This window comes from Narcine bancroftii, chromosome 10, assembly GCF_036971445.1.
Source record: "Narcine bancroftii isolate sNarBan1 chromosome 10, sNarBan1.hap1, whole genome shotgun sequence".
NCBI classification, from domain to species: domain Eukaryota; kingdom Metazoa; phylum Chordata; class Chondrichthyes; order Torpediniformes; family Narcinidae; genus Narcine; species Narcine bancroftii.
Window position 1 is genome coordinate 94,025,636 of NC_091478.1, and position 288,358 is coordinate 94,313,993.

General features: G+C 43.2%; 7 protein-coding genes and 1 long non-coding RNA gene across 25 annotated transcripts in view; 3 read left to right on the forward strand and 5 right to left on the reverse strand.

Annotated features, from left to right (window-relative positions):
- Window positions 1-12,245: 12,245 nt before the first annotated feature.
- acsf3 (acyl-CoA synthetase family member 3) lies at window positions 12,246-60,084 on the reverse strand. Of its 2 annotated transcripts, none has more exons than XM_069901950.1 (10): window positions 59,712-60,084; window positions 41,642-42,389; window positions 38,662-38,817; window positions 34,304-34,467; window positions 29,259-29,404; window positions 25,159-25,271; window positions 22,321-22,447; window positions 14,493-14,627; window positions 13,144-13,255; window positions 12,246-12,566 (listed from the first exon to the last, which is right to left on the reverse strand). In XM_069901950.1, exons 2-10 carry the CDS (start codon window positions 42,359-42,361, stop codon window positions 12,428-12,430), a joined length of 1,812 nt encoding a protein of 603 aa, XP_069758051.1. In that variant the 5' UTR covers window positions 42,362-42,389; window positions 59,712-60,084; the 3' UTR covers window positions 12,246-12,427. The 2 variants fall into 2 exon arrangements, with proteins under 2 accessions (XP_069758051.1, XP_069758052.1); XM_069901951.1 differs by lacking the exon at window positions 59,712-60,084 and adding an exon at window positions 42,995-43,130.
- On the forward strand, window positions 43,014-151,468 carry cbfa2t3 (CBFA2/RUNX1 partner transcriptional co-repressor 3). 13 transcript variants are annotated; one of them, XM_069901939.1, is made up of 14 exons: window positions 43,014-43,100; window positions 80,638-80,749; window positions 104,044-104,097; window positions 108,533-108,679; window positions 111,665-111,909; window positions 115,926-116,015; window positions 119,840-120,021; window positions 124,388-124,638; window positions 124,948-125,039; window positions 125,865-126,000; window positions 129,897-129,965; window positions 130,805-130,995; window positions 135,662-135,817; window positions 147,142-151,468. In XM_069901939.1, the coding sequence occupies exons 4-14, from the start codon at window positions 108,559-108,561 to the stop codon at window positions 147,421-147,423; spliced, it is 1,815 nt and encodes a 604-aa protein (XP_069758040.1). In that variant the 5' UTR covers window positions 43,014-43,100; window positions 80,638-80,749; window positions 104,044-104,097; window positions 108,533-108,558; the 3' UTR covers window positions 147,424-151,468. The 13 variants fall into 13 exon arrangements, with proteins under 13 accessions (XP_069758040.1, XP_069758039.1, XP_069758037.1 ...); XM_069901938.1 differs by lacking the exon at window positions 43,014-43,100 and adding an exon at window positions 43,112-43,237; XM_069901936.1 differs by lacking the exon at window positions 43,014-43,100 and adding an exon at window positions 60,293-60,428.
- trappc2l (trafficking protein particle complex subunit 2L) lies at window positions 146,382-164,061 on the reverse strand. Of its 5 annotated transcripts, none has more exons than XM_069901954.1 (5): window positions 163,968-164,061; window positions 161,999-162,171; window positions 161,482-161,569; window positions 155,201-155,280; window positions 146,382-149,261 (listed from the first exon to the last, which is right to left on the reverse strand). In XM_069901954.1, exons 1-5 carry the CDS (start codon window positions 164,058-164,060, stop codon window positions 149,165-149,167), a joined length of 531 nt encoding a protein of 176 aa, XP_069758055.1. In that variant the 5' UTR covers window position 164,061; the 3' UTR covers window positions 146,382-149,164. The 5 variants fall into 5 exon arrangements, with proteins under 5 accessions (XP_069758055.1, XP_069758057.1, XP_069758056.1 ...); XM_069901956.1 differs by lacking the exon at window positions 146,382-149,261 and adding an exon at window positions 149,803-151,440; XM_069901955.1 differs by lacking the exon at window positions 146,382-149,261 and adding an exon at window positions 152,384-152,900.
- galns (galactosamine (N-acetyl)-6-sulfatase) lies at window positions 164,033-191,295 on the forward strand. The gene is made up of 14 exons (XM_069901952.1): window positions 164,033-164,161; window positions 168,619-168,742; window positions 169,647-169,721; window positions 172,026-172,128; window positions 174,607-174,750; window positions 175,231-175,297; window positions 177,391-177,518; window positions 178,713-178,852; window positions 182,250-182,353; window positions 183,284-183,420; window positions 185,535-185,637; window positions 189,363-189,484; window positions 190,435-190,552; window positions 190,760-191,295. The coding sequence occupies exons 1-14, from the start codon at window positions 164,048-164,050 to the stop codon at window positions 190,844-190,846; spliced, it is 1,566 nt and encodes a 521-aa protein (XP_069758053.1). The 5' UTR covers window positions 164,033-164,047; the 3' UTR covers window positions 190,847-191,295.
- Window positions 191,296-197,388: 6,093 nt separating this feature from the next.
- Window positions 197,389-216,960, reverse strand: lrp3 (low density lipoprotein receptor-related protein 3). Its single transcript, XM_069901935.1, has 7 exons — window positions 216,685-216,960; window positions 209,278-209,319; window positions 208,059-208,197; window positions 206,871-207,079; window positions 201,173-202,259; window positions 199,467-199,599; window positions 197,389-198,883 (listed from the first exon to the last, which is right to left on the reverse strand). Exons 1-7 carry the CDS (start codon window positions 216,746-216,748, stop codon window positions 198,101-198,103), a joined length of 2,457 nt encoding a protein of 818 aa, XP_069758036.1. The 5' UTR covers window positions 216,749-216,960; the 3' UTR covers window positions 197,389-198,100.
- A 2,314-nt stretch (window positions 216,961-219,274) lies between these two features.
- Window positions 219,275-261,188, reverse strand: LOC138744984 (WD repeat-containing protein 88-like). Its single transcript, XM_069901953.1, has 11 exons — window positions 260,988-261,188; window positions 259,122-259,232; window positions 254,493-254,578; window positions 251,737-251,800; window positions 248,223-248,361; window positions 247,429-247,558; window positions 240,692-240,873; window positions 239,691-239,773; window positions 238,346-238,414; window positions 222,033-222,125; window positions 219,275-220,910 (listed from the first exon to the last, which is right to left on the reverse strand). The coding sequence occupies exons 1-11, from the start codon at window positions 261,114-261,116 to the stop codon at window positions 220,788-220,790; spliced, it is 1,209 nt and encodes a 402-aa protein (XP_069758054.1). The 5' UTR covers window positions 261,117-261,188; the 3' UTR covers window positions 219,275-220,787.
- Window positions 261,189-262,429: 1,241 nt separating this feature from the next.
- gpatch1 (G patch domain containing 1) lies at window positions 262,430-286,088 on the reverse strand. Its single transcript, XM_069901959.1, has 20 exons — window positions 285,965-286,088; window positions 284,017-284,157; window positions 282,894-282,979; window positions 282,127-282,287; window positions 278,981-279,105; window positions 277,272-277,330; window positions 276,378-276,629; window positions 273,493-273,640; window positions 273,237-273,316; window positions 272,358-272,562; window positions 271,488-271,727; window positions 270,418-270,596; window positions 269,752-269,879; window positions 268,528-268,661; window positions 267,237-267,397; window positions 266,500-266,695; window positions 265,876-265,998; window positions 264,418-264,599; window positions 264,086-264,210; window positions 262,430-262,964 (listed from the first exon to the last, which is right to left on the reverse strand). The coding sequence occupies exons 1-20, from the start codon at window positions 286,071-286,073 to the stop codon at window positions 262,934-262,936; spliced, it is 2,865 nt and encodes a 954-aa protein (XP_069758060.1). The 5' UTR covers window positions 286,074-286,088; the 3' UTR covers window positions 262,430-262,933.
- A 9-nt stretch (window positions 286,089-286,097) lies between these two features.
- Window positions 286,098-288,358, forward strand: part of LOC138744988 (uncharacterized) — a 5,356-nt gene continuing 3,095 nt past the window's right edge. The window contains exons 1-3 of the long non-coding RNA XR_011345911.1: window positions 286,098-286,184; window positions 286,690-286,847; window positions 288,269-288,358. The exon at window positions 288,269-288,358 is cut by the window's right edge and continues 240 nt beyond it. This is a non-coding gene — a long non-coding RNA (uncharacterized lncRNA). The remainder of the gene's footprint in view (window positions 286,185-286,689; window positions 286,848-288,268) is intronic.

Consider the following 288,358-nt stretch of genomic DNA (forward strand, 5'->3'; position numbering starts at 1 on the left):
CTACACCAAGTTGAATCAACAAGCTGTCATAAAGGGCAGTTGGAGTCATAATTTTTCACGGGAATAGGTTTGGGCGCAGAAGGTGAAGCAAATGACCAAATATTGACTACGGCTTCAAGGCAACAGAATTTTAGCCCTTCTGCAAAGCCACATCATTGCAGAGAGCGGTGCTAGAAGACCAACTCTCTGCAAAACACAAATGTGCTGAGCAACTCATAAAGTTTCAGGCTGTTGGCGAAGGGAATGTTTGCCTGGACTCGGGGAAGCATCCATAGGAAGCTTAGAACACTACAGTAGAGAAACAGGCCCTTTGTCCATCTAGTCCATACCCAAATTCTTCATTGTTCCATTGACCTAGACCCAGACCATAGTCCTCCATGCCCTTCCATTCATATACCAAACCAAATTTTTCTTAAATGTCAAAAATCAAGCCCATAATCATTTCAGCTGGCAGCTTGTTCCACACTCTCACCACTCTTGGCATAAAGTTTCCCCTAAACATCTCACCTCTTCCCTTTAACCCACATCCTTGAGTTATTGTCTCACCTAACCTCAGTGGGGAAAGCCTGCTTGCATTGACTCTATCCATACCTCTCACAGGCTTTAAAAGTTGTCATAGCCAAAGGGTGTTAGTGGGGACAAGCTTACACTGCCACACAAATGCTCTTCATGGTGTATGCCTCAAATAGCCTCTGAAAACCAAGTTCAACTCCTGGCCTTTGCATGTGGCATAGCTCTTATGCCCGGCGGAGCTGATCTCACTGACAGGAGAAGTGGCAAAGGAGGGCCACTGGTGCCTTGAAACAAGTTGCTCCGGGCAGATGGGGCTTGTTAACCACGGATGGTAACTCATCTAGGGGAGGGAAAACTGACTTCAAACCTCCGCTGCCTTGGAGGAGTCACGTGATGGAGTAGTGGCCAATCGGGAAAACCAGCCCTCTCCAGGAAAATAGAAAAAAAAGTTAGGAAGAAGCAAAGCATAACAGAAATAGAGTACAAGAAATAGAAGATAAAGATACAGAGAAGAGAAGGAAGATGGCTTCCAAGAGGGTGAAAGTAAGAACAGCTAGAAAAAAAAGAAGTGAAAAAGTCACCGGAGAAGAAGGAAGAAGGACTTACCTGCAGGAACAGGACGCTGTGGTGACGAGGAGCACCCGACCCTTGAGGTCAGTACCTGCCCTACAGAGTCGCAACCCACCAGCCTGTACACTTGTACACTACAAAAATGGCTCTTGGAGCCAAACAAAAGTGTGCAACGGCGCAAGTGCGAGGAGTTGCGCATGCACAGTGTGCAATCAGAGGAGAAGGAGGACACCGGTGGGAGGGAGGCTCAGCAGAGGAGCGGGCTGTCACAGACCGAGCAACTGAGAGACGCCGACACCAGGGCTCTCAGTTGAAGGATAAGGAAGACAGCAGAAGAGGGAGCGACGAAACAGACGTGGAAGATAGATGGAGGGAAGATCAACAAGAAGACCAACGTCAAGAAGCACAACAGATGAGCACCCAAGAGGGGAGGAACAGCAACAAGAGGCCCAGCAAGAAGAGGCCCGACAAAGAGATACAAGCAGCTCATCAGGAAAAACAGAAGAGACACAGACACTAAGAAGAGAAGAAGACACAAACATAGGTACAGACAGAAGAAGAGGAAGAAGAAGACCAAGATCTTCACAGAGAAACTGATGGACAGAATATAGATAGTTGTTTTTGAAGAACAAATGAGAGCATTAAAAGAATGGTGATCATTGGAGTTTAATGCAACTAAAAGGAAAATGAAAAGAACAGAAGATAAAATGCAAAGGTTAGAACTGGTAATGACAGAAATAGGGAAAAGAGTAGAGAGTGTGGAAGAGCAGGAAACGGCTAAAGAAATGGAAGTGAATGACTTAAGAGAAAAATTGGAAGAAAGTGACAAAAAAATTAAAGAGACACAAGAGTTGTTATCTCAGAAAATTGATATTTTGGAAAATTATAGTAGGCGAAACAACATAAAAATAGTGGGCCTGAAGGAGGGTGAAGAAGGCACAGACATGAAGGAATTTATAAAAGGATGGATCCCGAAGATCCTCGGAACAACAGAAATGCAGGAAGAAATGGAAATAGAAAGAGCACACAGAGCACTAACTCCAAAACCACAGACACATCAAAAACCAAGATCCATCTTAGTAAAAGTTTTGAGATACACGACAAGAGAAAATATACTGGAATGGGCAAGGAATAAAATTAGAGAAGATAATAAACCACTGGAATACAAGGGTCAAAAATATTTTTTTAACCCAGACATAAGTTTTGAATTCTTAAAGAAGAGGAAGGAGTTTAATACAGCGAAATCGATTTTATGGAAAAAGGTTATAAATTCATATTAAAACATCCAGCCGTACTTAAAATATTACCCGGGGAGCAAAACAGACTGTTCTCGGATCCAGAGAAAGCACAGTATTCGCAGAACATTTGCAGTACAGAAGAGATGAAGAGATATAACAAGAATGAAGAATGGCGATAAAGTATATATAAAGATGTAAAAGCAATGTATATGTAAAGAACTAAAGAGGGAAAAGAGAAGGGAAGGGAGTAATTGGATAAAAGACAAGCAAAAAGAATAAAGTGCCAAATTTATGGTTAAATCAATGCAGGAAATGAAACATGGATATATGGAGGAGACAACACTTAAGAGAGAAAGAATATTCATATTATTCGAGTAGTCACAAAACTTACTCAAGGATTGATATGTTTTTGTTGACAGCCCATATTCAAGGGAGAGCTAGGAAAACTGAATATAAAACGAGACTACTATCAGATCATTCACCCCTGTTATTAGCAATAAAACTGGAGGACATCCCACCAAGAACATAAAAACAGAGGTTAAACTCCATGCTACTTAAAAGACAGGAATTCATGGAGTTTATTGAATGCCAAATTAAAACATATTTTGAAATAAACGCAGGATCAGTGAAAGACAAATTTATATTATGGGACGCAATGAAAGCCTTCATTAGAGGGCAGATAATAAGATATGTGACTAAGATGAAAAAGGATTACAATCGGGAAATAGAGCAGTTGGAAACAGAGATAGTAAGTACAGAAAAGGAATTAGTAAAAAGGGATGATATAACAAAAAGGAGAGAACTGGCGGACAAAAAAATTAAATATGAAACATTACAAATGTACAAGGTGGAGAAGAACATAATGAAAACAAAGCAAAGCTATTATGAACTGGGAGAAAAAATACAAAATATTAGCCTGGCAACTTCAAACAGAACAAGCTAAAAACTGTATTGGCATCAAGGAAAAAGGACAAACAAATTACATATAACCCAACAAAGATTAATGAGAACTAAGGAATTTTATGAACAATTGTATCAAACTGAGAACGAGGGGAAAGATGATAAAATAGAGGAATTTTTAGCTAAAATTGCAAGAAGAGGAATAAATCAAACTAATAAAACCATTTGAAATAGAGGAAGTACAGGATATATTAAAAAAGCTATGAACAATAAAACATCAGGAGAGGATGGATTTCCAATAGAATTTTATAAAACATTTAAAGAGTTATTAACTCCGCCTCTCCAGGATGTAATGAACCAGATAGAAGAAACACAAAGGTTGCCAGATTCATGTAAGACAGCAATAATTATAGTAATACCAAAGATGGGGAAGGATCCACTAACACCAGCATCATATAGACCAATATCTTTACTTAACTCAGACTATAAGATAATAGCGAAATTATTAGCAAACAGATTGGCTGATTGTGTACCTAAAATAGTAAAACAAGACCAAACTGGATTTATTAAGAAAAGATGAACAACGGACAATGTCTGCAAACTTATTAATCTAATTCATGCAGTTCAAGGAAATAAGAAACCAACAATGGCTGTTGATCTAGACGCAGAAAAAGCCTTTGACAGAGTAGAGTGGAATTACTTATTTAAAGTATTACAGAAATTCAATCTACCAGAAAAATATATAAATTGGATTAAAGCATTGTATAATGGACAGTTGGCGAAGGTAACAGTAAATGGATATGTATTGAGTCACATTAAATTAAGTTGGTCAACTAGACAGGGATGTCCACTATCTCCCTCATTGTTTGCCTTAGCAATAGAACCTTTGGCAGAACTGATAAGAATAGAAAATAAAATAAAAGGGATAAAAATAAAGGAGAAGGTGTATAAAATCAGCTTATTTGCAGATGACATACCTAACAGAACCAGAGGTATCAGTAAAAGAATTACATAAGAAATTGAAGGAATATAGAGAAATATCAGAGTACAAGATCAATGTAAACAACAGTGAAGTGAAGCCAATGAGTAATGCAGACTATACAGAATTTTAAAAAGAATCACCATTTAAATGGCAAACACAAGCAATCCGATACCTAGGTATCAGGTTAGATAATAACTTAAGCCACTTGTACAAACTAAATTATTAGCCACTAATAAAGAAATTGGAGGAAGAATTGGAAAGAACTACCGCTAACATTGATAGGGAGGGTAAACTGCATTAAAATGAACGTGTTCCCAAGGATACAATACTTATTTCAAACATTCAAACAGAAAAATTCTTTAAGGGACTAAAGAGAATAATAAGGAAATTCTTGTGGAAAGGGAGGAATCCAAGGGTAGCATTAGATAAATGAACAGAAAGGTATAATCAAGGTGATTTACAGTTACCAAATTTAGAAATTATTATAGAGCCGCACAATTGAGGTATTAATCAGATTTTTACCAGACAAGGGAAAAACCAGACTGGACTATGATAGAGCTAGATAAAATAGGGGAAAAGATACCGGAACATATACTTTATGAGTGGGATGGAAAGCTGGTGCAATATAAAAACTCACCAGTATTGCATCATTTACTTAATACATGGAAGAAGATCCACTTAGAAAGGAAAAAAACAAATGATCAAATGCCAAAATTACTATTGACACAAAATCAGCTAATCCCTTTTACAATAGTCAACCTTTCCTTTGGAGAATGGGAGAGAAAAGGAATCAAAAGAATAGAAAACTGTTTTTTTGGAAATAGTTTATTAACATTTGAACAGTTGAAGTACAAATATGGAATAACTCATGGTACAATGTTTGCATATCATCAATTGAAAGCTTATTTAAAGGATAAATTGTGAAACAGCTTGAGATAACCTGAAGGAAGCAGCTTTGAATACATGATTACAGACACAATGATAATTAAAAGATTTATAACCAACATGTACATTAAGCTGCAAGATAAGGAAAATGAAATAAACTATAAACCTAAGCAGAAGTGGGAAAAGGATCTAAACATAAAGATAAAAAATGAAGTATGGGAAAAGTTATGTTCTGGAACTATGAAGAATATAATAAACACAAGGTTAAGCATGATACAGTAGAATTGGTTACACAGGGTATATATCACTCCTCAAAAATTAAAAGAATGGGATTCAACATTATCGGATGTTTTCACTGTAAGAAGGAAATGGGAACAACAGTACATGCAACTTAGGCATGTACGAAAGTAAATACGTTTTAGGAAGAATTAAATCAGATACTAAATAAAATTACAAAAATTAACATATGAATAAAACCAGAGATATTTCTTTTAAGTAACATAAGAAGTAGAGAATTAGGCCTCAAATTGGATAAAGTGCAAAAAAAATTCATTATGATAGCCTTAGCGATAGCAAAAAAATGTATAATGTCAACTTGGAAAATGGAGGAGAGCATGAATATACAGCAATGGTACATGGAAATGAATACATTTATTCCATTGGAAAAAAAAATAACATTTAATTTAAAAAATAAAGTCACAATGTTTGAACAAATTTTGGAACCATACATGGAACATATCAGAGAGAGCTTGCCTACGACCTCCATCCCCTAAAATGAGAATGAAAATGTTAAGAAGACAAAACGACTAGATTCAGTGTGTCATAAATAGATGATGCATTTTTCTTGTTTATTTTCCTTTGTGTGAAAATATTGTTTTATGGTTTTATTGTATTGTATATGTTGAATATTTATTGGCATTGGAGGGGGGTGGGTAGAGGGGAGGGAGAGAAGGGGGGAAAGGGGAGAAAAGACCACTGTGTAAATTTAATGAGATACGTTTGCACATATTTTGGTTGATATGGTTCACAGTGTGAAAAATTAAAAAAATATTTAAAAAAAAACCTCCACTTCCTTGTGGCTACACCCACTTATGGGAAAGGCTTTGGGTGCAAGCCCCAAGGAAAAATCCGGAGTTGGAGTCTTGAAGGCCGCTGACTGCTGTACCCAGCACTGGCACAGGAACTCCTGCGTAAACTGTATCAGCTTTCATCATTCTCTTGGACCTATCATTAGCATGGAGAGGGAGGTTCCCACTGTTTGGGCAACAGATAGATCTCCATATCAACTCTGCCCTGGCTTGCACCACTCCAGCTACCAGAGGCACAGTACCCATGGTTGACCACAACTGACGGAGGCCACACACACACACCCCTCATAATTTTATAGACCTCTATCAAATTTCTCCTTAGTCCAGGAAAATAAGTCCTATCCTATTTAACCTTTCCCCGTAACTCACTTCCTCAAGTCCTAGCAATATCCTTGTTAATCCTTGTGTGAAGATGGCGGCACTGCCATTGGTGTGGACCTGTGGCAAGTGAGGGAGCAGAGATGCAGCAGTTCTGCGGGGTCCAGCCGTCCAGTTGACTGCCATTGGCTCCACACGGACTTTGAACAGCCCACTGAGGGGTCCAACAGTGGTTTTAGTTGAAATTCCATGACCGTGGGTCTGCGCCCAAGATGGTAGTGGCTATTAAGCAGACTCAGAGGAAGTGGAGGACTGGAGCAGGGCACCAGAGGATGGGAAGATCATGCAGCATCTGACAGGGAGAAGCGTAAGAGACGACCCGCAAGGACGGTGACCATGGCAGTGAACCAGAGAGAGAGCTCTGCGGCTGATGGACCAGTGCACATGGCAGGCTGCTGGCAACTCGAGGCAAGGAATCCGTGAACGCTGTGGGCTGTTGTCGGGAGACTCGCGCCGGGCTGAAAACTGCTGGAGACTGGCTCGAATTGGCTAGAGGGGCACCAGGTATCGGAACCAGGATGCGAGGAGGGGCTGAGAATGCTGAAGGGTTCCTGACCATGCCAGAGGTTAAGATCTGGAGCTCAGGTTGCTCGATTTGGACTGGACTCTGTGGGGCTGAGGGGGCTATGGAAGTGCTGGAGGTGAATGCACAGACATTTGGTGACTCTGGAGGGACCCTGGATGGACTCACTCTCTCTCTGACTGCAAGTCTGTAAGAGGCGCTTAGGCAATTCCAGCCAGTGGTGAATCTGTCTGCCTTGTAGAAAGCAAAAAGGAATTTCATGTAATAGAACACAGTTTTATTACTATGACAATAAATTGAATCTTGAATTTTGAATATCTTTTCTGAACTCTCAATTTTATTAGGAAGGGTAACCAATGTTTTGTGCCTGGGTCCTTTGTCAGGTACAAACAGAATCAAGAAGGTGCTGAATAAAAATGATGGGGATATGGAGAAGAAAGGAGGGAGAGGGAGGCAGGGGGAGGAACTCAAATTAACAGGTAAGAGATTATAGGTAGGTAGTGGAGGGTGGAAGAGAGAAAAGCTAAGACCTGATAGGGGAGATGGTTGAGAGTAGTTTTCTGATGGAAGGAGGTGAGAAGTTAGAGGAAAGGAGACAGAGGGATAGAGAAAGAGAAGACACAGGGAAGAGGGTTAATAGAAATTGGAGAAGTCGATGTTAATCCCATCTGGTTGGAGATGGCCAAGATGGAACACAAGGTGTTCCTCTAAACTGAGGATAGCCTTGGCAGTACTTGCGAGGACATGAACAGACATGCTGGTGTGGCAATGGTGTGTGGAATTAAAATATTTGGCCACTGGGCAGCCCTTCCTGTTGCAGCAGAGTGAAAGTGCTCAATGAAACAAACTCCCATTCTTGGCCCATCTCCCCGACCTAGAGGGAGCTCAACAGGAGCACCAGATGCAGTAAATTATCACTACATATCCCTTTTTATTCAGGCATCTGCCTGTTTTTACTTTTACCTGACATTGAGTTCACCCTTCATTTCCTATGACCTGCTGAGTTTCTCCAGCATATTTATCAAGTCAGGGTGTTGTGGTCACTGTCTCCGAAATGCTCACCACCCCCCTCCCCCAAGTGGTCTGTCAGCAGGCCACGTTCATTTCCCAGTACTAGATCCAGTATGGCCTCTCCTCTAGTTGTCCACATATTGTCAGGAATCTTTCTTGGTCACACCTGACAAATTCTGCACTAAGGAGGTGCCAGTCAATGTTAGGGAAGTTGAAGTCTCCCATGATAACAACCCATTATTTCCACACCTTTCCAAAATCTGCCAACTTATTTGCTTTATGGTGTCTATTTTGGGGCTATCGAATATTCTCAATAATCACTTCCTTCCTGTTTCTACCACCCACAATGACTCTGTGGACAATCGCTTTCCGGCATCCTTTCTACAGCTGTGACACAATCATTGATCACCAATGCCACTCACCTTCTCTTTCTTTTCCTCCCTCCCTATCCCTTTTGAATCATCTACACCTTCAAAATTGCATCAGCTAATGTTGTCCTTGCCAAGTCTTTCTCAAGGCCACAACGTGTTTATCCATGCTCCAAGTTCATCGCCCCTATTCTTAATACTTCTCACATTAAAGTACATACATTTCAACCCATCCAACTGGCTGCATTTATTCTCCATCCACTGCTTATCCTTCCACACAATCTCACTGCACACCCAGTAGCATTTACCTTCACATCAACTGCTCCATCATCTGACCTCACACTCTGGTTGCCATCTCCCTGTCTGGCTAGTTGAAACCATCTCCTACATTTCTAGCAGACCTAGTCTAAAGGGTATTAGTCCATCTTCAGTTCAGGTGCAACACATCCCTTCCCTGAAGGAGATCCCAATAATCCACAAACCTGAATCCCTGTCCCCTGCATCAATTTTTCAGCTACACATCCATCTCCTATAACTTGGCACAGGCAGCAATCCAAAGATTACCGTCCTTGAGGTCCTGCTCTTTAACTTCCTTCCTAACTCCCTATTCACTCAAGAAGACCTCATCCTTTTTTCTATCCATGTTATTGGTACCAATGTGTACCACATATGGCTGCTCACCCTCCCACTGAAGAATTCTCTGGACTCTACAGAGTCTGACCTTGGTACCTGTGTGACCACATACCATCTGAGAGTCTTGGTCCTTTCCACAGAATATCCTATCGGTTCCTCTCACCAATGGATCCCCTGTCACTATGCTCTCTTTTACTCTTCCCTTTCCCTTTGAGCAACAAAGCCATAGACTCGACTACTGTAGCTTCTCCCCGGTAGGTTGCTCTTCCCAGTGCATTCTTAGCTGCCTTTTTCCTCAAGAGCTGTAGGCACCAGCACCCCTTCCTCAGCCTCTGCTCTTTGAAGCCTCTCAAACCAAAGCCTCCAAGCCCCACTCACACTCTGGCCACTCCTGCAGTCAGTTCCAATTGAGCTTTCCTTATATTGGCTGCTGGGTCAAACTGGCTTTAATCTGCCAATAGTCACCGACCCGGCTCCTGTGATCTGCTCATTTTAAAACAGCTGAAAACAATGCAAAGCTCTCAACGATCACCTTTAAATCAGTGTTACTCCTTCCTGGCAGGTCTGAGTATATTGCTGTTCCTGTGGGCAGCTGGATTTGAGCTGATGGAGTTGTCTATTGGCAGCTGCCTCTCAATGATGTGAAGACTGAATCTTTAGACAGAATCCACACTGTCATTCATGAACAGTTGGTGAGCCACTGGGATGGGGCTACTGTGAGGGACCTTGGTGATGGCAGACAGCTGGGAGACTTCTAGTTGGGCTCATCTCTTGAGTTGAAGACTGAGTACTTGTCTTCATTGGACAGGACATTGAGTATAAAAGGTGAGAAGCCATGTTGCAGCTGTATAACACTGGGCGATGTTGCAGTAACATGCATGTGGAGGTTCTGGAGGGGATACAGAAGAGGTTTACCATGATGTTGCCTGGTTCAGAGGGTATGAGTTATGGGGGAGAGGTAAGACAAACTTGGGATGTTTTCTCTGGAGTGCCAGAGAAGAGAGCTGATAGAGATAAATAAAATCATGAGGCATTGATTTTGGACAGAATCTTTTCCCCGGGGTAAAAATGTCACACGCTAGAGGTCATGCATTTAAGGGGAAGTATTTTGCAGAGAGAATAGTTGGTGCCTAGGGAGAACTGCCAGGAGTAGTGGCAGAAGCAGATATCATCATGGTGTTTAAGACTCTTCGAGATAGACACATGACGATGAAGGGGATGGAGGGATATGGAATGTGTGCAGTCAGATTTGATGTTTAAATTGGCCACATAGTCAGTATGGACACATGGGCTACAGTTATGATCACAGGACTTCCACATCCAGGAGATGGCTGGAGCAGACTGGTGAAGTACAGCAGCAGACATGATAAGGATGGGGCTTTTCTCTTGGTTCAGCCTGCGCCTCAGTGGGACAGATGCAAGCTAGTGCCAGAGTTCGAAGGTCCTGTCGGGAACTTCCCAGTGGCCACTGGGACAGTCTGTTTTCAGCCACCTTCATTTTTCAGCCATTAATTGAATCACTGATGGATGTGCTTCTGGAGAGAACGTTCCAGGTGCTCTATTCTCAGTGCGGTTGCAATCGATAATCAATATGGTTTGATGTGGTTCTTGTCCTGAGTTCTGGATCAAGCAGCTCAAACCCTGCTTGGATTTGGTGGGATTCCTGGACTCCTCAGGGAAACTGATCTCACCTATTTCTGGTGAAGACTGGTGGTACAGATGACATGTGATCATCTTGGCAGAAATTCCATTCACAAGGCAAACAACCACCTTCTGGAATGACTCTCGATAAATGATCCTGACCCGAAACACTCTCTCTCCATGAATGCTGCCTGACCTGCTGAGTCCCTCCAGCATCTTCAGTTTTTGTGATTCTCCACTCACAGGCTGCTGGGCTGAGAACAGGACCACCCCCCCAAAGTGGCGTGGATCTGGCATTTCAGATTCATGGCTTCCCGACTGCTCTAGAGAAACTGGGCAGAGCTACCTCCTTGACTACTGCACATGTCCTGGTGTAGGTGGCCCAATGAGCTGTGGAAGTTCCAGGATTTAGACCCAGTGACAGATACATTTCCAGTCAAGATGATGTGTGATTTGGAGAGCACCCCACAGGTTGCAGAGAAATGTAATTATAGACATTATGACATCAACTATCCAAACATAGACAGAGGTAGCAAAGATCCTAGGAGCAAGGGTGGGAGGTGCAACTGAAGAGTATTCAGGAGAGGTTTGGCCCAGTGAGGATAAACAGGCAAGATTCACTGGGGGAATATCTAAAGACAAAGTGGTCTGTTTTCATGAAAGTACCTGTTCGGCTGCAGCAAGTATATCTGTGGATTTTTGCAATGTGCATGACAAACTTATTCTTATCATCAGGTGATTATGGGGTCAAGATAGCAATGGAAAAGGATGAACACCATGCCATGGTAAAAGGAGTCAACTGGTGCAAGGCTGTTGGAAGATCACTTTAAAGTAATCAGAACTGAAGCCAAGAAAATACAGAGGAAATATAATCTTTGTGACATTTTCCTGAAACATGAAAGCAGATTTTCCCTGTGATCAGTCTAATCTAATGTATGTAGAGAGAGAGAGTGTGTGTGTGAGAAAGATGTAGGTTAAGAAGAAATGGGAAGAGTGGAATCAGATGGGTGGAGGGGGGGGTTACCTAAAATTTTTTAAATCCATGTTAATGTCATTGGATTTAAGGCTGTCCACAAAGAATACAATGTGTTATTCCAAGGTTTACGCTTAGCTTCGCCCCAATAATGGATGAGGTCACATCACTGCAGAGATGGTTGGGGGAGTTGAAATTGTTGGCTACAGGGAGCTGACATTTAGACTCACATACAGAGCATGGGTGTCCAGTGGAGCTCAGTGGGAGAAGATCCCAGAAATGAATAATAGCATCCCAGGGATATGGAAGAATAGAGGTCTCACACTTAAACACAAAGAGCTGGCCCGTTGGCAGCTGGAATTAGGTGCTGTGACCAACACAGGCAGAATGAGCTGAATGCAATGTAAATTTGTTATGATTTCATGATTAAAAATAACAAAAGGCTGAGAAACAGCAAAAACTGATGAAAGATCAGTGTCATGACACAAAAAAAGTCTGTAGATGCTGGACTTGAGCCCAGGTATCACAATGGTTCCTGGAGATTCATCAGACAGCTCTTTACTGACAAACATTTGATCCGGATCCTCAGATACAATCATCCCAATGTTCCCTCAGATTAGGGAACGCTGCATCCAATGGGCAGATACAATCAGTTTCCCCATCATCTGAGCCTTATCCTGTGTGTCCATGGATCCATCGGGAACACAGCAATAGTCCAGAACTCTCAGATGGACCTACTGTCTGCTGGATGGGGAAAGAATCGCTTCAGCAGATCTCTCTTGTTTATTTTTCCCATGTGGTTGCGAGGAAGCTGCTCCATGAGGATGAGCTCTGATGGGAAACAGTAGGTGGCCATGTGAACTCTGGAACAAAGAGACAATCTGTTAACCAGAACCACAACAGGCACTGTGTAACACAGGCCTAGTTCTTCAAAGCACAGACCCTTGGTAACACAAGCTCTGGACTGCACCACACAGGCGCTGCAAATTACAGGCCCAGCTCTTCAAAGCATGGATCCTGGGTAACACAGGCTCTGGTTAACACCACACAGATTCTGCGTAACACAGTCCCAGCTCATCAAAGTACAGATCCTGGGTAACACAGGCTCAGGTCTATATCTAACAGGCTCTGTGTTACAAAGAACTTGCGCAACACAGGTTCTGGTCTATACCAAAAGGGTCCTGGCTCCAAAAGATGTCCAATCGAAGAACAGTACATTCTAAACAGTGCCTTCCCACACAGATCCTGTTACAGAACACCCCTCCCCCCCAACTGAACTTTCTTGCTCTGGTTATTAAGCGATTTTGAGGAATTGTCCCTTTACTCTGACTGCCAGAGGACTGGGAGCTTGTCTCTGCTGGAGGTGACATAAGCCACCTGTGGCACAGCCTCTCTCATGTTCTTAAAGGAAGCCTCATAACCACTAACCCCTGGCCTTACCGAGCCCATTCTCTTAACTCTTTCAGGGAGAGTGAACAGCCTTCGTGTAATTGGACAACAGCCACCACCTTCTGTCCCCACGTCACGTCAGAGGCACCAATAACCGCAACATCTGCAAAGAAGAACAGTGTAAGTACGTAGCCACCAAGTATCTTGCTATAGTACCCCATTAACCATCACTAAGTCAGTGCCACAGATACACAAAATTTAAGGCAAATATCCTGTTGTCAATAACTGGTACATGTTACCGAAATGGTGGCCATGATTCTAACGAGGATGCTACTTGTCAGGGTGAGGTGAAGTGAGAATGTATGTTTAGGGCAGTGGATTCAGGATTAAGGGCTTCAGTGTTTGGGCTGGAATGGTTGGCGTATTTTTTAATGAACATGGGCCCACAGTGGGGCAATCTAGGTTACAGATCTCACCCTGATGGAATTTCTAATCACAACCCAAATACTTGAGATCTGGAGTTAAATTTGCAAGTTTAAAAAAAAAGGAAATAAATGAACACTTATTTTTGCCATGTTTCTGGATGCAGACGCAGATAACGTGGTTTCAAGCTACAGAAATGGCGATGGGGTCTGTTTTGCAGGAATGCAACCATCTTCCCCCTCCCAGTTATGTGGGGGTTCCTGGTATACATTTTGGGTCCTTGCATCCTATCGCTGAGCACCTCTCAGACTGGTGGTGATGAGTTAGCTTGTGGAACCACTGCACTCCTCTGGTGAAGGTGCTTCAGTAGTGCTGCTGGAGTGAAGAATAGGATCTACAGCCAGTGTTGGACCAGCATGTGTGCACCTTGAGGGGAACCTACAGCAGCTGGGGTTTCTCCGGCGCTTGCTGGCTCACTTTTTGGCCGAGAAGATGATCTCAGAGAAACTGAGCATTTTATAGATGGTACAATACGGTGGGGGAGGGGGGAGGGTCATGAATGCATATGGTGGTGGATGGGCTGTTTTGCCTGGTCAAAGTTGAGCAGCTGTCATCCTACTCTTTCCTCTCACTCCTATTTCGCTGTGTAGATGGTAGAGAGGGTGAGTCACTAGCTTTGGGATACCCAACCTCAGATCTGTTTGGTGTTCATGTAGCTAGTCCAGTTCGGTGTCAATAGACACCCAGAATATTGATGGTAGGGTCTGAGTGATGTAATACCAATGGTAGGTCTTTGAACCCACTCGTGTTGAAAATGTTAAGGTTAGAATTAATTGTTAGATTTTTCAGTTCAGAGCTAACAGTTAGTTTTTGGGGTTAGAAATAGGATACCTCGTTGTTCAGGGTTATAGCTTTATTTCAGGGATATATATTTCTAAATACAATACTCAACATCGTATTACTCAAAGAATTCTAACCTGCAATATCAGGATGAGCCAGGAGATGGCGTTCAATGTCCAGTGCACTGATCTTGTATCCTCCAGACTTGATGATATCCACAGAAGTGCGACCCAGGATCCAGTAAACACCGTCTCTGTAATACGCTGTGTCTCCTGCAACACAAACACAACCCCAAAATTATGGCAGTGTCTTCAGCCCTGAACATTGCAGATGATCAGCACAATTACTCAGCAGCCCAACCAGCCCAAGGGCATGGTCTGTTCAAAACACACCCCATGAGCTAAATCCTTTGATCAGATGTTCAGAGGAACCCAGAGAGGCTGGGTATCATTGCGAGTGTCCTGTTAGTACCCTGTCTAGCTGAAAACAGATCGGAGTTGCCACATTACCACAGTAGACTCATCAAATGCTTGCTTCATCTGAAGAAAATAAGTGAGTGAACAGCAATTTTTGGGCCGATATCCTCCAAGAGCTCAGCTCACCATGATGCACAGAGTTTATTACACCAGGTTGCCAATAGATCACTTGGAAAAGATACAAGAAAACAAGCATGATTGACCTCAGACAGGGTGCTGACCATGAAAATCACTGGCACGTTGAGCAGTGTGGAATTGGGGGCTGGGTTCGACAGAACAATGAGAAAGTCTGGTGAGAGTTGGTAACAGTGAGTTTACTGTCCAGCAAGATAATTTGTGAGGACTTACAAATATTTCCTCACAGCCTTATTCAGGTCTGAAAATTCAGGGGAATAGATTGTATCCTAAAGTTATCATTCTAGAGTCCAGAGATGTACAGCATACAATGGGCAATTCTGCCCAATTTATTCATGCTGACCAAGGATGTTGTCCTCAGTCAAGGTGTGGAGTATGGGAGCAGGAACCACCTGTTAGATATTGAGAATGCACTTGGAGTATTGTCAGCCATTCTGGTCACTCAGGTTATAGGAAGGAAGTTATTAAGCTGGAGGATGCAGAAAAGATTCACAAGAATGTTACTGGAACTTGTGTCACTAGAAGAGATTGGATAGGCTAGGATTTTCTTTCCCTGGTGTGTAGGACACTGAGGTAGCCCTAAGGAGATCCCCGAGATCCTTCACGTGTATTTGTCATATGGTGAGCTGGCCAACTGGATACAAAATTAGCTTAAACAGAAGGTGCTGGTGGAGGTTGTTATTCAGACAGGAGGATATCAATAAGATTACACCCTGTGATGTGCTGGATTTATTGTTGTTTGTCTGTGATATTAATGACTTGGAAAACAATGCAGTAGGCATTTTTGAGACTAAAATTGGTGGTATAGTGGACAGTGCAAAAGATGGATGATATCTGAGATAGGGGCAAGGCAGGTAAGATTAGGAAACTCTGGGTGACCAGAAATGTTGGCATTCTCGTTAAGGAATGAAGGAGGCCATATGTCAGTTATTGATAGTTGGATTCAAGCAAAATTCAAGCAAAAAAGTAGGAAATTGAGCTAAGGAATGGCAGACGTGTAAGGTGTTGCATTTTGGAAAGACTTTGTGGTGTGGATTGTGGAAGGTCATGTGGCCTCTACCTCTGAAACTTGGTGGGAATGTAGATTGTAGAGGGTCATGAACTGTAGAATGAACTGCCAGAAGAAGTGGTAGAAGTGAGAACATTGAAAAAACATTTCCTCTGGTTAATAATTTTGTATGATTCACTTTTAGTGAATTAATGACAAGTTACATAGAAGCAAAACTGTTCTCTAAAGATTAATATTCCTGAAACAAGACTAAAAATCAAAACAAAAGATGAAGACAGATCCGTAAATGTATGGCCAATCCTATAGGCAATCCTTCCTACTCAGTTCAAACTTTACCTTAAACACGGCTAAGGGAAATAGAGAGCAGAATAGATGAGGCCTGTGGCAGCATTGATCAATTGATCAGCTGTGATCTCGTGGAATGGTGGAGTTGAGTGGTCCGATATCCTTGTGCTCTTGTTCCTAGGGTGAGGTTTTCTGGGAATTTATTTTACTGCCAACACTGCTCATTCCAAGCTGTTCTTCCTTGATTCTACCACACCAACTTGACATAGAACAAACTGACCAAAAACTGGGAGCCAAGGCTAAATTTGAAGTGATTCAAGATTAATACAAATACCTGAGAATTAGAGTGTGGCAATAGAAAGATGCAAACTGCAGCAGCTGGAAATCTGAAATAGGAGCAGAGAATGCTGGAAATAGGCAGTAGGTTAGGCAGAGCCTGTGGGAAAAGAAACCGAGTTAATGCTTCAGGAGAAAGGGCTGACTGTGCTTCTCTTCTCACAGAAATGGCCTGATCTGCTGAGTATTTCCATCATGTTCTGTTATGATCCAAACACAAGCCTACCTTTTTCAATTCCAAATACTGAAAGAATGTGCTGCATTACTGAACAGCCTCAGTTTGTATTTCCAGATGGTCTCCGATCAGTGGGAGGGAATATTAACATAAATTGGACATCAACTCCCAGAAGAGAAAGGCCAGTTTGCAATCAATTACTCTGCCATGCAGAGAGACTCTCATTTCATTCTGGGCTGGATTGCCAGAAATCCCAGAGGTAAACGTGTATTTGTGTTCTCACATCTAGCAGTGAGTCTCCATGTGAATAAGTCATGTTTATTTGACTGTTAACTGCAGGCATGCAATTCCACAGGAGTCAGTCTGAGGGAACTGCAGATGTGGGTTTAACTACATGGCTCATTACTGAGTTTTTAAGAGTTCCCTCTCTAATGGCCTGTGACAAAGGGCTGTCATTCCTTAGCTCTTCCTCCTGAGAGATAATTAAACACAACCCCTGCCTGCACAATATTAAAAACCATTTGCTTCTTCAAGCCCTGAACTACTCTCAATAATTATCATGCACAATGCTGCATATCGTTTCAACCAAATCAAAAATTACTCACAAGATGTGAATTCTCTTTTAAATCACCTTAACTTCCCACATGTCATTTCTGCCCTAATCTAGAACACTACAACACAAAAACAAGCTCTTCAGCCCCTCTAATCCATTCCAATCCTTCTGCCTGGTCCCATATCCAACCATACCTCTCTCATCCATGTACCTGATCAAATTTTTCTTGAATGTCAGAATTGAGCCGCCTCCATTTAGATTTCAGATTTATTGTCAGAGTACATACATGACCCTGAGAACCAATTCATCTGGCAGCTTGTTTTACACACCTACCACTCTCTGCACTAAGTTCCCTTTAAACTTATAACTCATGTCCTCTATTTATCTCTTCTAATCTCAGAGGAAAAGGTCTGCTTGTATTTACACTATCTATACCCATCATAATATTGTATGCCTCTATCAAATCCCCCCCCCCATCTCATTCTTTTACATTCTCGGGAATAAAGTCTTAACCTGTTTAACCTTTCTGTATACCTTAGTTCTTTTAAATCTTTACATCTTTGTTAATCTTCTGCACCCTTTCAATCTTATTGATATCCTTCCTGTAGTTAGATAACCAAAACTGCATACAATACTCCAAATTGACCTCACCAGTGTCTTCATAGCATCCCAACTCCTTTTCTCAATACTTTGATTTATGAAGGCCAATGTTTCAAAAGCTCTCTTTACAACACTATCTCCCTGTGATGCCACTTTCAGGAATTATCTATCTGTATTTCCCAGATCCCTCTGCTCCACCACATTCCTCACTATCCTACTATTTAGTTTTTCCTTCCCAAGTGACCAGAGACCTCTTGTAGAATCAACCTACCCATGTTGATGTGACAATCTCACAGCTCCCCTCTTCTTCCCTCACAGCTCACCTCTTCTTTGCAACCTCCTAACCCTCAGACTTTCCCATTTCCCCCCTCTGACCTCCCCTTCCTTCCTTCTTTTTAAATTTAGACATATAGCATGGTAACAGGCCATTTTGGCCCACGAGTCCATGCTGCCGAATTTACACCCAATTAATCTACACCCCAGTATGTTTTGAATGGAGGAGGGAAACTGAAGCCCCTGGGGAAAACACACGCAGATAGCTGCATGCTCTGGATCTTTTCATTTCCAATTGTCACCAAGACATCAACTGTCTCAACTTCACCACTCTCCTCTCTTATTATAATCTTATTTCCTCCAAACGCTCTGCCATCACTCTCTCCATAACAATCCCAACCTTTTCATTGAATCTGCAGATAAGGGGGGTGTTGTTGTAGTCTGGAGCACTGACCTCCACCCCCTCAATCTCTATTCACCTAGTTGTCCCTCCTCCCCTGGCTTGCTGCTGTGCCTCCCTCCCTTCTCCACCTATTACCTCCTGCATTTGTGATTGAGCCTCCCCCCTTACCCCTTTATTCGACACTTGCCGACATTTTTCCATACCTTCAGGCTCAAGCCTGAAACATTGGTTATGTATCTTTATATTTGCTATATAAAGGACACTATTTGACCTGCTGAGTTTCTCCAACATTGTGTTTTTACTTTGATGTTACAATTCCTTTAAAGGGCATTTGTTAAGAATGGGGTGGTGAGGGGGGAAAGAAAGGGACAGCTTTCTGTGAATGAAATAGTTGAAACAATATGTACTGTCTTGCCCCATAAAACTGAAACACAGCACTTCTGCCTTTGGATCAATTGAACAGAAACTAATCTGTTCAGGGATAAACAGAGAATCATATTCATAAGAAATGCAGGTATCTCTGAATTTATCGTCCGAGAAAGGGTCCTGGTGAAAGCCTAACCTTCCATTGCTGAAGTCCAGGTGACATAGCTACTTGAATGAAGAGAGATGGGTCGAATGCCCTAAGAGATCACAGAGGCAGGGAGGCCAAGGCTATATAGACCAGGCAGGATTTTAAAACAAGTGAGAATTTGCACTACAGATGTTACTGTTTTAAGTATCAAAAAGCATCGTAACATCGGTGTGATGAAGACATCGGTGGAAACCATCAGGTGCTTAATACACATGGAAATGATGCTGTTTTCCAAGGATTTGATTAAAGGGCCTGTCTCTGTGCTGTATGACTACAATATTGTTAAAGGGGCCGCACATTGAACAGATAAAGGACCAAAAGTGAGCCTTCGGGATACAAGCAGTAATGGTGTAGGAACCAAGATAACCCCTGCAAAAAAGAAAGCATCCTGCTCCAAATCAATTCTTGCCCACAATTATGGAAATTTGTAACAATTAAAACACTGCAAGGCACAGAATCCTGGCTCCCTTTATTGCCTAACCCTATCACTCATTCCCTGCTTTTACTTCTGATGAGAGAGTGGACAACTTCAAACTTAGATCACAGGAGCCACGGTGAGTGTACAGAGAGCTCCGAGAGAGGCGTGCCATGAGATGTGAGTGCACTGTGACCCCAACACAGGCTTTTCTCCTTGTACGAGCAATAAACAATAACTCAGCTAGTTTGAAGAAGGACACATTCCCTCTGGAGCCTTTGTGGAAATTGTTACAGAAATCAGGTGCTGCCTTTATGTTGGTATATGTATTAAGCAAATGTATGGTAAGTGGGGGGGTGTGGAAGGGAGGCAAAAGGGAGAGAGAGTACAGAAGGTAGTGAATACAGCTCAGAACATAATGACAACTTCTCTCCCTTCCATGGAATCCATATAATTGCCCACTGCCAAGGTAAGGCCACCAACATACTGAAAGACTCATCACACCCTGGGGACACTCTCTTATTCCTCCTCCCATCAGGGAGAAGGCTCAAGAGTGTGAAAGGACAGGCTTAAAGACAGTTTCCTTCCTGAAGCCATCAGGCTCCTGAATGAACCCCACCAAAGTGCTCTCTTGCTGCCCTTGTTTGGTGCTAATTGAGGTAAAATACAAAAGCCTGCAGACACCGTAATTGAAGTAAAAAGACAAAGTTGGTGAAACTCAGCAGGTCGAATGGTGTACTTTATACAGCAAAGATAAAGATACATAACCAATGTTTCAGGCTTGAGCTTTTCACCAAGGTATGGACAAAATGTGGGCAGGCGCAGAGACAAAATGGTGGGGAAGGGGAGAGAGGAGCACAGTTCAACAGGCAGGAGGTAATAAGGGAGGGAGGGCATAGTAGCAAACAAGGGGAGAGGAGGTGGCTCAGTGAATGGAGAGGGAAAGGGGTAGAGATCTGATGGAGAAGAGAGAGGAAGGGCAGGAATAGGCTAGCAGTAACCAGAGGAATTGACCATGATGCCAACCGTCTGAAAAGTGTTGCTCCTCCAATTTACGGGTGGTCTTGGTTTGACAGTACTCAAGGCCATGGACAGACACATCAGCACTGGAGTGGGATGTGAAATTGAAATGGTTGGCCACTGGGAGATCCCCGTCACTGCTGAGGACAGAGCAAAGGTACTCAGTACAGCAATCTCCCAGTCTGCATCCAAGCCTCTTCGATGTGGAGGAGGCCACAATGCAAGCACCGGATGCAGTAGATGAAATCCACAGAATCACAAGTGAAATGTTGCTTCGCTTGGAAGGACTTTTTATGGCCCTGAATAGCGGTGAGGGAGTGCAGCATTTCCTGTGGGAGCAGGGGAAGATGCCAAGGGGGCAATATTTTGTCTATCCAATACCACCCAAGATAAAGACCACCCGTAAATTGGAGGAGCAACACCCAATTCTCTGTCTTGGCCCTCTCCAGCCGGATGGAATCAATGTCGATTTCTCTGGTTTCTGCTGGCCTACTCCTCGTTCCTCCTCTCTTCTTTCCTCCAGCTCTCCACCCCCTTCCCTCTCCATTCACGGAGCCATCCCTGTTTTGCTGATGTTCCCTCTCTCCCTTATCCACCTATTATCTCCTTCCTGTGGGACTGTGCTCCTCCCTCTGCTCCTTCCCCCCCCCCCCCCACCATTTTGTTTGGGCACCTGCCCACATTCTGCCATACCTCACAGAAAGGCTCAAGCCCGAAACACTGGTTGTATATCTTTGTTTTTGCTACATGAAGTATTTGACCTGCTGAGTTTCTTCAGTATTGCATTTTTTTTTGGTGATAATTGATATTCCTTTTCCTTATAATTCTGCACGTTGTAAATTGTGATCTTAACACAGTTCCGTGAATCCAAGAGATAACATGTTGGTCTGTTCGCAAAAGAACCCTTCTCAGTGTACCAGTTATTTTGTGTCAAATAAAGTTAGGGAAGAGAGGGGAGTTAAAGCTTTTTTTTCTCATTTCACCACCCACACCCCCTCCTCCCACTTTCTTAAGCCTATTAACTTGAACTTTGAACACAAATATCAAGAACATTTCTTCATTTTATTAAACTGGGCCATGCACAGTGATGTAGCCTGAACAATAAAAGTAAGTGCTCGGTGAGGCCAGATCCAGCAATGGCCACTCTCCTTCAGCAGCACTAGGTTTAGCAGCTTAGCCATTATTAAAGCATCTTAATAGGGAACACAAACTGACAAGGTTTTCAAATTCATTTATAGGACTTGAAAAAAGACTACATTTAAAGCCCACCTCTCATGCTCTGTCTGGGTGGTAAATACCTGAGTGATCATAGGATCATCAGAATTTAGACTCAGTGTCAATCAAGGACTGACCACATATATAGTAAGTGACTTGGAAGGAAATTTGTAGGCAACGGTGCTTCACTTGACCTTCTTATAGTACAGGTTTTGAGCTTAATTACCACATACTCCATGCAAAAACATAATTGATATACCCCACAGTGAAACAATGGCAGAGAAAGCACACCCAACATCTCATTTCTCCCCAGTGCTAAACTCCTCCAACTTAAGCAACGTCCTGATAAATCTCCTCTGTGCAATCATGCTCTTCCTACAGTGTGTATACCTGAACTGCATTCAAAACTCCAAGTGATTTGCATAGTTACGTGTTGTGAATAGACTGGGGATCATTCAAATAAAGGACTGAGTTGTAAAGATAACTCTAAACACACCTGTCTTGAACCAGCCATCCAATGTAAATGATTCTGCTGTTTCTTTTGCCTTGTTCCAATATTCTTGAAAAATTGATGGTCCTTTTACGAGCAGCTCTCCATCCTTGCCTTCCAATCCAGGTCTCACCTGTTAACAAAACATTGTGTCTCCTTACAAATGTAAGGGTTCAACACCATGAGCTAGAGAATGTCAGCAGGTGAAGGGAGGCAATATTTTTGTATGCATCATGCGTAACTTAAACCCACTTCTACAAAGGAATCCTGACTAAGTGAAAAGCATGTCCTTGTCCATCGATCAATATTGAGAGTGGCAGGTTTATCATACAAATAGAGATTAAGTAGACCTGGTCTGCATTGTGTAGATTCAGAAAGCTTGAAAGGTGATCACAGATGCATTGGGTTGGGTGTCTAAATTAATGTTTATTTTCTCAAACTGAAGGGTTGGTTACCCAGGAAAATCTTCCATCAGAGAGGGATGAACCTTTCCCATTCTCTCCCAAAAGGATGTGGAGGCTCAGACATTCAGTGAACACTAGGAAGAGATCAAGGGAGCCAGGGGAAATATGGTTAGTATTAGATAACGGTTCTGTGGTGAATAACTAGTTGTAGAATTATTAAAAGGTTGTTACAGACATGAGACTGAACGTCATTCTCCTGCCTTTACATTTACAGAGCACTCTTAAAGACAGTACAAACATAGAAACACAAAAGCTGCAGATGATAGAATCTTGAGTACACAAAGAATTGCTGGAGGGACTCAGCAGGTCACACCATATCCATGGGTAGAAATGGTCAGTCATCTGTTCGAGGCTGAACCCTTTATCAAGACTAAAATAGAATAGATAAAATTACAGATATAAAGTTGGAATGAAGCAAGGGGATGAGCTCAGATGGGGAATAGGGCCAGAAGGAGTGAGAGATGAAGTAGGTAGGGGAGAAACCATGAGAAAAGGGTTGGGAAAAGGAGGGAGAGGGGGTTGAGAGAGAGAGAGAGATATGAGTAAAGAAGGCAAAAAAAAGATGGTGGCATCAGATGGGGGTACCTATACTCTGATACTCATTTATTTCTCTAACTCTTCTTTCTCCCACCCCCTTCTAGTTCATTTCTATCCATGGATGATATCTGACCTGTTGAGTTCCTCCAGCATTTCTGCAGTAGAAATGTCTTGGCACTTCAGGGAAACATTAAACAAAACTTCACACCAGGCCACTTGTAGAACTATAGAAAGTTACAACTACGTTTCCATGCTACGGGATCCAGGTTGTGTTTAAGTGTCTGTTTGAGCCTTGATAAAGTTTCTGACCCAAAATGGTGACTGACCATTACTCTTCATGGATGCTGACTGACCTATTGAGGACCTCCAGTTCCTCTGTGATGTTTCTTTCTGCCTCCAGCCTTTTCTCATGCCCCACCAAGCTCTGGATAAAAGAGTTAACTTCACTCCCCTCTGATCCTGTCTAACAAAGGGAAAAGAGGAAGAGGTGTCTGGTACAGTCTCACAGAATCTAGAGGAAATCAGGTAAGGTGATCTGCTGAATGGAAAGGATTGTGGGGTGGAAGTTAGGAATCAGATTAACTAATCTTATTCTGTTCAAGAGCAGAAAGATAGAGAACAAAAGCACAGGAAATAAATGATGTTCAATGAGCCAGGATAGAATTAACTTCCTCTCCAGTCTCTACACTCAATGATCAACCTTAGCTATTTCCATCACTTCACCTGCCACATCAGTGAGATTCCACCCCCCCCCCCTCCCCTTCTACCATCCCAAAGAAACTCACTGGACCATTCTTTCATCTCAGAAACCACTCTCTCCTGCTGAGAGTGACCAAAGGAAAAGCAATATGGTCCTTTCGACCCCAAGAGCTTTAGGTTCACAGAAACACCACCACCTGCAGGTTCCCTCTTAGCCATACACCATCCTGATTTGGAAATATATTGTTGGCTTTCAATGTCATTGAATCTAGATCCTGGAACTAACTCCTAAGCAGCACTGCAGTAGTTGAAGAAAGCAGCTCATCCATCTTCTGATTCATGAATAGAGAACAAATCCTAGGTTTGCCAGTGACACCTACATCCCAAAATATCAATAAATAAAACACCTCTAATGTCCTTATATTCTCAAATAGGTCTCCCTAGGCAAATATTTGCTTTGGATAACTAGATCTCTTGTCCCTATATGAACTTTCTTACCTATAATCTACTATGATAATCATTTCTCTGAATAACAGATGTGTGAAACAATCAAATGTCCTGCCTACCTCATTCACACTGCGCTGTGGTCAATATTTTGGGCTCTGAGTTATGGCATGGAGTGAATTTGAGTCTAGCCTGAAGTGAAGCAGTCATTTCAAATCACTGCTTTCCTAGATATCAGAATTCCATTAAATAGAGATGGGTAACTCCTGATTAGATTAATGTGCTGCTGGAGTATTTACCTTCTTCTTCAGGATAGAATCACTCACTCTGTAAACAGTTCACCCACCACAGGTTCAGAAATACAAACTCTGACTCCACAACAGCTTAGGAACTCATTACATTGGAAAAAAATAAATCAATAACCTTGTCACATCTTGGAAAAGGATATCTGAGATCTGACTTTAAAAGAGCCTATACAATAATCATGCTCCTGTATACATTAACCCTCCCTCTAAATCCTGTACACTACCCCTCCCTGTAAACCTTGTACAGTTCATTTGTCCACACTTTACCTTCACATAAACCCTGTACACAGCTCCTATCCTCATTACATGTTCCTGTCAACCCTGTATGCAGCCCCTTTACGCATGTACCTAGTCTCACAAAGGCCCTCATCCAGCCAGACTCCTATCTTCCTTACCTCTGTCCCTTGACTATCCCCCTCAGCAATGACAGTGTAAGAGGAATGGTTCCTTGTGGAGTTTTCCATTGCAATTCGCACCTCCACCCCAGGAAGTGGGTTTCCAACAGCCCCTAGATTAAAGTAAAAACAGCATACAGTAATACATAGAGAAGCCTCTCTTCAAAGCTGCAATACATTTCCATCAGCTCTTAATAGCCCACTTGAGATACAGCCAGCAGAAAGATACCTGTAAAAATTTATTTCAAGGGCTAAGTGAACATAATCATTATGTTATTAGCCTGGAGTCTAGACACCTGATGGAAAGGGATGACCCTCCTCAAAATGCTAACTGGGGAATTTAAATTAAAATAATGAATACAACTGTGAAAAGTCTCAGAAAATCTAACTGCAATAAGACTAATCATAACATTATTCGGCTCCTCTTGGCTCAAGAGGCTTCGGCGAGCAGAGGCTGAGGAAGAGCTTGCTCCCACAAAGGTACGACTGGTAAGTTTATTGAATAAATGTAAGTGTGGGTAATGGATGCAGTGGTTAGGGCAGTCTAGTGCTCCAGTTGTAGGATGTGGGAAGTCAGGGACGGCACATTTGTTTCGGATGACTATACCTGCAAAAGGTATTCCGTTGCAGCCCCTGAAAAACCGAGTTAAAGACCTAGACCTGAATTAACTGCAGATCTTAAGGGAGGCAGAAGTAGGGAAAGACAGGAGTTTCAGAGAGGCGGTCACCCTTAAAAGTCAGGAGGCAGGTAACTGGGTGACTGTCAGGAGAGGAAAGGGAAAGAGGCAGAAAGAGCCGAGCTCCACTGTAGCTATTCCCCACAAGTATACTATTTTAGATATTGTTGGGGGACGACACCTTACCAGGGACAAATTTTTTTTCCACACTGTGCACCATATCAACCAAAATATGTACAAACATTAAATTTACACAGGAACCTTTCCATCATCTGAACCTTTTTCTTCCCCCTTTCCCTCCCCCCTCCAAAACACATAAATATTCAACATATACAATACAATAAAACCATAAAACAATATTTTCACACAAAGGAAAATAAACAAGAAAAATGCGTCAACTATTTATTACACACAATCTAGTCGTTCTTATCATTTTCATTCTCGGGGATGGAGGTTGTAGGCAAGCTCTCTCTGATATGCTCCATGTATTATTCCCAAATTTGTTCAAACATTATGACTTTATTTTTTAAATTATATGTTATTCATTTCCATGTACCATTGCTGTATTCTCATGCTCTCTTCCATTTTCCAAGTTGACATTATACATTTTTTTGCTATCGCTAAGGCTATCATAATGAATTTTTTTTTTGCACTTTATCCAATTTGAGGCCTAATTCTCTACTTCTTATGTTACTTAAAATAAATATCTCTGGTTTTATTCATATGTTAATTTTTGTAATTTTATTTAGAATCTGATTTAATTCTTCCCAAAACGTATTTACTTTCGTACATGCCCAAGTTGCATGTAATGTTGTTCCCATTTCCTTCTTACAGTGAAAACATCTGATAATGTTGAATCCCATTCTTTTAATTTTTGAGGAGTGATATATACCCTCTGTAACCAATTATACTGTATCATGCGTAACCTTGTGTTTATTGTATTCTTCATAGTTCCAGAACATAACTTTTCCCATACTTCATTTTTTATCTTTATGTTTAGATCCTTTTCCCACTTCTGCTTAGGTTTATAGTTTATTTCATTTTCCTTATCTTGCAGCTATAAATCTTTTAATTATCATTGTGTCTGTAATCATGTATTCAAAGCTGCTTCCTTCAGGTAATCTCAAGCTGTTTCACAATTTATCCTTTAAATAAGCTTTCAATTGATGATATGCAAACATTGTACCATGAGTTATTCCATATTTGTACTTCAACTGTTCAAATGTTAATAAATTATTTCCAAAAAAACAGTTTTCTATTCTTTTGATTCCTTTTCTCTCCCATTCTCCAAAGGAAAGGTTGTCTATTGTAAAAGTGATTAGCTGATTTTGCGTCAATAGTAATTTTGGTATTTGATCATTTGTTTTTTTTCCTTTCTAAGTGGATCTTCTTCCATGTATTAAGTAAATGATGCAGTACTGGTGAGTTTTTATATTGCACCAGCTTTTCATCCCACTCATAAAGTATATGTTCCGGTACCTTTTCCCCTATTTTATCCAGCTCTATCATAGTCCAGTCTGGTTTTTCCCTTGTCTGGTAAAAATCTGATAAATAGCTCAATTGTGCGGCTCTATAATAATTTCTAAAATTTGGAAACTGTAAACCACCTTGATTATACCTCACTGTTAATTTATCTAATGCTACCCTTGGATTCCTCCCTTTCCACAAGAATTTCCTTATTATTTTCTTTAGTTCCTTAAAACATTTTTCTGTTAAGGGAATTAGTAATGTTTGAAATAAGTATTGTATCCTTGGGAACACATTCATTTTAATGCAGTTTACCCTCCCTATCAATGTTAGTGGTAATTCTTTCCATTGTTCTAAGTCTTCCTGCAATTTCTTTGTTAGTGGCTGATAATTTAGTTTGTACAAGTGGCTAAGTTATTATCTAACCTGATCCCTTGGTATCGGATTGCTTGTGTTTGCCATTTAAATGGTGATTCTTTTTTAAATTCTGTATAGTCTGCATTACTCATTGGCATCACTTCACTTTTATTTGCATTGATCTTGTACCCCGATATTCCTTCAATTTCTTATGTAATTCTTTTACTGATACCTCTGGTTCTGTTAGGTATACTATAATGTCATCTGCAAATAAGCTGATTTTATACATCTCCTTTATTTTTATCTCTTATTTTATTTTTTATTCTTATCAGTTCTGCCAAAGGTTCTATTGCTAAGGCGAACAGTGAGGGGGATAGTGGACATCCCTGTCTAGTTGACCTACTTAATTTAAAGTACACACAACATTGAAGACACTCATAACAAAGGTATAAGACGTATATCAAGGGTTTATGGGTTTGTCATGACACGGCAGCCAGTGCTCAGGCTGTTTTCTTTTCTTGACTTTTCCTGGTTGGGAAAGTCCAATCCCAAGTCTGCAAGACCCCCCGCCCACCAACTGAGGGATAGATAGGGAAGGTAGGTTGGCGAGGAATGATGGTCCACACTATAATCGTGCTCCTATGAAATTAAGTACGGCTGCCAAATTTCTTTAAAAGTGTCATACTTTTTTCTTAAGTTGTAAATAATTTTCTCCAGGGGAACACAACTTTGCATTTCCTTGTTCCAATGCGCAATGCTCAGGCAGGAGTCAGATTTCCAGGTAACCGCTATGCACTTACTGGCCAATGTGATCATTACAAATTGGATTTGAAATCTGGACAGATTCATTGTTAGTCTTACGTCCATTATGTTTCCCAACAGGACAACTCTGGGTGCTGTGGGAATTCTTTACCCATAATATTTTATAGGACTTGGCCAAGTTCCACTCAGAAGGGTCTCACTTTGGTACATCTCCAGGTTGCATGCACAAAGGTTCCTGTCTCAATGCATTGGTTTGACAATTCTGGTTTAGATCTGTTCAATTTGTGCGGCATCAGGTACAACCTTCAAGTGCTCTTCTGTACTAATCCTGGTTGCCAGTACTTGTCCATTGCCATCGATTCCTTACGGATTCAGGTGCTTCATTCCCTTCAAGCAGTTCTTCTTAGACTCAAACCATCTTAAGAGTGAAATAATTATTTTTTCAGATCCCCACTAACCTTTTGTCACTTACCCTAAACTCAAGTCCTTTAGACATCTGCCACGGAAAAAAAATTCTTACCATCAATCCTTTCTACACGCCTCATAATTTGATGTACCTCAGTAGGTCCCTACCTTGGTCTTCTCTGCTCCAAGGGAAAAAAAACAATCTATCTAGTCTCCTCAACCTTCCTAGGCAACCTTCTGGTGAATCTTCTCTGCATCCTCTCCAATGTCCTTCCTATATTGTGGTAACCTCCTAGTGTTTTAATCCACTATCTGGAATTCTCCATCAAACCCTAGATTAGATTATGATGGTGTTAAAATTGAAGACAATCACTGGGAAAAGCTCTCAACTCTTCCCACAACACAAGTTTTTAATGAATATTCTGAGCTTACCCGGCACACGGAGCCCATGAACTGGGTTGGACAGAGCCATTCCTATCTCTGTCATCCCATACCGCTCCAATAATGTATGACCACTTATTTCTTTCCATTTCTCCAAGATAGGCTGAGAAAGAGCAGCAGATCCGGACACCATTAATCTAAAATAAATAAAGTGATAGCTCACTACTAGTATTAGGCAAAATTCAGTCTGAAAGGGCAGAAACATGGATTGACCTTTTTGCTTTTCAGATGAGAAGGAGATAGAACAAAACTGCCAAGTCAGAAACAGTCCCTTCAGTTCAAATGTTTGCACTGAACACAAGGCCCGGTAAAAGTAAAATTGCTTCTCCTGATCCCCTGCATATTTATGCATCCATCTAGATTCTAGAAGCTTCTTAAATCCTACTATAGTGTACAATTATCAAAGTTCTGATTTATTGTCAGAGTATATACATGACATCACATACTACCCTGAGGTTATTTTACCTGTGTGCAAGGCAGAATTACCACTTGTTGGTTGTGCAAAAAACTGTACTCAAGAAGATACATACACCTGCAAACAAATAAAGTAAGAAAACTGACTGTGCAATACAGAGAGAGAAAAAAAAATCAATAAAGTATAAAGTAAGAGTCCTTAAATGAGTCTCTGATTTAGTTTGTTGTTGAGGGGGAGGAGCTGTTCCTGAGCCTGGTGGTGGAAGTCTTGTGACACCTATACTTTCCTGATGGAAGCAGCGAGAACAGAGCAGTGCTAAATTATGTGGATCCTTGATGATTGCTGCTGCTCTCTAACAGCAGTGTACCCTGTAAATGTTTTTGATGGTGGAGAGGGTTTTGTCTGGGTTGTCTTGGGCTGTGTCTACTACCTTTAGCAAAGCTTTCTGCTTAGGGATATTGCTGTCCTCATACCAGATCATGATGCAGCTGGTCAGCACACTTTCCACCACACGTCTGTTGAAATTCGCCGGTTTTTCCGATATCCTACCAAACCTCTACAAATTCCTAAGGAAATAGAAGCGCTGACGTGCTTTCTTCACAATGCCATTAGTGTGTTGGGTCCAGAAAAGATCCTCTGATATAATGACTCCCAAAAACTTAAATTTGCCACCCTCTCCACCACTGATCACTGGATCATACGCCTCTGGATTTTCCTTCCTGGTCAATAATTAGTGGTTCAAGGACCACTGTTATATGCCACTGACATATGCCATGACTTGACAGTTTTTCAGATGAGGTCTTCTGATCTGATACCCTCTGAAATCTCCTCCTTCCTGAAATGTAGTTTCCCCTCTGCCACAGAACAAAAACAGAGTTTCCCTGGGAGCTTACAGTCCACACTTCACAGTCAACATATTCTCTTTCACTACGTCCACCAGCCACATTACTTTTCCACCACAAACCACATCTTCCCCTCTCATCTCTTCCTCCTATCACCATCTAGCTTCTTATGTTTTCCCCTATTTCCACCTCCCACCTGTATTCACCCATCTCTACCAGACAATGCTCACCCTCCCACCATCCTTTTATTAAGGCTTCTGTCCTTTTCTTGCTATTCCTGATGAAGAGTTATGGCCTGAAATATCAACTACCTATTACCTTCCATGGATGCTGCTTGACCTACTAATTTATCCCTCATTTTGTATGTTACTCCAATTTTGCAGTATTTGCATACTTCTTATTTGCCTTGTGTCCTTCTCTCCTCTCATTTCTGGATTTCACAACAAATGGTCACTTTATGTATCCCTGATCCACTCTTCTACAGCACCTTCCCACGCATTCAAAGGTGAGGCAATGTCTGTCCATTCTCCTCTAGTCTTCCTGTGATCCCAACAATCTTTCCAGATGAAACACTAGCACTCTTCCACTCCCTTATGCTGTAATTGGAGCTCACAATGTGACCTCATCTAACTTGAGAAACCAAGCACAGAAATCAAAAGCAACTACATCTCAGTCCACAGGGATAATCCTGGGCTTCCTGCTGCTCATCACTTTAATCCTCAGTCCCGGTCCCATTCCAACTTATCCATCTGAGGCCTTCTATGTCCTGCCTCAACAACTACTGCCCTGTTGCACTCACATCCATTTGCATGAAGTGCTTTGAGAGGCTTGTTATGGGGCACATCAAGCTCTTGCTGCCCCTGTCACTAGACCCCTGCAGTTCACATACAGTCCCAACTGCTCTACAGACGATGCCATCGTCATTGCCCTCCATCTAGCTCTCACCCATCTGGAAAACAAAGACTCATATGTTCGAATGCTGTTTACTGACTTCAGCTCAGCATTCAAACTAATCATACCTGATAAGGAAGTTGAGCCTGCTCCTTCTGCAAATGGATTCTTGACTTCCTGTCGGGAGACCTCAGGCAGTCCAGATTGGTAACAGCATCTCCAAGACCATCATACTGAGTACAAGGGGCCCCCAGGGGTGTGTGCTGAGTTCGTTGCTGTTCACTCTACTGACCCACGACTGTGCCACTAAACACAGCTCAAACCACATCATCAAATTCGCTGACGACACAGATGTGGTGGGTCTGATTAGTAAGAATGACGAGTTGGCATACAGAGATGAGGTGCAGTTGCTAACAGACTGGTGCACAGCCAACAACCTGTATCTGAACATTTAAAAAAAACCAAAAGAGATGGTTGTCGACTTAAGAGGGCCCGGGAGACCATACTCTGCTGACCATTGACAGCTCCACCATTGAGGTCAAGAGTATCAAGTTCCTTGGCGTGTACTTGGCAGAAAACCTCACATCGTCCCTTAATACAAGCTCCATAGCCAAGAAAGCCAAGTAGCGCTTCTACTTCCTACGAAGGCTGAGGAAATTTCATCTTCCGCCTTCCATCCTTACTATGTTCTACAGAGGATGTATTGAGAGCATCCAGTGCAACTGCATCACTGCCTAGTTTGGAAGCTATACCTCCTCAGACCACAAGACCCTGCAGAGGATAGTGAAATCAGTGGAAAAGACCATTGTGGGGGCTCTCTTCCTACCATGAAGGACATCTACAACATTCAATGCAGACGAAAGGCAATAAACATTATAAAGGACTCCACACACCCCTCAAGAAAGCTGTTCTCCCTTCTGCCATCTGGTAGGAGGTACTGCAGCACTCAGGCCCTTACGTCTAGATTGGGCAATAGCTTTTTCCTCCAAGCCATCATATTCCTGAACTCCCAGAACATTTGGGGATAGGGTACCATGGACTTTTACTGTACAAGTCTTAATATTTTAATATGTTTAAATTCTATTCTAACGTATTTATGTAAATATACAGAGTGGTCCTAGAGAAACACTATCTCGTATTTACCATGCGAGCAATGTATGAACGATAAATAAAGGTGACTTGACTTGAAGAAGCAACAGATTTGCAGATGCCAGACACATGGAGAGAGGGGCAAGAAAAACAGTTGGGTCAGGTAGAGGAAGACAAGTCATAGGGTGGAGTGGGTGATGAGAACTCAAAACCTGCCAATTTTGGAATCTGATGGAGAGAAGGTGACAATAGTAATATAAAGAGAGAACAAAAGGAACCAAGGAAAGTGGGTTGAGGGGGTGGAGATGGTGAGCAGAATCAAGTGGGGAAATGGGGGTGGAGGGGAATGGAATCAAAACAAAAGGAGAGATATTGAGGGGGTCTGAATGGGGTTGGTGGGAAAGTGGACAAAAAAAAGAAGGGGGGGAAAGAGCAGGATGATATAAATTAAGAGTGTGGAACCATTACTCAGGACTGACAGGTCAGTGAGGGAATGGGAAGGAGAGTTGAAATGGCAGCATCCAGGTCAGAACGGTTGCAGACAGAATGTAGATGCTCTGCAAAATGGTCCCCAAGTCTGCATTTGGTCCCACTTATGTAAGAGGAGTCCACAGCAGGAGCACCAAATGCAGTAAATGAGGTTAGAGGAGGTTCATTTGAATCTTTGCCTTGCCTGGAAGGGCAGTTTAGGTCCCTGGAAGGTAGTGAGAGAGGATATGTAAGGGGAAGTACTGCGAGTCACTGAAAACAAAAAACAAAACAAAATTACAGCACAGTACAGGCCCTTCAACCCAAGATGTTGTGCTGTCCTATGTACTCCACAACCATCTAAATTTTCCCTATCTCACTCCCATAACCCTCTATTCCTCTTACATCAATGTGTCTAAGAGTCTTTGAATATCCCTATTGTACCAGCCTCCACCACCACTTCGGCAATGCATTCCAGGCACCCACTACAATGGAGAGGTGGGTGGGAAGGATGACCAGTCAAATGAATGACAGAGAAAGCAATCCCTCCCCATCCTAGAGAGGGGTAGGGAGGGGACAGATGTAGCTGGTGCTAGGGTCGAGACGCAGCTGGCAGAAATTAAAGATAATGGTGCACTGAATGTGGAGTCTGGCAAGGTGAAAGGTGAGGAAAGAGGAACCTATCCCTATTCTGTTTATTTTTAGGGTAGGGGGTAAGAGCAAAACTCCAAAAGATGGAGGAAATGGGGGAGGTAGCTTTATTGCCCACAGTAGAAGAGAAGCTACATTGCTTGAAAAAGAACATGTCAGATACCCTGCTACAGAGGGCCTCTAGATGCAACAAAGATGGAAAAACAGGGAGAAAGAGTTGGCATTTCTATAGAAGATGGTGAGAAGAGATGTAGTCAAGGTAGCTTTGTAGGAAATGTCAGTATATCGCTAGACTTTTGAGATTGAGACAGAGAGATCTAGATAGGAGAAAGAATAGTCAAATATCGTTCAAGTGAGTTTGAGAGCAGGGTGGAGGTTAAATTTAAATTTCAACATACAGCATGGCCCACGAGCCTGTGCTGCCAAATTTACACCCTATTAACCTACACCCTTGGTACGTTTTGAATAGAGGGAGGAAACCAGAGCCCCCAGAAAAAACCCACACAGACACAGGGAGAACGTACAAATTCCTTTCAGACAGCGCAGGATTTGAACCCGGACCTGCCCTGATCGCTAGCGGAATAAAGGCACAGCGCTACCCGCTCCAAGTGGCAAAGTTGATAAAATTAACAAGTTCTGCATTGTTACAAATTGTCCAGATGCATGAATTACTCTCTTACCTGATGTTGTTCTGGCATACACTGTGAATGAAATCCTTCACATGGCTCTGGGTGAAGTTCTTGGTATGGTATTCAATGAGTCTGCTATACACAGTGGGCACTGCCATGAACATGTTGATACGTGGAGCTCCTGTACTGTTGGTTTTTAGTAGGTACTCCCAAACCTTGGTAAAGCAATTTTGAAACATGAAACAGAATATCTGGGATCATAGGGGTGCTTCAAAAAGGAGCACGGTGAAGAAAAAAATTTCCTTGCATTAAATACAGAAATAAGACTCGTGTTGAGAGGATTTGTGATTGGAAAGAGTGATAGGTGCAATTCAATCCTCATTGTTTGAGCTCATTTCTGCTGTCCTGCCACTCCTGAATTCCAGAATGTAGATAAGCAGTCAAATACTGACAAAGCTTGTAATATCAAAAGCAGCCCAAACTGTTTCACAGAGGTATCTTGCAAAACACTTTGAAGAATAAATATTTCAATATTTCTTAATTATAATAAAGAGAGCAACAAAATAATTTTCAAAGAAACATAAACACAACGCAGAAGTTGGGGTGTGACTAAACCATTAGGGGAACCCGGGGACCACATGGCAAGAGATGATACAATGGGGCACTAAGTTTATTAAAGAGTATAACAGATTCACAAAGTGCTGGAGGAACTCAGTAGGTCAGGCAACAATGGTGGAAAGCAATAAACAGTCAACATTTTGGGCCATAACCCCTTCATCAGGAATAGCAATAAGTAGTATCTCTTAAATGTCAAAACTGAACCCACATCTACCACCTCTGCTGGCAACTTGTTCCAAACTCTCACCATCCTGAGTGAAGAAGTGTTCCCAAATGTTCTCCTTAAAACATTTCACCTTTCACTCTCAACCCATGCCATCTTATTCTTGTCTCACCCATAGAACAATACAGCACAGAAACAGGCATTTGACCTTTCTAGTTCATGCTGATTTTACCATAGCATCCCAACTCCTAAACTCAATACTTTGTTTATGAAGGCCAATATGCCAAAATTTCTCTTTACAACTCTATCTACCTGTGATACCACTTTCAGGAAATTATGTATCTGTATTCCCAGATCCTTCTGTTTTACACACTCCTCAGTGGCCTACCATTTACTGTGTATGTACTCTCTTGGTTTGTCCTTCCAAGATGCAAGACCTCACACTTGTCTACATTCTGCCATTTTTCATCCCAGTTTTCCAGTTGGTCCAAATGTCTCTGCAAGCTTTGAAAGCCTTTCTTGCTGTCCATAACACCTCCAATATTTGTATCATCTGCAAATTTGCTGATCCAATTTACTACATTATCATCCAGATCATTTTTATAGATGACAAGTAACAATGGTCCCAGAACTGATCCCTGAGGCACTCCACTAGTCAGTCACAGGCCTCCAGTCTGAGAAGCAATCATTCACTACTACTCTCTGGCTTCTCCCCATGAATATCTAATGTTTGAACCTTCCTGAATAACTTCCCATGTGGGACCTTGTCAAAGGCCCTACTAAAGTCCATGTAGACAACATCCACAGCCTTTCCTTCATCATTTTTCCTGGTAACCTCTTCAAAAAACTCTACTTGTTTGGTTAAACACAACCTATCACACACAAAACCGTGTTGACTATCCCTAATCAGTTCGTGGCTATCCAAATACTTGTATACCCAATCCCTAAGAACATCTTCCAATAACTTACCAACTACTGACGTCAAGCTCACCAGTCCAAAATTTCTAGGGTTACTTTTAGAGCCTTTTTTAAACAATGGAACATCATGAGCTTCCCTTCAATCCTCCGGCACCTCACATGTGGCTAAAGGCATTTTCAATATTTCTCCCAGAGCCCCTGCACTAGACTTCAAGGGACTATTGTCAGATCCTTGGGATTTAACCACCCTTATTTGCTTTAAAGCAGCAAACACTTCCTCCTCTTTAATCTACATAGGTTCCATGACCTCATGGCTTGTTTTCCTTACTTACCTAGAATCTGTGCCAGTTTCCTGAGTAAATACTGATGCAGAAAAATTTTTCAAAAATGTCTTCTTGCATTTATCCCATCGATACCCCTCACAATATTGAGCACAGCTCTCAAATTTCCCCTCATTCTCTTTAGTGCCAGGGAACAAAGTCCTAACGTATTCAACCTTTCTGGAGAACTCAGCTCTTCATGGCCCAGCAACATCCCTGTAAATTTTTTCTGCACTCTTTCACCTTATTGATATTTTTTCCTGTAGATAGGTGACCAAAACTGCACACAATATTCCAAAATTGGCCTCATCAATTTATTATGTAACTTCAACATAACAGGTCAACTCCTGCATTAATATTTTGATTAATTAAGACCAATGTGCCAAAATTCCTAAATGCCACACACCACAGGCTCCTCAGCAACTAAACCCTTGATTTCCTCAATGCCAGACCCCAATCAGTACAGATCAGTAACATTACCTCCTCCATGATGACCATGATTATCGGGCACTGAAGGCTGAATGCTTAGTCTCCAACTCTATCCCTTGTACATCCATGCCAGCGTAGCCAAGTTCAGTTCCATCAATCTACAAATTCGCTGATGACGCCAGGATTGCTGGCTAAATAACTGGAAATGATGAGTTGGAATAAAGCTGAAGATCAAGAACCTAGTTGGGTGCCAAAACAACAATCTTCCTCTCAACTTCACCAAGACTGGTGCTCCCATTATGGTCTTCTCTATATCGGAGAGACTGGATGCAGTCTGGGAGATCACTTTGATGAGCACCTTGGCTCAGTCCATCACAATAGCAGGGATTTCCCAGTGACAACCCATTTGAATTCCCCGCACCATTCCCATGCCAACATGTCTGTCCATGGTCTCATGCACAGCCAGATTGGAACCATCTGCAAATTGAAGGAACAACACCTCTTATTCCGTCTGGACATGGTATTAACTGACTTCTCTGATTTAATTAACTACCCCAGCCCCTTTTATCAGTCTCTCTTTCTTTCCTTCAGCTCTGCATTCACAGAGCCATCTCCTCCCTCGGTCAATTCTCATCTTTTCTCTCCTTCCTATCTATCATCACCTTTTTCTGTTGGTCTGTGCTTCTCCTGCAGCTCTTCCTTTTCTTCTCCCCAGCCTTTTAATTTAGATGCATGCCTGCTTTTAACTCATACCTTTAGAAGGGCTCAGACCCGAAATGTCGGTTATATATCTTTATTCCTATGGACGCTGCCAGACCTGCTGAGTTCTGCCAGCATTTCTGTGTTTTTATTACCAAGAAGCTGATTGTTGATTTTTGGAAGGCCAAGGGACCACACACCAGTCTGAATAGATAGGAAAGAAAGCAGAGAAACTACAAGTTCCAGGGAGTCCATATTTCAGAAGGCCTTTCCTAGAGCCAGTACACTGAGACAACCCTGCAAACTCTCTACTTTCTCAGGAGTCTGAGGAGATTTGGCATGTCATGCGATACAGGTGGCCTATGGAATGCATACTGACTGGTATCACAGCATGGTTGGACAATTCAGGTGCCCAGGAACTTATAAAGCTACAGAAGGTGGAAAACGTAACCAGATCTATCACAGGCTCCAATCTCCTATCCATTAAAGTTACCTATGCAAGGCAGCCTCATAAAAAACCAAATCTCCCTGTTCACACCCTCTTCTCACTGCTACTTTCGGGCTGAAGATACAGAAACCTGAGGACCAACATCTCTATGCTCAAGTTTCTTTCCAACAGCTATGAACCTCCCCTTGGTACACTAATCATGGACTGGCTGTACGATTTTCTGCACTAAGATTACTGTGAACATTCATTATCTATCTCCCTTAAGATTTTAATACTCTTAATTTCATTCACTTAATTTATTATCATTTTTCTTTACAAGTAACTGTTTAGCTGTAACAGGCAAGAATTTTGATCCTTATGTACATTACACAATATGTATGACAATAAATTCATAATTTTGCTTTTCCATCTCTCTCCCTACCTTTGTCTGGCATTTTCCAATCAACTGTTTCTGTCTCCCATTTCCATCCCTCCTAAGTTCACCAATCCTCTGACCAACTCATGCCACCTTATTGTCCATATTGTACCATCTCCCCTTTTCATTTTCATTCTTGGTGAAAGACTCCAACACGAAATGTCGACTTTTCTTTTCCTCCCACCATGCTCCTCAACCAGTTTGAGTTCCTCTGAGAGATTTCTTTTTGATCCACACTCTAGCACCTTGTGTCTCCATTTGTTAGAATATCAGTTCATGTATATAATCTTCTTAAGCTATTTACACATGACAGGAAAGTAAACATTTATTAATTATTGGTGAATTGTGTAACAGATTTTTTTTTCAAAATACTCCTTTTTTGAACTGTTCCCCACTTACCCGCTGGGCATTGAATTCTGGCAGCATTACACAGGTAGCACCAACCCAGAGTGGGCATAGCAGTTTATTGAGGATCCCATGAACGTGGTGTAGAGGTAGTACATGCAAGATTACATCATCCTTGCTCCATTCCCATTGCTTCACCAGGGAAGTTATCTACAGAATAGCAAATATCGTTAGTTCTGCACATCAGTCTGTATTATTAACATGTATACCAAGTAACTGATGCACAAACTGTTGATACCAATTCACATATCTACTCTCTGGAATATCAGCATGAACTATATTGTGTCTGTGGTATATCCTAGTGTACTGAGAGCCCTTAATCCAGCTAGCATATCCAATATATCAAATAACATTACATGGTTCCTACGTCTAAACTGTTTACGTGGGCTGTGGAATTATCTGAAATACCAGCTCTTCTACATGGAGTATGTAATACTAGACCACTCTAATCTAGACTTTATCACAGCCTTAGCTCAAACATAAGCAACGAGCTGGGTTCTAAAGTTAAAATGAATGCGGTTAATGCCAAAGCTGCATTTAATACAGATTCATCCTGGAACCCTGATACAAGAGCCAGAACACATCAAAAATATTATAACTGTTGGTGGGATATCTTGTTTAGTGGAAAATTATTATGGTTGTTGAAGATTAATCATCTCAGCCCCAAGACCTCAGGGATTCTTCAAGCCAGAGTTCCAACCAAACCATCTTCAGCTGTTATGTCAATGATCTTTTTTCCATCATAAAGTTAGAAGTGTAGATGCTCACTGATAATTGCACAATATTCTATTCAATTCACATTTCTTCCACAAATGAAGTAGAAAACAGGCATAGAATAACAAGTGATATAATATTCATGCCAGAAAAATGCTAGTCAATGACCAAGTCCAACAACAATTTGGCTACCTCTCCTTGTTTGCATCTTGTCATCAACATCCGGAGGAACAGAAGTGCAATACTTACTGTGGCTAAAAGAGCAGGGCAGAAGCTAGGTATGCAGTGCAGAACTTGCCTCCCAACCATGTTCTTTCCTCCATCTGCAAGCAACAGGTTCAGAACCTTGACAGAATATTCTGCATTTACCCAGTGAATGTCACACCAACAGCTCTCAAGAAGCTCAACTCACTTCACAACAAGGCAGCTGTCTGGAATGTTGCCCAGTCCACCAGCTTAGTGTTCATTACCTCTATCACTCGCACACCATGCACCACCTGCAAACTGCACTGCAGTTAAATGCCACACTCCACCAGCATCTCAACTCCAACAACTCCAGCACCAAAGACAAGGGCAGCAGGCCCATGGCCACACCACTACCAGCTGGACCAATTCAGCAAGTCAAGCAGCACCTGCGAAGGGAGATTAATATTTAAGCTGGGAGATTTACTAGTGTTACTCGGCAAAGTTTAGACTAAATTGGCAGTTTGCTTTAATATCTGACCAATGGGTTATGGGTGAAATGTAACAGAATCTGAGGACCTTTGAAATGGTTCTTCACAGGATAATGGAAGCAGAGTCTTTGACTGATTTAAGGAATAGGTAGCTTGATACTATATATATGCAAGGTGTGAAAGGTAAGAGGGAGTAGTAGGAATTTAAAACATAGAACAGTACAGCACAAAAACAAATCCTCCAACCCATATTAAACTAAAACTCTCCTGCTTACACATGATCCATACACCTCTCTACTCTACATATTCACATGCCTATAGAAGCCCTCTTAGATGCTGCTATAGTATCTGCTTCCAGGCACCTATCACTCTTTGCATAAAAATAACTGCCCCGCACATATCCTTTAAACTTACATCCTCCATCTTAAACACATGTCCTCTAGAGACTGTGCACCTTCTCAATGCCTCTCATAATTTTATAAACTGCTATCAGGTCTCTCCTCAGCCTCCAATGCTCCAAAGAAAACAACCAAAGTATGTCCACTCTGTCTCCATAGCTCATACACTTGAATCCAGACAAATCCATTTGTTTCCTTTCTAAAGTAACCACATCTTTCCTGTAATAGGACAGCCAGATTTGAACATGAGTGGTCTGACTAAAATGTTATATAGCTACAAGACTTCCTTACTTTTGTGCTCATACAGCCCCCAACCATACCACACACTTTCTTTACCATCCTATCTACTTCCACTGCCACTTTAATGAATCTATGAACCTGCACCCAAGATCCTTCTACACAGAGTCCTGCCATTAACTGTATACTTTTCCTGACATTTGACCTACCAAAGTGCTGCACCTCACCCTGCCTATATCCATATTTGTATTATTCTTTGATAGCCCTCTACTCTGTCTACCAATCTTGGGGTCATCTATGAACTTACTAACCCACCCACCTATATTTTCATCCAATTTCTTTCAAAATATCACAAACAACCAGAATAACACCCTACTACTACTACAAACTATCTTCTATGGATCAACCACTTCCAAATCCAAATAATTCAACATTTATCACATGCATTTTTAATTTTCAGATCAGCCTACCACGAGGAACTTTGTGAAATGCTTAAAGTCCACGTAGACACATCCACCGCCCTACTTATAGACGACATTTTCCAGTTCTAATATATCCTAATTTCAAAATGTGTCATCTTCAAGAATCATGAGGACGATATTCTGAATTACTATCTTATCAATCCAATAAACCAAACTTTGTAGATGCAGCTTTAATTCGTTAATAAAACGGATAAACATTTTGCATGACTTTGCATTAAGATTTTCATAATAATGACTAAACAAAGCATTTGGCTAGATTTAAAGACAACGATATTCAACTTGAAAGAGATATACAAGAAGAAATAAGGTGAAGTAAGATGAATATGACGAATTCAAAGAAAAGTATCTCGAGCTCACATCCCCTTCATAGTTTGTCAAAGACCACAGACCAAAAAGGGGTTGCTGGGCTGTGTATTGGAATATAGCTTCTAAAGTGACCTACAGCTCAGCAGCAAAGGTAGAAAATCACCTGACTCTGCAGGATGCCATGGGTAGTAAGGACTCCCTTTGGCGGCCCTGTTGTTCCACTGGTGTACAAGATCATGGCTCCTCTAGATCTCCAATCTGCAACACTGTAGTTACCATCTGCCATCGGAGGATAAACATATTGTTCGAGTTGCATGGTATCAGTGGCAAATCGTTGAGATTTAAATAATGGAAGACATTTCACTTGCAGTCTGTTTGCAACTGGTGTTACCAGCTCTACATAATCCTCCTCCACAATGATTAAAGTACTCTGAGAGTCTCGAACAACGTACTCAAGCTCTGGAGCTGGATGCTTTCTGCAGAGAGGAACTGCCAGACCACCACTCATCCAGGAGGCCCATTGTGCAATGACAAAAGAAACATCATTGGGACACAGGATTGAAATTCTCTGCTCCTTGATGTCACCATCAGAACATCCCAAAACACTCAAAATCTTCCTTGAAAGGTCCTGGCTGGATCTATACAAATCCCTGTATGTGTAATGTCCAAGATCATCCACAACAGCAAGTCTGTCTGCAAAGTTAGCAGCCCTTGTGAAAACCTGTTCTGTTCTTGCAAACGTGGAAGGTGTTGTACTCAAATTCCGCTGCAGCCGTTTCGGGAGCTTTAGACTCCAAACGAGAGGCGATGTGTGCCGTCCCCAGGATTGGGCACAGTGCTGGAACACTGATTCAGGAGTGCTTCTCAATAAATTGGAAAGCATTGTAGAACACGCTTTATCGACGTCGTTCCTGCAGATTTAGATAAAATACATCGTTAGATTTATAGTGTCAGTAGTCGGAGAATTTGAATCTCTGCTCCCTGAGCCCATATCTATAAGGGTTGGGGATAGCAGGTCCACTCATTGGGAGGCGTCAGGCCTCCCGTGTGGCTGGATGAAGTGATGCGGGGTTTGACCTTCACCTGGAGAAACAGTCGAGGCTCAGCAGTCTATGGGACTGGGATGAGGCCACGCTGCATTAACCCCCTCTCCCTTCCTCCTCCCCCCTCTCCCTTCCTCCTCCCCCTCTCCCTTCCTCCTCCCCCCTCTCCCTTCCTCCTCCCCCTCTCCCTTCCTCCTCCCCCCTCTCCCTTCCTCCTCCCCCCTCTCCCTTCCTCCTCCCCCCTCTCTCCTTCCTCCTCCCCCTCTCCCTTCCTCCTCCCCCCTCTCCCTTCCTCCTCCCCCTCTCCCTTCCTCCTCCCCCCTCTCCCTTCCTCCTCCCCCTCTCCCTTCCTCCTCCCCCCTCTCCCTTCCTCCTCCCCCCTCTCCCTTCCTCCTCCCCCCTCTCCCTTCCTCCTCCCCCTCTCCCTTCCACCTCCCCCCTCCTCCTCCTCCTCCTTTTCCCGCTGACTTCACCTCAGTTTCACCAGAAGTGAAGCCTTAGCCGAGAGTTCGGGCGGAACAATAGTCGGAAAGAGGGGGAGCCGGGGAAGGAGATTGAGCCGGACCAGCCGTTGCTCAGGTAACGGTTCGGGTGGTGATTGGGTCCTCGCTTCCGGTCAGGAAGACTGGAGCAGTTCCAAAGTGCGTCGGCCGGATGAACGTTTCTGCTCCAACACCACTTGCTGACAGAGCTTTTGCGCTACCCAACTATCGTCGGTACGGAGAATAAGGGGCTTGTGTTCTTCCTTTCCTCCTCCTCCTCCTCCCCCCCACGTCTCCTTCTCCCCCCCCCGTCTCCTTCTCTCCCCCCCCATCTCCTTCTCTCCCCCCCCGTCTCCTTCTCTCCCCCCCCGTCTCCTTCTCTCCCCCCCGTCTCCTTCTCTCCCCCCCGTCTCCTTCTCTCCCCCCCGTCTCCTTCTCTCCCCCCCGTCTCCTTCTCTCCCCCCCGTCTCCTTCTCTCCCCCCCCGTCTCCTTCTCTCCCCCCCCGTCTCCTTCTCTCCCCCCCCGTCTCCTTCTCTCCCCCCCGTCTCCTTCTCTCCCCCCCGTCTCCTTCTCTCCCCCCCGTCTCCTTCTCTCCCCCCCGTCTCCTTCTCTCCTCCCCCGTCTCCTTCTCTCCCCCCCCGTCTCCTTCTCTCCCCCCCCCGTCTCCTTCTCTCCCCCCCGTCTCCTTCTCTCCCCCCCGTCTCCTTCTCCCCCCCACCGTCTCCTTCTCCCCCCCACCGTCTCCTTCTCCCCTCCCCCGTCTCCTTCTCCCCCCCCCGTCTCCTTCTCCCCCCCCGTCTCCTTCTCCCCCCCCCGTCTCCTTCTCCCCCCCCCGTCTCCTTCTCCCCCCCCGTCTCCTTCTCCCCCCCCCGTCTCCTTCTCCCCCCCCCGTCTCCTTCTCCCCCCCCCGTCTCCTTCCCCCCCCCGTCTCCTTCTCCCCCCCCGTCTCCTTCTCCCCCCCCCCGTCTCCTTCTCCCCCCCCCGTCTCCTTCTCCCCCCCCCGTCTCCTTCTCCCCCCCCCGTCTCCTTCTCCCCCCCCCCGTCTCCTTCTCCCCCCCCCCGTCTCCTTCTCCCCCCCCCCCGTCTCCTTCTCCCCCCCCCCGTCTCCTTCTCCCCCCCCCGGTCTCCTCTCCCCCCCCCGTCTCCTCTCCCCCCCCCGTCTCCTTCTCTCCCCCCCCCGTCTCCTTCTCTCCCCCCCCCCGTCTCCTTCTCTCCCCCCCCCCCCGTCTCCTTCTCTCCCCCCCCGTCTCCTTCTCCCCTATTTTATCTTGTCCTATCTTTGTTCAGTCTGGTTTTTCCCTTGTCTGGTAAAAATCTGATAAATATCTTAATTGTGCGGCTCTATAGTAATTTCTAAAGTTTGGTAACTGCAAACCACCTTGGTTATACCTCTCTGTTAATTTATCTAACCCTCGGTTTCCTCCCTTTCCACAAGAATTTCCTTATTATTCTCTTGAGTTCATTAAAAAAAATTCTGTTAAGGGAATTGGTAACATTTGAAATAAGTATTGTATCCTTGGAAACACGTTCATTTTAATCCAGTTTACTCTCCCTATCAATGTTAGCAGTAATTCTTTCCAATGTTCTAAGTCTTCCTGCAATTTCTTTATTGGTGGCTGATAATTTAGTTTGTACAAGTGGCTTAAGTTATTATCTAACCTTACACCTAGGTATCGGATTGCTTGTGTTTGCCATTTAAACGGTGATTCTTTTTTAAATTCTGTATAATCTGCATTACTCATTGGCATCACTTCATTTTTATTTGCGTTGATCTTTTACCCTGATATTTCTCCATGTTCCTTCAATTTCTTATGTAATTCTTTTACTGATACCTTTGGTTCTGTTAGGTATACTATGATGTCATCTGCAAATAAGCTGATTTTATACTCCTCCTTTATTTTTGTCCCTTTTATTTTATATTCTTATCAGTTCTCCCAAAGGTTCTATTGCTAAGGTGAACAATGAGGGGGATAATGGACATCCCTGTCTAGTTGACCTACTTAATTTAAATTGATTCGACACATATCCATTAACTGCTACTTTTCCCAATGGTCCATTATACAATGCTTTAATCCAATTTATGTATTTTTCTGGTAGATTGAACTTCTGTAATACTTTAAATAAGTAGTTTCACTCTACTCTGTCAAAGGCTTTTTCTGCATCTAAACAACAGCCACTGTTGGCTTCTTATTTCCTTGAACTGCATGAATTAGATTAATAAGTTTACAGACGTTGTTCATCTTTTCGTAATAAATCCAGTTTGATCTTGTTTTACTATTTTTAATACACAATCGGCCAATTTGTTTGCTAGTAATTTCGCTATTATCTTGTATGAGTTAAGTAGAGATATTGGTCTATATGATGCTGGTGTTAATGGATCCTTCCCAGTCTTTGGTATTACTGTAATCATTGCTGTCTTACATGAATCTGGCAAGCATTGTGTTTCTTCTATCTGGTTCATTACTTCCTGGAATGGAGTAATTAATAACTCTTTAAATGTTTTATAAAATTCTATTGGAAATCCATCCTCTCCTGGTGTTTTATTGTTCAGCAGCTTTTTTAATATATCCTGTACTTCCTCTATTAAAAGAAGCAGCTCTCCCTTCCAAGTGCTGGTGCCAATGTTTCATGAATGTAAACTATTTCCTCCAGACCATTCCTTAAATCACACATTCAACCTCTGATCAAATGGTTTTATTAGTTTGTTTTGTTCCTCTTCTTGCAATTTTGGCAGTTCAATTTTAGCAAAAAAAATTCCACTATTTTATCATTCCCCTCGTTCTCAGTTTGGAATAATTGTTTATTAAAGTACCTTAAAGTTTTCATTAATCTTTGTTGGGTTATATGTAATTTGTTTGTTCTTTTTCCTTGATGCCAATACAGTTCTTTTAGCTTGTTCTGTTTGAAGTTGCCAGGCTAATATTTTGTGTTTTTTCTCCCAGTTCATAATACTTTTGTTTTGTTTTCATTATGTTCTTCTCCACCTTATACATTTGTAATGTTTCATTTTTTTTTTGTCTGCCAATTCTCTCCTTTTTGTTATATCATCCCTTTTTACTAGTTCCTTTTCTGTACTTATTATCTTCCTTTCCAACTGCTCTATTTCCCGATTGTAATCCTTTTTCATCTTATTAACATAACTTATTATCTGTCCTCTAATGAAGGCTTTCATTGCGTCCCATAATATAATTTGTCTTTCACTGATTCTGTGTTTATTTCAAAATATGTTTTAATTTGGCATTCAATAAACTCTCTAAATTCCTGTCTTTTAAATAGCATGGAGTTTAAACTCCATCTATATGTTCTTGGTGGGATGTCCTCCAGTTCTATTGCTAATAACAGGGGTGAATGATCTGATAGTAGTCTAGCTTTATACTCAGTTTTCCTAACTCTCCCTTGAATATGGGCTGACAACAAAAACATATCAATCCTTGAATATGTTTTGTGTCTACTCGAATAATATGAATATTATTTCTCTCTTGGGTGTTGCCTCCTCCATATATCCATAAGTTTCATTTCCTGCATTGATTTAACCATAAATTTGGCACTTTATTCTTTTTGCTTGTCTTTTATCCAATTTTATCCTATCAATATATTTCTTTGTGTGTCTGCAATCTTCAAAAAATATCCTGCATAAACTTTTGATTCTCCTCGTTAAACAAATTGAACAAATTGTTGAACAAATTCCAAAATTCTGAATATATCTGACACTTTATCATTACATACCTGTTGGATCTATTATTTCCTCCTCTATTTTAATTGGTACATTTTTGTTAACTAACATGGCTAACACCTCAAGCTTTTGAATTATAGGATGCTGCCCTCCAATTCATGTCCACCAGTAACCTCTGGCTGTTGGGCTGTGCTCCTACCCCTGTCCCTTCTTCCCTCCTCCCCTTACCTTTATTTCAGGGATTTGTTTGCTCTTTGCTCATACATTGGTGAAGGGCGTATGCCCAAAATGTTAGTTACCCTGTATTTCCTATGGATTCTGCATTACCTCCTGAATTTCTCCAGTACAACTGTGTATTACACATGACCCCAGCATCCGCAGACTTTCTTGTTTAACTTTACCTAGCTCAAACCAGGTCTGGAGGGTTAACTAATACTTCCTCTATATTGGAATATTCTTCCTTGGCACTTCTGCAGATCAGGCTCATTCTTGCTTCCAGGATCATTAACTTGCTCTCAAAGGCCATTAATCAGAGGATGTCAGCAGGAGATTTGCTTCCTATCTGTCAGAACAATGTATGGGAACTAATGGGGGTGTAATTGGAGCCTAACAATCAGTTTCCTACTGGGAAGTCCATTAATTAATGAGAATATGTGTCTGGCATTCCAATGTTGCTGGAACATAGGTGCAGGACAGAGGGAGAAGGGAGAGACAGCAACAAAACAGGCAGAGTAAGACCAACCATTTCTATCCATAAATGCTGTCTGACTTGATGAGTTCTTCTCACATTTCTGCACAATCCCCCTGGGATTGTAACTTGTAGTGCAGCTGGTAGCAATCCCTCTCTCATGCAGGTACTGCTGTACTTCTGCGCTCATGAATGCAGCTCCCCTGTCTGTATGTAGTTCAGGTACCCAAATATGCTGAAGATGGGTTGGAGGGAGGGAGTCACGTGATGGAGTAGTGGCCGGCCAGGGAATTCCAGCCCTCTCCGGAAAAGTTTAAAAAAAACGCACAAAACACAAAGGTACAAGAGTAAAAATTAAAACAAAGTAAAAATAAAGGTGAGAAGAAAATGGCAGCGAAGAGAGAAAAGTCGAAAACAACGGGAAGAAGAGAAGAAGAAAGAACGTCGGAAGAAGAAGGTGAAGGCCTTGCCTGTCCGAGGAGGCCCGCCGTGGAGAGAGAAGCCCGCTCCCTCAGGTCAGTGGAAGTCCCGAGCTCGGGACTACAAAAATGGCTCGAGGAGCCGAGTAAAAGTGCGCATCTGCGCATGCGCGAGGAGGTGCGCAACCACGCATGAAAAAAAACACACTGACGGGAGGGGAGAACAGCTGCGGAGTCGATCTCCACAGCTGAGAGAGACACCTGCAACACAGCAACAGGTGCAGAACAGAGAAAATAACGACAACAAGAAAGAAGAGGGTAAAAAGAAAACAAGGAAATAACAGATGGTCAACCCAGAGGAAGAAGAAGAACAGAAAGAAATGGAAGAAGAGAAAGGCAAGACAATGGATATATCTTTTTTAAAGAATATATGGAATCAGTGAAAGAATGGCAATTACAAAAATTTAATGAGATAAAAAGAAGAATTAAGAGTGCAGAAGATAAAATGAATAAAATAGAAATGGTCATATCATAGATAGGAAAAAGAGTGGATAATGTGGAAGAACGAGAAATAATCGTAGAAATGGAAGTAGAGGACTTAAAAGAGAAATTAGAAGAATCTAATAAAAAAGTTAAAGAGGCACATGAGCTGTTAGCTCAGAAGATAAATATAATGGAAAACTATAATAGAAGAAATAATATAAAGATAGTGGGCCTTAAGGAAGATGAAGAAGGCAAGAATATGAGAGAATTTATAAAAGATTGGATCCCCAGTGTCCTAGGAAGACCAGAATTACAGGAAGAAATGGAAATAGAGAGGGCACATAGAACATTAGCCCCGAAACCACAACCGCAGCAAAAACCAAGATCCATTTTAGTAAAATTCTTAAGATATACAACAAGAGAAAATATATTGGAGAAAGCAATGAAGAAAATAAGAGAAGACAAAAAGCCACTGGAATACAAAGGTCAAAAAAATTTTTTCTATCCAGACATAAGTTTTGAACTCCTGAAGAAGAGGAAGGAGTTAAATACAGCAAAAACGATCTTATGAAAAAAAGGATATAAATTTATGTTAAAGCACCCAGCGGTACTTAAAATAGTTATTCCAGGGCAACAAAACAGACTATTCTCGGATCCAGAGGAAGCACGAAAATTTGCAGAACAACTACAAAACAAGCAGACAGATGAAGACATGTAATGAGAGTAAAAATGACCACGAACTATATGTATGTGTGTATATGGGTATATATATATATATATATATAGATATATATATATCTATATAGATGTGTATGTATATATGTGTATACATGAGTGTATCCGTATTTAGAGGAAAATATATAGAGTATAGATAAGAATTAATAAGGGAATAAGGAGGGAATTAAAAGAGTGACCTTTGTTATATATGAAAATTGAAATCTTTTCCGGGGGGAGGGGCTGGGTGGGGAGGAGTTACGGAATTCGCAAGTCCAAATGGAGAGCGGAGATGTGGTTGCCCGACAAGGGATAAAGGGCAACTCAGGAGGGGGAGGGGAGAATGGGGTTAAAGAACTTATAAATAGGAGAATAAGGAAAATGTTTGATGTTTTAGAAATGTTGTCTTATAAAGTGTTCAAAACAAGAAAGCAGAAATTAATAAGAAGGAAAGGTGATGATGGAGAAACGGAAAGGGAAGATAAACAAAGTATGAAATGGCTACGTTGAACTATATGACTTTAAATATTAACGGAATGCATAACCAAATCAAAAGGAAGAAACTGCTAAATTTACTGAAAAAAGAAAAAATTGATATAGCATTTGTGCAAGAAACACATTTAACTGAATTGGAGCACAAGAAATTAAAGAGAGATTGGGTAGGACATGTAACAGCAGCATCGTATAATTCAAAAGCAAGAGGAGTGGCTATATTAATCAGTAAAAATGTACCAATTAAAATAGAAGAGGAAATAATAGATCCAGGAGGGAGATATGTAATGATAAAATGTCAGATATATTCGGAGTTTTGGAATCTACTCAATGTATGTTCACCTAACGAAGAAGATCAAAAGTTTATGCAAGATATTTTTTTGAAGATAGCAGATACGCAAGGGAACATATTAGTAGGAGGGGATTTCAACCTGAATTTGGATTCAAATATAGATAAAACTGGGAAAAAAATTAACAGAAAGAACAAAGTAACCAAATTTATAATTAAATCGATGCAAGAAATGCAACTTTTGGATATATGGAGGAAACAACACCCAAAGGAAAAGGAATATTCATATTATTCGGGTAGACATAAAACATACTCAGGAATAGACCTATTTCTGTTATCAGCTCGTATGCAAGATAAAGAAAACCAGAATATAAAGCTAGAATATTGACAATAGAGTTAGAAGACATTCCTCCAAGAATGTATAGATGGAGATTAAACTCCATGCTACTTAAAAGGCAGGATTTTAGAGAATTAATTGAAAGACAAATTAAAATGTACTTTGAAATAAATACGGAATCAGTGAAAGATAAGTTTATACTATGGGATGCAATGAAAGTGTTCATTAGAGGGCAAATAATAAGTTATGTAACCAAGATGAAGAAGGACTATAATCAGGAAACAGAGCAGTTGGAAAGGGAAATAGTAAATATAGAAAAAGAATTAGCAATGAAGGAAGATACAACTAAAAGAAGAGAATTGGCAGATAAAAAAATAAAATATGAAACACTACAAACATATAAGGTGGAGAAGAACATAATGAAGACAAAACAGAAATATTATGAACTAGGGGAAAAAACGCACAAAATTCTAGCATGGCAGCTTAAGACAGAACAAGCTAAGAAAATGGTATTGGCATCAAGGAAAAAAGACAAACAAATCACATATAATCCAACGGAGATCAATGAAAACTTTAGAGAATTCTATGAAAAATTATACCAAACTGAAAACAAAGGGAAAGAATAGATGAATTTTTAACTATAATTGAACTACCAAAATTAGAAATAGAGGAACAAAATAAATTAACAGAACCATTTGAAATAATAGAAATACAAGAGATAATAAAAAAACTACCAAATAATAAAACACCAGGAGAGGATGGATTCCTAATAGAATTCTATAAAACATTTAAAGATTTATTAATTCCTCCCCTCCTGGAAGTAATCAACCAGATTGACAAAACACAAAGCTTACCAGATTCATGTAAAACAGCAATAATTACAGTAATACCAAAGCAAGGGAAAGATCCACTCGCACCAGCGTCATATAGACCAATATCATTACTTAACACAGATTATATGATAATAGCTAAACTATTAGCAAACAGATTAGCAGATTATGTACCTAAAATGGTAAATTTAGACCAAACTGGATTTATTAAAAAAAGACCCACAACAGACAATATTTGTAAATTTATTAACTTAATTCATGCAGTAGAAGGGAGTAAAGCGCCAACAGTAGCAGTTGCTTTAGACGCAGAGAAGGCCTTTGACAGAGTAGAATGGAATTATTTATTCAAAGTATTTCAAAAATTCAGTTTACCAGAGAAGTATATTAATTGGATTAAAGCATTGTATAAGGGGCCATTGGCGAAAGTGACAGTAAATGGATATATATCAAAGCAATTTAACTTAAGCAGATCAACAAGGCAGGGATGCCCACTATCACCCTTATTGTTCGCGTTAGCTATAGAACCACGAGCAGAATTGATAAGAACAGAAAATAATATAAAAGGGATAAAAATAAAAGACAAGGAATATAAAATCAGTTTATTTGCGGACGATGTTATAGTATACTTAACAGAACCAGAACTATCAATAAAAGAATTATATAAGAAATTGAAGGAATATGGAGAAGTGTCGGGTTACAAGATTAACGTAAATAAAAGTGAAGCAATGCCAATGAATAATACGGATGTCTCAAAATTTAAGAAGGAATCACCATTCAGATAGCAAATGCAAGCAATAAGATACCTAGGTATACAAATAAATAAAAATCTCGGCCATCTATATAAACTCAATTATTATCCACTGATGAAAAAATTTCAGGGCGATTTAGAGCATTGGAAAAATTTACCATTAACACTAATAGGAAGGATAAACTGTATTAAAATGAACATTTTCCCAAGGATACAATACCTATTTCAGGCATTACCAATACACTTGACAAAGAAATTCTTCAAGGAGTTAAAGAAAATAATAAGGAAATTTTTATGGAAAGGGGGGAAACCGAGGATAGCACTAGATAAATTAACAGAATGGTATAAACAAGGAGGCTTACAACTCCCAAACTTTAAAAATTATTATAGAGCCGCACAATTAAGATACCTATCAGATTTTTACCAAACAAGGGAAAAGCCAGATTGTTCTAGATTAGAACTAGATAAAATAGGGGAAAAGATACCTGAACACATATATAAATGGAATGAAAAATTGGTACAACGTAGGAGTTCCCCAGTATTACATCATCTGCTCAATATTTGGAAGAAGATTCATGTAGAAAGGAATAAAACAAATTACCAATTACCAAACTAATAATGACGCAAAATCAGTTACTCCCTTTTACAATAGATAACCTTTCCTTTAGAGAATGGGAGAAAAAAGGGATCAAAAGAATAGAAAATTGTTTTTCAGGAAATAGATTATTATCCTTTGAACAAATGAAAGATAAATACAATATAACTCAAGATACAGTGCTGGCATATTACCAATTGAGATCCTACTTGAAGGACAAATTAGGAAGCAGTCTGAGGTTACCAGAGGGAAGTAACTTAGAATATGTGATTACAGATACAATGATAATCAAAAGATTTATAACAAATATGTATATTAAACTGCAAGAAAAGGAGAATGAGGAAACAAATGGTAAAACTAAGCAAAAATGGGAACAAGATTTAAATATAAAGATAAAAAAGGAAACATGGGAGAAGTTATGCTCTGGAATGATGAGAAATACAATAAATACGAGGTTACGTATGATACAATATAACTGGATACACAGGCTGTACATTACACCTGAAAAGTTAAATAAATGGGACCCAACAGTATCTGACATGTTTTCGTTGTAAAAAAGAAATGGGAACAACAATTCATGCAATCTGGACATGTGAGAAAGTAGAAAAATTTTGGGAAGATCTAAACCAGATATTAAATAAAATTACAGAAAACAATATACCAAAAAACCCAGAGATCTTCCTCCTAAGTAACATGAAAAACAAAGAATTTGGAATTGATTTGGATGGTGCACAAAAAAGATTTGTTAAGATAGTTCGAGCCGTAGCAAAAAAAATATTATGTCAACCTGGAAATTGGAAGATAATTTGAGAATACAACAATGGTATATAGAAATGAATAAATGTATTCCATTAGAAAAAATAACATGTAGTTTAAGAAATAATATTGAAATATTTGAACAAATATGGGTGCCATACATGAAACACAATAGAGAAAACCTACCGGGGACATTTACCACCTAAATTAACGAAAGGAGAAGGAAATGAAAAGAATTGACTCAGTGGAATTTCTTGTTTATTTTTATTGAATGACATTGTTTGACTGGTTTAATGTATCTTAGATTTTGTACTTTAAATGAATGGGGGGGAGGTAGGGAAGGTGGGATGGGAGGAGGGAGGGGGAGGAGAAAATGACACTGTATATATTTGAAAAGGAAAATGTATGTATCTTGGTCAATGTGGTTTATGGTGTGAAAAATAAAAAAATTTAAAAAAAAGATGGGTTGGAGGCATTTTATAACAGTGGCTGCTGATACATCAGAACACGGGATTGCGAAGGGGAAACGGGAATATTCATCTATTAAGTTTAGGAAATAGACATTTCTATTATTGGATGGGAGCGGGCCTTTAAAATCGAGACTGAGGCACTCAAAAGGTTTGATAGCTTTTATCAGGGTGGCTTTGTCTGGCCGGTAAAATTGCGGTTTTCATTCCCCACAGATGGGGCAGCTCTTGTTCGCTAACCTCACTTCCTGTACCGAAAATGGAAGGTTTTGGGTTTTAATGAAGTGAAACAGTCTCGCGACCCCAGTGGCCCAGTTCATTGTGCAAGCTCTGCAACTGGGACATGTGGTTAAGGATGGCACAAGTGCCTCTGGACAGCGCGTCCGGGGGCTCGTTGAGTCTCCTGGGGCGGTATAAAATGTCATAGTTAAATGTAGACAATTCTATCTGTCATTCTTAATTCTCCCCCTGTTTTGGTTATCGGACATAAAAGCCACAGACCGTTGGTCCGTGACGAGGGTGAAGTGTTTGCATGCCAGATAATGTCGCCAGTGCCTTACTGCTTCCACAATGGCTAGGGCCTCCTCCTCTACTGCTAAGTGTCTTATCTCTGACCCCTGTAGACTTTGCGAGAAAAAGGCCACCGGTTGTCCGTCTTGGTTTAGGGTGGCTGCCAGAGCCACATCGGATGCATCCGTTTCTACTTGATATGGGATCAAATCATCTATCGACTACATGGTAGCTTTACTGATATGGTCCCTAATGTCCCTGAATGCTCTGGTGGCTGCTAGCCCCACCTTTCCTTTCTCCAGCAATCGATGTTTCAGTAGACCGTATGCCCGCAACAATTCTGTCTCTCATAAGGTCCTCCGCATACTCCTGAGCTGATACTGCTTTAAAGTTGCAGCCTCTCTCCAGTTCTTTCAGAGAGAGTATAAAGTCTCTGACAGACTCCCCTACTTGTTGTGACTTGGTCATGAGTCTGTACCGGGAGTGGAGTTCACTATGCCCCTTACTGTCTTGTCTTGGCTTTGCGGACGAAGATTTATGGAGGGGGTAAAAAGTCCACGTCAGCTGCAGGCTCGTTTGTGGCTGACAAGTCCGATGCGGGACAGGCAGACACGATTGCAGCGGTTGCAGGGGAAAATTGGTGGGTTGGGGTTGGGTGTTGGGTTTTTCCTCCTTTGCCTTTTGTCAGTGAGGTAGGCTCTGCGGTCTTCTTCAAAGGAGGTTGCTGCCCGCCAAACTGTGAGGCGCCAAGATGCACGGTTTGAGGCGATATCAGCCCACTGGCGGTGGTCAATGTGGCAGACACCAAGAGATTTCTTTAGGCAGTCCTTGTACCTTTTCTTTGGTGCACCTCTGTCACGGTGGCCAGTGGAGAGCTCGCCATATAACACTATCTTGGGAAGGCGATGGTCCTCCATTCTGGAGACGTGACCCATCCAGCGCAGCTGGATCTTCAGCAGCGTGGACTCGATGCTGTCGACCTCTGCCATCTCGAGTACTTCGACGTTAGGGATGTAAGCGCTCCAATGGATGTTGAGGATGGAGCGGAGACAACGCTGGTGGAAGCGTTCTAGGAGCCGTAGGTGGTGCCGGTAGAGGACCCATGATTCGGAGCCGAACAGGAGTGTGGGTATGACAACGGCTCTGTATACGCTTATCTTTGTGAGGTTTTTCAGTTGGTTGTTTTTCCAGACTCTTTTGTGTAGTCTTCCAAAGGCGCTATTTGCCTTGGCGAGTCTGTTGTCTATCTCATTGTCGATCCTTGCATCTGATGAAATGGTGCAGCCGAGATAGGTAAACTGGTTGACCGTTTTGAGTTTTGTGTGCCCGATGGAGATGTGGGGGGGCTGGTAATCATGGTGGGGAGCTGGCTGATGGAGGACCTCAGTTTTCTTCAGGCTGACTTCCAGGCCAAACATTTTGGCAGTTTCCGCAAAGCAGGACGTCAAGCGCTGAAGAGCTGGCTCTGAATGGGCAACTAAAGCGGCATCGTCTGCAAAGAGTAGTTCACGGACAAGTTTCTCTTGTGTCTTGGTGTGAGCTTGCAGGCGCCTCAGATTGAAGAGACTGCCATCCGTGCGGTACCGGATGTAAACAGCGTCTTCATTGTTGGGGTCTTTCATGGCTTGGTTCAGCATCATGCTGAAGAAGATTGAAAAGAGGGTTGGTGCCAGAACACAGCCTTGCTTCACGCCATTGTTAATGGAGAAGGGTTCAGAGAGCTCATTGCTGTATCTGACCCGACCTTGTTGGTTTTCGTGCAGTTGGATAATCATGTTGAGGAACTTTGGGGGACATCCGATGCGCTCTAGTATTTGCCAAAGCCCTTTCCTGCTCACGGTGTCGAAGGCTTTGGTGAGGTCAACAAAGGTGATGTAGAGTCCTTTGTTTTGTTCTCTGCATTTTTCTTGGAGCTGTCTGAGGGCAAAGACCATGTCAGTAGTTCCTCTGTTTGCGCGAAAGCCGCACTGTGATTCTGGGAGAATATTCTCCCCTTACTGTAATGCCTCTGTAAAATGCTCATTGCCTCTTGTAGGACCTGGCATCCTGTATAAGGGAGTAAAGGTGCTCTCCCAGCTGCGCTAACAGCAGCATTAATAGCTCTTTATCCAATGCCTCAGCACCCTCCACCTTATTCAGAAAGCATCTCTGCCAACGACCGAAGTGCGTGCCGACTCTGGGATTTCTGGGGTCAAGCTCCAGCCTGTCTGGTCACAGAACATGGCTATGCCGCAGTCTCTGGTCCCTTAGGTGTAGCAAGGGTGAACCCTGGGGTACTGGGAGTTGCTGGTAGAGCCTCTGTGGGGCTTGTGTCTGCTGGAGGAGTAACCTGGGTGCTTGGGGCTGTTGGCTGAGTCTCTGGCTTTGGGACATTTGCTGCGGGCTTAGGGGGTATCCTAGCAGTAGCGTCAGGTCTCCATGGTACTGGGGAAACTGCTGCTGGGGGAGTGACGGTAGCAGTGTCTGCTTTCCCTGGCTCTGGAGTGATTGGGAATTCTGCACCTATGTGGCGATTGGGAGCACAATTTGTGGAGATCCTTCCACCCACGTTTGTAGTGGCCCCTTTCTGATCGGACCAAGGTTTAGGGTCAGCAGCGCCTGTACCAGCGAACCCACGGGCAGGCAGGGCTCTTGGCTGTTTCTTACCTGCCCTATCATGCTTCTGTGTTCTTCCCTACATTCCACCACAATTCCAGTACAGCGGTCCCTCGCCGTCTCTGTCCTCGGATGCACGTGCATGCTAGTCGTCCCTGGATTCCATTCCTCAGGAAGAGTCTCCAGGTGGTCGGGAATGCACATTGGAGCAGAAGCAGCTTCCATCCTAGTAGCTATCATATTAATTTATTAAATTGTACTGACAATAACCACACCAGCAATGCGAGTATAAGACAGTTTTAATAAACTAATATGTACACTAAGAGGTCTTGTCCCTCTGCAAGATGAACCTGGAAGGCTAGACTGTAGCTCTGGACTGCTTTATATACAAGGTCACCGGGTTGACCTCTGGTGACCTATTGGTGTAATTACATATCACCACAACACCAATGTTGTTGTCATCTGCAAACTTACAAACAGGGATCCCAGCACCTCCCCTACCCACTCAGGCCACTGCACCTTCTCCACCCCCACCACATTCCCCCTCCCCATTCACCCATGACCCCTGCATCTATCCCGAGCCCGACCCACTGATCCTGGTGCTGACCTACATTTTTGGTGTGAATTGATGCATTTAAAGAGCTCCTAGAGCTCCAGCTGAAGAGGTTAATGTGGAAGGCATTTCATCCCATAAAGCTAAGCTCAAGCAGCAGTGTGCTGTCTGTGAATCATTGAAGCAAATGCAGGAGCTCATTACGCATTCAAATCAGAATGCAGGAGTTCATTACACATTCACATCAGAGAGTTTGATTAATCAGGCAGTCAGACAATATTCCCTGCAGTAAGCTCTCCACAGGATGGGTCTGAAACAACCTAAAGGTGCCTCAGGAGACAGGGTAACATGACCACATGTTTGCCTTGTTTCCACTAGCAATAATTTCCTATTGACATGCCCAACAATGCCACACTTTTAGCATTGATTTAAAATCCTTTGACTGGAAACAAAATCCCAATGATACCATCTATAGTACAAGGAAAATAAACACAAACTTAAATTTGAGATCTTTGTATCATTGTTACTGACGGGCGAGGTATCAGAAAATGAGATGGTGAGTAATGTTCTGCTTTTATTTTAGGAAGGTTACCAAGAACCCACAAACCAGGGAATTACAGATCAGTGAGCCTACCACCAATAGTAGAACCTAATGGAGGGGATTTTGAGAGACAGGAAAACACTGGTTCATGATAATCAGCATAACTTTGTGCATGGGAAATCATGTCTCATAAATTTGAGATTCTTTTGAAGAGCTGACAAAAAAGACTGATGAAGACAAGGCAGTAGACGTAGACATGGAAAGTCTTCTGACAAAGTTCCCTAAGGTAGACTGATCCAGAAGATTATAGAACCATAAAATACTACAACACAGAAAACAGGCCATTCGGCCCTAGCTCATGCTGCTGCAACATCATTCCTCTCATCCCAATAACCTGCACCCATTCCATAATCCCTCAGACCTCTCCCATCCATGTATCTATCCAATTTATTCTTAAAACTTAAGAGTGAGCCCACATTTACTACATCAGTTGGCAGCTCATTCCACATTCTCACCACTCTCTGAGTGAAGAAGTTCCCCAAACCTTTCACCCTAAAGCCATGTTCTCTTTTATTTGTCTCTCCTAATCTAAACAGAAAGAACCTACTCAAATCACATAAGATCCATGGTGAGTTAAACAATGGGATACAAAACTGGGTTGGTGGTAGGATTCTGTCTCAGAGTGGTGTCCTGCAGGGATCAGTGTTTGGTACAATGTTATTTGTCATCTGCATTAACAGTCTGGATGACAATGTAATTGGCATGGTTAGTAAACTTGGGGATGACACCAAATTATTGTGGACAGTGGAAGTTGTCGAAGATTACAATAGCAATAGTAAAGTGGGCCAAGGAGTAGCAGATGGAATTTAACTTGAAAATGTGTGGTACTGAATTTTAGTAAGTTCAACCAGGGCAGGACTTGCAGAACAAATGGTAAGTCCCTGGATAATGTAGAACAGAAAAAGCAAAGGGTTATAAAGAGGCATAGAAAAGATAAGCAGTTCTAGTCTTCTCCAGGGCAGAGGGCATAGATTTAATAGGACAGTGGAAAGATTTAAAACAGACCATAAAGTCCAAGAGATAGAAGCAGAATTAGGCCATTCAGCCCATCAGGTCTGCAGCCCCATTCAAATCATGGCTGATGTATTCTTCCTTTCAACCCTATTTTCCTGGTTTTTCCCCATAACCTTTACATCCTTACTAATCAAAACCTATCAATCTCTGTTTTAGGGTTAGGGATAGCTATGGAGGTTACCCGTGGCAATGAATTCCATATATTCACCATCTTTGGCTGAAGAAATTTCTTCCCAACTCTGTTCTAAAGGGATGTCCTTTTATTCTGCAGCTGTGCCCTCTGATCCTAGACTCTCCAACTACTGGAAACATCTTCTCCATATGCATTCGTTTCAGCCTTTCAATAAACAGAATACTACTAAACTCTCCAAAGAGGTGGCCAAACCGCGGCTCGCGAGCAACAAGCAGCCCTTCAACATATAGCATGCGGCTCACAGAAATGTGTTGGCTGAGATTGAAATCTTAAGAGAGCTGGTGCTCACAATGGTAGTTTTAGTGGATGTGGCTTGGGATTGCGTGATTGTGGTGTGTGGCCGTGAAATGAGCGGAGTGTTAGTGTGATCCCAACGCCCTGACCGCGGACTCTAAGCTAGGCCCTGAATTCCCGCCCACCCGAGCTCCCCTTCACAATGTACCTTGTAACGAAGTTGGTGAAGTTGCAATCTTTACAAATCAACACCTGACAGAACTAATTTGTACAGCCTCGACCACATATCAGCCGGTACTTTTTAATTATTCAAACTAATACAAATTAGCTGTTTAAAAACTACATACACAAAAAAATATTACATGTACTTCTTAATATAATATATATAATTTTTTGTGAGTGCAGTACACAAAAAGTGCTGGAGAAACTCAGCAAATCTTGCAGCAACTATATGAATTAAAGGGATATAACCAGAGTTTCGGGCCAGAGTCCTTTGTGTGAGCAAACAGCAGGTACCTGAATTTAAAAAAAGGAGAGAAGAAGCGCAGGTCCTCGGGGCGTCATAGGTGCTCCATTCCCTCACCAACATGTCTTTCTACGGCCTCATGCACTAACAAACTGAAGCTACCCGCAACTTGGAGGAACAGTCTGATACTCTCCAAACAGACAATAACATCGACTTCTGTTTCCCTTCGGCTCCTCCACTCAATTTCTCTCTTTCCTTGCATCTGTCTCTTCCACCTACTTCCCTCGCCATTCATCCAGCTATGACCTCTTGCCTGATCTCAGTATGGACCAGGGGCTGGTAACAGGCTCCGATGGCCTGCGCCCGCTCCAGTACAGCTTCCCGAGACAATCAGTGCCAATACCGGTTCCTGCTGATTGACTCCCCATCCAAGCAAGTAATAGTTGCTAATTCTGGGTTCCCATTGGGTGGTTTATCAGGCTTGCCGAGTTCCTATTGGCTATAGTGACTACCGTCGGGTTGACAAACCGATTTCATTCGTGAGGCCAATAAGCTTTCCCGTTGCTCATTGGTGGTTGCACGGCCTCCCGGAGCCTATTGGCTGGCGATGTCAGACGCACATTGGCAGAACGGCTGGCCGGCGCTTGAGAGGTTGCCGCCTCCTGCCGTCCGTCCATCGGCGCGGGTCTTGGTTCTTCGGGGTCGTTCAGCCACCTGAGGCTTGGGGCCCTGCCGACATCCAGCGCCCGACTCCGGGGGATCATGAGGTACTGACAGCTTCAAACGCGCAGTGGATGACAAAGCGGTGAGGGTGGTGGGGTCCGGGATGTAGGGAGGCGGGAGAAGTGGGGAGGAGATCAGGTGAGAGAGAGGGATGCAGATCATGGTGGGGAGAGGTTAGTAGGAGGAGAGGTGGGGGGGGGAGTCGGAGGAGAGGTGGGGGGGGAGTCGGAGGAGAGGTGGGGGGGAGTCGGAGGAGAGGTGGGGGGGAGTCGGAGGAGAGGTGGGGGGGAGTCGGAGGAGAGGTGGGGGGGAGTCGGAGGAGAGGTGGGGGGGAGTCGGAGGAGAGGTGGGGGGGAGTCGGAGGAGAGGTGGGGGGAGTCGGAGGAGAGGTGGGGGGGAGTCGGAGGAGAGGTGGGGGGAGTCGGAGGAGAGGTGGGGGGGAGTCGGAGGAGAGGTGGGGGGGGAGTCGGAGGAGAGGTGGGGGGGAGTCGGAGGAGAGGTGGGGGGAGTCGGAGGAGGTGGGGGGGAGTCGGAGGAGAGGTGGGGGGGAGTCGGAGGAGAGGTGGGGGGGAGTCGGAGGAGAGGTGGGGGGGAGTCGGAGGAGAGGTGGGGGGGAGTCGGAGGAGAGGTGGGGGGGAGTCGGAGGAGAGGTGGGGGGGAGTCGGAGGAGAGGGGGGGGAGTCGGAGGAGAGGGGGGGGGAGTCGGAGGAGAGGGGGGGGAGTCGGAGGAGAGGTGGGGGGGAGTCGGAGGAGAGGTGGGGGGGAGTCGGAGGAGAGGTGGGGGGAGTCGGAGGAGGTGGGGGGGAGTCGGAGGAGAGGTGGGGGGGGAGTCGGAAGAGAGGTGGGGGGGGAGTCGGAGGAGAGGTGGGGGGGAGTCGGAGGAGAGGTGGGGGGAGTCGGAGGAGGTGGGGGGGAGTCGGAGGAGAGGTGGGGGGGGAGTCGGAGGAGAGGTGGGGGGGGAGTCGGAGGAGAGGTGGGGGGGAGTCGGAGGAGAGGTGGGGGGGAGTCGGAGGAGAGGTGGGGGGGAGTCGGAGGAGAGGTGGGGGGAGTCGGAGGAGAGGTGGGGGGGAGTCGGAGGAGAGGTGGGGGGAGTCGGAGGAGAGGTGGGGGGGAGTCGGAGGAGAGGTGGGGGGAGTCGGAGGAGAGGTGGGGGGGGAGTCGGAGGAGAGGTGGGGGGGGAGTCGGAGGAGAGGTGGGGGGAGTCGGAGGAGAGGTGGGGGGAGTCGGAGGAGGTGGGGGGGAGTCGGAGGAGAGGTGGGGGGGAGTCGGAGGAGAGGTGGGGGGGAGTCGGAGGAGAGGTGGGGGGGAGTCGGAGGAGAGGTGGGGGGGAGTCGGAGGAGAGGTGGGGGGGAGTCGGAGGAGAGGTGGGGGGGGAGTCGGAGGAGAGGTGGGGGGGGAGTCGGAGGAGAGGTGGGGGGGGAGTCGGAGGAGAGGTGGGGGGGAGTCGGAGGAGAGGTGGGGGGGAGTCGGAGGAGAGGTGGGGGGGAGTCGGAGGAGAGGTGGGGGGGAGTCGGAGGAGAGGTGGGGGGGAGTCGGAGGAGAGGTGGGGGGAGTCGGAGGAGAGGTGGGGGGGAGTCGGAGGAGAGGTGGGGGGAGTCGGAGGAGAGGTGGGGGGGAGTCGGAGGAGAGGTGGGGGGGGAGTCGGAGGAGAGGTGGGGGGGAGTCGGAGGAGAGGTGGGGGGAGTCGGAGGAGGTGGGGGGGAGTCGGAGGAGAGGTGGGGGGGAGTCGGAGGAGAGGTGGGGGGGAGTCGGAGGAGAGGTGGGGGGGAGTCGGAGGAGAGGTGGGGGGGAGTCGGAGGAGAGGTGGGGGGGAGTCGGAGGAGAGGTGGGGGGGAGTCGGAGGAGAGGTGGGGGGAGTCGGAGGAGAGGTGGGGGGGAGTCGGAGGAGAGGTGGGGGGGAGTCGGAGGAGAGGTGGGGGGAGTCGGAGGAGGTGGGGGGGAGTCGGAGGAGAGGTGGGGGGGGAGTCGGAGGAGAGGTGGGGGGGGAGTCGGAGGAGAGGTGGGGGGGAGTCGGAGGAGAGGTGGGGGGAGTCGGAGGAGGTGGGGGGGAGTCGGAGGAGAGGTGGGGGGGGAGTCGGAGGAGAGGTGGGGGGGGAGTCGGAGGAGAGGTGGGGGGGAGTCGGAGGAGAGGTGGGGGGGAGTCGGAGGAGAGGTGGGGGGGAGTCGGAGGAGAGGTGGGGGGAGTCGGAGGAGAGGTGGGGGGGAGTCGGAGGAGAGGTGGGGGGGAGTCGGAGGAGAGGTGGGGGGAGTCGGAGGAGAGGTGGGGGGAGTCGGAGGAGAGGTGGGGGGAGTCGGAGGAGAGGTGGGGGGAGTCGGAGGAGGTGGGGGGGAGTCGGAGGAGAGGTGGGGGGGAGTCGGAGGAGAGGTGGGGGGGAGTCGGAGGAGAGGTGGGGGGGAGTCGGAGGAGAGGTGGGGGGGAGTCGGAGGAGAGGTGGGGGGGAGTCGGAGGAGAGGTGGGGGGGAGTCGGAGGAGAGGTGGGGGGGAGTCGGAGGAGAGGTGGGGGGGGAGTCGGAGGAGAGGTGGGGGGGAGTCGGAGGAGAGGTGGGGGGGAGTCGGAGGAGAGGTGGGGGGGAGTCGGAGGAGAGGTGGGGGGGAGTCGGAGGAGAGGTGGGGGGGAGTCGGAGGAGAGGTGGGGGGGAGTCGGAGGAGAGGTGGGGGGGAGTCGGAGGAGAGGTGGGGGGGAGTCGGAGGAGAGGTGGGGGGGAGTCGGAGGAGAGGTGGGGGGGAGTCGGAGGAGAGGTGGGGGGGAGTCGGAGGAGAGGTGGGGGGGAGTCGGAGGAGAGGTGGGGGGGAGTCGGAGGAGAGGTGGGGGGGAGTCGGAGGAGAGGTGGGGGGGAGTCGGAGGAGAGGTGGGGGGGAGTCGGAGGAGAGGTGGGGGGGAGTCGGAGGAGAGGTGGGGGGGAGTCGGAGGAGAGGTGGGGGGGAGTCGGAGGAGAGGTGGGGGGGAGTCGGAGGAGAGGTGGGGGGGAGTCGGAGGAGAGGTGGGGGGGAGTCGGAGGAGAGGTGGGGGGGAGTCGGAGGAGAGGTGGGGGGGAGTCGGAGGAGAGGTGGGGGGGAGTCGGAGGAGAGGTGGGGGGGAGTCGGAGGAGAGGTGGGGGGGAGTCGGAGGAGAGGTGGGGGGGAGTCGGAGGAGAGGTGGGGGGGAGTCGGAGGAGAGGTGGGGGGGAGTCGGAGGAGAGGTGGGGGGGAGTCGGAGGAGAGGTGGGGGGGAGTCGGAGGAGAGGTGGGGGGGAGTCGGAGGAGAGGTGGGGGGGAGTCGGAGGAGAGGTGGGGGGGAGTCGGAGGAGAGGTGGGGGGGAGTCGGAGGAGAGGTGGGGGGGAGTCGGAGGAGAGGTGGGGGGGAGTCGGAGGAGAGGTGGGGGGGAGTCGGAGGAGAGGTGGGGGGGAGTCGGAGGAGAGGTGGGGGGGAGTCGGAGGAGAGGTGGGGGGGAGTCGGAGGAGAGGTGGGGGGGAGTCGGAGGAGAGGTGGGGGGGAGTCGGAGGAGAGGTGGGGGGGAGTCGGAGGAGAGGTGGGGGGGAGTCGGAGGAGAGGTGGGGGGGAGTCGGAGGAGAGGTGGGGGGGAGTCGGAGGAGAGGTGGGGGGGAGTCGGAGGAGAGGTGGGGGGAGTCGGAGGAGAGGTGGGGGGGAGTCGGAGGAGAGGTGGGGGGGAGTCGGAGGAGAGGTGGGGGGGAGTCGGAGGAGAGGTGGGGGGGAGTCGGAGGAGAGGTGGGGGGGAGTCGGAGGAGAGGTGGGGGGGAGTCGGAGGAGAGGTGGGGGGGAGTCGGAGGAGAGGTGGGGGGGAGTCGGAGGAGAGGTGGGGGGGAGTCGGAGGAGAGGTGGGGGGGAGTCGGAGGAGAGGTGGGGGGGAGTCGGAGGAGAGGTGGGGGGGAGTCGGAGGAGAGGTGGGGGGGAGTCGGAGGAGAGGTGGGGGGGAGTCGGAGGAGAGGTGGGGGGGAGTCGGAGGAGAGGTGGGGGGGAGTCGGAGGAGAGGTGGGGGGGAGTCGGAGGAGAGGTGGGGGGGAGTCGGAGGAGAGGTGGGGGGGAGTCGGAGGAGAGGTGGGGGGGAGTCGGAGGAGAGGTGGGGGGGAGTCGGAGGAGAGGTGGGGGGGAGTCGGAGGAGAGGTGGGGGGAGTCGGAGGAGAGGTGGGGGGGAGGAGTGGAATATGGGGTTTAAGAGTAGATGGGGAGCAGGAGATGGAGGTGGAGGAGGGGAAGATGGGGGAATGGAGATGGGCGTGAAGAAAGGCTGAACCAGATGTGGAGAGAGAGATGAAGCATGATGGGAAGGGGTGGGGATGAGGGGGAGAGGTAGATGAAAGAGGTGAGAGGGAGGAAAGGCAAAATTTTGAAGCGTCATTGATCCATATGTTTTGGGAGTGTCCCAATTTAGGAAGATTTTGGGAAAACATTTTTCAACCCTTATCAATGATTTTTAAGATCAAAATTGAACCATGCTCTTTAATTGCCTTGTTTGTTTTATCTGTGAACCGGATATACTTGTGTCTGCATCTCAAGAGAAAGATTGGCAGATTTAAGTAATTTGGATGCTTCGGTGATTTTCTGTCTAGTTTCTGAGGTTGCTATCTGATTCATTTAAAAAAAAAAAAATTTCTATAGGTAACCTTGATTAGAGGGAGGGGGTTGATATATTTAAATATAGTTTTACATTTTTTTGCTTTTTTCCCCATTTTAATTTTTTTCTTTTTTTTTAGATTAATCGATTATATATGCATTTAATTATGGTTATCTTCGATCATATTATCATGTGTCATGACCAAGCCTTGCAATATTGTAACTCATTTGGTTTCTATCCAGAATTATTTTTAAGAAATGTTTAATCAACAAATATGTATGGATTTGAATTACATTTGTATTAAATTTGGATACATGTATGATGTGCTGTATTAGTAGACTTTTTATGTACATTTAACATGTTACACTCAATAAAAATATTTTAAAAAGGGGAGAGGAAGGGATGGATGAGGGAGGTGAGGAGGAAAATTGGGGAGATGGGAAGGGGGACAAAGGAAGGGGAGGTGGCAGGAGAGAATTGAGGAGTGGGAGAAGATGGAGGTAGAGAAAGTGGGCAATGGCTGAAAGGGTTGCTCGGAGGGATGAGGGAGTTGGAGGTGGGCCATCTGAATGGGGTTCATTGTTGTCCTTGATTATTGTTTACCCTGCAGTGTCTATATAGATTGATTTGTAATCCAATCTATATTCCTCTAATCTTGGGTTCTCATTTTTTTTCTTTTCTCTCTTGTAGCAGTATTCTAATGGATAGAGAAAATACTCAGCAGGTCACAAGCATCTGTTGTTATTTTTGTGGAAAATAGGGATAAACTTTTTCTGAGCAAATGTCATCTAGCTGATGTGTTGACTGTTTCTCTTTCTGTAGGTACTTGTCAGAACTGCTGAGTTTCTAACATTTCCTGTTTTTAATTCCTATTTTCAGGATTTGCTGTTTATCGTCTCTTGGATTTCACCTGATTCTGACCTATTCTCGTATACTCTCTATTTGGCCTTCTTGTTTCCTTGTTTAATTGACAGTTTGTTCTTGGGTACTTTAATTTATCATGAATTCTGATGATTTGCCTCCCTAATAACTCGATAGAGTAGAGAGTACCTAGTTTCTTGGAGTCTACTTAACAATTGACCTTTCCCAGACACCTAACATCTCCTCACTTATCAAGAAAATGCAACAGTACTCCACACAAGTTAAATGACTTAATCCTAATTATTCAAATAAGTGTTTTCAATGTGTGAAAGAAATAGGGACTTTTTTTGCATTCAGTGTGGTCTTGTGAAAAAGTGTAAAGATTTTGGGATGAGCTGAGTTTATTACTAGGACAAATTATGAAGATAAAGATAGCAAAGGGTCCAAGAATATTTTTACTTGATGTATATGAAAAGGATATAAAATTGAAATTGGACAAATGCCAAGAAAAATTTTTAAGTCTTGCAATAGTAACTGCAAAGAAATGTATAGCAATATCATGGAAAGATGATAGATATCGCCTCAAACCGTGCATCTTGGCACCTCACAGTTCGGCGGGCAGCAACCTCCTTTGAAGAAGACCGCAGAGCCCACCTCACTGACAAAAGACAAAGGAGGAAAAACCCAACACCCAACCCCAACCAACCAATTTTCCCCTGCAGCCGCTGCAACCGTGTCTGCCTGTCCCGCATCGGACTTGTCAGCCACAATCGAGCCTGCAGCTGACGTAGACTTTTACCCCCTCCATAAATCTTCGTCCGCGAAGCCAAGCCAAAGAGAGAAAGAAAGAAGATAATGAGATGCAAAATTGTATACCTTTGGAAAAAATTACGTATAGTTTAAGGAATTGGGTTGAAAATTTTTATAGTATTTGGAAACCATATATAGATTTTGTGGATAATTTTCCATCCACCTCTTCTATTATATCCACTCTTCTTAATTAGTAATTTTTAATAACAATTAATGATTGTCAATGCTAATATTATTGTATATTAAATGGTAGGTGTTTCTTTTTCTTTTGGGTGGGAGGGGAGAAAATATATAAAAGTATATTTTTTGGTAAGTTGTCTTCTTCATATGGTCTCACTGATATAAAGGAGGCACATCAGGACCAGTGAATGCAGTGGATGACTTTGAAGGATGTGAATCTTTGCATGGCCTGGTAGGATTGTTTAGGTACCTAGATGGTGATGAGGGAGGAGGTTGTATGAATTTCCAAATGTTGCAGCTCCTGCATTTGCAGGATTAATACAAGGTGTAATTTAATCTTTAAATTTAATTTTTTTAGTTATAAAATATATATTTCTTAGTAAATTAAGATGTAGAGTTAAATCTATCTCTAGTGAGGGAATTGTGGGATGGATTCAGGGTTGCACAGAGACTCCACAGACCTTTACACATAGGAATCGCAACATTTGGGAAAACAGCCATAAAGCTGAAGAAGTGTTCTTAATTGACATTCAAGTACCATGTGTGTGCTTAAAAGCATTTTTGTGTATGATCAGCATTATGCTAACAGCTGTTTCAAAACTCAAGTGTCATTTGAGTGATATGTGCTTGACTTTCTGGAATCATAAACCACTTAAGCCTCTTGGAATAGAGATGAGGTCAGAGGTTTTTATGGATATAGTGGTTTTGAATAAAGGCAAAAGGTTCTGGAGAAATGAAACTAAAACTGTGGTGATGTCTCATCACATGATGTCAGAGAACCATAAAATGAAGGTAGAGAGGTATTTTGAACACTACTGAAGAAAACTGATCTTCCTGTGAAAAGATAGGATTGAAACAGTAATCTCTGGAAAGAGGGAGAGTTGCTGTTGTATCATCCTCATCATGGGAGATACCCAACATAAGTGGGTTTTAAATAAGTAAGATCACTTCCAACTGCTCTTTTAAGAAAAGAGAGGCCATCTCATTTGTGTCTAGAAGATGGTCATTCCAGGAAGATCACATTTCCACAACCCTAACAAGATGGGGGGGGACTTGCGAAAATGCTCGTAAGCAGAAATATCATTCTGAAGGACCACTCATCAAGATACATGTGAATTTAAAGATAGCTGAAGAAATAATATTTAAAAGTGCCTCAAAATACTTCTGAACTGTGATATTTGAAAAGGATCCTAAAGTTCAACAAGATGTTTGAAAGTGGATTTTAAAATTGACTTTTTCAGAAGCAAGCTTAAACTGTAATAGTTTGGGATTTCATCACACATACATGCACGGACACAGCATGCATACACCCACACACAGACACACAAATACACACACATTTAAGAGAGAGTTAAGTTTAGAGATAAGTAAGAAATGTTATGCTATTAATAGTTTAATAAAAACTATTTGAATGTTCTATTGCTGTTCCTTTGCTAGTACTAGTAAGATTTTATTAGTTCGTAACAGGGAGTGGCGAGGCAGTCATGAGTACACCAAGGAATCACAGAGGGTGTGGAGAAGGCTGGATGTGGTTAGAGATAGAAATGATAAAAGATGAGTAGGATGCAAAGGCTGGTAATATGAAATAGGGGGAATTTTTACTGTTCTGATTGGATCTGGGTGATAAGAGCAGAAGTCTGAGAATACAGAGGATTCCATCTCCCACAATAGAAGGTCAGTCCCATTTCCTGAAAAAGGACTTTTCAGATTTCTGGAATGCAAATCCTCATCTTCAGAGCAGATGTGGCAGAGGTGGAGAAGCTGAGAGAAAGGAATATGCAGTACCTTGTGTCTCCATTCACATTTTGTTATTTCATTCTGTTTCTCAAATCAGTGTGCTATAGTCCATTTAATTTTTATTTGTGGAAGTATTGGAAATGGTTATAAAGTCAGCTGACAACTCTAAGCATTGGGGCTGGCATTTAAGGTGAAGTAGGGGAAAGATGTTCCATACTGTTCAGTGGCACCCTCTCATGGTGGGAAGCATTATACCAATTGCTTATTTAGAATGAACGTTCTCTTTTTCTCAACCAAGCGTGGAAGCACATTTTTTTGCACTTTCATAATTTCTTTCTCATTTCCATTCTTGCAGTTTTTTTTTGACTATTTTATTTAATCAATATATATAGGACCATAATAACAAACAATAATAAATCACCATATTGCAAAGTTAACAAATAGATGCTGAGAGAAAAAAATATATAAAAAAAAAACTAAAAACCAAAACTTTTTTTAAAAAAACCTCTCTGAATCCCTCCCTCACCCCTCTTTGTCCCCCTCCCCCCCCCAACTTAATCTAATCCCATAACTAACATACATAATATAATTGAAAGAACACACAAATGCTGGAGAAACTCAGCAGGTCAAACAGTGCTTTTATGTAGCAACGGTAAAGATACATCATTAACGTTTTGGGCTTGATCTCTTTATCAGGGTGTGGGGGAACATGAGTGAACTCTGAGCAATCAGACATCTCTCATGTTCTCCCACACCTTGATGAAGGGCTCAAGCCTGAAATGTTGGTAATGTATCTTTACTATTTGTGTGTCCTTTCACAACCACGGTGTCAACAGAATCCTGTGTTTTACTCCTACATAATATTATTACATATTAATTGATTTGGATTTCTTCAGATAACACTCAAGGATCCCAAAAATATTGTAAAGTTATTATTCATTCAAGGAAAACCTCACTGGTCAGGAGAATTTTTTAAAAATTATAATTTTTAACCTCATAATTCTAGCATACGGGCTCCAAATTTTGTAGAAATAAAAAATATTTACCCCTCAAATGATAAGTAATTTTTTTCTAAAACAATACAACTTTGAGTCTTGGTACGCCATCTTTCTAATGTTAATGAAATATCAGATTTCCATGTTATAGCAATACATTTCCTTGCTATTACTAAAACTAACTTAACAAATTTTAATTGAGAATCTGACAGAAGTAATTTAGGCGTAACTCTTTCAAAATTTCCTAACAATAATTCAGGGTTTAATGGAAAAAATCACACCAGTTATTCGTTACAAAAACTTACTAACAGAAACCCAGAAAGAATTAACTTTCAAACAAGACCATGTGGAATGAAAAAAAAGTTCCAATTTCTTTTTCACATCTGAAACATTAATCTGATAAATTCGATCTCCAGCTATTCAATTTTTGAGTTGTGATATACAATTGGTGTGTTTTTTAAAAAAAAATTATGAAGTAATCTAAATCTTACATTAATAGTTATCAGACATAACTTCTTTACATAGGTTTTGCCAATCCTGGTGATATTTATCATATCAATCTTGTTCCCACCTTTATTTTGAATTAAATAAACCCATTTTAGGTGGTTGTTCTAGTAACAAAATATATGCAATTGAAATAAATTTTTTAGTCATTCCATCAACTATAATTTGCTCCAAATTTGAAATATATTTTAAATCATATTAAATCCTAATTTCTCTCTTAAATAAGCCCTTAACTGAAAATAACAAAATAATGTATTATGAGGAATATCATATTTAATTTTTAATTGATAAAAAGACATCAAACTATCCTTATAACAATCTCCCAATTTTGAAATTCCTTTATTGTTCCATAAAGTTATCTTTTGAAAAAAATTACTAAAAGGGTTAATTAATAGCTTTTTAAAGAAAGAAGATTTCAATCAATTTCTATATTAACTTCAGTCCAAATATTAAGCAAATGTTTTAATTTTGGAGCATCTTTATCTGTTGTTATAGACTTTGGCTCCCATTTATAAATATACTCCTCTGGTATAATTTCTCCTATCTTATTCAACATCCACCCAAGATGGTTTAGGTTTTACAAACAGAGAGACTAAAAATCTTAATTGTGCTGTCTTATAATAATTTAAAGTTGGGAAGTTGTAGTCCACCTTGTTCATATTTCCAAGTTAACTTTTCTAATGACTTCCTTACCATTTACCTTTCCAGAGAAATTTCCTAACTTGTTTATTTAAATCTTGAAAAAAAATTTTGGGGTATAGATATAGGTAAAGTTTGAAATAAGTTTTGAATTCTTGGAGAAATATTCATTTTAATACAATTAACTCTCCAAATTAACATAATGGGTAAATTTACCCATCTCTTTAAATCTTCATCTATCTTTTTAAATATTGGAATACAATTTAAATTATAAATGTTTCAAATTACTATCAATACATACATCTAAGTATTTAATCTTATTTGTCCATTTAAATTGAACTTCTTGTCGACATTGTGAATAATCTCCTCATACCAATTCCATTACTTCACTTTTATTCCAATTTATTTATACCTTGAAATTTTCCCATATTCTGTTATAAAGTCTTGATAATGATAGTTGTGGTTGAGTTAGATAAACTAATACATCATCAGCAAATAAACTAATTTTATGTTCAGTCTGACTTGTTTCAAAACCTTTCAACTATCGGTTATCTCAAACTTTTTTGTGCAAGTGGCTGTATAGCTAAAGCAAAGAAAGCTGGTGATAAAGGACATGACTGCCTACTAGGTCTATAGTTAATTCAAAAGATTGAGATATCTGTCCATTTGTTATTACCTTAGCTTTAAGATTTCCTTATAAAATTTGCACTAAAGACAAATTTATTTAAAACCTTAAATAAAAAAAATCCCATTCTAATCTATCAAAAGCTTTTTTCTGCATCTATAGCTACTATAACATCGTAGCTCCAAAGGAAATGGGGCAATGACAATTTTTCTTAGGCAAAATATTTCAGTAACAGTTGGGTCTGGAGCAGTGGTTAACACCCTTCCCTTCCCACTCACATACTACCTTAAGCAATCCCTTACTAATCAGAGAGCACTTATGGCATAGGGATTGCTCAAAGTGGAATGTGAGTTTAGCGAGGCAGTTTGCCTTTTCTATTGGATTCCTATAATAGATCTTCCAGGATTGAATGCTGGAAGTTCTGTCAGGTGACCTGATCAAAATTTTGCATTCAATGTACAATTCCAAAACTGAGCATCCAGTTATTATCCTTTGTTTTTTGGAGCTTGCAGTAAAATCTGCAAAAAATCCAAATGACATCAGTCCCTGCACTCATTAAGTACTTGGAGATTTAGGAGACCACGAGGATCTGGAGCAAAAACAGTCTGCTGGAAGAACCAAGGTCAATTAGCAACTGGAGATGAAGGTATATTTGTTTTTGGTCGAGATCCTGCATCAACATTTAGAATCCTGAGGGTAGAGAATCAATATCAAAGAGGTAAGAGGGAGGAGTGAGATGGACTAGAAGGTGTTATGTGGTTGGTAGATGAAATCAGATGTGGCAAGGGTTAGATAAGGTAGGCAAGGTAGGAGAAAATCTGGTGGATAGCTGTGTGGTTGATGGGCAGATGGAACTAGATGGGAGAGGATAATTAATTTTGAGTTTGGAGGGATAGTGGAAATTGGAAGGGAGAACCAAGGGAAAGAGAACCTAGATGGACTGGTTGGAATGGGAAATGATTACAAGGGTGAGGGTTACTTGAAATTTGGAATTTCACCGTTCACACAACTGGAGGTTGCGTAAGTTAAATATTTGGCTTCAGTGCTGCAGAGGACAGGAAACATACACCTCATCTACTGAATTTGGTGCTCTCAGTGTGAACTCCTCCACATCAGTGAGACAAAGCGTAGACAAGGCAACAATTTTGCATAGCACTTGTGCTCTCTCTGCAGTGGCCATCTTGAGCTTCCAGTTCCATGACATTTCAATTCCCTTTCCCATTCTCAAACAGGCCTATTTGCCATTTGACTCTTCAGGGTATTGAGCATAAAAGTTGCAGTTGTTTAAAACTTTGCTTCATCTCAATTTGGAGTATTGCGTGCAGTTTTTGACTCTGCATTAAAAGAGGAGTGCAGTAGGGATTCATCAGGATTTGATAATCAGTCTTAGAATAGAAATGTCAAATACCACTGGGCATACATTTTAGGTGAGAGGGGAAAACTGTAAAGGAAATTTAAAAGGCAGATTTTTCTTTGGAAGAGTTGTAGGTGCTTGGAACATGTTGCCAGATGTAGTGATAGAAGCAGATTCAATGGCAAATCTTAAGAGGTAGTTAGATAATCTCGTGAGCAGGGATATAGACCATGCTTGGGTAAATGGCATTAGTTTAAATTAGCCTTTGGGTTGGCACAGATGACATGAGTTGAAGGGCCTTTTGCTGTTCCAATAGAAAAGTTACATTTACTTTATCTGCCTTTATAGTCAATATGAGCACAAAAATGACAAAGGCACGTTTCTGATAACAGCTACAGAGCTGTGAATATATTCTGTGGAGTTTATTACTACTGGCACTTCTTTGTAGTAAATATGAACACAGACTGACAAAGGCACGTTTCTGATAACAGCTACAGAGCTGTGAATATATTCTGTGGAGTTTATTACTACTGACACTTCTTTGTAGTAAATATGAACACAGACTGACAAAAGCATGTTTCTGATATTTTTAAAATATTTTTCTAGTAAACCATTATTTCATTCTCAAATTTTGGTCTCAAAATCTAGAAATTGAAAAAGCAGCAACCAGCTCTTGATGTTTTTTTCAGAATATTTTCAACGTTGTTTTTCGTAAACAATCAGCTAAGAACGATGGGCGTTAGAAAGGCTCTAACTTGAATGGGTTTATGAAGTATCAGTAGTAACCCTAACGTCGAAGTACTCGAGATGGCAGAGGTCGACAGCATCGAGTCCACGCTGCTGAAGATCCAGCTGCGCTGGATGGGTCACGTCTCCAGAATGGAGGACCATCGCCTTCCCAAGATCGTGTTCTAGGGCGAGCTCTCCACTGGCCACCGAGACAGAGGTGCACCAAAGAAGAGGTACAAGGACTGCTTAAATAAATCTCTTGGTGCCTGCTACATTGACCACCGCCAGTGGGCTGATAACGCCTCAAACCGTGCATCTTGGCGCCTCACAGTTTGGCGGGCAGCAACCTCCTTTGAAGAAGACCGCAGAGCCCACCTCACTGACAAAAGGCAAAGGAGGAAAAACCCAACACCCAACCCCAACCAACCAATTTTCCCTTGCAACCGCTGCAATCATGTCTGCCTGTCCCGCATCGGACTTGTCAGCCACAAACGAACCTGCAGCTGACGTGGACTTTTTACCCCCTCCATAAATCTTCGTCCGCGAAGCCAAGCCAAAGAGTAATAGACTCCACAATAAATTCACAGCTCCGTAGTTATGTTATCAGAAACGTGCCTTTTGTCAGTCTGTGTACATATTGACTGCAAAGGCAGATTGGAGAGGGTAAATGCTCCGCTGGGCTTTATCTGCCAGGAGCAGATAAAGCTGTGTTGTTATCAGCAAAGAACAATGTGTACTGAGCTCAGTCTTGGATTTTGTGCTTGCTAGTCATTCTGACAGAATAGATTCACGCTACAAGCAGAGAGATGGATTGTTTATATCTGGGAAACCTTGGCAAACTTCTACAGATATTAAGTGGAAAGTGTGCTGACTTACTGCATCATGACCTGGTATGGGGGCAGCAATATCTGTGAGCAGAAAGCCCTGCAAAAAGATAATGCACACAGCCCATACATCGCAGGCAAAACTCTCCCCACCATCAAGAAAATCTATATGGAACAGTACCATTGGAGCAGCAGCAATCATCAAGAATCCACATCACCCTGGACATGCTCTGTTCTCACTGGGTATAGAAGTACAAGACTTGTGCTAGCAGGTTCAGAAACAGTTGCTACCCTTCCACCATCTGATTCCTCAACAACAATCAGAGACTCATTTAAGGAGTCTTTGCCTATTACTTCTGACTGAATTTTTTTTCACTTACAGTCAATTTGTTTACATTTCTCTCTTTTGAATACGTATCTTTTTTTCTTGAGTATAGTTTTCACAACCGAGAAGGAGAAATTTTGTCTGGCCCACAGGATAAAGAATCTCAGGGTTGCATGTGATGTATGTACTCTGACAATACATTTGAACTTGAAACTTGTATCAAAATACAGTGCTACCAGGCAAGTAAATTTCTACTTAAGCTTGTTCTTGATGAGGTAGTTTTGTGAAAACATGATCATTCTTTTACATTTTGGAGGTCTATTCAAGGATTTGATTATTGCAACAAAGAAACTGTCCTTAAATCTGGTGCATCATGGTTTCAAACCATTGTATCTTCTGCCAGATGAGAGGTCAGAGAAGAGTGAGTTATCAGAGTGAGATGGGTCCTTATTTTGTTGGCTATTTTTCTGACACAGTAGTAAGTGTAGATGGAGTCTGGTTTGCATAGTGGCCTGAGCTGCAGTCACAATTATCTGCAGTTTCTTCTTGTTTTGGGCAGAGCAAATCTCATACTAAGATATGATGCACATGGACAGGATATGTTATAAGATGCATCTGTAAAATAATTGGTAAGAGATGGTAAGGTACCTTGATGAAGGGCTCAAGCCTGAAATGTTGGTTATGTATCTTTATCTTTGCTGCATTGTTTGACCAGCTGAATTTCTCCAGCATTGTGTTTTTATAAGAGACATTGAGAGCATCCTGGAAAAAGGCACCGTTAGCGCAATGCTTTTCAAGCACCAGCGACCCAGGTTTGTCTACAAAAAGTTTGTACATTCTCCCCATATCTTTGTGGGTTTCCTCTGGGTGTTCTGGTTTCCTCTCACTCTTCAAAATATACATGGGGGATTTAAGCAGCACATTTGGAAGGGTCTGTTATCGTGCTTTATCTCTAAATTTAAAAAAAGAATTCCTTGGTCATCAGAGGAAAATGAGAACATAAGTATAGAAGAATGAGTCGGCCCCACTTGCCCACCTGTTCCCCATAACCTTTCATTCTCCATTATTCTAAAATTTATCTTTATCTTAATTACTTTATTACTTTTAGTAAGGCAGCGTCATTGGACAGAGAATTCCACAGATTCACTACTCTTTGGACGAAATAGTTTATCCTTGTCTCTGTCTTTGATCTACACCCCTGAATTTTGAACTTCCGTTTGACCCTAGTTCTAGTCTCATCTGCAAGAGGAAATATCTTTCCTGCTTCAATCTTGTATAAAATTATGAAAGAGATCTTTTTCCCCCTCCTGAACTTCAGAGAGTGTAGTCACAGGCTATGCGATCTCTCTTCATAAGCTTGTTTCCAAAATCAACGTGGTGAATGTTCTCTGCATTGCCCCCAAATTAGGTGCATCCTTTATCAAATAAGTCTAGAATAGCGCACAGCACTTCTGGTGTGGCCTCACCAGTAACCTGTAGAGTTGCAGATGAACCTCCCTGCCCTTAACTTCGACCCCTCCAGAAGTGAAGAGACACCTCTCATTTGCTGCCTTGCTGCACCTGCAAATGAATCTTTTGTGATTCATGTCGAATCACTTCCAAGTTTTCTGGCACAACAGCAGGCTGAAATATTTCACCATTTAAATAACACCCTGTTATGGACCAGAAGGACCTAGGGGTGTAAGTAACAGCTCTTTAAAGATAATATTGCAGCTAGCTGGTGATGAAAAGTGTTTGGGATGCTTACCTTCAATTGGCATTCAATGCAGGTATTGAGATGTCATGTTGAAGTTTAAAAGATGTTGGTGGGACCACACTTGGAATATAGAGTGCAGTTTTTGTCACCTAGCTATGGGAAGGATACAAAGTTGGAAAGGGTGGAGAAAAGGTTTGAGGTTGTTGTCAGGATTGGGAGCTGAGATATCAAGAGAGACTGTTTTCCTTGAAATATAAGGGATCTTAATGAGGTCTATAAAATCACGAGCGGCATAAATATGGTGAGTAGTGACAGTCTATTTCCTACTGTAGAAGAATATTGTCTTAGGCAGCATAAGTGAGGGGGAGGGATTTAGAAGGATATGAAGGGGTAGCCCTTCACTCAGGGTGGTAGGTATATGGGATGAGCTGCCAGAGAAAGTGGTGGAGGCTGGTATGTTAGTGGAGGGGTATGGGTCCAATATGGAGAATGGAACTAAAGCAAAAGGGCCTGGACAAGAGTACAAGGTGTGCCTGTTTTTGTGCTGTATGTCTCTAGCTGTGTATGCTCCACTCTGCTGGAAATTGATGACTAGTTTCATTATTCTAGCCGCACTAGCACCTACACCAATTCCCTAACCTCTGTTTTAAGGAAGGGCCTGTCAGTTTGGTGTAGCTCTTTCTTTAAAAAAAATCTCTGCATGAAATGTTGAACAGTTCCTTGTTATTCATCTTCCATAGCAGCCAGAGCTAAGTATCTGACTAGCAAACCACCCCACTGTACATGTTCTTGCTCCCAATAGTTACTATTAACTAAAACACAAACAATTACAATGAAAGCCCATTGACAGTTTATATTTCTAACTTTTTCTCCTTGAAGCAAGCCAGATACGGAACAAAGCTGCCTTGACACTAACCAAACTCCCAAATGCAAGATAACACGTTAATTGTCAATAGCTTAAATTTTGGATGTTCCAAAGTTGTAGTTCATAAGATAGAAGACCAGAAGTAAGCCATTCAGCCCATCGATTCTGCTCCACATTCCATCATGAGCTGATCCACTCTCCCACACAGCCCCACTCTCTGCCCATTACCTTTGATACACTGGCTGTTCAAATGCTGATGCCTCAAATACACCCAAAAACATGTCCTCGACAGCTGGCTGTGTAGCAAATTTCAGAGGTTCACCACCCTCTGGCTAAAGAAATTCATCTGTTTTAAATGGGTGCCTTCCAATCCTTAAGTGGTGCCGTCTTGTCCGAGGCGCTTGTCTCTTTTCACTGTCTACCTTCCCTGGTTCTACCCACTTCTCTCTTCAAGTCTTCCTCGGGAAAGATAGACAATGAGTAGTGCTATGTATGAGTCTCCTAATTAGTGAGTTCATTAATGGGCTTGGCTCATATTGGACCATTGTCAACCGTGTTCCCTCTGTTGTGCATGCGCCTGTGCGCTTGACTGTGCGCAGCGCAATAGTTTTTGTGCGCGCACACCGACTGTTGAGGCACGTGCACACAGCTTGGAGGGAAAGCTGATTGTCAATCCCTTGTAAAATTCATATGTTCAAAAGCAATCAGGCCTAACTTTGCTTGGTACTTAATTCTCAATTTTCTTGAAGTGTTGTGCCACTAATTGGCAGCCTGTTGCTTAGACTTGTGGTCCTTTCCTGAAGAGCATGGCCATAAGCAGTGCCTATCTTTGTTTCCCCTGATAGCATGACTTCTCTCTGCTGCATGATGACCTTGCTTCCTTTTTCTCTGAACTGTTGGTTATCTATAATTAAACCCGTAAACCCTGGAGCAATTAGTTTTATCTGATTCACACAGCAGCTCTTTTTCTCTTGCTGTTTATTCCTTTATTGGTTGGGCAATGTTAAAAGAATCAGATGAATGAGTTGTATGCAATTGGAATAAAGGCATCTCCAATAACATCCCTTTAATCTACATGTGGAATGGGGAGCTCTTCAGTGAGACAGATTAACATTTATCTGATCCACTTTGTTCCAACCTGAACAGCTGGCCATAAGAAAGCTGCACTCTCTCGGGGGAGTGAGGAAATTGGGGTAGAGGGGATATTTGGAAATAAAAATCCCTCATATTAGAGATTCTTGGTAGGTGCAAGATCTTGCAACAACCTGCAAGTTCCTTTCATAGCCTCGGCTAATTCCAGTGACTCCTAGTTAATGAGGAATACCTGTAGTTACTGCTGGAATGTAGGAAACATGGAAGCTAATTTACCACAGCAACTTGATAATAACCTGATGACTTTTTTAAAACTTGTTTATTGAGCTATAGATCCAAGGGAAACCAGGATAGCCATGATCAAGTTGAATGATGGGGTAGGCTTAATTGCCCAAATGGCCTCTTCCTGGTTTTGTTTCATTGTAAAGATGGCCAATTTGGTTTAACTATGCCTCTTGAACTGTAACTCTGGAGTTCTGGATTGACTGTGCTCAGTTCTCTGAAGTAGAAGCATCAGACTTGGAAACCAGTATTATTGATTTTTGCTATGGCTTGCACCACTTCTACGGCTACTTAGCCCAAATGGCTACTAACTTTCCTAAGTGATGATGAGTGGTGTGTGCTTACACACAATGGAAGAAGTAACAAATAAGCTTGCTGTTTATGCATAATGACCCTTGGACAGTAACTAGAGTCATATAGCCCAACCTGTCCATGCCGACCAAGTTGACATTCCCATTTGTTTGTAACCTTCTAAACCTTTTGAACTTTGCAATTGTACCTCCTTCTATAGCTTCCTCTGGCAGCTCGCTCCAGACTGTCCTCAATGAAATGTTGTCCCTCCTGTCTCTTTTAAATCTCTCCCTTTTCACCTTAGACCCATGCCCTTTGTGGAATCAATGACGCTGGGTTTAAAAAAAAAAACAGCTAAACATTCACTTTATCAGTGTCGTAATGATTTTATGTACCTACAAAAATTATCCTTCTGCCTGCAACACCTCAGGGAACTAGGACCCAACTGAACATAATCAGTTGAAGGAACTCGGGGTTAAGAAGCATCAATGGGGGAAAAAAAGAGTGATTGTTTTTGTACAAAGCCATTAATCAAAACATCAGCCATTTTTTTCTCTCCCACTGCTGCTTCACCAACTGAATTCTTCTAGTGGATTGCATGTGTAATTACTTCAACCCATCTAGCTGGGTCTTTACTCTGTTCTATCCACTAAGACTACAGAAATACCTGTTGGGTTGTTGTTTATTAACTACTGCATAGCATTCAACATACCAGTAAAACTTGTGACTAAACTAAAAGATCTCGAACTCTTGTTTGTCCTTCTGCCACTTGATCCTTGGCTTCCTCGTGGGCAGATCCCAATCTGTGTGAATTGGTAACATCACCCCCTCCACTGACTGTCAATATGTATATCCCAAGGCTGCTTATTAGTTCCCTGTGCACTCATGACTGTGTGTGCAGTCAAGTTCAACTTCTACTCAACTACAAATTTGCTGATAACACCACCATTGATGGCTGAATAATTAGAAATGATTAATCAGAACAGTGAACAGAGATCAAAAATATGATTGTGTGGTGCCAGAACAACAATCTTGCTCTCAACATCAAAAAGACCAAGGAGCTTATTGTTAATTTTGGGAAGGGTGGCCAAGGTATCATGTACCTGTCTACATTTGTGGGAAGGAATAGATCTTCAAGTTCCTGGGAGTCCATATTTCAGAAACCCTCTCCTGTCAAGGTAACCATGAAAAAGGCACACCAATGCCTCTACTTTCTGAGGAGATTGTCAAGAAAATTGCCCTATTCCTTGTGGTTAAGCAAGAAGTTGGCAGCTGCTGAAGATCTGCAACAACATGCCAAAGGGCTGGAGGAACTCAGTCGGTCATACAACATCCATGGAAAGGAAAAGGCAATTGGATTTTTGGGCCTGAGCCTTTCATCTGCTCTTTCTTGCCCTGTATTTGAAATCTGCTTTTCTTGTTCCTTCAATACTCTATTTAAATAATGAATCAAACCAGTGTCTGTTTTGGACTTGTGTTCTGACACTATTTAATGGACTAGCTTTTTGGTGGTAGGCTGGAGTTTGTACTGCACCTTTGCACATGGTGCTGGGCAGGGACCACAGCCCTACTTTCCATTGAGAAGGAAGTTGTGGGAAACTAATGCCGGAATTGCTGAAAGGGAAGAGGTGATGGGTTTGGTCACAGATGGTTCCTGACTGGGAAACTGCTACTAGGTCTCAGAGTGTTATCATTCGGCACAGGCCTGTTATTTCCCTTGTGGCAGAAAGTGTATCTCTACCCAGAGCACACTCGCCATCTCTCTCAGTTGTAGACATGATCAGAAACACAGTCACCTCCAGGCACAAGCTACTCATGGGAAACCTGTTAGAACAAGTTTAACAGCTGGTTCACTGCAAGGAGTAATATCTATTTCAACTTGAGTTGCAGGTCTCTTTTTGCTGTCAAGACCACTGGTAGTTCAGCACAGTAAATTTAAGGAATGTGATTGAAGGAGCCAGGAATAATCCCACCAAAGGACTCTGCAGCCAAGTACTTACTGGTGAGTGGACAGTGTTCTCTGAGTTTGAACATTATTATTTCCTGTGTAATATGATAGAGTAACAAAAGTGCTGGGAAATTTCATGGTGACTGGGTAAATTAGATATTAGGAAGTTCCTTCAGTAGTTACTTGTAATTGTTACCTCCCCATTAGTTTAAAAAAAGGATGGTGGAAAAGAGCAGATAAAACAGTAATGGATTTGAATGTTGCTGGACAAGAATAGATGATCAGTTTCCATTTGTTTTGAACAGTACCCAATGAACTGTGTAGGGCATTAAATATGGGCATGGTCACGTTTGGCTGTGATACACCCGATACAACAGTATCTTGCTGGCCAGGTTCAAAGATAAATGGTTAGTTCCCATTAATGTTGTAGGGAATTGTTAGTTTTGATATATTTAAATAGTGGGGGTAGTGGAGGTGGAGGAGGGGTTGAGTAATTTGGGGACTCTGATTTGGTCTGATTTAAGTTTAAACATTCTGGGATGCTAAACTTTATTTTAACATAAGTGTTGGAGTTTGAACTGCAAAGTTGGTTTATGAATGATTCCTAAAATTTCTCATGTTTGAGAAAGACTGTCCAAACCTGTGTCAAAGATGCTTGTTCATGATCATATTTTCACATGGATGGTTTCAGACTGGTGTGCATGTATTCTTGCTGTCTTCACTCTACCCTTTCCAAACATACTCTTTTCATTTAGTCTGTATGTTTGCCATTGAGGTGGAAATGAAGCTGAGCATATTTGTTTCCAAGGACTATTAATAACAAGAAGCAGAGAATGATCCTGTGAATCATCCTATCTCTTACAATTGGGGTCAAAAATAGGAGCACGAGTTGGTCATTCAGCCCTTAAATCTGCTTTCTTATGGGTGTGGTGGTCATGGGTGATCATTCAGATTTTATTACTTATTCCTGATTTCTTGTCTTATCACTCTAAGGTAGTTTACACTTTATCTTTAGATTGTGACACCTGGTCCTGAATCTGTCCTCTATCAGGAACATCTTTTTTGCAAGGAGTCTCAGCCTTGTTTGTATTGTGCAGATCTTTAGGAGATCCCCTCTGATTCTTGTGAATATTAACCTTATGGTCCCATTCTCTCTCCAAATGTCAGTTCTGTCATGATGAACTTTGCTAATCTCCCTCCATAGTGAGGATACTACCTCAAATGAGGAGACTAAAACTGTAAACATTACTCAAGGAGCAGTTCACCAAGACCTGTACAATTACAGCAAGACATCCCTGCTCTTTCACTCGGGTCTTCTTGCTTTGAACCCCAATATATCCTGGACCTTTTGAATTGCATGCTGCTCTTGCATTGTGGTGGCTGCGCACAAGAACCCCAGGTCTCATTCATTTCCCCATTCCCAATTTTCCACTGTTTAGATAATCTGCCTGATTGTTATTTCCCCCTTAAGTTTCAAATCATTCCTGTATCCACATTACATCTGCATTTGCCAAGTTTTTTCCACTTCCTCATCCTGTCCAAATCATCTAATTCTTCTCTGAATCCTTCTCCAGGCTCGCCTTCCCCCACAGCTCTGTTGTCTATAAACTTGGAAGTGTGGCGGCGCACATCCTCATGGCGAACAGGTCCCACTTGTATCGCCACGTGGTGGGGCAGCCGTGGGGAAATGGCGTCATCAGAGATTTCTCTCTGACTCCAGCATCCATTCCAGCGAGCACCCTGGGCAGCGATTAAGATGTCACAATGCACCAGGTGACTGAACTCATGCTGCCCTTAAAGGGGCGCGCTGAATTTGAATAAAAATTGTCATTAACGACCCTCAACGAGGTGGCTGTGTTTCTTCCATTGCTCCCACCGCCACAGAAGTATACTTAATTCCCTCATTCAAATTATAAATATATAATTGTAAAATAGTTTTGGCCCAGCACTGATCACCATAATATTCCACTAGTGATTGTTTATTCCTAGTCTGGAATTTATTTGTTCCTAGCCTGTTTTCAATCAGTAAACCATAACTTTCCCTTTCAGCACCTTGCTTCCAATCCCATTCTTGGGCTTTGAATGATAATCTCTTGTATGGGACCTTATGGAGATTCTTCTGGAATATCCAGTATCCACTGGTTGGCCATTATCTATTCTGCTTAAATTAGAGTAACAAAACCTTGTATTCCATCTTAGTAGCCTACAACTAGATGACTTCAATATTGACCTCCAATTTCTGTTAACCTTCTCCCCAGTCTCTCTCTTTCCCTCATCCTTCTGTCTCCCTCCTTACAGGTCCCCAGCCCCTTCCCTATCAGAGAACTATCTTTCTCAATCCTCTGGATTTCTGGAAGGTTAATTGTGTCCTTCCATGTGAAGATAGAAATAAAAATGCATGATACCCTGGCAAATTTATGCAGAGGTCTTGTAGAAAATGTGCTGACCAGCTGCATCATGGGCTGGTATGGAAACACCAACACCCCTGAGTGTACAGCCCTCCAAAAGGTAGTGGACACAGTTCAGGACATCAGGCAAAACCCTCTCCACTGTTGAGTACATCTATAGGGAATACTGCCACAGAGGGCAGCAGCAATCATGAAAGACCCATGCCACCCAGCAAATGCTCTATTCTCGCTGCTTCCATCAGGAAAGGGGTATGGGTGCCACAAGACTCATACCACCAGATTCAGGAACAGCTACTACCCCTCCACCATCAGACTCTTCAATGACAAACTCAATCAGGGACTCATTTAATGACTCTTACTTGTGCACTTTATTGATTTTTCTTTTTGTTCTCTCTGTATTGCACAGTCAGTTTGTTTACATTCGCTATTTTTTTACATGCTTTCTTTACACTATGTGCAGTTTACTTTTTGCACTACCACTTGGTGGCAATTCTGCTGCACCTGCAAGAAAAAGGAATCTCAGGGTTGTATGTGATGTCATGTATGTACTCTGACAATAAATATGAAATCTGAAACAAAATTCCCTTTTGTTTAAGCTCCTTTCAAATTTTCTCCTGTATAAGTCATTGTGATTCTCCATTTTCCTACTACAATCTAAATATCTTGATGTTACTTGATTTTTTTTTTTGCTTCATCTATTTATTGCTTCCATTCAAAATTGGTCAGATATTATGAAAAAATTGGAGATTCCAGGGCAAGCTGTAATAATCAGTGTCTTAATATGTTGTGCCACATTATTGTTAATCTAGATCAGAACAGATGTAAATCAAAGAAAGTTCTTAATTGGACACAAAGGTGTTTTAAAAGTGGAATAAAAGATGGAGGAAATACCTAATTCTTGCATATTAACTGTTCTGATTCAGTCTGGAGAGTCTGAAGACGAGTTGATATTTAACCTCAGCTGACCAAAACCATGGTCTGCTTTTTGATCTGATTTTTTTCTTTAACTGTCTTCTTGCACTTGTATCCATCTTTGCAAAGACATAGCTTCAGTGAATATCGTTTATTTCTTCTGAACCTGAACATTTTGTTCATATCCACTGGAGAGCCATGAGCACAAAATCCAAGTTCACTTCAATATTGTAATGAGAGAATCCTGCACGGTTGCCTAAAAGTGTGGGAAGACTAAAAAATCTGTCCATTTACTGATGAGCACTTGAGGTTTGCAAACCACAAAAAGATAACAAATCACTTCCTGCTCTACAGATGTCCCAAGTGTGGACACAGCTGCACCCCTTGATAAAAGCAGAAGCCGCTGCTTTCTGTTGCTTCTGTGTTTCATGGTGTGGCTTTTGTCCTCTTGCAACATACCAGGGGATTTCAGAAGGTCAAAATGAGAAAAAGTAACTAGTTGCCTGGAAATGTCATCTTAATCAAAATCTAATTGTTTCATTTCACAACTCAATGTCTAAATGCATGGACCTCAAGAGCACCCTGTGACATTGTGACTTAAATCCTCTCTTGCCCATATATTTTCCCCCATTGGCCTTTGTTAACCTTTAGAGGAATTTGGGAATAGAAGGTTATGTTTGGCCTACCAACTTCTTCATACTGCTGTTGTATCTGTTGATTTGACCCTTGAGGAGTAGACAATAAGAGTTCAGGGGAGTAGATTTAGGACGGAGATGAGGAAAAACTGTTTTTCCCCAGAGAGTAGTGACTCTGGAATTCTCTGCCCAGGGAAGCAGTTGAGGCTACTTCATTAAACATATTTAAGGTTCAGTTTGATAGATTTTTTACATAAGAAAAGAATTCAGGGATATGGGGAAAAGGCAGGTAGGTGGAGATGAGTCAATGATCAGATCAGCCATGATCTTATTGAATGATGGAGCAGACTTGTCGGGCCGGGTGCTCCAATTTCTTATGTTCTGATGTTCAATTAGAACGGAAACCAGGAGGGCAAAGAGGGGACATGAGATGGCTCTGTCGGAAAAGGTAAAGGAGAATCCAAATAGATTCTACTAGTATATATAGGGCAAAAGAGTTATTTGGGAGAGTGCATGAAACACTGGGGCCTCATCAAAGGTAGGTGAAGGGTTATTATTGCTTTTCTTTTCAGTGTTGAGTGTAGCTGAGATTGCACTGAGGACTGTCCAGTATTCCTCCTTCAGTTTGTGAAAGTAAGTTCATATGTATTTCCTGTATATTAAAAAAAAAAATGAATATAGAGATTTGGGATGATGGTAAAAGAGTGGGACACTGAGGTAGCAATCTGCCTCATGCCAGTGAAAGTAGGAATAGGAGGACTGAGCATAAACATGTGGCTGAGCAGTTGGTGCAGTAGGGAGGATTTTAGATTAATAAATAATTGGAATTTTTAGGGTAGAGGTGATTTAAAAGAGAGATGGGTTGCATCTGAATGAAAGGGGACCAATATTCTGGCAGGGAGGTTTGCAAGATTCACCCAGGAGGTTTTCAACCAATCTGTGGCAGCATGTAGAGAGAAGGGACTGAACTGAAATGGCTAAGAATATTGATGAAGGCAAAGAAGTAAGTTGAAGCAAAACAGGATGGTGGAGGTGAAGTGTGAAGGTAAGATGGGTAAACTTTGATTAATTTAACACAAGAAACCCGCAGGGGAAAGTGGATGAGTTTTGGATGTGGATAGGTACGGAAAAATGGGATGTTGTATTCATAGTGGAAATGTACATGGCTGAAGGATCAAGACCATTAACTCAATGTTCTGTAGACCTTTAGTTACAGGTGTGATTGGATCGATAGGCCAGAGGTGGGGTGACGATATTAGTTAAAGAAGATATCACAGTACAGTAGTCTTTAGAGTGGATATTGCCAGAGAACTACCATGTGAGGCAATATGGGTAGAAATTAGGAACTGAAAAGGAGTCGTCACCTTAATGGGTTATAGGCCATCAAATAGTGATCGGAGCTAGAGGATCAAATTTGTAGTGAGATTGATGATTTAAACTTTCTCCACATTGACTGGGAATGCCAAAGTGTTGGGGATTGGTTGGGATGAACATTGGTAGGTGTGTCCAGGAGAACTTTCTCCAGCAATATGTGTTCATGCCCTGTACTGGAAAATGAAACTGGTCAGGTAACTGATGTATTGGGTTGGGGGAAATACTTTGGGACCATTGACTACAATTCTAATTATAGTCTATGTACGATCCCCTCTCTGCCTTCCACATGGACTACTCCTTCCGTCACTCCCTTGTCTTCTTATCCCTTCCCACCAATCACCCTCTTGGTACCTACCTCTGAGACCACAGAAAATGTTACACTTGAGCCCACACCTCCTCCCTCACCACCATTCAGGGACCCAACAGTCCTTCCAAATGAAGCAAAGCTTCATGTGAACCTGCTTGGGTCATCTGCTGTATCTGTTGTGGCTAGTTCTGAACGCAGACTGGGAGATTGCTTCGTTGAGCACTTTTGCTTTGTCTGCTGTAATAGCGGTGTTCTCCCAGTGGCATCCCATTTAATTCCCAGTCCCATTCCCATGCTGATATTTCTGTCCATGGTCTCTGAACTGCCAAACTGAGGCTGCCCACAAATTAGAGGAACAGCACCACCTATTCCATCTGGGCACCCTTCAACATTAATATTGACTTCTCTGGCTGATGTTGACTCTTTTCCCCACCCCATCTCTCTCTTTCCTTCTCCATATGTCTCCTTTCCTCTAGCTCTGCATTGACAGAGTTACTCTCTCCTCCGATCAATTCTCAGCTTTTCTCTCCTGTTCCCCTATCCATGACCACCTATGGCCTCTTGACTATTGGCCTGTGCTCCAACCTCCTCCTTTTTCAGATTTTGTACTCGTACCTTGACAAAGGCTCAAGCCTGAAATATTGGTTAGACATCTTTGCCTTGTGTGCAAATCTATTAGCTTTCAGATAGTCATGGAAAAGGATACACTGGTTTTCAAACTAAAATCTTGAAATAAGGTAAGGCCACTTTTGACAAGATTAGGCAGGAGTTAACAATAGTTGACTGTACACTAATGTTAGAGAGTAAAAGCATAACTGCCAAATGGGAGGCATTTAAGTGTGTGACAAGGTCCAGGACAAACATGTTCCAAATTGGATAAAGAGCAGAAATAGCAAGGTAAAGGAGCTTGTTGACAAGAGAGACAGATCAAAAAAAGGAGGTATACATCATATACAGTAAAACCTCGATAGAATGCAGTAGTTGGGGTCCAAGATTTCATACCGTGTTACAGCCGAGTCGCGGAACAGATGCATATACATCATGATTCAGGAAGCAGGAAAACAGAATACTGTGACTGAAACCCTATAATAAGACCTTTAAACTCCACATATTAACAAACACATCTTCTAACTGAGTCATAAGAGTCCATTTTTAGTTTGTGGCTGTTAGCCTGGCCTCCTCAAATCAATGTTTGGGGTCCACAGACACCAGCGCTATAAAAGCGAGTATAAGAAATTAGAGCAGGAGTAGGCCATCCAGCCCATCGAGCCTGCTCCACCATTCAATAAGATTATGGCTGATCTGATCATTGACTCAACTCCACCTAATTGCCTTTTCGCCATATCCCTTAATTCCTTTTTTATGTAAAAATCTATCTAACTGAACTTTAAATAAATTTAATGAAGTAGCCTCAATCGCTTCCCTGGGCAGAGAATTCCACAGATTCACTACTCTCTGGGGGGAAAACAGTTTTTCCTCATCTCTGTTTTAAATCTACTCCCCTGAATCTTGAGGCTGTGTCACCTAGTTCTGGTTTCACCAACCAGTGAATACAAATTTCCTGCCTCTATCTTATCTATCCATTTCATAATTTTATACTTTTCTATAAGATCTCTCATTCTTCTGAATTTGAGTATAATCCCAGGCGATTTAGTTCTCTCCTCGTAGGTCAACCCCCTCATCTCTGGGATCAACCTGGTGAATCTCCTCTGGACTGCCTCCAAGCCCAATATATCCTTCTTCAAGAAATGGAGGTGCAGCCTCACCAGTACCTTGTATGGTTGCAGCATGAGTTCCCTGCTCTTGAATTCAATTCCTCTAGTGATGAAGGCCAACCAAACATTTGCCTTCTTAATATCCTGCTGTACCTGCAAACCAACTTTTTTGCGATTCATGTACAAGCCCTCCCAAGTCCTTCTGCACTGCAGCAGTTTTTAACCATTTAAATAATAATCTGCTGTTCTATTTTTCTTACCAAAGTGGATGACCTCGTATTTACTAGTGTTGTACTCCATTTGCCAGACCTTTGCCCACTCACCTAATTTAACTATATACTTCTGTACAATTTAACTATAGCCTTCTGTACAATTTTTATTTCTACTCAATTTAGTATTATCTGCAAACTTGGCCACACTACACCCTGTCCCTTCTTCCAAATTATCAAGAAGGGAGACCCCAGTGAACTTCTCATCCGTTTTAATCATCCTCTGTATTGACTTCCAGTCCAATGCTTTGGAGTTACCATCCCACACAATGATGCAGCCAGACAGGATACTCTTAATAATGTATTATAATTATACAAAATTATGTTAAGATGGGCCTTTATCCTCCTTGGGAAATCTAGGCACTGCTGCACCTTTGTCTAATGAGGAAATGTGGATTCTGGATAGGTCATCCGTCATGTGCCCCCATCTCTCTCTACGACGAAGCCAATGATGTGCAGTTGAGAGTGGTTGACTTTCATTTCAGAGTATATAAATGCAATTTGGTGCTTTTTCTAAATGGTTCATGTGATTAAGTAACATTAAATTAGAATGAGAGTTACATACAGAAATAAGCCCTTTTGCCTGCAATGTTCATGCTGACCATTGTACTTTAGTCCCATTTATCTGCATTTTTCATAGTCTATGCCTTGGTAGTTTGAGTGTGTGTACAAAAGCTACTTAAATGTTGCAGGTCCATGTCTCTGCCATCACTCCATCATTGTGTGCCAGGTTGCAACTCTCTGGGTGAAAAAAAAACCTCTTGCATCCTGTCTAAAATATCTACCTCATCTTGTGTCCCATTTTATTGGACATCCCATCTATTTCCTTGTCTATCTCTATCAAGTCAGCCGTCAGCCTCATCTATCCATTCTCTCCTTATAACCAAAATACTCTAAACCAGGCAATTTCCCAGTGAATCTTCTTTGCACCCTCTCCTATGCTGTGGTCGTCAAAACTGAATGCAATATGATGGGACCAAAGTTGTAGCATGAGGTCCCTGCTCTTTTATTCTGTGCCATGGCAAGCATGTCATGTGTCATTTTCATTTTATCCATCTGTGTTGCCACTCAGGGATCCATGGACGTGCGCCCCAAGATCCCTCGGTTGTCAACATTTCTTAAAGTTGCCATCTAATTATTTGTAGAAAATGCATCACAAACAAGACTACAAGAAATTCCAGAAAGTTGCAAACTCAGCTCAGGCCATCACCAAACCACCCTTTCTTCTATCAACTTCTCTGCACTTCTCGTAACCTCAGGAAAGCAGCCAATATGTTAAAAGACCCATGCCAACTCAGATATGCTCTTCTCCCTCCTTCCCCAAAATCAGCCAGAAGATGCATGAGTTTGTAAATACAAGCCTCTAGATTCAAGGATACCTATCCTACAGTTACCAGGTTTTGAACAGATCTCTCATTAGTAAAATGAAGAAGCCCCTGCACCATTTTAATAAACATTTTCTCTCAAACACTGCACTCTACATTTATAGCTTGCATTATCTGTTGTACATGAGTGGTCGACTTGCCTGGATGGCACACAAAACAGTTTTCCATGGTTTCTCAGTACACATGGCAATGAACAATTAAATTCTGTCTGCCATTATTCCTCTATCAACTGATCAATATCATACTGTTGTCTGAGACGATCCCCTTTATTATCTTTAAAACCACAATGAATTAATATTTTGCTTCTGTTTTCTGTGTGTCGTTTTTTTTTAAACTTGGACTGTGTGTATTAAAAGTGCTGCTGATTTGGTTCTTGAAGACTTCAGAAACTGGATTGTTTAAGAATATCGACTATTGTTTCATGCCAGTATCGCACATGCCCATCCAAAATCCCAATTATTGGGATGGGTGCAAAAATATTAGGAGGGACTTGAAAATATAACTAGAGTTAATAGATTGAACATGAAGTGAGCACTTGAGCAGGAATGATTGTGTGGCCACCTTTTGATGTCCGATTCAAAATTCAGTTCTAATTTAATTCACAAAGTAGTTGTCCATGATTTACCTCAAATAGATAGAGCAAAACAGGTTATAAATTATGGTCAGGTGATGAATTTACTAAAGTCGCCCATGTTGGTATTACCTTATCTGGGTCATTGTGTGATTTCAGTCCCATGACAAGAATAACAATGTTCTTGGCTAACTTAAGGATGAGAATCAAAGCAACTGCTTTAGATTTTGGTACCATTTAAGAGTATCTCTTCAGTTGATGGGTTAAATTTATTTTGTTGGAGAAGTTGATCTCTGTTCTGCAGTGAAAGCTGACCGTTTGTGTGTCCTGAATGCAGAACACTTGAAATCATTGTTATAATAAAACCGTTCTTGTGTATCCAACTAAGTTCTTGATATGACCACCATCTCTCCCCATATTGATCAGCTGTCTGATGATATTATCTTCCCTAATTTGTTTATATCCATACTAATTTTAATTAAGAGTGATGTCATACCAGTGGATTAGTAATTAAATAATACTTTTACATTGCTGTAGATTTAAGTAACATAAAATAGTCTGTAAAGATTGTTTCTACCAAGCATTGCAGGTGTTGGGAGGTTAAAACTTCACTCCTTGTTTGGTGGTGAGATTGCAGATGTCCATAGAATAGCTGTGTATACACTCACAGCTGCAAACACAAACTCCTATTAATAGCTTATATTTCCTGCTCATGCCAGCCACATGACACAAGGGGGAGGACTGTCTGACACCAAGCTGTCCCCACAGGGATTGCACTAGCAGTTTAGGACCATGTTACTCTAGCAGTCCCAGTGGATGTGAATTGTACGGGTGAGTACATGATCACTTAATGTTTTAAGTTTTTTTTTCAAGTAGCTCAAGTCTGGGTTCCCCTATAGAATGTTTCTTCTTGCTACTGAGTTATTCAGCTACATGGTCAGTCACCTGGCAATAGAAATTGATATGTTCTGCTGTCCTTGGTTGCAAGAGGCAGTGAGAGCTTTTTAGAACCATGGAACTGTCGAACACTACGACATAAAAATAGATTCTTTGTGCCATCTAGACTGTGCTGAACTATTTTTCTGCCTAGTCACATTGGCCTGCACCCAGTCCATAGCTTCTCATCCACGTACCTATCCAAATTTTTCTTAAATGTCAAAATTGAGCCCTCATTTGCCACTTCAACTGGCAACTCATTCCACTCTCTCACCACTTTCTGTGTGAAGAAGTGACTCTTAGCATTCCCTTGAAACATTTTCCTTTTCACCCTTAACCTATGGCCTCTGGTTCCTTTCTCAACCAACCAGTGGAAAAAGCCAGCATGCATTTACTCTGTCTATACCCCTCATAATTTTGTATACCTCTATCAAATTTCCCCTCACTTTCTGATGCTCGAGGGAATAAAGTTTAACCCTAGCTCACTTTCTCCAGTTTTGACAACATCCTAGTAAACCTCTGCACACTTTCACACTTTCTGAGTTGGCATGGGTCTTTTAACATATCTTTCCTAAAGTTAGGTGACCAAAACTGCACAGAATGCTGACCTCGCCAATGTCTTGTACAATTTCACTAACATGCAAACTCCTATACTCAGTAGAATTAAAACAGGAAAGTTTCCAGATGCTGTGATTGTAGTGCAATGCACAAAAGTGTTGGAGAAACTAGGCAGATAATGCAGCAACTATAGGAAATGAAGGGTGACCAACATTTCGGGCCTGAGCCTTTCATCAAGGTATGACCTTGTCCCAACAAATTCAACAATAGCTCCCCATTAGTGGGGAATATCTCATTAGATCCTTGGGATTTATCCATCTTTATTGCTTCAAGACACCCAGCACTTTCTCCTCTATAAATCTATTTGGGTTCCATGACCTCACTGTTTGCTTGCCTCACTTCTGTAAACTCTCTCATTCCCCTGAGTAAATATAGATGCATAAACCCATTTAAGATCTTCCTGATTTCTTTTGGCTCCATACATAGCTGACCACTCTGCCCTTCAAGGACCAATTTTGTCCCTTACTCTCTTGCTCTTAATGTACTTGTAGAAGCCTTTGGCTTTTCCTTCACTTTGTCTGCCAAACCAACCTCATGTCTTCTTTTAGCTCCCTTGATTTCCTTCTCAAATTTTTCCTTGCATTTTTTATACTCCTCAAGTGCCTGCTATACACTTTTTTTTCCTCCTTATCCTGATCTTCAATATGCCTTAAAAACCAATATTCCCTCTGCCTGTTAACTTTGCCCTCAATCTTGAGAGGAACATACAAACTCTGTACTCTCAAATGTCACCTTTAAGGTCCTCCCACTTGCCAAGCACACCTTTGCCAGAAAACGACCTGTCCCAATCCATGCTTATTAGATCCTTTCTCATTACCACAAAGTTGACCATACTCCAATTTACAGTCTCAACCCATATTTACCTTGAAACTAATGGCATTATGATCTCTGGACCCAAAGTGTTCAACACACGCACTGTTTGTCACCTTTCCTGTTGTGTTCCCCAATAGAAGATCCAGTATTGAACTCTCTCCAAGTGAAATCTCAAAATATTGATTCAGAAAACTTTCCTGAACACATTTGACAAACTCTAACCCATTGAGCCCTTTTACAATATGTCAATATGCAGAAAGTTAGTCAACTACTATCACAACTTTGTTTCCTGCAGCTGTTTGCTTTTTCTACAGATCTGCTCCTCCAATTCCTGCAGTCTATAATTGGGCAATTGAAGTTTTCGTGTTTCCAAAATCCTTTTTCCATGTTTTTAAAATGATTTCTGCATTTTTCACCCCTTCTCTCGCTAGCACTGCTGTCACTACAGCTGTGACTGGCCATCAAATCGAGGATGTTGCTCCCTTCCTCGTTGTTGTTTAGATCAATGACACATGAATGGCACGCACGAGAGGTGGGCTGGACACATGCATGTGTAGGTGTGGTTGCGTGTGCCTGGATGTGGGACAAGTGAGCACAGTGAGTGTGGACACATGGAGGTCGCCTGGTATCGGCCTCCAAGGTAGCAGGAGAAGCAGCTCTGTTCAGGTAATTGCAGCATTTCGAGACTGCCTTAACTGAAACAGTTTGTAAGGAGGAAATCCTGAGCCCGCTTTATGGTGCTGGGAAGATGGCCTGTGAATGGATGTGACGGTTCATGGGTGAGGGAGGTGATGGCTGTCCCATGGAAGGAGCCTCATGCATTCCAGAGGGTTGGGGAGAGAAGAGAAGGTGAGGGTTACAGAATTCACTGTCTCTGGGTGCTGGCGCAGGACGGGATGGCACTATTTAGAGATCCGATGCAGGGGTGATAGTTACTGCCTGGGGATTGGGTGCAGGTTGGGCAGTGACTCTGCCTGGAGATTGAGGACAGGTTGGGCAGGAGCGCTGCCTGGGGATTGAGTGCAAGGTAATAGTTATTACTTGGGGATTGGATGCAAGTTGGGCAAGGGCACTGCTTGGCAAGATGGGTGCTAGTTATGGGCAAATACTGCTTGGGGTCAGGAGAACCAGACATTCTGGTTTGAGCTTAGTCAAGTAGATGCTGCCTGGTGATCTGGCAGGAGCTTGGAGTCTGGGTACAGATGGTAGTTTCTGACTGATATACTGTGCTCACTGTTTAAAAAAAGATTTTGTTTAAAATGACTAGTTTTTTAATGGCTTGAAACATGTAATTTTGTCTAAAAAAAATTTTCCAAATTTTGGGAAGGGGGGTACTGCCCCCCAAACCCACTACAAAGGGGGCTGCATCCCCTTGACTCTTGCTTTATGCCTTATGTAAGTGCCCAGCATTTTCCTTTTTAACCTCACCCTGTATAATACTATCCCAATAATGTGGTCATACCTTTTCTCTGTTCCACCCATTTAAACTCAATAGATGTGCCCTCTTGTTTGCCTTTTATCATCTTCTTGCCTGGTGTTAGCAAGGAGCAGGAGTGATGAAGGCCTCCATCTGACTGGAACAGATAGCTTTCTCCATGCAGCACAAGAGGCAATATCTGTGTATCCACCTCTCCGCTCTCCACCATCCAGGGACCCAAACAGTCTTTCAAAGAAGAGCAGTGGTTCATTTAGACTTCTCCCCATCTAGTGTTTTCATGTGCTCTCTTTTATGTTCGATAAGTGAAATGCAGATTGGGTAAATGGTTTGCAGAGCACCCGTGTTTAATCCATAGGAAAGATCCAGAAGTTCTGGCTGTCTGTCGCTTTAATTCACATCCACCTCCTTTTCTATTTTACCTCCTGCATTATTATAATAAGGCCCAAGACAAGCTTGAAAAGCATCTGGGCCTTCTGAGCTCTATATTGAATTTTCCAACTTTGCGTTTTCTTTCTGTCTATGTCAGAACTGATCATTACAGCCTGTTATCATTTTGACTTGGCTTTCATCTTTTCTGTCATCACCACTTCACTATAGCAGAAATATAGTCACCCTCTTGTCCCTCTTCCAGGGAATACAGTCCCAGCCTAGAAACACAATCCTTCCAGTTCCACTTGCGTATTTCAGAAACTTCTCTGCACTTTCTCCATCTTATTCACATATTTCCTGCAGTATGGAAACTGGTGAGACAGCACGTGTAATGTGTGCAGAACTGCCCACAATATTTCCAGGTGCATTCTCACTAATGTCTTGAACAGCTCTTGCACGGGGAGTCACGTGATGGAGTAGTGGCCGGACGGTGAACTCCAGCCCTCTCCAGAAAAGTCTCCAGAAAAACAAAGGAAAACACAAAGGCACAGAAATAAAAGTTACAGAAAAGTGAGTATAAAGGTGGAAAGAAGATGGCGACAAAAAAAGAAAAATCGAAGACAACGGTAAGAAGAGAGGAAGAGAAGACAAAGGAGGAAAAAGGTGAAGGCCTTACCTGTCCGAAGAGGCCCGCTGCGGAGAGAGAAACCCGCTCCCTCAGGTCGGTAAATAATGGACTACAAAAATGGCTCGCAGAGCCGAGTAAAAGTGCGCAACCGCGCATGCGCGATACTTCGCGCATGCGCGATGCGAATGAAAAAAAACACACCGACGGGAGGGGGGACCAGCTGGGGAGTCGATCTCCACAGCCGGCAACGACAGCTGCAGAACGCCTGCAGCAAGAAGAGACCACAGAAGACAATAGAAACAAGAAAGAAGAGGAGGAAAGGGCACCAAAGAAACAACAGATGGTCAACCCAGAGGAAGAAGAAGAGGAAGAGGAAGAGTACAGGGAAATAGAAGAAGAAAAGAAAGGCAAGGTAAAGGATATACTTGCTCTTATTAAAGGATACATGGAGTCATTTAAAGAATGGCAAACACAGGAATTTAAGGATTTAAGAAAAAGAATAAACAACACAGAAGAGAAAATAAATAAAATGGAGATGACCTTAACAGAAATGGGAAAGAAAATGGACAAGATGGAAGAGCGGGCAGTAGCAGCAGAAATGGAGGTAGAAGACTTAAAAAAGAAATTGGAGAAATCTAATAAAAAAACTAAAGAGACACAAGAACTACTAGCTCAAAAAATAGATACAATGGAAAACCATAACAGAAGAAATAACATAAAGATAGTGGGCCTTAAGGAAGATGAAGAAGGCAAGAATATGAGGGAGTTTATAAAAGAGTGGATCCCTAAGACCCTAGGATGTCCAGAACTACAGCAAGAAATGGAAATAGAAAGGGCACATAGAGTATTGGCCTCTAAACCACAACCACAACAAAAACCAAGATCTATTGTAGTAAAATTCCTAAGATATACTACAAGAGAAAAGGTACTGGAGAAGACAATGGAAAAAGTAAGAGAGGGCAACAAACCACTGGAGTATAAAGGGCAAAAAATCTTCATTTATCCAGATATAAGTTTTGAACTCCTAAAGAAGAGAAAAGAGTTCAATACAGCAAAGGTGATTTTATGGAAGAAAGGGTATAAATTTATACTAAAGCATCCAGCGGTATTGAAAATATTTATTCCAGGACAACAAAACAGACTATTCTCGGATCCAGAAGAAGCACGAAAATTTGCAGAACAATTACAAAAGTAGACTGAGGGAGGAAGACGGGTAATGAGAGTTAAAATGATCACGATTGATATGGATGTGGGTAAAGACAAAAATAGACTGAGGGATGAAGACGGGTAATGAGAGTAAAAATGATCACGATTGATATGTATGCGGGTAAAGAGGTATAAGAGTGAATAGAGACAATGAGCATATATGAATGTATCTGTACTTAGAGGAAAATATAGATAGTATAGACAAGAATTAATAAGGGAAGGTAATGGAATAGAGAGAATAAGGAGGGAATTAAAAGAGTGACCTTTGTGACATATGAAAAGTGAAATCTTTTCTGGGGGAGGCGGGGTGGGGGGAAATAGCGGTCACTGCAAAATCAGTTGACGCTTGCGAGTGGATTCGCAAATCCAAATGGAGACGGGAGATGTGGTTGTCCGACAAGGGATAAAGGACAACTCAGGAGGTGAAGGGGAGATTGGGGATAAATAAGATAGAAATAGGAGAATAAGGAAAATGTTGGATGTTGTAGAAATGTTGTCTTATAAAGAGTTGAAAATAAGAAAACAGAAATGGAAAAGGAGGAAAGGTAATGATGGAAAAACGGAAAGAGAAGATAAACAAAATATAAAAGGGCTACGCTGAACTATATGTCTTTAAATATTAATGGAATACATAACCAAATTAAAAAGGAAGAAACTACTAAATTTAAATGAATAAATGTATTCCATTAGAAAAAATAACATATAGGTTAAGAAATAATATTGAAATATTCGAACAAGTATAGGAGCCTTACATTAAATACAATAGCGAAAACCTACCGGGGACAAACATTACCTAAGTTGATGGAAGGAGAAGGAAAGAAAAGAATGGACTCAGTAGAATTTCTGGTGTAATTTTGTTGAATGACAACATTGTCTGACTGGCTTAATGCAACCTAGATTGTATACCTAAAATGGATGAGAGGGGGGGGCTGGGGGGGTGGCTTGGGAGGAGGGGGGGGGGGAAAAAAAGTCACTGTATATGTGTGAAAAAGAAATAGTGTATATCATGGCTAATGTGATTTATGGTGTGAAAAATAAAAAAATTTAAAAAAAAACAGCTCTTGCACTAAGTTTCTTGTCTGATAAAAGAGAGCATGCCATACCCCTCCTCCATCTCCCTGTCTACACTTTCATGGAATTGTCTATACCCCCAGGGCTCTGTTTAACTCCCCAGAGCTCTGCCATTAACTATGGAAGTCCTTGTACTGGTTTAGCTTCTGAGTTAAATTCCATGTCATTTCTATGCAGCAGCATGCCAGAGGTCTCCCAAGTTAAACAAAAGCAACCCTCCACTATCGTATTCTGACTTATCTACCTGGCCAATTTTGTGACCAATTGGATAGCTCACCTGGTTTCCATGTAATCTCACATTCCAGACCAGACTAACATGTCTAAAGTTTTGCTAAAGTTCCTATAGACCATGTCCATTGGCCTGCCCTCATTAATCCTGTTGGTCACCTTAATTTAAAAAAAGCAATTAACTTGTGAGACATGACTTCCAACACCAAGCCATGTTTACTATCCCTAATGTGTCTGGTTCTTTAAATAATAATGATTTATCTGTTTGAATCCTCTTGTAACTTATCCACCACTGATGGCAGTCTCACCAGCCAATGGTTCCCTGGCTTTTCCTTGCAGCGGTTCTTGAATAAAAGCACGTTATTAACCATCTTCCAGTCTTGAGGCAACTTGGGAAGATACAATAATCTCTGCTAGGGTCCCAGCATTTTCTTTCCTGGCTTCCCACGATGAGTTGATTTGTAACTAATGTATTTCAGGGTATCACTGGTCATTTCCCATAACAATCAAGTGCTGACACTGTAGAAAAGGTTTGCATCTCATTGAAGCCCCACTCAAACTTGGTCTTGGAAAACTTGTGATTTTGGTGCATGTGCCATTTTTATGGTACTGTTGGTAATGCTTTCAGTCACTCCTCCTGATTGAGTATAGGGAGGAATAATTAATTGAATTGGATTTGTTCTTTTCGTGAAAAGGATATGCCTGGTTAGTTAATGACATCATTAGGCAGATGTCATTATTATGTGGAAACAGCTTAGCGAGAGGTGCAGCTAGTTCTGCAGCAGATGTCTTTGACCAGATGGCTTATGCCACCTGGCCCTGTAGTCTTTGCTGTGTTTTGTGAACTATTTCTTGACATCACATGAAGGAAATCATGTCAGCCGAAAGAACAACAATTGTGTTGATGGGGGTTTAAGAGGAAGCTGAGGTGGAATAAACATGACCCTTCTAAAGATTGTTGTAAATAATCAATGGAACGTAGAACATTACAACACAGTTCAGGCCCTTTGGCCCTCTATTGTGTGACCCATATATCCCCATCAAAAAAAACTAAACCCTCCTGATCTCATAACCCTCTATTTTCTTCCATCCATGTGCCTGTCTAAGAGTCTCTTAAATGCTCCTATTGTCCCAGCCTCCACTGTCATCCCTGGAAATGCATTCCAGGCACCCATAACTTAGTATATTAAAAAAAACTTTCCCCTGATGTCTCCCCTAAACTTTCCTCCATTTGCTTTATACAGATGTCCTCTGAAGTTTGCTACTCTCGCCGTAGGAAAAAGTTTCTGACTGTCTACCTTATCTATGCCTCTCATAAAATTGGAGATCTAGAACTTTATTAATTAACCTCTCATTCTTCTTCACTCCAAAGAGATGTATGTCTCTGTTAACCTTGCCTAATTAGACATACTTTCCAATCCAGGCATTGTCCCAGTAAATCTCTTCTGGACCCTCTCCATAGCTTTCACATCCTTCATTTAATCAGGCGACAAGAACTGAACACAATATTTTAAATGTGATGCCACCAGAGATTTATAGAGCTTCAACATAACCTCAGAACTCCTGAACTCAATCCCCTGACTAATGAAGCCCAGCATACCAGTGGCCTTCTTAACTATCCTATCAACCTGTGAGAGGACTATGGGTCTTGATCCCAAAGTCCCACTGTTCTTCCACACTGTTAAGTATCCTACCAATAACCATGTACTCTGCCTTCAAATTTGACCTTCCAAAATGCATCATTTCACACTTAGCCAGATTGAATTCCATCTGCCACATTTCTTCTCAACTTTGCATCCTGCCTTTATCCTATTGTAATCGACACAGCCTTGAACACTATCTACAGCACCTCCAACCTTCATATCATCTGCAAACTTATTGACCCATCCTTCTACAACATAATCTTCAGGGTCAACTAACTATGGATACTGCCTGACCCGCTGAGTTCCTCCAGCATCTCATTATTTTCTTCAGGGTCATCTAACTGGCTGATAATTCTTAATGACCCATCCCTCTACTTCTTTGTCCCTGCATCAACACAGACTTGTAGGGTCTAACCATACATCTGTCCAAGTGTCATTTGAATGACAAAATTGTGCCTGCTTAGATCTGGCAGATCATTCCAAAGAGAAACCATGCACTGAATGTAAATGTTGCACCTCAGCTCCTTCTTAAATCTTTCCTCCTCTTTTTAAACCAGCCATTCTCAACCTTTATTTAGCTCTGCTTCCCCACCCCATTCCCCAGGACTCTGCTCAAAATTTATTGGCCCCTGTCCCTGTGAAGCAGTCAAGTTCACTCCTACCAACTACATGAAAAACAAAACTATTTGTGGTGTGAGGTGAAAAGAAAACAAGGAAGTCATGTTGCAGCAACACAATTTTTTTGTTAAACTGCACTTGATGTGCAATTCTGATCAGCCCCATTACAGGAAGGATGTAGAGGCTTTGGAAATAGAACAGATGAAATTTACCAGGACTTTGCCTGGTTTAGTGGAGTGGATGAACAAATTGGAGGGTTTTTTTCCTGAAGTAGAGGAGGCTGAGGGGAGACCTGGAAGAAGTTTATAAAATTATGAGAGGCATTGATCGGGTGGACAGTCAGAATCTTTTCCCCTCGGTAAAAGGCATCTCACATGAGGGGACATGCATTTAAGATGAGGGGGAAGAAGTTTAAGGGAGATGTAAAGGACAAATATTTAAGAATAGTGGGTACCTGGAACGAACTGCCATGAATAGTGGTGGAAGCAGATACAATAGGACCACTTAAGTGGTTTCTTGATTAAACACAAGAATATGGAGAGATATTTATCAAATGCATGCAGCAGAGTTTTAGTTTGATTTAGATATCCTATTCAGCAAAGATGTGTCGGCTAAAGGGTCAGCTCCATTGTTGTATTGCTCTGTGTAATAGTCCATGAAGACTGGCATCATTAATAACAATGCACAGAGACTCATTGGGAAACAAGGTTGAATGTTGCCACTTGGTATGGAATCACAGTGTCTATCCCTCACTGTCATGCTGGGGCAGATATCTATCTGTGCAGCCCTTCTCCATTTCTATCTGAGGCTAACCACATTTTACATGCAGCAGACTTTTATCGATGTTCATGTTGCACAGATATCCGGAGTTTCCAACCTGAAATACATGCCTTAATGTCAGCTTGTTGATTCCATTACAAGTAGGTTCCTCTTACTTGGACATCTTATTTTTTATGGGAGAGCTGCATCCTGTATCAGCGAATGCCCTCCAATTAGTCTTGCAGTTGATGTAAGAATATTTCCGAGCCTCATTGCCACGTTACTCTCACTCAAGGGTCACTGCTTCTGGGACTATCTTTTGGCAACAGCTCAGCCGAAAGGAAATGTCAGAACCTGTGACTCAAGGAGTTCCTTGCATGGATGGTTTGATTTGTAGATGTCGATTTATTCAGGTTTTAATAGGTGTTTGCTTCACTTGAGAAACTAAGGGGTACACATACCGTTCCCTGAAAGTAGCAACAAAGGTCAACAGAATGGCGAATAAAGTCATCAGTCAGGGCACTGAGAACAGGAGTTGGAGTCACGCTGCAACTATACAACATGTTGGTACGGCCATATTTTAAGTATGTGAGCATTTCTTGTCACCTGCTGAAATGATGTCATTAAACTGAAAAGATTAACACAGAAGTTACTGGGACTAAGGCCTTAAAATGTTATGAAAGGATAGGATGTTGTAACCTGGAGCTGAGGGCTGGCCACGTGAGAGTATATTAAATCATAAGGGGCATGGATAAGGTAAGTCGTACTGTTTTGCCAGGATGGGGGAGTCTAAAAGTAGAAGTGAGAGGGAAATGATTTGAAAGGGATCTGAGGGGCATCTTTTTCACATTGCAGGTGGGTGGATATATAGAACAGACTACTAGAGAAAATGATAGTACAATTACAACATTTAAAACACATTTAGATAGGTGCAATAGAAAAATGGAGAAATATGGGCAGATGCAGGCAAAATGGGACTAGTTCAAATAGGCATGGATGAGTTGGGCTGAAGGGCCTATTTCTGCACTAAATAACTGACTTAATTGGCAAAGATCAAAATATGGGGAACCAGATGCAGGCAACAGGTGTAATTCCATGTGGTGTGTTCAGTTCCTTTCACCTCATCTCATCACGTTATTGAAGCTGCACTAGGCACATGAGTATTTTACCACTCCTGACTTGTACCTTGTGATGGTGGTAATAGTATGGAATGTCAGGTAGTGAATCATTAGGCCACTACCTCTGATTTGCTCTTGTAGCCACAATAATCATCTGATTATCATTAAAATTGTGATCCCAAAGATGTTAAAGGTGGAGGACCTGGCGAGGATAATTCTGAAATGTCAAGGGGTAAAATTAGATAAGGGGGTGCAATTGCCCTCCTGGGAGTCACCGTTGAATCGATGGACTAAATGGTCTTTTCTGTACTATAATAAATAAGTGCTACACAATGTGCTAGTGGGTATATGTGGGCTTCCTTTGATCATTGCCTGGGACATGTTTGACACAAATGTTGTCTACCACTTGCCATCCCAAGCCTGAGTCCATTTTAGTCTTGCTGCAAGCTCTATTTCATAATGCGAGGACTGATGAACAGAAATCAGTATTTTGGATATTTATGGCGGAAGAAAATTGGGTCAAGCTCCTTGTTCAGAGAAAATCCTGAGGTGATGTCTACGATTGAGTTTGAATAATAATGTTATACATCAAGTGGTATGAGAACCCAGCTGGTTGGACTCTTTGATTCTTAATTGATTTTCCTCTTTGTCCTGAAGTTCTGGGGTAGGAGTGGTATCTACACTTTTCATTTGGAATAAAGAAAGCCCACATATACCCACTAGCACATTGTGTAGTACTTATTTATTATATTACAGAAAAGACCATTTAGCCCATTGATTCAACGGTGACTCCCAGCAGGGCAATTGCAGCCCCTTATCTAATTTTTTTTCTCTCTCTCTCTCTCTCTGTTCCCATCAATGTTCCTTTGGTTCTTTTGCCACTTGTATTCAGGGTAATTTAAAATCAGGCACAGGCCAGATGAAACTGCAATTCCTTCCATTCTTATCTGTAAAATGTTTTGTAGACGGCTCACAATTTGGAGAGATGCTCCAAAACGTTTTCCTATACCTAGGAATGACTTGGTTTAAATCCTATTTCTGCAAACATCTGCTTTTCACTTACCATCTCTGAGAAACCTGAAGGACTGGCTTAGTGAAATGCACAATTAGGTTGCCTGGTGCTGAGCCTAACTGACATAGAGGATGGTAAGGGAATAACGTGGAGCAGTCAGTCTGAATCTAGTATTTGCTTACTCTGAATGCTGGGGTGGGGGAATGTATACTCAGGTCATGTGGGAAGGACCACCACATGATCGACTGAAAATACTGGGATGCTATTTGGAGGTTTTGGTGGTAATGGCAAGGACTGCTTTGTGCACAAGCTGTGGTCTCTAGTTTTGAACATGGAGTGCAGTAACTCATTCATATTATTCTTTAGCAATGTCCAACAGAAGAGTTTGAATACTGCTGTTAGCAATGACTGCCATTAAGAACAATTGTATTTCACCACAACCAGCAAGTTCCATGGGGAAAAGATTCTGATTATTCATCAATCTTGCTATTTTTCCTCTTCCATCCCTTGATATTATTATTTTCCTCAACTCCGTTTTGTTTTAGCTGGTCTCCTCCCTCAAGCATTTGTATCCTGAAGCTTGATGAAATGATAATTTGAGAGAGTCTTGCATACAAAGAGAGCATGCAAGTGATGGGGATGATACCACGAGAAAGCAGCATTCTGACTTGCCCTTTTTTGGTTTGAACTGTAATCTGTGCACACTCCGTGAAGGAGCGATGGGTCCAAATGCAAGTGCAGTTGGCTAGAGGCATCAAGCATTAAATCAGTTCCATCCTACAATGAGGAGAGCTCTTGGAGAGCAGCTGACCAAAGGACAATTATCCCATTACTCCCCGTTTCCTGTGCCTTAATGGGACTATCAGTATCTGTGGACATTCTGTTTTAATCTGGAAGTGAGATAACCCTGTGAAATATCCAGAGCTTGGTATGTTCAAACTGGTAATGTAGAGGCCAACAATTTAATGTCCCAACAGCCTTATTCTCCCCAGATGTGCATCGTCCTCTTGCCTAAACAGAACAGTTTGTAACTGGATGAAACTTGAAGCTATGAAGACAATTTGTAAACAACCATGGCAGGCCTCAGATCAAAGGTTGATTGGTTGTGGTTCTTTAGCACATTAGGCCCAAGATCCAATGTGATTTTTAGGGCTGGCTTTGGCTCACTGCCATTACTACTGGTAGCGACAGCTATATTTGTTCCTCTTGTCTAAATAATTGTTACCAATGATCCACTTTATATTTGGAGCATTCAAAAGAGCAAATCTGCAGTAAACAACTATTGTTTATTTATTGTCTCCATTAAAACTGACAGGTAGAGACATTGGAGAAGCAGTCCCATTAGCTGACGTGATCTGAAACTGTTGGGGTAAGTGTGAAAATTTGATTAATGAGTTAAAAATGTGAGATTACAAATGTGCCTGTGCTAAATGTGATGTGTAAATCAGACAAAAACTCTGCTGCTTGCACATGATCAATACCCTTCTATTCTTTTCACATTTATGTGTCTATCCAGAAGTCTCTCGAGCACTTCTGTTGTATCTACTCGTACCTACCACTACTCTCAGCAGGCCATGGCAGGCACTCACTACTCTGTATTTTTTTTAAAGTACCATACACATTTTCCCCTAAATTCTCTCCCCCACACCTGAAATGCATGACCTCAAGTGTATGATTCTTTTATTACAAGGAAAAGATTCGGACTATTCACTCTCTTAATGTCTATCGTGATTTTATAAACTAATGCTTCAGGAAAAAAAACAACCCAAGTTTGTCATCCTCTCCCTACAGAGGTCTTAACTCCAATCCATGCAGAAACGTGGGCATGGTTAGTGCCACGCTGTTACAGTGCCAGCATTCGGGACCAGGATTTGAATCCCGCGCTGTCTGTAAGGAGTTTGTACTGCATGGGTTTTCCCTGGGAGCTTTAGGTTAACTAGATGGCATGGGCTGTTGGGTTGAATGTATGTCTCAACAAAAGAATATGCTGATCATGAATCTTAAGCCAGAATAACATCCTTCCACCATTCCCCTCTTCTATGGGCCAGCCAATTCTGATTCAGACTATCAATTCACTGTGGATCCCTTTTGGATGATCCTGCCATGAGCGACCTTGTCAAATGCCTTACTCACATCCTCTGCCCTATCCTCATCAGCCACCTTGTCTTCTCATGGTTTTATAAATCCTGTCTGATAAAAGCTGAATCTTAAACTACAGCGGTCTTCTGCAGTACATCCCACACTCAATTATGTATATTATCACTGGCCTACCCAAAGTGACATGTGTAGGTCTGTGGTGGGTTGGAAGGCAGGAGTGATTATATGATGGTGCAAGGCAAAAGGAGTTGTATTATTACTATCAAGAAGCACAAAAGGTCTAGAGAAGGTGTGAATATGGAAAACAGAACAATAAGTAAAACTGTTGGGCTGGAAAATAGTACAACCTGTTCTTTGGCTATTTACCTTCCAGTTACAACTGCAGTGCAGACCAAAAGGCATTCCCTTGTAGACATCCCAATTGTGTTTGGTTGACATTTTGGATTGACACCCTGCATCAGTTGTCTTGACCAAAATTTTGACTTTCCCTTTGAATCCATAGATGCTGCTTCACTTGCTAAGTTATCCAACAAATAGGTTTTTGTACCAGATTTCAATAGAGTTTGATGTAAGATCATAAGACACGGGAGCAGAATTAGACCATTTGGCCTATCAAGTCCACTCACCATTCCATAATGGCTGATTTATCTCATTTACTTGCCTTCTCCCCATAATCCTTGATTCTTTTCCTAATGAAGAACTTGTATATCTCTGTTATGGCATGACCTTCACAGCTGTCCGTGGCAACGAATTCCACAGATACATCACCCCCCTGGATACAGAAATTCCTCCTCATCTCTGTTCTGGTGCCCTCTGGTCCAGATACCTTCTGAACCCAGTTACCCCCCCCCCCCCCATAGGAAACGTCCTCTCCATTTCCACTCTATTTAGTCCTTTCAGTATTTGATAAGTTTCAATGAGATCCCCTCTTATTCTAAATTCTGGTGAGTACAGTCCCAGAGCCATCAGAACACTCTTCATATGATAATCCTTTCTTTCTGGGGATCATTCTCCTGAACCTCCTCTGGACCCTCTCTTATGTCAACACATCCTTCCTTACTTGAGCCAAAAACTACTCACAATACTCCGTGTGGTCTGACCACTGCCTTATAAAGAAACCTCAACATTACATCTCTGCTTTTATATTCTGTCCCTCTTGAAATGAATGCTACATTTCAGGAATCTTGCATGAGGACTCTCATGTCCCTCTGATATCTGAACTCATTGCCCATTTAGAAAGTAGTCTATACCTACATTCCTTCCAGCAAAGTGTATGATCATACATTTTTCTACACTGAATTCCATCTGTCATTTCCTTGCCCAATTTCCTAAAAAAGTCCTTCTGTAGACAGTGCTTCCTCAACACTACCTACCCCTCCTTTTATCTATGTATCATCTACAAACTTGGACACAAAGCCATTAATTCTGTTATCTGAACCATTGATATATAATGTGAAAAGAAGCAGTACCAAATCTGAGCCCTGTGGAACACCATTGGTCACCGGTAGCCAACCACAAAAGGTCCTTTTATCCCCACTCTCTGCCTCTGCTAATCAGCCAATACTGTATTTTCTCCATGCTAATACATGAGTTCTTGTTTAGCAGCCTCATGTATGGCACCCTTTCAAAGGGCTTCTGAGAAACCAAATAAGCTGTATTCACTGACTCTTTGTCTGTCATTCTTGTTATCTCCTCAAAGAATTTCATGTTTATCAAGCAAGATTTCCCCTTAAGAAACCATGCTGACTTCTGCCTATTTGACTGTGTTCGTCCCAAATGCATCAAAACCTCATACTGATAATAAATTCTAACATCTTGCCAACCGGAAGGATGTCTTGTCCGACTACTGACCTATAGTTTCCTGTCTTTTGTCTCCCTCCTTTCTTGAAAGAGCGGAGTGGCATTTGCAACTTTCCAGTCCTCCAGAGCCACTCCAGAATCCAGTGATTCTTCAAAAATCATTACTAAAGCCTCCACAATCTCCTCAGCTACCTCTGTAACCTTTGACCTACTACCATCAAGAAGGTGGTGCAGGCCATCAATATCAGAACTGCCAGGCTGGGAAATAGCTATTTCCTGCAGGCTGAGATATTTATGAACAGTATCCTGTAACTGAGGAAATCAATCCAAAATATTTATTTTCAATTATGCCTTTATATATAGATGTGATTATTAATGTGTGCATTGTGTGTGTCTGTACTGTGGTCCAGAGAAATGCTGTTTTTGCTGGTTCTATATACAGTATACAGTCAGGTGCTGATGAACTGCGATGAAGAACCCTATGGTGTAGCCATCTCGCAGTCAAGGTGATTTATCCAGCACCTTCTCGTTAATAATAGTGACTACACATATTTCTGCCTCATGACAGGCTCAATCATTTGGCATATGGTTGGCATCTTCCATAGTGAAAAACAACACAAAATATTGTTCGAGTTCATTTGCCATTTCCTTGTCCCCATTCCTACCAGTGTTGTTTTCCAGCAGTCTGATGTCCACCCTCACCTTTTTTTGCTCTTCGTATATCTGAAAATAATTTTCACATTCTCTTTTATATTACTGGCTAGCTTACCTTTGCATTTCATCTTTTCCCATTGCTTTTTCAGTTTCTTCTGATGGCTTTTAAAAATTTCCCAATCCTCTAACTTCCCACTGTTTTGCTATATTGTACATCCTCTATTTTGCTGTCTTTGCCTTTTAAGTTGAGCTCAAATTCCAGCTACTGCTCCTCTACCATCATCCCTGTTAGTGTCTGCTTCCAATCAACTCTGGCTAGCTCCTCTCTTGTACCTCTATAATCCTCTGTATTCCACTGGTATACTGATGCATCTGATTTTAATTTCTCTCAAACAGCAGGTGAATTCTATCACATTATGATCACTGCCTCCTGAGGGTTCCTCTCTGGTTCATTACTCAACACCAATCCAGAATTGCCTTTTCCCTGGTTGGCTAAATCGCAAATTGCACTAAAAAGCCATCTCGCAGGCATTCTGTGAATTCCTTTTCTAGGGCATTCCAGTCCTCCGTGTCATATCCTTTATTGAAGACCTCATGATGCATCACTTTCTTTGCCCCTTCAGAATTGCAGAGGTTGAAAGTTATTGCTTTGACCCTTGTCGTTTATGATCACAGTATGATGGTGTTGGAGGAAATGGTTAATGTTTTCAGTGGAAGGGCGATTCAATCCAGAGAAAGTACTTTGTTTTGGATAGTGTCCCCCTTGTAGATGAATACCAATATTTTATTCCTATGGATGGAAGGCCTGGAGGTAAGTCGTGTCACAGAACACCCAGATGAAGCATGGGCATATCTGAACTAATGAGGGTACAATAATGTTTGTCTGAAATATGGAAATTTAATTCCATTGATATTGTTGTCTGGGAAAATTGTCACATTTCCTTGATCCTATCCATTTTCCATCTGGTTTCTTGTGTTCTCACCAGGTTTTGTTCCTAATGGATTAGAGTTATGTTGTTTACTTTGGTGAGTTTGGGGAAGTGTCTGAAGGAAGCAGTGGTGACGTGGCGTAGCCTATTTCTTATACGTACTTTAGCATTGTATTGTACGCTTTCTACAACACCCAAAATCCTGCTTTTATCTTCCTCAGGTTCTGTGTGAACTTAATCTCCACTACATTATCAGTATATTTAAGTCATCAGTAAATGATTAATGAGAGCAGTTTACAGTATGCCATGTTCTTGTTCCGATAGTCAGCAGAAGAATTAAGCTTGGAGCAATGCCAGATTCTCCCACTGATGTTAAAACTCAGTCCCAATCAACACCACCTGCAATGCCACCGCCACCGCCAACCATCATACAGGGACCTGCTCGGAACATTTCCTTCTCTCCAACAACCAGTGAGTTATCTCCACCGTCATGTTTTTTTCTAAGCTGTAGTGACATAGGTGTACAATGCAGAGGGAAGCAGCCCAGGTGCAATTGCCATGCAAGGACATAGCCCAGTCTAGGATATTTTGTGAGGATAAGGAGAAAATGAGCTTGACTTTAAGACAAAGGGCGAGTGGGTGTTCCCTCATATGGAATTTAGTAAAAGAAGTGGTTAATGAGGAAAAGGTGTTCTGAGGTAAAACGAGGGGGTGACAAAAATTAATTGATATTGCATAATTTTCATCACAAATAACTGAGGAATTTTGTAAATTGGGAGAACTAGACAAGCCCCAGCATTGGCTCAGAGATGCAATTCTACAAATATGACCTCACAATTTTAAGGGTTTTTGATTTGGAAATATAGTAACATACAGGTGCGTAGAAAACCTCAACATTTGTGTCTATAGAAATGCTGGGCCTCTCCAACATGAGAGGGTCGTACCTCCTACTGCCATTAATGCCATTACCAGACTCTGATGTTCTGAAGGTTAACATGGACCAACAACTCATCTGGATAGCCACATATTTGTTAAGGCTACATATCAAGTTGAAGGTTGGTCACATAAGTGGCTCAACTCCTGAACCCGTTCCACTGTCTACAAGGTGCAGTTCAGGATTGTAGTAGAATACTTTCCATTTGGATGAGTGCAGTTCAAACTCTTGAAAGCTGGACATCATCCATGAGGGACCTGAGGGCCAACTTTTGGACTCAGAGGGTAGTCAGTATCAGGTACAAGTTGTCAGAGAAGTCTATAGGAGTAGGGTATGATTTCAATGTTCAAAACACATTTGGACAGATGCACAGTATGGATCAACTGGACAGTATAGAACTAGTTACCCTGACTTGGAAATGTATTACTTCAGCCTCATTGGGTCAAAGTTCTGGGACTTCCTACTCAATTTTATTGTAGATGTATTTCACCAAAAGGTAGTTCAAGACAGCAGGTCACCATAATTTTTCAAGACTAATTAGGGATGGCCTGTAAATGCTAACTTTAACTGATGATGTGCGCATCCCACCACCAATTGAAAAATAAGTTGGAGTCAGATTTGTAATGGAATCTGCTGGATAAACTCAGTGAGTCAAACAGAATCAGTGGGAGTAAAGAATGGTAGAGATTAAGAGCCAAAACTCTTCACAAGTCTTGATGCTGCTTGACCTGTTTAGTTCGTCCAGCAGAATGTGTTTGTCTTTAAGAATTAGTTCTATGTTCCTGCCCTTGCTCCAGAAAAGATTCACAGCCACACAGCTGTATATAGTAGAGTTGTACATCTGTGGAAGGCATTCTGAGTGTTTCTAGATAATTCAGCGGCTGTTGCTTAACTGGGATTCCAGAGGGACTAGTTGGGCTGATGCTTGATCAGCTTCTCATCACTCTGCAGTGCTCCATTAGAATTCTCACTAAAGAGATGAATTGCTCCTGTACAATATTTAGCACCTAATCATATTGTTGGAGTGGTGTAAAATACGCCAAACATAACAAGAAGTGATTTCTCCTTAAAGCCTGTTAAATAGAGGAACATGACTGAATTTTAAAACAAAGAACAACAGGTCAGGCAGCCATCTAGAAAGTGTGAAAGGAGTGTACAAAGTTTGGTGGGTGGTAACATGATTGTTATGCACTGAATATTGTATATGTGCACCATGGTCTAGAGAAACACTGTTTTGTCAGGTTGTATATGTACAGTCAGATGATAATAAATGTGACCTGAATGTAAATAAGAGGAGTGTTGCATTTATTTTTAAATGTTGATCACAAAAAATGAATTTCTTCCCAGAGAATTCATGTTGAAAATTTCTGTTCAAAACTTGAAGAAATTAGTCTTAATAAGAAAATATCAATATTTAATATTCCTTATTAAGACTTCATAAGTGAGCTGCTGTTCTTAAGGTTCTGATAGAACAGAAAAGGAGAGACTGTGTCCTGTAGCGGGAGGGTCACAGATTGAAGGTGATAAGCAAAAGAATCCGAGTTGAAATTAAATTTTTTAAAATCTAGACTGCACAAAAGGGCAGTGGAAGCAGATTCAACTGGACATTTCAGCGTGACATTACAGAAATTCTTGCTAACTCCGCCAAACAGCCAGTATGGAAGCTCTGAGCTGACAGCTGTGTGGTGTAATTCTGGGTGGTGACAAACTGGAAGCAGGTGCATCATCAGTGAATGGCCTGAGATAGAAGTTGAAATGAGGAGGGCAACACATAATCCTGAAGCACATGTCACCAGGGGCTGGGCACGCGTTTCCAAATAGTGTTGCTAATTTGAGCCTGAAACATGAGCAGAAATAGGGAGACACCTGTTCTCTGTGTGAAAGTTCTTGTGGTAATGCTATTTTTAGCAACAATTGAACTGGTTATACAAATGGTGTTTGTCACACAGGAACCTGCAGCAAAACATTGTTTAATAGGAATGGTTGTTAAACTGATTCTCTCATCTTTCCAGACGATCCATCTCATGCAAGCAGCTTGACAACTTTTCAATATACAGTAGATTTTTTGACAGGGAAAGTAAAATACTGAATTTCTCTGAAGAACAAACACCTCTGTGAATAAAGGATTTTGTGAGGGTAGCCTCCTAATCTACAGTAACGACTGTTTTATTTTTAAGGGATAGGGCAGTAAGGATATGCTCACATTTCAGTTCAGGTATTTACGGTGATCCCTGGAAGTATGTTACTATTTCATAAGGTTGCTGCATTATGTTAATGTTCCATAGAGGAAAGGTCTGGCACTATTTGCAGGCCTTCTTGAGGGCTGAATGGAATACTTCTCATCCTAAAGTTTCTTACATATACCTAATACTGTTCCATAACAATAAAGGAATTTGATGACTCTATTGGCATAGCCAATGGATCTTCAGTCTCCAGGTCTGATGCGAATAGATGTGTACGTTCAGCCAGTATTAATCTCACTCTGCACTGCCACTAAGTCCACCTCTTTCCCTTTCTCTCAGCAGTGATGAATGGGACCAGTCACTTGCCAACTGCAATCAGTGGATCTCCATCAATCCCAAAAGGACTCAGCGATGGTCCCGCCATCTCAACCACAGCTTCTCTTACCAATCAGCAGTTGCCTCCCACTTGTGGTGCCAGACAGCTCAGCAAACTGAAACGCTTCCTGACTACACTGCGGCAGTTTGCAAATGACATCTCTCCAGAAATTGGGGAGCGAGTTAGAAACTTGGTGTTGGGACTCGTGGTAGGTAATTTGCCAGTATTAATAAATTGGTCCTCTAGTCCAAATTGCAGATCAATTCACTGCTCATAGCAAAATACACAGTGATAGATAGAATATGGGTAGTAAGTAACTTTCTACCTTACCTCGACTATTCAAGCAAGGCTTTTCTCTTTGGAGTGAAGAAAGATAACAATAGTCCGTAAATGGTTATATGGTTATGTGTATAAGATTGAGGGGCTCAGACAGAGCAGACAGCCAGCGCCTTTTTCCTGGGGAGACAATAGTAAATATCACAGGACATCTGTTTTAAGTGAATGAAGGAAAATTTAGGGGAGGTGTCAGAAGTAAGTTTTTTTTTCAAAAAACAGAGTTGAATGCTTTTCCGGGTGTGGTGGTGGAGGCTGGTACAATAGGGACATTCAAAAGGGTTTTGGGTAGACACATAGATGTAAGAAAAATAGAGAGTTGTGAGTTTGGGATGGGAAATTTTAGATTGTTATGGAGTAGGTTTACATCGGTCAGCACAACATCATGGATCGAAGGGCCTGGCTGTGCTGTAATATTCTGTTTGATGTGGATGTTGCGCCAACCTATGAACGCTTGCTCTACAACCATCTAACCCTTCCCTACCACACAATCATAACCCTCTATTCTTCATCCAAAATTCTTGTAAATGTTCCTATTATACTACACCACCACCACCCACAGCAATACATACACTCTGTGTTTATAGTTTAAAAAAAACCTTACCTATGACATCTCCCACAAACCTTCCTCCACTGATCTTAAACAGATGTCCTCCACTATTTGCTATTGTCGCCCCTGGTTAAAGGTGCTGGCTGTCCACCCTATCTTTGCCTCTCATAACCCTGTATACCTCTTTTGTCTCCTCTCACCCTGTGTTAGTCCAAAGAGAAAAGTCCTAGCTCAGTCAACCTTGCTTCATAAACCTGTTCCAGGCAACAATTTAGTACATTTCCTCTGCACCCTCTCTAAAGCTTCTACATCCTTCTTGTAATGATGTGACTGGAACTGCACACAATATCCAGCGCTGTCTATAAGAAGTTTGTATGTTCTCCCAATTACATGTTTGTTTTTCCAGGTACTCCAGATTCCTTCCACCTTCCTAAACGTACTGGGTTAGTAGATTAATTGGGTGTAATCGGGTGACATGAGTTTCATGGGCAGGAAGAGCTGTATTGTTAATTTTTTTAAATTAACCAAAGGTTTATGGAGTTTCATCATTTCCTCAGTTCTTGAACTCAATCCCTAAACTAATTGAAGACCACCATGCCATATTTCTTGTGTAACAACTTGTATAGGAAACTTGACAGTTCTTTGGACTTGTACCCCAAGGTCCCTTTCTTCTTGTATACTGTTAAGAATCCTGCCATTGACTTTGAACTCTGCCCTCACATTTGATATCCAAAGTGCATTACCTCACCCTTTTCGGGATTGAACTCCACCTGCCATTTCTCTGCCATCTATGCATTCTATATCCTATTGTAACCTATGACAACTTTCTACACTATCCACAACACCTCCAACTGCCGTGTTGTCTGCAAATTTATTGACCCACCCTTCCATTTCTTCATCCAAGTCATTTTAAAAAAAAAAAAATCACAGAGTTGGTGTCCCAAGTCAGATCCCTGCAGAACATCACTTTGTCACTGACCACCAATCAGAATACATTCCATCTTCAGGGAACCTAAGTTCCACAGATCTCATAATTCATGACTTTTTGAATAAGCCTTCTATGAGGGAGCTTATCAAATGCTTTACTGAAATCTACATCCATCATATTCACTTCCCTGTGTTCATCGATTTCTTTTGTTTCTGCCTCAAAAAAACTCAATTAGGCTCATGAGGCATGACCCCTCCCTTACAAAGCCATGCTAACTATCCCTGAGAAGACCATGCTTCTCTAAATGTTTGTAAATCCTGTCCCTAAGATTCCTCTACAATAGCTTGTCTACCACTGATGCAAGACTCACTGCTCTATAATTCCCAGGCTTCTTCCTCTTGTTTTTCTTAAACAAGGGGACTACATTTGCCATTCTTCAATCTTCCTGCACCTCTACTATGGCCAGAGAGGACGCACAGATCATGGCCAATACCTCAGCAATCCTTTCCCTTGCTTCCTGCAGTAATCTGGGGTATATCCCATCCAGCCCCGGGGATTGTCTAAATGAATGTTTTTTAAGAAGCTCCAGTACCTCATCTTACTCAACCTCTACATGCTCCATCACATTATCCTGTTCTACGCTGACCTCAAATTTGTCAAGGTCTGTCTCCTTGGTGAACACTGAAGAAAAACATTCATTTAGGACCTCCCCTACCTCCTCTGCCACTAGCCACATTTCCCCCTTTTTCCCTTAGACTCCAGTCATTCTTCATTTCTTCATGTAAATGTAGTAAGCCTTAGGTTTTTTTTCTTAATCCTATTTACAAAGCCTTCTTGACCCCCCCACCCAGTGCTCATTAGTCCTTTCTTAAGTTCTTTCCTTGCGACCGTAAAATTCTCATGTTCCCCTTCTTGAATTTTGCTTCCTAAATCTTATGTACATTTCCATCCTTCTTTGTTTTGACCAGCTGTTCCACCTCTCTTGTCATCCATGATTCCTCTATCCTACAATTTTTTGGCCAGTCTCAGTGAAACAAACTTGTCGGAAACCCTGCGCAAGTGGTTCTAAAACATCCTCCACATTTCTGCTAGGAAAATTAGTTATGAGAAAGAATCAGCTAAGTGGAGTTGGTTCACGGCCACATCAGCCATGATCTTAATTGAGTGGTGGAGCAGGCTTGACAGACAGAAGGCAGGAGAATGGAGCTGAGTTGGAGAATGGATCGGCTCATGATGGAATGGTGGATCTGAGGGGCCTTTTTCTGCTCCTATATCTTATGGTTTAAATATTTAATCTTTCACCTTTAAACAATACCCTCTGATTCTTGTCTCACCCAACCTCAGTGCAAAAATTACCCTATTCTTACTCCTCAAACTGTTGCATACCATTATCAAATCTCCCTTCATTCTCCAGTGCTTAGGTGAATAAAGTTCTAACCTTTTCTCTGTAACAGTTCCTCGTGTCTCAGCAACATCCTTGTAAATGTTCTCTGAACTCTTTCAATCTTATTGATAACTTTCCTGTAGGTAGGTGACCAACACTGCACACAATACTCCAAATTTGGTCTAACCTACGGATCACCAATATCATCCACCATCTCCCCCCCCCCATCACCGAGATTCCATGCCTGGGGATTGATAAGGGACCACTTAGTCTCTGATGGAGTTAACAGTCTAAAATGTTTTGGACCCCTGGTCTAACCATTGTATTATACAACTCCTGTACTTGATGTGTTACTCTTGTATTGCTGTGTCCTCTGATCTCAATCTTCTTTGTTCCAAGAATAACCATGGTTTTCTAGTCTAATTTTATAACTTGTATTCCTCATCCCTGTAATCAAACTAGCATTTTTTTTTGCATCTTCTCTTGCAAATGAAGAAGTCAATATTAACAAGTTGGGTTTGAAAGAACATGCAATATAGGAAGAAATTTTTTTTCAATCTTTTTCCATGTTTTCACAACTGCTAAGTTTTGTGTCCTTTACTCACAAGTCTATTATTGATGTAACAAAGGTGGAAGTGTTTCTAGTGCTGTATGCCACTCTTATCTCATTGAAATAACCCAGTTGGATCAAACAAGATTTATTCAACTACTGCTTAATTTGTTTTTCTCCCAAAAGCATCATTGCTGGTAAATTTGTCTAATTTTTAAATTGTATCTTACATTGCTGTCTCCCTCCCTCCCCTTCAGTTAATTTGTAGCTGACCTTTGGTTTGACTTGGATTGTAATTTCAAAGTTAATAGGTTTTAAACACACTGTTGATGTTTAGATATATTATCTCAGCTGGCCCAGGTGTATTTTTGACAGGTTAGCGTTCCTGTTTTCCTGTGTTCAATAAGAAAGTGGCAGACTATTATTGGTATTGTGTATTAGATATGGGGCTAATCACAACTAATTTTTGCTTACTGCAGAATTCTACCCGGACTATTGAGGAGTTTCACACAAAACTTCAGGAGGCAACCAATTTCCCCTTGAGGCCTTTTGTCATTCCTTTTCTGAAGGTAGGGTGGTTGACTGAGAAAGCTGCCTCATTTAATTATACCTCTGGGTCCTGGTTTCTGAAGGAATCGCTATCAGTGGAGTAAGAGAGATCCGGACTAGGTCTAAGGGATTAAGAAGCAGCTGAAGTGCTCTTAAAACATAGAACATAGAATAGTACTGCACAGAAACAGACTATTTGTGCCATCCGATCTAAACAATCAGTCTGCACAAGGGTAAAAATGTCAAATACTAGAGGACAACCATTTAAGGTAATTGGGGTTAAGTTTAAAGAAGCTGTGCAGAGTAAGTAGTGGTAGATAATTGTGTTTTAGAGGTTTTTAGGTAGACACTTGAATATGCAGTGAATTAGAGAGAAATGGATCATGTGCAGACAGCAAATTTGTCGTCATGTTTAGCACAGACATAGTAGGCCAAGATAAACTAAACCTCTGCTGATGTGTCCCTCCATTCACTATATATTCACATGCCTATCTAAAAGCTTCTGAAATACTATTATAATTCCTGCTTTTACCACTATCCACAAACCCATCAACCATCTGGATGATAATATGGTAAATTAGATCAACAAATTTGCAGATTGGGGATGTAGTGGACGGCATGGAAGGTTTTCAAAAGCTTGCAGTTGGATCTGGAAAAATGGGCTGCAAAATGGCAGATAGAATTTAATGCTAGTGTTGCACTTTGGGAAGATGAACCAGGGTAGGACATACACATTCAACAGTAGGAATCTGCAGAGCGCAGTAGATCAGAGTGATCTAGGAAAACAGATATAATAATTCCTTGAAACTGGCATCACCGGTAGACAGTCGTAAAAAGAGTTTTTGGCACGTTGGCCTTCATAAATCAAAATATTTAATATAGGAGTTGGAATGTCATGTTGAAGTTGTATAAGACATCCCATTTGGAGTATTGTGTACAGTCCTGATCACTTGCTTACAGGAAAGATATCAATAAAATTGAAAGATTGCAGAGAAAATTTATAAGGATGTTGCCAGGACTTGAACTGAGTTATAGGGAAATGTTGGTGGTGTAAATACAGAATTCTGTAGGGGGGCGGTTATTTAGTCTTTTCCTTTACATATGCCACTTGTATTTGATTTGTATTATTAATTATGTGAATTTTTGTGGTTTTAAATTTATAAATAACATTTTAAAAAAGGATTGAAGGTTGTCTGCTTAGAACAGAAATGTGGAGGGATTCCTTTTGCCAGAGGGTGGTAAATCTGGAATTTGTTGCCACAGGTGATTGTGGGGGCCAGGTCATTGGGTGTATTTAAGGCAGAGATTGATAGGTTCTTGATTCGCTGGAGCATCAAAGGTTATGGTGAGAAGACCAGGTTGTGGGAAAGTGGTTCAGCTCATGATTAAATGGTGGGGCTGGCTCAGTGTGCTGCATAGCCTATTTCTGTTCCTGTGTCTTATGGACAAGTGTGAACTGTTGCATTTCAGGAGGTCAAATGTAAGGGGAACATGAACAATTAATATCAGGATACTTAAAAGCATTGAAGTGCAGAGGAATCTGGACTGCACATCCACAGCTTATCAAAAGTGGCCACACAGGTAGATGGGGTGGTGAAGAAGGCATATGGGATGCTTACCTTCATTGGGGGGAGGGGGGACATTAAGCATAAAAAATAAGGAATCAGCTGTATAAAACTGGTCAGGCCAAACTTGGAATACTGTGTACAATTTTGGTCACCCCATTAGAAGAAGAATGTGAAGGCTTTGGAAAGGCTTGTACAGAAGAGATTTACCAAGATGTTGCTTGGATTGGAGTTGTGAGCTATGGGAAAAGATTGGACAAATGGGTTGTATTCTCTGGAGCCTGGAAGGCTGAGGGGTGACTTGATGTTTTTATGTCTATGAAAGGCTTTGTCAGAATCTTTTTCCCAAGGTAAAAATGGCACATGGTCAGCACAGACTTCAGCTGGAGGGTCTTTTCCTGTGCCATGGTTTATTAAGACTCACATCTTCTGTCGCTCCAAAGAGCAAAGCCCCAGCTCACTCAGCCTTTCTTCATAAGACGTGTTGTCCAATGCAGGAAAAATCCTGGTAAATCTCCACTGTACCTTCTTCAAAGCTTCCAATAATGAGACAATGAGAACTGAACATTGTAAGGTAAAACATCATGAGATGGGAATGTGTAGGGAGTTACCCTGTACAGGGCAGTAACAAGAAGGGGAGGTGTCCTTGTACTCCTGTTAGGTAAAACATCATGAGATGGGAATGTACAGGGCTGTAACAAGATGTAAATGCATCCTTGTACTTACAAGATAAGAGAGACATTGATGGATTGAGAGGCAGGAAGCTAGCAGGGAAAGGATAGCAACAGTTTTAGTCATTGGACAGGTAATGATATGATGATGTTCTAAGCACATATCCAAGGGTATAAAAAATCACCATTTTGCTGATAACGGCAGAATGCATTCTCCGACTAACATGGTTGGTCGCAAGTGTTACAATCCGGTAATAAAGAACAAAGAACCCTGATTTCGACTCAGCCTGGTGTTTGTCTCACTCATTCATGAACAAAGCAGACCTAACAACATGTGGTTTTATCGAATTGCAACATTAACTCATGGCTCTTGAACTGAATCCCCCAACTAATGAAGGCCAGCACACCATATGCCATATGCCATCTTAACCATCCTATCAACTTGCACAGCAACCTCAAGCAATCTTTGGACTTGAATCCTACACTTCCAAGAATCCTGCCTCCTGCTGAAAAACTCAATTGGCTCATGAGATACAAACTGCCTCTCTCAAAGTCATTCTGATTATCTCTAATAAGACTTCTTCTCCAAATGCTTGTAAACCCTGTCCTTAAGAATCTTCTCCAATAGTTTGCCTACCACTGATGTAAGACTCTATGGCCTTTAATTTCAAGGATTATCCCTTCTACGTTTCTTGAACACGGAAATAACATTTGCTTGGCAGGATGCAAATATCATCAACAACATTCCAGCAATTTCCTCCCTGGTTTCCCATGATAACCTGGGGTATATCCATCCACCCCTAGGATCTTGCGTATCTGACCATTTTTCAGAAGATCTTTTAGTGTCTCTTTCTTATCTTCGACATACTCCAGCATGTTTACCTTTTCTTTGTTGACCTTGCCTGCAAATGGGCAAAGGACTGAAGGGCCTGTATCTGTGCGGTGGAACTTCATGTCTTAATGGTGGTAATGCAATTGAATGTCAAGAGGAGATTGAGATGGAAACTGCTGAGCATTTTTGTAGCATTAGTGTTACCCAGTCGTTAAAGTCTCTCATGGTTATTTTCTTGTTCTTATTAAGAAAAATGGAGGATTATGGGTGTGTGATATGGAAAGATTAAATTGTCATGGTGTAGGTTTACCTAGGTCGGCACAACTCACAGGCCAAAGAAACTTTACTGTGCTGTATGGTTCTAATGTTCTATTACATGGGTTTCTATTTTCTTCATTTATCCCATGATCTTCATGTACCTCTTTATTTTTCTGCTGTTAAATAATCTACCTTGCTATGAATGCAGCTTGTATTCATGTAAAGAGACTTTAAAATGGTCTTTCTTCCACTCTCTTATCCTCTGACTTTAATTAGAAATATTTTTATATGACTTGTATGTTTGTATGTTTTGACCCTTCTCTTAGCACTTAAGCCCTTGCATTTTGCTTCTGTGCACAATCACCATTTTTTAACCAATTTCACTTTCTAAATTTACCCTCAACATAAGGCTCCCTTATTTATTTCAAGACACCTGTTTCTCCACCCAAGATCTGGACCGAACCGCTATTTTTTTCCCTATAGTTTCTCTTTCTTTATTTTATTTGGTATAATTGCAGGCCAATCTACCATTATTACAACGAGAACTCTTCCACTGTGCTCAGCTAGCAAAGCAAACACCAGCCCAATACCTGGCCCAACATGAACAGCTGCTTCTAAATGGCAATAGCAGCTTACCAATGGACTCCTCTGAAATCCTGCTGGAAGTGAAAGAAAATGGTAAACGAAGAACCCCAGACAGGTAGGTGTTGCTCCATCTAAATTAAATTATGACTGTTCTTGGGCCATCTTGAAATTGTATCATCACTTTCTGGACCAAATCTGAAAATGTATTCAGAATACCCAATATTTTAACACTAAGCCAAATCAGGTTCATGTTTATTGTCATGTGTACTGAGGTACAGTGAGACAGTTCATTTTGCGAGCAATGCAATTAGTCTACCCATAGTACAGTAATTAAAAAAAACAGTGCAGAGTTACACAGAGAGCTCAGTTAGAACAGAGCAACGGCAACTTTGTTTTACTAGTGTTCAGGAATCTGATAAAGGCAAGGAAGAAACCGCCCTTTAATCTGGTGATGCATGATCTCACTTGTGGCTGGGTAGGAGTAGTCTCTGTTAGTCTCAAACTTTTAACTTGTCTGTTTATTATGCAGCATGTGTTTATATTGTGTCATAAGTTGTCCCAAAGTGTTCCATATGATTATCAAAAAAAGGTAGTACCGTGCATAGTACTATAAGCAAGATTATCCAAAGTTTGATCAGAGGTAATTTTAAGGAACATCTTAAAAGAGGAAAGAAAAGCAAAGTTTTAAGGGAACTGATTTGAAAGTTTATGATCTTAGTGATGGAGCAAAGAAGCAGGCCCTTCGGCCCAACTCATCCATGTCAACCAAGGTGCCTTCATAAAGTGAGGTCCAGTTTGCCTGTATTTGGCCCATATCTACAAATCTGCTTACATTTGTAAGCACTTTAATTGTACTAACCTCCACTACTTTCTCGGCAGCTTATTCAATATACCTATCTACCACCATCTGTGTATATTTTTTTTAAAAAGCACACACCTCTCAGATCCCCTTTAAATCTTCCCCATCTCACTTTAAACCTTTGCGCCTGTGACCATCCATATTTATGCCCCTCATGTTTTTATAAACCTCTTATGTCACCGCCTTAGCCTTTATGCTCCAGGGAAAACCATCCCAGCCTAACTCGCCTCTCCTTATTGGTCAATCCCACCAGCTCCGGCAACATGCTTTTGAATTTTTCTACACCCTCTTTACCTTAATCATATCTCACTAAAGTCATGTAGAACTGTAACGTGACATCCCAATTCCTGTACCTAAGCCCTTACCGATAAAGGCAAGCGGGCCAAATGTCTTCTTTACCCCCTTGTCTGCCAATATCATCACTTTCTGGAAACTATGTTTTGTATCCCCAAGTCTCTGTTTTGGCCTTGGCAGCTAAAGGATCAGTCACCTGTGCAGGTCAGCAAGTCCAAAAGTGTAAGATTCAGGGACAGAGAGCGATGTTTTAGATTGTATCATTCACAAAAGGAAAACTAAAACAGCAAATCAGGAGTGCATTTGAACATTCCAGGTTGGAGGTAATAAAAGTTGCATTTGAGTGCTTCAGCAACATGAGTTGAGGCAAGGATAGAATTGTCAGTGAAAGTAGATGATCTTAGAGGTCCATAATTCTCTCAAACAATAGTGCTGACTATATCTTTTACTCTAGCTATGGTGCTACACATTTATTCATTAAGATTGCTCAATCTAGGTGCTTGATTCCTGTTTTTATCCTGATCCATGTTTTCTGCACTGCACAAGTCCCTCAACCTCCATCACTCTAAAACATTACAGTCACATCTCCAAATCCCCAGTCTCATAGCCCATCTCTTCACACACTTGGGCCCACAGTGTTATACCCTCTAGCTCCCAGACCACAGGAAGCATCCTTTCACCCTTCCTGAAATAGTCAGGAATGAGCTGATGAACTCCTACTGGGACTGTGTAAGGTAGATGGTGGTATGAAACTATCTTTTGAGAAAGTCAAAGATATGAAAATGTAAAGAGAATATGCACAATGTTGCCTTTATGAAGCACCAAAAATGCTTAGAAAAATTTACAGATGTTGGAATCTTGAGCAAAAACAAATGCTGGAAGAACTTAGCCAGTCAGCAATATCTGCAGAGAAGAAAGCAGTCAATGTGTCGGGCTCAAAGAGCCTTCTTCAGAAGGCAGGGATGGGGAGAGAGAGAGGGGAGCGTATCAATTTTCAAAGCAAAATTGGAGGGGGGGGTGTAAAAAGGGGATCTGAGGAGTAAATTGAAGAGGTTTAAAGGGCATTTTTAAGAGGTATCTGCACAGGTACTTGAATGAGAAAGATGGATGTAATTAATGCATCTCATTCATAATCATCTTCAAGACTAAGTCTCCTTACTACCAGTACATCCATGACGGTGTAGCCAAATACCATTCAAACTTTACCTTTAAATTTGATGACACCACTGTCATAGGCTGGATCTCTTATAAAGAAGAGTCACAGTGCAGAAGGGAGATGGAGGGACAGTATCGAAACAACAGTTTCTCCCTCAATGTCAACAAGACCAAGGAGTTGTGATGGACTTCTGGAAGAGGGGTGGAGCTCACTCCGCATTTGGCATCAACAGTGATGAGGTGTTCCTAGAAATAAACATCTCCAATGACCTTGTCATTGTCTGTCCATAACACTGGCCAAGAAAGTACTCCAGCACTTCGACTTCCTCAGGAGCCTGAGGAAATTTGACACGTCACCTGCATCCCTCAGCAACTTCTACAAATCATTGAAAGGATCCTGGGTTGTATGCAAAAGTGCTGGAGGAACTCAGCATCCATAGGAGGTAAAAGGCCGTTGACATTACGTGCTGATGCCTTCTTCATTTGGGCTCAGGCCCAAAAGCATCTTGTCAGGGTACATCACTGCATGGTACAGGAATTGCTCTGTCTAAGATCACAAGAAACTACAGAAGGATATGAATATGGATCAGGCCGTAAACACATGCACCCTCCTCTCCAACCCCATTTATACCTACCAGCTGCTTTCAAAATACAGCCAACGTATTAATGGTATCAAAAGTAAAACATGAAAATCCAGATACTGTGATTGAAGTAAAAACACAAAGCTGGAAAAACTTAGCAGGTCAAGGAGTGTCCTTTATATAGCAACGGTAAAAATATATAAACGACGTTTTGAGCTAGAGTCCTTCATCAGGAATGGAAAAATGTTTGCAGATGTCTGAACAAAAGAGTAGGGGAAAATGTGGTCAAAGGCTGTAGGTGAAGGGAGGGAGGGGACAGCAGCGATCAAGGGGAGGAGGGGTGGCTAGGTGAATAGAGGAGGAAGGGAGGGAGGAGAACTTGAAATGGGAAGGGAAGGGGGGTGGGGAAGAGGAGAGTAGGTTAGCAGAACCGGAAAAGTTGATGTTAATGCCATCTGGCTGGAGATTGCTCAGACAGAAAATCATGGTTTCTTCCTACACCAGTCACACTCTCTTCACGTCCTCCAGTGAGGAAATAGATTCATAAATGTGAGATCATGCACCAGAAGATTCAAGGACAGTTTTATTCCTGCCATTATTAGACTCTTGAATGAACCTCACAATTTTTAAAAAAAATGACATGATAAACTTCCTCCAGCTCCCCACCCCCTTCCTTCCTCTTATGAGTGGATCTTCCTGAACCTTCAGCCTCTTGCACAATCAGAATTTATTGTCATGAACAGGCCACAAAATGTGTTGATTTGTGGTAGCATCACATTGCAAACATTCATATAAACCACCTTATAACAATAAATACAAATAGTACATGAAAAGTCAAAGTAAGTCTTTGGTTCATTGATCATTCAGGAATCCGATGGCATTGGGGAACAAGCTCCTATCACTGTCAAAGTTCTTACTTTATTTCCTTCCCCCACCCCCCCCCCCATTTTTCCTTCCCTTCTACCTGTATTGACCTTTCACCTGCCAGCCTGTGCTTCTCCCCATCTCCTCCCCCACCATTTTATTCTGGCTTTTTGCCCATTCCTTGTTATTCCTGATAAAGGGAATTTCTGTCGATATTTCCTGACCTGCTGAGTTCCTCCAGCAGTATGTGTGTTGCTGCAATTATAAAATGATGTTCCCTTTGCTCTAGACCAACTGATCTCTCTCTGAAACTATGCAATTCGGTACTGTATCTTACTTCCTTTATTATGCATGAGATGTCTACCTGGACTGCTCGCAGAACAAGCTATCATTGCATCTTGGTATATGTGACAATAAATTTGAACTAATAAAGGCAACCGGGATTACTGTGGAGAGGAATGATGGTAAGTATGGTCACAGTGGGCCAAAGGGCCTGTTCCTGTTGTTATTTAAGTATGAATGGGATTCGTGAATTACATAGACAGTGGGACAGATTGTTAATTAGCAAATTGCCAACAGATGTAGTTCCACTTTGTGCTGAATGACTTAGAGACCTATGTTCTTATGCAACAATAAACTGGCCTTTCCCAAGAATAGAATAAATATTGAATACTAATTTTTGAAACTCATATGGCTGACAATGGACTTTATCTTGGTTTGTTTTGCAGGACCAAAGAGAATGAGTTAGATCCTGACGCATTGCACACAGAACACCTCAGTAAAAGGCCGTGCACACCCAGTCCTGTGCGGAGCTTCAGTCCCAGCAACAGGCTTGGGAACCAGTCTAATGGGCTGTCGCATATGGCACCACCTCGACTACAGCATTACCGGTTGGAGGGCATTGCTGTAGCCCAGCACTACAGAGACCCTTACCGACCGCCTGAACATAAGGAGCTCAGGAATCGGCACTGCCCCACTGGTCAGTTTTAATCCAAGATCACGCTCATCCATCCCACTGCTCACACAAACACTAGGCTTTTGGTTAATCACTAGTTCTCACTTATGATCAGCAACTGCCCACTCTGATACTAATATATCAGTAATAGCCCTTCCCCCAATCACAGTCTAATTCTTACCTGTTGGTCACTTACTGTGATATAATATGAGATATTGGTAGTCATATAATTCCTGTCTAGATTCAGCCAAATATGGTATCCAGTGTGTAGTTGCAATGCATGGTATCAAGTGGCTCTACTTTCTTTGCTCAAGTTAACTTTTGTTATTCCAGCTCCGGGGGTGCATGGAATTGAACAGGATGAAGTAATTGATCATCGTTTAACAGACAGGGAATGGGCAGAGGAATGGAAGCACTTGGATAATGTAAGTGTTGGAACAAAGGATATAATCTTGGGTGGGGGAGAGGAGACCGTTACTGGAGTTCAGTACTATTTACCTTGTATCTGCCTCCCTGTGCCTCTGGAAGGTGCTGATGTAGCAGGATCTAGTCACACAGATGCTAAGTCTGTTGCTTCCACATTCAAATTCACACCTGTCTCTCTTGAGCCAGATTTATCTAAAATCCAGTCATAAAGAAGCTAAAATGCCCATGATGAATTACTGGGAAGACCAGTCTGTCACAAACCACATTCTCTGATTGGTGACTTCTGTACTTTCCCTGTTAACTACTGAGGGTCAGCATCAAATGGGGAGGGGGGGGGGTGGATTTACAGGCCACGACCCCCCAAATGAGTTATTGTGCCCTTTCACCTGAACATGAATGGCAGGAACAGCACACGAAACTGCCATACAAATGGCAGTTTGAGACCCCACCCCTCCAGCCCTCATGGTAACCCTAATGCTCCCCCATTAGATTTGTTCTGACTCTGTAACTACCTCAATTTGCCATTTTTTATGCCATGTTCTTCCTGAGCTGAGCTTTTGAATCTCCATCTTAAAGACTGCCTGCTTCTACTTCCCTACCATCACACCCTATTCTTGCTTCTATATCTCAGTTAACTTCCACTCTGTGCTGTGTTAACACTATGCTGTGTGACATTACACTTCACAGTAATTATTTGGTGCTTTGTGACAAACTGCACATAAAAAAGGACCATATCATCAGTCTTTGTTCAGTTGCATTTAGTTTTAGTGTTGCTGTACCACACTTTGCTTTCACTAAAGCAATTTCTACATTAAACCCCACAGCTACTTAACTGTATCATGGATATGGTGGAGAAGACTCGCCGCTCATTAACTGTTCTGAGGCGCTGCCAAGAAGCAGACAGAGAAGAACTTAATCAATGGATCCGTCGCTTTAATGATGCTGAAGATCTGAAAAAAGGTAGGAATGAGATCCAACCACTCAGAACTCCTCCAACCCAGAACTAGTTACAGCATTTGCATTGTATGACTGAGCCAGGTAATGTCCAGCAGAGGAGACTGGTGGCACCAGGGCTGAAATCTTCTGAATAAGACAAACTTGGAAGCTAGAGTGCTGATCCTGCGGAATTAGGAAAGGTTTTAGCAGCAGTTTCTATTTATCAACTTTGACCTGGAAAAAGCATTTTCGTTCCACTGATTCCATCTATGGTTCCTCTTTATGAATTGTGAATAGCTGCCACCACTGAACCAACTCTGCCCCTCGTCTCTCCTCTTAATAACCCCACTGCCAAGACCCCCTCAAAATCCTTTCAGGCACTTCACCTGTACCCCAACTCTTTCTTCTTCTGCTGCCTATCCTATTCTCCATGCATTGTCCTCCTTGTCCAATCATTAGACCTGACAGCCACCATCCTGCCGTTATCTCGCAATCTTATACTCACCAGCCCTGACCTTTCCTCCCTCCTTGTCACTTAATGATCTCCACCATACACTGAACCAATCCCATCTCTGCCCCCTCTCTGAAATCGCCCCCTCCACCCTCTATCCTGACTCAACCAAACTAGATCCTGATCTGATTCATTTTAATCTCTACACCTTGATACGACCAGACCTTAACATAGCATTGTCACAGCCATTTTCCCTGATCTGACCCAATCCACATTCTATCCTTGCCCCAAACTGAACATCACACTCTTACCATGACCCTCGTTGAAATTAAATAACCCAAGGGTGATAATCATTCATATCAGTTAATCACACTGTGGAGTTCATTAACTTTTATTATTTTTTTAAATGAATTCCTAATCCTATTGCTTGTGATTACCATTCCCTTTCTCCTGAATATTGTCATTTGTTCATCCTTCCCTCTCCTTCCTCTGATCCCTCTTCACTTTACTAGGCATTAAAACAAGCTTGAAAGACTGACAATCTTCTTGTTTCTTTCATAATGAATTGCATTTATCTGAATCCACCTCTTGTGCCATGATTCAGACCAGATGAGTTTTTTTGATTCTTACTAATCAAGAAGTGAGCATCACCAGCAGGCAATGAAAAGCTTCCTTGAATGGTGAAGATGATCTAACAGTACTTTTGGGAAAGAAGTTCCTGATATTTGACCACAGCCATGTAGAATGAACTGGGATATATTTCCAACAAATGATATGGAAACCGTGGAAAGGGTAGAGAAGAAATTTGCCAGCACGTGGCCTGGATTAGGAGAGAGTTTAACAATCTTGGGTTTGCTCTGGATCATGGCAGTGGGAGGGTGACCCAATAGAAATTTATTAAATTATGAGAGGCATTGATATGGTGGACAGTCAGAATCTTTCTTCCTGGATAAAAGCATTTCATGCTGGAGGAGGGGCTATATTGGGTTGGAGGAGTTTAAAGTAGATGTATGGGGCAATTTATTTTACACAGAGTGGTGGGTGTCTGGAACAGGCTGCCAGGATTAGTGGTGGAAGCAGATCCATTAATAGGATTTACAGGGCTTCGAGATAAGACACATGAATGAAGGGGATGAAGGCATATCTATCTAGTGCAAGCAGTTTGATTGGACATTGTGTTCATTACTGACATGTGGGTTCAAGGGCCTGTTCCTGTCCTATGTTAATCTATGTTTTAAGTCAGGGTAGTATGTGACTTGGATTCATTGATTCATGGAGTTGTACAGCACAGAAAGAGGCCCTTGTCCCAATTTGATTATGTCAACAATGATGCAATGATGTATATGTACTCTAATCCCATTTGCCTTTGTTTGGCCCATATTCCTCTAAACCTATCCTGTTGATGTACTCTCCTAATGACTTTTAAATGTTGTAATTGTGCCTGCCTCTACCATTTCCTCTGGTAGTTTGTTCCATATACCCATCACTCTCTGTGTGGAAAAATTTGGCCCTGAGATCCCCTTTAAATCTCCCGCCTTAATCTGATGGGAAAAAAAGCTGTAACTATCTACCCCATCTTTGGCCTTCATAATTTTACTCCTTGGCCTCCTTTGCTGCTGGGAAACCAGTCCCAGCCTTTCCAATCTCTTCTTACACTTCAAATCTTTCATCCCAGAGCATCAATCCTGCCACTATTTTCTACACCTTTCCTCTAGTTTAATTATATCCTTCCTGTAGCCCTGTGACTCAAATGACACACAATACTCAAGTGAAACCTAACCAAGCATTTGTCCAACTGTAATGTGACAAACCAACTGTTATTCACTATGATTCAGCCAATGAAGGGAAGCATGCCATATGCCTTCACTTCTCTTTTTCTCTCTCTCTCTCTCTCTCTCTCTCTTTCTCTCTCTCTCTATACCTCAGTCATCATTTACAGGGAACTATGCATTTGTACCCTAAGGTCTTACTGTTCAGTAATGCTCTCCAGGGCCCTGCCATTAATTGGGTATTCCCTAGCCTGGTTTAATTTCCTAAAATGCATCTCTTCACACTTTTGGAATTAAATTCCATCTGCCATTCTGTTGTTCACTTTCCCAGTTAATCAATATCCTGTTGTAATCTTAGATTACTGTCTTCACTGTCCACCAATTTTTGGTATTATCTACAAACGTTAGTGATCATGCCTCCTATATTTCATTTACTATATATCACTACATCAACAAAGTTCCTGGCATCAATCTCCACGGGACATCACAGGTCTCCAATCTGAAATAACAGTCCTTCACTACCGTCTTTTGCTTCCTACATTGTATCCAATTTGTTATATCACCCTGGATTGTATGTTTTTTAAGCTTCTAGACCAGCCTATCATGTGGGTTCTTGTCAAAAGCTTTAGTACAGTTCATGTAAATGTCAACTCCCTGCCTTCATCAATTGTCTTGGTCACCACCTCGAAAAGATTAAATTTGTGAGATGTGATTTCCCACACACAAAACCATGATTGTCCTTAATCGGTCCTTTCCAAATGCAAGTAAATCCTGTCTCTCAGAATCCCCTACAGTAGCTTTCTCATCACTGATGTTAAGCTCACCAGCCCGTAGTTCTCTGACTTGTTCTTGTTCCCATTCATAAATAAAGGCACAACATTCGCCATCCTCTAGTCTTCCAATAGCTCTCCAATTGGCTAACAAAGATACAAAATCCCTGCTAGTGTCCCAGCAATCTACTCCCTTGATACTCATGGAGGGGACCCTGTCAGTGATCATATGACCTAATACCTAGATGTACCCTCGTACATCTAGTTATTAGAGGGCATAGAGGTAATCTTGGTGAGTAACTGCAGTGCATGCAATTGGCACATTTCAGTCATTGTAACTACTCTTTGAGGAAGTGAGTGTTTAAGATGGAGTGGACAGGCTTCCAATCAAATGGACACTTTAGGCCAGGACAGTGAGAGTTACTGAAGCTGCACTATCCAGGTTATTCGTGAGTATTCAGTCATCCTAGTCACTTGTGCCTTGCAGATCATAGAAAAGGTTCAATTTGCCACAAGATATCTAGACTCTGACCTGCTTTTGTAGCTACAGTATTTGTGTAGCTGTTCCAGTTGAGTTCCTGGTTAGTGTTGTTCTTGCAATGTTGATGGTTAGTGTATTGATATAGGTATTATCTTGAATGTCAAGGGTAATCTATCTTATAAGGATGACCATAGCTTGGCATTAATGTAGTGTGAATGTTGCTTACTACCCTGGGCTGTTTTTTGTCTAGCTCCTACTGCCCAGAGTGAAGCCTTTAGCCACTGAATTTGGGCAGGGTGTGGCTACTGAACCTCATCAATCCTGACTGTTTGACAAAGATCTTGACAATGAACAGGGACTGATGTTTGCAGATATTAGTGTGAGAATTACTGATGATGGGAACAGACTTTTCACAGCACTCATAAAAGAATTTTGCTTTGTGTTTTCAGAAATGGCTGGTGAGACTCTGCACAGACTGACACAGGGATACACACGGGAAGAGATCTGGAAAAAAGCTGGTAGGCTAAAGAGTAACAGGATACTATATCATTGAGGCAAGAATTTACAGAAATAAATTTGAGAAGGACCTGCAATTTTTAAAGCATATTTTGCAGCATTAGCTTGTCTTAGAAACAGTTTTGCTCACTGAAGTAGGGGGATTGTAGGTTAATTGGGGTATTTGGGCAGCATGGGCTTGTAGGCAGAAGGGTTGTGACTATACTGTAAGTTTAAATTTAATGTTCTTAAGTGTTGTCAATTCTGTACTCTAGGATATGTGGCTGTCACGATGGCTAGGTTATCTGTTTGCTAATGTTGATTCTATCTGAATATTTTTTCGGGAGCTCAGAGCAAACTCCCTGATTCTTTTTGAATAACTGCCTTGAGATATTTACACTCCAATAAATGTGTAAAATCTCTTCTGAAAAACAGAACTTGTGCAGCATTGCCTCAACGTGGACTGGAGTTTTGCGCCCAAGTAAGCGACAGGGTGAATTACGATAGTGTCATACTTCAAAGCACTGGACCACTTGCTCAGTTTGGACAATAAACTGGAAATCTAATAAACTGGTTTGCAGCATGGCCTGATAGGTTGAGAAGGGATTAATTGACAGGGTGGCATTTGAAGGTTCAAATCCTTTAAATGTACTAATCAGAAATTCTTTACACTGGATCATTCTGCTGATTTTCTTCTTCTGAATGAAGGGATGTTTTACTGTTAGCCTGATCATCTGCTGCTGGATGTCTGTGTTCTGGATCATACCTGACATGAAACTTTCCACATAAAACACAAAGTCGAGTACTGTTCCATTCTTGCCCTAATGCTACTTCTTGTCTGCCATCCTGTTTTCTCTCCCAGAAGAGGCGGTGAATGAAGTGAAGCGCCAGGCCATGACAGAGTTGAAGAAAGCTGTGACAGAGGCAGAGCGCAAGGCCCATGAGATGATCACAGCTGAACGAGCAAAAATGGAGCATGCATTGAGCGAGGCCAAGCGGCAAGCTTCTGAAGATCTACAGTCTGCCATCAACCAACAGGACGACTCCACTGAGGTGAGTTCTTGGCACCAATCTCCAGAGTAGGGAGGGACTGAGGGTCCCCAACAAAACCATGGATTTGGAAGGAAACTTTTCTGCTTAGTTTATCAATGTCATCCTCATTGATTAGATCGAATTTTTCACTTGGGTGAAAGAGCTAAACACTTTAGTTAGGCTCTTCCTGCATTGACCCATCAAATATTCCCAGGCAGGGACAAGACACGTTAGATATAGAATAGGGTCCCTCTACATTGTCCCTTCAAACACTCTCAGGCTGGGACAACACAGGTTAGACACAGAGTAAAGCTCCTTTCTATACCATTCTATAATCGCAATTGCAGGGCTGGAGTAGCAGAAGTTAGCATAATGCTGTTACAGCGCCAGCGAGATTGGGACCAGGGTTTGAATCCCATACTGTCTATAAGGAGTTTCTATGTTCTCCCTGTATCTGTGTGGCTTCCTCCGGGTGTTCCAGTTTCCTCCCACCATTCAAAAATGTACCAGGGGTTATAAGTCAATTGGGTGGCATTGGCTCGTGGGGTGAAATAGTCTATTACCATGCTGTATGTCTAAATTTAAAAAAAATTAAACTGTTCCATCACAAACTCCTAGGGTAGGTGGAGCAATTTCTCAACCCCAAATTGATTCTTCTCACTTCACCCTTTGGTTTATTTCATTCGTAGTGGATTTGCATGCAAACTTTTTATTAAATCGTAGGTAGGATTAATGAGAATGATGATGAGGCACTGGTTAACTTGCTACATGGTTAACCCACTGGTTAACCTGCTACACTGGTTAACCCACTGGTTAACTTGCTACACTGGTTAACCCACTGGTTAACTTGCTACAGTCCAGAAGCTGATGTTGAGATTGCACAATGGCAAATTTGAAATTTAAATTCAAATAACATTATGAATTTTTTTTTAAAGTATTAATAAAGGTGACCACAAAACTACTGAAATATTGTAAAACATGTCTGGTTCATTAATGCTCATCCAAAAAGGATATATTTCAAGCTTGGCTGGGTCTTTATAAGAAATATCCAATTATTGGGCAGCGCTATTGGCGTAGCTGTTAGTGCAACACAATTACAGCTCCAGCAACCCAGGTTCAAATGAGGTACTGCCTGTCAGGAGTTTGTATGCTCTCGCTGTGTCTGCATGGGTTTCTTCTGGGTGCTCTGGTTTCCTCCCACCCTTCAAAACGTAAGGGGGTTGTAAGTTAATTGAGGTATTTGGATGGCATGGGCTTGTGGGCCAGAAGGGCCACTGTGCTCTATGTCTAAATTAAAAGAAACAAGTGATATTCTCATTCTTATGAGAAATTTCTATATTTATAAAATTACCTATAGTTGGGCGTATCAGGCTATCAAATTTTTCCAGTGAAATAATCAAATGACAAAAATAAAGAATGTTAAGTCTCCAGGACCAGTACCTTGATTTTAAAGAATGTGAATCAGAACATTCTGATTCCTTGTTAAAATTTCACAAAGTTCTCTTGATTTATTAACCTTGTCATTAAAATAGAATAGCAAGCATTTATATATTCAAGAAAAGTGATTGAAACCAGGGAATTATAGATCAGTTTAAACACCTATTGTTGGAAATAAATAGGTAACTGAACATCTTGAAACTCTCAACTGATCAGAGTGAACCACTGATAAAGTCCAGTTGTCATATTGTGTGGCATTACCAGCAGGCTAAATGAAACAGATTGTGAGCAGATCTAGCAGCTCAGGACTGGATACAAAATGGCCAGAGACCAAAGGGTTAAGGGTGATGTCTGGGACATATATTTTACACAGAGATGAAGCAAATTCAAGTTCATTGTCACCTGCTTGTGTCAACCCAATGAAATAGTGTATATCTAGACCATAGTGCACACACAGGTAAACAGTACACTCTACACACATATACATGCACAGCAGATACAATCATAACATTGAAGAGGCTTCCAGATGGACACAGGAATATAAAATGGAGAAAGGGGTATCTATCAGGTGCAAGCAGCAGAGATGTAGTTTAATTTGAACATCATGTTTGGCACAGACATGTTGCTTGAAGGGCTTGTTCCTGAATTGAATTGTTCCATTTCTATTATATTATGTAATTTGGATAAATGCAAGATGTTCAGTTGGTAAATCAAACCAGGTGCTGGGGTCTAATGCAGAACGCAACAGTACTGGAGAAATTCAGCAGGTCACACAGCATCCCTAGGAAGTAAAAAAGCAGTTGATGTTTCAGGTCTGAGCTCTTTATCAGGAGTGTATAAAAACAGGTAGATGTCTGAATTAAAAGGAGGGGAAGGGGGAAGATGCACATTTTAACAGGCAATCCAGAGCAGGACTTGCACAGTAAATGGTGGAGCCTGGGGAATATAGCAAGAGATCTGAGACAACGGGTACATAGTTCCCTGAAAGGGTGATACAGGTGGACAAGGTGATGAAGTGAGCATTTGCCCTGCATGCCCTCATTAGTCAAGGTATTGAGTATAGGAGATGGGACGTCGTGTTACAATTGTACAAGTATTTGATACGGCCACATTTGGAATGCCTGTGTACAATTTTGGTTGCCGTGCTACAGGAAAAATGTAATTAAATTGGAAAGGATCTCTAGGATGATATTGGGATTAGAGGGCTTGAATTATATGGCGGGTCTGGATAGGCTAGAACTTTATTACCTGGAGCGCAAGAGACTGAAGGATCACCTTACAGAGGATTATAAAATCACAATGGTTATAGATACGGTGAATCCTCATAGTCTTTTCCCAGGGTAGGAGAGGCAGGTACTATAACATTTAAAAGACATTTGGACAGGTATATGGATAGGAAAAAATTTACAGTGGTTCTCAACCTTTTTCTTTCCACTCACATCCCTGTGCCATTGGTGCTCTGTGATTAGTAAGGGATTGCTTAAAGTGGAATGTGAGTGGGAAGGGAAGGTTGAAAATCCCTGCTCTCAACCCAATTGTTACTGAAATATTTTGCTTGAGAAAAATTGTCATTGACCCATTTCCTTTGGAGTTATGACAAGTCAATTAGGTACAATTAAAACAGTGATTTTTCAAACTTTTTCTTCTCACTCACATACCACCTTAAGCAATCCCTTACTAATCACAGAGCTCCTATGGCATAGGGAATATTTAAAGTGGTATGTGAGTGGAAAGAAAAAAATTGAGAACCACTGATTTAGAAGGATGTGGGCCGGATGCAAGGAAAAGGGACTGTTTTAGATATGATCAGCATGGATGTTGGGCAAAAGGGCCTGTTTCTGTGCTGTGAAATTATGACTGCTTCTATTGCTTGTGTTCTTATTTCAAGCAAAATCTCAGTGAATGTTGGTAGGGGCACAAGGGACTAGATTGAAACCTAATAGTCTGCAGACACTGTGATTTTGGAGGAACTCAGCCAGTTTTGCAGCGTCCAAAGGAGATAAATATGTATTACTGATGGATGATTTAGCCCTGAGCTCTTCTTCAAGGTGTGGGAAGAAGCAGACCACTCCTGAATAAAAGAAAAGGCCTGCAGCATCCTGGTCAAATGCCTGCAGCGTCCTGGTCAATTAAGTACAGACCAACAGACAAAAGGAGATAATTAGATATGGAGAAGAGGCCAGGAGAAAGGAAATGTAAGAATTGATAAAGTAGGGGGGGGGGCGGGTCTCTATTAATATAGAGCTGGGGTACAGATGATGGGGAAAAGGGAAGAGAAAGACAGAGGTACAGGAAAGGAGACATGGGGTGGGGTGGGGGGGAGCTGGCCAACAGAAACCAAGAAGTCTATGTTAATGCCAACCAATTGGAGGGTGCCCAGATGGATAGGAAGTGTTGTTCCTCCAATTTACAGGGGGTTTCAACCTGGCAGTGCGTGAGACTATAGACTGACATGTCAGCAAGGGAATAATGCGTGGGACTGAAATAGGTGGTTACTGGGTGATCCACACCATTGTGGCAGAAAGAACTGAGGTGCTCAGTGAAGTGATCTCCCGGTCTGCATCCAGTCTCACTGATGTAGAGGAGACCACAACGGAATGGCCCTTGCAGATTCACAAGTGAGGTGCTGCTTCACCTGGAAGGACTATTTGGGGTCCAAATAGTGGTGAGGGAGGTATTGTAGGTGCAAGTTGAATATCTCCTGTAGTCACAGAGGTAGATGCCAAGAGGGCAATTTATCTCCTGTAAATTGTTTTCTCCTGAATTTGTTTGGCTTCCATATCTTTTCCAGTTTCTAGTTTCAGTCCCAGATCCATCACCACAAACTGAATCACTTCTTCCAGGAATCTTTGAGATCATGAATTAATCCTGTCTCATAGCGCAATTGATATAAAATAGCCTCCTTTCTGTCTGGTTCTTCAATGTACTGCTGTAAGAAACCACCTCCAATTGCTAATTTAATGTTATCAACTATGTCACAATTGAAGAAGCTGGGAGGTAGGGTGTGGTCTTGAAGACCAGGAGCATGCTGAATCCTGTTATTTATTCATAAATACATGATTCTGTTAGATTCGATTGAAGTCCTCAGAATGAATTTGGATTATTTTCAAAGACTCAGCGATAGGACAAAGGAATGGGAACTTTTGGATTTTTCTTGTGCAGAACTGATATGGAGTCAATGGCCCATTCCGTCTGTGACCATTCAGTGTTTTTCACCACTTCATTTGCTCTCTGTTTCCTTTCTCTCAAGGCCTCCCCCATCCATACAGCCTCCTGGAGTCGGGAGAGCAAGGCAGACGAGCCTTCAGACATACCTACCATGGCCAGGGACACTCGGTGTTCATCCAACAGGAGCCACACTCACTGTGGGGTCAGGCAGATGGCCTCAGTTGCTCCTCCCTCGGAGGTGAGACACTTTGCTCCTTGAAACTCATCCTATGAATCATGGCCAATTTCAAAGCTATCCAAATATCTGCAGCGTCCTGGTCAATTAAGCCCAGACATGGAGCCCTGCTGGTCAACTGGCTGCAGTTCTACCCGAGAGTGTGATGCTGGGTCAGTCCATACAATATGTGGGAATGACTTGGTTAATTCCACAGTGTGTAAGTACATGTGTGTCCTGCAGTACAGTAAACCTCCATTGATCAGTTATCTAATCGTTTAAAAATCCTGATGGTTCAGCACCTGGCTAACTCATTCGTCTAGAATGTGAGCCAGGGGATCCGAATGCAAGCAGATGTGAATCAAGAACCAGAGTCCATAATGAAGATGGAGGCAGGAGTCTGGTGTGTGGCTAAGGTCCAGACCACCAGGGTCTGGAATTGAAGGTTTATAGCCAGAGTATTCCCTTTAAATGCACCTGGTTGACTGAAAAATGTATTATACTGCTGCATAGGATGTTTTAAATTTAAAAAAAAAGTAAATATTAGCATCCAATAGTCTGTAAAATCCGGACTGGTACTACCAAGCCCCCTATCTGAATTACTAGAGTTTCACTATGTGTGTGTTTGAGTGACTCTGGTGCAGTGAATAACTAGTTTAGGCCTTTGTGTGTTTTGAACAAAATGTAAAATGGGATATTAATAACATAAGGGATGAAGAGGGAGAGGGGTTTAATTAGTGCATTCAAGGGAACTTGGTCAGTGTGTTTCTGTCTGGATGAGGAAGTTTGCATTAATGGACTTTTTTTTTGGGAAATGAGCAGGACAGTGGAGCAGTTACTAGTGGAGGTACAGCTGTCATATCATAAGGTTTAGAATAGCTATGGCAAAGGACAAAATGTACTCCAAGGAAAAAAAAGCAGCCAGTGAGAGAAAGGTTGGATGAATTGAAATCTAAGCTTTGCAGCATGTTGCCTGGAATGGAATGTTTCAGTGATGGGGAGAGACTGGACAGGCTGAGTTTGTTTTTCTTGGAGCAGAGAAAACTAGGTAGAGACTTGGTAGAGAGGAATGGATGGCGTGATAGTAGGAAACATTTTCCCATGGCAGAGTTGTCAGACCAGAGGACACAAATTTTTACAATGAAGAGTTAAAGGTAGAGGGAATCTGAGAAATAATTTCTTCACTTGCAGAATGGTTGCAATCTGAAATTAATTATTTAAACAAAGATTGGGCCAAGAAAATTAGACACATGGGACTACCGTGGATGGGATTCAAAAATGGTTTGGCCATAGAAGACAGGGTAGTAGTGGAGTGTTTCTCTGATCGGAGATCTGTGACCAGGATGGATTCTGGGGCCTTTATTTGGAGACAACACAAAAACTGGTGGAGTTAGAAATAAGCAGCACACAAATTGACCTTTCAGCCCAACTTGTCCATGGATTAGATCCATATCCCTCAAAATCTTTCCTATCTTTGAATCTATCTAAAGGTGTTTTAAATGTTGTCATTGTCCACCAATTTATCTGACGTTCATTCTGTAGATATTCCACCCTTTGTTGAGGGGATAAAGCTGTTTTTCAAATCTTTCTCCTATCACTTTAAATCTATGTTCTCTAGTAATAGAATCCCCTATCTGAGGGTGAGTATTTACCATATCTCATTATTTTATAGTTCTATTGCTCCAGGAGAAATAGTCTCCAGTCCATCCAGTCTCTCCATATAACTCAAGCCCTATGGTTCCTTTAAAGCTGGTGTCTGTATGAGTTTGAGGGATTTCCAAACGAAAGTAGTTTTGGGGAGTGTGGGCAGGTCAGAATTGTGGGTAGCTTTTTGCTTGGATAAAAATGTTCATGTGTTTATGTATTTTGTTTCTGAATGGCTTGGCATATTGCCTTTTGGACTGGAGAATTGCCTTTAGAGATTATCTTTGAATAGCACAGACCTTAAGGACAACAAAGCTTGGGTATCAGGAAATCTTTTTTTTCACCTGATTAATACAATGTCATAAGAACATAAAGACTAGGAGAAGGAGTCGGCATTCTGACCTGTCGAGCCTGCTCTGCCATTCAACCAGATCAGGGCTGATCTGGCCACGGACTCAGCTCCACTTACCCATCTATTCCACGTAACTCTTAATTCCCCTACTCTGCAAAAGTCTATCTATATGTGCCTTAATATATATTTAATGAAGCTGCCTGTATGGGCAGAGAATTCCACTGATTCACTACTATCTGGAAGAAGCAGTTCCTCTTCATCTCCTGTCCTAATTCTTCTCTGCTGAATCTTGATGCTCAGTCCCCTAGTTCTATACTCACTTGTCAGTTAAAACAACCTCCCTGCTTCTATCTTAACTATTCTTTTCATAATTTTACGTTTCTATAAGATTCCCCTTTGTCCTTTTAAATTCAAGTAAATATAGCCCCAAGCAACTTGATCTCTCTTCATAAGCTAACCACCCCCTTGTAAAACAAATACAGCACAGGAATAGACCCACCACCCCACATGTCTATGATGTACAAATCAAACTGAAAATCTACTGATTGCTCCTGCCTGATAGCTACCCCTCCATTCATATTCGTATCTATCTTTAAGTCTCTTAAACACTACTATTATCCATGCCTCCACCACGTACCTGGAAGCTGGCTGCAGGCACCCGCCCCACTCCCTGGGTAAAATATTTGCCATGCACATTTCCCTTAAACGTCCTCCCCTCACCTTAAACACCTTGTCTAGTGTGAGACACTTTTGCCCTGCGAAAAACATTCTGACTGTCCACCCTATCAATACCTCTTGATTTTATATACTTTAATCAGGTTACCCCTCACCCACCTATGCTCCAGAGAAAACAAGTTTGTCCAATCAGTCCTCTAACTCATATTCTCTGAAGGAGGCAACATCCTAGTACCAGTTCCAAAGCCTTCCTGTAATGAGGCAACCTGAATTAGCACAGTATTCCAAGTGCTGCCTAACCAAATTTTTATAGTGCTGCCACATGACCTTCTTTAAACTCATGTTCCGCCCAATGAAGGCAAGCATAACATACACCACCTTTTCCGTCATATCTACTTGCACAGCCACTTTTAGTGAGTTATGGACCTGGAATCCCAGATCCCTCTGGATATCAGTGATCGTTGGTGGATCAGAAGTGGAGAGGGTGAACAAATTTAGGTTCTTGGGAGTCACTATCTCGGAGTATCTTTCCTGGACCCAACACACCAATGGCATTTTGAGGCACATCAGCACCTCTACTTCCTCAGGAGTTTGTGGAGGTTTGGTATGACACCAGAAACACTGGCAAAGTTTGACAGAGGTGTGGTGGAAAGTGCTGACTGGCTGCATCACAGTCTGGTATAGGAACACCAATACCCCTGAGTGTAAATCCCTCCAAAATGTAGTGGATGCAGCCCAGGACATCACAGGCAAAACTCTTCCCAATATCGAGAACATCTACAGGGAACGTTACCATTGGAGGGCATCAGCAATCATCAAAGACCCACAACACCCAACACCCAGACTGTTCTCACTCCTGTCATCAGGAAAGAGGTGTAGGTGCCACAAGACTCGCGCCACCAGATTCAGAAACAGCTGCTACCCCTCCACCATCAGACTTTTTTTTAAATTTTTTTATTTTTCGCACTATAAACCATATTGACCAAGATACATAGACATTTTTCTTCTTAAATATATACAGTGTCATTTTCTCCCCCTTTCCCCCCCCTCCCTTCCCTCCCTCCCTCCCTCCCTTCCCCATTTATTTAAAGTTCAATCTATAAGATACATTAAACCCGTTAAACAATGTTGTCACTTAATAAAAATAAACAAGAAATTTTACTGAGTCAGTTCTTTTCGTAATCTTCTCCTTCTGTCATTTTAGGTGGTGGAAGTCCACAGTAGGATTTCTCTAATCTGTTTCATGTATGGCTCCCATATTTGTTTGAATATTGTAATGTTATTTCTTAAATTATATGTTATTTTTTCTAATGGAATACATTTATTCATTTCTATATACCATTGTTGTATTCTCAAGTTGTCTTCTAATTTCCAGGTTGACATAATAAATTTTTTTGCTACAGCTAGGGCTATCATAACGAATCTTTTTTGTGCTCCATCCAAATCGAGTCCAAATTCTTTGTTTCTTATATTACCTAGGAGGAAGATCTCTGGGTTTTTTGGTATATTGCTTTTTGTGATTTTATTTAATATCTGGTTTAGATCTTCCCAAAATTTTTCCACTTTCTCACATATCCAAATTGCATGAATTGTTGTTCCCGTTTCCTTTTTACAGCGAAAACATCTGTCTGATACTGTTGGGTCCCATTTATTTAACTTTTGAGGTGTGATGTATAGCCTGTGTATCCAGTTATATTGTATCATGCGTAACCTCGTGTTTATTGTATTTCTCATAGTTCCGGACCATAGCTTCTCCCATGTTTCATTCTTTATATTTAGATCTTGTTCCCATTTTTGTTTAGGTTTACCGTTTGTTTCCTCGTTCTCCTTTTCTTGCAGTTTGATGTACATGTTTTTTACAAATTTTTTAATTATCCATTGTGTCTGTAATCACATATTCGAAATTGCTTCCTTCTGGTAACCTCAGACTGTTTCCCAATTTGTCCTTCAAGTAGGATTTCAGTTGGTAGTATGCAAACATTGTATCGTGAGTTATATTTATCCTTCATTTGTTCAAAGGATAATAATTTGTTTACCGAAAAACAATTTTCTATTATTTTGATCCCTTTCTCTCCCATTCTCCAAAGGAAAGGTTATCTATTGTGAAAGGGATTAGTTGATTTTGTGTCAATATTAATTTTGGTAATTGATAATTTATTTTATTCCTTTCTACATGAATCTTCTTCCAAATGTTGAGCAGATGATGCAATACCGGTGAATTCCTACGTTGCACCAATTTTTCATCCCATTTATATAATATATGTTCAGGTATCTTCTCCCTTATTTTATCTAGTTCTAATCTGGTCCAATCTGGTTTTTCCCTTGTCTGATAAAAATCTGATAGGTATCTAATTGTGCGGCTCTGTAATAATTCTTAAAGTTTGGTAATTGTAAGCCTCCTTGTTTGTACCATTCTGTTAATTTATCTAGTGCTATCCTCGGTTTCCCCCCTTTCCATAAGAATTTCCTTATTATTTTCTTTAACTCCTTGAAGAATTTCTCTGTTAGGTGTATTGGTAATGACTGAAATAGGTATTGTATCCTTGGGAAAATATTCATTTTAATACAGTTTATCCTTCCTATCAGTGTTGGTGGTAAATCTTTCCAATGCTCTAAGTCGTCTTGTAATTTTTTCATTAATGGATGGTAATTGAGTTTATATAGATGGCCGAGGTTTTTATCTAGTTGTCTACCTAGGTATCGCATTGCCTGTGTTTGCCATCTAAATGGCCATTCTTAAACTTTGTGAAATCCGCATTATTCATTGGCATTGCTTCACTTTTATTTGTGTTGATCTTGTACCCTGATACTTCTCCATATTCCTTCAATTTCCTTTGTAATTCTTTTATTGATATTTCTGGTTCTGTTAAGTATATTATAACGTCATCTGCAAATAGACTGATTTTATATTCCTTCTTTTATTTTTATCCCTTTTATTTTATTTTCTGTTCTTATCAGTTCTGCTAGTGGTACTATAGCTAACGCAAACAGTGAGGGAGATAGTGGACATCCCTGCCTTGTTGATCTGTTTAAGTTAAATTGTTTTGATATATATCCATTTACTCTCACTTTCTTCAATGGCCCCTTATATAATGCTTTAATCCAATTAATATATTTCTCTGGTAGGCTGAATTTTTGTAGTACTTTGAATAAATAATTCCCTTCTACTCTGTCAAAGGCCTTCTTTGCGTCTAAAGCAACCGCTACTGTTGGAGTTTTATTTCCTTCTACTGCATGAATTAAGTTAATAAATTTACAGATATTGTCTGTTGTTCATCTTTTTTTAATAAATCCAGTTTGGTCTATATTTACTATTTTTGGCACATAATCGGCCAATCTGTTTGCTAATAGTTTAGCTATTATCTTATAATCTGTGTTAAGTAAAGATATTGGTCTATATGACGCTGGTGCAAGTGGATCTTTCCCTGTCTTTGGTATTACTGTAATTATTGCTGTTTTGCATGAATCTGGTATGCTTTGTGTTTTATCAATCTGGTTGATTACTTCCAGAAGGGGAGGAATTAATAAGACTTTAAATGTTTTATAGAATTCTATTGGGAATCCATCCTCTCCTGGTGTTTTATTGTTCGGTAGTTTTTTTAATATCTCCTGTAATTCTTCTATTTCAAATGGTTTTATTAATTTATTTTGCTCCTCTGTTTGTAATTTTGGTAGTTCAATTTTAATTAGAAATTCATCTATTTTGTCTTCTTTCCCTTCATTTTCAGTTTGATATAATTGCTCATAGAATTCCCTGAAGTTTTCATTGATCTCCGTTGGATTATATGTAATTTGTTTGTCCTTTTTCCTTAATGCCAATACCATTCTTTTAGTTCGTTCTGTCTTAAGCTGCCACGCTAGAATTTTGTGCGTTTTTTCTCCTAGCTCATAATATTTCTGTTTTGTCTTCATTATGTTCTTCTCCACCTTATATGTTTGTAGTGTTTCATATTTTATTTTTTTATCTGCCAATTCTCTTCTTTTAGTTGTATCTTCCTTTATTGCTAATTCTTTTTCTATATTTGTTATTTCCCTTTCCAACTCTTCTGTTTCCCGATTCTAGTCCTTCTTCATCTTAGTTACATAACTTATTATTTGCCCTCTGATGAACGCTTTCATTGCGTCCCATAGTATAAACTTATCTTTCACTGATTCCGTATTTATTTCAAAGTACATTTTAATTTGTCGTTCAATGAATTCTCTAAAATCCTGTCTTTTAAGTAGCATGGAGTTTAATCTCCATCTATACATTCTTGGTGGGATGTCCTCTAGCTCTATTGCCAATAACAGGGGTGAGTGGTCCGATAATAGTCTAGCTTTATATTCCGTTTTCCTAACTTTCCCTTGAATGTGGGCTGATAACAGGAATAGGTCTATCCTTGAGTATGTTTTATGTCTACCTGAATAGTATGAATAATCCTTTTCCTTTGGGTGTTCTTTCCTCCATATATCCAAAAGTTGCATTTCTTGCATCGATTTAATTATAAATTTGGTTACTTTGTTCTTTCTGTTAGTTTTTTTTTCCAGTTTTATCCATGTTTGAGTCCAAATTAAGGTTAAAATTCCCTCCTCTTAGTATGTTCCCTTGCGTATCTGCTATCTTCAAAAAGATATCTTGCATAAATTTTTGATCTTCTTCATTAGGTGAGTATACATTGAGTAAATTCCAAAATTCTGAATATATCTGACATTTTATCATTACATATCTCCCTGCTGGATCTATTATTTCCTCTTCTATTTTGATTGGTACATTTTTATTGATTAATATAGCTACTCCTCTGGCTTTTGAATTATATGATGCTGCTGTTACATGTCCTATCCAATCTCTCTTTAATTTCTTGTGTTCCACTTCAGTTAGATGTGTTTCTTGTACGAATGCTATATCAATTTTTTTTCTTTTTTCAGTAAATTTAAGTTTCTTCCTTTTGATTTGGTTATGTATTCCATTAATATTTAAAGTCATATAGTTCAACATAGCCATTTCATACTTTGTTTATCTTTCCTTTCCGTTTCCTCATCACCACCTTCCCTTCTTATCCATTTCTGTTTTCTTTCTTTGAACACATTATTAGACAACATTTCTAAAACATAAAATTTTTCCACTATTCTCATATCTAAAATTGCTTTAACCCCAATAGTCCCTCCCCTTTCTGAGTTGCCCTTTGTCCCTTGTTGGGCAACCACATCTCCCCTTGCCATTTGGATTAGCGAATCCGCTCACAAGTGTCAACTGATTTCGCAGTGACTGTAATTCCTCCCCACCCAGCCCCCCCCCCCGGAAAAGATTTTAATCTTCATATATAACAAAGGTCACTCTCTTAATTCCCTCCTTACTTCCTTTCTTCCCTTTCTTTCCCTTCTTAGTTCTTACCTATACTCTATTTTTTATATATTTTTTATATATGAACATATACCTACATACACACATACATATAGTTTGTTGTCATTTTTGTTCTTGTTACATCTCTTCATCTCTGTCTGTTTTGTAGTTGTTCTGCAAATTTTCATGCTTCTTCCGGATCCAAGAATAGTTTGTTTTGCTGCCCCGGAATAACTATTTTAAGTACCGCTGGGTATTTTAACATAAATTTATATCCTTTTTTCCATAGGGTCATTTTTGCTGCATTGAATTCCTTTCTCTTCTTCAGGAGTTCAAAATTTATATCTGGATAGAAAAAAAATTTTTGACCCTTGTATTCCATTGGTTTTTTGTCTTCTCTTATTTTTTCCATTGCCTTCTCCAATATATTTTCTCTTGTATATCTTAGGAATTTTACTAGAATAGATCTCGGTTTTTGTTGTGGTTTGGTTTAGGGGCTAATGTTCTGTGTGCCCTTTCTATTTCCATTTCTTCCTGTAATTCTGGTCTTCCTAGGACCCTGGGGATCCATTCTTTTATAAATTCTCTCATATTCTTGCCTTCTTCATCTTCCTTAAGGCCCACTATCTTTATATTGTTTCTTCTATTATAATTTTCCATTATATCTATCTTCTGAGCTAACAGCTCCTGTGTCTCTTTAACTTTTTTATCAGATTCTTCTAATTTCTTTTTTGTCATCTACTTCCATTTTTATGTCTGTTTCTCACTCTTCCACCTTGTCTACTCTTTTTCCTATATCTGTCATGATCATCTCTAATCTATTCACTTTTTCTTCTGTACTATTTATTCTTTTTATTTCACTGAATTCTTGTGACTGCCATTCTTTTTCTGTTTCCATATATTCTTTAAAAAAAATATATCCATGTACTTGCCCTTACTTTCATCTTCCATTTCTCTGTTCTTCCTCCTCATCTTCTGAGTCAACTCCAAGATCTGTGTCCTTTACCTCTGTCTCTTCTGGTTTTCTTGTTGGGTTGTTTTATTTTGTTGGGTATTTTTGGTCTTCTTATTTTTATTAGAAGTGTCTTGGTGTTGCTCTTCTTCCTCTGGGTTGATCATCTGTTGTTTCTTTGATTTCTTATTTTTATTCTCTTCCTTGTTCTCGTTATTTTCTATATTTTCCTCTTGCTGTTGCGTTGTAGTTGCTTGTTTCAGCTGTGGAGATCTACTCCTCAGCTGGTCCCCCCTCCCATCAGTGTTATTTTTGTCTTGCGCATCGGAATCCTCGCGCATGCGCGGTTGCGCACTTTTGTTTGGCTCCGTGAGCCATTTTTGTAGTCCCGAGTTCGGGGCTTCAACTGACCTCAGGGAGCGGGCTTCTCTCTCCACGGCAGGCCTCCTCAGACAGGTAAGGCCTTCACCTTTTTCCGACGTCTTTCCTTCTTCTTTTCTTCCCGTTGTTTTTGGTTTTTCTTTCTTCGCTGCCATTTTCTCCACACTTTCACTTTCACTTTATTATAGTTTTTATCTTCGTGCCTTTGTTTTTTCTCTATCTTTTTTTTAACTTTTCTGGAGAGGGCTGGAGTTCCCCTACCGGCCACTACTCCATCACGTGACTCCAAATCCACCATCAGACTCTTCAACGACAAACTCACTCAGAGACTCACTGAAGGACTCTTATTTGTGCACTTTATTGAGTTTTCTTTTGTTCTTTCTGTATTGTAATCAGTTTGTTTACATTTTGTTATCTGTTTACAGTTCTTTTATATGTTGACATATTTTACGCTGGGAACAGTTTATATTTTGCCCTACCTATCAGTGGTAATTCTGCAGCGCCCGCAGGAAAAAGGAATCTCAGGGTTGTATGTAATGTCATGTATGTATTCTGACAATAAATCTGAAATCTGTCAATACTTTTAAGACTCCTGCCATTAACTGCATACATTCCCTTTACATTTCACATCCCAAAATGGAACACCTCACAAAGGAACTATCTGGTCTCCTAGGTTGGTTGCAAAATATCATGGCACTAATTATAGTTCTACTTGACATCCTCACCATTACTAATCAGGAAAATGCACAGCAGAAATGTGGAGCTGGTTTAGGGATCACTTATATGGGTTTCTGGGAGAGGATGGGAGGGTAAAGGTAAAAAGCATAAAGGTATATGAAGCAAAAATCAGTCCTATTGACAATTATAGGGCAGCCAGGGACTTCAGAAACCTAAAAAGGGACATTAGATTTTGGATAAAGGAAATCCCTGAGGCATTCTACACAGACTTAAAGAACAGAAGGATGAAGTGAAACACTGTATGATCAAATTTGAAGTACATGGTTAATGGCAGGATTGTTAGCAGTGAGGAGGAACAATTTGATTTTGAGATCCTCGTCCATAGATCTCTAAGTTGTGAGAAAGTGGTTAAAAAGGCATATGGGGGTGATATTTTGATCCGATTTGGGTCTGAATCAAGTGTGCACTGTACATGTTGTTGCTCAAACCATACACATAAAACATACTAAATCTTTTGTTTTCAATCCAATTTCTCGACTTGAGTGTTTGGAGTAATCAGTAAGTTTAGAATTAAGAGGGCAACAGATTAAATGCAAGACTTTTATTTCAAACAACAGCTGAAACTGTTTTGTCAGAAGAATATACATGTAGAATAGGTAACTGAAGTGGAATCACGTCAACGTTGAAATTCTGTTCGATTGGAAGTAGAGGAGAGGATAAATATGTTTGGAATGGGGTGTACAATTATAAAGTACAACTGGATGAAATGGCCTTCTTTGCTTGTGTAAAAACATGCAAACACCTAAAGACAGCACACGTTTACAAGTGATTTATATGCAATAGATATATAAAAATATTGTTAAATAATAGATTCTCAGAGGGATCCAGTCTCACTGCCTGTGGGAAGAATCTGTTTCTCAGCTTGGTTTTGTCTCTGAAACTTCTGGATCTTTCCTGACAGGAGTAGCTGGAAGATGCTGTGTGCGGGGTGAGCCCTCTTAAGACAATTGTATGTAGGATAATCATCAACTGAAGCATGGTGGCCACATCGTTTATTGTAATTTCTATAATTCTGGGTGTATAATAGAATTGACACTCATCCTAAATCACAGATGTGAGAGTATGTGCCAGCTAGGTCTGAAAAAAATGGGACAGTATAGAGAGAACTTTGTTTCTACTCTGGAAGAGTTTGATAGGATGATTTAACCTGTGCTGTCCTGCCCTGGGAGTATACTCAAGCCTGAGTTTTCCATCCATCACATACTAACCATGAAAAGCTGCAACCATGGTTTTTAATCTAGTGTTTGATATTTGCATAAGTGATGGTTGGAGTTTGTGTCTTTCAGAGTTGCTGGAATTGTGGTCGGAAAGCCAATGAAACTTGCAGTGGTTGCAACACAGCCCGTTACTGTGGCTCCTTCTGCCAGCACAAGGATTGGGAGAAGCATCACCACATCTGTGGTGTAAACAACCAAGGCCCACAGTCTACCAGCACAGCTACCAGATCACCATCTGCTGGCTCTGGGTGCCAGCTTCAACCAGAGGTTCCCAGCAGTGGGACTGAAAGCCCCAGAAAGACTGAAACAATAATCTCCTCTCATTGCATCTCTCCACCCAACCCAATCTGAAACTGCCTCCCACTAATCAACCATGCAAATTCTCAACTACCTAATGACTTCATTAAAATGACCTCTGAATTACCTCTCTTTACTTGGTAATCCTGGGAGTTTCAACAGCTTCACTCAACCTAGATGAGACAAAGAAATCTATCTTTTCTTTTAAATACATTTTGGTTGTTTACTAAATGTTGGCAGCATCAGATTCTGAATGTTATCTGGAGATTTACCACTGGGCTGCAGCCTGCAATGAACTGTGGACAGAGACTCAAAGTTCAGCATTATCCACATTGGAAAAGTATGCTGCTTTAAAAATTCCAAAAAAACTGCCCACACTCCCACCAACCCTTTCCTTCCTTCACACACTGACTGCATGCCCTTTAACTTCCTCAGAGGTTTCTTTCCTTTGGACATCCTCCCATCCCCCCATTTTCCTTGCCCTGGGAAACCCACCCCTTCACATTCCTTGTGCTCAGACCACCTTGGCCTTGGATTCACCATACCGCCAATCCTTTGTGCCCTTGAATACAGCCCACCACACCTCCCCCCTTAAATGCCTCCCTCTCCCTGAATCTGCTCATGCCTGACTTACCCTTAAAAATCCCTACCCACATGCCCTTTCCCTCAGACCTCACGCTGTTGCACTGCATTCTAGAAATTCACACTTGCATCTCTAACATATACTGGGTACACGGTAACAAATTTTTCAAAACATAGTGTCAGACAATTCTTAACATTCACACATGAAAGACCACTCTCTATTCCACCTTACCAGTCAGCCAAGAAAATACCAAATGCACCTCAGCTCCACAGCAAACCCAAAGTCTCAATGCCCAAAGCACTGCCAGTTCCTCATGGAAGAGGAGCAGTGGTTTGAAGCTCACTGAGCAAATAAGCCATGGTATGCCTGCCAAAGGCACCAGCCCTAGAGGGGACAGCTTTTCAGTGGGTTTACAGATTTTACTAGTTACATTTGTGATTGTCAAACAATTGCAAAGGGATGAAGTTACAACGGAGTGGGGAAAAAGAAATGTGAAGAACTCGGCTTCAGTGACCTTGCTGGACAGATTATGATGAAGTATTAATAAATGACACTCATTTATTTTAAATGTCCTTTAAAACATGAATGAAGTTTTGAGTTGCTGCATTTTGATTTTCTCTTTTTCCTTACCCCCCCCCCCCCAATTTTTGGTGGGGATCGATTCACTGAGAACATTTTGATGTACAATACCCCTTGCTTGTGATCTTTCATTGTGGTCCTTCGTGTTGTCCAGATGTTTAATGCATGAACTGATTTCTCCTCCTACCCTCAGCCCATCCTTTCTCTTCCTCTTACTTCTCCCAATGGGGCACTACTACTTCCCTACTCTTTCCCTTTGCGTGTTCTTCCTCTGTTCCCATATCACTTTGATCATCTTCCTCTGGTGAATAATGGAGGGGGTCCAGCAGCCAGCATGTAATTGAGAACCACCCTCAGACTCAAGCAACCTAGTTCACAAGTGTGATCACCCAGAAGATGAGCTGATTAACTTTTCAGTTTCAACTCATTATAGAATCACAGCCAAGCTTTGGTGTCAAGATCGAGAAACCAACTGCTGGAGCAAGTCAGCGGGTTGGGTAGCATCTAAGGATGCAGAGGGACGGTTGGTTTTGTGCTGAGACCAAAATGTTAACCATCCCTCTGACCTGTAGATTTCCTCCAGTAGTTTTTCTTTTGCTTGAGGTTCCAGTGTTTGCATTCTCATGTTTGGTATCAAGATGTTGGTGACACTTGAAAAAGTAGCAGGATCATTCTTGTTGACAATTGTAGGCATTTTTCTTTGAACTGGCGATTTCCTTGAGAATCATACCTTTTGAGCAGCACAGGAGTTAATAACCAGGGGTTAGATCTGCATTCAATAATTAGCAAGAACACCTAGACACTGTAGTTCACTTTGACCCACTGCAGTGATGGATGAAGCATGTTACAAGATCTGAGTCCGTATCAGACAAGAGTGAACTTTCTCCAGATTTTTTCATTTCCCAATTGACCATTGTGGCTTTGAATGCACCATCTGTATAGCTGCACGTCTAATTGTTTGTCTTACCTGCACTGATACAAGAGCAGTGATTCTGGATAATGGCTAATGTTTTAAAGACCTATATCCTCAAATCTAATATTTATTTCCTCTATAGCAGAACACCATACTATAGATCTTGAATACTTTGAACTGGCCACTTGCTGTCCTGTGAAGTCAGTGTTTGTGTGGATGCAGGGGTTCATGGACTATCAGCTACGGTGGCAGTCTATGCTGAGGAGCAGAGCCCATTGTTTTCCAGTACCGATTCCTCAGAATACAATGCTGTAGAAAGCAGGGAGATTACCACTGGAGTGAAACAGTTGTTAGTCTATTTATTGTGTAATATGGATAATTTTATTTTTTATAAATATCAGAGATAATATATAACTTTCTGATTTTTGCAAAATGGCCATTTTCTGTTTCCAGCTTTTACTATTACCCAGTTTTTTTCCCATGCGACTTACACTTTAAAGTTCAACAATTACTGCACAAAGCTATTAGTCTCATTTTGACAGAAATTGGACCCATTCTCCTTGAATGCAAGATTCTCGAAGGAGCTGTGCTTGGAACTGCTCATTCTGACTTTCAGATGAAGTGCCAGCTAGATTTTTATGTTCAAGTTTCCAGAAAGGGCCATGCTCTAAGCTGAGGGATATATGGTGCCCTCCATCCAGTCCTGGGTTAAGTCCCATGCCTGATTTAATGCAGACTTTGTTGTCTAATGAATCTGTCTAAGATACTGAGAAATGGGCAACACGAGATACCAAATATCTGTCCCACGCCTCTGGTACTACATTGGTAGGTCTAGTGCAAAGCTGACAAGTTGAGAAAGTGGCTGTGGAAGAGTGGGAGCAAGTCGATACCTGCTCAGCTGTGGCTAAAGACTGAAATACTCAGAGCTGGACTGTGGCCAGTGGAGTCTGGATTAGCTCCACTCTTGACTTTGGAATGCCCCATTGATCCAGCTTGGCCTTAGCTCCACATAGCAAGTTGTGATCTGGGATGTTCTGCCTGCAAGGGCAGTAAAAGCAGATTCAGTAGAAATTTTCAAAAGGGATTTCCTGCTCTGAGCTGGCATGAGCTCAATGGGACAATTACTTCCTATGTTTACTTTTCTACAGTTCAGGCTGACCTTGATCCTCCCTGGCCTGCAGTCCAATATTTGAGTGCATTCTCCAAAAAGTGTATTATAAACCACAGAAATGAGAAATAAAGCAAAATAATTTGTCCGTACTCTGATTTGGTCATTTCCATGAAAACCCACAGACTATTGAATCCACCTTCTAGTCAACCAAAAATAGCACTTTATAAGATGTTCTATTTCCTTATGCAGTCTCATTACCATTCCTGCTCCAGTATTCCATGGAATCCTTGTCTGCCTCTTAAACCACTGTCGTTTCATCTAGTACTGCTCCAGACCTGCAGCATATATAATTACTGGTGCTCAGTTCCTGCAACTGTGCAACGTTGAAAACGTTGGTCATCAGTCCAGTGCCTCCTTAGAGGTAAAACATTTCTTAAGGGTTCACTGTTTACAATAGTCCAGTTTATCCCAATCTGTGCATTTCATTTCCCCCAATTATCCTGGTCAGTCCAGTCAGTCTGACTGCTCTCTCTAGCTGCTGCTGCTCTGTTCAGGTAGTTGGAGGCGAGAGATATGATGGAAGTATTGGTAGAATAGGTAGACAAAGTTGAAACTTCAGAAGTGAGCCTACCTCAAGGCAAACATTTGTTTCTCGTATCATTTGAGAAAGGTATCAGCAGCTGCTCAGAGTGGATAAATCTAATGTATTGAACATTTACTGTGCAATAATTCAAAGAACAGAAAACTGTACTTCCACTCGTAAGAGTTCTGTAGCCATTCCAGTGACATATTTGGGCATGCTCTTCCCCCTGATTTGGGCTTTGTGTGTACTGTTATATTCAGCTGTGATTGTAAAATTGAAACAGGTCTGTATTTATTCTGTACCTGTGTAATAAAAGGTTTTAATATCAGATTTAAGTTGCATTTATAGCAAACCTCAAGGGTTACAAAAGCAACTACACTGTTGTGCATATGCGGGTTCTTCGTGCACCAACCACTTCAGCATTTTCAAAGATCCATGCATTTACCTACCCAGATCAATGAAAAAGCAAACTCACTACAACCCCTTGTACCCACATTATTTCTGTGCTGCACTTAATGTACTCTACTGGCAAAGAAATGACTGCTTAATGAAGACATAGATGTGATTGTCACAGCATGAGAACCGGTTGTGCCCCAGAGTTTGCACCAACCATCACATTTACTTGATCCTTTTTTTTCACTTTCCCAAAAAATTCTACCAGCTACCCTTGCGGCAGCAGTCAATTAACCTGCCACCATACATTCTTGTGGTGATGGGGCGCGGGGGGGGGGGGGGGGAACCCATGCAGTCACAGAGAGAACATTCAAACATCACATGGACGGAACCTGAAATCAAGACAGTCCAGAACTCTGGTGCTGGGGCTGAATGAAATGGTCTAGCAACATTTTTAAATTGAGACTTCAGCAGAACCTTTCAGCTTGTATAATGTCAAGAGTGCAAAGAAATATTTGCACAGCAAGACATACAAGCAAATGTGACAGATTATCTTTTCACTGATACTGAGCAACATTATCAGGACCAAAAAAATGGAATGTCAATCTTCAGGCCATTTAATCGAGGACAGATGTTGCCCACCAAAGTGGAGCTGACATAATAGAAACTGCTCAAGAAAACTAACTGGAGGGATACTGCATTCTTTGTAATAATTAAATCCTTCTGCCTGTATTGTGATGGCAAGCTGAAAGTGTACAATTTGAGTTATCAGACTTGTAAATTGGAATACTGAAAAGCACAATTGGGAGAATCGAGAAAAGGCATAAATCACCAATGTATGACACCAGAATGTTGAGGACGAAATTATATTTACAATTCAACCAAAAATGGCAAAGAATACAGTCAAATGAGTCCATTATGCATGCACTAACTAGAAGCCTCAATTCCCTTACGAGAGATAGATGCAGAAATGTCACTGGCCCCTGAATTAATGCAACAGACCAGCAAAAGAGGAAATTAAGTTAACAAAATTATCCTTACGATTGGTGAAATTGGACCTTAGTCTTGCTTTGGATATGAGGTTTTGTTGGTGGTGATATAACGGGTTCAGCTTTGGGGATCAGGTAATTAAATGGCTCATTGATCTCAGAGTGGAGTCCTTGTGTGATTATTTCTGTGAAGCTCATGGAAATTGGGCATTATGTACACTTGAATGATAATCCTTGAGGAATTGAAGTTTTAAAAATGTCATCTGAATCAGTCTAAGTTTAGGACGCCAGTGAACAGCACAGGCATAGAGAGCAGGAACTCCAAGTTAAAGCCTCAGCACACCTGGACCATCATGCCTGAAACCATGTTGTCAAAGACCCTGAAACACACAGCAGAAGACCACCAGTTACTGGGAGCTCCTAAAAAACGGGATAATCACACACATTGTACCTATGCACCAAAATTCTTTCTTCCTGCAGCCGAACTTCTAAAGAAAATACAAAATTGTGAACTAATTAATTTAAGACTATAAATACACAAGATAATAAACATTCACAGTAATCCTGGTGCACAAAGAGACTTGCAATAGTGGAGATGCTGGGGTCTAGGGCAGTACACAAAGAGCTGGAGAATCTCAGCAGGTCACGCAGCATCCATAGAAAGCTAAAGGCAGTCGGAGGAGGAGGTATAGATGCAAGTATAGCACTTCTTGTGGTCACGGATAGGTACGGAGAGGGCCATTCAAGTGAAGGGTTGAATGAACGAGGGAGTCGTAGAGGGAGTGATCTCTACGGAAAGCAGAGAGGAATGGGGAATTTGTATCTAGATGGGGATCCCATTGCAAGTGGCAGAAATGACGGAGAATGCGGAGGCTGGTGGGGTGGTAGATAAGGATGAAGGGAACCCTGTCCTTGTTATGTCTACAAGGAAAGGGGCCAAGGCAAATGTGGAGGAAATAGAGGAGATGGGAATGATCCAGTTGAGGAGAAGCCTCATTTTCATCTCAGATGTCCTAGAATGGAAAGCTTCATCTTGTGAAACTGGAGGAGGACACCCCTGGCCTCACATACACTTGGTCCATCTCTGGTATTGCTTTTCCTCAAGCTCACTGCCTCCCATTTGGGAGACAAACTATCTTCAGACATTTTCTATAAATCTAGTGATTCACAGTTACATTGACTTACACCTCTTCCACTCGGTCTCCTGTAAGTATTTTATTTCTTTATCTCAATTCCTCCCTCCACCACTTATACATTCCAGTTGCTCTAATTATTTTGAGTCATTTGCCTGTTTAATTCACCTGGCAGAATGGAAGGAGGGCAGGAGTGGAGTTAACATGCAGCCATTTTCCCCTCCTACTTGTAGAAATGATCTTTGCTTGTTTCCAACTGAACAAATTTCCATCACCGTGGGGAGAAATTTACAGGCGAATTGATGGGTAAGTTGTTCTCACAGAGGTGGTGGGTACATGTACTGGACTGCCAGAGGAAGTGATAGAAGCAAGCAAGTACCATTACAATATTTGAAAGGTATTTGGACAGGTACATGGATAGGAAATATTTAGAGAGCTAAGTCCCAAACACCGGCAAATGTTATGTGTGGATAGGTCTCATAGGCTGAAGGACCATTTCGGTGCTGTAGAACTAACTAAGTCCAAATCTTGAAAAGCTGCAATACAGAACCACATGCATGTTAAATCGCAAGGTAGCATGCAACAGAGCTCAGTGACCCCATTGCTGACAATTAAATCAAACTCTGCCAGAGCTGGCATACCTAGTTCTAGACAAATAATAGGAATAGGCAATTCCAAAAACAGCACACCCTTAATCATAATTGGACCTAGACTGTGCTTGTTAAAGGTTGAAGCATTCAAACATCTTCAGTCAGAAGTGCTCATTGGATAATCCATCTTCCTCCTGAGGGCCCCATTACCACACATTTCAACTCCTCCATGTGGTATTCAGAAAAGGCTGAAAGGCCACAGGACCACCTAACGTCCCAGTGCAGTGTCCCCAGCATGAGCTGCACCTCTAGCCAAGCAGTTCCAGTACAGTTACAGAATGGACATCTACCGACAGGGTGAAAAATTGCCCAATTTGTCCCATCTACAAAAAAGCAGGACAAATCCATTTCCATTATTTATCATCTAGTCTGCTACTAACCTTAAAAAATATAAGATTCCATCAGCAGTGCTTTCTAGCGGCACTTATTTACCAATACCCTGCTCACTAACATTCAGTTTAAGTATTGTTAAGACTACCTGGGTCCAGGCTTACCAAAGCCTTGGACTAAAGAGAAGAGTATTACTCCCAACATGAGGTGAGAGTATCTGCCCACGGCACTGAGGCTGTGTTTGAAAACAATGGCATATCAAGGAATCATGGTAGAACTAATATCCATGGGCACTGAAGGCAAAATTCTTCATCAAATAAAGTCTAGAACAAAGAAAATGGCACTGTTCCCCTAGCATCTGTAGACCTCTTTGTTTAACTGGCTTTGTTCAACGACCTTAAACGAATTGAGAATTCTGGAAATACTCAGATGAAGCACCTTAACCCAACAGAAACCTGTCAACCCAATTCACAGATACCAACAGCCTTCACGGCTTCTGGCTAGGCTTTTTCATCATGAAAGACCCGAATTATTGCAAGCCCAAGTTTTGCATTGGACATCCCTTACTTGGACTGAATCACTTCTCCTGGATTGTAGAATGGATTACACATCACATCAGTGTAGGAATTGTGCAGTTTCCTGAACATCTGTGCAGGAAAAAACATAAAAGTAATAATGATAGTGTTACTCCAGCTCTCCATCAACAGAGATACAGGATGGAACCAGTCCCTTCCGCCCACCAGGTTCACGCTGATCATCCACTCACACATAAATCCCACTTTTCAACCTTCGCATAATCTTATCAATTTCACCCAGATTCCACCACTAAAGGTAATTAGAACCATCACGTCTTTAGGAAGTGGGAGTAAACCAGAACACTGAGGGAAACCCATGGGGTCACTGGAGAATGTGCAAACTCCACAGACAGCACTAATGGTCAGGATCCAACCTGGGTCTTGTGTACTGTGAGGCAGGAGGACTACTTGCACTACTGGGCCTCCCCATTAGTACACAAGTATTCTGCAGAGGGAACCAGATGAAAATCCAACAGGACATTCACTTGAGTTTGGAATTTCCTGAGACATTCCTGCACTGATGTTCTGAAGAGTAGCAGAGTGCCTCCTTACTTCTCTTGCCCTATCTTTTTTTTCCCCAAATATTATATTTTTAACTCTCCGATTTCTTTACAAAAAAAAACAGAAGTTCCCCCCCCCACCCTGCCCCTCTGTTCCACACACCATCAAGGCTCATATTTATGTTGATCATGAAAAATTCTACATGGGGAAGTCACCTGCGTTCATACTATAGCAGCATTTATTATCCTTTTTATTATTGTATTTATAATTACAACTGTGCCCCTATATGATCCAAATATGGCTGCCATATCTTAATAAATATGTCATATTTCTTCTTTAAGTTATATGTAATTTTTCCATAGGGATGCAACTATTCATCTCAGCAGTCCATTGTGCAATATGTAGAGGGGAGTCAGATTTCCATTTTTAGCCACTGCCAAGACTATTTTAACAAATGAAATTTGGAATTTGGTTAGTTTATTACTTATTTCAATAAAATTGCCCAAAAGATAAAGCTCTAGGTCGCCTGTGAAGGTCACCCATTATCCTTGTTAATATTTCAGTAATATCCTGCCAGAAAGGTCTCACCTTCACACATGGCCATGTTGAATGCAAGAACATTCCTATTTCTATCCCACACCTCAAACACATTTCCGATATTTCAGATTTTGATTTATGCAACTTCTGTGGTGTGAGATATAATTGGTTTAGGAAATAATGATGCACTAATCCAAATCTTGCATTTATAATTGATGTAATGCTATCCAAACACCAATCAGACCAACATATTTCCATTATTGCAATTCCTAAATCTGACTCCCATCTCTCTCTCTCTTGATCTCTGTAAACCTGTTTTGCACTTTTATTCTGGAGAGCATAGTACACCTTAGTTATAAATTTAGGTGTATTTCCCAACCAAATCGTTCATTCCATTTCACTAATTTCACATGGCGCCAGACCTGGCCCCCATTTTTTTCTAAGGAACAATCTTAGCTGGATAAAACAAAAGAAAGTCCCATATTTATTTCTTAAGACATGAGATCCCTTCATATAACAATCATTAATATATCCCTTTATCATACCATGAATTCAATACTTTGTTAGACAGATTCATCCACAGCAATACATTTTTACATAATAGTATTCTTAATGATAATACCTGCTTTTTTTCCCAATACACTCATTAATTTCTTGCCATATTCTAATCATATGTATTAATAAAGTGTTATTCATCTTTTTTTGTTATTTACAACTTCCCTTTATAAATAAAATCCTTCACTATTTCTTCTATTGAAATCAATCCCATTAAAAGGGGGATTGTCTTTTTCAAAAAAGTATGATAAAAATCTTGCTTGTGCAGATAAATAATATTTCTTAAAGTCCGGAAGTCTAAGTCCTCCCAACCTATAATCCCATGCTAGCTTTTCCAATGAAGTTCTCAGCTTGTATACCCTGGAGCCAGCTATACAATCCACAGGCTGTGTGCTACTGTGGCAGGGATGAGCTGCTCTGGTTGTGGTCTCAGCCAGTCTGATGCCAGCACTTAAGGACAGGTGTTGACTGCACTGCAACGCAAGTCTTGGCCTGCACCCTGGCTACCATACAGTATGCAGATGTTGTTACAGACCCACAGCACCCACGTTTTGGCAGGCTGCCAGATCTTGTCACCTCTCATCAGATCTTGCAGACCGTGTCTCCCTCTGCTTTTCTACACAGCTCTCCCAGCAGTGACGATTCCTTCTGGTGTCAGACTCTGCCCTGCAGGCCCACTTCATCCACTCTGTTGCTGCAGGTGCACCAGTACCTCTGCTGAACTGTCATGGCAGTGCAGACGGTAGGGGTTTGTATCAGCTTCCTGGTACAGCCCCAACATCAGTATCTCAACGTACACCACTGTACAGAGATCCTCCCTGATTCCATCAGCGCTTTTGCTCCTGGGAGCTGATTGAGGCTAATGTAAATGTACATTAAAATTAAACATTTATCAACAATTTATATTTTTTGAATAAAATCATGAGAAAAGGCTTAGACAATTGAATATTCAATTTCAAAACAATGTATTGTGCTGAAGCTTGTGTTTCTCCCAGGCAACAATTGGAATAATGAGTTGGTGAAAATGAGCAACCAATATTTGCTGCAAATATGGTTACCAGGAACCACAACAGGGTCCACCAGCTCCTACTTTATGCAACTACACACATCTCCTGATTCTGCATGCATACTTTATTTAATTAGCTGTAATTTGGTGACTTTTATATAACCACTAAAAAAAGAGCCTTACCTGCTATTCGCCTGTGCCTCCTTGCTGAAGACTCAAGCCAAAGCCTTAAGTTCCCATTCCCACACTGTCCACTCACACAATGGCTGCTCTGCTCTGTCCCTGTTTTACTTTTATTTCCTTCTGCTCCTGTGTAGCTCTCTCGCTCTGCCAATTGATTGGTCTGCCGCTAATGCACCAAGACCCAAGAATCAATCCTTTTTAAACTCTTCTCCCTGACATGAGAATAGCTCTCTCACTTTGCGAATCAATTGATCTGATGCCCTGCGACTGGGTTTCTCTTGGGTGCTCCAGTTTCCTCCTACTTCCTAAACGTGCAGGTTGGTGAGATAAATGACCAGTGTAACTTTCAACTAGTGTTGGTGGATAGTGGAATCTGGAAGAGTGATGGAATTTTAGAAAGAATTTAAAAGGAGTCAGTGCAGAATGGGTGCAAGTGAAGCAATGCATGTTGAAGGGACCTTTTCAGGGCTGTAAGAGTCCCAGTTACAATCACACTGGGATTTTTCTCCAGCTAAAGTCAGGGTTGGATTCTGCACGTGCACCTGACTTTGTGCACCACTGATCTGCATTGTCCCATCCAAGGGTCTCAGGGCAGAGATTGCATGGTGTAGATGCACTATGCATCACTCTCTACATTACCCAATCATACCCTCCAGGACAGCACTGTATTGTTCAGGTACTGAATGAATCTCTCTATACACTGTCCAGTCATGTAGTCCATATTCTGAGATTTAAGGTTTAAACAAAGAGAGAATTGGCCCATCACACATTTCCAAGGCAAGAGCAACAGAGGTTAGACAATAAATTTCCAAGTTCCACCACAAATTAACAAAATTGTTTGATAAAAGAATTATCAAAATTCTGTTGAATCACTTTGAATTCACATGTTCAGATGTGACTAAAAGATGGTTGTGGCTCATGGGTCAACCCTGATTCAGAGTGAGAGGGAGTCACGTGATGGACTAGTGGCTGGTCGTGTGGAAACAGCCCTCTCCAGAGAAAAGAAAAAAAAATGTGAAAAAGCAGAGCTCAATAAACATAAAATACAAGAGAAAGATAAAGTTACAGAGAAGAGTCAGAAGATGGCACCCAAAAGAGAAAAAGTAAGAATAACAGAGAAAAGTGAAGAAAGAAAATCACTGGAGAAGAAAGAAAAAGGCCTTACCTGCACATTGGAGCAGAGAGCCACCGTGGAGAGGAGCGGCTGATATCCAGTGTTGGTGAGTCCCCAGAGGAGCGGTGTCCTCCTGACTGGCGGACTCCAAAAATGGCTCTCAGAGCCAAGAAGAGGTGCACAACTGCGTATGCGCGAAAAGTTGCCCTTGCACAGTGCGCAAGTAAAAGAAAAGGTTAACGCCGGCGGGAGGGGGACTCAGCTGAGGAGCGGCCAGCTGAGAGACACCCTGTATCGGGGCGTTCGGCTGGGGGAAGTAAACAAGAAAGAAGTAGAATGGTGAGAAAGAGAATGAAAGGCTGGAAGAGGGTGAGTGACAACAGGGCGACCAACAGGGGGATGACCTGCAGCAGGAGACCCAGCAGAGGGTTGACCAGCAGCGGGTCGACCTGCAGCGGGGGCCCCAGCAGCAGGTCGACCTGCAGCAGGGGGCCCAACAACAGGAGACACAGCAGCTGGAGGCCCAGCAAGGATACAGAAGCAGCTCACCAGAGAAGGATGAAGATACAAAGATACAGAGAAGAAGATGACACAGATATAGATACAGACACAGAAGAAGAGGAGGAAGACCAAGAATTTCGAAGGAAAGAATGTAAAATAGAAGGACAAAGTTTAGATAAAGCCTTTTTCAAAGAACAAATTAGGTCATTAAAAGAATGGCCATCATTAGAATTTAGTTCAATCAAAGGAAAAATGAAAAGAGCTGAAGACAGAATGCAAAGCTTAGAGTTGGTCATGACTGAAATAGGAAAAAGAGTAGAAAATGTGGAGGAACGAGAAGCTGCTGTAGAAATGGAGATAAATGATTTAAGAGGGAAGTTGGAAGAGCGGGAATAAAATTAAAGAGACACAAGATTTATTGTCACAAAAAATTGACGTATTGGAAAACTACAGTAGGCGAAACAACAAAAATAGTTAGTCTGAAAGAAGGCAAAGAAGGGTCAGATATGAAAGAATTTATAAAAGGATGGATTCCGAAGGTGCTGGGAACAACAGATTCACATGAACAAATAGAAATCGAAAGGGTGCATAGGGCACTAGTACCGAAACCGTCGCCACATCAAAAACCAAGATCCATATTGGTAAAATTTCTAAGATATTTGACAAGAGAAAACATACTGGAACAGGCAAGAAAGAAGGTGAGAGAAGACAATAAGCCGTTGGAATATAAGGGACAAAAAATATTTTTTTACCCAGACATAAGCTTCGAACTTTTAAAGAGGAAGGAATTCAACACGGCGAAAACAATCTTATGGAAGAAAGGATGTAACTTTATATTAAGACATCCAGCAGTACTCAAAGTATTCATTCCTGGGGAATGGAATAGACTGTTCTCAGACCCAAAGAAAGCCCAAGGATTTGCTGAACATTTGCAGGACGGGAGGAGAGGAGGATGAGTGGCAAGAAGGATGACCGGCAAGAAAATATACAAAAATATGTAAAAATATAAAGTAAAGATCATGTATATATAAAGATTTAAAGATGGATAAGAGAAAGGGAAGAAGGAAAAGAAAGAGAGAGCTTTGTTATAAGTATAGGAAAATAGTGTTCTCTGGGGGTGGGGCGAAGAATGGTCACTGCGAAATCGGTTGACACTTGCGAGTGAGTTCGCAAACCGAATGGAAAGGGGAGTTGTGGTTGCTGTCAAGGGACAGGAGGCAATCCAAGGAGAGGAGGTTCATTTGGGGTTAAAGGGTTATTGCTTGTGGGGATTGTGGGGTATTTCATGTCTTAAATGTGTTGTCATATATTGAGATTAAAAAGGAAAACTTAAAAAACAGTAATGGAAAAAAGGGATGGAGGTGGTGAAGAGGCGGAAAGGAAGTGAAAATAAAGATATAAGATGGCCACGTTGGACCATATGAATATAAACATTAATGGAAATATATATCCAAGTTTAAGTGTATCCCATTGGAAAAAAAAATCACATATAATTTAAAAGACAAAGTTACAATGTTTGAAAAAACCTGGGAACCACATATAGAAAATAACAGAGACGGCCAAGGACCACCACCACCTAAAATGGTAAGAAGATAAACACGATCAGATTTATTCCTTTTGTATAAAGATATTGTTTTATTGTATTTTATATGTCCAATATTTACTGTTTTTGGTGGGGGGTGCGAAGGGGGGAAGGGAGGGATGGGGGAAAAAAAAAGAGAAAATGTCACTGTGAATATTTAAAAGATGCATCTGTAAATATATTGGTTGATATGGTTCATAGTGCGATAAATAGAGAATTTTTTTAAAACCCTGATTCAGAGTAATCTTCCTGTCAATTACTGCCACACTTCATCCATAGACAAGAGTAACTTACACTACGAATTTCATTGTCCCTCAGAGCTATATTGGAAGAATCCACGACGATGACAAATTTCACTTTAGTATTGGTGACGTAACCGTATCTGGAGACAGAGATTAAGGTTGAAACTTGAACAGCAGTGGCTCCCCAGAGACCAACTGTCCCTCCTGGCAGCATAGGCACATCATGAATTTTACATGCAATCCCCCTCCCCACCACTCAGCCCACCCTGGGAGCCATGACATATCATGAGGTTTCATTGCAATCGCCCTCCCCAGCACCATGCTCCACACCACCATCACCAGTGCAGTCACCCTCCCCAACACCATGTACCTCGCTCGCTCCTGGCAGAGTCAGAAGTAGAAACCCTTTAGTAAACAACTCTGTCAAAGGGCAGGGCTCTCTCCATTACTGTGCCTTTACTTCACTCCCCAAACCCTTTCCCAGAAACAACCTCCTCCCACCCTGTCCCAAAACCCAACAATCCTTGTCCCAATATCTAGCCTACGTTCTCTGTGTTTAAGAAGGATACACTTTGTAATCCTCAGTGGGGTAAAGCAGCCCCAAGTACAACTCCCTTTGATCCACCAACGCCTTCCCTACTGCTGAAATCTTCTCCTCCACAACATCCAGCGAAGTGTGCACTGTGTAGTGAAACTTCAGCTCATTCTCCGTTGGAACCGTCTTTATGTACAGGGGATAATTCTGCACAAGAACAGCAGATAGTATCAGCATAAGATGACACCAGGAAAAACAAAGGCCACAATCAGGTCATCCTAGATTCTGTACTTTAAATGAATGGGAGTGGAGGTAGGGAGGGTGGGATGGGAAGGGGGGGGTGGGGGGGAGAAAACGACACTGTATATATTTGAAAAGGAAAATGTATGTATCTTGATCAATGTGGTTTATGGTGTGAAAAATAAAAAAAAATTTTTTAAAAATCAGGTCATCCTTCTAGCATTAACAATGATGCTACAAGGTACGTCACAGGAGAGGTATCAAAGAAACACTGTTCCCAAGCCACAGAGAATTATCAGAGCAAATGATGAAAAAGTTCAGGTTGAGAGAATGAAGCTGGGCAGTTGGATGATGAAGAAGGACAGACCATCCTGGAGGAAAAATTCTCTATTATCATGGTAAGTGTCAGTTGGCAGGGATGCAATTGAACAAAACTGGGCTAAAAGCAGGTTGAACCACTGCCTCACAGCTCAGATGCTCCTGTTCAATCCTGGCTCCTCCAACTATCTGAGCTGAGTTTGCACATTCTCCCAGTGACCATGTGTTTCCCCTGGGTGCTCCAGTTTCCTCCCACATCCACAAGCTATGTGTGGGTTGGTGGGTTAACTAGCCACTGTAAATTCACCCTAATGTGTAGGTGGGGGGAGCTGATGAGAACATGGAGACAACAGGAAAATGAGACAAGGTTGGTGCAGACTGATGGGCTTTCATTTATGTTGTAAATGTAGCTGGAGAAATTTCAGGGTAAGTATGCTCTCACTTTTAAGAGACTATTATTTAGTTACATGGAACTGAGAAAAAAATGGAGGGTTAGGCAGCAGGAAATTTCGAGGTAGTGTAAAAACACAAAAAGCTGGAGAAACTCCTAATCTGTGACTGGAGTCTTCACCATAGAGAAGGCCACAAAGGGAGCTCTGGATGCAGTAAATCAGTCCTGTGAATATAAAAGTTAGACCCCGGCCTGTGATGAGGGAGGAGGTATTGGCACAAGTGTACACATCCTATGGTCACAGGGGAAGGTCCTGGGGGTGGGGAGGGGAAGGAGGCGATAGGTTGGGAGGGATGAGTACAAGGGAATCACGGAGAGTGGAGGAGAAGGAAAAATGTGATGGGATCCTGTAGTAAGAGCTGGAAATTCTAACAGATAATGTGTTGCATATGGAGGGTGGTGGGGTGGTAGGTGACGATGAGGGGGATTCTATGTTTGTGGTTCCCCGCTCTCCACTGCACTCATTATATCCTCAAATAATTCCAATAAATTGGTCAAAGATGACATTCATTTTCTGAATCCATACTGCATCTGTCTAATGGAACTATTTCTCATCCTCCCCTCCTACTACCCTTCTCCCCTCCCCTCCTAACTAGCCTTCTCCCTCCCTCCCTTTTCCCTCCTTCCCTGCTTTCCCCTTCCCCCTCCCCTCCTACTACCCCCCTCCTCCCCTCCCTTCCCCCCTCCCTTCCCCCCTCCCTTCCCCCCCTCCCTTCCCCCTCCCTTCCCCCCTCCCTTCCCCCCTCCCTTCCCCCCTCCTCCCCCTCCCTTCCCCCCTCCTCCCCCTCCCTTCCCCCCTCCTCCCCCTCCCTTCCCCCCTCCTCCCCCTCCCTTCCCCCCTCCTCCCCCTCCCTTCCCCCCTCCTCCCCCTCCCTTCCCCCCTTCCCCCTCTTCTCCATCATCTCCATCCATCCTCCTCTCTTCCCCACTCCATCTGAACAACAGTCGCAACACTGGGCCGAACCCAGCCGCCGCAATTTCTACTCAGTTTCACCTCCTTGGCGATCACCGCCACGCACACCGCCATCTTCCGTCGCCTCACGTGATCGTCAGCATCATGTGTCAGCGAGTCACATGACGCGAGCATTCACCGATATGGCTGCAATGAGGACCGTCCTTTGGCTACTGCTGGCGGCGGCGAGCGAGGGTGGGAGCGCGCCCAACTTCATCATTCTCCTCATGGATGACGTGAGTCAGCGAGGCGCGTTCACATCACTTCGCAATCCCGCTTGCAGCCCTTCCCCCGTGGGGACAATCCCCTTCCCCACCCTCGCTCCCCCTTCCCCACCCTCGCTCCCCCTTCCCCACCCTCGCTCCCCCTTCCCCACCCTCGCTCCCCCTTCCCCACCCTCGCTCCCCCTTCCCCACCCTCGCTCCCCCTTCCCCACCCTCGCTCCCCCTTCCCCACCCTCGCTCCCCCTTCCCCACCCTCGCTCCCCCTTCCCCACCCTCGCTCCCCCTTCCCCACCCTCGCTCCCCCTTCCCCACCCTCGCTCCCCCTTCCCCACCCTCGCTCCCCCTTCCCCACCCTCGCTCCCCCTTCCCCACCCTCGCTCCCCCTTCCCCACCCTCGCTCCCCCTTCCCCACCCTCGCTCCCCCTTCCCCACCCTCGCTCCCCCTTCCCCACCCTCGCTCCCCCTTCCCCACCCTCGCTCCCCCTTCCCCACCCTCGCTCCCCCTTCCCCACCCTCGCTCCCCCTTCCCCACCCTCGCTCCCCCTTCCCCACCCTCGCTCCCCCTTCCCCACCCTCGCTCCCCCTTCCCCACCCTCGCTCCCCCTTCCCCACCCTCGCTCCCCCTTCCCCACCCTCGCTCCCCCTTCCCCACCCTCGCTCCCCCTTCCCCACCCTCGCTCCCCCTTCCCCACCCTCGCTCCCCCTTCCCCACCCTCGCTCCCCCTTCCCCACCCTCGCTCCCCCTTCCCCACCCTCGCTCCCCCTTCCCCACCCTCGCTCCCCCTTCCCCACCCTCGCTCCCCCTTCCCCACCCTCGCTCCCCCTTCCCCACCCTCGCTCCCCCTTCCCCACCCTCGCTCCCCCTTCCCCACCCTCGCTCCCCCTTCCCCACCCTCGCTCCCCCTTCCCCACCCTCGCTCCCCCTTCCCCACCCTCGCTCCCCCTTCCCCACCCTCGCTCCCCCTTCCCCACCCTCGCTCCCCCTTCCCCACCCTCGCTCCCCCTTCCCCACCCTCGCTCCCCCTTCCCCACCCTCGCTCCCCCTTCCCCACCCTCGCTCCCCCTTCCCCACCCTCGCTCCCCCTTCCCCACCCTCGCTCCCCCTTCCCCACCCTCGCTCCCCCTTCCCCACCCTCGCTCCCCCTTCCCCACCCTCGCTCCCCCTTCCCCACCCTCGCTCCCCCTTCCCCACCCTCGCTCCCCCTTCCCCACCCTCGCTCCCCCTTCCCCACCCTCGCTCCCCCTTCCCCACCCTCGCTCCCCCTTCCCCACCCTCGCTCCCCCTTCCCCACCCTCGCTCCCCCTTCCCCACCCTCGCTCCCCCTTCCCCACCCTCGCTCCCCCTTCCCCACCCTCGCTCCCCCTTCCCCACCCTCGCTCCCCCTTCCCCACCCTCGCTCCCCCTTCCCCACCCTCGCTCCCCCTTCCCCACCCTCGCTCCCCCTTCCCCACCCTCGCTCCCCCTTCCCCACCCTCGCTCCCCCTTCCCCACCCTCGCTCCCCCTTCCCCACCCTCGCTCCCCCTTCCCCACCCTCGCTCCCCCTTCCCCACCCTCGCTCCCCCTTCCCCACCCTCGCTCCCCCTTCCCCACCCTCGCTCCCCCTTCCCCACCCTCGCTCCCCCTTCCCCACCCTCGCTCCCCCTTCCCCACCCTCGCTCCCCCTTCCCCACCCTCGCTCCCCCTTCCCCACCCTCGCTCCCCCTTCCCCACCCTCGCTCCCCCTTCCCCACCCTCGCTCCCCCCTTCCCCACCCTCGCTCCCCCCTTCCCCACCCTCGCTCCCCCCTTCCCCACCCTCGCTCCCCCCTTCCCCACCCTCGCTCCCCCCTTCCCCACCCTCGCTCCCCCCTTCCCCACCCTCGCTCCCCCCTTCCCCACCCTCGCTCCCCCCTTCCCCACCCTCGCTCCCCCCTTCCCCACCCTCGCTCCCCCCTTCCCCACCCTCGCTCCCCCCTTCCCCACCCTCGCTCCCCCCTTCCCCACCCTCGCTCCCCCCTTCCCCACCCTCGCTCCCCCCTTCCCCACCCTCGCTCCCCCCTTCCCCACCCTCGCTCCCCCCTTCCCCACCCTCGCTCCCCCCTTCCCCACCCTCGCTCCCCCCTTCCCCACCCTCGCTCCCCCCTTCCCCACCCTCGCTCCCCCCTTCCCCACCCTCGCTCCCCCCTTCCCCACCCTCGCTCCCCCTTCCCCACCCTCGCTCCCCCCTTCCCCACCCTCGCTCCCCCCTTCCCCACCCTCGCTCCCCCCTTCCCCACCCTCGCTCCCCCCTTCCCCACCCTCGCTCCCCCCTTCCCCACCCTCGCTCCCCCCTTCCCCACCCTCGCTCCCCCCTTCCCCACCCTCGCTCCCCCCTTCCCCACCCTCGCTCCCCCCTTCCCCACCCTCGCTCCCCCCTTCCCCACCCTCGCTCCCCCCTTCCCCACCCTCGCTCCCCCCTTCCCCACCCTCGCTCCCCCCTTCCCCACCCTCGCTCCCCCCTTCCCCACCCTCGCTCCCCCCTTCCCCACCCTCGCTCCCCCCTTCCCCACCCTCGCTCCCCCCTTCCCCACCCTCGCTCCCCCCTTCCCCACCCTCGCTCCCCCCTTCCCCACCCTCGCTCCCCCCTTCCCCACCCTCGCTCCCCCCTTCCCCACCCTCGCTCCCCCCTTCCCCACCCTCGCTCCCCCCTTCCCCACCCTCGCTCCCCCCTTCCCCACCCTCGCTCCCCCCTTCCCCACCCTCGCTCCCCCCTTCCCCACCCTCGCTCCCCCCTTCCCCACCCTCGCTCCCCCCTTCCCCACCCTCGCTCCCCCCTTCCCCACCCTCGCTCCCCCCTTCCCCACCCTCGCTCCCCCCTTCCCCACCCTCGCTCCCCCCTTCCCCACCCTCGCTCCCCCCTTCCCCACCCTCGCTCCCCCCTTCCCCACCCTCGCTCCCCCTTCCCCACCCTCGCTCCCCCTTCCCCACCCTCGCTCCCCCTTCCCCACCCTCGCTCCAGGTTCGTACAGATCAGCAACGGGTCTTCCACATTACCATTCACCCCATTCCCAATGGCCACATCCAGTCCATATCCCTCCAAACCTATCCTATACATGCAAAAATACAGGAGGTTACTCAGCACCCCTAGGAGGTAGCTGTGTTCCAATGTTTCGGGCCTGAGCCCTTCTTCAAGGAATAAGCTGAATTAACAGAAAAAGAGGGGGGTGGAGACAAGAACAACAGAAAGTGTTAATTGGATTTGGTAAGGGGAGAGGTGAGAATTGATTATGTCCATGTGATAAGAGACAGGAAAATAGGAGAGAGGCAAGCTGGGAGAAGACAACAGGGGAAGAAGTGGGGTGGTGGGGGTTAAAGAAAAGCCATCTGGTTGGAAGGTACCTTGTCAAAATATGAGGTATCGTCCCCTTGGTACCTACCCCTGTGACTACAATAGATGCTCCACTTAGGCTACACCTCCTCCCTCACCACCTTTCAAGGCCCAAATAGTTCTTTCAAGTGAGACACTTACACGTGAATCTTCATGGGTCATCTACTGCATCCAATGCTCCTGTTGTGGTCTCCTCTACATCAGAGACTGGACACAGACTGGGAGATCGCTTTGTTGAGCACCCTTGCTCTGTACATCCCAACAGCATGGATCTCCCAGTAGCCACCCTTTTCAATTCCCTTGCAACATATCTATCCATGGTCTCATGCACTGCCAGACTGAGACCAACTGCAAATTAGAGGAACAACACCCCCAACCGGATGACATTAATGTCAACTTCTCTGGCTTTTGTTTAAAACCCCCCACCCCACCCCATTTCTTGCCCTGTTGCCTACCCCCAGTTCTGTCTCTCTCCTTTGTTCATGTCTCCTTTCACACAGATGTAATCAGTTCTCATGTCGCCCCTTATTCTATCCAATTAACACCTTTTGTTGGTCTGGATTCCTCCCCCAGCCGGCATTGTCTGTATTCTGAGATTTCCTGCTCTTTGCTCATTCTGCTTATTCCTTTAAAAAGGCTCAGGCCTGAAATGTCACTAATATATCTTTGTCTACTGTGGGCATTGAAAAATGGGCTGATTTTCTCCAGCATTTCAGAGAGTTTTACACCAACCTGTGCTCACATGTCCTGCGGTTGTGGGGGCGGGGGGTGGAAACGACTGTCAACTGATATCCCATCTTGAACTCGATGCCTCAGTTTATGAAGGCAAATATACCAAATGCCTTCTTATTGCCATTTGTCTTGCCATTCTCAGGGAGCTGTGGACTTGAACCCCAAGGTCTCTTTATGTCAACGATTGCTGAGTTCCTGCCATTTTCCCTGTGTGTCTGACCAGAATGTCACTTGCCCGCCCTTATTCTCCCTCTTCCTTTCCCCACTCACCTGTCCTTCCCTCACCCTGTATTTTTCCCTCCCATCTGTTCATGCAACCAGACTCCTGTTCCTCAAATGAGTACTCTGAGCTCCTGGTAAGGTCACCTCTTTCTCCATGGCTTCCTGCAGATGGGATGGGGTGATCTTGCTGTCTTCGGGGAACCTTCAAGAGAGACTCCCAATCTGGACCGAATGGCAGCCGAAGGGATGCTGTTCCCCAATTTCTACACTGCCAGTCCACTCTGCTCCCCATGTAAGTGTGTATAACTGACCAACACTCAACTTTTTTCATGCCTCCATATTAGTGCTCTGGGGCAGGAAGTAAAAGGTATTGGTGTGCCGAGACGGTAATGGAGCAGCGGGTTGGTGGGGGGGGGGTGCATGTTGGGGTATTGGAGCTTCCTACCTCTAAATTACACCCTCACCTCACCTAAATTTATTTGCAGCAGCCAGTTAACCCACTCTTACAGACATTTGGAAAGGTATGGTCAGATTAGCGACTATCAACATGGCTTTGTGCAGGGCAGGTCACATCTTACAAATGAGTTTTTTGAGGAGGTGATAAAGGTAGTTGATGAGGGAGGGCAGTGGATGTTTTCAACATGGCCTTTAATAAAGCATTTGACAAGGTCCATTGTGGTTTGCATTTAGAATTGGCTGGCTCTTAGAAGATAAAAGGCTGGAGGCCTGTAACCAATTTTTAAAAATTTAGACATTCAGTACATTAGATATTAAGCCCTTGTAATACTGTAACTTTGGTTACCCCTTGCAGGAAGGGTGTGGGGTCTTTGAAGAGAGAGAGTACAGAAGAGATTCACCAGGATGTTGTCTATTTAGGGGGCGTGTGTTATGGGGAGAGTTTGGACAAATTTTTTTTTTATGGAGCATCTGAGGCTGAGGGGAGACCTGAGAGATGTATGATGCATTGATAGGGTGGACAGTTAGAACCCCAGCATTTAAGGTGACACGGAGTGTCGTTTAAAGGAGATGTACAGGAACGTTCCTTACACAGAGTGAAGGAATGGGCTGCCAGGATGTTCGTGCCAGAATTCTATGGGTTGTTGTGCATGATGTGGATTGGCTTGTCTGAATTTCTCTAATTGTGGTGCTTAGTATTGATTGGAGTGACTGAATTCCTTCCTTTTCTCCCCCTGCAGCTCGTGCAGCACTGTTGACTGGGCGTCTTCCCATCAGAAATGGTTTTTATACAACAAATGCTCATGCCCGGAATGGTAAGGAACCCCCTTTGGTCACCTCCAAGTGCTGAAATTAATGTCTTGATGAAACTGCTTTGCACAGGAGTGCCAAGCTGGAGAAGAGTTGGTACTGGGGGAGCACCACACTGAGGGCACTGGGTTGCGTGTAGGGGTGGGGGATGGGGTCTATGGAAAGATATTGACAGGTGAGCTGCTGTGCACCTAATCAGCACTGGGAGAAACTGATGATGGACTGGAGACATGCTGGTAGTTTGGAAGAGGTTTGGAATATTAAAGGCAAATGGAGCTCTGAGGCTTTGGAGTATGCGGGAAATAAGCACCACCTTCCTTGCACCAATCGTAGAAATATTTGTCACCATGTTTAGCCAGCAGTGCGTGAGCTTCCATCTGAGACCCACATCAGCACAGAAGGAAACCTTCAACTGATTCATGGTATTAAGAAACACGGGGAGCACTGGCTAATCATTTTGAACCAGACTAGAACTCTTGTTATAAAGCTCATTACAACAGTCCAGAACGAGCTGTTCAGTTATAACACAGGTTTTCACCTGGAAAATTGGCCAGTTGTGTCCTGGTCCTAATACTGGCTGGATCTAATGTGGATCACCACCCCATCAGTTTTCATTCAATTATCAGGAATGTGGTCACCAGTACAGTCAGAGATCGGGCACTCTTCAAAAAATTTCTTCCTCAACTCCTGATCTCATCATGGCCTTAGTGTGGGCAGGAATAACAGAGTGATTGCCTTCGTGTTTGACTGCTGTTGGCATCAGGGAACCATGCTAGAACTAATCAGTGGTGTTCATTGGCTGAAGACATGTCTTGTGCAAAAAAAAAGATGATTCTGAGCAAATATTCCATCCCAGGACATTATTGCAAGAGTTCCTCTGCAGATGGTCCTCAGATCTGAAGTAGGAGTGAACCATTCACCCCTTCATCCCTGCTCCACCATTCTGTACCTTACATCATGTTCCTGCTCTGATCCCATGTTCCATATTTCCTTTAGTAACCAAAGAAGCAACAATCTCAGGCTTGAAAACAATCCACCTGAGGCTCTACAACTCTTGTAGAAAATTCAAAGATTCACCTCCCCCTGACTGAAGAGTGTTTGTTTCAGATCAGTCCTGGTTCTAGTGATGTTGTACAACTCCACATCCAGCTCAAGGCCAAGACTTTCAAGGTCACCATTTCTCTACTTAATCTTTTCTCTCCAACAAACCATCTTCAGCTGCTTCATTGTTAAGTTTCCATCCATCATAGGGCCAGAATATCTGCTGACTGACCTCACAGCTTTCTCTGAAACTTCTCAGAAGATGAAGTAGCTGATGTCAGCTACCCCAGAGTTTATGATGGATGGCTAAATGGCAAATGACTTTCATGCAAATACCAAGGAGGAACAATCTCCAATGAGAGAGAACATGACTGTTTCTGTCATCAATGAGTTCCCAATCATCACCATTGATGGGAAACTCAACTGCACCAGGCACATGAATACAGCATTTCCAGAACAGGCTAGAGGAAGGGTCTCAGGCTCACTCCTAACACTGGGAAATCTTTCCTCCATCGATGAGAGTGGGAGTGCGATGGAAAGTTTTCTGTTTACCTGGAAATGACAGCAGTTCCAACAATACTTGAAACTTGACAACATCCAGGACAAAGAAGACTGCTTCACAGGCAATAACACTGGACTATCCTCCCTCCATGGCAATGCACAGTGGTTGCAGAAAGCACAGAACAAACCGCATAGAACACCGCCCAGGCCAAACTATGCACCACCCAGGCTGCACTGATCACTGCCCAGACCACAAGAAACATGCACGCCATACAGAGCACTGCTCACACTGAATAGAGCCCTATCCAGACTACTCCCACAGCAGCTCTCAAATCTTCAGCCTCTATCTCTAAGGGAGGGCAGGAAATAGAGTCCTCCCCCTTTCCTGCATGTCTGAGTTGGAAATGCATCGTTTTCCTCCCCAGGAGCACTGTGGGGTTACCTGCAGGAATTGGGAAGCAGCTCACCACTGCCTGCTCGAAGACCTTCAACCACAAGCATCCTCTTAACACTTGCTTTGAGACCTCCTTCCCTGACCAAAGTTTTGAGTGGCTTGATGGCAGATATTATTGGTTAATGTTCCTGTGAACATTTTGCTTTGTTAAAGATATGATGTTAGTACATTTGTTGTGTGTCTCCCGCCCCCGCCCCCCCCCCCCCCCCCCCACCCAGGCCTGACTGGTGAAAGAAGATTGAATAAATGAAAGTGTTCATTCTTGCTACCTCTGTTTACCCTCCAAGTGACAGTGCTGCCTCTTTCTCTCCAGGGTACACACCACAGGAAATTGTGGGAGGAATTCCTGCCTCTGAGATTCTGTTGCCAGAACTCCTGAAGAAGACAGGATATTCCAGCAAAATCATTGGGAAATGGTTGGTCAACAAAAGTCTTCACAAAATGTTTGGTGTAACATATACTCAAGATCAGTGTGTGATTTTGCTCATTAGCAGATTAGTAGCAGGCCATGATAAATTACTGCTTCAAATACCTATTCCTTTCTTCTCTTTAGTTCATCCTCGACGACTCCCACAGTGTGGAAATGGGCAAGCTCAGCTTGTCCATGCCCAACAATGTGCCTTCCTGCTTTATCCCCCACATTAGGCCCACATCCCACCAAATCCCCTACCATCCGTGTAGTTATTCAGGTGTTTCTTACAAGAAGCTAATGAACCTACCTCCACCACTTTTACAACTCATTCCATGTTCCCACCACTCTCTGAGTGAAGAACTAACCCTTCATCCCTTCTAAATCCCTCATTCCTCACTTTATGGATTTGCAACAGGATCTTGATCAGCCCCCTTGTCTTAGATTCTCCTACTCTGTCACTGTTCATCTTATCCATGCCCCTCATGATTTTATAGACCTCAATAAGATCACCTCTCAACCTCCTATAATCTAAGGAAAACGAGCCTAGTTTTTCCAGACTCTTACCACAACTCAACTTCCCTAAATGTAAACCTCTTCTGAACCCTTTCCAACTTTATATCCTTCCTATAGCTGGGCAACCGAAATTGCACACAATATTCCAAGTGTGACCTCACCACAACTTGTATAACTTCAACTTTATATCTTGGCAGTTGTATTCTGTTTCCTGACTGATGAAGGTAAGGTTCCCAAGTGCTCTCTTCACTTCTCTGTCTACTTGTATTGCCTCCTTTAAAGAGCTGTGTAATTACACCCTTGGGTCCCTCTGTTCCATAACACTCTTTAGGAGACTACTATTAATAGAGGGAGTCCTGCCCTGGTTTGATTTACCCAAATGCATCACCTTGCACTTCATTGAGTTAAACTGCAGGAGCCATACCTTATCTGATCAAGATCCTGTTGCAAATCCTGGTAACCTTAGTCATAAACATCTTTGTCCAAATCATTTACGTATATTACAAAGAGCAAGGATCCCTGTATCAGTGAGGAACTCCACTGTCATGGTACTCCAGTCTGAAAAACTGCCTTCTACACCACTGACTCCAATAACTGAGTCAATTTTTTATCGAGTTGGCCTCCTGTCCCATGTGCTTTTATCTTCCATGTCAACCTATACCCCTGTGGGGCCTTCTCAGATACTTTTCTTTGTAACCACTTCAAACAATTCTATCAATTTTGTGAAATACAATTTCCAACACACAAATCCATGTTGGCTCTCCTTAATTTTCCCCTAGTATCCAAATGTTGATTAATTCTGTCTCTCAGTATCCTTTCCTTCAGCTTGGGCAAGATATTGCCAGGCAGAAAGAATATCTGTTGTTGTTCTTCTGACCGCAATGGCTGTACCGAGTTCTTGGTTGCTGCCATTTGCCACTTCCATTCCCACACCCACCTGTCTGACTTGTGCTTTCTCCACTGTGAGATTGAGGCCCAATGAAAACGAGAGGAATACTTCTCGTATTTGACATGGGCAGTTGACAGCCCAGTGGTACAAGCTTAGAATTTTCCAATTTCAGGTAACGAGTCCTTTTTTTTTACTGTATCCTTTTGCTCTCCTTCACCCCCATATTTTCCAAGGTTCCATCTGGTCTCTCTTTATACCACAATTGACCCCTATTCTACATAAGATTCCAGCACTGGCATTCCTCTTCTTCTAATCACCCACTCCCTCATGGCTCATCTTTCTCCACCTGACACCTTGGTTTTTCTTGCATTTCAGGCTGGTATCTGCCAATCTACTACTTCTATCTGTCATGCTTCACCTAAGCCTGGTTTACCAATCCCACACAAGGTCCCCTGTCGCACTGCTCCCACCCTCTTTACACTGGCTTCTCTCTATGTTTAATGTCTTGATAAAACGTTTCAGCCCAAAATATCGACCATTGGTGGTGCTCGCCCTGCTGTTCCACCAGCAGATTCTGTTTACTATTTGCCCTACCCTATCAGAGATATTCCCTGAATCCTATTTTTCCCTCCCCCTACAAGCTCTTCACAACTGAACCAATTTATTTTCTCTCTTTATCAGTTATGACTGAGAGTTTTGGACCAGAAATCCTGTTGTTTGTTTCTTCTACAGATGATACCTGATCTGCTCAGTTTCTAGGATTTCTTTAAAATTTTGCTTGTACAGGCTGTTTGCTGGAGCTGTATTAATGCTTTGTTCACTAGATTGGAGAAAGCAGGGTTAGCAACATGCACTGGAGAGTGTTACCTCTTGCCAGCAAATTACCAGCTGACCAATATCCACCTTTGGGCAGTGTTCTGAGAGGGTGAGAATTAAGTACTGAACATCCCCGAGATTTTTCTCTCAGTTCTGAGGTCAGTACAACTAGAGCAGAGCATCTTTGATTTGTTTTGTCTTTGGATCATACTCATCCCGAACCTACAAATATTTTCATGCTGACTTTCCTGTCCATTTCTTCAGGCACTTGGGGCATCAAGACCAGTTTCATCCCCTGAGGCACGGCTTCGACGAGTGGTTTGGATCTCCAAACTGTCACTTTGGCCCATACAACAACAAAGATAGACCCAACATTCCTGTCTACAACAACTCTGAGATGGTGGGCAGGTAATGCTGACACAAAGTGGGGATCGGGTGGGGGGAAGGAGAGCAATTGGAAGTGCAAATCTGTTGTCTGACCAAATGTCTGAGGGAATAGCTGTGGTTATCGTAAAAGTACAAAGTTCTTGACCATGCAGAGAGCAGAGGCTGAGTTGAATAGCCTCAGGCCCCCAATACCCAATGATGGCTCTGACTTCTGGAATCCCCACCCCAGTAGCTCTGCGAACACGTTCTCCAGAAGCAGCTTCTCAACAGGCTAGATACTATTCAAGGCAAAACATGGGGGACAAAAGCAGCTCCCAACCCTCACCCTCATCATTCCCTCCCATGACCATGGCACACACCCGGGATATTCCCAAAGTGTCTGCCAACACACAGGCCATTCCCGCCCACCTTCCCCACCTCCCATCTGCTTCTTCCACTCCCCGAGAGGCACAGTAAGATTCAGCAGGTGACTGACAGTGATTCCATGTCTTCAATTCATAGGTATTACGAAGAATTTCAGATTAATAAAAAAACAGGGGAGTCCAACCTCACACAGATCTACCTGCAGGTAAGGCAACTCAGTCACAGACATACCTGACCCCATCTCTGACCCTGACTTCAACCCAACCCCATCTCTAACCTGACCCACAACCTAACCCGCTCCGACCTTGACCATAACCCAATCCCATCTCTGACCTCACCCAAACCTCAACCCAATCCCATCTCTGACCTAACCCTGACCCAGCTGGCCTGACCTTAACCCAATCCCGCTCTGACCTGACCCCAACCCAAAACTAACCCCATCTCTGACAAACCCATACCCACATTAACATCACCTCTGACCCTGACCCCAATCCCAAACTAATGCAATCTCTGACTTGATCCCAACCCTAAATTAACCCCACCTTTGACCCCAATCTAACCCATCTCTGACCCTGACCCCAATCTAACCCCATCTCTGACCCCAGCCCTAATCAAACCCCAACTCTGACCCCACCTAACCCCCTCTGATACCAACCTCCACTCCTTCTTTGAATTGACTCTGATCACAATCTAACCCCCAACTCTGACCCCGATCGCAACCTGACCCCTGTTCTGACCTGGATCACATCCTAACCCCAACTTTGACCGTGACCCAAATCTGACCCTGACCCCAACCTAATCCTAACCCGACCTGACCCCCAAACCTAACAACATAACCCTGCTGCCACCTCTGCCCAAACTTAACTCCAGCCCAACCTGTGACCCTAACCTATCCCCAACCTTGAACTTGCCCTACAGGACCCAATGGGACTGTTAGACAAAGAGGCAGAAGTAAGCCTTGCAAGGGGCTGTGGGAAGGATGGGGTGATAAAAATTCCTATAATTGAGCAACCAGAATTGCATACACTATTCCAACTGTGGCCAAACCAAAGTCTTGTAGTGCTGCAACATAACCTCCTTGGACTCAGGACCCACCCAATAAAGCTAAGCATACCATACTCCTTCTTTACCACACTATCTATGTGTGTGGCCATTTTCAATGAGCCATGGACCTGGACTCCCAGATCCCTTTGTATAGCAATGTTTTTAAAAGTCTTGCCATTAACTGTATACATTCCCCTTGCTTTACACTTGCCCAGATTCAATTTTATCTACCACTTCACTGCCCATATCTATAACTGATCCATATCCTTCAATAGCCCTCTGCACTGTCCACAACTCCACTAATCTTCAAACGGCCTAATCCACCACCTACATGTTTAGCCAAGTTATTTTTATATTATCACTAACAACAAGGTCTCAACCTTGATCCCTGCAGAACACCACTAGTTACAGGCCTCCAGCTAGTTCCTTCCATATCTTTCATGGGCCAGTTAATTCTACAATCATGAATCTGTATATTCTGGTTCAGCATACCAGTGAGGGACCTCAACAAATGCCTCACTAAGGTCCATGTAATATGGTCCCTACATCCAAGGTGACTATTAAGTTTGGGAGAGTGAGTGGGGTCAGTCCCCACTGACTGTGGACAGATTGGGAGAGGTGGGTGGGGTCATTCCTGACTGGGGCAGCTGGGTGAGGTCAGGCCTCTGACTGTGGACAGATTGGGGCAGCTGGTTGGGGTCAGTCTAAGAACTGCTATGAACAGGGCCACAGAGTTTCTGGGCTAATGTGGTAGTCAGTTCTCTTGCTCTGTTGACTATTCATTCAGACACATGGGTCTCCCTGGCAAGGCGATCATTTGTTTCCCCCTTCTCTAAGCTCAGAGGTCCTTGGGAAAGGTGAATAGCCTGTAGATGGTAACCCAGTGGGGATGAGGGGTGAGGAATGCTGTGCAACCTGAACTGGTGCCTGGGCTGCCCTCATACCTGGGTTGGAGTTCTCTCGGCAACTGCATGCTGGTTTGGAAAAGGTGCTGTGCCCTGTGTACTGGCTCTGGATTGGGAAACAGTCAAGCCAACTGTTTTTTCCCAGTTAGCAATGAACTTTTGAAATGTTGGAACTGCACTCAGCTCAATGAGTGGAGAGTATTCCATCGCACTCCTGACCTGTGCCTTTTAACAGGTAGGAAAAATGTGGAATCAGTCCCCTCTTGTGCAGGTGTGTCTAAGAGGGCAGACTGCTGATTTGAAGCACAGGGACACGGTTGGTTTTCTGATTACATGATTCCGGCTGCAGGAGGGGATCGATTTTATCCGGAGACAGGTTGCACAACGTAAGAGCTTCTTCCTTTACTGGGCTGTTGATGCTACACACGCTCCTGTCTATGCGTCGAAGGAGTACCTGGGAACAAGTAAGAGAGGCTTGTAAGTATTAGTCTGTACTGTCCTAAAGCACGGTAATGAGAAGCTGCAGGATATAAGTGGTTAGACGCAGTGGGAGCCCCAGCATTACTCAACGTTGGGCACAGTGCTCTGGGACCAGGGCCACCCAGTGCTGGGCAGGGTGCTGATAGACCTGGACCACCCAACACTGGGCATGGTGCTCTGGGACCTGAACTGTGTTTACACAGAGGATGGTTGATCCACACTCCAGCTCTATCACACTGAGTCTGTTGTGTTCTGAGAGGGCTGGAGCCAAGGATATCTCTTCAGACGGAAAGCTCTGAAATTAGGCCCATGGTCTCAGGATCGTGAGTCATCCATGCTGCAATGGTGAGAAGAAATTGCATGCGAGTCTCTGACTTTCCTCACCTAGTGGACTATTGGTCTCTGTGTTACTGCAAGACTAAGATTATTGGCAGGGCAGAGTGTGGACTAGGTGTGAGCATGTAGATGGCATGTAGATGGATCAGTCCCCAGGCACTGATCTGCTCATGCACTAAATTCCTGACATCCTTGGAGCTTGGGTTGGACTGGGCCGATCCCACCATGGCAATGCCCAATCAATGGTGGCAGACAGCCAGTCCAAACAGCTGAAAGCAGAGTGGTACAGCAGGTAGTGCCAGAGGTCAAGGTTCAGTCCTGACCTCCAGTGCTGTCTTTGTGGAGTTTGTACATTGTCCCTTTGATGGCATAGATTTCCCTGTTGCTCCAGTTTCATCTCACATTCTAAAACCATGCAGGTCAGTGGGTTAGTTGGCTGCTGTATTGTTCCCAGTGCGTAGGTGGGAAGTAGAAGCTGGGGGAGCTGGGGAGAATAAAATGGGACTTGTGTGGATAATGATTAGTACAAAAGCAGTGGGCTGAAGGGCAGCTTCTGTCTTGTCTTGTCCATGTACAGGTCTAATGTAGGCACATGGGATCACAGTTGGCATTGGTGTGATGGGCCAAAGGGCCAAAGCAGTATAATTCTATGACATTCCTTAGATGAGGCTTGGTGAGGAATAACCCAGGGAGAGAGTAGATTGGACTTGGTTTGGTTTGGTGCAGTGGGTGCGGCTGGGCAAAGGGATCTGAGGTGGGAGAGTGTGCTGATCTGTCAAGCAGTGACCAAGGTGTCTGTGAAATAGATGATCCTGGCGGACATCGAAACGATAACGTGAGCGTGTTCTTCACCAGATACGGCGATGCAGTGCGCGAGATCGATGACAGCATTGGGAAAATCCTCAGGGAGCTGCATGCACAGGCCATCGCCAACAACACCCTCGTGTTCTTCACGTCAGACAATGGGGCAGCACTCATCTCCGCCCCCAACCAAGGTGGGTTCAGCTGGTGACAGACAGTCAATCTGAGTGGGGCACAAGGGCTTCCTTCTTAGCCTCTTCCTGTTGCAGATTAGGAAGGGAGTCGAGCGATGCAGCCCTTCAGGCCAACCCTTGCGCCGGTTAATCACACTCTCGGCTGTTCCCAGAATTCCTGCTGCATCTGACTTTGTTCCTCACCTCCTCTCTCACAACTGTGTTTGATTCCCACCCAAAGCATTGTTCACTCCCAGAGTAAAGCAAACATGAAGATTATCTTTTAGATGATTTATAGCAGGAAGCCACTTCAGCAGCAAACCAGCTTCGTGCTGTTGGTGATGTACATGTGCCTCACTTTCCTCATCTCCTGTTCTCCCCTCTCACAGCAACGCAACTGCCCCATTCTCCCTTGTGCTCACTGCTTTAAGTACATCTGTTCCACTGTCACTCCCATGGGTCCAAGTTCCAGACTCCCACTTTTCTGTGTGGTTTTCAATATTTACCAGCCTTTTGAGTGAAAATGTCTCGACAACATCCTCCTAAATCCTTTATAATATTAATACCTCAATTAGTCCATTCCTCATTCCTTTTATTGAGAATAGAGCCTAACCAGTCTAACATTTCCTCACCATTAACCATCATTCGATAAACTGTTCCAGTGCTTTATTAGATGTGGAGACAAGGACTGTTCTTAGTGCTTTAATGTAAGCTAACCAAGCTCAAGCTCTCTGTCCTCCACCTGGGAAAAGGACCTTGTGGATAAAATCTCGGACACAGAGGAATGCTGCATACAGAAAGCCTTTATTTTAAATTGTGATACCACGGAGAGAGTCTGTCTTAAAAGTGGAGCTCTGAGTCTCTCTTGAGTAAAAGATACATAGAAATTTATAATCCCAAAACAAAAAACAGTTGAAGGTAAAGGATAAAGGAGGCATTACACTGTGCCCCAAGTGGTAAGCAATTAGCAGATCGTTTCCCCTTATCACCCTAACAAGGTGACAACAGTCCCATTTCCCAATTGGCATCAGTAGCCTCACACTTTATCCCAGTCTGCCTGAAACAATGGCTACCTGAGCTTACACCCTCAGCTATTTGTTAATAAAAGTCTGTGAACCCATCCTGCCAGGAAAAATGTTTTAAATGTCAGCAATCTACGATGGAAGATATGGAAGGCATGATTTTTCCTCCACACAGTTTGAGCTGCTACTTTAGTGATCTGTAACCCATGACTCAGATTCTTTCACTACTTGGACTATTCTCTGGCTCGTGTTTCATCTCCTCAACCTTGCTGTGATCTCATTGAATAGTGGAGCAGGCTCGATGGGCCGGATAGCCTACTCCTGCTCCTATTTCTTCCCTCAAACCAACCCATTTGCCAATATGGGTTAGTGACAGTAAAACAAAACCCACAGTGCCTCTCCTACCATCATTCACATCATTCCACTCAGTGTACCGCCCAACAGTCAACATTTTGGATCAGGACCCTTTATTGAAACAGAATTATTCAGACCCAACTCCCAGATGCCTTTGGAAGTGAGTGCACGTCGTGAAACAATGCAGCACAGAAACAGGCCCTTCAGCCCAACTCATCCATGCCGAGCAGGTTGCCTAACAGCCAATCCCATTTGCCTGCACTTGGCTGATGCTCCTCTTCAATCATTTTTGTCCATGTAGCTGTTCAAATATCTTCTAAATGCAATTGTTCCTGTCTCTGCCATTTCCTCAACTTGTCCACACACTCACCACCCTCTGTGTGGAGAAGGTGCCCCTCAGGTCCCCTTTAAATCTTTTCCCCTTCACCTTAAATCTGTGCCAGAAGAAGCAAGAAGATGGCACAATTACAATGTTCAGAAAACATTTGGACAGATTTCTGGACAGGAAGGATACAGTCCAAATGCAGACAAATGGGACTAGCCCAGATTGGCTGGCAAGGATGAGTTGAGCAGAAGGGCATGTTCTATGTTGTATGACTCTGACTCCCCTATCCGAGGGGGAAAAAGACAGTCTATCTATGTCCTTAAATTTCCCCTCAACTCGGGGGCTGGGGGGGGGGGGGGGGTGGAAAGACCAGCCTATCAAGTTTATCCATACAACGAGCCCACGGTCCCTATAACTTGCTCTCATGAATCTTTTTTGCTCCCCTTCCAGCTTTATGGCATCATTCTGATAACTGGTTGATGAGAACAGGGCACAGTGTTCCAAATATGATCTCACCAACATCTTGTACAGTTGTAACATGACATTTATGCTCCTGAACTCAATGCCCTGACCAGTGAAGTGTTATAAATGCCTTCTTCACCAACCTGTCTATGTGTTGCCTCTTTCATCAATGTATCTGCCTGTATCCATAAATCTCTGTGTTCTACGACACTCTCCAAAGCCCTAACTGTTTATTTTCTGTCCTTCCCTGGTATAACCTACCAAACTGCCACACTTCGTACTTGTCAGCATTATAGAATCATAGAGTTCTACAGCACAGAAACAAGCCCTTAGGTCCATCTTATCCATGCTGGCCAAGCTAGTCCCATTCGTCTAGTTTTGGCACATATCCCTCTAACCCAGTGGTTTTCAAACTGCCCCCTAAACTCGCATTCCACCTTAAGCAATCCCTATGCCGTAAGTGTTCTGTGATTAGTAAGGGATGTGAGTGGATAGAAAGTTTGAAAACCACTGTTTTAATCGTACCTAATTGATCATTTCATAACTCCAAAGGAAATGGACCAATGACAATTTTTCTCAAGCAAAATATTTCAGGAACAATTGGGTCTAGAGCAGTGATTCTCAACCTTCCCTTCCCACTCACATCCCACCTTAAGCAATCCCTTACTAATCCCAGAGCACTTACGGCATAGCAATTACTTAAGGTGGGGTGTGAGTTTAGGGGGACAGTTTGTAAACCATTGCTCTAGCCCTTTCCAATTCATGTACATATCTAAATAGAACCATAGAATACTACAGCACAGAAACATGCCCTTTGGCCTAGCTAATCCATGTGACTAGTCTTTTAAACCCTGCATTTGTCCCTGTGTGTTCCACATACTCACCATTCTCTGCATGAAGCAGTTGTTCTGTAATATAAACAGGCTGGAAATCTTCAGCAGGTTACACAACATCCTTGGTCAGAGAAACCATCAAGGTCATCAGAATGCTATTCTTCATATCTGGGCAAATGACCAACTGCCCTACCCTCCCAGGTGCCCATCTTCACAGATCACCTGCTTGCCCCCACCCCACATCCCTTCTACACATATTCTCACCAACCCTCTCCCACTCTTCTTAGCCCCACTCACCAACTCTCATAACACCAGTGTTATCCCACATTTTGTTGCACAATATGATGGAGCTCACTGTGGGTGTGACCAGGGAGTGTAGGAATACAGCAGTGACTGGTGGAGTTACTGGGGTCTTGTTTCAGGGGGCAGTAATAGTCCATTTCTATGTGGAAAGGAGACTACGTTTGAAGGAGGAATGCGAGAGCCTGCAATCGCCTGGTGGCCTGGACACATTCCTGCTGGACAGGTGAGTACTAGTGGGGGGTGGGGGAAGGGGGGCAATGGGCACAGTTGTTTCTATAATGTTAACTTTATCATCGTAGCACAAGTTTGGGGGGAGGAGTGGTCAAAGGGAGAAAGGGAGAGTAGAAAGACAGAGGGGGTATTGGATGGGTGTAAAGAGATGGATGAAGGACCAGACAATTTAGGGAGGAATGGTGGTGTCAATTGTTTGAGTTGTCTAATTTGGAATTTAAGATGCAAGTGTATCCGCTTTGTCCCAGGACAGGCTATCTGAGATTAAGAAATCAGTAACCTTTTAAATACTGGAAACACTCAGCAGGTCAGACAGCCTCTGTCAAAATGCTTCAGCTCAGTGCTTCATGAAAATTGTTAATCAGCACCGGAATCAGTCCACTAACTAGGTCCACAAATTGCACAGCCTCACTCACATTGGGTGAGTCATTGGGTTCCACACGTACGTATATAACATGAACCAGGTACCAGACACGCACACACATGCCATGTAGAGATGATGCACACGTACACATGCACGCGCACCTAGAGAAATACATATGCAAGCACACCCACCCAGAGGCATGCACCCACACGTGCAGAGATGAGGTGTGTACACACACATGCACTCCCAGAGACACACTTGCACACACCCCCCCCCCCCCCGAGACAAGCACGCACCCTGCTTATACGATTCACTTGTCCTTTTCAGCTCTGTCATACGTTTCCAAACAAAATGATGAATGCACACACCCACACGTGGTTCGATCATCCCTCTGCCTACAGAGATGCTGCTCGATGAGTCCCAAAGGCTGTTTGTTTTCTGCTGCAGATTCCAGCATCTGCAGTCTCATGTCTCTCCCCCTCCCCACCCACTCAACCACACAAGTCATATACATATTGAGAGAGAGTTACAAGCCAGATGTTCTGATTTGTATTACAGGTCAGTTATCAACTGGGCACTGTCATGGACCTGTTCACCACCAGCCTGAATCTGGCTGGGCTCCAGCCCCCCAATGACCGTCAGTTGGATGGCATTGATCTTTCCCCGGTGCTCCTGCAGAACAAGGTTATCAACAGGTACTCCTGGGTCCAGACTTGGGAAGGAGCTGTTACCTTCCAAAGATGGTGGTGACTGAGACATTAGTGACCAAAGATAGAGAGAACATTTTTCAGTGCAAGTAGTCGTTCAGAATCAAATATTACCAGAGCACAGACTCCATCTTTCTTCACAGTCCCAGGGTCGTACATGGAGTGAAGCTCCCTCTGCACCATCCCATCTCAAACTCAGAGTCAGACACAGAACGAAGATTCCTCTCTGCCGTCCCATCTCTCATATAACATAAACAGACATATACACACCGGTCTGAGTGAGGCTAAACAGGAAAGTCTGCAGATGCTGTGATTGTAGTGCAATACACAAAAGTACTGGAGAAACTCAGTAGGTCATGCAGCGTCTATAGGAAGCAAAAGGATAGAAACCAACAATTCAGGCCTGACCCCTTTGTCAAGCAGCAGTTTGGCCCCTGAATAAAGAGGTGAGGAGAGGAGAAAAGAAGGGGTGGGGGGAGGAGCACAAGCCAACAGGAAAGAGGTCATAGGTGGATATGGGTGGAAGGCAAAAGAAAAAAGTCAAGTTTATTCCCATCTGATTGTATAAGTATAACCCAACGAAACAGAATTCTATGGTCTGGTGCAAAACACACAAACACACAACCACGCATACAGACAGACAATATACATGCAGGACAAGTATTCATATATATATATATATAAAGTTTTGTGCATGCAAGAGTCTCAGATGGTTAGTGTGAGCAGTTTAGTTTCTTTATATAGCACATTTAAAACAATTCAAATTGGCCAAAGGGCTGTATAGATCATAAAATGCATCTTTCGGTCATTCAGCATTCTCAGTGCCTATGGGAAGAAGCTGTTCCCCAGCCTGTCGGGTGCTGGCTCTGATTCTCCTGTATCTCTTTCCCTGATGGGTGCAACTGAAAGTTGCTGTGGGCAGGGTGCAAGAGGTCCTCAGTGATATTGCGCGCCCTCTTCAGGCAATGATCCTGGAAGATCATGTTGATGGGAGGTGGTGGGGGGAGGCTGAGAAGTGATGAGTGAGGGGTTAGCTTTCTGAATGGAGAGGGAAGGGGGCGGGAAGCTGGAGGAATGAAGTCAGAGGAATAGGAAAAAAGAGCAAGACAAAGGAGGAGCCTAACAGAAAATGGAGAAGTCAATGTTAATGCCATCTGTTTGGAAGGTGTCCAGACAGAATGAGGTGCTGTTCCTCCAATTTGCAGATGGCCTCAGTTTGGCAGTGTATGAGGTCATGGACAGAGAAGTCGGTGAGGGAATACATTGTGCAACTAGAATAGTTGAACACTGCAAAGTTCCTGTTATTCCATGGACAGAGCAAAAGTGCGCAACAAAATGATTTCCCAATCTGCGTCCACTCTCACTAATGTAGAGCAGGCTACAGTGGGGCACTAGATTGAGTACATGACCCCTGCAGATTCACAAGTGAAGTGTTGCTGCACTTGGAAGGATTGTTTGAGGCCCTGAACGGTAGTGAGGTAGGAGGTCTGGGCACATTTCCTGCAGTCATGGGGGTAGGTACTGAGGGGGCAATTAGTGGGAAGTCTGAGTGGACAAGGGAGAAATGGAGGGAGCAGCCTCTGTGGAAAGCAGAGAGGATAGAGCAAGATGTGACTGGTGGTGGGTTCACCTTGTGGGTGGCGGAAATTACTCCTACTTTGAAGGCCTCAGGCTCGAAATGTTGGTTATATATCTTTGCTTCTCTATAGACGCTGTGTGACCTGCTGAGTTTCTTCAGAACTTTTGTGTATTGCACAGAGTGAAACTCCCTCTATACCATCCTGTCTCAAACTCACACTCTCCTGGGGTCAGATGCAGAGTATAATTTCCTCTACTCCACCCCATCATACCTCACAGAGGCAGACACAGAATGAAGATCCCTCAGCACTGTCCTGACACACACTTCAGGGACATACTGTGTCAATATTTTTAAAGAAGGTTGGTAATCAATTCTGATGTAGTACACCCCTGTGTACCCAACACTTAGTTTGTTTTAATTTTGGGCTTGTGTTGACATGATGTAACACGTACAATGGGCACTAAGGGGAACACTGAGCTGTGTTAAATGCTTCTGGTCACTTGTTCCTTGCTTTCCTCTGTAGGCCAGTGTTTTACTACCGAGGCAATGAGTTGATGGCTGTGCGGCTTGGAGAATACAAGGCACATTACTGGACCTGGAGCAACTCTTGGGAGGAACTGCAACAAGTGAGTCAAACACAGGGACCTCAGGGCTGGGAAAGATCACACTGAAGATGGACAGGGAGGAGAATGGACAAAGGTTCAGTGGATGTGGAGAGGAGGTGGACACAGAAGCCTGCTACAATGAACACTACATCCTGGGTAGGTGCTGATTCTAAATCACTACAGGATGCCAAAGTCAAGGGGGTGGAATAATTTGTATGGGAAGTCACTGGCAAATTCAGCTCAGATTGTGATCTTTCATTGGGTCCAGAGGTGAGGGAATGCTGAATTGTTTAAGAACACAGGAGACACACGTCAAAAGTCTGGAGACACATGCTGGGATATTCTACCAAATGATCCAGCTCTCTGTGTCCTTGGACAATCTTCTATACTTTCTAGAACTCCAATTTTAGTGCTATGTATATATAAACAACAAAGGTGTCAGCACAGATCCCTGCAATACACCATGGGATAGAGTCTACACACTTTGAGCTATTAAAAAACTTTGGTCTGACTGCTCTTGGATTATTGTGTACAATGCTAGTCCCCCCATTACAGGAAAGATGTGGAGACTTTGGAAAGGATGCAGATGGATTATCTGGACTAGAGTATATGAGCTATGGGGACAGAATGGACAAACTTGGGTTGTTTTCTCTAGAGCATCAGAGGTGAGGGGAAATCTGATAGAAGCTTATAAAGTTAGGGGTGGACTGGAAGCAGCAGGCTGGTGAACGTTGCAGCCATAGAAGGAAGTTGTGGAAGGTTCTGAGGAACAGGATTTATGTTCTCTTGGAAAGTCAGGGACTGATTAGAAGGAATCAGCGTAGTTTTGTGGAGAGAGATCAGGTCTCACAAATCTGAAGGAGCTTTTTTGAGGAGGTAACTGAAAAATTAATGAAGATGAAGTTTGCAGGGACTTTAGTAAACTTTTTGACCAAGTCCCCCATCATAGGCTGATCAGAAGGTTAAGGCACAAGCTATCTGAAGCATATTGGCAAAACTGATCCAAAACTGGTCAGGTGATGAATGTCAGTTTCCTAAGTAAACAAGGATGCAAAAATTCCATTTAAGATCTTCCCTTTCTCTTCTGGCTCCATAAATTTCTCTCTTTATAATATTTTTATTGAATTTTACAAGAATAAATAGAGAAAATTTGTAGAGTACACAACAGAGATGTCAAAAATTAAATAACACAACAAAATTGTCAAACTTCTAGAGCACATCTATGTTATAAAAGCACAACTAGTAATTTTATCCCAAAAAGCCCTCACCTCTTTATCCCGGTCTATAAACCAGAATTCTATATTTAATTTGTTCGTGGAGTAATGCAGTGAGTTGCTGAAGTTGGATTTTATATTTCGAGAAGAGAAAAAAATAAGTCAAAAAATGAGTGAAGAAAATAGTTCTTAGTTTAACTAAGGTTCTGAAAATAATTCAGGAAGGGTCCCCACACCATTTGAAACATTTTGTGTATATTACTAACTTAATAGGGAATCTTTTCTAGATTTAAACAATACATATCTCTCAGCCACTTAGCATGGGTAGGTGGGGCAGCATCCCTCCATCTTACTTAATACTGCCCATCTAGCCAAAAGAGAGGTGAGGGACAGAGTGTGATATTTGATTGGAGTCTTCTCTAATGGTTACAAAAAGGACAACCGAAGGGTTGGGTTCTAGATTTAAATTGAGGAGTAGGGACAAGGTTTGGAAAACATCCCTCCAGTAGGTTTCAAGGTTAGGACACGTCCAGAATGTGAATAAGGGAAGCCTCACCTCTCCTACATTTGTCACAACTGGAATCCACATTTGAGTATATACGAGATCATTTGACTTTGGACGTATGAGCCCTATGCACGACTTTACATTGCAACAGATAGTGACTGGCATAGAGGGAAGAAGAATTAACCAATTTAAAAATTGAATCACAAACCTCATCTGACAGTGAAAGGTTTAAGTCCTGCTCCCAGGCAGTTTTGATTTTTATCAAGAGGGGTGCATCTTAAACCTGACAACTTATCATAAATATTGGATATTAAACCTTTGTATGTGGGTTGTAAACTAAGAAACACATCAACAGCATTCGTACCAGGTATCCTGATCTTAAATTTAAATCTATTTTATAATTTTAAATTTAGACATACAAGCACGGTACAGGTCATTTCAGCCCATAAGTCTGTGCCGCCCAATTTACACCCAATTAACCTACACCCCTGTACGTTTTGAATGGTGGAGGAAAGTGGAAATCCCCCCCCCCGGGAAATCCACGCAGACACGGGAAGAATGTACAAACTTCTTACAGTGCAGGATTTGATTTGAACCCTGGTCCCAATCGCTGACGCGGTAAAGGCGTTGCTCTAACCACTGTCACCATGCTGCCCAAGAGGACCAATTTTGACCCTTACTACCCTTTTTCTCTTAACATGCGTGTAGAAGCCCTTAGGATTTTCCCTCACCTTGTCTGCCAAAGCAACCTCGTGCCTTCTCTTAGCCCACCTGTTTTTCTTCCTGTTTTTCTTGCATTTATTAAACTCCCCAAGTACTTCATTTTTTCCTTGTTGCCTATACCTGCTATACAGCTCTCTCAACCAGATCCCCAATCTCCTTCAAAAACCCAGGTTTCTTACACCTCTTAACCTTGCCTTTAATCCTGACTGAACATACAAACTCTGTACTCTTAAAATTTCACCTTTGAAGACCTTCCACTTTCTTCGCACATCCTTGCTAGAAACCAACTTATCACAATCCATGCTTTCTAGATCCTTTCTCATTTCCTCAAAATAGGCAATTTAGAATCTCAACCCAAGGACAAGACCTATCCATAATTATCTTGAAACTTTGCAAGACCTCATCTCCCTTCCTACCCACAACTTTAGAACCCCACATCAGGCTGCTCACCCTCCCTCTTGAGAATGCTGTGAACTTGATTTGAGACATCCCAGACCTTGGCAGCAGGCAGGCAATTAACATCCGGGATCCTCGATCTCTTCCATAGAACCTCTTATCTGTTCCCCTTTCGAATCCCCAATCACTGCTACTTGCCTTTGCTCCTCCTTTCTCTTCTTAGCATAAAGGTAGATTCCATGCCAGAGACTTGATCACCATGGTGAGTTGTCCCCTCAACAGTATCCAAAAGAGTTCAAGTATTATTGAAGGGAATGGCCACAGGGGTACCTTGTACTAACTGTCTGTTCCCTTTTTCTGCCCATCACCCAGCTACCTTCCTCCTGCCTCCTAGGTGTGACTACTTCCCTATAACTTGCCTCCTGAATGATCCAGACTTCATCCAGCTTCAGGTCCCTAACATGGTTTATGTGGAGTTTCAGCTGGATGCACTTCTCCCAGATTAAGTCATCAAGAATACTCTTGGCTTCCCTGACAATCCACATACTGCAAGAGAAGCGTATCTCTGCCCTGGCTATGATTCCCACTGTTTATGAGATATGGAAAATAAACCTGCCCTTACTTATGCCTTCTTACCTCAACTCCTTCACCATCACTTCAGCATCTGCTCACTGAAGCCTCACAAACCTCTAAGTCCCACTCTTAAACAGGCCACTCACAGAGGGTTGCTCCACTTAAGCTGCCCTTCCTTTTTTTTGGTTACAAATACTTAAGCCAATTGAGGAAATTAACAAGCACCTACCATTACGTGTGTTTTTTAAATATACCTGCTCACGTTCAAATTCTGCCCTTGAGCTCCTGAAGGAAAATTAACTTTAATTTCAGGGATTTAACTTCTTTAATTTCAGGGAATTAACTTCTGTCCAGGTCAGAACGTAACGGATGTGACCACTCACGATCAGAGAAATTATTCTGTCCAGCCACTACTGTTCCACCTTGGCCGGGACCCGGGAGAGAAGTACCGCATCAGGTAAGGAGAAGAGAAGGGGTACCCCTGAGATTAGACATGACTTAGGAGGCTGGTGTAGTTGGTGTGGGAGCAAGGCCTCCACGGGAGGTCCATGCTGGGATATGACCGACCATGAGCCACACCTGTATCTGGGCAGCATGTTAGGGTGATGTCACCCTGATGCTGGGACTCTGCAGCTTTGGAACCTGTCATTGCAGTGGGGGAGGGGTGGGGGAACCCGACCCCAACCCCCCCCCATCGCACCTCACCTCAGCTCCACCCCACCCACACCCAATCAGTCCCAAACTCTTAACTCCAACTCATCCCCAACCCACCCCACATACTCCACTTCCCTCACACCAACTTCAACCCCTCATCGCCCCCAAACCCCACACGTCAATCTCACTCCAAAATCCTGCACCTTAACCTTACCTCCACCCACCTCAAACTCAACCACAAATCCCATCACCTCCATCCCTCCACATTCCACCCCTACACACCTCCTCCCCACTCAGAACCCATTGAAAACTAGCAAGGACCCAGCGAAGATGAGTGAAGACCAAGAGCTCACCAGCTGTCTGAAGACCCAGTGGGAACTCATTGACGCTTCAGCAAATTCCCAGCGAAGACTGGAATTCGACACCAGAGATCCATCCAAGGGAGGGAAGATAGCACCAACACCAGCCAAGACTGGAGACCAGCCTGGTGAAGACCAGGGAACCCCACTGGGACTTTGGGAGTGCAGTGAAGACACCTACAACCAGCTACATGTGTGATGAATAGTGAGTGGGACAGACAGAGTTGGTGGCACACTGGAAACTGAGCAATGGAATCTGAAGCTAAATATACTCTGCTGGAGAAAGTGAATAGTGTTTTAAGCCAAACCCTTCAGCAAGACGTAAATAGAGCCTCAGTTAAGTGTTGCAGACTAACTGTATGTTTTCCTCTTTTCCACCCCCATCCCACTACAGGTTCTCCCATGAAGAGTACGAGGAGGAGATGAGAAAATTCTCGACTGTTGTGCAGAATCACAGAGCATCCCTGGTACCGGGGGAGCCGCAGTTGAACATCTGTGACCGGGCAGTCATGGTGAGTCCCTGTGCTTGTGTACAGCCATTGGCACTGTCCCTCAACTGGTTCACCTCCTGAGATGGTGGGGAGAATGGAACAGTGAACAGGGCCCCAGTGACCCATGGCCCCCAATGATCGTGGGGTGGGGCAGGTGGTCTGCATGTAGAGGATGAGGAAAAATCTGCATTGCGCTGTCGATAATTGGGGTTTCCTTCTCTCCAACAGAATTGGAGTCCTCTGGGCTGTGAAAAACTTGGCAAATGTCTGAACATCCCCAAGTCTAAACCGTGGAAATGTAACTGGCCACATTGAAGCTGCAGTCAGTGTCTTGTGAACAGACCCTCAACCACTTCCTTCAGCAACTCCCGCTTCACTGCTGTAAACACTGGCCTGCTCGGTGAATTGGAACTGAACCAGACCTGTGTGAAAGGAGTGTCTGGCAGACTGCAGCTTGACAGCAGCACAGGAAGGCATTCAGACAAGATTTTGGAATGGCAAAATTAAAAGCATTTTATTCTTAAACTCACAGTAGTTGCAATGAAACAGGCGAATCGCAGGCAGTGACAGAGCAGAGTGCATATGATCTTATTGAAATTATGGATGTGTATTACAGGTACTACAGCTGGAGGTGAGTGTTCAAGAGCTGTTATAATTTAAGGAAAAGCTTGTGGTGTCAGGAGGGGAGGAATCTGAATTTTGTCATGAACAAGTCATAAAATTCAGTGTTTTGCGGCAGCGTCATAAACTTTTAAAAAATGGAAGTGCATCAAGTCTTTGATTATTGACTATTCAGGATTCTTGTGTCAGCGGGGAAGAAGCTGTCCTTGTGCCACTGAGTGCTCATCTTTAGGCTCCTGTACCTTTTTCTCTGGTAGCAGAGTGAAGAGGGCATGGCCTGAGTGGTGAGGATCTTTGAGGATAGAGACTACTTTTTTTTAAAAGACACAGCCTCATGTAGATGTCCTCAGTGGAGTGAAGTCTGGTGCTTGTGATGTCACAGGTCAAGTTAACAACCCTCTGGAGTTTATTCTTGTCCATACCAGGCAGTGATGCAACCAGCCGGAATGCTCTCCATGGTACACCTATAGAAGTTTACGAGAGTCTTTGGTGACATACTGAATCAACTCAAGACACCTCACGAAGTATAGCCACTGGTGAGCCTTCCTTGTGATTGCATCAACATGGAGGCAACAGGACAAATCCTTAGAGATGTTCACACCCAGGAATTTTAAGTTCTTGACCCTCTCCACTACAGAGCCCTCGACGAGAACTGGTTCGCAATCGAACTACTTCCTTCTGAAGTCCACAATCATCTTTTAGGTTTTGCTATGTTGAGCACGAGGTTGTTGTCGTTACACCATTCAACAAGCTGATCTATCTCCCTCCTGGATGCTTCCTCATTGCCATTTGTGATTCTGTCAACAACTGTGGTGTAATTGGCAAACTTATAGATAGCATTGGAATTGTGCCTGGCCCCACATTCATGTGTTTATATTGAGTAGAGCAGTGGGCTAAGCACGCATCGTTTGGGTGCGCTTGTGTTGATAATCAGTGAAAAGGAGATGTTGTTTCCAATTCGTACTGACTACAGTCAGGAGAAAGTCAAGGATCCAGTTGCAGAGGGGGGGAAACAGGGGCCTAGAGTTTGTAGCTTCTTGACCAGCACTGAGGGAATAATGGTATTGAAGTCTGAGCTGTAGTTGATGAAGAGCAGCTGTATGTATGAATTGCTGTTTGAGGTGAGTGGAGAGTCAGCAATGTTGCATCAGCTGTAACAATAGGCAAATTGCAATGGGTCCAGATCTCTGCTTAGGTGTGTGTTTTGGCCACAACCAACCTCTCAAAGCATTTCATCACAGTAGAAGTTAATGCTACTGGGTGGTAGTGGTTAAAGCAGCTCACACTTCTTCTTGGGCATAATGATGCCCTTTGAAGCAGGTGGGAATCTCTGACTGTAGCAATGAGAGGTTGAAAATGTATGTGAGCACTCTGGCTAGTTGGTTGGTGCAGATTTTCAGTACTCTGCCAGGTACGCCATCAGGGCCTGATGTCTTGCAAGGGTTCACCCTCTTGAATGATGTTCTAACGTTATCCTCAGAGACAGATATCACCGAGACCTCAGCCTTTTCAGGGGTTCTGGTTGGCATTTTTGGTTATTCTTCTCCAAGCGGGCAAAGAAGTTGTTCAACTCATCAGGAAATGAAGCATCACAGCCATCTAGTGTTCACCCTCATTTTGTAGGCTGTAATAACCTGCACTCCCTGCCATAGCTGGCATGTATCTGTCTCTAGCTTCCTCCAGAACTGCCACTTTGCTTCAGAGATGGCCTTCTGCAGGTCAAACCTGGACTTCTTGTAGAGATTCCTATCCCTAGTCTTGCCCTCAGCAGTTTGCAAATTCTCTGATTAATCTAGGGCTTCTGGTTGGGGAACTCACTCATCCACACAGGTCTTGATGAAGTCGTTGACACCTATTGCACGGGGGTGGAGGGGGGGGTGGAGAGAGAATGGGTCTGGAAAAGGGAGAAAGGAGTGGACGATGTAACAGAGTGGTCAGGGAGAGCGGATATCGTCAGTGTGGTAAGGCTTTGACTCAACAGGCTTTGGCCTGAACAGGTAAGAGAGGGATAGTAGGAGTTGAAGAAAGAAAGGGCCACCCTATTCGAGGAACAAAAAGAATTCATCAGGTAGGCACAGATAAGGGCAGGTTTTTGATTTTTATTTCCTCTATTCATAAACAATGGGAATGGCAGCCAAGGCAGGGGAATACTCCTCTTGCCGAATGTGGGTCGTCAGGGAAGCCAGCAGTATCCCTGACAACTTCATCTCCGAGAAGTGCATCCAGCTGCAGCTCCTGACAAGCCAAGTTAAGGAATTGGAGCTGGAGTTGGATGAACTCCAGATCATTTTGGAGGCAGAGGGAGTGAATGACAGGAATTACAGGGAGTCACACCTCAGAATCAGGATGAGTGTAGATGGGTGACAGGAGAGAAAATGGAACAGGAAGGCAGTGCAGGGAATCCCTTGGCCATTCCCCTCTATAATGTATAACATTTTGGAATAGAACATTTTGGAATGTTCTATTAGGGACAAACCTCAGTGATCAGGTCTCTGGCACTGATTCTGGTCCTGTGGTTAGGAAGGGAAAGGAGAAGAGGAAAGCTGTAGTGATAGGGGATTCCGTAGTTAGGGGGACAGATAAGAGGTACTGTGGAAGAAATTGAGTATCTTTGTATGTTGCCTCCTGGTCCCAGGGTCCGAGACATCTCGGATCGAGTTCACGGCATTCTCAGGGTGAGCAACCAGATGTCATGGTCCATATAGGGACCAATGACGTGGGTAGGAAGGAGAGTTCAGAGATTTGGGGTCCTATGTTGAAGGACAGGACCTCCAGGGTTGTGATCTCAGGATTGCTACCCGTGCCACGTGCTAGTGAGGTTAGAAATAGGATACGCCCAAATATGACTGAGATTGATCTTGGAAGCTAAGCAGGCTCAGAACTGGTCAGAACTTGGAAGGGAGACTGCCTTGGAACACCAGGTGCTGTAGGTTTCTGTGAAGGGTACCGGACAAAGTGGCAACTCTCTGCCTTAATGGAATAATGGAACCTTTACCTTCATAATGCAGTTTAACATGCGGCTAAAGACATGGTGCAGGAGGGAGGGGTTCAGGTTTCTAGATCATTAGGCTCTCTTCTGGGGAAGTGGGACTAGTTCTGACAGGACGGTTTCCATCTAAACTGAAGGGGGACTAATATCCTTGCAGGAAGGTTTACTTGACTGCTCTGATTTGCAGGGTATGGGAACCAGAGTGACAGAGCAAGATAAAGGAGTGGAGGAGGGAAAGGATTATGTGAAAATTGCATGCATTGTTAAAAGTCAATGGGTTGTACATGGTGGAAATATTCTCAGGTGCATCTATTTCAATGCAAGTATTATTATAGAAAATCGCAGAACATGGATTGGCATATGGAAGTAAACTTAGTTGCAGGAGGGGCAGGATTGGGAGCTCAAGGTTCCAGGTTTCTGTTGTTTTAGAAGTGATAGAACAGGGGGATGAAAGGGAGAAGAGTGGCATTGCTGGTCAGCGAAAATATCACAGCTGTACTCAGGCAGAACAAACAAGGTATGACCACACGCATGGGGTTGTATTATTAGACCACCCAATAGTCAATGAGAATTGGAGGAGCAAATCTATAGAGAGCAGACAGCCACCGGAAACACAAGGTTGTGATAGTAGATGTAACTTTCCGCATATTGACTGGGGCTGGATGGATGGCTTGGAGTTTGTCATCTGTTCAGGAAAGTTTTCTAAATCAATATATAGAGATAATAACTAGAGAAAGTACAATACTGGATCTCCTAGTAGAGAATGAGATATAACAGGTGACAGAAGTATGTGATCATAATGCCATTAGTTTCAAGTTAATTATGAAGGATAAGGTCTGGGCCTCCGGTTGAGATTCTAAATTGCAGAAAGGCTTATTTTGAGAAAATGAGAAAGGAAGTACAAAACATGGATTGGGATTTTGTTTTCGGGCAAGGATGTGCAACGTAAATGGAGAACCTTCAGAGGTGAATTTAAGAGTACTGAATTTGTATGTTCCTGTCAGAATTAAAGGCAAGGTTCGCAGGCATAGGGAACCTTGGTTTTCGAGGGATATTGGGTATCTGGTTCGGTAGAGGAGAGAGCGAGGTGTACATAAGGCATAGCCAACATGGAGCAAAAGAGGTACTTGAGTATTAAAAAATGCAAGAAAAACATTTCATCTCTGTTGATGCAAGTGCTACTAGTCGATAGTCATTAAGACAGGTTACTGTACTCTTCTTGGGCACTGGTATGATTGATGCCTGTTTGTACCACACCCTGCTGGAGTGAGATATTTAAAATATCCTTGAATACCTAGGTAAGTTGATCAGCACAGATCTTTAATAATCAGACAGATACTTTATCCAAGCTGGATGTTTTCCTCGGATTCACGCTCCTGAAGGCAACACACACGTTATCCTCAGATACAGGCAGGATGGGATTGTCAGGGGATGTGGAGGGATGGTTCTTTGCTGTTACCTTTGTGAAATTGGGCATAGGTGTTGTGTTTTTCTGGGAGAGAAGCTTTGCTTTCAGCTGCTTTACTAGATTTGGTTTTGTAACAGGTTATAGCATTCAGGCCCTGCCACAGCTATTCATGTTCATCCAGAATCTCTGCTTCGCCCGGGAGATAGCCTTCCGTAGGTCATACCTGCTCCTGCTGTACTGATCTTGATCTCCGGTCTTAAATGCCTGAGATCTCGCTCAGCAGATTCTGGATTTCATTGGGAAAAACCCTGAATCGTTTGGTGGAGACACCCTCATCTACAGGTGTTTTGATAAAGTGTGTGACAGGCTCAGTGTACTCATTCATATGTCCAGCAGAGTTCTTGAACACTGGCCAATCCATTGACTCGAAGTCCTGTAACCCAATTTATCCCAACACTGCCTTCTATTGTTTAACCAATCATCTCTCCAGGTTAATGTATTATTCCTAACTCCATACATCCTTAGCTTGTTCAAAAGTCATTTGTGTTGCATCTTATCAAATGACTTCTGGAAATCTAAGTATATCACATCTACCTGCTCCCCTCTATCCATTGCACTCATCCTCAATAAATCAAACATGACCTGTCCTTCATAAATGTTTCCTGGAGTTGCACAGTGCCTGTAGCATCTGTACCCTAGGTCATTAAGCTATTAGACTTACCCTTCTCTCCATCATGTTTATATTATGATTAGAATATCCCCAAGCCCATTTCCCCTGATTTTGTCTGCCTTTCCTGCATCGAAAGAAATGCAGTTGAAAGCAGTTGGTCTTTCACTTTGCAGTGAGGGATGGTTGACGTTTCGGGTCGAGACACTGAATCAAGCCACCATTGACAATTCGTCTATTTCCACAGATGTTGCCTGTCTTCTGGTAGCTTGTGTTTTATTTCCCCACTGAGGTAAGGACGGAGGAACTGCTCCAGATGTGGTCGGCAATCTTGGAGAATGTGACAGAGTGGGAAGAGCCGAGATTTATCAGTAAGTATAGAGACGAAGAAGTTTAGCTGCGAGTTAGACATGAAAGCAATCCAGTGATTGCTTCTCCTAAAGGCATAGATGCCGCTCTCAGACCAGGACCCTGCTTTTACAGCTTTGGGCAAACATACGAGAATGAGGTGAGGCTTGGGCAAAGCTCTCCCTGTTGGAGCAGCGGACCTTCTCTCTGAGCGGAGAATGGGGTAGAATTAATGCTCTCTTAGGGGCACTAGAGATTCAATGGACTAAGTGGCCTCCTTGTATAGGAATGATTCTATGAACAACTGCAACGCAGCGGGTCACCAACTGGATGTCCCTTTGCCCCAGCATTGGCACTGCATGTTATGAACCACCTGGCTGCCCCTTTTGCCCCAGCTCCCTCGGGCCTTGGATTCCATGCCTCCATATCCTGATACTTCTCCATTCTACATCCCCTCTCCTTACACAAGCAGGAGCCGATTTTGGCCCTGGCCCACGAGTTGAGCAGTAAGGACTTCTAGATCTTTAACCTTAAAGTCCATCGACCAGACCACACCCACAGGCAACTAGTTTCATTGAAGGGGATACTTGGTATAGCAGATACTCATGCCTCTGAGCTCGTTGTATGCTGCTGTCCCCGAATCCTATCACAAGCAACCCCAATTCCAGGCAGAAATCCCACAGTTGTGGTTGAAATGATTAAACATTTATTCTTCCTGTCCCTTAATGACAGATTGAAATTTTTGGTATGTTTTAAATTCAAAATAGCAACCGTGTCACCATTAATAGAGTACTTGTGACTAGATTGGAATCACTACCAGTCAATGAAAACTATCTCAAAGGCTAGATTTATTCCTGTTTGATCTTGTAACAGACCCAGCCCCACCAGTACTGTATCAGGAAGCCAACCTCTCTGCGTCATCAGAAGCAGAATCCGAGTTAACTCGCCTTCCTTGTAGAGCAAGGTGACCTGTTCTGGCTTGGTCCCATGTGTTTTCTGCCAACACAATCCCCACACAGGGTCACTGAGCGTGCAATTGTGGGTAAAATGGAAAATGAACCCACAAAGATGCACAGAGGGACAGAGAGAGGATATACAGTGTGGGAACACCAGAGAGAGATGCTGTGATAAGTGCAGAGCGTTGTGGAAAGACTGATAACAAACCAGACAGAACAGTCTGTCCACATGGAACCTGGATCCAACCTACCCATTACAAAGTGCCAGAGGACGCCACACAGCATAGCACCAGGGCTAGCGTGTTTACACATTTTCCTGCTCCACGTCCCATCATGCCTCGAGTTACACACAGCACCTTTCCAGCCTGATTATGTACTGCTGACACCAAATGTGCACATGACATCGATTTAAGAAAATTGAACATGGAACTGTTTTGGACAAGTCTTACCTGCCAAGTTCCTCTTACATCCGTTTAAAGCAGCACAGAGACGTATTCACTTTTTTTGGAGAATTAAATAAATGTTTTTTTAAAAATACAGGTACCCTAACATTAATACATCAGAAAGAATTCACCGTTTCTCAGTGGTCCTGGCCTGGGGTGTTTGGTGCTCGGAACGGATTGTGGAAGGTAGGCTCAGGAATGGGGGTTTCTGAGGTAGGTTTGTGGTGAGATGGGGGTCTCTCTGCCACACAGTCTGGACTCCTGTGCATAGGAGGAGCTGGCACCGAGCTGAGCTGCCCTGGGTCACACTGACAATGGGACTGGGGTGTATAACAAACCTCCAACACGGTTAAACGCACAGAGGCCAGGCTCAGGACAGTGGCGCGCCCAGGCCGGACACTGAGACGCTGCTGGTTACCAGAGCCCTGCTCCAGGTTACCATACACTGTATCATGGCTGCCCACATCAGCCAGATGCTGCTCGAGTGAGAAGTCCAAGTCTCCACTGTACGATTCCTCAGAGCTGGAAGAGTGGAGGTGCGGCGGCAGATACTCTGTCAGGCCAGCTGCCCCAGGTGACGAGGATGACTTTGGCCCCAGGTTCTCTTGGGTCCGGGCAGGGGAGCTGATCCCTGTAGCCCCCTGACTCTCGGTCTCCGAGTCGGACTCGGCCTCTGCTCCAGCTCGACGTCGGCTCCAGCTGCTGGCCTCCACTCTGCAACTTGGCACCCTGTCAGCACCGGGCCTGGAGGAGGAGGCAGCTGAGCTGGGAGTAAGCAGGGGAATAAGACCCCAGCTCCTGGGTCTGCGGAAGAACCTGCTCCAAACCCTGGCAAGCCGCCCCCCAGCTGTCACCCTGCGCATGGAATGTCGGCGGATTTGGCGTCTGACAGCACTGCGGAGATTTTGGAGCATGGAGGCCTGGAATCGGACAGAGCAGGACTGTCAGTGCCACAGATCACTCACCCCTCCCCCTTACCCGTACCCCACCACCCCATCCCTCCCTCCCTCACTCACTCCTCCAACACTCTTCCTGCATCCTCACCCTGCCCACACCCGCATCCACCCCTTCCTCACTGTCCTCACCCATATATCCCCCCCTCCTCTCTCTCACACTCCTCCTTTCACCCACACCCTTCCCACATATCCCCCTGCGCTCCTCCCTTCACCCACACTGTCACATCTCACATTTTCCCTCACCTACAACAATTATTTCTATTTGATCATAGAATACTTCCTTTCTCTACTTTGAACAGTGTTTAAATTTCTTAGCCACTGGATCTGATTCCATCACCACCTCTGGCAGCGAGTTCCAGATATCAACCTCTATCTGTGATCCCTCAGGCCCTCAACATGCCCCCCCCCCTTCTGATCCCACCCTCACCCTTCCTCCTCTCGTTAGATAGCCTGCTACGGGAGGTCTATAACTAATCCATGCTGTGGCAGGGACAGACCTGACCCCACTCTGGTCATCTCACTAGCAAGGAGTGTAGGGTGGGCCTACCTGAGCTGGGTTATAGACTGGAAAATCATCAACAGGTGGGATGAGTCCCTGAGCAATGAGCTGCCCGTAGGATGGGGGAGCCTCCCGCTGCACAAAGTCGGCCTCCAGGCGAGTCATTGGGGTATCAAATGCCCTGAAACATCAAGGCAACAACATGGAAAGGTAACTCTTCGTTAACATGGTCATGTGAGTCAAAAATAGACTGAGGGATGAAGACGGGTAATGAGAGTAAAAATGATCACGATTGATATGTATGCGGGTAAAGAGGTATAAGAGTGAATAGAGACAATGAGCATACATGAATGTATCTGTACTTAGAGGAAAATATAGATAGTATAGACAAGAATTAATAAGGGAAGGTAATGGAATAGAGAGAATAAGGAGGGAATTAAAAGAGTGACCTTTGTGACATATGAAAAGTGAAATCTTTTCTGGGGGAGGCGGGGTGGGGGGAAATAGTGGTCACTGCAAAATCAGTTGACGCTTGCGAGTGGATTCGCAAATCCAAATGGAGAGGGGAGATGTGGTTGTCCGACAAGGGATAAAGGACAACTCAGGAGGTGAAGGGGAGATTGGGGATAAATAAGATAGAAATAGGAGAATAAGGAAAATGTTGGATGTTGCAGGAATGTTGTCTTATAAAGAGTTGAAAATAAGAAAACAAATGGAAAAGGAGGAAAGGTAATGATGAAAAAACGGAAAGAGAAGATAAACAAAATATAAAAGGGCTACGCTGAACTATATGTCTTTAAATATTAATGGAATACTAACCAAATTAAAAGGAAGAAACTACTAAATTTAAATGAATAAATGTATTCCATTAGAAAAAATAACATATAGGTTAAGAAATAATATTGAAATATTCGAACAAGTATAGGAGCCTTACATTAAATACAATAGCGAAAACCTACCGGGGACAAACATTACCTAAGTTGATGGAAGGAGAAGGAAAGAAAAGAATGGACTCAGTAGAATTTCTGGTGTAATTTTGTGGAATGACAACATTGTCTGACTGGCTTAATGCAACCTAGATTGTATACCTAAAATGGATGAGAGGGGGGGATGGGGGGGTGGTTTGGGAGGAAAGGGGGGGGGGAGAAAAAGTCACTGTATATGTGTGAAAAAGAAATAGTGTATATCATGACTAATGTGATTTATGGTGTGAAAAAAAAAATTTAAAAAAAACATGGTCATGTGAGTGAGGGGAACCGATGGGAAAGGCAGGAACATTGAAAAAGCGGTGGCATAGATGCAGGCTATGGTGGTGGGTTACCATACATCTGGTCAGCATTAACCCTAGCCCAGAAGGGGGGAGCGTTCATTGCTACGGCTTTTGTGTGGCCCCAACCTTCTCTGGGCATAGGGACTGGTCCTTAAACCCAGCCTGGTGTCAGTACAGAACTGCTATATCTCCTATTCCAAACAGAACAGAGGCAGGGTGAGGGTGGTGGGGTGAGGAGGTGGGGGATGCAGTCATTGGCTGTGTAACAAAAACTACTGGAGTAAGTCATCACATGGAGCAACATCTCTGGAGGGAAGGACTTTGGAGTTTCGGGTCAAGACTGAATCAGGACATGCATGAATGGGGAGGGGGGGTTGGAAGGGGAGGTCAGCGAGATGGGGACGTGTACTGTCAGGGGGGTTCAGTGGGACGGCAGCACGCACTGAGTCGGGGAGGTCAGTAGTATGCACACTCGAGCTCGTACCTGTACTCACGGCTGCGCAGTGAGTAGAGCTTGAAGGCGCAGCCCAGGGCAATGACGAGCAGCAGCCCACAGACCAGGCTGCCGATGAGGGCGGCCGTGATGACCTTCCTCGGCACCGCAACCAGGCACTGGTGCTCGTCGCTGCCGTCCGGGCAGTCCTCCTGGCCGTCGCACCGCCACTCCTCAAACACGCAGGTCTTAGTGTCACAGTGGAAGTTGCCGGGCTGGCAGCTGAAGCAGTTGTACTCATCGCTGCCGCTTGGGCAGTTCTTGCGGTTGTTGCAGCGGCCATTGAGTGGGTAGCACATCCCGCTGCTGCCATCACACGGGTACTCGTCCTTCTGGCAGCGACCACAGCCTTCCTCGTCCTTGCCGTCAGGGCACTGCCACCAGCCATCACAGCGCTCCGAGTCGGCATAGCACCCACCCTCGTTACCACAAGGGTGCTCCTGTGGGAGGCAGTAACCCTTCACCTGGTAGGTGGCATTGAAGCCACGGCCCACACTGCCTGCCTCGGTGTGGTAGCTCACTGTCAGTTGCCCCCCTGATGACTCCATCATCAATGGCCGTCGGTTGTTGCGGAAGGTGGCTGACCCCAGCAGTTTGCTCGGGTCAGCACCAGCACCATCGTACACTCGCACCCAGTCACTGTAGGCTAGCTGCAGTGCCAGCTGCAGCACAACGTGCCGGCTGTCCTGCGTGTCCACCAGCCAGGTGCAGTCCATTGCCGCCCGGTCCCGCCGCCGACGGCCGAAGTCAGGAGACGCAAAGGAGCCATAGAAGTTTCCAAGCTTCTTGCCGCAGCTGATGTCCGGGCAGCGCTCCTCGCCTGTACCCCGGTCACAGTCCCTGCTGCTATCACACTGCAGCCCGATGGGGAGGCACCGCAGCTTCTGCTGCCCTCTGCACCGCAACATGCCGGCTGGGCAGCTGCTGGGGGCCAACACTGTCGTGGACAGAGGGCATTTGTCTTCGTCAGAGTTGTCGCCGCATTCGTCCATCTGATTGCACCTCCAGGCACCCACGATGCACTTCCCATTCCTGCAGAGGAACTCGTCCGCAGCGCAGCGGTCCCGACCCAATCTGCCTGTGGCAACAGAAGTGAATTATCAAGCACCAGACACAGCAGTGGTCTTGTCCCTATCCTGCCCGCAGCTTCCATATTCTTGGGGAACAACAATTCCCATCTGCCTCCATCCTTTCCCATTTCAGTCTGTGCAGAGGAAGCCTCACTGACCACATTACAAGACCATAAGACATCGGAGCAGAAATAGGCCGTTCAACCCTTCGAGTCTGCCCCACTGCCCAGCCTTCTCCCCATTTGATGCCCTGACTAATCAAGAACCTATCAATCTCTGCCTTAAATACAAGTAACCTTGAATATGTGATTACAGATACAATGTTAATCAAAAGATTTATAACAAATATGTATATTAAACTGCAAGAAAAGGAGAATGAGGAAACAAATGGTAAAACTAAACAAAAATGGGAACAAGATTTAAATATAAAGATAAAAAAGGAAACATGGGAGAAATTATGTTCTGGAACGATGAGAAATACAATAAATACGAGGCTACGTATGATACAATATAATTGGTTACACAGACTATACATTACACCGCAAAAGTTAAATAAATGGGACCCAACAGTATCTGATAGATGTTTTCGATGTAAAAAAGAAATGGGAACAACAATTCATGCAATCTGGACATGTGAGAGAGTAGAAAAATTTTGGGATGATCTCAATCAGATATTAAATAAAATAACAGAAAACAATATACCAAAGAATCCAGAGATCTTTCTCCTAAGTAACATAAAAAACAAAGAATTTGGAATTGATTTGGAGGATGCACAAAAAAGATTTGTTAAGATAGCCCTAGCCGTAGCAAAAAAATGTATTACGTCAACCTGGAAATTGGAAGATAATTTGAAAATACAACAATGGTATATAGAAATGAATAAATGTATTCCATTAGAAAAAATAACATATAGTTTAAGAAATAATATTGAAATATTCGAACAAATATGGGAGCCTTACATTAAATACAATAGCGAAAACCTACCGGGGACAAACATTACCTAAGTTGATGGAAGGAGAAGGAAAGAAAAGAATGGACTCAGTAGAATTTCTGGTGTATTTTTGTTGAATGACAACATTGTCTGACTGGTTTAATGCAACCTAGATTGTATACCTAAAATGGATGAGAAGGGGGGGGTGGGGGGGTGGCTTGGGAGGAGGGAGGGGGGGGGAGAAAAAGTCACTGTATATGTGTGAAAAAGAAAAAGTGTATATCATGGCTAATGTGATTTATGGTGTGAAAAATAAAAAATCAAAAAAAAATCTCTGCCTTAAATACACTCAATAACCTGGCCTCCACAAGCCCCCGTGACAACAAATTCCACAGATTTATCACCCAAAGGATGAAGAAATTCCTCTACATCTGTTCTCAGCGGATGCCCTTCAATCCTGAATTTATGTCTTGTCCTCTCCCACATGGGAAACAACCTTTCTACATCTACTCTTTCCAAAGGATTCTGGATGATGGCAGTGCAGCAGTACCTTCTCCAGACCGGATGCTACTGCAATGGTTAAGTTATATGCCGTGCAACAATTCTTAATTTATGAACATTGGACGGTAAAGCGCTGTGGAGATGTGGAGCTCTGGAAATGTGAGAACCGTGAAGTAAGGGTACAGACCTTCAGAAGAAAGCTGCAAGGCTGCGCGGCCTGGTCTGCTGTGGTGATTGGGCCTCTGTTTTGGAGATGAGGCCTCCTAACTTCAACATCATTTGCTGCCGGTGCCGAGGAGGAGATGTGGCGGTGCCGCATTGTGTGCCTGGCTGGGAGGATCCAGAGGTATGCGTATTCTGCAGTGGAAGTGTTGAGGAGCCCGGAGCGGCTGTGTCAAGTGCCTGGCCTGAAGGATCTGGAGGCTGTACCGTCTTGGAGACTGGGGCCCTGCATCAGATGGTGGGGTCTGCAATGAGGTTGTTGGTTCTCTATCGCTATTGTGCCGAAGCTTGCAGACCCGTATGGACATGTGAACTGTGTGGCAGTTCTTCTCTTCAAGCTACTAGACTTTTTTTAAAATATAAGTCTGAATTTGTAACTTGTCTCTGCTGTGACTAATGTCTAGTTTTTCATTTTTTACTGTATTGTTTGCACTTTTATTTATTCACTGCAGCTCTGTGTATATGCGTTTCAGTCTCGTTTAATTTTTTTTCTTTTATCTGGTGTAGGACTGGCATAGTCTTGGGTTGACTATGATGTTTTTGTGTAATCTCGTGATGTGTAGGTAGCATGATGGTTTAGAAGAATGGTATCTCATTTTTTACTGTGTACTGTTTTACAGTCTGGTCTTAAATGACAATAAAGGTATCGTATCATATGCCTTTCATCATTCAAAATTTTTCAATGAGATCTGCCCTCATTCTCCTACAATTCCAGCCAATAAAGGTCAAGAGACGCCAAACCTGCCCTTATATGACGACCAACCCTTTCAATCCTGGAATTATCCTAGTGAACCTCTTTTGAACCCTTGTCAGCGCATCTTTTATTAAATGAGCAGCCCAAAACTGCTCACAATACACTTCCAGGCCTTAAAAAGGTCTCATAAAGCCTTAAAAAGGTCTCATAAAGCCTTAAAAAGGTCTCATAAAGCCTTAAAAAGGTCTCATAAAGCCTTAAAAAGGTCTCATAAAGCCTTAACATCATGACACTGCTCTTGTATTCTATTCCTTTTTAAATGAATGCCAACATTGCATTAGTCTTCTTCACCACCAACTCAACATTCAAGTTCACCTTCCGGGTGTCCTGCACAAGGATTTCCAGGTCCCTCTGCGTCTGGGAATTTTCAATTTTCTCTCCATTTATAAACAGTCTTTTTCGACCAATGTACATTACTGCACACTTTCTGACATTAAATTTCGTTTGGCACTTCTCTGCCCACCCTCCTAATCTGTCCAAGTTCCTCTGGAGCCTATTTCCTCAACACTACCTGCTCCTCTGCCTACCTTCCTTTCATCTGCAAACTTGCCCACAAACCCATAATCCAAATCATTAATATACATGAAAAGAAATGCCCCAACACTGACCTCGATGAAGCATCACTAGTAACCGCAATCAAACCTTTCAAAACGTGAAAACTCTCTCTCACCTCCATATTCCAGCATTACCACAAACATTATGCATGTTCAGTGGTTCTCTGCCCTCCTATATTAGAGCAGTGCCCACTCAGGGATAGGGTTACTCACTTCCAGCCTGACGTTAACTGGGGCAGTGCTGGATCCTGATTGGGGAAGGAGAGGGGCGGATTTCATTTCCTTTGATGACACTACAGCCCCAGCCCCCACTCCCGAAACAAAACAGCTCCTTTGGCAATAAGAGGCAAACAAGAAACTTGCAGATTCTGGGGTTGAACGCATTCCACAATGTGTTGGAGATACTCAGCAGGTCAGGCAGTGTCCACAAGAAGCACAAGGCAGTCAGTATTGTATAAAAATGTAACTGGTTAACCAGGAGATACAGTGCTGATCTGGACAGAGTGGAAATGCCAATGCTCAAGGCAAGGCTCAGTGCTTCATTTGCCCTGTACAACTGAGCCCTCTTCACATGTCCCACTGGGCGACTGTCGGAGGAATAATAGTTGTTCAGCATGGAGATAGGCTTTGCGGCCCAACTTGTCAATGCTGACCAAGAAGATTGGCTGTTTGTCTATATTTGGCCCTATCCCTCAACATTTTTCCTACCCATTAATCTGCTGTAATTGTTCCCACCTCTGTCATTTCTTTTGGCAGCTCGGTCCACGTATCCACCACCTCGTGGAAATATCTCCTAGGTCTTTCTGTTCTACAACACTCCCCAGGGCCCTACCATTTACTGTATGCAATTTAACTTACCAGATCATCTGCCACTTCTCTGCCTATATTCCCAAATCTAGTTCCCACTGTAACCTCAGACAACCTTCTTTACTGGACCACTATCTAGTTGCCTAGATCTCATCCAAATCATTAATAAAAGGACTACATCAGTGGACCCAGCATCAGTCCCTGTGGCACATCAGGGACCTCCAGTCTGAAATAACATCGCTCCACTAATGCCCTCTGCCTCCTTCCACCAAATTAATGTTGATTCTCATTAGCTACCTTACCCTGGATCCTATACTTCAGGTGATTCAACCCTCTGGACCAGTCTACTTTGAGGCACCTTGTCAAAGGCCTTGCTAAAGTCCACTTAGACATTGTTAGCCACTCTGTATTCATCACTCATCTTGGACACCTCTTCCAAAAACTCAATTTCATCGTGAACCACAATTTCCCACTCTCAGGGTCATGTGGCTATCCCAAAGCCGTTTTGCCTTTTCAAATGTCCCTCACAATCTCCTGCAGTAACCTTCACATCGGGGAGGTCAGACTCCCTAGCCTGTGTTTCCATGGCTTGAGCCCTTCTTAAATAAAGACACCACATTGGCCTCCCTCCAGTACTGTACTTCACCATAGTTATCAATGATACAAAAATTTCTGCCAGGGCACCAGCAAACTTCTTGAACATCCTACAATATCCAAGAAAATATACTCAGTTATGCCCAGGGATTTATCCACCATTATGTCTGGCAGACTCCAATATACCTTTTTTGTGATATCAATGTTTCAGTTCTCCTTCACAACCCTCTCCCAGTGGTAGGATAACTTCAGGTACCTCGGATGTAGGACAGCCGGAATCCACGCGAGAGCCCTGAGCTAGAGCGATCAGAGTGGAAGAAGATCCAGGCGTGATCCCGGGTGGAGATGAAGGGCTGGGGAATGTATGAGCCACACATTCTGTGCTCCTCCCGGTCTGCAGCTGGTCCAATCATTAGCCAGTCCACTGTGCACTTGTGCGAATTCTCCAGGTCAAAATTCTGAAAGCTGGAAAATCACATAAGAAAGTGTCATGCCATTGTGGGAAATGCCACATGCACACAGTGCCTTTACATTCATTGCCAGCAACATTGGTAGTTCTGGCAAGACTAAGATCCAGTGCCCTTGAGAAGGGGTGGTGAAATGCTTTCTTGACTTGCTGCATGCAGTCACTACAGAAAGGGAAGGTGCTCCCAAGGCACTGGGAGACAGCAGTGGTGAAGGAGCTGTGGTATTTTTCCAAGTTTAGGGACGCCAGATGTGGTGGTGGTTCTGCTGCACCCATTGCCTTTCTCCTTCAGGGTAGGAGAGGCAGTGCAGTCGAAGTAGCCTTGACCAATAACTGCAGTGTGTATTGTAGATGATCACACTGCAGTCAGTGTGTGTGCTGATGTGGGAAGGAGTGTTTAGGGTAGTGGATGGGTGCTAATGAAGCAAGCTGCTTTGTCCTGGAAAGCACCAGGTATTGGTGAAGCTGCACTCATCCAGTCACTCAATACTCTGGACCTGTTGTACGCACTCAGACCAAGCAAGGACAGCAGATTACTGCCGGATATTTTGAAGTCCTTGTGACCAAGGATCTCCTCTCAGGGAGATAATTCATTTCTCACATGTGAGCATCAGTCCCACAGCTGCAGAGGAGATCGCATGATGGATCACTCATTGCATCGCTTCGAAGGGTGGGCAAGATTCAAACCTATTAGGAGAGACACGGTTCCTTCCCTCAGGCACTTGCACTAAGATCAGACATCAAACCTAAAATATTCCAGGAATGTGTATTCATACACAAGCTGACACAAACTTGTCTCTCAGATGAGCCCATGTGCACACTCTTCCACATAAACTCCAGGAGTGATCAGGAACATCAGGTAACCACCTTCATCACAGCCCCAAGGACACAGAACAAGCCCAAAGCTCTGTGGTTTGTGGCACATTGCATAGAGCTTCCTAAACACAAGGTAAGAGTCAAAGGCAGCAAAGCCAGCACCTGATGGTGATGAGATCGCCGTAGTTGCCCTGGATGTACCAGCTGCAGTTTGTGGATGAGGGATAGTTGCTGGGCCAGGAAGGGCTGTAGATGACACCACGCTGGTCTTTGTGAGGCTCCAGTTTCCCATGACAGGCAGCTGAGACAAGAGTCAAACAGAGACAGGAATCGATCATTGACACAGTAGAGTTTACCTTCTAGATCCTAACAGGCCAAACCCCATAAGCACTATCTGTGGCATGTCAGATGCAGACACTCCCATTGGATGAGCACATACCCATTTCCTCTCTCCAACACTGATCCAAACACTTGTTCTGGTCTAAGCTTCAGCATGAATATTTCCAGCCCCTCCCTAGGTTTCTGCCATCCCACTGGCCCTTTCTAAATCACTACAGAACATGATCACCACTGCATTATTTTAAAAGACATGAGAACCTTGCCGAGCAGATAAAGTCACTCTTGGTCCCAGTTCCATGATAGCCGTGAAACCAGCTGAGTTTTTACACAAATCAACATTTGAAGGACACTGGCATTTACTCTATCTGTCCTACCAGAATTTACCTGCCAAAGTGCATTAGCCAACATGCACCACCTCTCCCATGCACTCCGGGAGCGATCAAGATTGAGTTCTATCTGTTACCACTCTGCCCAATTTTCCAGCTGATTTCCGTCTCACTGTATCTTTGGGTGATGTTTGCTATCTCTTACTCCATCAATTTTTCTGCTGTCAGTAAAACTACTGATTAGATCATCTGCACTCATTCTAAGCCATTCATATAGATGACGAACAATAGTAGATCAAGCATGGATGCCTGCAGCACACCATTGGCGACAGCACCCCCAATCTGAGAAATAACCCTTCCCCAAGCCAATTTTATACCCTAATTGCCAGCTCATTCTGGATCCCTTATGTTCCAACTCTCTGGATCACCCTATCATATGGCCCCTTGTCAAACCTGTTGATGAAGTCCTTGTAAACCACATCTGCCACACTGCCTTCATTGTAGTACCCTGGAGTTCTATGGCCATTGGTCACCATCTCTAAACCTTTCTTCATGACTTGAGAAGGGATCAGACTGTGAGCAGACTGGACCATGAACATCAACAGAGCAGGACCAAACACCACACACTGAACACTTATCTTCAAGATCTTCTGGCTTCTTCCTCCTTCAGCTTATCAATGAGCCACATTTTTAAGCACACAGCAAAGAACTCTCACCCATTCCAGAACATTCTGCTCCTCCAAGGAAGAATGAACCAGCTGTAAAGTAAAGGAGAGAAATTGTGAGAGAAAATTAAAACAGACCAAATCCAAAGCAGCAGGAACACGATGATCTGGTAAAGAATTTGTCTTGAATCAGTGAGATATCTCAGCACCAGTCACACAGTATGACCCAGCCACACACTTCCCCTCCCCTACAAAGCAGGAGGGAGATGATGGTCTGGTAAAGAATGTCTTCAATCAATGAGATATCTCAGGACCAGTCACACAGTGCCTTCTTCCCTCCAAAGCACTTGACTCAAAAAAAATGTAATTTTAATTTGGAGATATAGTACTTAAACAAGCCTTTCATGCCGCCTAAATACAGCCATGTGTCCAATTAACTAATAACCCTACACTTTGGATTGTGAGAGGAGACCAGAACATCTAGAGGAAACCCAAGCAGACACAGAGAGAACATATAAACTCCTTAGAAACTGCGACAGGTTTGAATCTGGGTCACAGGCACTGTTATGGTTTTGTGTTCATTGCTATGCTAACTATGCCATCCAATGTACCAAGTGCTCAATTTATAAACAAATGATGCAAAAGATCTATTTGCAGCATCTATTAATACCTCAGGAATCTCAAACCAGTCAGTGAGGGACTTTGATGGTCACATTGATAAGAAAAAGATGTGGAAGCAACCAGCTGCCAGTTTCTCAGTAATGGCCATGGGACCAACTGACAGGAACTCTGTTTAACACAAAAAAACAGGCACCTCCAGCCTACCTGACTATTCAATATGATTTGTTGGCCTCACGTCCTCTTCTGTGCCAGTTCCCCAGAAACGCAAGCAAATTAAGGCAATATCTGTGGATCTTTCTGGATTTCCTACAGCATTGGTAACCTAACTTGCTGAGTATTTTCAGATTTTTTGTTTTTGTTTCTCAGTTCCAGCATCTTCCTCTTATTCTCTAAGATATTACCTTCAACTTGTATAACTCAAAAGAACAACTAGGACCACGAATCAGCCATGTGGCCCATTGAGTCTGTCTAACATCCAATTGGATCATGGCTGATTTGGCAATGGACTCAGCCCCTAATTCCCTTATTATGCAAAAATATATTTATATGTCTTGCACATTTAATGAAGTCATCAAATGCTTCATTGAGCAAAGAATTCCATAGATTCGCTATTCTCTGGGAAAACAATTCTTCCTCATCTCAAGTCTATGTCCCCTAGTTTTAGTCTCACCTGCTTCTACTTTATCTATTCCTTTCAGAATGTTATAAGTTACTAAAAGATCCTCCCTCTTCCTTCTAAACCCAAAAAAGTACAGTTCCAGGCTACTCAATCTCTCTTCAAAAACAAACCCTCTTATTTTCAGAATCAACCTGGTGAATCTCTTCTGCAGACTTACAAACAGAACTCCAGATGCAGCCTCACCAGTACCCCCTGTACAGTTGTATCATTGTCTCTCATAATTTTGTAGTCCTTTATTAAGTCACCTCTCATCCTTACTCCAAAGAGAAAAGCCTTAGATCTGTTAATCTTACCTCAGAAGGCACATACTCCAATCCAGGCAACATCCTGTTAACTGTCCTCTGCACTCTCTCCAAAGCTTCCACATCCTTATAGAACATTACAATACAAAAAGATTCCCCTTCAGCCCTTCTAGTCTGTCCCAAACTTTTTTTTTGTTAGTCCCATGGACCTGCACCCAGTCCATACCGATCCCATTCATGTACCTGTCCAAATTCTTCTTAAATGTTAAAATTGTGCCCGTATTCACCACTTCAGCTGGTAGCTCGTTCTACACTCCCACTACTCTCCGTTTGAAGAGGTTTCCCCTCATGTTCCCCCTAAACCTTTTCCCTTTCACTCTTAAACCATCTTCTCTGGTTGGTATCTCACCTACCCCAGTGAAAAACCCTATCTACATTTACTCTGTCTATTCCCCTCGTAATTTTAAATACCTTATCAAATCTCCCCTCATTCTATGCTCCATGGAATAAAGTCCTAATCTGTTTAACCTTTCCATGTAACTCAGTTCTGAAGTCCAGGCAACAAATCTCTTCAGCACACTTTCCATCTTATTAACATCTTTCATGTAGTTAGGTGACCAAAACTGTACACAATGCTCCAAATTTGGCCTCACCAAGTCTTATACAACTTTACCATAACATCCCAACTCCTATACACAATACTTTGTTTTATGAAGGTCACGATACCAAAAGCTTTCTTTACAACCCTATCCACCTGTAACGCCATTTTCAGGGAATTATGTATTCCTCTGTTCTTCCGCACTCCTAAGTGGCCTATCATTTACCATGTATGTCCTTTCTTGATTTGTCTTTCCAAAATACAATCCCTCACACTTGTCTGTATTAAATTCCATCTGCCATTTTTCCAGCTGGTCCATATCCCTTGCAAGCTTAAGAACTTTCTTTGCTGTCCACAACACCTCCAATCTTAGTGTCATCTGCAAACTTCCTGATCCAATTTACCACATTATCATCCAGATCATTGATATAGATGACAAACAACAATGGTCCCAGCACCACTCCCTGAGGCACACCACTAATCACAGGCCTCCAGTCTGAGAAACAATCAACCACAACTACTCTCTGGCTTCTCATATCATCCATTCTCAAATTCAGTTCATTACTTCACCATGAATACTAATGTCTGAACCTCACTGACTAACCTCTCATGCAGGACCTTGTCAAAGGCCTTACTAAAGTCCATGTAGACAACATCCACAGCCTTTCCTTCATCAACTTTCCTGGTAACCTCCTCAACTCTGTAAGATTGGTTAAACACAACCTACCACACACAAAGCCATGTTTTTTCAAATTTTATTTTATTGGCACATGTAACAAAATTATATACAGATCCAAAAAATTTTATATATACATGCTTTTTTTTAAAAATCATTTTCTCCCCTCACCCGCTCCCTCCCACACAGAAAAATCCCAAGAAAAAAAATCAAGAAAAAGGAAATGAACAAAAAAAAACTAATTTTGAAACAATACTGGATATTATCTTAAGGATAGATTGTGACCTAATTATTCTAACACTTATATCTTTTAAATATAAAGTATATAGTAAAATAAAACATTAATGTGTAATACATAACACAATCAAAATCTAAGTGTGTGTGTAAAAATAATAAAGCATGCATACAACATCTAATAAAGTAAAATAAAATGAGATACATCAAGGTGAGGCCAGAGAGCAACAAAGTTTGCACCAAATCCTACCAATTGACATATTACTTATAAAGTTATAACTCCAATCTTTTGCATATATGGAAACCAAATTTTCAAAAAATTATCATATTTGTTCTTTAAATTCTTTAAATCTTTTCCAAAGGTATACAACTTTGTATTTCACCATCTATCTAATACAAAATCCGTAACCAATTTCCATGGCTATACATTTCCTGGCAACTACCAACACAATCTTTAAAAATTCTTTTTGAAACCAATCCAATTTTAAATCCAATTTAAAGGCTTATAACCATATAACCATTTACGGAGCAGAAACAGGCCACATCAGCCCTTCGAGTCAGCACCGGTTCACTAGAACAATTGTTGATGATAGCATCCTGCAGATAAAAACAAATTCTCAATCAACTTTACTGCCAGGTTTGGTATTATCCACGAGCTTCTTAAAAGCGTCACAATTCACTTATCATAAAAAAAAAGAGGCTTAGAACTAAAACTTTTACAGAACAGAAATGCTTTCCATATATCTATGAAAAAGATCAACTATATCTTACTGTTAGAAGATGATGAAATAGTTGATTTAGAAAACTTTCCTGAACATATTTGACAAACTCTAAGCCATCCATCCAGCCCTTTTACAGGATGGGAATCCCAGTCAATATGTGCAAAATTAGAATATCCTATTCTCACAACCTTGTTTCCTGCAGCGGTCTGCTATCTCTCTATGGATTTGCTCCAATTCTTGTTGACTATTGGGCAGTGTATAATACCATGAGTGTGGTCATACCTTTCCTGTTCCTCAGCTCCACCCATTTAGCTTCTGTAGATGAGCCCTCCTGATTTGTCCCACCTGAGCACAGCTATGATATTTTTCCTGACGAGCAATGCCACTCCTTCCCCCTTTCATTCCTCCACCCCCCCACCCCCGTTCTATCATGCCTAAAGCAATGGAAGCCAGAACATTCATGCCCCTCCTGCAAACAAGTTTCACTTACAGCCACAATGGGCATAATTCTACGTACCAATCCACGCTCTAAGCTTTTCTGCCTTTCCTACAACACTCCTTGCACTGAATTAGATGCACCTGAGAACATTTCCACCACATCCAACCCGATGACTTCTAACGGTGCCTGCAATTTTCACATCATCTTTTCCCTCCTCTATCTGCTCTGGCACTCTGGTCCCCATCCCTCTGCAAATCTAGTTTCAATCCACTGGACCAGCACTAGAAAACCTTCCCTCAAGGATATTTGTCCCCCCCTAAATTCAGTTGCAACTGTCTCATTGGAACAACTCCCACCTTTCCTGGAAGAGAGCCCAATAATCCAGACACCTGAAGCCAGGAGTCACGTGACGGAGTAGTGGCCAGTACTTTCTTGTTCCTCAGTTCCACCCAAATAGTCTCATTAGTTGACACATCAGTAATATCTGATAGATCATTGCTGTTCCATCCTCCTTAAACAATAACTCAATAACCCTTCCTCTTTATCCCCTACCACTTATTGATGAGTTGCCACGACACTAGGATACAGTACTGGTGTGGACAGGTCTGTCACTGTATAAGACTGGGCAGAGTACCATGGGGATGGGCCTGTCACCGTATTACACTAGGGTAAATACTAGTGGGGTCGGGTCTGTCTGTATGATATGGGTACAGTTTTGATGGAGACCGGACTATCATTGTACAACACTGGAGTACGGTACCCTTTAGGGTAAATACTAGTGGGGACGGGTCCGTCACTGTATAACACTGGGCACAGTACCATGGGGATGGGCCTGTCACTGTATAACACTGAGGTACAGCACTAGTGGGGACGGGTCCGTCACTGTATAATACTAGGAAACAGTACTGGTGGGGACGGGTCCATCACTGTATAACACTGGGGTACAGTACTGGTGGGGACGGGACCGGCACTGTATAACACTGGGGTACAGTACTGGTGGGGACGGGTCCGTCACTGTATAACACTGGGGTACAGTACTGGTGGGGAGGGGTCCGTCACTGTATAACACTGGGGTACAGTACTGGTGGGGACAGGTCCGTCACTGTATTACACTGGGGTACAGTACTGGTGGGGACGGGTCCGTCACTGTATAACACTGGGGTACAGTACTGGTGGGGACAGGTCCGTCACTGTATTACACTGGGGTACAGTACTGGTGGGGACGGGTCCGTCACTGTTTAACACTGGGGTACAGTACTGGTGGGGACGGGTCCGTCACTGTATAACACTGGGGTACAGTACTGGTGGGGACGGGTCCGTCACTGTATAACACTGGGGTACAGTACTGGTGGGGACGGGTCCGTCACTGTATTACACTGGGGTACAGTACTGGTGGGGACGGGTCCGTCACTGTATAACACTGGGGTACAGTACTGGTGGGGACAGGTCCGTCACTGTATAACACTGGGGTACAGTACTGGTGGGGACGGGTCCGTCACTGTATAACACTGGGGTACAGTACTGGTGGGGACGGGTCCGTCACTGTATTACACTGGGGTACAGTACTGGTGGGGACGGGTCCGTCACTGTTTAACACTGGGGTACAGTACTGGTGGGGACGGGTCCGTCACTGTATAACACTGGGGTACAGTACTGGTGGGGACGGGTCCGTCACTGTATAACACTGGGGTACAGTACTGGTGGGGACAGGTCCGTCACTGTATTACACTGGGGTACAGTACTGGTGGGGACGGGTCCGTCACTGTATAACACTGGGGTACAGTACTGGTGGGGACAGGTCCGTCACTGTATAACACTGGGGTACAGTACTGGTGGGGACAGGTCCGTCACTGTATTACACTGGGGTACAGTACTGGTGGGGACGGGTCCGTCACTGTATAACACTGGGGTACAGTACTAGTGGGGACGGGTCCGTCACTGTATTACACTGGGGTACAGTACTGGTGGGGACGGGTCCGTCACTGTTTAACACTGGGGTACAGTACTGGTGGGGACGGGTCCGTCACTGTATAACACTGGGGTACAGTACTGGTGGGGACGGGTCCGTCACTGTATAACACTGGGGTACAGTACTGGTGGGGACGGGTCCGTCACTGTATTACACTGGGGTACAGTACTGGTGGGGACGGGTCCGTCACTGTATAACACTGGGGTACAGTACTGGTGGGGACGGGTCCGTCACTGTATTACACTGGGGTACAGTACTGGTGGGGACGGGTCCGTCACTGTATAACACTGGGGTACAGTACTGGTGGGGACGGGTCCGTCACTGTATTACACTGGGGTACAGTACTGGTGGGGACGGGTCCGTCACTGTATAACACTGGGGTACAGTACTGGTGGGGACAGGTCCGTCACTGTATAACACTGAGGTACAGTACTGGTGGGGACGGGTCCGTCACTGTATAACACTGGGGTACAGTACTGGTGGGGACAGGTCCGTCACTGTATTACACTGGGGTACAGTATTGGTGGGGACGGGTCCGTCACTGTATAACACTGGGGTACAGTACTGGTGGGGACGGGTCCGTCACTGTATTACACTGGGGTACAGTACTGGTGGGGACGGGTCCGTCACTGTTTAACACTGGGGTACAGTACTGGTGGGGACGGGTCCGTCACTGTATAACACTGGGGTACAGTACTGGTGGGGACGGGTCCGTCACTGTATAACACTGGGGTACAGTACTGGTGGGGACGGGTCCGTCACTGTATAACACTGGGGTACAGTACTGGTGGGGACGGGTCCGTCACTGTATAACACTGGGGTACAGTACTGGTGGGGACGGGTCCGTCACTGTATTACACTGGGGTACAGTACTGGTGGGGACGGGTCCGTCACTGTATAACACTGGGGTACAGTACTGGTGGGGACGGGTCCGTCACTGTATTACACTGGGGTACAGTACTGGTGGGGACGGGTCCGTCACTGTATAACACTGGGGTACAGTACTGGTGGGGACGGGTCCGTCACTGTATAACACTGGGGTACAGTACTGGTGGGGACAGGTCCGTCACTGTATAACACTGGGGTACAGTACTGGTGGGGACAGGTCCGTCACTGTATTACACTGGGGTACAGTACTGGTGGGGACGGGTCCGTCACTGTACACATTAGCATCAGAGAAGAGTCTGGGTCCAACGCGTCCTCCAACGCAGAACAGCCGGTCCCCAAACCTGACCTCCGGGCTGTTTTCGCCCCGTCAGTTCCCGGGCCCCCGCTCACCGGTGCCGAGGACCAGGCCGATGCCGAGAAACTGGGCCGAAGTCCACCGTTCTGGCGCCGTCATTTCTCCGCCGCCTATGGGTTACATCCCCGCCGAGCTGCGGTGCGTGTCTGCCGGGCACTGGGCCGTCACGTCGGGTTCCTTGTATTCCATCCCGAGAGCTACACTGCGCGCTCAAGACCCACCTCCCGATAAAATGCAGCCCCGAGTCGTGGCGCTGACAGCAACATGGCGACACGCCTGCGCCCAATAGCCACACGGCGAACTGCCGGCAGCATCCCCTCTTTACGCCTGCGCACAGCCTACGCGCTGTCCGATGCCGACTGTCAGATGCCTTTCACAGGCTCCAAGCATTATGGGAGATGTGTACTTGAAGCTGAATGGAACGCCGCCATCTTTCTTATAGGAGTTTAATATGGTCACTTTAGCATTCTGCTCTGGGCAGGTGGGATGAGCTGACTGCTTGAACCGCTGCAGTCTGCAAGGTGGAGTGGCTCCCACGATTACACGCAGAGTTTAGACCTAGTAATGATGAAGGAAAGAATATATTTCCAAGTTAGGCCAGTGCGTGTAAATTGCCGACAATTGCTGTCGCTGAGAGTACATTGGCAGTACCAGGCAAGGAGGTCAAAACCAGACACTGACACAGACGTATTTCAGTAAGGTAAGCCAGGGAGATCCTGTGTGCAGGTGATATGTTTAGTTGAGGTTTGGGGGATAGTAACTTCAAGCTGTTTGTTAATGGTGGGCATTTAGTCATCCATTAGCCATCATTGGATCACATGTGCCTTAACCATTGGACCAGCCAACCCTACCATACAGAACTTTGTCAAATGCCTTGTTAAACTGCATCACACCAACATCTACAACCCTGCCTTTTTCAATCACTTCTAGCCCCCTCAAAAAACTATCTCGAGACATGATTTCTCATGCACAAGACCATGCTTACTATCTCCTATTCAGTCCCTGCCTTTTCAAATACCTGTATACATAAATCCTGCACTTCATTATTTTCTCCACTAATTTCCCTCCATTAACATAAGAATCACCAGCCTAGTTACCTGGCCTATCCCTACTGCCCTTCCTAAATAAAGGCAAAATGTTAGGCATCCTCCAATCTCTGGTGCTTCAGATGTGGCTAACAAAAATCCAATAATATCTAAACCCAAGTCTTGGTTTCCCACAGAAACCAGAGACAGATGGTATTTATCCACCCTCATGCATTGAAAGACATCCAATACCATTCCCTATTACTGACCTGCTCTAAAGAATCAGCATTTCCCTCATTTAGAGCTGGAGTGCAGAAACAGGCCATTTCAGCCACCTAGTGATTCCCATTTTCCTCGATTAGATAGGTATCTTTCTTGTCCTTTCCTTTCTAGGTATCTGTCCAATTGAACTTTTAAATTTTGTAAATGTCCCCTCCTCCACCATTCCTATGGAGTTCGCTCCATATAACCCATCATCCTCCCTCACGTCCTATTTAAATTTCTCCCCATCACCTCTAGTTGTTGATGACTCTGTTCATGCAAAAAAGACTGATTATTTATCCTATCTATTCCCTTCATTATCTTATCAAGTCCTTAGCCTCCCAAACTGCAGTGAGCATAAATCAAACCTATCTAATCTCTCCTTGCAATGATAGCTCTCCAATATCCTGATGAATCTATTCTGTATTCTCTCTGCTTTCTGCAGTGTGGTGACCAGGTAGCAATATGGAAGAAAGTTCAACCAGAGTTTCTGCTGGAGAAAATGCCTCAACATTCTAAATGGCTTTAACTAACTTAGTGAACAGTCTTGCCAATTTCAGGGAGCCCAAGGTCTCTCTGGACATTGATGCTCCTAATGTATCTACAATTTACTCTAGAGTCCCACCAGAAAATAATTTCCCAAAGTGCATTACTCTGAAAAGTGGTGAGGGAACACCCCTCTGTGGGAGAGGTGGCAGTGAGGGAGGGCTCCACTATGGGGAGAGGGGGAGGGGTGGCAGTGAGGGATTGAATGTCTCAACATGGACAAGAGAAAAGAGATGACTGTGGAAATCAGGTGGACAAATATCAATGGCTCCACAGTAAAAAGAGTGGGGAAGACAAAGTTCCTTGGTGTCCATTTAACACCGCCATTTTAACCTTTGTTTTGGCTGTGGTCCCCTTAGGATTGTGCTCAAAGTTTATGGGTCCCCTCCCTGTGAAGCAGTCAAATTTTGTTGGTTTCTTCCATACTTCCCTCCTACAACTCCATGAAAATCATTAAAAATATCCATGCCCACCCTTAAATGTTCTGTGGCCCTGATGGGGATGTATTGCCCCTATTGAGAATAACTGATTTAAAGGATGACCAATCCTAGACCTATAACATCTCTTCATCGCCCCAAAAGTTAAATAAATGAGATCCAACAGTATCAGACAGATGTTTTCACTGTAAGAAGGAAACAGGAACAACAGTACATGCAATTTGGGCATGTGAGAAAGTGGAAAAGTTTTGGGAAAATCTAAACCAGATATTAAATAAAATCACAAAAAGCAACATATCAAAAAATCCAGAGATCTTTCTTCTAAGTAATATAAGAAGTAAAGAGCTTGGACTCGATTTGGATGGAGCACAAAAAAGATTTATTATGATAGCATTAGCTGTAGCAAAAAAAATGTATAATGTCAACCTGGAAATTAGAAGATAGCCTGAGAGTACAGCAATGGTACATAGAAATGAATAAATGTATTCCATTGGAAAAAATAACATATAATTTAAGAAATAACATTACAGTATTTGAACAAATTTGGGAACCGTACATGGAACACAACAGAGAGGGCCTACTGCGGACCTCCACCCCCTAAAATGATAGAATGAGAAGAAGACGAAATGAACTGACCCAGTGTGTAAAAAGATGACACAATTTTCTTGTTTATTTTCATTGTGTGATGACATTGTTTAATGGGTTTAGTGTATTGTATATGTTGAACGTTTAGTGGGTAGGGAGGGGGGGTGGGAAGGAGGGACGGAAGGGAGGGGGGGAAAAGGGGAGAAAATAACACTGTATATTCAAGAGGGAAATGTTTGTGTGTATTTTGGTTAATAGGGTTCATAGTGTGAAAAATAAAAATTTTTTTAAAAAAGACGCCTCTTTATTAGTCAGAGTGTTGCAGCAGTACCACAGGAGAACAGCAGAGTGTGTCCTGATTGGCTGCATCATAGTATGGTAGCTGCAAAGCATCAGATTGGACATCAGTACGGAGGGTGATTAAAACTGCTGACAAAATCTTGGGGTCTCCTTTCCCTCTATTGACGATATCTACAGGCAGTGGTGATCAAAGAATAATTGAGAATCCTTACCATCCAGCCCACAGTATCTTTGAGACACAACCTTCAAGGAAGAGGTGTAGGAGAATAAAAATCAGGACTGTCAGGCTGGAAAACAGTTTCTTCCTGCATGCAGTGAGACTGTTCAATAATCCTAGAAACCCATAAATTATAATTATTTATATTGGATAGCTATGTATGCAGTATATGTAGTTTGTATTTAGGGTGAACTGTGTGTCTATATGTGTGCACTATTGTCTGGAAATGCACTGTTTTAGGTTGTATATGTACAATCAGTTGATAATAAATTTGAATGTGTTTTATTGTCACGTGTACTAAAACATAATAAAAACCATTGTTTTGTGTGCTATTTCATCCAACTCAAACAGCAGGTAGTGTCATGTTGAATGGACAAATGAGTAAGTGTAAAGAATTGTTACAGAAGACACATGGTGAAGATGTAGAGAAAAATTTAGTTATATAAAAGAGTGCAAAGACTACCTCTTGTCCATGTGAGATGGATGAATGAGTCACAACGGTAGGTCAAAAACTGTTCTTGAATTCTGGGGGAAAGAGAGAGGGGGGAGAGAGAGGGGGGGGAGAGAGAGGGGGGAGGGGAGAGGGGAGGAAGAGAGTAGGGGTAGAGAGAGAGAGGAGGGGGGAGAGAGAGAGAGCAGTGATGCGAGTGAGGATGGGGACTAATGGGGCGGGTGCAGGAGGTGGGAGGAGAGAGGATGGGCTTCTGAGGTTTGGAAAGGTTCAGTGTAGGGAGGTGGGGAGGGTGGATTCTGCAGGGAGGAAAGAGTCAGGAGCTGGGTATAGTGGGCACGATAGCTAGCTGGTTTGTCAACAGGCGGCAGAAGGTGCATTGCTTCGGCGAATCTGAGTCCTGGAAGCAGGTGGAGAACAGCTTCCCACACTCAGGGCACTGTGGGGGAGGAAGAGACATTTCAACCAGAGCTCCAATATACCTCCATCCGTGGGGCAGGCATCTCCACAACTCCTGCAAGGCTCCCGTGCGCTGCACCCCCTCCCTCGGGGCCTCCCACACCTGCGCCTGCACCCACTCTCGCTGGGATTCCCACTCATGCATTAATACAAACATTCAGAGATGTATACACATTACCCCACACTTTCACCAGTACATCAGACACTTATTGCACCAATACAGTTTCCTTTGAGAGGATCTGGTTACATCTGCTTCCATCGACCATCTGGCTCATTCCTTCAATTTGCACACTGACGCTTCTCAATCACAGAATGATTATTAGAGAAACAAAACCTGCTTGAATCTTTTGCAAACAATGAGCTGCTGGAGGGTCATCAGAAACAAATGGTCAGTCAATGTTTTAGGTCAGGATCTTTTATCAGAATGGTTATTGCCTGAAAAGTTATTCAGCCCATTACATCTCTACTGGCAGAATGAGAAAGCAGTCTCTCACATTCCTCTCCTACATTTTATCAAAACCTATCCATCTCCTGAACTAACATTGGATCTGAATCTGCCACCACCTCTCCCCGAGTGATGCAACCACAGCTCCACCTCCCAATGTGGAAAAAAGCATCCTCAAGTCACCTTTATAAAGCAGTCTCCCTTTAATCTTAGCCGCTGGTTCCTGACTCCTCTGCTCATTGGAATGTTATCTCTTATCTGGTCTACATGCTTCAGGATTTCACAATCCTACCCCCCCACCACCCCCCCACAACCCCACCTCCAACCTACTTATATTCATGGAAGATACACCAACTGATCTTTGCAGCAAACCATCCCCAGGATTTAATGTCATTTCTGCAGTGAGGGGTCTTAGGATTGGGCACAATTCTTCACAGGGCCAGGCCAGGGACCTATTGATTTAATATGACCTTCCTCAATGAAACAGGCCCAAAATAACTTTTTCTTTCAGTTTTCTCAGTTTCTTACTTGCAGCAGGGATCTAAGTGGGTAACTTAGAAACCAGAGATGTGCCAGAGTGCTTAGGGGATAACCAAGAAGTCAACAGCAATGGGCAGGAAGAGGGAAATGTCCAATCAAAAGTGTAAAACTCCAAACCTTGCTAACTTTCTCCCCGCAGAGTTTTTGCTGGGACTTGACCCCTGAGATCTGGTCCAGTTTTTCAATGTTCCATAAATGCACTGTGGAGTCCTGGGAAAAAGAAGATATCCACAAGTAAGATGCTGCAATGTTTAGGTGCACTTGTCCCTGTTCCTCTTGAACAATTGTTGTCCTTCTGGTAAAGCTGCTCCCACATTCCCTAAAAAAAATCTCTAGCAGGTTTGTTGAACACAATTTCCCTTCCATAAATCCATGCTGACTCTATATGAAGTGATACATTTTTCATACAAATTTGAAGGCAGAATACATGGTTAAAGGCAGGATTCTTAACAATATGGAAAAACAGAGGGACCTTGTGGTCCATATCCATAGATCTCTCTAAGTCACCGCACAGGTTGATAGGGTATTTAAGAAGGCTTATGGAATGCTGGCCCTCATTTGTCAGGAGATTGAGTTAAAGAGTCATTTTGCAGCTCTTTGAAACTCTGGTTAGACCACACTTAGAATATGGTATTCAGTTTTGGATGCCTCATTACAGGAAGGATGTAGAAACTATGGAGAAGGTGCAGGTGAGATGTATCAGAATGTTTCATGAATTGGAGAACGTGTCTTATGAGGCCAAGTTAACAGGGCTAGGTCTTTTCCCTTTTGAGCGAAGATGGATGAGGCAACTTAATTGAGGCATAGATAGGATGGATAGCCAGCACCTTTTCCCCAGGACGACAGTAGCAAATACCAGAGCATATCTGTACAAGGTGAGGGGAGGAAAGCTTAGGAGAGACGTCAGGATAAGATTTTTTTTATATACACAGAGAATAGTGGGTGTCTGGAATGTATTGCTTGGGGTGGTGCAATAAGGACAGCCACATGAATGCAAGAAAAATAGAGGGTGATGGTTGTGAGGTAGGGAATGTTTAGATATTGAGGAGGTTTATATAGGTTCTCACAGCATTTTGGGTCAAAGAGGCTGTTCTGTTCTGGAATGATCTATGTTTACTTTGGCTGATTTTTTTAATGTGATTTATAATAGACTCCGGCATTTACCATATTCTTGACGTTGGACTCCTCGAATGTAGTTCCCCAATTTCTCTCCCTTCCATTTCTTCTTTTTTTTTCACACCATAAACCACATTGACCATGATACATACATTTTCCTTTTCAAATATATAGTGTCATTTTCTCCTCCCCTCCCTGCTCCCATCCCACCCTTCCTACCTCCCCCCCCATCCATTTAAAGTACAAAATCTAAGATACATTAAACCAGTCAAACAATGTTGTCATTCAATAAAAATAAACAAGAAATTCCACTGAGTCAATTCTTTTCATTTCCTTCTCCTTTCGTTAATTTAGGTAGTGAATGTCCCCAGTAGGTTTTCTGTATTGTGTTTCATGTATGGCTCCCATATTTGTTCAAATATTTCAATATTATTTCTTAAACTATATGTTATTTTTTCTAAAGGAATACATTTATTCATTTCTATATACCATTGTTGTATTTTCAAATTATCTTCCAATTTCCAGGTTGACATAATACATTTTTTTGCTACGGCTAGAGCTATCTTAACAAATCTTTTTTGTGCACCATCCAAATCAAGTCCAAATTCTTTGTTTTTTATGTTACTTAGGAGGAAGATCTCTGGGTTTTTTGGTATATTGTTTTCTGTAATTTTATTTAATATCTGGTTTAGATCTTCCCAAAATTTTTTTATTTTCTCACATGTTCAGATTGCATGAATTGTTCCCATTTCTTTTTTACAACGAAAACATCTGTCAGATACTGTTGGGTCCCATTTATTTAACTTTTGAGGTGTAATGTATAGCCTGTGTATCCAGTTATATTGTATCATACGTAACCTCGTATTTATTGTATTTCTCATTGTTCCAGAACATAACTTCTCCCATGTTTCCTTTTTTATCTTTATATTTAAATCTTGTTCCCATTTTTGTTTAGTTTTACCATTTGTTTCCTCATTCTCCTTTTCTTGCAGTTTAATATACATGTTTGATATAAATCTTTTGATTATCATTGTATCTGTAATCACATATTCAAAGTTACTTCCCTCTGGTAACCTCAGACTGCTTCCTAATTTGTCCTTCAAGTAGGATCTCAATTGGGAATATGCCAGCACTGTATCTTGAGTTATATTATATTTATCTTTCATTTGTTCAAAGGATAATAATCTATTTCCTGAAAAACAATTTTCTATTCTTCTGATCCCTTTTTTCTCCCATTCACTAAAGGAAAGGTTATCTATCGTAAATGGGAGTAACTGATTTTGCGTCAATATTAGTTTTGGTAATTGATAATTTGTTTTATTCCTTTCTACATGAATCTTCTTCCAAATGTTGAGCAGATGATGTAATACTGGAGAACTCCTACGTTGTACCAATTTTTCATCCCATTTATATAATATGTGTTCAGGTATCTTTTCCCCTATTTTATATAGTTCTAATCAAGTCCAATCTGGCTCTTCCTTTGTTTGGTAAAAATCTGATAGGTATCTTAATTGTGCGGCTCTATAATAATTTTTAAAGTTTGGCAGTTGTAAGCCTCCTTGTTTATACCATTCTGTTAATTTATCTAGTGCTATCCTCAGTTTCCCCCCTTTACATAAAAATTTCCTTATTATTTTCTTTAACTCTTTGAAGAATTTCTCTGTCAAGTGTATTGGCAATGCCTGAAATAGGTATAATATCCTTGGGAAAATGTTCATTTTAATACAGTTTATCCTTCCTATTAGTGTTAATGGTAAATCTTTCCATTGCTCTAAATCGCCCTGTAATTTTTTCATTAGTGGATAATAATTGAGTTTATATAGATGGCCGAGATTTTTATTTATTTGTATACCTAGGTATCTTATTGTTTGCATTTGCCATCTGAATGGTGATTCCTTCTTAAATTTTGAGAAATCCGCATTATTCATAGGCATTGCTTCACTTTTATTTACGTTAATCTTGTAACCCGACACTTCTCCATATTCCTTCAATTTCTTATATAATTCTTTTATTGATAGTTCTGGTTCTGTTAAGTATACTATAACATCATCATTTATATTCCTTGTCTTTTATTTTTATCCCTTTTATATTATTTTCTATTCTTATCAATTCTGCTAGTGGTTCTATAGCTAACGCGAACAATAAGGGTGATAGTGGGCATCCCTGCTGTGTTGACCTGCTTAAGTTAAATTGCTTTGATATATATCCATTTACTGTCACTTTCGCCAATGGTCCCTTATATAATGCTTTAATCCAATTAATATACTTCTCTGGTAAACTGAATTTTTGCAATACTTTGAATAAATAATTCCATTCTACTCTGTCAAAGGCCTTCTCTGTGTCTAAAGCAACTGCTACTGTTGGCGCTTTACTCCCTTCTACTGCATGAATTAAGTTAATAAATTTACAAATATTGTCTGTTGTGCGTCTTTTTTTAATAAATCCAGTTTGGTCTAGATTTACCATTTTAGGTACATACTCTGCTAATCTGTTTGCTAATAGTTTAGCTATTATCTTATAATCTGTGTTAAGATATTGGTCTATATGACGCTGGTGCGAGTGGATCTTTCCCTTGCTTTAGTATTACTGTAATTATTGCTATTTTATATGAATCTGGTAAGCTTTGTGTTTTGTCAATCTGGTTGATTACTTCCAGGAGGGGAGGAATTAATAAATCTTTAAATGTTTTATAGAATTCTATTGGGAATCCATCCTCTCCTGGTGTTTTATTATTTGGTAATTTTTTTATTATCTCTTGTATTTCTACTATTTCAAATGGTTCTGTTAATTTATTTTGTTCCTCTATTTGTAATTTTGGTAGTTCAATTTTGGTTAAAATTTCATCTATTTTGCCTTCTTTCCCTTCGTTTTCAGTTTGGTATAATTGTTCATAGAATTCTCTAAAGTTTTCATTGATCTCCGTTGGATTATATGAGATTTGTTTGTCTTTTTTCCTTGATGCCAATACCATTTTCTTAGCTTTTTCTGTCTTAAGCTGCCATGCTAGAATTTTGTGCGTTTTTTCCCCTAGTTCATAATATTTCTGTTTTGTCTTCATTATGTTCTTCTCCACCTTATATGTTTGTAGTGTTTCATATTTTATTTTTTTATCTGCCAATTCTCTTCTTTTAGTTGTATCTTCCTTCATTGCTAATTTTTTTTCTATGTTTACTATTTCCCTTCCCAACTGCTCTGTTTCCTGATTATAGTCCTTCTTCATCTTGGTTACATAACTTATTATTTGCCCTCTAATTAACGCTTTCATTGCATCCCATAGTATAAACTTATCTTTCACTGATTCCGTATTTATTTCAAAATACATTTTAATTTGTCTTTCAATTAATTCTCTAAAATCCTGCCTTTTAAGTAGCATGGAGTTTAATCTCCATCTATACATTCTTGGAGGGATGTCCTCTAACTCTATTGTCAATATCAAGGGTGAATGGTCCGATAGTATTCTAGCTTTATATTCTGTTTTTCTTGCTCTATCTTGCATATGAGCTGATAACAAAAATAGGTCTTTTTTTTTTTTTTTTTTTTTTTTTTTTTTTTTTTTTTTTTTTTTTTTTTTTTTAATTTTTTATTTTTCACACCATAAATCACAATAGCCATGATATACACTTTTTCTTTTCCACACATTTACAGTGACTTTTTCTCCCTCCCCCCTCCCTCCTCCCAAGCCACCCCCCCATCCCTCCCCCCTCTCATCCATTTTAGTTATACAATCTAGGTTGCATTAATTCAGTTAGACAATGTTGTCATTCAACAAAAATACACCAGAAATTCTACTGAGTCCATTTTTTTCTTCTCTTCTCCTTCCATCAACTTAGGTAATGTTTGTTCCCGGTAGGTTTTCGCTATTGTATTTAATGTAAGGCTCCCATACTTGTTCGAATATTTCAATATTATTTCTTAAACTATATGTTATTTTTTCTAATGGAATACATTTATTCATTTCTATATACCATTGTTGTATTTTCAAATTATCTTCCAATTTCCAGGTTGACATAATACATTTTTTTGCTACAGCTAGGGCTATCTTAACAAATCTTTTTTGTGCATCCTCCAAGTCAATTCCAAATTCTTTATTTTTTATGTTACTTAGGAGAAAGATCTCTGGATTCTTTGGTATATTGTTTTCTGTTATTTTATTTAATATCTGATTGAGATCATCCCAAAATTTTTCTACTCTCTCACATGTCCAGATTGCATGAATTGTTGTTCCCCTTTCTTTTTTACATCGAAAACATCTATCAGATACTGTTGGGTCCCATTTATTTAACTTTTGCGGTGTAATGTATAGTCTGTGTAACCAATTATATTGTATCATACGCAGCCTCGTATTTATTGTATTTCTCATCGTTCCAGAGCATAACTTCTCCCATGTTTCCTTTTTTATCTTTATATTTAAATCTTGTTCCCATTTTTGTTTAGTTTTACCATTTGTTTCCTCATTTTCCTTTTCTTGCAGTTTAATATACATATTTTTTATAAATCTTTTGATTAACATTGTATCTGTAATCACATATTCAAGGTTACTTCCCTCTGGTAAACTCAAGTTGCTTCCTAATTTATCTTTCAAGTAGGATCTCAGTTGGTAATATGCCAGCGCTGTATCTCCCGTTATATTGTACTTATCTCTCATTTGTTCAAAGGATAAGAATCTACTTCCTGAAAAACAATTTTCTATTCTTTTAATCCCTTTTTTTTCCCATTTTCTAAAGGCAAGGTTGTCTATTGTAAAAGGGAGTAGCTTATTTTGCGTCAATATTAGTTTTGGTATTTGGTAATTTATTTTATTTCTTTCTACATGAATCTTCTTCCATATATTGAGGAGATGGTGTAATACTGGAGAAGTTCTATGTTGTACCAATTTTTCGTCCCATTTATATAATATGTGTTCAGGTATCTTTTCCCCTATTTTATCTAATTCTAGTCTCGTCCAGTCTGGTTTTTCCCTTGTTTGATAAAAATCTGATAGGTACCTTAATTGTGCGGCTCTATAATAATTTTTGAAGTTTGGCAATTGTAAGCCTCCTTGTTTATACCATTCTGTTAATTTGTCTAGTGCTATCCTCGGTTTCCCCCCTCTCCATAAAAATCTCCTTATTATTTTCTTTAACTCTTTGAAGAATTTTTCTGTCAGTTGTATTGGCAATGCCTGAAATAAGTATAGTATCCTTGGAAAAATGTTCATTTTAATACAGTTTATCCTTCCTATCAGTGTTAGTGGTAGCTCTTTCCAATGCTCTAAATCGTCCTGTAATTTTTTCATTAGTGGATTGTAATTGAGTTTATATAATTGGCCTAGATTTTTGTTTATTTGCACACCTAGGTATCTTATTGCCTGCGTTTGCCATCTGAATGGGGATTCCTCCTTAAATTTTGAGAAATCCGCGTTATTCATAGGCATTGCTTCACTTTTATTTACGTTTATCTTGTATCCCGACACTTCTCCATATTCCTTCAATTTCTTATATAGTTCTTTTATTGATAGTTCTGGTTCTGTTAAGTACACTATCACATCATCCGCAAACAGACTGATTTTATATTCCCTGTCTTTTATTTTTATTCCTTTTATATTATTATCTCTTCTTATCGATTCTGCTAGTGGTTCTATAGCTAGCGCAAACAATAATGGTGATAGTGGGCATCCCTGCCGCGTTGACCTGCTTAAGTTAAATTGCTTTGATACATGTCCATTTACTGTCACTTTCGCTAACGGTCCCTTATATAATGCTTTAATCCAATTAATATACTTCTCCGGTAAACTGAATTTTTGCAATACTTTGAACAAGTAATTCCATTCTACTCTGTCGAAGGCCTTCTCTGCGTCTAAAGCAACTGCTACTGCCGGTGCTTTATTTCCTTCTACTGCATGAATTAAGTTAATAAATTTACAAATATTGTCTGTTGTGCGTCTTTTTTTGATAAATCCAGTTTGGTCTAAATTTACCATTTTCGGTACCTGTTCTGCTAATCTGTTCGCTAATAGTTTAGCTATTATCTTATAATCTGTGTTTAGCAAAGATATTGGTCTATATGACGCTGGTGAGAGTGGATCTTTCCCTTGTTTTAGTATCACTGTAATTATTGCTGTTTTACATGAATCTGGTAAGTTTTGTGTCTCATCAATCTGGTTGATTACATCCAGGAGGGGCGGTATTATTAGGTCTTTAAATGTTTTGTAGAATTCTATTGGGAGTCCATCCTCTCCTGGTGTCTTATTATTTGGTAAATTTTTTATTATCTCTTGTATTTCTACTGTTCCAAATGGTTCTGTTAATTTATTTTGTTCCTCTATTTGTAGTTTTGGTAGTTCAATTTTAGTCAAAAATTCATCTATTTTCCCTTCTTTCCCTTCGTTTTCGGTTCGGTATAATTGTTCATAGAATTCTCTGAAGTTTTCCTTAATTTCTTTTGGATTATATGTAATTTGTTTGTCTTTTTTCCTTGTTGCCAATACCGTTTTCTTAGTTTGCTCTGTCTTAAGCTGCCATGCTAGGATTTTGTGTGTTTTTTCCCCTAGTTCATAATATTTCTGTTTTGTCTTCATTATATTCTTCTCCACCTTATATGTTTGTAATGTTTCATATTTTATTTTTTTATCTGCCAATTCTCTTCTTTTGGTTGTATCTTCCTTTATTGCTAATTTTTTTTCTATGTTTATTATTTCCCTTTCCAACTGCTCTGTTTCCTGATTATAGTCCTTCTTCATCTTGGTTGCATAACTTATTATTTGCCCTCTAATGAATGCTTTCATTGCGTCCCATAGTATAAACTTATCTTCCACTGATTCCGTATTTACTTCAAAGTACATTTTTAATTGTTTTTCAATAAATTCTCTAAAATCCTGTCTTTTAAGTAGCATGGGGTTTAATCTCCATCTATACATTCTTGGAGGGATGTCTTCTAGCTCTATTGCCAATAACAGGGGTGAGTGGTCCGATAATAGTCTAGCTTTATATTCCGTTTTCCTAACTCTCCCTTGTATGTGGGCTGATAACAGGAATAGGTCTATCCTTGAGTATGTTTTATGTCTAGTCGAGTAGTATGAGTATTCCTTTTCTTTTGGGTTTTGTTTCCTCCATATGTCCACAAGTTTCATTTCTTGCATTGATTTAATTATAAATTTGGTTACTTTGTTCTTCCTGTTAATTTTTTTTCCCGTTTTATCCATATTTGGATCCAAATTCAGATTGAAATCCCCTCCTATTAGTATGTTCCCTTGCGTATTAGCTACCTTCAAAAAGATATCTTGCATAAACTTTTGATCTTCTTCGTTAGGTGAATATATATTAAGTAGATTCCAAAGCTCTGAATATATCTGACATTTTATCATAACATATCTCCCTGCTGGATCTATTATTTCCTCTTCTATTTTAAATGGCACATTTTTGCTAATTAATATAGCCACTCCTCTTGCTTTTGAATTATACGATGCTGCTGTTACATGTCCTACCCAATCTCTCTTTAATTTCTTGTGCTCCAATTCAGTTAAATGTGTTTCTTGGACAAATGCTATATCTATTTTTTCCTTTTTCAGTAAATTTAGTAGTTTCTTCCTTTTAATTTGGTTATGTATTCCATTAATATTTAGAGTCATATAGTTCAGCGTAGCCATTTTATATTTTGTTTATCTTCTCTTTCCGTTTTTCCATCATTACCTTTCCTCCTTTTCCATTTCTGTTTTCTTATTTTCAACTCTTTACCAGACAACTCTTTACCAGACAACATTCCTACAACATCCAACATTTTCCTTATTCTCCTATTTCTATCTTCTTTATCCCCAATCTCCCCTTCCCCTCCTGAGTTGCCCTTTATCCCTTGTCGGACAACCACATCTCCCCTCTCCATTTGGATTTGCGAATCCACTCGCAAGCGTCAACTGATTTTGCAGTGACCGCTCTTTTCCCCCACCCAGCCCCCCCCAGAAAAGATTTCGTTTTTTATATGTCACAAAGGTCACTCTTTTAGTTCCCTCCTTATTCTCTCTATTCCATTACCTTCCCTTATTAATTCTTGTCTATACTTTCTATGTTTTCCTCTAATTACAGATACTTTCACATATGCCCGTTGTCTCTATTCACTCTTATACCTCTTTACCCGCATACATATCAATCGTGGTCATTTTTACCCTCCTTACCCGTCTTCATCCCTCATTCTATTTTTGTCTTTACCCACATACATATCAATCGTGATAATTTTTGCTCTCATTACCCGTCTTCATCCCTCAGTCTATTTTTGTAATTGTTCTGCAAATTTTCGTGCTTCTTCTGGATCCGAGAATAGTCTGTTTTGTTGTCCTGGAATAAATATTTTCAATACCGCAGGATGCTTCAGTGTAAATTTATATCCTTTCTTCCATAAAATCGCTTTTGCTGCATTGAACTCTTTTCTCTTCTTTAGGAGTTCAAAGCTTATATCTGGATAAATGAAGATTTTTTGCCCTTTATACTCCAGTGGTTTGTTGCCCTCTCTTACTTTTTCCATTGTCTTCTCCAGCACCTTTTCTCTTGTAGTATATCTTAGGAATTTTACTACAATAGATCTTGGTTTTTGTTGTGGTTGTGGTTTAGGGGCCAATGCTCTATGTGCCCTTTCTATTTCCATTTCTTGCTGTAGTTCTGGACATCCTAGGGCCTTAGGGATCCATTCTTTTATAAACTCCCTCATATTCTTGCCTTCTACATCTTCCTTAAGGCCCACTATCTTTATGTTATTTCTTCTGTTATAATTTTCCATTATATCTAAAAAATAGGTCTATTCTTGAGTATGTTTTATGTCTAGCCGAGTAATATGAATATTCCTTTTCCTTTTCCTCCATATATCCAAAAGTTGCATTTCTTGCATCGATTTAATTATAAATTTGGTTACTTTGTTCTTTCTGTTAGTTTTTTTTTCCAGTTTTATCCATGTTTGAGTCCAAATTAAGGTTAAAATCCCCTCCTATTAGTATGTTCCCTTGCGTATCTGCTATCTTCAAAAAAATATCTTGCATAAACTTTTGATCTTCTTTGTTAGGTGAATATACATTGAGTAGATTCCAAAACTCCGAATATATCTGACATTTTATCATTACATATCTCCCTGCTGCATCTATTATTTCCTCTTCTATTTTAATTGGCACATTTTTACTAATTAATATAGCTACTCCTCTTGCTTTTGAATTATACGATGCTGCTGTTACATGTCCTACCCAATCTCTCTTTAATTTCTTGTGCTCCAATTCAGTTAAATGTGTTTCTTGCACAAATGCTATATCAATTTTTTCTTTTTTCAGTAAATTTAGCAGTTTCTTCCTTTTGATTTGGTTATGTATTCCGTTAATATTTAAAGTCATATAGTTCAGCGTAGCCATTTCATACTTTGTTTATCTTCCCTTTCCGTTTCTTCATCATCACCTTTCCTTCTTATCCATTTCTGCTTTCTTGTTTTGAACACTTTATAAGACAACATTTCTAAAACATCAAACATTTTCCTTATTCTCCTATTTAAAACTTCTTTAACCCCATTCTCCCCTCCCCCTCCTAAGTAGCCCTTTATCCCTTGTCGGGCAACCACATTTCCACTCTCCATTTGGATTTGCGAATTCACTCACAAACGTCAACTGATTTTGCAGTGACCGTAACTCCTCCCCACCCAGCCCCCCGGGAAAGATTTCAATTTTCATATGTAACAAAGGTCACTCTTTTAATTCCCTCCTTATTCCCTCTATTCCCTTTCCCTCCCTTATTAATTCTTATCTATACTCTATATATTTTCCTCTAAATACGGATACATTCATGTATACACACACATACATACACATCTATATATATATATATATATATATATATACACACATATACCCATATACACACATATAGTTCGTGGTCATTTTTACTCTCATTACATGTCTTCATCTCTCTGCTTGTTTTGTAGTTGTTCTGCAAATTTTCGTGCTTCCTCTGGATCCGAGAATAGTCTGTTTTGTTGCCCTGGAATAACCATTTTAAGTACTGCTGGGTACTTTAACATAAATTTATATCCTTTTTTCCATAGGATCGTTTTTGCTGTATTGAACTCCTTCCTCTTCTTCAGGAGTTCAAAACTTATGTCTGGATAGAAAAAATTTTTTTGACCTTTGTATTCCAGTGGCTTTTTGTCTTCTCTTATTTTCTTCATTGCTTTCTCCAATATATTTTCTCTTGTTGTATATCTTAAGAATTTTACTAAAATGGATCTTGGTTTTTGCTGCAGTTGTGGTTTCGGGGCTAATGTTCTATGTGCCCTCTCTATTTCCATTTCTTCCTGTAATTCTGGTCTTCCTAGGATCCTGGGATCCAATCTTTTATAAATTCTCTCATATTCTTGCCTTCTTCATCTTCCTTAAGGCCCACTATCTTTATATTATTTCTTCTATTATAGTTTTCCATTATATCTATCTTCTGAGCTAACAGCTCATGTGCCTCTTTAACTTTTTTATTAGATTCTTCTAATTTCTCTTTTAAGTCTTCTACTTCCATTTCTACGATTATTTCTTGTTTTTCCAAATTATCCACTCTTTTTCCTATCTCTGATATGACCATTTCTATTTTATTCATTTTTTCTTCTGCATTCTTAATTCTTCTTTTTATCTCATTAAATTCTTGTAATTGCCATTCTTTCACTGATTCCATATATTCTTTAAAAAAAGATACATCCATTGTCTTGCCTTTCTCTTCTTCTTCCATTTCTTTCTGTTCTTCTTCTTCCTCTGGGTTGACCATTTGTTGTTTTTTTTTTACCCTCTTCTTTCTTGTCATTATTTTCTGTGTTCTGCACCTGCTGCTTTGTTGCAGGTGTCTCTCTCAGCTGTGGAGATCGACTCCGCAGCTGTTCCCCCCTCCCGTCGGTGTTTTTTTTCACGCGCATCTGCGCATGCGCGATGAGTCGCGCATGCACGGTTGCGCACTTTTATTCAGCTCTGTGAGCCATTTTTGTAGTCCCGAGCCCGGGACTTCCACTGACCTGAGGGAGCGGGTTTCTCTCTCCACAGCAGGCCTCCTCGGACAGGTAAGGCCTTCACCTTCTTCTTCCGACGTTCTTTCTTCTTCTCTTCTTCCCGTTGTTTTCGACTTTTCACTCTTCGCTGCCATTTTCTTCTCACCTTTATTTTTACTTTGTTGTAAATTTTAATCTTGTACCTTTGTGTTTTGTGCGTTTTTTTAAAACTTTTCGGGAGAGGGCTGGAATTCCCTGACCGGCCACTACTCCATCACGTGACTCCTCCTTCCATTTCTTAAATCACATTTGCCATCTTTATAAAAACTATACTATAATCCAGAGCCCCTTTGCCAAATGCCAACCAATGACCATTGTTTTCAGGTGGTTCTACCTCTTCTAGTGTTCTGGAATCCAGAAGATCAGATTCTGGCAAGTTATTAGTTCCATCCATTATTTACTCTGGATCATACCAATCACCTTAAATTTCTCAATTTTTCCCCCTTATACTCTCAATCCCTTAGCATATCTTTGTTTTTAAAAATATTTTTTTTATTTTTCACGCTATGAACCATACCAACCAAAATATGTACAAATGTTTCTTATTAAATTTACACAGTGGTCTTTTCTCCCCTTTTTTCTCCCCTTTCCCTCCCTCCCCTCTACCCTCCCCCCTCCAAAACCCATAACTATTCAACATATACAATAAAATCATAAAACAATATCTTCACACAAAGGAAAATAAACAATCCGTCATCTATTTATTACACACTGAATCTAGTAGTTTTGTCTTCTTGTAATTTTCATTCTCATTTTATGGGATGGAGGTCATAGGCAAGCTCTCTCTGATATGTTCCATGTATGGTTCCCAAATTTGTTCAAACATTGTGACATTATTTTTTAAATTAAATGTTATTTTTTTCAATGGAATACATTTATTCATTTCCATGTACCATTGCTGTATTCTCATGCTCTCCTCCATTTTCCGAGTTGACATTATACATTTTTTTGCTATCACTAAGGCTATCATAATGAATCTTTTTGTACTTTATCCAATTTGAGGCCTAATTCTCTACTTATGTTACTTAAAAGAAATATCTCTGGTTTTTTTGGTATGTTTTAATTAGTATCCGATTTAATTCTTCCCAAAACATTTTTACTTTCGTACATGCTCAAGTTGCATGCAATGTTGTTCCCATTTCCTTCTTACAGCAAAAACATCTATCCGATAAAGTTGAATCCCATTTTTTTAATTTTTGAGGAGTGATATATACCCTGTGTAACCAATTATACTGTATCATGCGTAACCTTGTGTTTATTGTATTCTTCATAGTTCAAGAATATAACTTTTCCCATACTTCATTTTTTATTTTTATGTTTAGATCCTTTTCTGCTTAGGTTTATAGTTTATTTCATTTTCCTTATCTTGTTGGTTACAAATCTTTTAATTATCATTGTCTGTAATCATGTATTCAAAGCTGCTTCCTTCAGGTAATCACAAGCTTTTTCCCAATTTATCCTTTAAATACGCTTTCAATTGATGATATGCAAACATTGTACAATGAATTATTCCATATCTATACTTCAACTGTTCAAATGATAATAAATTATTTCCAAAAAAAATTTTCTATTCTTTTGATTCCTTTTCTCTCCCATTCTCTAAAGGAAAGGTTGTCTATTGTAAAAGGGATTAGCAGATTTTACGTCAAATGTAATTTTGGTATTTGATCATTTGTTTTTTTCCTTTCTAAGTGGATCTTCTTCCATGTATTAAGTAAATGATGCAGTACTAGTGAGTTTTTATATTGCACCAGCTTTTCATTCCACTTATAAAGTATATGTTCGGGTACCTTTTCCCCTATTTTATCCAGCTCTATCATAGTCCAGTCTGGTTTTTCCCTTGTCTGGTAAAAATCTGATAAATACTTTAATTGTGTAGCTCTATAATAATTTCTAAAATTTGGTAACTGCAAACCACCTTGATTATACCTCTCTGCTAATTTATCTAACGCTACCCTTGGGTTCCTCCCTTTCCACAAGGATTTCCTTATTATTCTCTTTAGTTCCTTAAAAGAATTTTTCTGTTAAAGGTAATGTTTGAAATAAGTATTGTATCCTTGGGAACACGTTCATTTTAATCCAGTTTACCCTCCCTATCAATGTTAGCAGTAATTCTTTCCAATGTTCTAAGTCTTCCTGCAATTTCTTTATTAGTGGCTGATAATTTAGTTTGTACAGGTGGCTTAAGTTATTATCTAACCTGATCCCTAGGTATCGGATTGCTTGTGTTTGCCATTTAAACAGTGATTCTTTTTTAAATTCTGTATAGTCTGCATTACTCATTGGCATCATTTCACTTTTATTTGTGTTGATCTTGTACCCTGATATTTCTCCATATTCCTTCAATTTCTTATGTAATTCTTTTACTGATACCTCTGGTTCTGTTAGGTATACTATGATGTCATCTGCAAATAAGTTGATTTTATACTCCTCCTTTATTTTTATCCCTTTTATTTAAATTTCTATTCTTATCGGTTCTGCCAAAGGTTCTATCACTAAAGCGAACAATGAGGGGGATAGTGGACATTCCTGTCTCGTTGATCTACTTAATTTAAAGTGATTTGATACATATCCATTTACTGTTACCTTCACCAATGGTCCATTATATAATGCTTTAATCCAATTTATATATTTTTCTGGTAGATTGAACTTCCGTAATACTTTAAATAAGTAATTCTGCGTCTAAAGCAACAGCCACTGTTGGTTTCATTACTTCCAGGAGAGGAGGAATTAATAACTCTTTAAATGTTTTATAAAATTTTATTGGAAATCCATCCTCTCCTGGTGTTTTATTGTTCGGCAGCTTTTTTAATATATCCTGTACTTCCTCTATTTCAAATGGTTTTATTAGTTTGTTTTGTTCTTCTTGCAATTTCGGCAGTTCAATTTTAGCTAAAAATTCCTATATTTTATCATCTTTCCCCTCATTCTCAGTTTGATAGAATTATTCATAAAATTCCTTAAAATTTTCATTAATCTCTGTTGGATTATATGTAATTTGTTTGTCCTTTTTGCTTGATGCCAGTATCGTTCTTTTAGCTTGTTCTGTTTTAAGTTAGCCCTTAGCATATCTGTGGTTATTTGTGCCCCCTACTGTGAAGATGGAACCAAAGTTCGTTAAATTCCCATGCTTCTGACTGTAAAGTTCCTACACTTGTCTTCACTAATCTTCCTCCATCCCTGGAGAAGCTTTTATGATTCACTTTTATGTTCTTAATGTGTTGACTCCCATTATCATTTGTTCCTCAAAAACTTGATACTTACTGGCCCAATTTTCCCTTGGCTCATGCACCCTTCATACTTGCAGTACTTCTTTTAAGTTCAAAATTCTACTCAATCTTGTTCCTGTCAAACTACAATCAGACACTATTGTGCACCAGAAAGCACTATATAACTCATGCATTTGGTCTGACGCACCATAAATAACTCGAGCTGCTGAGACTGAGTCATTGATTTACAGGCTTTTATTCACATTGGACAGCGAACTCATCCTGTGCCATGACTCAGGCTTTCTGGGGGGGGGGGGGAGTGTCAGGGGGGTTAGAGGCTTTATAAAAGGTCAAAGGAGGGAGGGGCGACAGATACAGTCACAGGACGGGGCGCAACAAGGTAATCAGGAATACAGCAGTTCAACACACGGTCCCTTACTGTCAGCCATTGCTGATTCACCATCATGCCTTTCAATGCACATTCGCCAATATAACGGACAACTCACACCGAATATTCCTTCTGGGCACTCTCCAACCATATATCATTAATATCAATTTCTCCAGTTTCCTTTAGGCCTTTCCCCTGTCTCCTTTCCTCCATCTCCCCACTCCTCCATTCAGAGAGTTACCCCTCCCTCCCCTATCACCTCAGATTTTTTTCTCTTCTGTCCTCCCCATTCCTTCTTCTCTCCTTCCCTCCACCCGCCCAATCTTTTTATTCAAGCACCTGCCTGGTTTTTGAGGAAGGGCTCAGGCCTGAAACATTGGTTACATCAATTTGCTGCTTAACCTGCTAAATTTCTCCAGTAATTTTGAGTACTTTTTCTTTCTTTAGCGTTTTGTTTGGTGAGTAGTGCTGAGGATTGTAATGGGCTCCTTTCTAGCAACTCTGAGCCACAACACCCAGTGTCAGCTGGAGACCCTGCATCAGCCTAGCCTTTCCTCCAGATCCCAGTTGCAGCTGAGGTGCATTTCCAAAGTAGTAGCCCCTTCCTTGGTGTGCTCTCCTAATTGTGCAGCAGGCAGCATCTTCCCTGAGACAATCTATATATTTCCAACTGTGAGGGATAACGTCATTACCTTACAGGCAGAGAGAATCCACTTGTTGTCTGCAGAGATTGCCACATCCATCACCCAATCATTATGATTCTGTGGAGGAAAGAATCCCAAACCAGTTAGCTGTGGCATATCCCCTCTCCCGCTGCACCCAAACCTGCCTCTCACTGACTTCCACAGCCTGATCTGCCAATTCCAACGTTTCCAATGCAAGTTCTATCATACAGTTTACATTAAAGTCCAGAGTCCAAGTTCAGAACATAGAATCCTCAAAGCAACTCTCCTCTTGCAACCTCATTAACCCATTTTGGTCTGCACCCCACTCTGCTCCCTCCTGAATCAAGATAGTTTCGACCCCAGACGTTGTCACCAGCACCCCCTCCAGTACTGCTGCAGTCACTCTTAGGTGCTGTTTCTCACAAAACTTCATTCCTGCGCCTCACCCTTAGTGGGTGTACAGGGTGCCAAGGCCTCCCCCTAGCGGGTGTACAGGATGCCAAGGCCTTACTCTCAGAGGGTGTACTGGGTGCCAAGCACATCTCAGAGGAAGAGTGGAGCAGATCTCCTAGGGGAGATTTCTCAGCCTTGTGGAGTAAGCTGTCGGGGAAATGGTTGCCCTGTTTCAAACAATACAACAGTAATAGGAGTGCTGATTGGGTGAGGGCCATGCAAAGGCCAGGAGGTGCTCTAGAAATGCTAGTACTTCTCCATCAGAGCCACCCTGAACTTGATCTGACATGGACCACTCTAAACCCCCCACTCTCCCTTCCCTTGGCCCAATATTCCAAGTCACAGGCTGAACAAGGGTGAAGTAAGCAAGGCAATGTGCGCTGGTGTAGAGTGTAGGTTGGCTGGTCTTTGCACCACTGTCCCAAAGATCAGCAGGTGTTGTTTCACTTGAGCTGTGGACTGACCTTATCTCCATGAATTGCTCCTCCCAATTCCATTTGCACTGCATGCTCTTGTTGATCTCACCCTTGAAATTATTCGACTACTCCCGTCCAGTCTGGGAGCATGGGACACAGAGGGGGAGGGTTCTCAATCAGAGACAAGATACTCTTCATCTATCCTAAATGGTCAAGCTATCTTCTTGAGTCTGAGATCATGCTTCCAGGGTCTCAAGACTGGATTGAGAGCTTTTCAAGCCCCATTCAGAAATCTGTGTCTTTTCTGTTATTACACTTATCTCAGAAGCAAAAGTTCCTCGATCAATGCAAGTCGATCATCCCTGGTGATGTTGACGGGTAGAGGCTCAAGGGACAAATGGGCATCTCCAGCTCCTGTTCTCAGACACCAAACCTTCTCCTCTTTGGACAGATCACACAAATCTATCAGCTCCCTGACTACACCGTGTAATCAAGACCAGCACCTTTAAGACCAGTTTCCTGTATAGACCAGCTGTGTCCCAGATAGATATGGTGTGGTCGTAAGATCCTGCTACAATCACATTTGCTGTAGGATAATAACAAAGTGAAAAATTAGACCAGCTTTCAAAACAGGAAGAGCGAAAAAGCAGGGGAAAAAAATCATCTGGTCTCAGTTACTGATTCAGTCATTGTCCCATGACCCTGGGTTAGAGAGAGTGAGGAAACCAACCAGGGATCCTTCTAATCACCATCTAGCAACACCTCTCTGGAGACAGGGGGGAACCAGCCAGGGACCCTTCTGAACACTATCCAGCGACACCTAGATTAGAGAGAGGGAGAACCAGCCAGGGACCCTTCTGAACACTATCCAGTGACACCTAGGTTAGAGAGAGGGAGAACCAGCCAGGAACCCTGATACACACGTGGGCATACACACGTGGGTTAGGGACAGAGCAGAGGAATCAATCAGGGTGTTTGTTCCTGGTCACACTTAGGGTGTCCGAGTGGGTGTGCATGTGATTAGGGTCGTGATGCACTAATTCATTTGTCTCCATCATATGGTGAGCAGTACATGGTTTGAGATATGACATTTGTGGCTTCAAGGTCCAATCAGAGACTCAGGTGAGGGCAGCAGATTCAGGCCCACACACTGGGACCGTTGTCCAGATAGACATGACATTGAGGGTGATTAGAAATTATTGCACGGCACTTTTCAGATAAAACACAGTTTTAACCAACATCTGTTTGTGATCACACCGAGGGAGCTCACTTTCTGTGTTCAGTGTGATCACACCGAGAGAGCTCGCTTCCTATTACTGTTTCCCGTGTCTGTGCCACACCCTTAAGACATAACCTTTGGGAAGCTTAAGCAGGTGAAAATTGCTCCTTTCTCATTGCCAGTCACTTCGTGCAGTGTGACTGTGCAGCTCCTCTGCCAGCCTCAGTCATTGCCCAGGGATAGTTCTTCCATCACCAGTATATCCACATTATCATGTAAACTCACCATTTCTGGATAACGCACAGGAGCTGATGCAACCCTGATGACCACCTGCCAGCTGCAGGGGTCCCCGTGAACGAAACTGTCCTTCAGAGACATCCCAAATCATCAAAGTCCTGTCCCAGGAAGAAGTGCAGAGATTGTTCCCCAGCAGATTGAAGCAACAATCAGACACCACGTTCCTGTGCCTGAAGAGAAGGAATTGGGCATCTCAGTGCAGGAGACGGATGTCAGAATGGAGATATAATGGGGACAGGATTGTGAGGTGAGGGGAAGAAGGGGTGAGGTTTGCAATTCTTCCATCTGCATTTGGAGTTCACAATGTGGCTTCCTCTACACTGGAGAACTAAAACATCCACGGGGTGACAGATTTGTGAAGTGCCTATGCTCATGAACTTCCCATTGCCTGCCATTATAATTCTCCACCCCACTCTGACCTTTGTCGTCTCCTGCATGGTTACAATGAGGCCTAACACAACCTCAAATAACAGCACTTTGTTGTTAATCTGGGCATGTTGTAGCCTGCAGGATGCAAGCCTTTCATATTGATTGGATGAACCAAACTGGCAAAAATATAGTCGAAGAGGTTTTGTGGTGAGTATCAGGGATTGCTTCTTAGAATTGTTATGTTCTGGAACCAACCCAATAGTTTAGAGTGATTCATCAGTATGAAGGATTAATATAAGATCTTGTGGTTGGTTAATGATCCCCTGGGAGGTAGATGCCATAGTACGATGGAATTCCAGACATAACTTGAGGACCAAAAGCAATGTCTTTATCTTAAATAAAGACAATTATAATGGTGGTGGGATCTCAGGTGGACTGGGAAAATAAACTGAGGCAGGCCAAGAGATGAACAGTAACAGATGTTCAAACAACTGGTCCCTGACACTCAGGGGAATTTATCCCAATTAGACGGATTCCATGAGAGAGAGGCACAATCTATGGTTAACAAAGGAGGTCAAGGATAATGTTATATAGAAAAGCACAGCATACACAGTGGTAAGGGCCAGTAAGTAGTAGGATGGAAGATTTAAATTTTTAGGATCCAACAGCAACAGGCCAAGAAGTTAGTTTCTTCTTAATAAAGGAGAAAATTGATTTTGAGATTAAACTATCAAAACAAACACCAAACAAACATAAAGAGTTTCTATGAATGTGTAAACAAGACAAAGAGATTAAGGTAGGCATGGGAGCTCAAGATAAAGAAACTGGTAGATGAACAGGAAATACAAATTGTTTAATCAATTATTTGCACCAGTCTTCACCATGGAGAACATTACAAATATCCCCCAGATAATAAGCTAATTTCAAACAATACATAGAACCTTTAAAAATCCCAATCTCAGAGGGCTAGAGGTGGGCAATTCACCAGGATCCAATGCCCTGCACGCAAAAGATTTGAAGGAAGTGGCTGCAGAGACAGTGGGTTCATTGTTTGGAAGTTCTTGAATTTCACTAAATTCCGGAAAGTACCAGAAGTCACAAAACAGTCAATATGACTCCCTTCTTCAGAAAGGAAAGAAAATAGAAGGCTGGGATAGCAGGCCAATTTAGCATCTATTGTTGGGAAGATGGAGTCAATAATCAAAGATAAAATAACTATCTCTCCATTTTCCTTTTTTGAACTCAATATATGACAACACTTCTAAAACATAAAATACTTCAACCACTCCCACATCTAAAATTCCCTTAACCCCAAGTGTCCACCCCCCTCTCTGAGTCATCCCTTGTCGGGCAACCACAACTCCCCTCTCCATTCAGATTGCGAACCCATTCGCAAGTGTCAACTGATTTTGCAGTGACTGTTATTCTCTCCCACCCAGCCCTCTCCAGAAAAGACTTTTATCTTCACATTGAAACAAAGCTCACCCTCTTTTCTTCTCTTTGCCCCCCTCCCTTACTTCCCTTTTCATTCCCTTCTTTAGTTCTTATATTATTTTTACATCTTTATATGTAGTTTGTCGTCATTCTTCGTTCTTGTTACATCTCTCTTTCTGTCCTGCAGGCGTTCTGCAAATTCTCGTGCTTTCTCCGGATCCGAAAAGTCTGTTTTGCTCCCCCGGGATAACTATTTTAAGCACAGCTGGATATCTTAACATAAATTTATAGCCTTTTTTTCCATAGGATCGATTTTGCTGTGTTAACTCCTTCCTCTTCTTTAGGAGTTCAAAATTTATGTATGGGTAAAAAAAAAATTTGGCCCTTGTACTTCAATGGTTTTTTGTCTTCTCTAATTTTATTCCTCGCCTTCTCCAATATATTTTCTCTTGTCGTGTATCTCAGAAATTCTACTAAAACAGATCTTGGTTTTTGTTGTGACTGGTTTCAGGGCTAGTGTTCTGTGTGCCCTTTCTATTTCCATTCCTTCCTGTATTTCTGGCATTCCCAGGACTTTTGGGATCCATTCTTTTATAAATTATTTCATATTTTTGCCGCCTTCATCTTCCTTTAGGCCCACTATCTTGGTATTGTTTCGCCTACTATAGTTTTCCATTATATCCATCTGAGCTAACAACTCCTGTGACTAACTTTTTTGTCACTTACTTCCAATTTTCTTCTCAAGTCATTCACTTCCATTTCTCGTTCTTCCACATTTTCTAATCTTTTCCCTATTTCTGTTATGTCCAGCTCTATTCTAGTCACTTTTTCTTCTGTACTTTTCATTTTTCTTTTCATTTCACGAAATTCTAATGTCAACCATTCTTTTAATGGTTTCATTTGTTCTTGAAATTTTTTTTTTATCTATGCACTGTCCATCTATTTTACCTTCTATTCCTCTATGCAGAGCTTGGTGTCTGCTCTTGGGTTTGTGTCTTCTACTTCTCTTCCTTGTATCTGTGTCTCTTCTGACTTTCTTGTTGAGCTGTTTGCCTCAGTTTGTTGGGTGTTTTTTTTCATGGCTTCTTGTTGATGGTCCTCTTCTTCTGGGCTAGTTATCTGTTGGGCTTCCTGTTGCTGTTTTTCTTTCTTATCACTCCCTTTCCCGTTGCTTTCCTCTTCTTCCAGCTGAGAGCCCTGCTGTCAGGCATCTCTCAGCTGGTGGCACTGTGTAAGTTAATTCCACAGCTGGGACCCCTCTCGTCGGTGTTTTCCTTTTCCTTGTTGTGAGCATTGCGCACCTCTGTTTGGCTCAGTGAGCCATTTTTGCAGTCCCGCGGTCGGAGGGTCGCGACCCTGTGGGGGTCTCCACTAACCGCGGGGAGTGGGCTCCTCTGTCCATGGCGAGTCCCTGCCTCTTCATGCAGGTAAGACATTCTCCTTTCTCTTCTGGCGTCTTTCCTTCTTTTTTTCCTGTTGTTTTTGGTTTTTCCTTCTTGGGTGCCATTTTCTTTCTTTTCTCCACACCTTTATCTTTTATTTGTTGTGTTTTGTGCTTCTTGAGCTTTGCGTTTTCTTCACTTTATTTCTTCTTTTCTGGAGAGGGCTGGTATTCTCCTACCGGCCACTACTCCATCATGTGACTCCTCAGATAAAATAACTATCAATACTGCGTAAGTCAACCCCCCTTTTTTAGTCAAAAAAATATATATTGGGTGTTTTTGCTTGATCCGTGTAAAAACCAATCCCACTAGATTTTGCTCCAACCACCCGCCTATCCAAACCCCGGATTCCCAGACAACAGAAACTTTCCCCAACCATCCACCTACCAGAACTCCTGACACCCCATCCACCAGCCTACTGGAGCTCCGGATGCCCTGGCAACAGACCCTCAAACTGGCCAACTGCTTCAGACACCCTAGCTGCCCAGCCATCCAAGCTCCCAGCTGCAAATCCTCACCCCAGCCAACTGCCCATCCAAACTCCCAACACCCTGGCCACCTGCCCATCTGAGCCCCCGATGCCCCGGCCGCCCGCCCATCTGAGCTCCCAACCACGGATCCTCATCCCGGCCACATGCCCATCTGAACTCCTGATAGCGGATCCTCACCCTGGCCGCCCACCCATCCAAACTTTCAACCGCAGATCCTTCCCCAACCTACTGCCCATCTGAGCTTCCAAAGTCCCAACTGCAGACTTACCACCTGGTCTCAGCCATTGGTGTCCCAACACTTGAACAACATAGGTACTTCACAAGGTCAAATGTTTGATCCATGTAAGGTCGCCCCCCCCCCTTTTTCGTCCAAAAAATCCAATGTTTTCATGAGTATATACAGTACTCACTTAGGAAACCTAAATATAATCAAACCTAGACAATATTTTTATAAAAACGTAGACCTTGTTTGATAAATACCCTTGAATTCTTTAGGATGTTAACAGGGATTTGATAACATGGAACCAGTAGATACCGTGCATTTAGATTTCCAGAAAGGTTTTTGACAGGTGGCGTGTAAATTACGAGCCCAAGGTATTGGAGGAAGTGTGTTAGCATGAATAGAAAAATAGCTAAACAGAAAACAATGAGTTGGAATGAATGGGTTCCTTTCAGACTGCAGGGTTGAAATTAGTTGGGTTCCCCAGTGAGTAACAACCTGAAGGAGAGAAACAAATGCAAGGTTTCCAAGTTTATTGATGATACCAAGGGTGGAAGAATATGTTGTAATGAGGACATTATGATTCTGAAATGGGAAAGAGAGAACAGCTGGGTAAGATTACTTCAGTCTTCTGCTTTATATAGCTGACCTGGGCATGAAGATGTTGTGAAGGTGGAGAGAGGGGGTGGGAGCTGGGAGTATAAGAGGGAGAAGCAAGAGAAAGAAGGACTGGTGCAAATAATTGATTAAACAATTTGTATTTCCTGTTATTCTACCAGTTTCTTTCTCTTGAGCTCCCTGTCCCAAGTACAACATGACAAATAAACAAAACAGTTTAATGTGGGAATGTAGGAGTTTAGAAACAGTTATTATTTTAATGGTAGGAGTTCTGAAACAGTTATAGAAGGTAGAAAGAAAAAAGCAAGGAAAAAGCTAAAATGTTCTTTGTGTAAAATGGCGCATGAAAAAGCAGAACAAAGTAAACAAGATAACAGAGGAATTTAAGCAGACATAGAAATAGCATGTACACACAAAGAGCTTGTTTAATAGGGGGTGGGGAAAGGAGGTGTGAGCACGGGATAAGAGAAAGTTGGAGTCAGTCAAGAGTCAGATGAATAGGGAAAAGTGCCAAACCAATCCAAGAAGGTCAAACGCAAGACAAATGTAAGGGGAGGTGAAGTGAAAATTGTATAAAAACAAAGAGGCTTCCCGCCCTCGGGGTACTTTCCCGAGGTAAGGGGAGAGTACCCAACCTTGCAATGTTGTAAATATAAATAAATGTTCTTTGTTCTCAACTTTTGTCTCGAGCATATTTTGTGAACACGAAGGCACTTCTCACAGGAAGATGCAAAGTCATGCCCTTTAGTGAAAGGAGAGAGAGAAGGCAAGTGAGTGGAAGGTCAGGGGATCTGGGTGTTCTAGTCTATGTATCACATAAAGTGAGCAGGCAAGTCGTTAAGAAAGCAAATAGATTGTTAGCCTTTAACATAATGGGGCTAGAGTTTAAAAATAGGAAAGTTTTTAAATTTGTGGTGTTGGTGAGGTCTCACCTGGAAGATACTGCATGGCTTCCGTCCTCTTATCATAAATATTACGGGCTCCCATTTTACTAAAATGATATTATCACTAAGGGATAGTACAGACAAGAGGAAATGAATGGTCACAGTTAACATTTCACACAACCACTTTCACAAGTCACAACCCAATGACAATTTGATACATTGGCAGAACTGAGGGAATATGTATAGAAGAACTGAGGGAAGGTTTGTCACAGTCTGTTCTAGACTTGATACATTTGCAAAGACATTATGATTTTGCAAGGGAGAACCATTCTGGCGGCTGGAGAGAAAACAGCTTTTTGAAGCAGCTCGTGGCCAGCCATTTTGTGGAATTCTGAGCAAAGCAGGCTCTGAGAAAGACTGGGCCTTTTCGATGGATAGACCTGTGCCATGAGGGTCTTTTGGGAGGCAAAGTGCTTTATTTTGAGTGTGACTAACAGTGAAGATCACTTGGAGAGACCGGTGCCAGGATCTTGGAAGCTTAGTGGAGGCTGCCCAGTTCGAGTCTTGCCTACAAAAGGACCAGCAGTGTTATGACCACAGCTCGTAAGGAAGGACATCTTCAAAGGCAACGCAAGGAGAGTTCATGAATCTGTAGCAGCCACAACTTCAGTCTTCCCATCAATTCAACATTAATTCTGGACATCAAATTTCAAAGGCCTACACTGAATTTGAAAGACTTAACTTTGAAGTAACTTTCTAGATTTTGGCCTGGACTGTAATGGTTTGGGTACATCACACACACAAACATACACTAGTATACCTGCGCATAGTTGGGGATAGATTTAGTGTGAAGGGCTATAGTTTAAGAGTAAGAAATAAAATTAGTGTTTTAAAATTAAACACCGTCTGGTTCACTGTCTATACGCACAGTTGGTAACAAAAAGGAGTCAGTGAAAGGAGATTTACCAGGCTCCTTCCTGGGAGGAGAGAGTTGTCCTGAGAGAGGCTGGACTGCTGGGTCTGTATTCCTCAGTGTTTGGGAGAATGAGGGGCGACCTTGTTTAAACATAATGGAGTAGACAAATCTTTCCTCACTCGAATGCTCAGAGACCCCTTCCTTGGGCATACCATAGTCAAGGCTGGTGCTAAGGACTTGGATCTGGGCAGACACCACCAGGAATGCAGACTGTAAACCATGCACAAGCAGCACCAGCCCAAACACACCCACCTACTGCTGTTGGAAAACCTACTGACAGTGCCATCTTACCTCTGCAAGGTCATGGTAGTCCTGTGTGCCACCATGTCCCAGATACGGGCAGTGTGGTCACAGGATGTGGAGACCACGCGTTGTCCATCAGGGCCAAATCGACACCGGGTTACCATGCTGGCATGATGATCTGCAGCAAGAAACATCAGAAATCTGCCCAGACACCACTGCATAGCCAAAAAGGGGTGGAGTAAGGGAGGACCAGGTGGATGGGATTGGTCCCAGAGAACGGGAAGCAAACCAGAGAGTCATGACGAGGTTGAGGTGATGGGGTGGTGTGATGACTGAGAAGAGGTGATGAGAACAGGCAGGAAGCAGCACACTGGGTGGGGAATTTTGGGCCCATACACTGAATCTGATGAGAATCAAGAGCTCACTAGACCCTCCAACAGAGCACCTCATCTCTGAAGATAATGTCAGGAGAAGTGAGGATGCTCCCCAAGCTCCTCCTCACCCCCAGCCTCTCCCTACTTATCCCGCCACCTCTCCAGCTTCTCCCTCTTATACTCCCAGCTTCCACTCCCTCTCTCCACAATATCTCCTTTCACCCACCTCCCTCCACCTCCCAATATCCATCTCCCCTCTTCAGCCTCTTCCCTCACACCCCCTCCACCTCCCAAGCTTCTCCCTTACACCCCTTCCCTCCACTTCCCCAGCCTCTCTCTCTCTCACCCCCTCCTCCACCTCTCAAGCATCTCCCTCTCACACTTCCTCCCTTACCTCCCCAGCCTCTCTCCCTCTCACACCCCACCACCCTCATCCTTAGCCTGCTCTATACACATGCTTTCCCTTGCCTTTCAGAGTGACCACAGCGGACCCAGAATTTGACTCTCTGACGTAGACTGCATTGTCGATGTCACTCCCACACACAACGTGTTTTCCATCAAAGGCGACATCACAGCAGGTTAAGGGTCGACGGTGAACCACAGCCCACTGAAAGGGAACAGAAGCAGTTCATTCAACCAGGGCCAGACTGGTGGTGCATCAAACAACCTCCCCTCCCTATCTCTGCTTCCCCCATCCACGTTGCCTAAATCATTTTGCAAATGACACAAATTTGGAGGTGTAGTGGACAAGGAAAGATTTCAAAGCTTCCAGCTGGATCTGGATCAGCTAGAAAAATAGGCTACAAAATGGCAGATGGAATTTAATGTGGACAAATGTTAAAGTGATGCACTTAGGGAGGACAAACCAAAGGAGGACATACATGGTAAATGGTAGGGGACCAAGGGGTGCAGTAGAATAAAAGGATCTGTAACATACAGTTACATAATTCCCTGAAAGTGGCATCACAGGAAGATAGGGTCGTAAAGAAAGTTTTTGGCATGTTGGCCATCATAAACCAAAGTACTGAGTTAAGGAGTTGAGATATTATGATGAAATTGTGTAAGACGTTGGTGAGGCAAAATTTGGAGTTATTTTGTGCACTTTTGGTCACCTAACTACAGGAAATAGATCACTAAGTTTGAAAGAGTGCAGAGAAGATTTACAGGATGTTGCCAGGATTTGAAGAACTGAATTACAGAGAAAGATTAAACAGATATACAAAATTATGAGGGGTACAGATAGAGTAAATGCAAGCAGGCTTTTTCCACTGAGGTTAACAAGAACTAGAGTTAAGAGTGAAAGGGTAAATGTTTAACAGGATCAGTAGGAAAACCTCTTCTAGCTAAGAGTCTTGAGAGTGTGGAATTAACTACCAGCTGAAATGGTGAAAAGTCTCCATTTAGATATTTAAGAAAAATTTGTATAGGTACATGGATGGGAGGGGTATGGAAGGCTATGGTCCGAGTGTGGGTCATTGGACAGGATAGTAGATTGGCACAGACTAGATGGCCAAAGGGCTTGTTTCCACATTGTATCTATGGTGTCACTTCCTACAGGCTTGGGTTGCTTCATTGGATTAATGGCAGGGTGCAGGAGATTGCAGGCCCCAGGGGTACATACTGCTCAGAGTGCCAGAGCCCACTGAGCATGACAGTGGAGATATATGTGATTTAGGTGCACTCAGGCTGGAGGCAACATTCAGGTCTGGTGGGTAGCACCACTATCACAGATAAATGTAGAGAGGAAGAAACCAAGTGGGTTTGTTGCTGGTGTTGGTTCATTCACAGTCTCCTGTCTGGTTGATCTCTCCCTGAGGACTTGCCCCACACAAAAGTTGTGATACTGTCCCTCTTGGCCCCATTTACTTTTGCTCTCCCCACCAAAATACCACCATTCCCTTCATTGCAGCATTAATAACTACTTCCAAGTTGTTTAAAATGGAGGAACATTGATTCGTCAGCTGAGGATTGACATGGCATGGTGATCCGGAGAGTAATCTGATGCCATCATATTTCTGGGTTCTGAAATGTCAGGGATTCACAGGATTATTCCCTTTCATCCTTGTATCTCTGTGTTGCCCCCTCTGGTGGTGTGTCAGATTCCTGGATAACAGAAACAGGCCCTTCACCACCTCTATGCTACTCATCTTTCCAGCTCCTGACCCATAGTCTAATCCTAACCCTAAGGATTCAAGTATTCATTATGATATTTAACCTTGTGTCTCTACCACTGCAACCCCTTGAGGCACTGCATTCCAGTTTCCAACCCCATCAGATCCCCACAAAATTTCTTAACATCAACCCTCAATCAGGTTCCTCTCAGCCTCCTCTACTCCAAGAAAATCAAACACAATCTCTCCCATCTCTCTCATATCTGAGCTGCTCCATCCTAGGCAACACCCCACTGCACCCATCCTACTAATACTGGGCACTAGGCACCAGCTGGGACACGACCAAAGTTTTATAATTACATTACACAAGCAAGGATCCTGATCTAATCAACTCCCCACCTTCTCTGCTTCTAAACTTGGTTGGTTGTTCTCTTACTCCATTCAGAAGAAGGGTCTCAGGTTTCAAAAATTAATGGTTTCTCTTTCCACAGACTTTGCTTGATCAGCTGAGTTTTTTTTCCCAGCATACCTTGTTTTCATTTCAATGTTTTATAAACCTGGACCATAACATCCTTGTTCTTATATTCCCAGTTAATGAAGGTAGTCCTGGATATATCCAGGTATTGTGATGGAGGAATCTGTCACACTCTCTGTAAGGTACGATTTTCTCAGACTTACCATATCAGACTGTTCAACAAAACAACAACAAAAAATGGCGGCTGTGCTGAGGCTGCTGTAATGGCAGTGGTGCCACTGGTGTGGACCCAGGGAGAGCGAAGAGCATTGACACAGCTTTGCTCCGAAGGGTTCAACCACCGTACCTAATGCCTACGGCCCCTAACGCCAACAGTTCCATATGGGCATTAAATGGCCTGTTAAAGGAGCCAATGGTGTTTTATTTTCAAATTCTACAACCGCAGAGTCACTGCCTAAGATGGCGGCACCTGTGCTCGGCAGTGGCCATGAGGAGCTGAAGACTCCAGGCAGTGGACTGGCACAGGGCACCAGAAACAGGTAGAACACCCCGTCAAGAAGGAGAAGCAGAAGAGATGACCTACAGAACAGTGACCACGGCAGTGGATCAAGGGGATCAGAGGCTGAAGGGCCCACACAGGCTGTAGGTGACCTACTGGAACTGATGGAGTCTGTCTCATGGACACCAGGAGTCGGAATTTAGGGAGGTGCTGAGGGCAAGAAGGGCCTCGGGTGCTGAAAATTTCCTAATTGTGTCGGAGATTTTGATTTGGGTTACCAATGGATCAAACAGGAGTCTGTGTTGCTGCAGAGGCCGTGAGAATGTTGAAGGCGAATCTACAGACACTCTGAATTTAGTGACTCTTTTGCTTCTTTTGCTGTCGTACTGTAATGGGTGCTGGACAACACTAATGGCAACTCTCTGTATGCAGAGAGCAATTTCATGTAATATGTGACTTGTTCTGTACTATTACATGAACAAAGAAATCTTGAGTCTTCAGTTTAGATCCTGGTCCTCAGACATTTCTGAGAAAGACTTGCCACAATCTGGGCTGAGAACACAGGTGCCCACATTTCACGCAGAGGTCAATGCTAGGTACTGCTTTTATTCTTATCTGATGAAATGTTGCCTGCCTGTCTCTATCTCTCTCTCTCTCTCTCCAGGAGCTGCTTGACCCACTGACTATTTCCAGACTCTTGGGGTTTTTTTTTCAGATTTTCTCTATCTGCAGTACTTTACTTTACATTTGGCACAATAATAAAACTTTGGTCAGGAAATGCATCACTATATTAAATTTGAAATTGCTTAGAGATTAACAGTTGTGTGCATGTAAAGGGGGATGTCTTACTGTTCTTGCAGTGGAGATATTGTTCTACAGTTCTGAACAAACACCTACCAGAACTTTGCCGGTTTCAATATCCCAGGCCTTTAATGACTTGTCCCAGGAAGAAGTGAAAAGTCTGCAGTTCAAACATACATAAGTAAGCCTTCTTATTAATCTAGAAAACAATTAAACAACACCCTCAATCCTGTTTTGATGCAGGCCTCCAGCACCAACTCTGTGGAGTATACAAATTCTTCCTGTAACTGCGCGAGTTTCCCCCAGGAAGAACAATGCAGCACAGTATAGGCCCTTTGGGCACGATATTGTGCCAACCTATGTAAACCTACTCAACAATCTAAACCAGTGATTTTCAAACTGCCTCTCTAAACTCACATTCCAATATAAAACTTTGCTCCACCTTAAGCAATCCCTATGCCATAAGTACTCGTGATTGCTTAAGGTGGTATGTGATTGGGAAGGGAAGGTTAAGAATCATTGCTCTACACCCAATTGTTACTGAAATATTTGGCTTGAGAAAAATTGTCACTGACCCATTTCCTTCAGAATTATGAAACGGTGAACGTAACGAGTCAATTAGGTATGATTTAAATAGTAGTTTTCAAACTTTTCTTTCCACTCACATTCCCCCATAAGCAATCCCTTACTAAACACAGAGCACCTTTGGCATAGAGATTGCTTAAGGGGGAATGTGAGTTTAGGGGTGCAGTGTAAAAACCATTGACCTAAACCTTCCCTACCTCACACCCATACCCTTCTATTTTCTTGCATCAATGTGCCTAAGAGTCAAGCTCCGGGGAAAATTGTAAGACACAGGTTTGCCCTGGGAGCTAGCATGTGTTCAATGGGCTGAATGACATCCTCCTCCTATGCTAAGAAAAAATGTAATGATATTAAAAAAACTCTGCAAATCCTGTGTCAACTCTATCAAGGAGGAACCAGAGTTCCAATAGCCAGGTCTCCCAGTAGCATTCACTATTCCCTGTGCAAAAAGCACAACCACACCCATCCCACATCACATGACTTGAGGCATCAAACCATTTCTTTTTTCCCTTTTTTTGTCCATCATTTTCAGCCCCTGTCCTTGGTCACCAACTCCTGGAAAACTGAAAACAGTTCCAACTTCAGCAAAGTACTTCCCAATTTAAAATTGCAGTGAATCTCTCCTTAATGTTCTCAGCTCTAATAAGGGCAACTAAAGCTTCTCCCGATCAATGGAGTCCCCCATCCCTGGGATCATTGAGTGAGCTTCCTCCATGAGCAGCTTTGCATTCCTTCCAAAAAGAATTGGGAATTATGGGGATTCTGGAGGCAAATCCACATACACTCAGTGTCTCTGATGGGGTTCTCTTTTGCTTCTCTTTCTCCTATTGTTAGGTGCACCAGGCAATACTCATGGTGATTCTGTTTGCCTTACGGCAGACAAAAGTTGAAGTATACCATGTACATTACATTTTTTATGTATTATATTACAATAAAAAGAAACTTTGAATCTTTAAACCTTAAACAAAAACAGGATAGTTATCTGAGGGAGGTAAAAACTGGAGAATGAAAGGGAAAGCTAGAGAACAGGTCATAGGACAGGAACAGACCCTTCAACCCATGATGCCAAATTAAACAAATCCCAGCTACCTGCATACAGTCTGTATCCCTCTATTTGCTGCCTGTTCTTGTCCCTATCCAGATGTTTCTTAAATGATACAATCGGATTTGCTTCCATCCCTTCCCCTTACCAGCCCATTCCAGGCACCCACCTCTTTTTTTAAAATCTTTCCCCCTCATTTTGAATCTCTGCCCTACAGTACTTGTAATTTCCACTCTATGAAAAAGACTCTTATTTACCCTGACTACATCTTTTGCAATTTTATAAACTTTAACAGGTCGCCCAGAGGAAGCAACCCAACTTTGTCCACCCTCTATTTATAGCTCATACTTTCTAACCCTGGAAACATTCTGGTAAACCTCTTCTTCACCCTTCCTGTAATGGGGTACTCCAAAATTTTAAACAGTTGCAATGGCAACCCAACCTTTACACTGAACATCCTGACAGATGAAAGCAAGCCTTCTTTACCACCCTATCCACTAGAGTTGCCACTTTCAGGAAGATATGAACTTGCACTTCAAGATCCCTCTGTTCATCAGTGCTCCTACACCTGATCTCCCAAAATGCAGCTCTGAATTAAATTCCATCTTCTATTTCTCTGCCCATAGTTCTAACTGATGTACATCTCTCTGAATCCTTTGATAACCTTCCTCACTATCCACAACTCTTCCAATATTTGTGTCATCTGCATAATTACTAATCAGCCCACATACATTTTTGTCCACGAGGTCCCAGCACTAAGCCCTGTGGAAACCACAAGTCACAGATTTCCAGTTAGAGGAACACCCCTCCATCACTACTCTGTGTCTTCTGTGGCTAAGCCAATTTTGAATCCAATCTATAAGTTTCCATGGATCCCATATGCCTTAATCTTCTAGGTGAGTCTACAAGGAGTGACCTTATTGAAAGCTTTACTAAAGTCCATGTGTACAACATCCACTGCCCAATCTTCAATTGTCTTCATCACCTCCTCAGAAGCTCTATCGATTATACGACATGACTTCTCCACACATAATGATTCACAAAGCTCCAGTGTAACTACAAGTTTTTTCTCTCCCCAAAATCTCAAGGGGTTCAGCAATAAACAAGCATACATCCAGTCCAATCAGTCCCCATCCGCTCCATCAATGAAATGTTTCAGCTTTTCAGTCTCCAGCTGGCAGAGCACGAGGTCAGCAATGGGGGATAGAGTAGAAGAGAAGTTCACCTTTCATTGTCGGGGCTGAGACAGCACTCAGTGATGGGAGCAGAATGCAGTCCAAAGACTGCGAGCTGGGTTCTAGTTGGCACATCCTAGCAGTAGGCAAAAGAAGGAAATCACAGTCACCCTCAGAACCTCACACAAGCCAAAAAGAAACATCAGTACAGGTACCATTTTTTAAATATTTTTTAATTTATTACTTCACCATAAACATATCCATAACAATAAATACAAATATTCATCCTTAAAATATACACAGTGACATTTTCATTCCCCCCCCCCTTCCTCCCACCCTCCCATAAGGTAAAGTAAGAAATAAAAAAAATAAACAATAAAAGAACACAAAAAAGAAAAAGAAATTGTGTCATCCAAAATTCGATATTTAAGTATTGTCATACTTGTATCTTTAAGAGATAGAGGTCTGAAATCGGCAGTTTGTAATACTCTATGGATGGTTCCCAAATTTGTTCAAATAAAGTATGTTTGTCTTTTAGATTGCAGGTAATTTTTTCTAATGGAATACACTTGTTCATTTCTATGGACCATTACTGCATTTTTAAGGTTGCCTCTGTTTTCCACGTTATCATTATGCACTTTTTTTGCTGCTGCAAGCACAATTATAGTATTTTTTTTTAAACTGTCTAATTTTAGGCCTAATTCTTTGTCTTTTATATTGTTTAACAGGAAGATTTCTGGATCTTTTGGTATCTTATTTTTTGTAATTCTATTTAATATTAAGTTTAAATCCTCCCAAAAGGTCTTCACTTTTGTACTTGTCCAAATTGCGTGTAATGTTGTTTCAATTTCTTGTTTACAACAGAAGCATCTGTCCAATATTGTTGGGTTCCACTCTTATAACTTTTGAGGGGTAACATATAGTCTATGTAGCTAATTGTATTGTATCATACGAAACCAAGTATTTATTGTATTACTCATGGTTCCTGTGCATAGTTCCTCCCATGTTTTGTTCTTTATTCATATATTTAAATCTTTTTCCCAATCTTGTTTGGGTTTATAAATTGCTTCATCATTTTCTTTGTATTGCAAATTGTTAAAAATGCTTGTAATATTTTTTTTTACTATTGTGGTGTCTGTAATTAAGTATTCATAGCAGCTACTCTCAGATAATCTCAGACTAGTTATAAATAAGTTTCCAACTGATAGTATGAAAATATTGTACCATGTCTTTTAATTGTTCAAATGTTAAATTATTTCCAAAAAAGCAATCTTTTATTTTAATTCCTTTTCTAGCCCATTCCTTAAAAAATAAATTGTCTTTTGTAAAAGGAATTACAGGTACACGATCCTTTATCCGGACATCTAAAATTTAAAAAGCTCCAAAATCCGGTAAGTGGGGAGAGAGGCGGCCAGGAGGCTGGCGCTTGGGGGAGGCGGCCAGGCAACTGATGCTTGGGGGAGGCAGCTGGGCGGCCGAGGGACTGGCACTTGGGGGAGACGGCCGGGCGACTGGAAGGGGGTGGAGGTGGGGATGGATATGGCAGCACAATTTGGGTGGGCTTTCCGAAATGCAAAAAAATCCAAAATTCGGAACACACTGTACCCCAAGGGTTCTGGATAAAGGATCGTGTACCTGTAATGGGTTTTGCATCAATACCATTTTTGGAATTTGATAATTTATCATCTTTCACTCCAGATGTATTCTCTTCCATGTTTTCAGTTTATGATGCAGTACTGGTGAATTGTTGTGTTGCACCAGTTTCTCATCCCATTTATAGAGTAAATGTTCCGGGACCTTTTCTCCGAATTTATATAATTCTATCTTGAGCCAATCTGGTTTTTCTTGCGTTTGGTAAAATTCTGATAGGTATCTTAACTGTGCTGCCCTGAAATAGTTTTTGAAATTTTGTAACTGCAATCCTCCTTTTAAACACCAGTATCTTCCTCCTCACCACATCATTAGAAATGCTGCTATAGGTACAACACTGAGAAATGCAACAGCAAGGCTGCAGTAGACTTCCTGATAAAATGGGCAGGTAAAAGGCAATGAATTTAACACATAGCAGAGGGATGTAATATATTGTTAGAAAGTACAGAGACAGAGACAAACTAAACTAAATAATATAATGGAGAAAACTAAGCTGTAGGAATACACACCTTAGAAACTGATGGAAGACTTAAAAAGAACACCATCAAACCAATGGTTTAGACCTGGGGGGTTCTCAAACTTTTTTTTCCACTCACTTACCACCTTAAGTAATCCCTTACTAACCACAGAGCACCTATAGAAGGTGGTATGTGAGTGGAGGAAAAAAGGTTGAGAACCGCGGTTTTAGACTGAAAAAGGGGGAAAGCAGCTAGGGTTCACTTCCTAGTGACCTTGGGTTAGACAGAAACAAGGAATTAATCAGGGTTCCTACTCCCACTCTGCCCAGTGGTTTCAGGGTTAGAGAGAGAAGGGATCAGCCAAGGTTCCAGCTCCTAATCACTGCCCAGTGATTGCTGGATTAGAAAGACACAGGAAATCAGCCAGAATGACCACCATCAGCTACTGCCCAGCGACCCCTGCGTTACTTCTCCTGGTCACCTCTGCAACTCAGCATGTGTGAGGACCAGTCTCGCTCAATTTTAAAACCCTGTCCAGTGGAACATCTGGCTGACTCCCACTGTCCATTTTGCCATTTAGGTGAAGCAAATTGTGGGATACATAACTTAAACCAAGGCAGGATCAGAGAGAGGGGGAGGCAGAGGGAGGTGAGGGGATAGAACATAGAAATCTATAAGCATAGTACAGGCCCTTTAGCCCAGTGTTTTGCACACCTAATAATTTACTTGACCAACTGCATAGCACTTTCCTTCTGTAAAATGCTCTGTTTTTCTCTGTGAACCTATCTAATTATCTTTTACATGCCCTCTGTACTTACTCCCAAGCACCTTAAAATGATGCCCCCTAGTGTTAGCCATTTTCAGTCCTGGACATCCAAACAATCAATGCCACTCTTGTACCCCTCATCCTCCTTCATATAACCATATAACCATATAACTATTTACGGAGCGGAAACAGGCCATGTTGGCCTTTCGAGTCCGCACTGGTTCACTGATTTTGTGCGCCCTCTTCAGGCATTGGTCCTGGTAGATCTTCATTCAATAACGATGGGCAAATTCAATGCAGGTGGAATCTCAAGAGATTGCTTACCTTAAAGAAACGATGGTTCCTGTGTGCCTGTCTAACTCAACAATTTTGGAAAATTTGGAAGAAAAGTTAAGCCATCTTAAGTTACAAGAGCAGATGCAGTTCAAATAATTACTTCTGAAATACACAAATTTGTTCCCTGATGTTCCAAAAAAGACATCAGTGATTTACCATGATGTAGATATAGGAGTGGCAAATCTCATAAAACAGCACCCATATAGAATAAACATTCAAAAGAGTAAAATCATGGATCAGGAGGTGGAATATATGTTGAGGAATGACCTTCAAACATGGATTGCTCTTCTCCTTGTATTCTGGTACCAAAACCAGATAGAACTGTCAGGTTTTGTACAGATTATAGGAAGGTTAATTCAGTAACTAAAACAGATGCTTATCCTACACTCCAAGAAGAAAAGACCAAGTTCATTCCACATGTCCTCATAATGCACCAATCTAGGCAACATCCTTGTAAATCTCTCTGCGCCCTCTCTAAAGCATCCACTTCTTTTCTGCGACGAGATGACCAGAACTAAACACAATATTCAAAGTGGAGTCTAACCAAGGTCTTATATAGCTATAACATTACTCACAGCTCTTGAACTTAATCCCATGGTCAATGATGAAGGCCAACGCACCATACACCTTCTTAACACATTATCAACCTGTGCAGAAGCATTGAATGTCCTAATGGACACAGACCCCAAGATCTCTCAGTTCCCACACTGCTCAGAGTTCTCCCATTAACATTGTATTTTGCTTTCAAATTTGACATACCAAATTGAACCACCTTGCTCTTTTCTGGGTTAAACTCTTATCTGCCATTTCTCAGCCCAGCTCTGAGTCCTACGAATGTCCCTTTGTTATCATTGACAATACCACCCACTTTTGTGTCATCCATAAACTTACTAACCCACTCTTCTACTTCCTGATCCAGGTCGTTTATATTAAAAAAATCATAAAGAGGAGAGGTCTCAGAATAGATCCCTACAGAACACCACTGGTCACTGACCTCCATGCAGAAAAAAAAACTATCAAAAGCCATCCTTTGCCTTCTCTGGGCAAGCCAATTCTATATCCACAAAGCAAGGACTCTTTGGATTCTATGCCTCCTTACTTTGTGAATGAGTCTTGGATGAGGAAAGTTATTAAGTTCCCTATTGAAATCCATGTACCGTGCACTACATCACCATTCTGCCTTCACCGTTTTTTGCTATATCTTTAATGTAACGAAGAAAGGCAAGATTGGGGAAACATAATTAACAGTACAGAGCTTGATGCAGTTCAGTGAATTTCAAGCTGTCTGAACTGTGGGGCACTAGAACCCCAGGAAAAAAGCTATGTGATGCAGATCAGATAGTAATCACTGTTCTCTGTCATAGGGAGACCTCCCACTCTACACTGTGGTGCTGGGAACTGCGACCTCATTCAAATAACTGGCACAACAGTAGCTTAGTGTTTTGTTAAAACTGATGAAAGATTCTTACCCAGAGTATTGCGGTTTCATCAAATGAACAGGTGATAAACCTGGTATCACTGAAACAAAACTTGCAGCAGCTGACCTGACCAGAGTGACCTCGGAAGACCTGGAATGGGATCTGGATGGAGAGAGAAAAGGCATTAAATCAGCTATCTGTTCCTGACCCCCGTGCAGAACCCCCCCCCCCCACCCACACACACACAACCTGAGCCCCTCCATACAACAATCCCACACAGTGACTTGCTCCTAATGCAGAATTAAAGGATGATGAATCTGTGGTTCTTTGAGACACAAGGGAGAGATGCAATGATCACAAAGTTCTGAGCAGTTCAGGTCCCACAGACTTGGCAACAGGCCCTTTGTATTTGTGATGATCAGGAAGTAAGTGGGAGAGATCAGTGATCTGGACACAAACAGAGGCAATGGAGGAGGGCCTGTAGTTTTACTCACTTCTGACAAGGGAAAATTTTTTGCAGTCATCTCTATCTTTAGGCCTCATCACTTTATATCCCCTTAACCTCCTCTGTTCCAGTGAGAAAGACACAGCCTCTCCAGTGTCTCCTTATAACTGGAATGCTCTCCCCCTAGTGAATCTCCTCTGCACACTCTCCAATCCAATCCTTCCTGCATTTTGGAACCTAGGTACTCCTGGATGAGCAGGATACACTGAGAGTGTGGTCACAGAGAGAGTGGTCCATGCAGAAAGGAGAAAATGAGGAGAGGAATAGGTGGTGGGATTGCCTTGGAGCTGGCACAAGTGATGGAGGATGATGTGTTAGATGTGGAGGCTGGTGGGGTGAGAGATGTAGACCAAGGGAACTCTATTGCTGTTCAGTCTGGAGAGTGTGTGTTGGGGGTGAGGGGAAATGAGAGCAAACTTGCAGGAAATGGAACTATACATATGAGGGTTCTACCAACTATGGCAGAAGGGAAACCATGGCTCAAATTCACTGATCAGACAAGATCTGCCCATGGCAAGGCCATGCTGGTTAACTCTGATCAGTCCCTGACTTTCATATTAGGTTCACGGGTTTGTAATTGTTAGGCTAACATTCCTGAAAAATGGGACCACATTTGCTATCCTCCAAACATCTTGTACCTCACTTGTGGCCAGTGAAGATTTAAAAATCTAAGGCAGAGCCCCAACAATCTCCCTCCTTGCATCTCCAAGCAACAGGATAAATCTCACCTGGTCCTGGGAGATTATAAACCTTTAAGCCCCCCCCCCCACTCCCCCTCTTTATTTATGGTTAAGAGAACAAGTGGTCTCCAGTGTTCCTTTGAAACAGAGGAGGCTGTGGGGAGAATTGGATGGGCTGTATCAAATTCTGAGACTGGGACAGGGAAACTGAAAGGATCGCTTCCTCTTTGCACAGATCTAAACTCAAAAATGATCCTGAGCCACCTCACAGCAACTTCAGTAAAAGTTTTAGCCTGAACAACATGAGAGCAGGAATTTGAAAAGTCAGTTTCCAAAGCATCCTCGCGAAAGAAGGAAGTGAATAGGTTTTAGGAGGTAATTCCAGATCTTCAGATCCTGGCAGCTGAAGACATGGGAGGAGTGGTGAAGTTCAGTGAGACATCCAAAAAACAGTATCAGAGGGATCTCAAGGCAAAGCTGAGAGAGTTGAGTTGATCTTGACAGATCCCTGTCTCCAAAAAAGGAAAAGATCCTTCTTCGTGTTGGAGACATAGATGCTGGAATCTGGAGTTTAAAAAAACTGCTGGAGGAACTCAGCAGATCTGTGCAGGTAAAGGAAGGCACAGTATAGGGGAGAGTTTAGGGGTTGGGGAGAGAGGGGGATGTACTGTCCGGGGGGGGGCGCTGTAGCGGGTGGGTTGTGGTGGATGATGCCGCCCGGCCTGGGCCTACCTGGGCCAACCTGTGCTGCTCGCGGCAGCTCTCCTCCGCCAAGCCGTCCACCGATTCGGCCGGGTCCAGAGTAAGGGGGTTACTAGGTGGCGGCAGCTCCTCGTCCTCCTGAAAACATCTGAGCGACATGTCACAGGCTCGGAAAGCGCAGCCAGGCCTAGACTGCTCCGTCACCAGGGCAACCGAGGCATCACCTGACCACTACTCAGTTCTGCACGGACGTCATGTTTCGTTCAACATACGTCAAACATCCTGGCCCCGCCCCTTGGACGATCAAAGGTGTTGACCACCTGGGATCACAAGGTTATGTGGTGGAGGTGAGGCACAGGTGATCTGGTCCCATGGCCAACCCTCCTCTGAGTGAAACACAGAGATCTGCAGAGACTGCGATTGTGGTAAAAATACCAAAATGCTGGAGGAACTCAGCCACTCTGGCAGCCTCCATATAGGAGGTTACCGACATTTCGGGCCTGTGCCCTTCTTCAAGGAATAAGTAAAGAACAGGAAGGCTTCAGGGCGGCACAGTTAGCATGGTTAGCACAATGCCTTTACAGCACCAGCGATCAGAACTGGACCAGGGTTCGAGACCCGCACTGTCTGTAGGGAGTTTGTACTTCTCCGGGGGCTCCGATTTCCTCAAACCGTACTGCAGGTGTAGGTTCTTCTTTCTTTGGCTTGGCTTCGCGGACGAAGATTTATGGAGGGGGTAAAAAGTCCACGTCAGCTGCAGGCTCGTTTGTGGCTGACAAGTCCGATGCGGGACAGGCAGACACGGTTGCAGCGGAAAATTGGTTGGTTGGGGTTGGGTGTTGGGTTTTTCCTCCTTTGCCTTTTGTCAGTGAGGTGGGCTCTGCGGTCTTCGCTGTTTACATCCGGTACCGCACGGATGGCAGTCTCTTCAATCTGAGGCGCCTGCAAGCTCACACCAAGACACAAGAGAAACTTGTCCGTGAACTACTCTTTGCAGACGATGCCGCTTTAGTTGCCCATTCAGAGCCAGCTCTTCAGCGCTTGACGTCCTGCTTTGCGGAAACTGCCAAAATGTTTGGCCTGGAAGTCAGCCTGAAGAAAACTGAGGTCCTCCATCAGCCAGCTCCCCACCATGACTACCAGGTGTAGGTTAATTGGGTGTAAATTGGGCAGCATGGACACTGTCCTGTACACATAAATTTAAAAATAAAGACAAGGCTGGCTGGGAGAGTAGTCCAGGCCAACAAAAGGTGTTAATTGAATATATTAAGAGGAGAGGTGAAGGGAAAGGCAATGGGGTGGGTTTAACGGAAGCCAGAGATGTTAATGCCATCCGGTTAAAGGATGTCCAGAAGGAAGATGAGGTGTTGTTCCTCCAATTTGCAGGTGGTCAATTTGCAACCTTCCTCTGAGGCAGACACTGAAAGCTGGGACATGCATTTGAGCATTACAAAAAGCATTACTGGTCTCAGTTCAGGTGAATGAAACAACTTTATTTCCATCTCTGTTCAGAAACTGTACAAACACTGATTCACTCAACACAGGATCATGAGTCCAAGCTGGGCAAGGACAGCTTTAGCAGCCCGAATATCCAGTATTCTCTCCCCACAGATGCTCCCTGACCATCAGAGGAAATAGACATAGTCTCCAGCCCAGCGCCTCCATTACGTGCCTAGCACCACCATTGAGGGAAAATCAGCTCAGCCTGGGGTTTAAGTCAGTCAATGGAGGGAGGGATATTCCCACGGTCAAGTCAGTGGAGGGAGGGGGGTGATGCTCCCCAGGTCAGTCAGTGGAGGGAGAGGGCGTGTTGCCCCCATGGTCAATGGAGGGATGGGGTGATGCTTCATTAGCAGAGCAGTCAGTAACCATCTATCTCTGCAGCTGGTTACTGCAAGGACTGTCCAGCAGTCAGGTTGCAGTGCGGGCTTCTGACCATCGTGATCCTCTCCTGGACAGGCTCACCACCATCTCTCTCAATGCTGCGTCAACGGAACATTCTTCAACCTGCAGACAAAGAGAGCCAACTTTAAAGTCTCTCATCAGGTATCGTGATACAGTGCAAACATTCATTCTATGTTGAAACCAGAAGATGTAGAGTCCATGAGTTCAACAGCAGAGAAACAGGCCACGGCCCAACCTGTCCACGTTGACACGCGAGTTCCATTTGTCTGCATTTGGCCTATATCCTCCAACCCTTTCCTAAGCAGGCACCTGTGTAAATGTCCTTTTAATGTTACAATTATCCTTGCCTCTATAGCTTCTTCTGGCACCTTGTTCTATAGACCCACTCCTGTGTTCAGAAATTCCTCCCCTTTAGTTTTAGACTCTTTCGCTGTGGGAAAAAGACTCAGACCATTCACCTTATCTCTACCCCCCAGGATTTTATAAAGCTCCACGTTCTCCCTGCAAAAATGTAATAAAACTATTGCAGATTAAATTAAACAAATTCAAAATATACAAGTACATCCATTAGGTTTTTTTTCTATGCTTTTTAAAGTACTTTGCCCTATGATCCCCATGCACCAGCTCACATCAGGCAAGGATTCCCCAGCCAAATACAGACCTAGACTTACAATGTGGCTGGAGCAAATGTGACCCAAAGCATGTGCTGCCAGAAGCAAATATGGTCTGGTACAAGCACAGTTTGTTGGGAGCATGCCCTGCCTGCCAGGAGCGAGCACTGCCTCATGCACATGCATCCCGCCATGAGCATGGGCAGGAACCTGCGTGGCCCAGAGCACGTGTGGCACACCTGGAATCCATCAAGTCGTGGTCTGGAGGGAAGGATTTTAGAAACATTCAGAAGATTCTTAGAAGGCATATGGATGTAAGAAAAAGAGGGTGATGGGTATGAAGGAGGGAAGGGTTAGATAGTGGTAGACTATGGTTACATAGTTCAGCACAATATCATGGGCTGAAGGGTCTGCCCTGTAGTGAATTGTTCTATATTCTAAGCCAGGTAAGTGATGGTTTCAGTTGTCGATAAGCTGGTGCTGGGGCTGAGCCTGGCTTGGACACCGTCAGTGCAGCACGACGTCCTGTGGATTGTGTTGACTGCGCAATGCTCTCAGTGAGGACACAACGGTTTGAGGGGGCCTGCCACAAAATCCCCATTAAAAGCTCACCTCTTCAGCAGATCCACCACGGCCAAGGGCCTTGATTCCTCCCCCTCCCCTTCACTGCTGCTGCTGCTGCTGGGGCTCCTGCCCCTCACCTTTCTTCTCTGTTTGTGCCTCTTGTGTTTCCTTTTCTATAGAAGCCAAAAATAAACTAATATTACCAGGTAGTCCCTGGCTGTTGAATGCCCAGCCATCACCCATCTCCCACAGTGGTAAGAACCGCACGTCACCCCTCCCCCACGGTGTGTAAACTGTGACAGAGTGAATGCAGAAGCAGATCAGTCTACTCAACCCCACGCCACCCAACCCCATTCATCCTGTGCTCAACCATTACTGACCATGTCCTTTTTCTGCTTCTTTGATTTCCGACGGTCCTTGTGCTTTCTTCTCTGTTTCTCCTCCTGGTGGGTTCTGTGGCCGTGTTTCTCCCGCTCTCTCTCCTTGTGCGTCCCAAGGCCACTGTCTCTCCCCTGTTCTCTCCCTTCCTGGCATGTGGTGCTGCCCGTGTACATCTCTGCTCCTAGTTAGGGTGGACAATACCTGGTTACCTATGGTAAAAGGTTACTGACACATTTCAGCACTGATCTACAAGCAGACCTGAAGTCCTTGTCTACACTCTTAAATGCTGTCTTCACTCTCTCTGACAAGATGTTCCAGCAATTCCCTCCTCTCTGAGAGAAGGTTCTCCTCAGATCTCCTCCAAATCTCTTCACCCTCATTCTTCAATCTAGTTTTATCTGCCCCTGATATGGGGAAAGGTTTCTTGAAGCCTCCCTATCCATACCATCAATAATATTGTATCCCCGTCAAAAACATCCTCTCCACATCCACCCTGTCAGAACCCCTCAGTCACAGTCATACAGCAACCAGCCTTTCAGCACAACTCTTCCATGCTGACCAACTTGACATTCTGAGCAGTCCCATTTGGACCATATCCTTCTAAACCCCTCCTGTCTGTCCAAGTGTCAAACAATGCCCACTACTACAGCTTCCTCTGACAGCTCATTCAGATATAGACCACCCTCAGTAAGAAAGATGCCCCTCAGGTCCTTCCCCTCTTACGGTTAAGGGGGTCCCTGTGGGGGGGGAATGGGTAGTTCCCTGTGTTTGGGGGGTGTAAGGTAAAAACATCATGAGATGGGACCGGAGAAGGAGTGACTCCTTCTCCGGTCCCATCTCATGATGTTTTTACCTTACGGGGGGGGGAAGAAGGTCCCCTGTATTTTTTTTGGTGGGGAGTCCTCCATGTTTCTTTGGAGGAGTTCCCCGTGTTTTGGGGTGTCGTAGTGCCCCTCCTAATGTTTATTGGGGTCCTAGTATTTGTGGGGACTCAGTGCCCCTCCCAGTGTTTGTGGGGACACCAGTTTTTGTGGGGGTGCCAGTGGAAATCTCCATGTTTGCGGGGGTCCCAGTGCCCATCCCAATGCTTGTGAGGGTGCCATTGACAGTCTCTGTATTTGAATGGACGCCATGCCCATCCCAGTTGATGGAGTCCCAGTGGCGATCCTAGGATTTGAGGTGGTACCATTGCTAGTCCTAGTACCAGTCCCTCCACTGCTCTAAGGGGAACAACCCCAGTATCTTCATATCAACAGCTACTCCACATCCCAGAGACCATTTTGGTCAATCTCACACCTTCAGTGAATTGTTGACATTCTTGCCAGAACATAGGACACCTTTCTCCGGCTTGGGTGCAGTCAGAGTTTGAAGGACAGAATCCTGCTGTTTTTCCTCAATAATTCAGATGGTTAATATACCTGCACTGCATGAGGCCTTTCCAGGGATTCTGGTCTTACCATAAAGCAGAGCTGGAGGCAGCCGAGGCCCAAACTCTTCACTGGATGTCTGTGGACTGCACTGCAGGGGCTGTGTGGTGCCATCAGCTCTTCTCTCTCCCAAACCCTGTTCCTTCACCAAACCTTCAAGAAACAGAAGACCTTCAGCCAGATGGAGCAATAACTACAAGGTCACACTGAAAAGAAACATTGGCAACATCTGCTTCAGTGAAGTCCACAACACGAGTGATGTCACTGGTTGTACTCTAGACATTCAACATTAGAAAGATCAGAAGAAAGCTCCCTGCACGTGAAGTTAAACAAGAAATTCTGCAGATGCTGTGTTTGTAGTTTACACAAAAACTCAGCAAATCACAGAGTGTTTTTCATGTAGCAAAGATAAAGAATCATAACCAACGTTTTGCCCTGAGCAAAAAACAGGCTCATACCTTGATGAAGGGCTCAGGCCCTAAATGTATTCTCTCTTTCACACACACATATGCTCTCTCCCTTTCTCTTTCACACCAAGTGAATCTCCTCCTACAGTGTCCCATCAAATCCGCCCACGTTAGAAAGTATTAGAAAGAAAAGCAAAATGACTGTCTTGACCTGAAGTGACAGTGAAGCTGAGAGACAAGCTGGTACCTGGCTGATCAGCTGCGGGGACAGCTTGATGACTGGGCTTCACTTCGTCTCCCCGCTCTGGAGAGGCATTCGTACCACTTGCATCCTCATCTTCTTCTTCACTGGAAGATGATGAAGACTTTTCCTCGGACGAGCTGGCAAAGATAGCTTGGAATAAGTCCAGAGGGGGACGGCTTTCTTCCTCTTCAACTTCCTCCTGCAAAGAGAGAAAGGGGTTACCCTACAAATAAGTAAGATCCCGAGCTGGGGTCTGCTCGAGGGTGACCTGGCTGGTGAATGGGTGCCAGGTGCTCGGAGATGAGTTCACTTAGGTGGGCGTGTGATGGTTAGGATGGGCACAATGGGCGGAAAGGCTTCTTCCTGTGCATGCTTGATCCAACAGCACTGTGTGTCAATGGAAGCCAAAGCTGGAGTTAGGAAGTACAAGTTGTGAGCTATGCAGACCTCTTGAAGGTATGAAAAGTCAGCATTAGCTATGAGTCTGATCGGGTCTGGGGGCTTGCAGGCAGGTCAGGAGATCAGATCACAGGTGGGTCACTAGGATGTCGTACAAGTGTCAGGTCACGAAGAGCCGGGGACACCAAAAGCTGACTGTGAGCAGTATTCAGGAAGAACAGGCAACTTTGTGTGGTAGGGCAGCAAGGAGCTTGTTGGTATAGCTCACTCCACCCACAGGGCCATCTGATTTGCCCACAGGGCCTCCCACCTGCCCCCCTTGGACTAAGTTGTCTCTGCACCTCATCGTTTACTTGACTTGCTTGTTCGGGTCCAGGACCCTCTTTCCTCTGCCCTAGTGAGCTGCTTTCTGGGCCCGCAGCATGGCTCTGTCCTGTTGAATCTTTCTTCTGGTCCTCTGCTGATATGTCCCACCGCGACTTTCGCTTTGATTCAGGAGCTTCTGATGTGACAGAGAGCAGATAGTTCAAGTTTATTTTCATCTGACAGTATATATCCACCAGATGAAACAGCATTCCTCCGGACCACGCTGCACACACGTTTCTCATAAATTCAGCGCATAATAATCATGTACATAGACAAAAACCGACCTCCGACCGCAGTCCGCCCACTCATCCTGACCGCACCCACACCCATAGCTCTGATATGTTTGCTTTGCCCCATCTGCCTTACAGAAGAGTCTCATGGCTCCAGAGTAGGTCTCTGCTAACGATGCAAAGCAGGCCAGGAGCCTCTGTCCTACTTCCTGGAGAACGTGTCGACCACCTTCCAACGACATTCTTCCTCCCCATCTCTCAACACTGCCAAATGCTGCATGTTCCCTGCCATGACACTCTTCCCAGGCACCTCACCTCACACTCCTCCAGATCAAACCCCTTTGCTTCTTTTGTGCCCATCCGACCAGGCCATCAATGTCTTACTGCAGTCAGAAGCTCTCCCTTCACTATTAAACACGGGTGAATGCCACCTCATCTTCAGACTTCTCTATAAAACTCCCTACATTTAATTCTAAATGAATATATACAACACAAAGCTGGGAATCACATGCTGAGCACTACGGGCCTCAGTTAGAGACAATGGCCAACTCCTGCCCTCGTGATTTATTTCTGGTCCCAATTCTTTTCCCAGTTAGTTTCATGTTCTTATCTTTTGATTCTTTTAATTTAACAAGCCCAGCCGGCCTAAACACACCAATGTGACCAATTAACCTACTAACCCTGTACACCTTTGAAACCAGAGGACCCAGAGGAAACCCACGCAGATATCAGAAGAACATACAAACACATTACAGACACCACTGGATTCGAACCAGGGTCACTGGCACTGTAATAATGTGCTAACCGCTACACTAAACACCACCAGATTCAAACCCAAGTTACTGACCCTGTAATAGCATTCACACCAACCATGCTGCCCTTTATGTTTTGATTTTTCATGCCATTTATTATTCACTCAGTTTCAATACCTGGCTGATGGAGTTTACAGGTTCTTTCCCTTCAATCCCCCGGACACTAACTCTATGGCATGAAGATCAGGCCACTCTCTGGTTTATTTAACGATGGACAGACTTACTGCATGGTTTATTTGATGGTTCAGCTCCACTTGTTGTTCCCGTTCCACTGGGTGCAGGAACTGTGGGCACAGTTAAGAAGTTGAATACTGAATATTTGTCTCTTTTCACTTTCAGCAGTCCAATAACTGTTGACCTTTAGAATAAAAAAACACAAATAACATTACTCTCAGATGGATGGTCTAAAGCTGACGGGTTCACTGGTATTATAATTCAAACCAACAGATCCAGTAACATCCTGGTGAATCCCTTCTGTGTCGTTTCCAGTCTAATATCACTCTCAGGTGACAAGAACAATGTTAGAGTGGAGACAGAATGAAAAGGATGAGTGACCATGGGAGATTAATGGTCAGCAAGAATATGGTGGGCAGAAGGGCCTGCTTCTGCCCTGTGTGATTCCATGACCAAACAATATTCACTCATTGGCCAAATTAGCTCACCTCATTCACAACCAATTCTGTTGTCACCCTGGATTTCTGGTTTAAAGCCCGGTTCCGAATTTGAAACAAGGAGAGAATTGAGGGAGCGTTGTATTATCAGAGAAGATGTACTTCAACGGATGCTGAAGGGTCCTAAAGTATTTTGTTCAATAACCTTCATTCAACTCCTGAAGGGTTATTTAGAGGCATACTTCAAGTGATATTTATGAAGCAATGATTACCCCATGATGTAATTCTGTTGAAGCTGAGCTTGGGACACAAAGGCCAGTGTGTATCCTGACACTGTAGCTATCTTGGGTCGGGATATGGGACACTCAGGCCAGCATGTACCCCAACTCTGCACGTACTCAGAATAGTAATCTGGGTCACTAAGGCCAGTGTGTACCCCAATACTGTACATACTTAGGGTAGGGATCTGGGACACTAATGCCATTGTATACCTCAACATTATACATACATACGTTCGGGATCTGGGACACCAAAACCACTGCATACGCCAACACTGTACATACCCACGGTAGGGATCTGGGACACTAAGGCCAGTGTGTACTCCAATACTGTACATACTTAGGGAAAGGATCTGGGACACTAATGCCATTGTATACCTCAACATTGTATGTACATACATTCAGGATCTGGGACAGTAAAGCCACTGCATACACCAACACTGTACATACTCACAGTAGGGATCTGGGACACTAAGGCCAGTGTGTATGCCCACACTGTAAATACTTGGGTAGAGATCTAGGGCACTAATGCCAGTGCATACCCCAACAACGTACATACCCACGATAGGGATCTGGGACATTGAACCGTTTGCAGAGTAGTTTATCAGGATGCCACTCAAACTTGTCTCTGGTCAGAGCCCCAAACATCTTCATTTTCACAGCAGCCTCCTTGTCCTTGACGTCACCCTGTGCAGAGAGAAGACAGAAGTCAACTGGGAGTTCACTGATGCAGCCAGATTGGGATAGGGCACACCTCACTCCACAGTCAAAATCCAAAACAACCCTGCCCTCAGTGGACTGGGGAGGGAGGAAGCTCATGGTGGGGCAATTTCTCCTATGGTGTGGGGAGTCTGGTGGTCTGGTGGGAGTCAGTCTTAATTGGAGGGCATCATAGGGTCCCCAGGTAACTATGAAGGCAATAATGGGAATTAGTGTGATTTTATCCTTCCTCTGCTTTGCTTGCCACTCCACTCCGTGCCTTGTGACTGCAGTGAAACACGAGACAGAATCAGGTTCTTCCTGACCTCTGCAGGGCAGTACAATTCACAGAGAAGCATTCAACCAGCTAATTATTCGCAACCATGTGCCGGAGTTGTTGAATAACAAAAGAGCAGCTCCTCTCTCGATGGGCAGTGGAGGTGTGCTCAGCTAGGGCCCTCAGACAATTCCAGTGCACCCCTGCACACAGGGTAGAGCAGTTTTTCCCAGTTCCCCACTGATCTACCTCTTGTTGTTCCAGAACCTCCACCTGGTCTGTGTCTTCTGCGTGCTTGGCACTGGTGAAACGGGAGGATAGCGAGGCACTAATGGGGCGATAGAGAGCAGCGGCTTTCCTGAACTCGTCTCGCTCATGTCCCTGTTCCCATTCCGACTTGCTGGGGTCAAGGCTGCTAGCCAGGGCATCTGGGGGAAGAATAAAACACAACAGCAGCAGGGTAATCGATGAAATGATAGGGCAGTAGCTCAGACCGCGCTCTCCCTCCTCACACTAGATGATTACAGCTTCCTCTTGTTTGACCTGAAGGATGGATACACTTGGAAAGACCATGATGCCATGACAGGAACACGCAGGTCCATGTCACATAGATCACAAAGGGTCAGGGTTCGCTGCTTGGTCTAACTCATTCTTACCAACCAAGATGCCTGCCCAAGCTAGTCCCATTTCCTGTGTTCAGTCCATAACCCTCTAAATCTAGCTTGACTGCGTACTTGTCCAAATGTACTTAAGAACTTCGTCACACCATGAGTCACCCAGCACCTTCCACCTATGGAGCAGGAGACCACAGCATGATGGTTTTGTGGGAGGTCACCATCCTGAAACCATTCCTGCATCCCCCTCCACAGATGTTGCCTGACCTGATTATCACATCCAGCATGGCCTGTTTTTATTTCTGATTTCCAGCAGTCATTGTTTGTTTGGGCAATGGCCTTGGCCTGGTTTACCATGATAAAGGCCACTGTGACTCCCACCCTGGGTTTAGCGACAGCATTCCAAGTGAGGGCAGGTCAAAATATCACAGGTTTGGAGCTGCTTCATCTTAGTGCCAGAGTACTTAGGGTGATGTGAAGTTGCATCTTGAAGATGGAGTATTGAAGGCCACTCAACCCCTCCAGCTTGCTTGGTCCAAAAACAAGAGTTCTCAACATTTTCCTGTCTCTTGATTCTCACCATCACACCAGAGGTGCAGCTCTGAATGCTCCCCCCTCTCCCCAGCATTGCTTGTGTTTAGCTGGGTCAGGGATTCAGGGCTACAGCGGATGACACGTAAGAGGCCTCGACTGCAACCAACTCACCTCTCTGTCCTGCATTCAGCTTCCTCAAGTACTCCTCATACCGCCTCTGCTTCTGCGGATCCTTCTGGAAGGGTTTAAATCCACTCCATCCAGCAAGTCTTTCCCTGCTATCCAGCAGCCTCAGCTGTGAAGCCATGGGCTGGGATAGATGTGGGCCAGGAACACAGCATGCTGCCTGCTGGGTCTTCTGGAGTCTCTCCCGATCTTCTTCAGCTAGAAGGTCAAACACTGAGCGAGGTCCTGCAGGGACAGATGGACCTAAACATCACTCACTGACCAGGGACATCCTGCTCAATAGCCACTGACAGTGGTCCGTTGATAACCAGAACCTATCGACCCCAGTCTGTTAATAACCAACTTTTCAACTTAACTTTTTGAAGTAACACAGGGGATTCTGTACAATAGAAGGGGTCTTTCTGGGAAAGGGTGGCCCAGTGTACTTACAATACGCTGCATGGAGCCTTGTCATGTGCCCTGGTCTCTCTCCCCTCTCTCCCCAGGATTGTCCCCAGGGCCCTGTTCCCTCTCACTACCTGGGACTCTGCCCCCACCTACTTCCCCAGGGCCCTGTCCCCCATCTGCTCCCCCAGGACCCTGCCCCCCATCCACTCTCCTGGGCCCCTTCCCCTACTCCCTGGGGATCCCCACCCCACTCCCCCAGGGCCCAGCCCCCTATCACTTCTCAAAGTCTATCACTCTCATTTCCTGGGATGTTGTCCTCGACTCCTTGCTGGGACATTACCCCCGCCTTCCCTTTCCTCACCCAGATCTGCATCCCTCCTCAGCTCTGCATTCTCTCACATGCTTTTTGCTCACTGATGCTCCATCAGCTGTGATCCCATCCCTCCCATCAGGGTGTTGGTTCTGTACCTTGGAGAGCTCGCTCTCCAAGCAGCTCTCTGCGTTGGGTTGCGTTCAGCTGGTGACGCCCCTTTCCTGCATCATTGGAGCTGAGTTGTCCCATCGATTTCTCAAGTGCCTGTGCCATGGTGGCACTGATCGTGCCCTGACTCACCATTGGCCGGAAGTAGTGAACAGGCCTGTAATCCCTCGGCAGATCAGGAGGTCCATACACCTGGGTAAGCAGCAAGCTGTTAGACCCTGGGGGAATGGCATAGCTCTCGCCTAATCCTGACAAAAGAGCCGTTCACCCTGTGGGGCATGATGTAAGCGGGATTCCTAGACAGAACAGGAATGACATGCTCACCACACAAAAATCTGACATTCCTTTGCAATATGGGGATCTAACAGAAAGCAGGGAGAACAGAATTAACTGGAGATAAATGGAAGGCTTGAGGTTGGCACAAACTCTGAGGCCAGAAAGGCCTGTTTCCTAGCTGTATCTCTCCTGAACACTTTCTCTACCCCTCCACCTCAGAGAGGGGATCAGCCAAAACTCATGCACGGTTTGACCATTGAATGTTCAGCTCTTTGTTTCCATTCTGTTTTCATATTCCCACTGAACCTGCTTCTTTGTGACTATTCATCACCACAGCTCACTACCTGACAAACAGTACCCTGCCCACAACTCAGAAAACATAGGGTAGAGGACTAAGGAAACTGGGGCAGCTGCGCAGAGGTCCCTGTCAGCGACTGGCTGAGCACACAGAGGGTTTCACTGGCCCTATGGTGTCTGGCAGTCCTGAACCTCCTGTAACCATCAAGGTAAATGATGCAGCAATGAAGCCCGTCAACTCATTCAGAACTTTGCTGATCACATGCGGGTTCATAAGGTGATGGTGCAGTTACCATGATGGATTTGGTTGTCTTGGATCCCAGATGGAAGCCCTCTAGCAGCTTTCCGACATATCCAATCTGATGAAATGAACCTGCAACACACACAGCATCTGGTTTAAATTAAGGACAGTTTTTCCCCTACCCCCCATGAGGTTGAAAATTGTGGAGACCCTGTCACCACTTCAACTGCTCATTCACTTAATAGGCTCCACATCATCCCCAGATCCCCCACACTAAAGGAAGCCCCTCTCAGGCTACCTGCCCTCACCTTTTGCCTTCTTGAACTGCTGGGGAGCTGTCCATCCAAACAGCCCATCTTCCGGCTCTTCCTCCCTCAGCACCGAGTCGTAGCGTGACAGTGAATCCCTGGCATAAATATCATCATCATCTTCCTCTAGAGCACCCACACCGAATGCCTTTAGAACAAATCATGAGATCGTGTCTTCAGCACAGAAATCCAAACTGCCCATCCATGTGGTCAGGGCCCCCTTTGTTCTCACTTTCCATACCACCAATTGTCATGTCCTCCCCTCCCAAAGAGATAACTGGGGTGAATGTCTGCCAAGCTGCCTGTCTCCCCTCTGGCGAGCCTTGCTGTACTAACAATGGCTGTGCATTATCTCTACTGTTAAGGACACTCCCCTTGGATATAACTGTATATGCATCTATTGTCTTCCATTATTGTACCATGAGTTTCGGCTAATAAAAGCCCTGATTATTGTTTGACCACATCGTCTTTGTCTACTTCATCAACTGGTACTTCATTTACACCACCAGATGCAACCCAACCCCACCACAGTTCCAAAAGAATAATTTCCTCCCCCACTCCCTGGCCTGCTCTTCCTCCACCTGGGGTTACCATGCTCCCTCAAGATCACAACTCGGTACAGAAAACAATATACCAAAAAACTCAGAGATCTTCCTCCTAAGTAACATAAAAAAACAAAGAATTTGGACTTGATTTGGATGGTGCACAAAAAAGATTTGTTAAGATAGCTCTAGCCGTAGCAAAAAAATGTATTATGTCAACCTGGAAATTGGAAGATAATTTGAGAATACAACAATGGTATATAGAAATGAATAAATGTATTCCATTAGAAAAAATAACATATAGTTTAAGAAATAATATTGAAATATTTGAACAAATATGGGAGCCATACATGAAACACAATAGAGAAAACCTACCGGGGACATTTACCACCTAAATTAACGAAAGGAGAAGGAAATGAAAAGAATTGACTCAGTGGAATTTCTTGTTTATTTTTATTGAATGACAACATTGTTTGACTGGTTTAATGTATCTTAGATTTTGTACTTTAAATGAATGGGGGGGGGAGGTAGGGAGGGTGGGATGGGAGGAGGGGGGGAGAAAATGACACTGTATATATTTGAAAAGGAAAATGTATGTATCTTGGTCAATGTGGTTTATGGTGTGAAAAATAAAAAAAATTTTTTTTTTTTTTAAATCACAACTCGGTCCACCTCTAATGTCACTGCCTGTTTGTCCTACTCTTTCCACTCTCTTACTGACTTGACATTTTAAAAAATATTTTATTTAAAGATTTTTAGACCATACATGAGGTGGAATACAAAATTAAAAATACATAAGTAGACAAATTTATGCTGAATGATGGTTGTAATCCAAACCCACCCACCCAAAACAAACCCTGAAAAGAGTGTAAAAGAAAAAGAAAGTTGAAAGAAGAAAGATAGATAGAGTGGAAAAATAAAAGAGGCAGCTGGATTATCAATTAATTATTTAACTAGTCTTTTTCTTTGGATAAGGTTAACGTGGACTCGAGGTCTGGAAGAAATTCAACTAAAGAGTTACACCTGAGATCTGTAAATATGGTCTCCATATTTGCAGAAATACATCATACTTATTTTTTCGGTTGTAATTCATTTTCTTAAGGGGAACACAGCTATGCATTTCTACATTCCAGTGTGAATCAGTTTTCCAAGTAACTGCAACACACTTTCTGGCCACTGCCAATGCAATTTTAACAAATTCAACTTGATATTGAGATCATTTCTTATCCCCATATTATTTCCCAGTAAAAACAATTCTGGGTTTCATGGAAATGAAATTCCAATTTGTTCTAAAAAATGTCCTAAATCCATCCAAAAAGGTCTCACTTTCGAACATGACTAAGTTGACTGCAAGGAAGTTCCTAGCCCTCGCCACATCCAAAACATTTATCTGAAAAGTCTGACTTTAACTTATTTAATTTCTGTGGCATGAGATATAACTAATGCAAAAATTGTATTTGAATTAATCTAAACCTTATATTTATTGTATTTGTCATACTGTCTTTACATAAATCAGACAAGTTTTGCTCATTAGTACTTAGATTTAAGTCTGATTCCCATCTCTGTCCAGACTTATGAACCCCTTGTTGGAAGTAAGAAATACATTGCCAAAGTGAATTTCTTTGTGGTTCCCCTTAAAATCAGTCTCCACATCACTGCACTTTGATAAAAACATTGTTGGCTCCAATTTTTCCCTTATCTATGTTCTTAATTGAAAACAGTAGATTATGTTGTTAAGGATTCCATATTTATTTTTTAATAGTTCAAATGACATAAATTGCCTGTTTATAGCAATCCTCACTATATCTGATCCCTTTGAGACCAAATCTCTAAAATTTTATTACCCATTGGTTTGAATCAGAGGTGTTTTAGATAGATCTCCTTTTCTTAATGATTCACATTGCTGTTGACTTTCCACTCCACCCCTCACTATGTGATTACAACCACTTCCCACTCCATCCCTCAATGTGTGATTACAACCAGCTCACCAATGAGTCCCTTGAGTTCCCTGAGTGTTCATGATTACCTTTTCCACTCTATCCCAACATCTGCTCTAACACTTCCCCCCCACCCCCCCCAGCTCTAACCTGCTTCACTAACCCCCAGCCCCATCCCTCCCCAACTGCGCTCTCATGCTGCCTGTTCACCTATTCCATCCAGGTAAGCTGATGCCTCCATTTTAAAATCATTACCTCCGCCAATGGTTGTCGGCTCCTCCCTGACCCTACTCTCCACCGCCCCCCCCCCCCCACATCCTAATCCGGCATGACCACACTTCCCCAACCTTCTACCCCTCAATAGATGGGTACTCTAGTCAAGAGCTGGACATTTCGGCAGACACACCTGGCCAGTGATCCCCAGTTTCCTTTCCCTGCTGGGCAGGGCATCGCCCAGGAGGCTGTGTGACCGGCTGGAGTCTGTGTGGAACATGGTGCCAAGCTCCTCTCCAGAGGTACCATACAAAGCCCTGCGAGGATCAATGCCACTGTACCCCAGCCCATGCCGGTCGTCCTTTGGGATGAAGTCCAGCGGCATCACGTCCTTTGGAGCGAAGGTGACGTTGTCGGGCAGGTACTCCTCCCCTTCCTGCTCCTCCTAACGCAGTGGCAATAAACAAATTGGTAAGAGTAGAACAGTACAGACAAGAACAGGCCCTTCAACCCAACATATCTTTGCTGACTCACCACCTGGACGCACTCCTTCCCACTGCTTCATGCTGGCCATCAACACTTAACTCTCTCAAGGCCTCAACCTAAAACACTGACCACACTTTGCCTCCACAGATGGTGCCTGACCCACTGATATTCTCCAGCGGTTCTGCTTTTTATTCTAATGGATACATATTCAAAGTGTTCCAGAAGATTAGTCAAGTATTATTTTCTTGACATAAATCTATGTTGACTCTGTTCATTTACATTATTACTTATACCCTTTATAATAGACCAGCAACACAACTTCACTCCCACTGTTGTTAGGCTAACAGATCAGGAGTTCCCTGTTCTCTGTCCTCAAGCAAGGGTTCATCTGCTACCCTCCAATCTGCAGGAACAATTGCTGGATCTGTGAAATAACTGGAGTATTCACTATGTTCCTGGCCACACTTTATTATGTTTGCAGGATATCTGTGCACAGATCAGGTGACCTCACAATTACCAGGTTAACCACACACACCTCAGGTACTCACATGCCAACCAACCGATTAGTGAATGACATGGGCATTGAGAATCCTCAGCGTACCTGTGACTGATGCAAGCCTTCATCTGGCAGGGAACACCCATACACTTTTTCCTTCGTAGCTGTGGCAAACAATGTGAAAAAGTGCGTGAGAATGGGTCCATTGTACACTCTGAGCACTGTCAATGTACTTCCATGGTAGAATCCTCAGAGAGTTGCGTGATGCGTGACCAACTGTCCAATGCGATACTTGCTCGGTATTGCCTGGATCTCAGGGCAGAATCCGATAAGAATTGCTACTCTGATCAACTTTCGTCGAGGATTTTACTGAACTGAAACAAACTCCCTCCTATACAGCTCCTGCTCATTTTTCCCTGATGAATTCTACCAACATCAACACACAAACCTCAGCTAGTGGCTCAAATCTGTGGTTTAGAGCAAGATTTTCCCAGCTGCCCATACTAAACCCCTCACATAATGGTGACCCTTCTCCTTTGAGCTGGAGGTGGGGGTGACTTCAAGATCAATCAATGTTGGCCCTGCCCTCAGGCCACAATTCATTCTGCAGACTTTCAATCCTGTGCAGCACTCACCAGAACTGGAGCAACATCTCAGGAATTCACTGGTACTTCTCTATCTGTACCCTTTCCATACAAATGGACTGTGACATTTCACCCTGCACCTGTCTCTCTCTCAGATAATGGGTAAAGATCTGATGGAATTATGGCAAAGAGGTGATTGAAAGTTCTTGTAGTGTCCTCAGGAACTAACAGTTATCCCACATTCTACAACACTGAGAGATTACCTGGTCACTGTGTGAGCTTGTAGTGTACAACTTGGTTGCCGCATTTTCCACCATCAACAGTGGCATAAATGATATCAGTGTACCTGAGGGACTGGGAGAGAACCTGTGTAGTGGGTCCTTCCTCTGTCAAGTTTACAACCTGTTCTCTCACCAACAAGGTGCAGCCCAGGTGATTTCAGGTAAAGGCATCATCTTCCCATGTTCCCTTAGGCCCACCTGATCTGTGCCATTTACACTGATCCTATCTCCACCCCACATTCCCATCAACTTAATCCACATGCTACCCTAGAAGCAATTTACAGCGGCCAATTATCCTACCCACCCGCATATGGATGGGATGTTGGAGGAAATTGGAGTACCTGCAGGAAACCCACGTGTAATTATGGAGAACATGCAAACACCACACAGACAGTGCTGAGGGCAGGAATGAACTCAGGCCCTGGCATTGTGAGATCAACAGCTCCACCCACTGCAACCCAGCTTCTGAAAGGGCCTATCATCAAACATCAATCCAGCAGGGGGATAATCCAGAGAACACCGCCCTACTTTCAGTCCAAGCCTGACCCAAATTGTTCTGTGGAAGGACTCAGACAAATTTCCATGCTGGCTGTAGTTGGTTGTGGTGTGAGACCTGACCACAGTCTGATCCAGGTCCCACCCCATAGGTTACAACTTGCTGAGGGACTGCCACACAGTCAGGAGGTTCCTCTGGACTATCAAATGTAGTAAAAGACCCTGTAGGACAGTTTTTAGGTGGGTGGGAATTCTTCCTGCATCCTGTGCCTGATGATTATCCCTCAGCCACCGTCACTGGAACAGACAACTGCTCAGCTGAACAAACACATTAAATGCGGCAAATGTAACCACATTATGGCCTCTGGGGCATCCCAATCCCAATCCCTGCAAAGAGCCATAGAAATACAATTCTTTCTTGCATCTAATCTTGGGTTTTTGAAAGCATACCAACCATGAGGGGTCATGGGATGGCCTTCCACAGATCGCTGCCTTTGAGCAGTTCTCTTCACTCGTGGCCCCAGCCCTTGTCCTTCCTTCCAGCCCATCTTCCGGAGCAATTGTACACCGATTGTTATCCTGGTCAGAATGTTAGACACATTAGTTAATATCCCGGATGAACAAATCTGGTTGATAAATGTAGTGAGATCAGTGAGATTAAACAATAGACGAGCAGCAAGAGGGGCAGTCCCCTCCCTTCATTCCCATCATTATAGAGCATAACAGCATAGTACAGGTCTTTCGGCCCACGGTAAAAACTTACTCAATAAACTAAACCTTCCCTACCTCACATCATTAACCCTCTATTATTCTTGTATCTGTGTGCCTAATAGTCTCCAAAATTTCCCCATTGTACAGCCTCCACCACTACCCCTGACGTCTCCCCCAAACTTTCCTCCCCTCATCTTGTACAGCTGTCCTCTAGTATTTGCTACTGTCAAGCCAGGAAAAACATGCTGGCTGTCCACCCTATCCATGCTTCTCATAATCTTGTAGACCTCTATTAAGTCACCTTTCATTCTTCAAAGAGAAAAGCCCCATGCCTCATAAAACATGTTCTCCAATCCAGGCAGCATCCTGGTACATCTCCACATCCATCCTGTAATGAAGTGACCGCAACAGGCCAATCCTCAGGCTCAATGATGGACTGGTTGTTGAAGCAACTCCTCAGTTGCTGCTTCAAGGAGTATTAAGCACAGATAATTCTCCCCCCACTCCCCCAACAGAGTAAGACAAGGCAGCTCATGATCACCATGGACACAAATTTCTATTTGTCATGGGCCTGAGGCCAAAGCAACTTCACCATCAACCCCTCCACCTACCTGACTCCCTTTCAGACCATTCACTATCCACACCAAGATGTTATATCACTATCTCTGCCCATCAGGGTGGGAATGACCCTGCCCCCTCCACTAATGTGGCTGCAAGATCACAGGATCAGCCCTCCACCCCAGCTAATTACCAACTGGTAAAGGTTCAATTATTGTCACATACTACATTTAGAATGTAACATACGTTGTCTACCATAACTGGGTACTTTAGCCATTGCAATGGGGCTAGGAGAAAGGTCACCTAAGTCATTGCCCCTTTATCTTTGTCAGTACCCCCCGGTTAGAAATCCCCCTCCCCCCAACATTTTACATCCAATGTTTACTTGCAATTAGAAAAGCACGGACATCGTGTCTTTGTGTGGGGTGGATCATATCACATGGACTCGATTAAGTTTTTTAAGGAGATGAAGATGATCGATGAGGTTAGCCTCTGTGGAACCCTCATAGAAGGCTGATCCAGGAGATTACAAGTAAGTCACATTGGATCCATGGCGGTTTGGAAGATTGGGTTCAAAATTGGTTTAACCATAGATATGAGTAAGGTAATAGTGGAAGCTGTTATTCTGGCTAGAGGTCTGTGACCAATGTGTTTCACAGGGATCAATGCTGAGACATCTGTTATTTGTACATTCTCGACACATCTGCGTGGGCTTCCTCCAACATTCCAAAGACGTACAGGTTAGTAGGTTAATTGGTCACATGGGTTTATTTGGGCAGTGCAGGCTCATGGGCCTGTTACCTGTTACCATGCTTAATTTCTAAATTAAAATATTTGTGGGCTGCTTGATAGGTTTGTAGATGAGACAAATCAATTGTGAAGCTGTGAATAGTTGTCAAAGGATTCAGTAGGATACAGTTGAGCTACAGATATGGGCAGAGAAATGGCAGATAGAGTTTAATCTAAAACAAGCATGAGGCATTGCACTTTGGAAGATCAAATGTAAGAATGTATACAGATAAAGGCAGAATCTTTAAAAGAAGAAGGATTTGGGGGGGTGGGGGTCAAGGTCTCTAGCTCCCTGAAAGTGGCCACGCACATTGATAGGATGGTAAAGAAGGAATATGGTATGCTTGGCTTCATTGGGTGGGGAAATGAGTATAAGAGTAAGGAGGTCATGTTGCAGTGATATAAAACTTTGGTTAGGTTGCACATGGAATACTGTGTGTAGTTCTGGTCACCTCTCTGTAGGAAAGATGTGGAGGCTTTGGAGAGGGTACAGAAGAGATTTACCACAGTTGCCTGGTTTAGAGGATACACGGGGAGAGGTTGGACACATTTGGGTTATTCTCTCTGGAGTATAGGAGGCTGAGGGAAGACCTGATATAGGTATATAAAATCATGATAGGCACTGATAGAGTAGACAGTCAGAATCTTTACCCCAGGGTAGAAATGTCAAATACTGAAGCATAGTGGTTTAAGGTGAGGGGGAGGAAGTTTAAGAGAGATGCATGGGGCAAGCTCTTATCTCCCCACAGAGATTGGTAGGTGCCTGGAATGGCTACTAGGGAAGGTGGTGGAAGAAACTAGAGTAATGTTTAAGAAGCATTTCAAACAGGTGTTGAATGAAGGGATAATATACATGCAGATGGGATTAGTTCAGATTGGCATCCTGGTCAGCACAGACATGGTGGGCTGAAGGGCCTGTCCTACTCCATACTGCTGTGTTCTGTATAGAATGTTGAATTTTTTAGGGGCATTTAGAATTATATCCAGGAGGGGATTTTCAAATGCCCAATATACAATATGCTCTTTTGACCAGTGTTGGAGAGAATGCAGCGGAGAGTTGCCTGGATTGGGGGACATTGGTTATAGTGAAGAGTTTGGACAGGCAACGCTTAAGGCTGGAGCAAAGGAGGCTGTCTATAGAGGTATAAACAGCGTAGATATACCATGCACCATTCTATCAGTATCACATGCAAGAGGTCACAGGTTTAAGGTGAATGGAAGATTTAAAGGGGATCTGAAGGGAATGGTTGATTTTACACAATGGTTGATATCTGGAACTCACTGATGGAGGAGGTATGTCCAAAGTGTCAGACAACGTTACTTCACCCTGCCGTGAGATTTAAGAGCAGTGTCTCCATCAAGTTTCTTGCAGTCAGCATCCTGACCCTGTTTATATCTAATGCACGCAGATAGTACAGAGGTCAGCTACTGTCAGAGGGTCTCATCTCCTGACTCATAGCCTCTCTATCAACTTAGTCAGGTCAGTGACAGCTACCCCCTGGTCATGAGTAGCCCCCACCTGGTCCCCAAAGATTCTCTCACTTTGCAGCGGTGATCAAGTCATCCAAGATAGTAGCCCCAGGGATCGGGCCTGTCACACTCGCCAGTGCTCGTGACTTCTCTTGCACCTCATCTTTCGCCTTTGAGGCAAAGTCACTCGTCGTCACAATTCCCCTGGGTGCAATCCCATGCTCCTCGAGATCCTTCAATGCAAGCAGAATCACCCATTGTCAACACAAGTCATGGCGCGTGGCAGTCTGAGAGCTGGCTGCCAACTCCCAATGCCCGGCTCCCACATCTCCTCTCCATCATTCCTTCCGAACCCTTTAAACCCTCCTCCATACCTCCTCCCTTATTCTCCACTGCCCCAACATTTCACCTTCATTTCTCCCTTCCAACCCATCCCCCTCTCCTCCTCTCCACTCCTAACCATTCACACCCTTCTTAACCTTCATCCTCCTCCCTAACTTCAAAAAGCCCAACTCTCCCCTCCCATATTCACCCCCTCCCTTCCACCACTGCCTCCTAACCATCACACCCCTTCCTAAACTTCCCCAAACCCCTCTTCCATACCTTCCCTCTCCTCAACCTCCACTCCACTATTCCCTCCCATCACTCTCTAACCCTTCTTCCAAACCTCTCCTCCCTTTCAACCTGTCCCATCCCAACCATCTCCCCTCCACCACCTCCCCTACTCCAACCCTCCACCACCCTTCCAGCACTTGACTTTCACCCCTACTCCTTACCCTCCACCTCCCTCCCAAACCAACACTCCCTCCCTCCCCAGCACACCTTCCTTCACTATATACCTCCTCATCCATGAAGTGCTCAGGATTGAACAGCTGCTTCTCTGCCTTTCTCTGCCGTGAAGACACGAAGGTCGAAGGCGTCCATCCTACACACAGTCACCACATCAGCCTTGCATTCCACATGGGCTATGCCACACAATTCCTCACGCGGGTCGGGGAAACAGGCAGTGTGATACGGTTCACAAGCCAAAACACAGGAACAGCTTTATGTGAGCAGAGTAGAAGGCACCTTGGGGGCATGTCCATACAGAACTCACTCACCTCCCTCTCCAGGAACCTGACTGCTGCCTGGTTACTTAGCCAGGCTTCTCCAACAGACCTCCCAACTCACCAGGAAGGACAAGTGAAACACTGGTGCTCACAGGTTCCCTCCACACCATCCTGATCTGGAAACATTCGGCCGGCCCTAAATCCTGGAATTCTCACCCCAAGCCCCACCTTCACCACAGCCACTGTGGTTCATGAAGGTAGCTCACCACCCACCTGCAAGGACAATTAGCAAGGGCAATAACTGCCGCATTTGTCAGCAATACCCAGGTCTCAAGAAATGAATAATTAGAAAAAAAATTAAGCCCACCAGGGGGCAGAAGCTAATGACTGCTCTCAAGTAGGAGATACTTGGAAAATCTTGATGGGGTAAACGCAGCCTCTCAGTCACTTTTACTTTCTCTCACCTTGTGGACTGTGCGTACAGAACTTCCTCACGTCAGTCCATGTCTCACCTTGGTGAGCATGCATACAAAACCCCCTCACCTCATTCTGTTTTACCAAAAGAAGTATGCGTACACAACTCCCTTATCTCATTCTGTCTGACCTCAAGGGAGTGTGTATACATAAGTCTCTCAACTCACTCCATCTGACATCAGGAGAGTGTGTGTACAGAATTCCCTTACCTCATTCTGTCTGACCTCGGGGGAATGTGCATGCATAAGTCCTTCACCTCGCTCTATGTCTCACCTTGGGGAGCGAGCATACAGAACTCCCTCATCTCTATGTCTCACCTTGGGGAGTGAGCGTACAGAACTCCCTCATCTCTATGTCTGACCTTAGGAAGTGAGTGTACAGAACTCCCTCACCTCACTTATGTCTGATCTTGGGGAGTGTATATGCAGGATTTCCTCACCTTCCTTTGATCCCACAGAGTTGAAATATCCAGCTGAGAATCCCCCAGTGAATGCACCATGAAAGCGCTTGTATCGTCCCTTCTCATCCTTCACAGTCTGCTCCTGCAGTGGAATTGGCTTCTTTAGAGAGGTCCCCTGATCTATTAAAAAAAATTCAGTAACATTGGAGGCAGTCCAAATGAGATTCATCAGGCTTCTTCCTGAGATGAGAGAGTAGCCCTATCAAGGGAAGCTGGATAGTATGGGTCTGTATTCTTTGGAGTTTACAAGAACAAGGGATAACCTTATTCAAACATATAAGATGCTATGTTGGCTTGACAGGATAGATGTTGAAGCCAAACAATCTCAGTGGGTCAAGCAGGATCATCTGATGAAGAGTTTTGGCTCAACACGGTGACCATTCTTTTTCTCTCACTGTTGCTGCTCCACCTGCTGAGTTCCTCCAGCAGAGAGTGTCTGGTTTCAGATTTTAGCATCTGCATCTCCTTTGTCACCAGAATAGATGTTCAGATATCTTCACCAATGGGAAAATTATGAACAAGAGAGACAAAGTAACAAAATAAAAGGACAGCATTTAAAACTGAGTCACAGAGGTTTACAGCACGGCCCATGGTGACCAAATTGTCAACTCAAGCTTGACCCATTGCCTGTACTTGGCCCATATCATCAAAACATTTCCTATCCACAAGTTCCATTGACGTTTTGCCTCAAAGGTAGTAAATCTCTGAAATTCTCAATCCTAAGGGAGTTGGAAATTGGATCATTAAATATATTTAAGGTGGAGATAGATAAATATTTGAAAAATCAAAGAATTCAGGGTTGCGGGGAACTGGCACAGAAAAGAACAGATCAGCCATAATTATTTTGAATGGTGGGATGGGCTTGAGGGACTGAGTGGTCTCCTCTTGCTCCCATTTTCTTGTTTTCAATTCAGCTTAGAGAAAAATGAAAAATTTGTAATTGAGTCAGAGCAAAGCTCTGCTGGACCCCTGCATTGCTGCTTACACAACCACAGTCCTCCATCCCCATCAGTATCACCGCCGGGTTGAGCAGTACCAGGTGGAGAAAAACGATGATCAATGATTTCGTCCAAAAGCCATCAGGATAAGGGATGAACCTTCATCGACCACACTTTTTCTCCCATGCTGCTTGACCCACTGATTTCCTCCAACAATGCATTTAGCTTCAGATTCCAGTGTCTGCAGTCTCCTGTGTGGTTCCATCAGAGATTGAATGTTTCACAGAATCAAAAGCACTGGAATCACTCAGTAGGACAGGCAGCATTTGCAGAGAAAGAAGCAGGATCAAGGCCCTGAGAGTTCTACTGGAATCATGAAGTATTTCTCTCCCACAGATACCGCCTGACTTTGTTGAATGTTTCCAGCTTTCTGTTTTTACTACAGATTTCCAACATGTGCAAATTGATAATTTCTCACCACTTCTACAGGAGGTATGAGCTCCCATCATTCTCCACCAGCTCAGTGTCCATAGCAATAACTTGCTGGACCCAGAAGCCCCCATTCGCCACTCACACCTCCCCCAGACTGGTCTTAAGCAATTTTGGCACTCCACCTGCCTTTCAGATACTGGGGTGGGGAAGAGATGCCATGCCTTTGGAACCCCACTCCTGACCAGGTCCAGTGGAAGGTTAGGGCATAGCTCCGTTGCAAGCTGTGGGTAGCATGGAAACAGCACCAGGTCTCAGCCTCATCCCCCAAGGCCCGGTTAACTCTCCTCCCTGGCTTGGTAATACACTCTCCAGGATTACCATTTCCCTCTCTCCCTACCCACCTCAGGTTGGATTTACCCTCTCTCTCTCTCTCCCTCCTCTCAGAGCCAGATTTATCCATTCCCTCCACCCACTGAGCTCAATTTATTCTCTCCCTTCTTCCACCGCCCCTCACCCCCATCCCCACCCTCTCTCCCCATCCCCGGTGCCGGATTTACCCTCTCGCTCCTCCAACGCCGACCCGAAGTAAACAAAATCCTCCCCTTCCTCCTCCTCGGCCGCCGCCATCTTTGGGAGCAGCGGGATCTTCGACACCTTCCGGGTCATCGAGACTTCCGGGTCACGGTGGAGGCCATTCAGTCCCTCGGCAGGATGATGGATCCTCACGAGTTGTCTCTGTGTCAGGAGATGCAAGTCCCTGAGAGAGGGAATTTGCCCGTATCCTTTCTTCTAGTGATCCCAGCCACCAATGCGCTGTAACTCCCGCACCCGTAAATCCAGCCCATCAATCCTGCCCCGTTAATATCATCCCCATCAATCTCAGTCCCTTTACTACCGGTCCCGTTAGTCCCGACCCCTTCCCGTTCATCCTGGTCCTGTCAATCCTGGCCCCGTCAAACTGGAGCCCATCAGTCCTGGTCCCATCAATCCTTGCTCCATCAGCCCTGGAACTAATCCTGGTCTCGCCACGTTGACGTTCTTGTTCTTCCTTCCAAATTAATTGGTTCTGAGAATAAGTCGGGAGCCGAGCAATGCTGCAAATTCACTTGCAAACAATAGTGTCCCTTGTTGATTTCATGGAAATTGGACATGTGATTCAACACTTTGCCTAATGAGCCAACCCTCATCCTGCCAGCTCTCTGGAGAGGACTTCTCCAGTTTATCCCTGGCTCTTTCTCTGGAATCTTGCAAATTTTTCTTCACCACATTCAACCTTTTACAGACCAGAGTGGAAATTGCCACTGCCAGTCTTCAGCCAGGACCTTCCAGAATCCAGACAACAAAGTACCTATCCTGTCTGGTCTCCACGCAACTGAAAGGAAGTTTTTGCAGAGGGAAGATTCACAGGGTGTTGGCTGGGATTGAGTGGCTTATTATGAGGTGAGACTGGTCAGGCTGGGCTTGATGTAAGCTCAGGGGGTTACCTGATAAATGTGTGCAACATTATCAGAGAGGGTCGGTCCATAGGAACAGTAGGCCAATCATTGAGTCTGCTCCTCCATTCTATCATGAGCTGATCCATTCTCTCGATCAACCCCACTTCTCTGCCTTCTCCCCATAATTAGATATCTATCAACCTCGGCCTTAACCCAATGACTTGGTTCCATGGCTGCTCATGCCAGCAAATTCCATAAGCTGCTTTCAGGTGGCCAGATTACCCGACTGTAAAACTGCCTATTCTACCCCAATGCGGCTGTTGGGTGGCTATCTGAAAGTGGAGAACCGTCCAGTAGGAACACTTACCTAACTCTCCAGCTCGGAGAATCCCCTGTTGCACCTAAAGCAGCAGTGGGACTATGGGCACAGTCCACAGGAGCTGGCGTTTGCTCAGATGTGGCTCTCCTTCAGCCGGCACATTCAGGTGACAGAAAGGTGCCTTCTCCATGGCCACCTGAACATCCCAGCTGCACTCCCCCAGCCCCGTCTGACAGCGCATTATCAGCGTCCGAGCACCTGACAGCAGCTGTAGGTTCACAACTGTTGTGTGTGGAGGAAACTTGGTCTGTCTGGAATATGTGTATTGCAGATGATCACGTGTTCTCCCTGTCTGAAGCTTATTCAGAAGTAACATCATCTGTCAATCAAAGTTGGACTCCGGTCACCCATTAGTGCACACCTTGCTTTTGGATAATTTAAATCACCTGGGGTCATTATTGGCTAGAAGAACAGATTTATAACACCCATACACATCATGTTCTTTCTCTCAGTTTCATGATCCAAGCCCCAGATATTGCACCACACCAGGTTCTACTGTGGACGTCACCGGAAGTGTTGCAGGTAAGCTGTACACTACACTGAACCTGAGCTGTAGTACTGCGATAGATCAATACTTGCAGAGAGCTACACCCCTGTTAATACAGGGGTGTGTGTAGGAGTCCTCATTGTAGTGTACATACTCAAGTGTGTGAATATGTCAAGTCCAACCTAGGTCTGAGGTGAATGTCTATAATCATTGCTTAAGTGAATTAGTAATCGAGTACCATTTTACATTCTCCCCTGTTGTCTCCTGAGTGTGTTAATTAAAGTTGTGTGTGATTGTTACACATGCGCAGATTCGTCTCTGTGAACCCACCAAACCTGGTACTCTTCCCAACCCAACAACAACTCTCTGACTAAGGAAATTCCTCCACATCTCTGTTTTAAATGAGTGTTCTTCACTCCTGAGATTGTACTCTCTTGTCCTTAATTCCTCTACAATGGGAAACATCCACTCTGTCCAGACATTTCAATATTCAGAATACTTCTATGAGGTTCCCTTGTCATTCTTCTGAACTCCTCATATGCTAATCCTTTCATCCCAGGACTCATTCTTGTGAATCTTCTCCAAACCATCTCCAATGCCAGCACATCCTTCCTTAAATAAGGAACCCGGGGAGGAGTCACGTGATGGA

Coding starts and splice junctions, on each gene's coding strand:
- LOC138744984 (XM_069901953.1), bottom strand. CDS start 261,116: ATGTCGCTCAGATGTTTTCAGGAGGACGAGGAGCTGCCGCCACCTAGT. Junction 248,362..251,736: donor TTGAAACCGGCAAAGTTCTG/GTAGGTGTTTGT, acceptor GTTCCCTTTCAG/TGGGCTGTGGTTCACCGTCG. Junction 240,874..247,428: donor ACTACCATGACCTTGCAGAG/GTAAGATGGCAC, acceptor CCTTCTCTTCAG/GCACAGGAACGTGGTGTCTG.
- lrp3 (XM_069901935.1), bottom strand. CDS start 216,748: ATGACGGCGCCAGAACGGTGGACTTCGGCCCAGTTTCTCGGCATCGGC. Junction 202,260..206,870: donor CCGGCTGTCCTACATCCGAG/GTACCTGAAGTT, acceptor CTGTTGCCACAG/GCAGATTGGGTCGGGACCGC. Junction 198,884..199,466: donor CAGTCTATAACCCAGCTCAG/GTAGGCCCACCC, acceptor GTCCGATTCCAG/GCCTCCATGCTCCAAAATCT.
- gpatch1 (XM_069901959.1), bottom strand. CDS start 286,073: ATGACCCGGAAGGTGTCGAAGATCCCGCTGCTCCCAAAGATGGCGGCG. Junction 272,563..273,236: donor AGACAACCAAATCCATCATG/GTAACTGCACCA, acceptor CTGCTTACCCAG/GTGTATGGACCTCCTGATCT. Junction 264,600..265,875: donor GCCTCCAGCTCTGCTTTATG/GTAAGACCAGAA, acceptor CACCCTAACTAG/GAGCAGAGATGTACACGGGC.
- trappc2l (XM_069901954.1), bottom strand. CDS start 164,060: ATGCTCGCGTCATGTGACTCGCTGACACATGATGCTGACGATCACGTG. Junction 162,172..163,967: donor TGGCGGTGATCGCCAAGGAG/GTGAAACTGAGT, acceptor GTTCTTGTGCAG/AATTATCCCCTGTACATAAA. Junction 161,570..161,998: donor CCCACTGAGGATTACAAAGT/GTATCCTTCTTA, acceptor CTCTGTCTCCAG/ATACGGTTACGTCACCAATA.
- acsf3 (XM_069901950.1), bottom strand. CDS start 42,361: ATGCTTTCCAATTTATTGAGAAGCACTCCTGAATCAGTGTTCCAGCAC. Junction 29,405..34,303: donor GTATGCCAGAACAACATCAG/GTAAGAGAGTAA, acceptor TATTTATTTTAG/ATTAATGGTGTCCGGATCTG. Junction 25,272..29,258: donor TCATGGGCTCCGTGTGCCGG/GTAAGCTCAGAA, acceptor ACTTTAATCTAG/GGGCTGTTGGAAACCCACTT.
- cbfa2t3 (XM_069901939.1), top strand. CDS start 108,559: ATGCCAGATTCTCCCACTGATGTTAAAACTCAGTCCCAATCAACACCA. Junction 108,680..111,664: donor TTCCTTCTCTCCAACAACCA/GTGAGTTATCTC, acceptor CCTTTCTCTCAG/CAGTGATGAATGGGACCAGT. Junction 111,910..115,925: donor ACTTGGTGTTGGGACTCGTG/GTAGGTAATTTG, acceptor TGCTTACTGCAG/AATTCTACCCGGACTATTGA.
- galns (XM_069901952.1), top strand. CDS start 164,048: ATGACGCGAGCATTCACCGATATGGCTGCAATGAGGACCGTCCTTTGG. Junction 177,519..178,712: donor GGAACAAGTAAGAGAGGCTT/GTAAGTATTAGT, acceptor GTTCTTCACCAG/ATACGGCGATGCAGTGCGCG. Junction 189,485..190,434: donor GGAGAGAAGTACCGCATCAG/GTAAGGAGAAGA, acceptor ATCCCACTACAG/GTTCTCCCATGAAGAGTACG.